Consider the following 288,358-nt stretch of genomic DNA (forward strand, 5'->3'; position numbering starts at 1 on the left):
TTTTTTTTTTTCCTCCCTACCCTCACTGGAGAGGGTTGCAGCCGCCTCATAAAGTCGGCGTCCTCTCTCCTCGTCCACGGATGAACTCAAGAGCGGCGTCTTTCTGCCTTTTCTGAAGTGCGGCGACGGTCACAGAGGCACCGTTTATTCACTCGGGGTCTTCCCTGGTTTCTTCGCTCCACATTTCTCGGTGGGAGGACCCAGTCAGCCAAACACTGAAATTGGGACTCTTTCAAATGGCGCTTCAAACGGCGTCTCCAGCGTTCGGTATGAGCCGTGATCAAAGACCGATCCCTTCTTTTTCAAATCCACGCGACCTCTCATTAGTGCCACACTGGGAAGAGACGTCCCTGACAGGAATCTATTATAGTATCATCGTTTTCCAGCTCTTTATTTCACAATAATGCTCAGCTTGTTTAGAATTAATATGTCAGATTTTCTTGAGGGGTTTATTACTTCCGTGCCGATCGTGGGAATCCGCAGACAAATGAAGAATATGACAAACAACATGGGAGCACAACTGGTAGTTTAGCCGGATCAGTGTTATCCACTGCTGACCAAAGTGAACCCCAGCTGCTTCTAATGGGACTAATTGATTAATTGGTCAGTGGATGAAACGCTCACCCACACAGAAACACTCAAAAAGACTAATTTACAAGGAATCACCGCTCTGGGAGTGTAGTTCATGTACAAACTGATCAGTGTTTGGTATTATTCACACTTCAGCATGTTGGATACATTAATTTTGTTTTAATTAAAACGCTGTCTTTTAGTTGTTTTAAAATGCTTCTTTGTTTAAGTAGTTTTTTTTTGCTATGAATTCTCCAAGATTTATATAGATGTTTTGTGTTTATTCCTTATTGCCACTTGCTTGTTTGTGTTTCTGTTTTACTGCTGTAACCACACAATTTCCCATGAGGGAAAAAAGTACCGACATTATTCTGCTGCCTGATGACCTAAAGGTAGTGTCGGAATATTTATTCAAAAATCTTTGTTTTCTTTTGTTTTCTTTTTTTTTTCCTTTTTTCATTTCAGTTTGTCACTGAAATAAGCAAGAAACAGCAAGAAGCAACTTTCAAGTTTAAACTGAAAGGTTACGTTTCCCAGGTCCACATCATCAAGAGGAAATAAAACACCAACCTATGCATGCGCAGGGAGAACATGCATCCCTCACACAGAAAGCAGGTGACTGATTGACAGGGCAAATATTTCCTGCCGCTACGGTGTTGGAAATAAAATTCCAAAACACTGGTCACAGGCTGCATTTATATTCCACAGGTGCTCCTTGTGTGCTCCAACCATCTGCATTTTATCTCTAACATGCAATGATGTTGAATACAAAGTAGCTGCAGCTCCTAAACTCTGCCTTGTGATTTCACCGCCGCCCATTCCCTCGCACTAACTTCCCTGCAACCATTTCCCAGCCAGCGGTGCATGTAAGTGTCTACAAATTATACATCTCGAGCAGTAAATGAACAGCGGGGCGTGGAAGGTGTGGGTCTTAGGAAGGTGCCGGGCTCCCATCAGCCTCCAGGATGGCTTTCATGGCCCCCGCTGCTGCCGAGCCTTCCGCCTCACGCAGCCTGAAATCCCCCAAGTGACGGCGAAGAGCACGGTATTCATGTACACCTCCACACAAACATTCCCCCTACTCCTCAAATCTACAATGCATGCAAATCTCCGCATTCATTAATCTCTCTATTTATTTATTCAGGTTTTTATCTATGATTCAACAATATTTGCACACCTGCCTGTTTTTGATCGCTGCGCTGCAGGAAGACTATGCAAATTTGTAAGCGTCTGAAAATTCAGTGCAAAGTGTGGTGAATTTTGCCTAGCCAGCAGTCACTATATGTATTTATAATGCAAAATATTTTCTATTTATGGCAATTTTATCTTTCCTTTGCAGCTGCCTCGGCTCTATTTCCCCTCAGGGATCAATGAAGTTCATTTTAATCTTCACAAAAACCTTCTTATAGACTCAAGATAGTTTTCTTCTGCGGAAAAGTGATGAAGAAATCTCAGTCATACTCATTTGTGAGTCCTGTACAGACTGCCGTGCAGGCAGAGACGGAGAAACCGGGGAAGGAGAAGGCTCGGATGCAGCGAATTCGACATAAATGAGACAAAAATAAAGGATTGCGCAGCATTTGTATGCCTGCGTGCTTCATTGTCATTTGCAGACCTCACGGCTGTTGTTAGGATTCAATATGCAGCACAATGCTTGTTGTGTGTAGCCTATGGATACAGTACAAGCTTTATCGTTAGGAATAATGAACAAACAGCATAATGTTGCATTCATTGATGAACTTCGAAGCACGGACGTCATTCATTGGAGGCATTTTTTTTAAACACTTCTTACACGAAAACCTGTAAACATCATCTTCTCCTCGCTGAGTATCTTTATTGTGAGACACTTGTAGAAACTTGGAATCAGGATAAAAAACGGGGTTAAGCCAAAAGGAAAAATAAGGTTGTTGTTTTTTTTCTTTCTCTTTTTAAATCAGTGTTGCTGCTTTTCAAGTTTTTGGCAGAATCTTTTGCACGTCACAAGATATAACCGACTGTGCCAGATCAGTGCTTTTCTGTGGCACTGGTCCTAACCGTTTTTCATCAAAGCTTAATTTTTGGAATTAATTTACCCCTCAAAAAAACAAAGTGTTTTGTGAAAATAATTCATAGTCTTGCTCTTCATGTGTCTGTTTTCGTCACAGTATCTCATTAAAAAACGGAAACTATACCCACAGAGGGAAAAGGCTTTCCCCAGATCCCCGGATTGGCCCTGCTGCTCACACACTCAGAAAACTGGAACACAAGCACATGATCAGGCAAATGGATGGAGATGAACAAAGCCCTTAACACTGTTATCTTAGTCTTTATTTTGTCACAATTGTATGTCAAATATATATACGTCTATATGACATATATTATATGACATATATAATTTCATTTCTTTACAATAGAGAAACAACATAGAGATGACACACTATTTTGGTTTCTAAGTAGAAGCTCCTTTTAAATAGTGGCATTTTTTTTTTTCAATACACTGTTTAAGTCAAGCTCCCACTCCAGTCACGGTTTTTGTTTTCCTTATTGAGTCACATTTATTCACAATGTGTGTTTGTCTCTTTTTCTTTGTTATCTGATGTCTTTTGTGTCAATATTTTTTTTTTCTCCTCGGCAGTTCAATCTGTTCGTCTGCCTTCAAAAAAAAAAAAAAAAAAAGAATCTATGGCCATCTGTTATTGGTCCATGTGGCCACGCAGATGGTCCCACCTGCTAACCATCCTGAGCCACCAGCAAAGGTATACAGTTATTAGGAAACAGTGTCTTTGAAGCTTTTACAGAATTAATCCAATCAGCTTTCACAGGGCTTGGCATAAGCGTCTCCGGTTCCTCTGCAGCTGGGTCCTTTGGTGTCCAAGAAGCGGTTTGCGCCTCCGCACACGAGGGATGTCTGACCTTGGCACTGTCCCTGGGCTTCTCTTTGGCCTGCTGCCTTCAGAACTCTGCTCGTGTGCACACCTCTGGCGGGATACTGGACACTTTTTGCATGTGACTCCAGCACAGCCCCGGCCCGGCGGGCGTTCGGGCCCTCGCTCTGGGACCCGGACACTTTCGCTGGGTTGGGAAGGCGTTTCTGTTTTAAATCCTGTGAAAGTTCGACTGCGATTCCGACGTGGTGAAGCATCTGCGCGGAGCCGGGGGGGTCGACGGCGCCGGTCGCCACCACGACAGTCTCAGGTGGGGAGAGAGGATCGCTAATGGCCAGCCCCGTCTTCCCGGCCGGCGCAGGGTGCCACTTTAGCGGCCCGGCTTGTTTCCGGTCGCTCGGGTCCGCGCGCCCCGGCTCCGGGTCGCATGCTTGGAGGGAGGGGATGATTGGCACGGAGCGGGTGCGCAGGGAGGTCGGGAGGAAGGTCGTTCCTTTATCCAGGCGGGTGCAGGGGACCTCGGTCCATCCTCTCCTGGCTGTGAAGTGAGAGAGCGAGGTCCTGCTGAGGAGGGCGCCGACCCTTCCGCCGGCAGAATCACACCTTTAGGCAGAAGGAAGAATAGAAACGGAGAGGTGAGAATGAGAGAGCAAGTCATACATACCATGACCTTCTTTATTCTGCACAATCATTACCTGAGAGAGATATAGGGTATAAAATACAGAAATAAAAAGGCTTCCTTCTGCTCTTGCTCTTATACTTCAGCTCCGGCTTGCACCATCGAATTTATCATTACTTGGTATTGTTCTTTTGATAATCTTTTCTGTAATTACCTATAATCCTCAACATGAGCTGAACGGGTGTTCAACAGAGAAATCCCTTCTCTGGTGGCTGTCTTATCAGAGATTGAAGGCTTTATGGAGCCTCAATCTTGACCCTTCGCGGCTGTATGGAGACGATACGCACCGACTCCTCATCCCGCTCGACACGTCGTCTAATTTTAGTTTTCTGAAACAAGACACAACGCACCGTCTCACCCCGAACACGCCGAGCCTGACAGGCGTGACATAACGTTTAGGGTGAAAATCAGTGCGTATGTCGGTGTGAGAGTCCATTTTGGAGGACGATGTACCGTAGAAATATGTTGCCGGAGAGTGAAAATGTCACAAAACAGTGCAGAGAGGCATGAAAGACATCAGGCTCGCACTGAGAATAATGCCGCCGAGCGGGAGACTGATCTCAAGTCAAGTGGGGGAGTTGATGCGTTTGGTAAGTGTGCATAAGAGTTAATATTGTTACTGAGGACTCAATTCACGTTCGGCGTCACCCCGGCGTAGCCTCAGGACGCCGCCAGTGTTATTGCCAGCCTTCAGAGACAGTTTGTAGCATAACCGGGTTTAAATAATTGAATTACTTTCCCACTCCTCCCTTGGTATTAGAAGGGTGAATGCAAGCTGGAGGTAGACCCAACAGATCAGAACAGATCTAAAAATAACCGCCAGAGCAAATTTGCCTTTGATTCTGTCCCTACCTGAAATGGGCAAATATATGTTTTGACAGTGGATAATGAAACTGACAGTACTCTGCAGGGATTAGTCGTCACAAAATGGAAAACATGGTAGAGCGTTCCCGTGTATGTTTGTTGTTCTCGCCTCTCTCTCTTTTTCCTTTTTTTTTTTTTTTTTTCCCGCCCTTTAACACTTCCCCGCGCACGACACTCAGAGCCTCCATCTTTACTTCTCCGCTCTCTCATCATCTCGGCACTGTCTTCCTCCTCTCTTCACTCTCCCCTCTCCGCTTCTCTCACTCTCCTTTCCACCTCCCATTTCTCATTTCCAGAGATGAGAGGGTGTATCCATGGCAACAGGGGAGACGAGGGGGCTGGAGGGAAGCGAAGGAGGGGGCCGCGAGCTCGGCAGCTCGGCGTTGTGTGGCTTGTAAGTCGAGAAATGGGTCATTTCAGCCTTGTGAAGGCCGGCGAAAAAACAAAAAGCAAAAAAAAATAAAAAAAATAAAGCTCACTAAAGTGAAGGATCTATAAGGGAGTCATCAATGGCTAATGAGATCTCTATTGTTTAACTGTAAAAATGCGGCGTTAAGACCAGAAGTCCTCTCATTTCGGCTCCTCTCCTGAACACTTGAAAAAGCAGCGTCAGATTTAATTGCCCGTAGCGTGCAGATTTTTTTGTCTTTGTGCTTTAACAAAGAAAATCCTCATTACTTTCTTTATTAGTTTGTTTGTTTTCTCGGACAAGCGTGTGCGTGTGTGTGTGCGTGTGTGTGTGCACGTGTGCGCGCACGCGGGACGGCGAGTGTGCGTTAAAAGGGAAACTGCTCCTGGAGGATCTCGCCGCACAACCATCTGAAAGAACTGCTGAGCTCCATGGAGCTTTGTTTAAAAATGTAAATTATGGAAATAGGTCACATAAAGAGTTTGGCAGCTTGCAGTGTATCTTACAAGTCACTGTAACGCTTAATCAGGTTGGCATGCTAATAGGAACATTGCGAGGCACTTTTAAGTTGTGGGGAATGCACGGGGGACACTGCCGCTTTAATGACAGACGTTTCCGTTAACAGTGCCATCGCTCAAGTTGCACACACTGACAGCAAATTAGGCTGTTTCTGAGTCATATGCTAAACAGGCCTGCCTTACTCAGGCTTAAGACACTGTTGTCTGCATCTGTAAATAAAAAAAAAAACCTAAAATAATTTAATGTTTTCAGTGCTTTATTAAAGGGGAGATGCCAGTGGAGCTGCCTGACATTATGCATGGATCTGGGAAAGCAGGCGGCCTCAATGGCCGACATACGATAAATACACTTTGGCTGTGCCAGCTTTTATGCGGGAATAAATTTTGTGATGATTTGAATATCTTCAGTGCAAAAAGAGAAGTTTGAAGTCATGTGAAATAAAGTGCAACTTTGTCTCATCCATAAATGATCCCCCCCCCCCCTCCTCGAGGACAGTGGACAAGCATTTCCTCTTTGATAACAAATGTGTCAGGGAGAATTTCACGACGGGCTACTTCTATTTGAAAGCGTGCCAGCGAGGATGATCAGACTGTACTTTAAAAATGTGTTTTTCGCCCCCCGATAGCCAACTGGCAGGGACCCCGGCTCTGCCAGAACTCCTCCTTGCTTCTAATGCCTCCTGAAACGGCGCCAGTGGCTGTGCTTCACTTATGGTGGCCGTCAAAATAGAGCAGCTCGCTGTCCTCACTCGACATCGGGGCGAGCATGAGGAGAATCCGAGAGGCGCCCATGTTTGAGAAATGAAAACTTTGCCACATGTAGCCTTGTTTTGGTAGGTTACAGGTAGGTAGATACCTGACATTAAGTTAAATGATCGAACTGGTGGGCAAACCAATAAATTTCTCCCATAATGCTTAAGCGTTAGCCAAGACCTAACCATTCCGGACAGCTTGAAATCCATGTGAAATTGTGCATCATCTGGTAATTAGCGCTGGAACAGTTGTCATTTTAACCCCGTTCAAACACGGAGATAAAACACATTTCCATTCGCAGCAGCAGCTCAGTGGCGAGCGCGGGGCCAGATTACACACGGGCTTCCCATCTTCCCCGGCACCGCCGTACTGTAGAGCGGTCGGGATCAAGTGTGTTCTCCAAATTAATTGTGACAGTCTCAGCAGAGGAAGGGCACTGCAGATCTCATTTATTTCCCTGGATCAGATTTCATAGGCTACTTCTTGGATTTGAACTGACAGTATTTCGGTCATAAACTAATTTCTCTCCAAAATTATCCCTCTGCCACTCCAACTTAACCTCGGCTAATCCGGAGGCCTGCGCCGCTGAACCGGGCACTTGACCTCAAACACGGAGGGCAGGCACAGAGAATTTCCCTCTTTGAGGAGCAAACAGCCACGAGGGACGCAGACGGATTCACCTTCTGATGGACTCCACGTCCGCCGAGTCGTCCTCCTGCAGGTGTTTGTAGGCGTGCGCCGCCACTCTGGAGCCGTCGATCAGGTTGGTCGATATTTTGTTTTTCCCTCTGGAAATGGGCGGCGTCCTGAAGTAATTAGTCTCTCTGCGTTGCTGAGCGGGACTGAGCGAGAGGGAGCTGCTCCTGCAACCCAAAGGCAAACAAATTAGAGCGCTGGAAACCCACCAGACGAACGCGTCGGTCCAAATCACGCCGCCCTCGCTAATTCATCTATTGCGCCGCGTTTATCTCGTCTTTCTGATGTGAGAGGGCATCGATTGACCTTTCTGTGCTGGAAGAAAAACACACACACACACACACACACGCTAAATTTTATACATTCAATTGACTCTTTGCACAAATGACCCGACCGCTGCAGTCTGAACATGGGACCTGGGTACCGCACAAGTGAGGAGAATAGTAATTTCGGTGAGCAATAAGACGCACTTCACATAAGCAAAATAAATAATTCATAATAAATAAATCAAAGAAAGAAGAAAATGAATTTGGTGGAAGAAAACCAAATTAGCATCAGCGCTCGTGGCTCTCGCAGGTCGTATTGTTTGCGCTTAAAGCAAAATGGTAATGTAGCTGACAGCTTATTACTGTGTTTCACTATATCAAAGCTTAAAAATGTTTAATTTTCTTGTTTGTTTAGCGTATTGCCAATTTCAGTTTGAGATAAATATGGATTCTCTGTGTTTTCCTAGCTTCCGTCTCGCCGTCGGAGCAGCCGGCTTTAATTTGTAAAGACAAACGTGCTGAGCTAAATATCCGCTCCTTTCAGGTCCGACGTCTGCTAAAACACCAGCAATCCCAACCGCCGGAAGCTGGAACTGCCTCACCTGACTGCCACACAGCAACGGCTCTTTAAATTATGCGCGTGCATCCGAGCAATTACAAGACACAAAGCCTGCTGTGAAAACCGTCTATTCCTGGAGCGAGGCGTTGCAGCGCCTCTGCTAGCCAGACCTGCTGCACTGACGCCGTCTTCCTCGCATGTATATGCTTCATGATTACCGTGTTTACAAGTATAGTCTGTGTCTCTGCGCGGCGAGGATGACCTTTTGCGGCTGTTTTTGCAGCATTAGCATATTCTTTTAGCCGCCGGAGGGGACTGGGGAAGCGCTTCCTGTAAGCCTCTTCATGCCTCTGTGTTAAGAGGTGCGATTTGTTATGATGTTTAGTTTTGTTACAGGTGCAAAAAATAAAGAAATCTAATGTTAATTTCTACATACATATAGATTATTAAATATACAGGCTGTGTTCATCAGAGTTGGATGGATAGAAAACGGAGTAATTCAGTATATTTGTACCGAACCAGTGAAACAATCCATTTTTCATGTGTTGAACGGGGACTGGGTGAGCGCCTGCCACTGTGTTCAACGCCAGCGTGTTTCCCAGTCCTGGTCCTGAGGACATGTTTGGATGCCTCTTACTTCCACACACCTCATTCGAAACAATGATTTTTTTTCTTCAAGCTCTGCAGGAGCCTGATAAAAAATCGTTTCATTCAAATCAGGTGTGTGTGAGAGCGAGGGAGTCCAGCTGAACCAGCAGCTCCCCCCCTAAAAAAAAAACCACGGCTGGACAACCCCACAAGAGGACAGTTCTGGGGATCATCTAAGCCTGCAGGGAAGTATATAGGAATTCTTGAAGTAGTTTAAATGACATTTCAGCCAGGACTAAAGTGTTTGTCGGATCGATCAAGCGGCGCTGTAACTCAAACTACAATTTAATATATCAATACAGCAAAAGCACTTATAGAATATGTGAAAAAAACGGTGTTTTTCTGTGTCAGAGTTAAAACGCAGGGCTCACTTGTATGCCGGAGCATGAAAATGACCAGCACCCCCTGCACCCCCACTGTTATTGAAGGTGGAGGCAGCGGCCCTCGGAAAGTGTGCCTCCTGCCTCGGCACACTGTTTTCAAATTGTTCCGCAGACAGTAGGTGGTCGACTTCAAAGCCGATCCCCGCAAGTCTGCAGCGGTAGAACAATGCCATCAAGTATGAAGCAGAGTTATGTGGCTCCATACTGCAAGCCGATGTGTCGTCGTGTCTGGCAAGAACAAAAAAACCTGCATGGCACATCTGGGACCAGAGAATCCAGGTGGAATTAGTCTCCACTTCATCTGAATACTGTTTTTTTTTTTTTTTTTTGGGTTCCTTGATTTATGCCTGCTGCTGCTACTTCTGTGACCAGTGGGTCACTTGATTGTGCTGAATCCAACCACAGGAAAAGCTCTGAGACGTGTTATTACTGTTGGGCAAACAACTTATTTGTATCGAAGCGTGAAACAAATCAGTGACAACAGTTCTCCCAGCTTGATTTTGGCTCTTGAATAATTTTGGGAACTGTGAATTGGACAAAGCACCAAATTGGCAAAATTTTCAAACTTTAAGGATTTTTTTTAAGCAGTCCTTAAAACCCTTTGTGGGGCATTTATTGAAATGCCACAGCTCTATTACCTCTGGATAGTTCGACACCTCAGACAAGTCAGCGTAATTCAACCTGATGAGCCAAATAAACATGACGAAACATGTTGAAAAGCATCATTCTGACCAGTCTCACACAGATTTCACCCTCCATGAGTCTCTAATGTTGACACACTTCTTACTGGATTTCTTCAAAATAGAATACATAGTGAAGACCACCACTGATTTATAATATATTTAATAATTTGTCATAAATGTGTCATAACTAATGCATTTGAGGGAATATATTTGAAAACTTGCTGTAGTTTTTGTGGTTCATTAGAATAAAAGAAATTGGAAGACAGAAGTCACGAAATACAGAATAAATACGGCACAAAATTTTAGTAGTTTCCATATATAGACAGGAACTGAATGACACTGAGGCTGTTGTTGTTGTTGTTTTTTTAAATTTTGTTATGTTTTCACGGATTAAACTAGAATTATTAGATATTATACCTGTAATTAAAGGCTCTTCATTCACTGAAGCTATACTGTAAAACAAATGTGGTATGATTTGATAGCTGTATGAATAATGCTGGAGTTTAATACTTTCATGATGTTCATGGCTGTGAAATCATGAGCATGATATTGGCTCCGGCGTTTGCCGAAATTAGTTTTCCCATCGACAGGTGTTGTGCAAACTTGATATGAATAAAGCTGAATTAAGGCAGTTTTGTTACCTGTTATGTTGCATGCTGATTTTTTTAATTAGGATTAACCGCAAGCCGGAAAATTGTAAAATGTTGTTTTGTTTTTTTTTTTTTGTCTGGTGCGATTATTGAATGTTAAAGGTTTAAAACGAGACTGCAGCTGCTTATCTCCACGATTCACCAAAACTATACAGCCTCCGGATGTGAGATGACTAAGCCTGGCTGGGAGAGTAATCCGGCACGCATTTTAACCAGTTCCTGGCTGTCTGTGCCTCTCCTGGACGTATCGGAGGGAAACCAAAAAAAAAAAAAAAAAAAAACACCGAGAGGCCGAGGGGAAAACGGCGTGTGACAACAGGACCTGAGCTGAGTTATAAACAGAACGGCACATGCGCAGAATGAACATCCCTCTGCACAGAAAACAGCAGGCTACACCCACATATCACCCACAACGCTCACTATGGACACCGAGCATGTTTCCCTCCCAGCAGGTGGAAAAATCACCCACTCCATACGGGCGTATTGATTAGCTTACTTACTACAATTTCCCTCATCCAATGGAGACAAAGGTGGTGATTGATTTAATCCACAGCGGCGCAAATGAAAACAATGATTGACTCCTTGCAGTGTGATGCTATTTCTATCGGAGATGCAGAAATAAGCCCAAGGACAGACGCAACAGAGGGAGCTGCTGCTGGCTACTTCATTCAGAGAATATCAAATGAGAATGATTGGGTGAAAGTGATTGATTTGTTCATTTGTCTGGCGCCGGTTTGTGCGGCAAGATCTTCGTCTGAGTGCTTAAAATGTAAATCCGTGAACACATTTATTGTTAGAAAAAGGCCTTTTCACGCGACACTTAATGTTGGTCTTCAGGTGAACTCGCTCCTTCGGCTGTGAGTGAAACGCATGTGGATCAAAGCCGCTGCATGGACTGAAATGGCATTTGGTAAAAGACACCTGGTTTCCCCAGAAGATGAATCCTGCTAATGCTAGTATGATCCTGTGGCTTTTCCTCTAGTGCCACTACGAAGATGACATTTGTGGCTCATAATGAAATGTCTGACAACATGAGAAGAAGTGGCATTTTGCACCGAGAAAGAAAGAATCACAATAACTTTGGAGGTACTCCGTTAAAGAGAACATTCTGTTTGATGATTAAGAACTAATTCTTGCAAAACCACTTTTCTCACCAGCTGAAGATGAACTCTGTGGTTACTGATATTTGTGATACTAAAAGCCAGAATTAGCTTAACATTAAAGTAATATGTTCACGGATTGCTTGATATCAGGTCTGGATATATGTATATTATGCAGATGACTACTGTATTTGAATTGATTGATTGTTAGTGGGACTACTCTGATCACAAACAGGATGGACAGAAGCCTTTTGAGTATTTAACAACATGGAATCAAAGCTCAAATGGCTTGAATTGAAAAATAACAGCACGCAGTTTGCACAAATACAAATTTACCACCCAAGTCAGTCCAAATGTTTTGGTTTCAGTTTGTTGAACTAGTGTCTTTTTAAAGCTACTGTTATGTTGTTTCCATTATTTATTTAAAAAAGAACTTAGATGTTTTTTTACAGCTGAATTTTTCTAAAAGGAAAAACTTACCCATTATTATTTCCTATTTTATAATTTGTCATATTTATACCGCTGGTTTTCAGAGAGAGATATTTTTTTAACATTTAGAACTCTGAGAAGCTCATCTGAATTTGTCTTTGGTTTTACAGAAAGATATTATCTTGTTTGAACGTAATTGTATATCCACATAGAGGAGGTATACACTGTAATAAAATCGTAAATCATAAGTCTCTTTTCATGCCCTCAGCTTTACAGATTTCCACATTTAATTCATGATGTAAAGCGTCAGTATTTACTTTACTTTAAAGTTTTAAAGTGAAAACTGGTGTCTGCTGTCGACTGGCTAAATAACACTGTCATGCTGAATATAGAGAAGACTTAAAAAAGAGCTGGATCGTCTTCGTAGATGCATATGGATGTAATATTAGCTTCCTGACCCACAGTAGACGGCATCAGCCTTCTTTATGGCTGCCCCCGTTTTGCCACAGCAACTCCTTTCACCCGCAGACTTGAAACATTGCAAACTGTAATGATTTATGCCGTTCTATATTTTGCGATTCAAAGACAGTTTCTTCAACAACAGTTCAAAAACCCTGAGGTGGATTTCTTATTGGTTTAGCTTTGTGATTGATAACAAGAATAGACTGCTATGATAATAGAGGGCAGAGCCTTTGCGGCATCCATCATTTCAACAAGCAGCTTTGATAAATCAATGGCAGCAACGCGATGCTAGCTGTTCAGCTTGCAGCCGACAGAAAAGTAAATTTGTCCTTAAAATAAATAATATAAATCCGTCCTAGCTCGATGGGGTTCAGCACACAGTGGTGAGGGACTGTGAGCACGATCAACATGGCGGATGGATTGTAGCGTTGCCATAGCACGATACAATAAATCCGTTAATTTATCCTACAGCTGGTTTTAGGAAACACACAGTAAACCATTGGCAGCAATATTGATGGGCCGTATTGATGCGCCTTTATGGGGCATTTCTCCTGATAGCTCATAATGCGGTCCAGGTTTCAGGTCAATAGCTGAAAGCGTCTCAACGTCATCCATCACCGTCTCGTTCTCCCCGGCCTCCCCCGACTCGGAGAGCAAGCTGAACAGATGATTGACTGTCAGCTGCCCTTCACCAGGCACCTGCACGGCAGTGTGGCGGGTAAAAACGCCAGGAGGACTCGGCACTGTCCCTGCAGCCATATGTGACAACTTTCAGGAGAAAACAAACACACACACACAAAAAAAAAAAAAACTTTCCTCTGTGACACAGCTTCGGTCCGTTAAAGCACAACAACTGCTCCACGGTGGCGTCCTCACTCAGGATGTCACAGGAATATAAAAACCTCCCTCTGTCTATATACTCTCACGCAACCTCTGCCCGTCTGCAACCAACTTCTGAATTATCTCGGCTTGCTTTAATTACTGTGCATCATATAAAGTGTGTTATCGCTTCATAAAGCTGGGGATGTGTGTGTAATGCACAGGGCATCGGAATGAGGCTTTAAATAACCGCGTGGAACCGTGCGCACAACCTGTTCTCCGTCTTCCGCTGCTCCAGCACTGTTATCTGTGGCCGCCTCAGCGAGACGGAATAAAAGGTTGACATCATTAACAATGAAGCATTTTTTTGTGTTTTTTTTTTTTAGGATTTGCCTTTCAACCATTGTAATGGGTGTTGGGGGAAATAAACTTTGGTTACCGGAGTTTCCCGCAAGCTGTGTGGCTGAATGTCATTAACTGTCTGCACCGATATCTTCAAAGCAAATGAAGGCTCTCAGAAAACATCCCGGATCGGGCCATTGTGGCGCGCACTATACCCACGTCCCTGTGTTCCTCCGCCGATTTGAAATGGCACTGTTTGATACTGACGGCTGTGATCACAAAGCAGAGCCGCGTCTGAGATCCCTCGTAGCAAAAAAAAAAAAAAAAAAACGTTGTTTATTCCCGCTGAATTCTCTGTCACTTGAAGGGCGGCATGAAAAGAACTTGGTTGAGTCAATGTTTAACTCGGCGCATTAAAAACCCGCCTCCCCCTCTGAGGACGTCTCCTCGTCTCCTCGTGCAACTAGTTGTTTTCGAGTCGGCTCGGGTAAACATTTAATCACTCGGCGGTTTTTCTCCGACGCCGGGTAAATAAAGACGTCGACATGCCCGACTCTTCTGACAGCCTGTGATTTTTTTATTTTATCAAAGTAGATAAACCAATAATCCCCCTTCTGAAAACGCCTGAGGGTCACTGAGGATGTTCACACAGACATTCGGTTTCCATGATATATATTAACATAGTTAGTCGAATTTATAATCACCATAAATCCCTCTGTTTATTATGAGGAAGTCCATGTCCAGAATTATATGACAATAATTAAATTTCACACTTGGCTTCCTCTTATATCTTGATGACGGAGTGAAGGATAGGAAACGGCGCAGCAAATAGGAGCACGTCATATATTCACCTGAAGCGTTTTCCTTTCGACAGCGCCTTGCTGAGAATGGGAGGGGCGACCGCCGATGTGCCTGGTGCCGCCCCGACGCCTTTAACAGAGGATCCGTGAGCGGCGCAACTCTGTAGGAAACAAGAGAAAAGTCGTACGTACAGTCAGCGGCAAAACATCAGAGTAATGGGCTCAGGGTTAATCTGCGCTATTAACCTTGTCCAACATGAAACGCGTGATCATTACAACAATGATTGCAATCAAAACTGTGTCGGAGTGTAAGCGGATATGGAAGTAAACACAAAGAACAAGCTCTGGGTATAAAGCATAATGCTGATAATTCCGTCTGTGGCTTAGCGGCAATCCTTAACCAGGTTGAGGATGTTCTCCTGCTGATGTATCCTCCCTTCGTCGGGCAGCGCGCCTTTAATTGCATTTTTACACTTTAAACTGCAGATTAGATGGGGACACTCTGTGAATAAACTCCACACGGGGAGGCGCGGAACTCCTGCTTCACTCAAGAATTAATCCTGCGCAAGATTACATTAATGGATTCCTAAAGAATTCCCACACTCGATTCTTTCTCTTCTATTCTTATCAAAATTAACACCATTATCTTACAACGGGCTCCAGTCAGAGCTGTGGCACGGTGACCACGACTGCCCCGAGTGCCCTCCCCCCCCGAAACACTAAATCCTCAGATAATTCTGTTATTCCAGCTGCAGTCCTTCCTGCATTGCCCTTTCTCTCTTTCTGATTGTACATCATTAAAGCAATTGCATGCGACTTAGAGCTGGTCCAGGGTTCCCATGCCCAATAAGCCTCTCTTTCTCCCTTACACACACACCTCGCTGAATCCCACAGGGGGCTGTTACCGCCGTTCACCGGTTGTGCAAGAAAATCGTATCATTTTGGTCACCCTCTCATATGCCCCGCGGGCGAAGAACGCCTGACTTTCCAAAACAATTGCCATGGCAAACTTTCCTGGAGGATGATATCTATGTCGGGGGATGAAATAAATCGCTTGTGGCAGGCGATGGCAGACCTGCATGGCGTAACCCGTTTCACTGTTTCCCCCCCTCCTGTCTCACTTTTTGCCTTGTTTTATGCCACTTGTGAAAGCCGTGGATAAACACGGCGCAGTGTGGATTTATATCAAGGGGAGGCGGCGGCGGCGGCGGCGGCGGTGGGGGGGAAAACAGCAGCCTGAGAGAGTAACAGAGAAATCTATCAACGTGCTGACTATAACCTACATAATAAAGAGTAAGGAAAACCTATGCATTCAGAGCAGCCATAATCCTTTCTGGATTACCACCAAATCACAGGTCCTGAACTGTGCATAATGGGATATTTGACCATTTTTCAACAAGGACAGTCCTTGGGCTGGCAGCACAAAACAAAGCTCCATATAGTTTTCTGTTAAAACTGAGCAAGGCAGCACAGGGCCGCTGCTAGGAGCAAAGACAGCTTTAACCTTAACTATACCAGAATGTCACAGCTGTAGAGTGTAACGTTGTTTTTGGTTGTCAGTGTCTTCATTGACTGTTTCAGTCTTATCTTTTAATTTCTACATCTCCATTTGGACTTTTTTGCTCCCTCATTCCATTCCCGTGACCTTCCCTCGTTAATGAAGTCTGTGTTTTACTATTCTGAGTCCGTGTCCGTCCCGGGCTCTTTGTCAGTCAGTCAGTGTTTCCCGTCTCCGTATGCGCTCACGTTTGTCACACTGAGCGCCCTAATAAAGTTGTTGCTAGCGCATTGTATTTATGGGAGAGTAAATGCTTCCATATTGGGTTGCATTCAGCATTTTAGGACATCAACAGTTGTCCAGTGTGTTTTGTATTCCTATTTATACATTAAAAGTGTCATTAAGCTTATGTTGTGTTACCCTGCTCCATATTCACTTCCCCCGGTCAGCCTGGCTTTTCTTTTTAGGTTGAGTTTTCCCATTTGGCCTTTGTTTTTTTGTTCTGGTGGATGTTTCTTCATCTATTAAAGATAGCTTTTTGTTCAACCCACACTGGCATTTGGCTTCCACTTCCTGGAACCCTGACAGAGTCTGTCCTTTTAATAATCATGAAGCTTTTATATCACCTCTTCAGTTGATACAACAATCTTTCTAAACCACTGACGAATATTCATTATTCATTTCCTGGCACACTGGATCAATCTCTGAGGCATATCAACTCGAGTTTGGCAGACACTTGACAAACTATCTCCTCATTTTAGCAGGATTAAGAGGAGAGCAGGCAGCCAATTCATTGATTAGCTGCTCATTCGAAACGCTCACTCGGGGTCCCGAATGTTTACATTTAAGACATCAAGGGGAATCTCTCAAATTGACTTGATGGAATCTACACAATTAAAAATGAATGATCTTGAGTTTGAAAAAAGTTTCACGATCAAGAATTGATGCTTTTCTCAGTGTGAAACTCTGTTGACAAGCAGCGACCGAGCCTTTGACAACACGCAACTTCAGAGTATTGTAAAATTTACTTTGGTGCAAGAGAGCCTGGCTTTGCAACCCACCAGAGCTTTCAGCAAAAATATTCTGAGGTCACATTTCACAGAACTTTGGAACACAAGGCTCTGTTCTGGGGCCCTTACCATTCTCTGTCTCCATAAAGTATTCATACAGTATGCTCACTCCTGGGGGGGACGCAGTCTCTTAGAATAAGGCGAGTCTGGTTAGTTAGCACCACTCCAGCTACCACTTGATGGAAAGAGAGTTTCTTTGGCCTGTGCATGTCGCCTTTGTGTCCCGATTCCTTCAAGTTGGCGCATGTCTGCTTCAGTGCAGTGTGCCTGATGGGTGCACACTCCGCCTCTTTTAATTTCAGACACAGTTTCACCGCCGCAGAAGTGTTGATCGCGCTCCAGACTGCAATGCCATCCCCATGTATTTATTTCTATTAAGTTTTCTTCCGAGTATTTCAAAGGGAGTCGTGCATTCACACGCATTTCTTGAAGTGTGAATTAGTGACAGAGTACAGGAAGCTGTGTAATGCACATGGCCGTTCCCGCAGATGGAGGGAACATGCGTATAGAAATGTTCCAGATGTGCAAATATGTACATGCATTTGCAATTACAGACGGAACAGACAGAAATATCTATAAACGCAGTCACATTTTCCAGACAGGTGCAGGGATAAGTCGGATGTGAGAGGCGAGGGCTGGAGAGTACATCCAGTCTAAAGGCAGTGCAGGTGCTCAGGTGTCTATTTTAAATATAGCACAGCGGGTTTAGTAGCCTCTGTCTCAGACTTGGAGCGCAGCCCTAGAAATCATTGTGTTATAATCATGTCAGCGTACAATGCGCGTCTCGGCGCAGCGCGGGGGGGGAAAACGCCTCGGTCTGCGGCACGGTTCAAGGGGCTGACATATTTTTGAGGGGGTTAAATACAGAGGGGCAATGCACCAGTTTATCATACAGCCTGCGTGGAAGACAATGACCAAAATGGACTTGAGCTTTATTCTCCTCTCTGCACCTGCCCCGACAGAGGCGGCCTTTTGTTTCTAGCTCACTGCACTCATCCACCCCACTGCCTCAAACACACACACGCACACACACGCCCTGACGCTGACTTATGCAGCTTGCAGCGAATGTTTTGAGCCTCTTTAAGAACAGCGTGCTCTGTTCTTCCGTGTAGAGCATTTTCATTTTGCCAGTTTAACTTTAAAGAGAACGGGAGAACTTGTGGGACCGCACCACCCACAGCACGTCCTCTCACTGGATGGTTGCAAGCCGAAGGAGTGGGAGGAGGAGAAGCAGTGGTCTGGGGGTCGCTATGTCAAATCTGTGGAAAAAATAGGTTTCACTTGTTAATCTTTCTTTGGTCTTTCCAGCTCATGCCCCCCTCCTGGGTACTTACAGCCACAGATCTTTCACATCCCACCTTAAGCTTCCCTCACACTGTTCTATTATAGCTTTCTGTTTCTGTGTTGTGTTATTACCGCTTTTTATTTTCATCCTTCCTGCCTGCTTTCCTCCAGCGTCCGGCGCTGAAAGCATTTTGTGGCTGGATGTCGGGCTTCACTCCATGCTGAGCCCTCATGCATTCCCGTCACCGCAATCTCACGGTCACGGTGTTAATACAATGGCTTGCTAAGGGCAACTCGAAGGAAAAAAAAGGCATTAAACCGGGGCTCTGGTGTGCTCAGACTGTTTTGGAGTCTCAACACCAGTGTGCTTTGGAATCATGTCTTCTCTCAAATGTGAGTACTTACCACTCCTCTTAACGTTTCCATCAAGTATACTGCGTCTGGGCCGTCAGGCGCTCAGAGCCATCATTTCCATCGACACCCTTAAAAAGCTTTTACAGCGTGCCAACTGCAGCTCCGTGTGGGTGGGGCTTGCTCGAGGGGTGTTTGCTCTAGTAGGTGACACTAGACGCTGTTGCATTATTAAGGAGCCTCAGAGGAGGCCAAACCCGGAGATAAGGCAACAAGGCCGACTCTGAATGAGATATTTCAAACAAAAACAAATGCGTCTCTGTGCGGAAGTGGAGGGTTAATCGCGTTCTGGGCACGCATGCCCAGAAGAGAGATTATAATGCCATCTTGTTTTTGCAACCGTCTTACATATGTACAGAATTAAAGGCAGATACTGCAGGAACGTGCGGAGGATTGTAGGGGATGTGAAAGTTTTATGGCGTAATTGATGAAAACATAGTGATACGTTTAATTTAATTTCTGCAAATAAAACACAGCCATGAAGTGAAAAAAAAAAAAAGAAAAAAAAACATCAGAAATGGGCATCTTAGTTGAGAAAATCACTGCAGAAAATAAGAAAGTTAAAATACTGTATGTGCCCATTTTTCTGAAGCCAAACACAGAGGTGCATTGACCAAAGTGCTAATGCATTACGGTGAGCAATTACACTCTTTTGATGAGACTCTCACAAGTGTGCATTAGAGTGCAATTACCTTTCTGAGGAGACGCTGTCCCTATCTGAGCCATCTCCATCATTCACCTGCTCTGCCATGGATGTGTGAGTCGATTCCTGCGTTTGCCTCTGCAGCGTTGGGGTTCTTATTAAGCTGCTATTTATTCTGTGCTTACAGCTTGCATTTGTTTCAACTTCACCAAGCCGATGTCTCTGCGATGCTTTTGTTTTATTGCTCCCTAAACTGCATTTTCCTCTTTTTGATCCTCGTTTCTTTTTCACTAAACTATCCTGCTACTGCCTTTCTTCATTAATCAATGATTGCCTTATATAACAGTACTTTCCCTCTTCTTTTTATTTACGCATCTTCAGCATTATATTTTGCACAAGCCTCTTGATCTTTGACAGAAAGTGTAGCTTCAGGAAACACTGTTTTGCTTGCTCATTATTCTCTCGGCGTTGTTGCTGCACTTGCACGGTGGATTCAGGATCTTCGTCACACCATAGGTGATAAATTTCCACCTGTATTTTGTCGCATGAGTCCGACAAGACAGGTTTTTGTTTTCTTTTCTTCGAGAAAAATGCACAAAACCTTTATTCAATCCATAATTTCTCCACCTGCCTCCAAACCCATGTCACAGAAGACTTCAGCCGGGGAAACGATTTCAAAGGCACACATCATGCGTCAGTCTGCCGAGCGCTCGAAACTCTGCCAAGTAGTTAAGTTACTGTACGATTATGATGATTCAGGCGCGAGTGGAGGTAAATCTATAAAAGGCGTGAACTGACCTTTTGGAGCTGAAGGCTGTATTGAAGCCTGGGAGTGGATTTGGACATGAGACCAGAGGCGTTGACGCTGCAGTCTCTCAGGCTGCGGCTATCTGAGAAGTGAGCCTGGAGCTTTTCCCGGTGTCTCCTGCGGAGGGAAGCACGAGCAGGAAATGAAGGCACGAGGACCGAAACACGAGAGGCAGAATGAAGAGACAATCAAGAGCTGTTTGAAGACAGTCGGTAACCCGGCACGGGGGGAAAAAAAAGAAAAGAAATGAAAACAGGACAGATGACCAGGGTGAGGCGTCTGACAAGATAACGGCTGGCAGCATTTGTTGTGAGCCTCTCTCTAATGATAACACCCACTGATAACTGTCATTAATACGGTTATTGATTTCCTGAACTCATTTGGTCGGACCTTTACAAACACTGTATAGCAAAGTGATCATATTTATTGACCCGCTGGCCTTTATTTCTGAAGCAGTCATGCCACAAGCCTTGAGCTCCAGCCTGTTATGCCCTGAAGCAGAGACCAGGCCAGCGCTATACACCTTCATGTTAACCTGTTGGAAGATATTTTAACAACCAAAATAGCAGTTTCTTCACCATCTGGTGATATAAAACATCTCTAAACAGCATTGATTTACGAATTGATTTTTGTTGAAGGTCTTTCAATGATGTCCCATCCTCTAAACATGGCCAGGAATAATTTCTTGAGAATAAATTGACCTATTTTACCTTCCTTTATTGGCCGATATGATCTTATTTCTGATGCACAAATGAACGCTTCTATTGATCACGCTAAAACGACGGCATAAAATTAAAATCTGATAAGTCAGAACTTTGATCTGGCAACGCCGGATCCAAACCCGTCATCACATACTGTCACTGTATGAGCGCCTTAAAGGTCAAAGCTTGTTTGACTGACGGCGGTGAGAAACAACAAACAAAGCCACAAAGGGACCACGAGGGGGGAGAAGTGAAAATTTAATCAAGGCAATGCACCGTGAAATGTATGTTACATGACTTTGTGATAATATTCTCTGGGAAAAAGAGCGACTCCCCGGAATTACCAAGAGGGAAAAGCAGAGTTGGCGTTAATTCATCGCTCGAACCATGACGGTCTGAGACAGGAGGCGTCTCCCTGACAGACGTTCCAGGCTCCCTGCTTCATTTGCACTGCAGGGGTCGGGGCCTACACGACCTTCCCACGTCGCTTGTTCAGCCTGTGGCCGAAAACCCTTCCACCGCGACGAGGCTACCGTCCAGGAAGGCTTTAGCAATGCTAGCTATGCTAAATAAAAAAAAGGATGATAGTGTTCTTTTATTCTGGATTAAACTTTGATTGGATTAAAAATTAATTGATGCTTTGGACTCTTGGATTAAATGTTAATTCACCATTAAATATTCATTTCTAAATACTAGGTTGCTAAATCCTCGCTGCAGCCAAGGCCTATTAAATGATTCCTAAGAAAAAGATCCCCCCCCCCCAAGATGTGGAAAAAAAATGTGGTAAGCAAATGACTGAACTGATCTGAAGAACAAGAAGTGAAACTGGGAAAAAGTGATGGCTCGGAGGGACACTGGACGCTGTGACATAAAAAAGTAATCGCAGGCATGATAGCAGCCTCTATAGATGCATTTATGCGTTTTTCTACAGCAGGAAGGTTCAAAGTGTGGGAGGATGGAAACCTCGCCCTCCGCACTGCTTCCACAACTCTCATGCATGCTTCTGCTTAATCTCACACATTTTTGTTCAGTGCATGATTTTCTTTATTATAACTGCTAAGTTTTCTTTTCCCTGCTACAGTTAAGATTTACGCACAAGGGTTTGTCTTGTCAATTTGTGCGTCTTTTGCTTATTATCATGATTTCTTCCCAACAATTCCACAGATCTCCATTCATCCTTGTGATTTTGTATTGCCAGATAAAAATCCCCGTAATACATTTTTGAGAGACATCAACCCCATTGTGATTTTTTTTCCTTGCATAGTTGCTAAAACTGTACAACCAGACAGGTTTGAAAAGGCTTTGAATTCTAATTCCTGCATCGTTAAACAAAAAAAAAAAAAAAGTTTGATTTTGAAGTAATAGAAAAACTTAATTATCTCTGTGAAATGACTGGATTTGTGGGTTTGGTACTTTGTTTTGGTGAAGGACCACTGCAGTGCCCTCTTTGTTTGGGTAGCCTACTCACTTTAATGGGCATCCTCTCTTTTTACTGTATCATCACTTTTTTTCCCTTTTAGTCTGCATTTCCTTTCTTTGCCTTTGAGTTGTTGACTTGACGGCTTCAGTTTGTGCCACCTCTTACCCTCTCGTGCACACACGCGCGCATGCAAACACACACACACACGTTGAGGATCTAATGTCTCCGAACTGAACCTTGCTCTTGGCATGTCCGCATGTTTTGCTTTTATGCGCGGCGTTTTGTGACACACCTGCTCTGCTAAAACCACTTTACAAATAAATCTTACATGAGTATCCGTCCCAAATGCACCCTACACAATTTAGATGTGATCCCTTGCTAAAACATCCTCTAGCTGACTCACACTTCGGATTTCATTGGGCTTCATGCCATGATAGTAAAGTGCTCTTTCTGCACAGCCGGGGGCTTCTTCTACTAATGTGGCTCTGGCTGGCATCACTCACTTGTTGCGGCGGTAGAGAGCCATACATGCCACTCCGAGGAGACAGATCCCGGAGGCGATGCTGAAGATGGACAGCACCTGCCTCTGGTAGGTGTCACCGCTCTCTGCAGAGGAAGAAGAGAATACAGTTCAGGCCAGAGAATTTCAGTTGTGGCACAGACAATGCGGGGCTGCGACCGTGCGGTGAATTAACACACCGAACACACGCGCGAATGGGACCGCGGCGACACGCGGCCGTACGACCAGACGCGCATCTGTAGCCGGCATTAGCATGAAGCGACCAATGCCGCTGTCAGTAAATGTCAGCGTCTGAGCATGGGATGGGGACGTGGCAGACACAGGCAGGGCTCGGTGACATGTGCTAACTGAAGTGTGATAATCATTTCGTTCAGACGAACCCAGCAGGCAACACCGATGGACTGCCTCCACAGCAGGGGCCACACTGAACGTGTGTGTGTGTGTGTGTGTGAGGTCTGCGTGTGTGTCAGCATTCAGAGACTGATGGTGACAGGGAATTAGCAGCAAATGAACGCTCCCGGAGCTTCTTGTCAGTCCCGTGCACATCAGCACCAGAGGCTTAAGGTCACAAGCAGCTGGAACAAGTAACAGTTGATCCGAGCAGATATCTGTCTGAGCGAGCAGCTGGATTGTGGCGCTGCGCTACTTACCACGCCGCATGGTGCGGGGCGGTGCATTCTGCATGCACCGCGCTATCAAGAAGCCTCCTGCTCACACTTGCTTTTGACCAAAATGATCACCAGATACGGCCTGCGTGCATCCTTCCAGGTAAACAGTCGAGGCGCATCGCAGCGAGAAGAGAAACTTTTCTGTCCCTCTGTGGCTCCTGACCTAACATAACCTCTTGTGGCTTCGCTCAATCACTCAAAAACAATGAATTCCCTCGCGTCTGATCTCACCACTTTGACAACTGTAAGGAAAAGTGCAGAAAACAACGCCGCATCCTGCTCATGACCTTTGAAGGCTTGTCTGCGGCTTTTGATGTTGTCAACAGAGAACTGTCCCGGGAGGTCTTCTTCTCTGCTTGTCTGTTCAGGTTTATCAGCTTCCTCCAACTCCCGTTTTAAGGGCCGAGGCTCCCAGAGTTTGTGTTGGAGAGCTTCCTTTGGTCAAAGATAACGCTGGAGTGCAACCAAGCACTTATCCCTTTCTTCCTTTGCTTTACATTAGTGCTGCATCAACACATTTAGGGGGCGGCGTGCTGGAACTGCAGAGTTCAAGCTGGGGGAAAACATCTTAAATGTAAGAAAGCCTCAGGCAACAAAAAAAAGAACACATCTGAACAGATCTATACGAGGCGGAACATAGATTTTAATACATATATGGCTCACACAAGCACAGGATTAACACAATTCATCAACTATCACTAATATTTAAACATCTGACAGGTTTAAATGTGGGTTAAGTGTTTTTAACTTTGATAATCTGATATTTCTTTAATTCAATTTGGTAAAGCATTGAGTGAAGTCTTCCTCTTAAGCAAGGGGGAACTTATGGAACCTATAGAAGAAAAGACACTCATCGTTTTTTGTCATTTCTGCTAGAAAAATAAAAACTAAGAAACTATTTCATACACTGATTAAATGACTTGGATATGACCGATATTCAAGGATAATTGACCGAAGACAAGGAAACTAGACCGACCTTTTATGATCAAATATGTTTCAGTACAACAAGAAAACATTGTGCTAAATTAATCACGTCGTGAAGGAAGTTTTGATTTGACGATGATGTTGAGTTCGACTGGCTTTTATTCAGAGCCTTTATACTTATTTCCCCAGTCTCATGTGTATTAATGGAGCGGCCAAGAGTTTGTTTTTGTCAAACTTATACAGAAATCCTCTTTAGAGTGTTTTGATTTTAAGTAAAGATAAAAAAAAGAAAAGAAAAGATGCATTTGTATCTTGCGGAGTCTCAAAACAAAACTAAGAGCAAAAAAAGCCTCAACTGCATGTTAAACATCAGCGCCAGTACCTTTCAGATGTTGGATATGGCTGCTGGGCTCTGCCAGGTGTGTAAAATATCCCATAAAAAGTATTGTAACTACTTTTTCCATTGTTGGAAATTTCAAAATGTTCTGGCCTTGCAGATCTTTCAGCAATTCAAATCATAAAGGCAAATATTCAGAGTTATCTTTTCACCTGCAGTTAAATGAACAATGGAAGTTGCCGCTGATTAACATTTCACATGCCCTGTGTGAGAGTGCCTACGTGTGCGTGTGTGTGTGTGTGTGTGTCTAAACTCCCTTGACTTCACCATCGCTGAATTGACCTCTAAATAGTTGCATATTTGAAATACAAAAGAATATCTTTCCCCGCTGCTACATCATCATTGGTCATGTGGAGCAGCACCTGAGACAAGCCTTTTTTTTTTTTTTTTTTTGAAAGATGAAGCTGGCTTTTCCAAAATCTGAAAACATGAAAACAGCTGCCTCCAAAAGCCGTGGCGAATGGCTGCGAGGAAAAGCCAACATGCAGGCCATACATAAAGCCAATACGGGCCTTTTATTCCTGAGAAAAACCAACAAAGTGAGCAGCATCACTGTGTCGCGTGATCACATGTGTACAACTGCGGCACAACTGTCTAATTGATGAGAATAAAATGCTGTAATGAACACAATGTAATAGTCCCGAAGACAAAATGAGGTTTTCAGCGTGAAATAAATCAGAGTAAACTACTGAGACGCAGAAAGCTTCAGCTGCCGGGCTCGAAAATCAAAAGACAAGATCATATTTAAAGAAGTGAATCCCACTTCAAACAAGGCTGTGCTGTGCTCTCACTACCTGTCTCAGACTGCCTCGCATCAGACTCGCTATCAAAAAATCTGTCGGACGAAGCAGAAAAGAGAAAATCAGAGAGAAGCGCAATAAGCAAACCAGCGCGCATATAGTGTTTAGCTCAGGTCAAAACGGAAAAGAAAACTGCTTCAGCTTTTGCCTGTCAGCTGTCCAGCTATCAATCGATCAATCCCGTTCTCATTTTCTCTAATGCATCCGCCCACCTGCGGTAGCTTTCTGAACTAATTTAGTCCCCAGATTAAAATCAGTGAACTGAGGAATGCTGTGCGCCGGCCAGGCTGCTCCTCCACACCGCCGCTCTCCTCCCCTTCTTTTTTTCCCCGGGAGCGGGCGTGTGACGTGACAGCGGCGTACAAAATCATGTAAATGGAAAACTTCATAGCATGCCATGTTGGTTTTCTGTTATGTATGCACAAAAGCGGGCAGGGAGCAGGAGGAAGATGAAGAAAATGGAAAACAGAGCGCAGTCAAGAGGGAGTGTGATGAATGTGGGCCTGTGTTTGTGTGCGCAGAGGAGGGAGATTATAATGTCTTCTCTCTGGACGAAGAACAGTCGATCATTATTAAAGAGAGAGTTTGGTTCTTGAAAGATCGGATATCTTCAGTTAAATCAACCAGAATCCTCAGACTTATAGAAAACAGGCTTAATTAATGATATATAGTAGAAAATATAAAGTAAATATAAGGATCGTGCATAGTTAAAGGCAGGATCGCTGCCGTCTGTCTTTGCCTCACACTCATTACATCACTCCTCTCCAACAGCGCTGTTCCTCATGCAGACAGAATACACCTAATTCACCGCCACAGTGTTTCCATGGCGACTGGCCCACATTAATTTTCCAAGGTGAGCGGCCTTGTTGTGCCGGATTGTGTGTTTTGTATGCGGTATTTCACAAGATGTAAGCCACATAAATGATTGAGCGCTCGGGCGCAGTCAATGGAAAGTTGTCTTACCCATGAACTCGATCCCAAGTTCGTCCGCTGCTCCATTCAAGCATTCAAGGATGGCAAGAGAAAGAGGATGGAATGGGCAAATAGAAAGGTGGCGGGAGAGAGAAAGAGAGAGAATATAAAACAGTTAAAACATGATGCGCCTCCATCTCAGTCAAAAATTCACCTTAGGGAGGGGCGCATGCTGTAAGTAGACCGTAAAGTTGGTTTGACGGCTCTCTCAGACATGGCTTCCCCCTGCGCACCAGGTAATGAGCCAGCCAGCCCCACATGCTCGGGATGCTTTTCACTGACACTCTGAATTTCGCACAGTTTGCAGTGGCTTTGAATGAAGAAAAGGAAACAACAAAAGATACGGGGGCTGGGAGGATTAGAGGAAGGATCACGGAAATAACAAACACAACATAAGAAACGGGAAAATGAAAGTTAAAAATGACACATCATGTAGCCTTATGTCGCTGCCGTTGCTTTGCGCGGGCCTTTTATATTGATTTGAGCCCGAGGCGTCGCAGTAATTGTTCTCCTCCGTCTCCAAGCAGAGCATATTCACAAGCTGGTCGCTTTGAGATGCAGCCCAGACATAGCCACATGTGAACGTGCATCCGCCGAGTATACCCTTGTCTATACCCCTTTGTCTTTCGCGCGTGCACGCGCGTATGCGAGCGAGCGCACGTGCGCACACACAGAGAGGCTTCCTTTATGCGGTTAAGTCTTTTTCCCACATTCCCAGAGCTGGGAGGACAGATAAAAGGGAGCACTCGTGTTCTTCCCATCCTGACAGTGCCCCCTTTTTATGTCACTGTAATGTAATCTTATTTAAATTAAAATGAAACCCTCACTAGTAATTGCTTTTCGGACAGAGGTGGTCTGAGTTTTAAATAGAATACGGCGTGCCAAGCACTGACACATTATGTGGTGGGCAACTATCAAAGTAGAAAAATGACATTTTGATTGGAGCAGAGGAAAAAAAAAAATGTGTCTGTGCTCTCAATTTAGTTTTTGGGAAATATGAGCGACAATAACAACACGGCAGAAATCCTGACGGCGTAAAGACAAATGAATGACTTGATGAATGGATTGCAATAACTCCAGAGTTATCTCACTCTATTAAGGAAGTGTGATTTGAGGAAACGGTTCACACACGGTTAGCAAACTTGCTTAAATGACATTTAAGGAAAGTTTCGCATTCAGACGGAGAGGAAATGTGAAATTCGAAAAGTGTTATTCACCCTGCAATTACAAGACAGGCTCCTAATGAGAAGCGAGTTCATGATTAAAGTGATGAGAAGAGAAAAACAGCCTCAACGTAGGTGTGAATTGTAAAAATCAAACAATAATTTCATTCCTTCAATGAGAAAAAAGGCAGGTTTCATTGTGTTTGAATGCAATCCAACAAGCGAAAGGATTACTCAACACGCTGGCCTTTATTATGTCTTCCTTCTCCATAATAGTCATACTTACTGCAACTTGCAAACTAATGATTCAAACAATTTAAAAGCAATCTGACTGGCGGACATAATACCTTTCTTTGCCGAGAGGCAGCTATACCTTCCAGATCAAGATGCATCCTCGACTTTTGAAACCGGGCTTTTGTTGTCACCGACTCACAAACACTTGGCAAAGTCACAGAAATGAATGCAGCATCTCACTGATGTTGCCTGATCTGTATTATCCATTCAAGCCTCTCCCTGTGATTACCCGTGGCAAGAGCCGACACTTTCCCGCTCTAAATCGGCCCGACTGTCACAGGCTGTGCCGACGATGTCATTACAACTCTGATACCCATCCCTTCTTCTGGCGTCGCCCTGTCTGCACACATTCACCAATCATAATATGTGCAGCCTCCCAATCCTTCGCACTGGCAACTCAAAGCACCTCGGGGAATCATTTACGGCGCCTTGCGGGAGCCCTGAGCAAGCTGGGAGAATACCTGTGCATCGTGTCAGATGCTTTTGGCCCGATTAAGAGGCAGGAATCTGGCAGGTGGAAGAGACAATGGCAGGAGTGAATCAAATCCTTAATCCCCTCCTTCACTTGGGTGAGCAGGAAACCGAGGAGCCAATATGTGAGTGTGTGTGTGTGCGTGAGTGTGAGTGTGTGTGTGTGTGTATAGTATTGAACTCAATATCCTGTGTAGGTACTTACCCCAGGCCTAATATCCACAGGAGATAAATAGTTCGAATTAGAGGATTTCCTTCTTTCTCTCTTTCAATCAGCTGCTGGGCAAAACCGAAAACTGGCTCACCTTCCTCTGCCTCCTCCTCAATAATTCACCAAGCATTCCCTCTGCAGCTGCAAGCCCCCTGAAGACCACGGGCTGCAGGCGTATCGTGCTATGAAACGTGGTTTTGACGAAACACGTAGTGATAAGAATAAAATAATAATAAAAGTAAGACGAAGGCAATAATGGCTATAATTATTCAGGATCCATTTATAAAATTATATCAATCCGTCTGTCATAATAGTCATGTGTAAGTCGTAAAAAAGACCTTATTTTAGGTTTTATTCACATTACTTGTTAATTTTGCTTCGTTGGAGAGCTGCAGAGCTGCTGTCTCTCTAAAGCAGTTGTCCACATGGTTATTATTTTACTAAACTACTATTAACTGGAAGAATCCCTCAAATTTCCTCACCCAACAATGTTTTCAAGTAAAAAAAAAGCAGACTTTTGTCGCGTTTAGACAGTTAGTTTCCACGATAACTCTGTTCCGAGTCGACTAAAACGCAACTTTATAAAATCCCTCGTCTCTGTGTAAACAGCTCAAAAGGACGTTTTTTCTACAGCACATGTGCACGATGGTCGTAGTATCAGTTCTGGACATGTGTGAGAAGTTCCAGCAGTTCAAAGGCCCTTGAATGTTTTCTACAAGCGTTCTCCTGTGGTTTTATTACATGATTGTGAAAATAACGACAGTGATTTAACATAAAAACTAGACTGTTGTGTCTGTGTGCGCAGCTATGGTTTTTTTTCTCTTCTGAATTGATGACGCTATCAGTCGATCAGAGTTGTGCAAACGGGGCCCTCAGTCCTCCTGACAGCAACAACAAAGATGTCTGGCCGCAAGGAACGGCAACTTTAACCTGCACAGATGCAACTTGCTCATCTTTATATAAGACGTCTGTCCTGCTCTGTGCATGCCGCCGCTTCTTGTAGAACATCTTCCTCCAGTTTATAATGAGTAAATCATTTTATCAGTCAATATGCTGACCCGCACAGAGCTGGCTGCTGCCTTACGATTGGATTACTGAGACAGTAACTGGGCTTTATGTGCATTAATGAGACATCCTCTGAGTTACTGCACCATGTAAGCAGGAAGTTTCTAATTTCACAAACAGGTAAAGTAGCTCCTCTTCTTCAAACTGTGGTCAACTTTCTAATTTCGCACCAGTGATGTCCTCCTAACTGCAGCCTTCCTGCATTAGAAAAGCCTTCAATTAAAGACCCCTCCACTCCCCCGCTGTGCATCAATATGTTGGAGCCGCTACCTTTTCCCCGTCTCGTTTCCAAAGCCGAGTTCACAGCGGTGTAACTGGAGGACGTGGCGGGGAGCCTCCCTTTTGTGTCTGGTGCCTGTGAGATGTGCAGGACCGTCTCTGCCTCGCCGGAGTCAGGATATGCGAATGACAGAGTGGCGCCGCATGCAACTCAGTCCAAACTGCGCTTTTAGTTAGTTTTTTTTTTTTTTTTTTTTGCCAGTCAATACTGACATGCGACGGTGGTGGTGCACAGAAATTGATTTTGGAATATAAAAGGTAAAAGCAAGAAAAACTGTCCGCCCACCATGAGAACGAGATACAATTCATTTCTCATGCTGCCATTTTAGTCAATGACTAAAAAAAAATAAAAAATAAAAACCTTAAACTTACTCATACACACCCACAACGAAGTGAATTTTGGGAGCGCTTGTCCCAGTTGAAGCAACTGCTGGTGTGTGGATGTGTGTTTGTTATTTCATGATTTGGCACTTGAAAGGAGGATAATCCACAAAACCCCCGATAATCTGGGGGAATTTTAGAGCAGTCAGTATCAACAGAGATCAAAATAGGCTTCATTGCCTCCTTAAAACCCTCCGAGGTTACCGGTTACAGCTGCTTCGTGTGCTGGAAAAGCAGAAAACCAGTCTACTGTTCAGTAGACGGCCCTTCTGAAGGTTTTTGGTGCATTAACATTTTGAATGTTGTCTAAATGTTTGAAAATGTTCCTTTATTTGTTGTAGATTGAAAACATTTTTACCAGCTTAAGAACCACGGGTCTAAAAGAAATCCTGAAAACGACCCCAACCGTCTGCAGCATGTGCTGTTTACCCAAACGGGACAGCTAAATAAATGACTCAGGAGAAAGCATTGTTTTTGTTTTTAAAGTTTTGCTATTCTTTCTACAGCCACACTTTATTTCTTTTTAAGTAGAGACAGGGCTTTAATTCATTCACTGACGGGTTTTTTTTTTTCCATTTCTTTTACTTCCTTTGGATAAATTAATCTAAAAAATACTTTGTAAACAAAAAAATAAGAAATATTTCTCCAGATAAAAAAGGGAAATTGGTTGTCAGACAAAATATACGCACGTATATATGACTTATTATCTCCTAAATGTGCAAGAAAACCACCTTTGTTTAATGACGTCCATGAAAATGTTATCTAATCCAGCTGCAGCACAACATCATTCCTATGCTAATGGTGGCGACTGTGCAGATTCAGCCTTGCAGCTTCAAGGATCTCTGTTATTATTGTGGAGATTCTTGCTGTGAAGTGTTGCACTTCCCACATACTGATCAAACTGATTTATGGGCCGACCTGAAAAAAGACGTTGGGTCTTTGAAACACAGTTTTTTGTCTCCCAAACGGCGGAGAGTAAAAACGTCAAGCTTTCTTTTATATCTCCCCACCTTGTGACGCTTATTGTCTTATATATTTTTGATGAATCCACAAACGCCGCAAATGTGTTGTAATTGATCTGACGGTCCCTTTTTATGCAAAACATTAAAAAAAAAAAAAAAAAAGAAGAAGATGAAGAAGAAGAAGAACATCTCAATTTCAAGATCAACAAAGAATATGATCTCCTGAGCTGGATGTGAGGAGGAATTGATGTGTGTCCATGGGAGATAAAATAAATCCTGCGGTGAAGATTGTGTGCCATGTGAGTGCATAAAACATGTCTGGCGACACTGACTTGTGACCCCATTAATGGACCCTCGGAGGGCCTGTTGGATTCAACAGGACGGCGATGGAAGTGAAGTTTCTCACCCTGACTCCTGGTGCAGAGGAGCCCAGTCGCTCCGTGAAACAGTGTGAATTTGTAAAGCCGCAGTCTCGCGGGAAAGACTCCAGGCCTCCAGTCTCTCCTCCGTGTACCTCTGACGGTTTTTTTTTGTTTTTTTTCCCTTTATTTTCTAACTACACCACACAGCTGTCATGGGGAATCAAAGACTCCCGGGGAATTGTTTTTCATGAACAATAGGAAACAGAAGACTTTCCTTTTTCTTTAAACTAGACGACTGTGAAGCAAGACTGAACAGTAGAATAAAAAAAAAAAATAAAGAAGGTTTAATTCTCATGGTTTATCTATACGATGGCATCCAGGTAGGCCAATAAGAAATCCACTGACCTGAAATTGAATTATTCTTTTTTTTAATTGCTTTGATAGTTACTTGTATTGCCATTTAAAGAAAAGCCTTCACATCATGACCGCATGAATCATTAACTCTGAATATCTGGAGTATATCAGGATTCTGGATCTGGATATTATGCTTTTAGAAAAGTTGGATTGGAGATTTTTGCTTGGTGTAACATTTCATTTTTGGCGTTTTAGGTAGAAAACAGGTGAATGAAAGTTTGAAACTGTTGCAGAAGTTTACAAATGATAGAATTTGGGCCCCTGAAAAAAAAAAAAAAAGGAAAAAAAAAAAAAGGATGGAAATCACAAGATATGAAGATGGAAAGAAATATCTCCTCACATAAACCAAAGCCTGGAGGACTTTTCAGTCCAACTTTGCGACCTTCAGTGGAATAAAGTGTATCTAGTTCAGAAGTGAGGAGACCTCGACTGCATGTTTTCGACTTTTTGCCAACTTTAACACAACTGAACTCAAGCCGTGGCTCTCTGCAGAGTTTCATGACGACATGGAACTCAGAATTGCTCGGGACTGGACCGGAGCGCTCACCTCTGGCAGACATGACGAATGGAACCATGAAGAAAGAGTCCAGCAGAAAAGCTCCTATCTTTTCATCCTTTTCCTTTGTAACCAGTTTCATCATTCTAAAGAGTTCCTCGCTGCTCCTTGAGCGACACGAGATGATTGAGCGACTGGATTTTTCATCCCGCTTTTCATTGTGTACGAAGAATGAGAGGATTCACATTTATTCTTTCTCAATCAAAAAATACCACTCTTTGAAAATTCTAAAAAAAAAAAAAAAAGAAAAAAAGTGTTCTCTGGAGTTACAGTTCAAACAGACTTATACAATCGTGGTCTTTAAAGGGTCAATTTAAGTCTCACTTATGTATTTATCTTGCTGACAAATACAGTAAAGTCAAAGAAATGCTCTGAGGCGCGCCGCGTGTCCTTGTTCTGAATTTGTTTTCATGCTGGAGATCGACACATCAAGATTGAGAGCAGAGAAAAAAAAAATGAAATGAAATAAGAAAGAAGAGAGAGCGTACTTGGGTCTGACAAGATAGCATCTGTCTTGGGTACAAACTGGTCACAGCGCAGTCCGTGGTAGCCCTCCTTACACCTGCGGGAGGGAGAAAAAGAGCGAGATTTCAGATTAGAAGTAAGACAAACCAAGCAGGGAGAAGCGCAGTCCGGCCATCAGTCGGAGAGACTTTCCAGATAAGGGGAAAGTGGTGAACAGGAAACCTGGACAGAAGAATGAATGGACGGTAAAAAGTGGAGTGCTCACCGAGGACCGGGGTGGAGGAGGGAGAGATACATGGGAAGTGTTAGGGGAGAGGTGGCTGGGCAGGCCTGAGCAGCGTCTGCAGCCTCGCTGATAGCAACATGACTGACAGGAATGCCAGGTCCCAGCGGAGGAAACTGGGATGCCGGGATGGAGGGTGTCTGGCGCGACGCAGAAGATCCGCCGCAGAAGCGAGGCTGACGTGGTTTGGAACGCTCATACAAACAAAGTCCTGGCACAGTCCGACTATTTGCCTCCGTCGTCAAATAAATATGCCTGCAACTGTCGAGGCCTGCAGATCCCCCAGCAACTGTCAGAGATACACCAGCTCGAATTATGGCATTTGATGTCTGGCTGTTGTGATATTTCTAGCAGTACCAGTCGCTCTCTGTGAGACAAACACAATGCGGAAGACAAGTTAATGAGGAATTCTTGCAAAATTCCCCTCCAGGTAAGCTCACCTGGCATGCAGCACTTGAAAAGCTATTAAATCCTCAAGGGTTTCTCTGATAATCACGTTATTTCAGTTTTACTTCTGTATAGTCTAAAGAAGACAGATATTTTCATTGTCTTGTCTTCGATTATATTCCATTGCATAAATGGATGGATTAAAATCAAATCTTTAGTTCTCAGTTTGAACCTGTGAATCTTCATCTTCTTGTGATAAATGCAGAGATTTTTTTTTCCCTCGCTCCATAATTTATTAAAAGATGGCTGTAGGTGCGTGTCAGTGTGTGCATACATGTGTGTGCAATGACTTGGATCGGCCTCGATTCCGTAAAGCAGCATTTAAGTCGGTATTTTGTTAACCAGCACTTGAGGCAACATCTGTTATTTTCAAATCAACATAATATGAGAATGCATATAATGTATATGAATACACTAGACTAATATATGAAGAGAATATCCTTGTACTAACCAGTATATGTTATTCTGATCAGGTCCTGTATATTTTATGTGCCATTTAACTTATAATATAACGAGAAACCCTGAAGGGACCTCTACACCAGCCTGCTTGGTGAAATCCTCAGTATTTTTAGTCCTGAGGAGACTGAAGCATTTTTTTTTTTTGTGGTGGGATGATCCACCCCTCTAACTCTTTTAAGGCTTTACTGAGACAATTGGGGGATTTACTTTGATGTGTCTGTCCCAACATTAATGCACATGACTGAGCGATGCGTTAGGGTTGTCCACGCTGTCGCCATCAGGCTGTGATGTATCGCTGGCAAACTGCGTTGGCTTAACTCTCGCACATTAGCCATCAATATCTGTCAAACGCGTTTCCACCGGTGTCACAGATCACGCATTCGGTGTAATGTATTGGATGAGTGACAAGCAGAAGTGGACTGTTCGATCTTGCTCGGCTCGGCTTGACCGGATAGCTTGAAGAAAAATGAAAAAAAAAAAAAAGCAAAACAACAACAAGGGAGGGGGTATGTAAAACAAGCCGAGCAGCAGTGGCGATCACAAGTTCTTGGTTCTCGGCTGGGATCTGAGTGAAAACTGTGATAAGCCCGTCATAAGTCTTTGTTTCTACATCTCAAGCTGCAGTTTCAGCTCCATTTGTCTCGAGCGTCCCGCCTCAATATGTGCAGTTTCTCATCTCTCATTTCAGACGCGGCTCGGAGCTGATGGTTATGTAAATGCAGCTGCACGGAGATGTTCATCGGTGCACGCTTTCTTAATTTGCACCTGTTTGCTGCTGCTGCAGGTTCATCTGCAATCATCCAGACTGAGTTATGTAGAAATTCTGGCCTCCAAAAAGTTGATGTTATGTCATTTATTCAATAAGTGATTGATACAAGTATCTGAATCCCTCAAAGTTTTACTTGTGGCTTAAAAAAAAAAATCTTCAAAGAATTGAAGACTTGATCAATGTGCTTGAAATCATGCTGCAATAAAAAACAAAACCATTTTTCTGGAGTCATTTTCGATTGTTGAGCTCCGTTCCTCCCCCCTCCCCCCCATCAACCAATCACTGCAAAACACAGCTGGGAACACTTCAGGAGAACGAGTGATTGGCGGATTGATTAACAGATTGAATACTGCAATTGTGGCGTTATCACGATAAAGAATGCCGCTGTTACCGAGGAAGTGAAACCTTATACGTCGAGAAGCTGAGAGTCATTTTTATTGACTTTCTGCGGATGTGAAGATAGCAAAGTCACTGACTGAGAGTGACTTCATGTGGACAGGGGGAATCCAACATGCAACCTTCTGACTGGGAGGAAAAACAGTCCACCACCCCCAGAACACACATATCAGCTGCATCCTTCACTTCCTTCGAATTTTAATCACAAAGGTCCCTTTGGACAAAACCTGCAGGCCAGTTTTTAAAATGATTAATCCATCATTATGTCCCTTGATGCGCCGAAAAGTGAAACTTTGCTTTTAAGAGCGAGGCAATAAGGGAACATCCCGCGTGTTCCCCGATCGACTTTCAATAGAAAAACAAATAAGATTGTTTCATATAATGAAACAAATAGTACGAGGTCAACCTCTGAGTTCTCTAATTTGTTTGACTAATATTTGGATGGAGTGTGTGGAAATACATGGAAAGTGTTCGGTTTTGGAGGCTGGCAAAGTCTCTACTTTTCAGGTTAGGCTTAAGACTTTTAATAAAAACCAGCGATAAAATAAAATAAATAAAATAATAAGGTAACAAACATTACCATTAATTAACATGAGTTTGTGGAGGACTGGTTGATATTACTATTATTAATTGTCTCTCGAATCTGAAGTTTATATTCATTCATTCTTCTCTACTGGCTCCAGGACGGCTCAGGTCGCAGGGGGGCTGCAGCTAATTACAGCAAACACATGGTGAAAGTCCATCACAAGGTTAACAAAGGGAGAGAGACTACCGCACACACAGCTCCAGGCAATTTAGAGTCGCCAATTAACCTAACAAGCCTGTCTTTGGATTGCGGGGAGGGAGCCGGAGCGCTCAGACAAGCCGCGCTTGTGGACAGGGGAAAAACATGCAAACTCTGCACAGGAAGGCACAGCAGGAGTCATCCCGCACCGTGCATGCGTTGTAATCATCATTAATTAGGCTGGACGGTGTAAAAATGATGGGTTTGTGAGAAGGAGAGAGGGGGAAACCAGTGAGATGTGAGAGGCCCCTCACGGTGAACGGCACCCCTGACAGGCTGCAGGGCGCGATCGTTCAAACAGCCATTTTGTGTTAGGCGGCAGTAAAAACCTCTCTCTAACTGCACCTTCAAATCGTGGGACTCATTACAGTTCCAGCGATGTGTGAAAAACACCCTCGAATTAAACCCGCTAAATCTTAAAACCTCCAACTCTTTGTGTCATTTCATTTTCCGAAGTAATAAGCAAAACACACAAAACCTCCACAGTTCCCCGCTCAGGCAACCAGAGGGGGATGAAGAAGTTGATTCTCTCGTGTCATTGTCTCTCCCACAGCCAGACTTCTGCCTCTTAATCAGCCTAGAAAATGACTAATGCAAAAAAAAACTGGTATCCTCTAAACTCTCTCCCAAATCTTCCTTTCATGCACAGACACACGGATGCACAAGATTATGCCGCTTTAAGTCTTGCAGACCGACACACACAGCTTCCTCCGGATTGTATTTGGGCCGAGAATCGGGGGTGAAATAAAAATTAATAGTTTTGGTCCAAATCTGTAGAGTTGGGGAGACGGGCTTTCAGAATACAGATAGCGTGACCAGACAAAGCCAGAGATTCATTGTGTGCGAGCTCACAAAACCTAATGATGATTGGTTTTGGAGCCGGAGCTGGGTTTAATTAATTATTGCATCACGCACTTTCAGCAGCGGTAACGATTTCTGCTCCGGAGACCATCGGCGAAATTCTTATGATCATTGTTCACGATGCATTTTATAGTAGACCGAAAACTTTAAAAAGAGAGAGAGAGAGGGAAGCAAATACAAAACACAAGTCTTGAATGATGATGTAAAAACAGCACATCCGTCTGAACAACCGTCGTTAATCAGCATGGAGATAGACCATTAAACGTGATTGAACATTTTGCTGTGAAATGTAATGTGCAAAAGAACACGCCATACGACGCGTTAAGCGGCCGTCCAAATGACTAATGCAAAGATATCAGATTAGTGCTGAATTAAAACGGCTTTGTGTGGGAGACAGGAAGTCAGAGCGCCAGTGGGAGAGGGCTTTGGAAATAAAGAGCGCCGCAATACAAAACTTAATCTCACAGTGCAGGAGTGCCCAATCCTATTCCTGGAGAGCTCCCATCCTGCATGTTTTAGCTCCCTCCCTGCGTCGACGCTCCTCAGTCTAACGATTCCATCATTACCAAGCGCCTAACAAAGCCCAGTAATGAGCCTGTCGATGCAATCAGGTGTGTTGAAGCGGAGAGAGAGAGAGCTAAAACATGCGGGACGGCGGCGCTCGAGGAATAGGATTGGGCACCCTTAAGTGCGTGCTTTCTTTTTGTTAAGTACCAGACTCGCCTCAAAAAAAGTCAATTTTAGCTTTAAGAAGACTTGCTATTAAATTCCGGGCATGGCTTTCCTCATAATTCAGCCATGAAACATTGATTAGGCGTAAAGAAACACAGATATCGTCCCTTCATTCGTCAGCGGGAGAATCTCACGCCGACAGCCAATAATTCACCTTGAAATCCTGGGTGGCGCCCAGGAGGGCCAGTCAGATTTCAAGGGTACACGGTCCCTCCCCTCCCGCTGCTCGGCGCCGCCTGAGATCGCACCTTCCATCCCTGGGTGTGAGCTGAGACGCCTTGTTAGTATTCTGAATCACAAACCCGACGGCAGAATGCCTGTCTGGCTATCTGTTTACGTCTGGGCCCGCTCTCTGTTTGTCTACGTCTCCATCTCTCCCCTCCTAGCATCTTTGTAGTACTGTGAAATAAGCTCAGCCACCCCTCAATGAGATGCAAACAATGCTTTGTAAATGTGTTTGTGCGAACATGGCGTTGAATGTCTAAATGGATGATAAACAATAAGAGATAATGACGTGCTTGGAGTGTGGGTTTGGGTCTCTATCTCCAAAGAGGGGAAACGGGAGAACAAGAGCTCGCGTTTCTGTGTGTGTGTGTGTATGTGTGTGTGCACTGGTGTGTTTAAATAAAGATGGGCGGGAGGGAGAGGGGTATCTCAGTGTGAACCCAGATGTGTGTGTGTGTGTGTGTGTGTGACTTGGGGTACATATGGCAGTTTTTCTCGAGTATATGTTTTTAAATCCTGTAGTAAGTACATGTACAAGCAGCAGTGTGTGTGTGTGTGTGTGTTTCCCCCTCCTGCTTCGGAGCTGTCTGCGTCTACCCAGCTGCTTTTAACACATGTTCCAGTCACAGAGAAAGCACACCTCTGAGTCTGGAGGATGACGGAGGGGTGGGGAGCTCTGCCTCATAACTAATCACCGTGCCGCCTGTTAATTAGCGTGAAGAAAAATGGAGGGCGGTTTGAGAGCGAGGGGAGGGAAGAAGAGGTTCAAGGAGGAGATAAGGCAAAGGAGCGCAATCATATCAGCTGAGCTTTCGTTTACCTTCTGACACCCGTGTCCCATATGTCCCATAAAATAACCCCATATGCCATAACTGCTGACGCAACATGGGAGGTGTTCAGCAATTAATGAGTAGATTAACTCAAGGCTTTCAACTTATTTTTGGCAGTACTGTTTCTGCAGCCTGTCGGAGATTTTTTTTTTTTTTTTTTTTTTTTCTCTCTCCCAAGATTCATTGTGAAACATGAAGCTTAAAGGAGGGGGTTAGTTTCTCGCATTTAAGAGCACACGTTGACAGCCACTTTAAAATCACACAGGCAATTCTCCCGCTCAGCATGTGGGCTTCAAGTGAAGCTAAATAAGTTTGAAGATTTGAGGCAAAGATTCAGTCATGACCTTAAAGTTTAGTGCTCATGCCCTAAAGCGAGTTTGAGTCGGACTCCGTCTTGTTGATGCATGTTCTCCCTGTGCGCGCGTGGATATTTCTCCACGTATACTTTGGCTTCACGGCACAGCTTGAGATGACGCATTCGAGGATAATCGGCGAACCTGAAATTGCCTGTCAGTTTGAAAGAGTACATGTGTGACTTTGCGCCTCTCTCTGTGCTCGCTCCGTGACAGATTGGCGACGCGTCCGGGGTGCGCCCGGCTTTGATCCGCCGTCAGATGCAATCGGCTCCCGCGCGATCACGGCGGATGAAGTGGCATCAAAGGCCGGATCAATGGATGAATGGATATCTACGTTTGAGGAAACATTTCTCAGATACTAATGCAATTTGTTACCGATACCCCGGCTGACCTCATCCAACAGAGTGACGAGGTACGAGTCCCAAAATGTTGAATTTTTCCTGTAAGAACGTCTCCTCCATTCCAGCTCAGAAGCTGATTCGGCTCATCTGTAACTTGAGAAGCCGCTCTCTAAAAAAACAAAAAAAAATCAAAATTACATCTGTAATCGGTGGCGAAGGGGCAAACTGCACATGCTGTTCGAGAACAGATAGTAAATGGGCCTCGTGGTGAAATTGTTTTCTCAGCTGAGTAATCTAGCTCATCAATTATCGTCAATCCAAGCAGAAACTAATAATAACCACGAAACAATGAGCCACGATTAAAATTAAATTGACTAATTTCTTTGTCTTTTTATTACGTATCTAAAATTATAGGCATGATGCTCGTGCATTGGTTCAATATTTTAACTTTACAAGGAAAAGACAAAGAAATGACCTGATGTTCATGAATATCTATGATTCACCATTTTATGCACAGCGACATAGCATCACAAGCTGCTAGGAGGCCAAAGCACCCTGATCCATCATCAGCTGAAAAGCATATTTCTACAGTTTTAAAATTAGAAATAGAATCTTGTAGCGCATGAATGGACAACTTTAATGTCAAGGCCTTGAAAATGTTGTTTACATCAACCAAGGGCCAAATTATGACCTAGCATGAAATATCTGATGAAATTTGTAAATCCATCATCTCAGTGTATTGAAAATCTGTTGCACAGCTTTAAAAAAAAAAAGAAAAAAAAAAAGGTGTGATAACACATGATGAGCAATGCTTTTCTGCCACATGCACACAGTTGTTAGGTAATGTATTAATTACCGGGAAAAAATGCAGTGTGAATGAAGTTAGAACGAACATTTAAAGGTGCACATGCACCCGATTTGGTTTGATATGCACCAACAGTGCAAATACCGTGCACTACCAGTTGTGAGAAAAAAAAAAACAGTTTCTATTTGAAAAGCAGGTCTTGGCCCACTTCTGACAAAATCTATCTTTCTTGTGCCTTGATTGAAGTTCACTTGACCTCTCGCTGCAGCACAAACCGACGGCCTTTGAACATGCTAACCACAAGATGTGACGGAGAGCACGAGCGCTCGCAGATCTCCTGCACTGCAAGCAAGAGGAGACCTGCTGCTAAAATACCACCCAAAATGCTAGTTTTAATGAAACCTGGTTATTTTTTATTAAACTTTCGTTATAAACAATGAAGTGCACCACAACTACGGCCATGAAGGAGACTTCTACTGCTATGAAGTCTCTGCAAATTTGCGACTGAACCCATGTGTGTTTACAGTGGGCGTGTGGCTTGTCACATCTCGAGTCGTGCACTTGCGCCCTCACATTAGTGCATGGGTGTGTTCACACTGTCAAGTGAGCAAAGATGCAATGCATGTGCAAAATGTGAGACACTTTTAGGCATTCAATGGTCTTCACATTGCTGCACAGCCACAGGACAAGGAGCTGCTGCTGCCGTGGATCCTATAAGTTAGATTAGCTTTAGGTGACGACGTCAAATGTCACAGTTATTATTTTAAATAAGCACTTCATGGCCGAGATAACTAGTTCCTACCTGATTGCTGCAGGACACAATTAAGTGATGCACCACGTGCTAATGCACCGGGATAAAATGAGGGAGAAACACTGCATGCAATTAAAATTTGCTATTTGGGAAGTTAACCTGAAGTTATGCACAAACATTTAAAATAATGTTGCACAAAAGCATTTCGCTGGTTTAATGAAATGATTCCCTGGAAGTGACTTCCTTGAGTCACACTATCTAAGCCAATCATTATTTGGCAGCAGGGGTTCTTCCCACATTCGGCGGACACATTTATTCCACTGCTCCGAGTCTTTTGACTCACCGCCACGTCTCATATGGCACACCAACTGGTGCTGTGGATGCTGTTAAGTATTACTGGATTGGGCGTTACCCCCTAATTTCCATAACTTGACCTACTAGTCGTTGCACAATATCATCAAGATTTGCATATGCATTGAAGCACAGATGCAATATGGCATTATGTTAATTGCTAAATATCAGAATGAATTATTTAAATTCCTTTCACTCTGCACGGTTGGTAAATGAGGTGGTATTTTAATTTTCTCGTTTTTTTTTTTTTTTTTTTTGAGATGCAGCACCTGCCGCAGTCCATGATGCACTTCTTCAGGATTAGAAATGCAGCATCGGAGGCGGCTGAAGGCTCGCAGCTGATTTAAGCCGCATTTGCTTTCCACCACATCCTAATTTTCACCACTGGGAAGGTCAGCATGACTGAGTAAAATCCATTTAATATGAGCGGCGAGAAAGAAAACAGACCTCCAGTGATCTAATTTCATTCACGAAAAGTACATCGACTCACATCCATCTTTCTCACACACACGAAGAGAAAGAAAGATATACCTGCATGCACGCAGACGCAGAAACCCCTGATTCACTTTCAATATCAAAGCCTAATCAATGTCTGACACCTCTCTCATTGTTATTGATGGTCTGGGAGGGAAGAATAGGTAAGAGTTGGCAGCAATCCGCCCAGATAGTAGGAAAGTAAAAAATAAAAAAAAAATCACAATACAAGGCCAAAACACTTCCAATAAAGACTGTCTTCTGCCTTTATCGGATCACCTATACATATTCCTATCTGTCTTTCTCAGCGGTGCAGCTGGGAAGGTGTTGTGGACGAGATTTATACCTTGAGTGAATTTGATAGATGTCTATTACTGCATGAGAGCGGTACACACACACACACACACACACACACACACAGGAGTGATATACAGCTGCCAGAGTGCGACTGTGTTTGAAACTTTAATGCCGTACGAGGTAAAGCTCGGTAAATAGCAGCCACGAAGGAACTTTTCTTCCTCATAAAACAGCTAAAAATACGCGGCTGCTAACATAATGTTGTCACATAGTTGAATAATCTGCATAATTCCTGTGAGGAAACTTTATTACCTTGATGACAAAACATACTAATGAAAATCTGAGTCATTTGGTGAGGACACAACACTATCATGCATATATATATACCGTATATAGCTTGGCGTATTACATAAACAAACACCACTACAGTTAAGAAGAGGCTTCATTAGAGCAGTTTTTAATGAGCCGGCTGACTGTTACAGTAAACACACAGTGAGAGGAGTTAAATAAGGTGATCGTCCCCTCATTTCTCTTTCACCCCTTCTTTGGATCTCATCCTGAATACATTTTTGCCTGCATGGTAAATAATGTTTACAGTATAATGCATTTTTCTTGAGCTGCACCCTGGTGTAATTGCTTCTGCGATGTCCCAATTTTGCTGAAGGGATCATTACATTTTCATCAGCGAAGACGGTAAACAAGGCTGCTGCTGCTGCTGCTGCTGCTGCAGCCATCTCGTTCATCAAGACAAAAAAAAAAAAAAAGAACAAAAAAAAAAAACAAAACAAAACACGCAACCTCAACATCAAATGTCATCTGATATAACCAGCTGAGGGAAATATTTCAGTGGGCACACGGCACAAAGAGAGACAAGGCACAGTGTGTTCTGGTGGGCTCTGTCCTATCTACGCCACTCCAAGAAGTCATTAAACTCCTGGAGGATGAAGACGTCCCGGCCTGTTTGCCTTGCACATCAGCAGGGCTGAGGCTGAGGCTGAGGCTGGGAGCTGGGGCTGGGGCTGGGGCTGGGAGCTGGCACTGTATCATGCAGGAGTGTGTGCACTACATCATCACGGGGCTCCCAGGCAGCCAGCCTCTAACAGGTGCTGTTTCAAAAGACTGGAGATAACAGAGAGAAAGAAGAGGGTGAGGGGAGACGGACGAGAGGAGGAGAGAGGCGGCGGATAGGTCCTGAAGGAGATGTATTCATCTTCAGAGATCCCCCTTCTGCCTTCTCCATCTCAACGTATGCAAGTGCATTAAAGAAAAAAGCACAATAGGAACTTATGTTTTGAAGAGAATAATACTTTAAGCCTCCGTACTGAAGAAGGATGAAGTGTACCTGTATGCCATATAGGTTAAATATTCATGAGATTTGCACTTCTAGCCCCGTATAATACCAGATGTCTACATCATGTACTGTTAACCCCTCACCCTCTACAGGCGCACTTCATTATTTTTGTCACTCTCCTGATTCATAATTCAGAAGTGTACAGGGAAAATGTTTTACTTGCATACGAGCCTAAAAGCACAACAGTTCAGGAGGAGGGCCTTATTTTATTTGAGGCGCTTGAAACGGTCTCTAATGTGTGTGTGTGTGCTCTTACTTTTAGTATATTTTGCCAACAATATGAGAAACTTTGCATATATTTTACACTCTAATAGCAGCCCCTGCAGCTGGGAATTTGGAAAAATGAGCAAGTGGGAAACAAGATACAAGTCGGACAGATGCTTGTAAAGTTAACGATTCTATAGACCTGAAGCTCCGCTTTTAGCAGGTAGCAAATAACCTTGTTTTTTTAAATTTTCCATTTTAACTAAAGTGAATCAGTTTTATACCTGTGTGTGCGAAAACATAAAAACATAAGTTTGAGGTTATTTGGAATAGATGCACAAATGGACAGAAGCTTGCTTTATTGTCAAGTTCATGTCAAAAAACAAACTCTTTTCTTATTTCCCACTTTCTACTTGCTCCTAAGCACACCTTGAGATGAGTTACGACTTCTTCTTCAAGGACACTCACAAAACAAAGTTACCCAACATGTGATTTAATCTTGGCGCTTTGCAGCAAGTCAGCTTATTAGACACGACGGTCACAACATGGTGATGATAAAACGTGGATATAAATTCAATATTTGTCTCGACTGAACTGGGTTTCATGCTTTTGTGTTTATTGTTGTCAATCTGTTGAATGAAAATACATTTAAAGCTGGATGTATTCAATCAGGGACGGCTCAAGAAATAGAAAGATCCTAAAGTATCCTTTGTGCTTTAATAATGTATTAAATATAAACAAGTATGGGATCATAATGAAGTTAGACAAATAAAAACTTTAAGACTGTCATTTTTTCATGTTTGTCTCTGGTTCTTTCTGTGACATCTTGACTTTAGGTCTGTGGTTTCAGGCTCCTTTGCTTCCCGTCCTCCTGTCTGATTGCCGTTTCCTGCCCTGATGTCTCTCACCTGGGCCTGAGTGTGTGATTGTCGTCGCCTGGGCGCTCGCTCGGGTATAAATTGGGTTGCTCTCGTCTGTCGGTCCATCTGCTGTTCTGTTCTCTGCGTTCCGGCGTCTCTGCCCTCCTGGGATTCAGCCGCTCTGTCTTCTGTGGACTTCGTTCCCGTCTGAACTGCTGAACTTTGGCTTTTATAGATTTTTGGGTTCCCTTCAGACAATGTGAGCTTCATAAGTTTTTTAAAATTCTGAGTCCTCATTTCCTTCGATCTCCTTGATTTCAATTTCAAAAATCACTTGTGAATAACTTGTATTTTCCTTTCCGTGTCTGTACTTGTTTCAGCGATATCAATGTTCCTGTGAACCACTTTGAAGACTGTTTGACTCATCAGCCTTGCTTTTCTTGAGCTTAAAAATAGTACAGCAATCTCATAAAGTCATTGGTATGTTTAAAGACGCCAACGGCTTTATGAGAGTTATCAAAACAATATTTCACTGAACCATCCGGGACAATTCACTGCCTTTTATTTCTCATTAGACTGCTTGCGAGCGGCGTGCCAGACTTGAGCGGCGCAGCCGATTGGCCGGCTGCAATATTTAGCAGGGGTGTCTGAACTGTACCTGCAGAGGACGTAATGCGATTATTAAACAGTAATAAAGAGAGACGACAGGAGGAAGGGAAGAGACCTTACTGCTAGTCAACGAGGTGTGCAGAAGCTAATCCCCTCCAATATCATTAACAGAGCCCCGAAGGAGCCCAGTCACTGAGAGAGTAATTAAGTTTTAACCGTTGTTTAAAATCTAAACAATGGAATAAAAAAAAAAAATGGAGCTAACGTGACTCAGTGAGTGAGTGTGAATTTCACTTTCCGTGACTCAACTGTGCCGAAGGTGCCAAGGAGCTGGAGCGGCGTCGCCACAGCAGGAGCCAGAGGGACCTGAATTATTCACCCCCCTCCTGGTAATGGCTGCAGTGAAGATGTATGTAAAATCATAGCCTTGTCTGGACACATTATGTGAAATGAGAGGGGGCTTTTGTCTTCCAGGCAGTGATCTTCCTGAAGATTGCTTGCATGCTACATGAAAAAGAAACATGACTTTGGTGCTTTTAAATCATGAATTCGAGATGCGAATCTTCTCATCGGCAACAGAGAACCTCCATACGCTTCGCCAGTCATTCAATATTCACTATTTTTGCATGTTTAAATAGCATCCCTTATATAGAAATACATTTTATTTGCCCATGAAATTTCTGAAAGCATCAGTTTTAATCTTTAGTTCACTCCATTTCCCTTGAACAGAAACAATAACAGTGCTGCGGACTGTGAAGAAATCGCCTTCATCTAAGCAGCAGATCCCGTGTGTAAATAAGTAAAGCGCTGAATGCGTCTTTTGGATATCACAGGGTGAGAGGGATGTTTTTCTGTACACCAGCAATTTAGTCTTAAAGGCAAAGGCATTGCCATTAAAACATGATTATCCTGTGATTATAGGATGAGCGCGAGCGGGGAGGAATCACTCCTTTTGTACAAAGCACTTGACTAACACTTGACACAAAAGTGAGGAGATTTCTTCAACACTGTCGTTATCTGCGTTGCCAGGAGGCAAAACATTAACCTCTGGTAAAGCACCTGATTTTTTTCTTTTTTTTTTTGTGTGTGTGTGTGTGTGTGTGTTAGTTTCCATTTTCTTTACATGAAATTCACAGACAGTATTAAACACCTCACTTTCTTTTCTCTCCTCACACAGATGTAATCTGCTGGTAAAAGATGCCATCTCTGGAAATAATGAAGTTCTCCCCCCATTTGAGAAATTGAATATTGAAGTCTATTTACATGGTAAATAATCCTCTGCTCAGCTCTTTAAGAATGGAATCAACAGAATTTCTCAAAAACATAAAAAAAAATAGCTGCAAATTGAGTTAAAATCAGCATTGCAAGCGATATTTTCACTGCTGGCAGAGCAATGAGGTAGACTTAAATGTCATCTTACATATACTAGTCCCTGTCTCACTGGAGCCTTTTATGAAGGGGTTTCCATTTCCAAGAAGTTCACAAGCTCCCTGCTTGGATTCCTGAAGCTCACAAATCTCTAACATTATCAAATAGGTGTTTGAAATCCATTTCGATTTAGCAAGTAGTTAGAGAGTGCGACGCAAAAAAGAAATGAGCCTTCAGCATGTCAGTGGGGTCTTCTTCCAGAAGCTTTTACCCTTTTTTTTTTTTTTTTTCTCATGAGCTCCATTCATCAGATGACAAAAAGATTGCAGGAAGGATGACAGGCCCTGCGTTCGTACAGTCAGCCTCCCTGCCACGGCTGAAACAGCATGCGTGCATCCGTTGCATTCGCTGTGAGAAAAATACATTCATGTTTATGCATCTGCAAGTTTCGTGCCGCATGCATGCAAAGCCAAGGTGAATTCTAATCCAAACCTTTGAGTCATGTTCCAATGGCGGATTGTTGCTAAAGTGCATGCTTTCTAGCATTTCTGTGTCTCCAGCCCACTTGACGTATTTGCTTTACATGCATGATTCTCTGAATAATTACGTGCATGTGCTCCTGCGTGGGAGGTATTTACATTTATTTGAATTTTGAATCGCTAAATCAAAGATAAAAGTTTACCATAAGGCATGGTTTAGTATATATATTCACTGTTTATATTATTAAGATTCACTGTAAAAGTCAGACGGGAGCATAATGGGACGCTATTATGCAGCATACAGACTAATTTCTACATCAGAAACTGGTGAGGAGCTCTGACACCGTGAACGCCCTCAAGTGCTGTGAGTGAATACTACTAGCATGCGTGCAGGATTAGACTGGGGTTTTGTCCATGAACATCAATGAAATTAGTTCTGCCCATTTTCCCCTTTCTCGTCTTGCCCTACATAGGGAAGATCGTCTTCTTCTTCTTTTTCTTTTTTTTGAGTTTCTGGGGGATCATTCTGCTCTGTGATGCATAACAGAGAGCAAAAACCACAACGCCAAGTAGCTTCAGGTGTTAACACCGTTCTGCATTCATATCAGGAGCTCATCAAAGAGATGGGTTTGAGTTTTAGTCTACCGATAGCAGAGCTGGCCTTTTTTTTTTTTTTTTTTTTTCATGAAGACCCACTTGTATTTCCCAGCAGGGACAATGAGGTATTTTTAAAGTATTTTTTAAAATGATTTTGTTGTGGAAGAAGAGAGGACACTGCTACCTTTTTGTGCCTGATATTTTGGATGCTGCTGACATCTGCCTGAACAACTCTAATCCTGTCAGCTCCATTGAGTTCAAATCATCACGGGTGCTCATGGACACGCGTATAAATACACACATAATTAGGAATATCTCGCCACACACAAAGAGAGAACCAGACAGTCAAGGAAAAAAAGCTTTCTCCGAGTGTCTTGAAGCCAAACCCTCTGGCTCTGCTATAGTATCAGCTGTAAAGGATGGATTAGGGTCCTCTATAACCACTCACACACCCAGGCGCAGTGTAATAAGGTGTGTGTGTGTGTGTGCGTGTGTGTGTGTAGAGCTTAAAGTGGCTGCACACTGCCGCTGTTGCTTCAACGCGTCGAATGTCGTATGTTTGCTTCCTCAAGTGCGAGAGGTTTAGGGGTGTGTGCTCTGATAGAGACGACTGGAACAGCTTACGCCGCTCTCCAACAGCCAAACAAGCGTCTGGGGGAAAGAAGAGATTGCTCCCATTGTGATCAATCTGACTGCTTCAGCCAACCAGGCCTGAATAGACGGTCACGTTCCCTCGGTCTGCGAGCCGAAGCGACACGCTGTCACAAACAATGAATGACTTCTTAACCCCGCCTGCAATCTGTCATCACACTCTAATGGCAGCTCGTGTCTTTATAATTACGGCTTCGGCCAGTCGAGGGCTGAATGAACGCATCCGAAATGCCTCCAAACGCAAACGCTCGAAAAGGCCAGAATTCTTGTTTGCACGATCGCAGCTGTGGCTACCTGAGTACCTTCGATCCCCACCGGCTTTCCAATGGAACCGTGTCAAACTCCACTGATTGATTGCTGCAATCGCGCTTGGAGAATTACAGTTATCACGAGCGGAGACCTTTTCACGGGCATCACGAAAGCTTGAGGAGCCACAAGCAACGAGAATATCACTCGGCAGAGCTCAAAATAGGTTGATTTGTCTTCATTCTTTTTGGGCGTATTGGCAACAAAAAAAAAAAAAAAAAAAAAAGCAAGTGGTTAATTTGGAATTTTCCGACTTGGGTAAAAGTAAAGTCATAAGTATTTTCTGGCATAATAAAGAGCAACACCTTCAAACACCCAAATAGAGGAACAGAGAACAAATCCTAATTGCTGACTTTCCAAACACCACCAACACTTCTGCACACTCATCAACTGTGTTCAAAAAAGCCGCAACTTATTTCATTTCATGCTGGCGTGAACCGGCAATTAAATCCCGTCAATACCTCAACAGGTAAACCTCTTTGCACAGAATGTACAGAAAGGAGGAAAGAGAGAAAGAAGAACTCCACACACAAATCAAAGAGAGAGCAATTGTGAGCACGGCTCAGGTGAAAATCCAAAGAGAAAGGACATCAAAGTAAAGCTTGTTCACGTATACCTGACTGCAGAAAACAGAGTTTTTACGGACTTCTTCTGTATTATTTCACATAAGCGTTCTCGAAGATCAAAGTAAACTCACTGAAACACAGAAATGAAGTAGCCGGTATGAGTGCCGGATACCCCGCTCTGCATGCACTCTCTGTGTTCATAAACTCTGCATATCAATCTGAATAACAGAGCAGTGATGAAGCTACAATCTGCATAAAACTGTGACAAACTGAATTTCTGCTGCTCAGATTCAAGAGATGTTTTTTTTTTTTTAAATAAATGTTTCAGCGGCTGCGCTAATCTACTTTTTCACCTCCGCTCCCCAAACCTTTTAACACGGCGTTACGCGTTCGTTTAGCGTCCTGATATCCTATCAGGAACCGAGCATCCCGGATAAATAGTTTACTTCGCTGGTGCTGTTAAAATTAACCACACAATAAGGAGGTCAGCGCTTTGGCGCGGCGCAGATCTGAGCCTGCAGATCCAGCTGGAACGCACAACAAATACAGTCCTCAGGCGGCGAGAAAACAAAATCCCCCTAAAAGATTTAAGAAATGGATTTCACTCACATTTAGAAATGAAAAATGAGGCAGTAGAGTAAAATTATAGCCGCGCAGCTAATTGAAAGAGAATTCAGCCCTGCAGATGTCAACCGTATGGATTTTCCGCGCGGACAGTGATCTATATTTACTACGCACTCTAAATACACCGATATTTTATGATTTACCTATTCGTGAGTTTTTGTGGGAGCAAAAGCAATTCTTTAACTGGCCGGACAGCTATGAATTGGTATTGATTATATTCTAATTCAATTCCTCTGGTTTTCGTTGGCTGCTATCGCCAGCAGAAGCTGAGATGTACCGCCTGTCCAGGCGAATGTGGCGCCAACACAGGAATAGATGACCTCTGTTGCTTTAATTACCCTTGAGCCCCTGCTGCATGGTCAGTGTGCGTCTTGCGAGACGATATATATAGTTTTTTTTTTTTCTTTTTTTTTTACACATGAATTAGTAATGAGTGGAGAGAACTGGTGATATTTAGCCAGAAGAATCTGCAAAAAGGCAGATCTTTCACTGCCGAGTTGCGCTATTTTCAGGGAAATTACAGCGTTTCAGAGGAGGGCAGAAACACGGCAGAGCAGATCCAAATGACTCTCTTCTCGTTTGTTTCACCGTCCAAAACGTGCAGGCAGAAAAAAAAAAGAAAACGCCAAAACTAGCGCATGTGTGTGTGTGTGTGTGTGTGAGGAGAAGCAGAGCTCCAGGTCCGCGTTTGTCAGTGGATACGCTTCCACGTTTAGCCCTCGGTTAAATTCACTATATCTATCTCTGTCACAGTTTAGAAACATCGCTAAAAGGATGAACATGAAAGTGATGGGCAAAAGAAATGAAAATGAAGGGTGGGTGATTCTGGGAATTATAAGAGGGGAAACCGTCAACGTGGAGTGCATCAACGTCAGTCAGGCTCCATCCCCGATGATGGTGGCTAATTAGATTTTCCCGTGCTCAACAAATCGTGCTGATAGGGCGAAACATTTTGCAACTCAATAGCCAGCTGACATGCACTGATAGCATTGTCAACAGAGTGAACTGCACGGCCTGCAAACATGTTTGGAGTGGAGGATTAGCGCCGATATTATAGATGCATGTTCTGGTTACATACCATGACAGGCTCTGTGGAGTTAAAAAAAAAAAAAATGAATAGAAAACATCTATGATTAGAACTGAATGGATGAATGGGCTCTGAACGTCACAGATAAGCATCTATATCTACTATCTCAACCCATGTAGCCTTCTGTGTTCATGTTATCTTTAAAAAAAATATAATTAAAGCAATACTTTGGACATAATTGAGGTAAACTGCTGAAATATGTCGAACCTTTTGTGTTTTATTCTGTGCCATTGATTAAAAAATAAATGTATTGAATAAAAACATGCTGATCAAAATAACATAAAATCCGTCCGTCCGTCTGTCCGCCTGCTGTTTGCACTAAATTATTCATCTCCTCGTGAAATGTACCCTTGTTTGACCTTGATGTTGCAGACAGCGACTTTTTTTCTTCTTCAGCAATTCAGTTAAAAGAGCTCCAAAGTTTTAATAATCTTCCAGCCAATCACAAGCAGCGCAAAAAGAACAGAATCAAAAAAAAAAAAAAAAAAAAAAAATCTTCAGTCGTGGTTCTTCTTGGCATGAACTGAACTTTCTCTTGGATTCCAAGACGTGGCAGTTCTTCGTTCGCAGCAGCTCCTTGGCTTGTTCCTTTTAGATACATTAATGAGAACAAATAAAAATAAAACGATTGAATGATGAAATTCGAGTCAGCCGAGAGAAGAGGACATTGTTGGAAGTAACCAAGAACACACGATTCAGCTGCGTGTTGGAGTGCAAAGTGGCACTCTGCCTGAAAGCCTCGTGTTGTTAATTCTCACCTGTGACTGTCAGCACCATGCATATATTTCTGCATCAGAGTGGTTCATCTTGCGTTTGAGGTGCTGCTTTAGCAACTAATTACTTTCTCGTGCACTGCTGATTAGCTTCGCCCGAAGCCCAAATATCCTCGTCTTTGTAAGTGCGTGCGCATGTGTGTGTGTGTGTGTGTGTGTGTGTGTGTGTGTGTGTGTGTGTGTGTGAGTGAGTGAGGGAGATATGTGTACATATGCAAGGACCGTAATCACTTCTGTTCTCATGGAAGAACAACATGCCTGCAAAAAAAATCAATCTGATTGCAGCCAGTAAATAACCGTTTCAAGAAAAATCACCGCGTATTTTCAACTAAAGAGCCTCGGCTTTGGAACGCGTGCGATTCCGGCAGGGGGGGGGGGCGCGGCCAATCGTGCGACTGCTGAGTGAACGAGAAGTGGCTTTGAGTCGCCCCGCCTCGCTCTGTCACTTTGAAGTGGCGACGATGAGATTACATCATGGAGCGATCAAGGATAACCTTCGCTGATTTATCTCCGCTGATCCACCTGTTCACGGCTGTGACCTTTTCACCCGCAGCAGAGTGTTTACTGTCGTCCGGTTCGCTCCCAAACGCTCAGGTTTAGCTATACTGACTCCTCCTTATGTTCTATCTGTATTTTTGCAAAATCACTTCTGGGTTTTCGGCGGTAAAACGCCAAAACTTGATCGAATTTAGACATGGAAGCTTGATTTTCAGCTCCGTGAGGGTTTAGGGACCAGCTGCTGTGGCTCAACAAGCACAACATGAACAAGCCAGTCTGCTTCAGACTTCCTGCTTTCATCGCTTCTCTTTGAAGCACCGAGGTGATGGATTCTGAAAGGCGTTCATAGATATCCTCAGTTTGTGGCATACCTGCCTCACTCTGGAGAAAATAATGAGTTCCTTTAAATTTATGCTTAACATAAAAACACATTGTTACACCAAATTAGGAAATATTGGACCTTTTACATCATTGCACTTGTCATTTTATCGGGGTTCGGGATATATAACACTGTAATACTTTCAGTCAGCTCTCAATTGTCCCTTGAAACTCAACTGGATAAAGCAGTAGAAGACGGAGCCGCATGGTGACGCAGTGGTTGGTGATCACTGTTAAGGTGCAGATATTAGTCGGCAAAGCCGCCAATGCCAGGGAAATATTTAACTTTTTCTTTAAATCCCCTCAGATAGCTGAAGTCTGTGCAAAAGAATGTGCCGTTGCTTCACGTTCTTAAATCAAATCTGATCAAATTCGGGGGAATTACGACGCTCTGTGCAGAAATAAATCATGTTAAATATGTTTTTGTACTGCTAAAGCGGGCCTGGAGCCTCAAGGGGAGTGAACAAAACATTAGGAAAGTATCTGAAACAAGGCCAGACTGAAAAATATTTAAAAAAATAAAACTTTTTCCCCCCAAAAAAAACCAAAAAAAAAAAAGCATGATTATCTCTAAGTGTATCCAACCATGTTATCCCTTGCATGACAACATCCCTTAAACAGGTAAGCAGAATAACAAAGAATGAGTTTTATCAAGGCAATTATCTGAACAGAGCGGCGCTGGCGAATGTATTCCACTCTTGACTTCTCTTTGATGAAAGCAGCAGGAGCCTTCTCACTCCCTCCTTCTTATCACACTGTCAAGCCAGCTTGCCTGCTCCCACACTGCGCTCGCCAGCAGAAAGGGCACCGCTCGTTAATGCCAGTGAGCTGGAAATGAGTCACGGCGCCTCGTCACGTGGCCGATCCGTACCCCGACGGCGCCCTCTGCTCGGGAGCCGGAGAGCGCGGCTCTGCCCGCTCGTCCGACGTTCGGCGCCGCCACCGTGACTGCTGTTCCCGTCAAACTGAGGGGGGAAACGAGCAGACGCGCACGTCCGGCGGGTTGTGGATACTTCGGCCTCTGGTGGCTGCGCGTTTCGGTGCCGTCCAGGACGCCGCACCGTGAATTTTGCGATGATAATCCGCGAAAGGTGAAGGGAACAAACGCCTTTCTCCAACACAGGGGAGTCGTTGCAATATAACTTTAGCCGTGCGTCGGTGTGCTGAGATTATATAAACATGCATTCTCTCACAGTTGATTTGTTTCAACCAGCTCGAGTTTCATGTGGGGGCTTGGGAAATAGCTGATATAATCAGGTTATATTCCGCAGTTTTCCTCTGCCCGGCGTGGAAAACCGAGGTAGATTTTGAAGAGTCTTTCCTTCTGTAAACAGGCGGTCCCTCTGGACGCCCTTATCTCTGGAAACCTTCCTTTCGTCGTGCATAAAACTGGATCGACACGAGTCCAGGAGTGTGTAGTAGTCATATGCCACGCTGTGATTTAAGTGCGGCTCACGGTGACTCATAGCTGGTGCGGGCCGACTTGTTTTTTTTTTTTTTTTTTTTCTTGTGGCGCCTCCGGATTTCCTCTTTCTGCCGCCCCGTCGCCCTGGATACGTTCCGCCGTGCCCCGTCCGTCCCGCTTCCCCCCATCGTTCTGTTGGTAGTCGACGCGTAAGCTGCAGCCCTCCACCGGCGTCGTTGTCGCGTTTTGTTATGTCTGTCTGTCTTTGTCTGGAACACGTAGGTGTTGTTCATGCAGCCCACACTATTTTCTCCTTTCTGTCCTCGTCCATATTTTCACATATTTGTCACTTTGGCATAAAAATGAGAATCACTTGTTGCACTGAGGGAATTTTGCGAAGATTTCAAGCTGATGTATGATTATTTTATGAAAAAGGGGCTGTTGGTACATAATATTGTGGGAAATGCAGCAAAAAGTGCATTATTTTGACATTTTCTTTCCTATTTGTGCGGGCTCTTAACATATTGCAGATAAAGTTTCATTATTCTACTTGACACAATATCGCTGCTTCAAACTGTCACTACAGAAAGGTCAAGCCCCGAGGAGGGGAAGGAAAAAAAAAAAAAAAAAAACGCTTGGAGGGTCTCAGATACTACAAGCTAATTAGCTGGATTACCGATGCTAATGAATAAAAGACTCCTCACACAAATGAGCGATAGTGTATCAGCATCAGCCGCCTGCGTTCGGCGCTTTCCAGGAAGTTAATTTCATCGAGTCTCTCCGTATGCCCACTTCCCTCACGTTCAACTGATTCTTCCCTCCTTCATCGGATTAATATTCACCATTGAGAAATTGAGCACAGTCGATGCAAGCACCACCCCAGCAGATATATATATGTACGTGGAGATAACACGGCCGCTGACGTCGCCGAGGTTCAGGCCTTTTTTTCTTTCTTCTTTTTGTTGTGCAGTGTTCCTGCTCAGGGGAATAGGTGGCCTAAATATAAAGCATCAACCCCCCCCTCCACCCCACCCACCCTCATAATCTGCTAAAAGTGTGATTATGCAATTGTCAGGAGAACGCCGCTTTAATGAGCGGATTGTGGGAGATTTGTAAGGTACATTAATATCAAATGTGTTTAAAACATATCAGCATGTGTACATTTTCTGCCCCTGAGTTCTCCCCGTGGGAACCGAAAACACATTATTACGACGTGGCGTTTTTTTAATAAGAAGACCTGGAGCTAGAGGATGTTAAAACAGGAGCCCGACACGTCGGTACGCTGAGCTGAATGAAAGTATGAACATGTTTAAGATCTCCAACAGCATGACTGAAACTCCAAATCTTGCCCGACAACAAGAGAAAAAACAACAAAAAAATAGGAGAATGTGGTTTTCACGGCTCCTTGGTGGGCCGTAAAGCCTTCTGAGAAACGTATGAACACTGGGTACATTTTAGCGATTCAGTGGGCTGGATTGTGATCTTCGGTCTTCTTTCTCTTCGATATCAACAAACCACATGCAGGAAATGAAACGCACAAAGAACCGATGTGAGCGATCCTGCTGGCGTCCGTCGATGTTCTCATCTGTCTTCAACAGGAAGCAGCGCCGTTTAGGTATAAGACAAATCGCTGCGTTTACCACTTGAGGGTCCGCGTCTGGTCACAAGCAAAGCTTTCAGAAGAGCGATATCAAAGCTGTCTGCATGTAAACATGCGCGAAAAAGAGGAATTTCATGATATCTTGAGCACGGAGAAACTTCACAAATGTATAATCTGCTTTTAGCTCAGCTTGAAAAGCAAAAGCTGCAAGAGTTTGGGGGTTTTTTTTCAATATTTTTTTTAAATATAAGCCAAAGAAAAAGGCTAATTTGGCATGCCCTGTCTTCCAAATTGATTTTACACAGTGGTGTTACTCAAAGCAGCAGCCCTTAATGAAGCTGTGTGTCCTCAGCCAGGTCGAATGAAATGATTGAAGGATGAAGACTTTGAAATCTGAAAGGGCTGTTTTGCTGGAAACAAATCCAGCGCTCGTGGTTAAGATGAGATGCTCTGCTTTATTTATTATTGCTACACTTTAAAATCTGTAGCACTTAAAAAATCCCGGCATTAGAGTGCGAGTGTGCACTAAAAGCCCGGGAAATAAGCTGTGATTGGAGCATCAAAACTTAGAGGCTGCTCCCATATTATATTCGATGCGACTTCTTTGAGTACTGCTGTTAGGAAGATTGAAGGCATCGCATTTGGGGTGGTTTCTGCTGGTCTGGATGTTTTCAACAAGTCATTTATTTTCCATCCGAACCTCTAAACAAACTTTCTTTTTTTCCTGTTTGTGAAACAAGGCCTCGTGATTGATTTCTGCATCTCTATATGTGTTATTTTCTCATCCCGTACTGTTTATATTTTAGGTTCAATAAATAAAAAAATGCTATCAAAGATGTGCTGCAGACGTGAAGCGGAAAGCAATATGCTGTGACGTAATGCAGTTTTAATCTACATTTAAACAGTAAGACATATAAAAGCAAACAGCGCAGCACAAACACAATAAGAAAGTGATAACACTGGAAACCTCGCAGCGACTGCAGCAGATGGGGATGAAAGCTTTGCTCACACCGTTTTTTTGAGGGACAAAAGAAATCTTACAGATCGGCCTCTTCCACCTACAGAACATTTCCCAACATTTCTGACCGAGCCGGCCGTCTCAAAGTGTGAATAGCTTTCTCTAATTATTGTGTTTCCAGCCAAGAGGTCAGGAAACTGCTAAAGGAGAGAAATAGCTCCGGCTGAAACACTGCCGGTGCCGCGTAACCGCAATGTCACTGCGAGAACAAACGGCCGGAACATTCCTTATGCGCTCTCCTCGCCGCTTGCTCGTTGCGATAGCGGGGGGGGGGGGGGCGGGGAAATGAAGGGAACAATTGATAAGGCTGAGAGTTAACATGTCTGCGCACGCTGACAATTTGCGGACAAACACACATGTCACACACATCATTAACACTGCTGGGCTGCTAACAGATAGCCTGGAACACTGTTTGCGCAGCTAATCCGTCAATCCCTGAGGCGCCTAACCCTGTACCCACTCTTTAAGGCGCGCTGTTTTGAAGCCTAATTGGTCAGTGAGCAAAAATAGACCGGCGTGGAGTAATGGAGGCAGGTGCCCTTCTGCGTTATGACTCTGCCAATGAATTATATATAGACCGGCGGATTAATGAAAGCAAGAGGACGCTCTAGGAAGGAGTTTGAGGCGACTACCTGATGGTTCAGTTCAAGTCTGTTTAAGAGAACGTATTTCATACAGTATGGAATTTTAGAATGATTACCTTGTTTTGACTTATTAATACTTAATAAGAAGCTTGCAGTGGCACAGACTCACAGGTCAAACAGCAGCCAAGAAGACTGCAGCCCAGTGGTGGAAATCTTCACATGATATCTCAGAAAGTCACTGGCTAAGCAGCTTTTGGGGCGTCTCATACATGGAACTGTCATCAGCGGGGATTAACAAACCGGGACAAACAACAACAACATCAGCCTGGACAAATCTGATTTCTGACTTGAACATGATCATGTGAGTTGTTGGTGATGGTGGCGGTGGACGGGTCAGTCCAGGATAGGGGGACAGGGCAGGAGAAAAATATATGGAAATCATAAAGATTCTATGTTCTGGTGGCTTTCAGTCATTGTGTTTTTGTTCTATTAGGAAAAAAAAAAAGAAGTTATTGATTAATTCACAAATGTATCCTGCCACCGACGCCCATCGAGATGCTGAACGGTAACTTAAACCTTTAAAGGGCAATCAGCGTACTTAAGACAGGAACTTTTTCAAAGTTACGGATATTTTGAAGGATATTTGAAAGGTACACTGTTACTCAAAGTGTCCAAACACAACACTGCTCAAAGCAGTAAATGAGAAGTATAAAGGACTGGTCTGTTAATATTTACTGAAATCCCCCCAAAAATAGCTACGCTAAAGAATGACTAATCAAGATCACATGTCCACGAATGTAAATGAGCGTTTCCTGAAACGTGTTTGTTGGGCTGCTAATGATCGAGCCAATAGATTCAGGCAGGGAATCCCTCCAGCATGGTTTCAAACCCAGGGAGAGGTGGCATAAAAACAGAGCAGACCTCATTTCCTGCAGCGAGGTGATTATTTATGGGTTAACTTAGCTTAATTTAATGCAAGCAAATAAAAAAAAAAAAAAAAAGTATACTTTCAGCTAATTCAGATGACCCAAAATATCCTTCACCCACGAGAGTATGAAAGTTCGAACAAACTGGGTTAATGCTATATGGGAAAAAAAAACAAAACAAAACATCGAGATGAAGTTAAATGAAATAAAAAATGGGAAAATAAAATATATCCAACAATAAAATCTTTCACCGTGTGTGTCGGAACTATACCCAGTTGGTATTAAAAATACAGCAACTTTACCTCGAGACGCCTTTTAAAAGTGGAATAAAACACCGGCTACTGATATTCAAGCACACGTTTTTAAATATACCACGGATCTCGAAGGACCCGCAGTATGAAATGTGACATGAATAAAAAGGATTGTTCATCAGACAACTGCCGACTTCTGGTGATTATATCGGGCGAGACTGATTGAAGCTGAGCCATCTGTGTTTACCCGAACCTCCAATGTAATTGTAGTCATTTGGTTGAAGCTGCACTTATCACTACTTTCACATGAACAATGGATGGAAATTATGTGAAGATGTGCTTAATAATGCGTAATAGTACCAAACCCACAAGGAATTATTAGCAGTTCGTCTCAGCCCTACAGAGACCGTTAGCATCTCTTAACTCATTGTTTGGGTTTTACGGCTCCTCGCTGCAAAACATTAGCGCTGTGTTTTTCTCTGGGCTCTCATCAAGACCCGCTGGAGCCGCAGCAGGCAGCTGCTTTAATGAGACGGCGCCGGTAAAATCCCGCAAACGCTTACCTGCCCGACGCCAAACGGCGGGGAAATCAGCAAGAAGCTATAGCGCGTAAAGGAGCCGAATGTTTTTCTTTGTAGTTGAAGAAGCAAGTGGGATCAAAAGAGAGCCACAAGGAAAAAAAAAAAAAAAAAAAAGGGTACTGAACTTAGATTAGCAGGGTCATAGCAAAACAGCGTTTTATTAACTGGTAATGTTTGTTAGATGTGCAAACAGCCTCTTAGTCAGATCGGCTCAAATGGATGTTTTTTTGGTTGGATAATGTTTACGGCCACAGAAAGGTTTGGGGAAGGAGGAAGGCCGCGTCGAGAGGCTGGTTCCCGCGGTTTGCTGCGTTTTATGTGTGCAGAAATGCACTCTGGGTTTGATGAGTCCTAGATGGTGATTTGGGGCTGGTTGGTGACTTATTGCCCATAGCGGTGGATGTGAACGTGTGGGACTGTCTGATGTTCTGCGTTTCTATCGTAATGTACTGGCGACCTGTTCAAGGTGAAACCTAGTTTATATAAAAACAAATGACTTTTTTTAAAGTTACAAATAAAGGAAAAGTAAAATATTTACAAACATAAGCAGTTTTCTTTGCCGAACATGAGCGATGCGCATTGTGCTTATTGAGAAGAACCAGATGCCTCAAATACACCATTTAGCTTTGATTTTTCTTCTGTTTGTCATGGCCTGCATCCTCCTTTAAAGAGCTCTGTGAGTCAGTGCTACAATTTCAAACCATCAGAGAGGTGATTTTCTTCTCTTTGACACACACACACACACACACACACTTATTATCTCAAAAGCAATGGGGGGAAAATTGTGAAGCGCAACTGTAGTCGTGGGATCTTGAAAAATCTGCGGCCACATAATTACAAGAGATCCGCAGCAAGCCTGCCATCCACATCAGGTACGTTTATTCACAGGTGATATCCAATGAAGTAATTATGTAAATGCACTGCTGCATATTTAACACCAAACTAATTTCCTATGCAGCCCGCCAAGTCAAGCGAGCGGCTTTCTGGCCTTGACGGACCAGTGAAGAAGAAGAAAATCTTGCCTATGAAGTCATCTGTGAGAGCAGGTGCTCAGAAAAATGGTTTAGAAAATAACATGGGAGCAGAAAATAGCTTCAATGGGGGAAGTTTTGAAACACAAAAACAAATAAATTGAGCAGAGTTGGACGTGGCGGGCGGGATGAAGAAAGCTGCGAAAATGAAAGCTTGGAACTACAATCAGGACTCCCTCCACATAGGATGGAGGATGTGAAGGGGAATTAATGAGATAAGAGGGAACCTTATTAAGTACAAAGCAAGTGGAGGGTGTCGGGAGAGTGTGTGTGGTATCTCAGCAAAAATATTTGTTCCATGTCGCCGGGTCAAAGCTGGCAAATGTTTAGCTTCATCCTGACAGGACGATAGCATTGATGTGATGTCCATATTTCAGAGCGCTGATTAATTCTGCTAATTCGGCCTCACTGTGAGAACACAAGCAACAAAAAAAAAACAAACAAAAAAAAACCCCGAGATAACTCCTCTTGTCCAGCAGGCGACACAAATACCCTCCTCCATCAACTGGATGAGCAGAGGGTGTCCCAGGTAGCTCTTATCAGCGCCCGAACACATCCTCTTGCCAGACTCCACTGTAGATGCGAGGCCCTCGGTCTGCTCACGACACATGGCGCGCTGCCCGAAGCGAGACGAGGCGCCCCGAGGACCAGATTACACCGACGGGCAGCGGCCGGGAAACAATCGCAAGTCCAGCTGGCTGATTAATACAGCAGCAATAGGATACAATATATCATATCTGATTACTCCTCTTCCTTATTTTCATCGAAAAACATACATGTGAGTTAAACCGGAGACTGAGCTCGGCGCCACAAACCGCCCAAATTCAGCTTAAGTTTACCAGACCGATACAAGACTACCTGCAGTCACCAGATCGTACAAGAGGAATATCTTTGAGTGACCAGGGACAGAGCGCTCCAGACGGCTAACCACTGACCCACCGCGCCACACACAGCACACAGCCGTCCTGAGCAAATGACTCATTACATCCTTTTCTCTAAGGACAACAGCAGTTTGTGAAAAATCACCCGCTACCTTCTGACATTTTTTGACCTCTTTTAAAGATCCGTGGGATCGATAAAAACACACAAAAAAACAACCAAAAAAAAAGGTTTTTTTTCTTTGATTTGCTGACAAAGCAAAGGTAAAAACGCCGGCGTTGTTGAAGCCCCGGTGCTATGTAATCAAAATGAATAAATCATATCAACACAAGGGGGATAATTAAGATAAATTGCATCAAGCTAATTACTTATTAATAGCACGATCAGGAAAAAAAAATTGTAATAATTACACGTGATTACACACATTGACTGACAGATCCTCACGTCAGCCAGACTGTGCTCCATGCATTTATGTAAAATGAAGAAAGCATTAAAATTAAAAAAAAGAATTGTGGAATGTCGAAGTGCAGCCGTGCATTCTATCTTCCTGCTCGGCTTAAATTGTCTGCCAGTAACTTTGTGCTTGTTTATTGCGATGTGCTGATGTGCCCCTGCTCATCCTGACTGATCTCTTCCTTTTTCACAGCCTCCCCTTCACCAGGCAGACAACCTGCTAATGAATAATTTACGCCGCGGCTAACGTCCTCAGATTAGACAGAGAAAATTGTTTCGGGAACGCATGAATGTTTAAAGGCGAGTCACTGAACCTCAGTGGCTTCTGGAGGGGCCTCGCCGGTGTCATTAATTTGTGCCCAAACTGCTATCAGAAGGTTGAAGCGACGGCACGAGGCCTCATGCAAATTCAGCAGAACGAAAAAAAGACCCTTTGATTGAGTGTGAGGAATCATTTGTTTCCGTGCTGATACCTTTCCGGACTGATCCGAGTGAGTGAGAAGCTCTAACGTTTCGAGCTGGAAACGCCAGGCTGCTGTCATCTTAGAGGGGCTGGGCGGGGAGGGGCGGGCGAATATTAAGCCTCCTCTTAGCATTGTTGGCAGTGTATCCGCATGGTTTGGCACCGCTCCCTGGAAAGCTCTGCACACAAGGATCCGCCTGTGCGCGTCCGTGAAACTCTTATCTCCGTCAACACCGAATGAAATAAGAGACGGAATGAGAAATCAAATGTTTTGTCCATCGGACGACGATCTAGTCTTGACTGCTTGTATTTTCCTCGCCGCGCGTTCTGCCCGTTCAGGTGGGCCGCCTTTAAAAATTTCATACAAATCCAGCGTTTGATTAGAAATGCGCGTTTCGGCTGACCGAACAAAGGCAGCGTGAAAGTCACCGTGGTTCGTTTGTCAGCAGAGAAGAGGCGTAAACATCGACGGTGGTTGTTAGAGCTCTCGCGGCGCCGCCAAACACAAACGCTGGCATCGCTTTACGCTACCCCTGCATTTTTCCACGAGCATCTGTAAACACTTTAAAAAAAATAAATAAATAAAATTTAAAAAAATCCCTGCGTAGCATTTCTCATTTCATCTCATTTCATACCTTGTCCTATTAACAGTCAGACTGCCGGGTGTGAAGTAACGTGTCTTGATCAGTAGAAAATCCCCCTGCATCCTCCTGGATTTTCGGTTTGTCTCCTGTAAATGAAGAAGTGCTTTCTACCCACTCACACACATGCGGAACGGCATGCACATCGCACAAGAACCAGAGCAGCACGCTGTTTGCATTGTTGCGTTTCGTTCCAGCTTGAAAGTTGCAGGCGTGATCTCTGACGCCACCTGTAAACAATGCGTTTGGAGCAATATTAAGGATGCTGCAAGTTGGCCTTACATAAGGAAATAAAAAAAAGGTCTTCCTGTGGCACAAACGAGGAGAGGAAAAGCACTCTCGGATGCCCTCAAAAAAAAAAAAAAAAAAAAAAACCCTCCTGCCAGGTTGCTTCTGTCAGATTTCCATCAGATATATATCTGCTGCTCTCCTCCTCCACCTACTCCTCTCCTTCATGTGGAAACACTCCCGCTGCAGAGATGTACAGCACAGCCAGTATAGACTCCACTCCTCATGGCTTTGATGTAAAGATGAACAGTGAGTCTTCATCTATCTCTCTCTCCATATGTATTTTTAAGACTTTCATTTTTTTTCTTCATTAGCGCATCAGTTAATTGAAAATGTTCTATCTGCGCCTCACAAGTGATTCCTCTATTCCCTGAAAAGCTGCCGTTCTTGATCTTTCCACAGCGATTTTTTTTTTCTTTTCTTTTCTTTTCTTTTTCTTCCGTTTCATTCCGGCAGGCGGTTATTTTGTCAGTAACTGTAACCCGAACCCTGCTTAAGAGCGTTCGTGGAAAAGCTCTTAGGGAATACTTGACACCGAAACACTCTTAACCCCGCGGATCAACTTTTATTGGTGGAGCAGAGATGGCTGCAGGGCAGCGCTGCCCACACGTGACTGCTTGTCTGATTCCACCATTCCTAACCTTTCCCAGTCATGGAGGGGAAAAAAATAATAATAATGTGATATACTATGACTACTGGTAGTTTTTTTTTTTCTTCCATCATTTTACATCATGTCAAGAAATGTGGACTGAGTTATTGACGTTACTGACATGTGTCAGTTTGGCTCTTCCGCTGCTAGAAAATCTTACTCGTGCAAGAATTGCTACGAAAGGAAGACGCGCTAAAAACACTCATATTCGGTAAAAATTTGACGGTAAAAATTTATCAGATGCTAAAGTTATGTAGGGATCCTGAAAAAAACGGTTTAAACACACTTGCAACCGCAGATAATATGTAAAGCAGTAGTTACTTGTATTGTTTCTTATATAACTCAAAAGTGTTTATTTCTTTGATGTAACAATGCCTCCAAAAAATACATTCTACCCTCGGGGAAAGCTCTTTTAAGTGGTGCCAATTTTGTAAGAATTAATAATATGTGGGTTGTACCCCTTAGAACATTTTGATTTATCACCAGAAAGTAAAGTGATCACCAGACACATGCTCTGCTTATCAGTAAATATATATATTTACACATTTACTCAAGAATGGAGCTCTGTATCCAAACAGTTGCTTGAATCTTGCAGTGTGATAATGAGGAGCTGCACTTTCCAGTCCACAAAATGAAAAGTAAGTCTGTCCGACCGCGGAAACAAACTAATTTCATCACCATGTATTCGATGTGGTTTGAGCGAAGAAATTCGTCAACAGAGAGAATCCCGATCAAACTTTTCTGGCTTTGATTTTGTGCTGCAGTCGACTGTAATAAGTCATCGTAATAGCAACTTTTTCTCCAAAGCACATCGTCCACATTGTGTGGATGTGCGTGTAGACACTGTTGAATGTGTGTGTCTAATGATTTCACAACTCAATGTATTGAAGCTGCTATAAATTTGATGCAATCCAGACTCCACGCAAACAGAGGAACACCAGGAAGGGAAAGGGAGAGCATTTTCTTAGTTGCAATCGTTCTTTGTTGTCATTTGGAAAGTGAGGTCAAGGATGAGTTTTAGGCCCATCAAGAGACTCAAAAAGTAATCACATCTGCTGTTTTGAGGATCATTCTGTACGTTTCTATGGCGGTAAACATTTATATTTGGCTTTTTTTTTTTTTTTTTTTTTGCAAAATAAGCACAAAAAATAAAAGCAACGGACAAACTGCAAATAGTGCAAACTGCAAGAAATCCAGTGAGTGGATCACGATGCAGCAGGACAGACAGAACTGCAGTTTGTAAAATTAAAAAAGAAGAAAGAGAGCCACATTTAGCTGATTAGTCTTTTGTAGAAACGACTTCATTCAATAAGTGTATTCATGTTTGAATGCTACATCTTGAATGAAAAACCCATTACGACCCCAAAACCCACTATTTAGAGTAACCCTAAAAAAGAGCTGTTCATAAAAAGACTTGAAGCCGAAGCTTGAAGTAACAATTACCCCGTCAGTGCAGCGGTCTATTAATCTGTCTCACTGGTGTGATCGTGACTCCAGTTGATTCTTATTTTCTGTCTGTAATATTAAGTTAGCACTGCCTTTATCTATAGCGCAGCAGAAAGCTTTAAAACAAACCTCTCAAATTAAATCACAAAATTAGCATAATCATTTGAAAAAACATCTTTTCATCCGTCAGTGATTGCTCAAACAACAAAGCTACATTAAACAAATGCTGGAAGTCTGTCAAAGGTCAGCTGAAGGGTCTTTGATTACATTTTCCTGCAAAGCAGGAGAGGATTTCGAAAAAAAATACGACTTAAATCAGCTAATTCCTCCACATTCAATCCATATTTTTGTTTGCTTTGATTGAATCGTCAACAGATGCGCCGATCAATAAGATGTAACCTCCGCCGAGTGTTTCACGACCAGCGCAGGTTCTGATGAGCGCTCGCTGTTTTGATTGATGTGCAGCTCTGCGGCTACATTGTGGGACGAAAACGACAACACGGCGGAGCGAATTCATCTCGCGCATAAACACTAGGTTGTAGAGAGCACCGATGACCATCTGCTTTCCACGAGACGGTCCAAAAACATGTTTTAGTAGTCGTAGAGAACTCCAACAAGCTGTTAGCTGAAGGGGGTAAATATAATTAGAAGCACTGTTTCCTTGCGTCGTCGTTTTGAAAATTTGACAACTGGGTTGTAGAGAAAGTGGGTCGAGGGAACGAGGAGGGCCGGACATTTATCATGTGGAAGACGCTTGAAGTGGAGGAAGAATCCGACTAAATAAAGGACAAACCAGTGCAAAAAAAGACAAACTTCGATGAATTACTACAACTATTATGAGATAATACCTCTTAATGAGCACTGATAAGAAAAGGCCAATAGGAGCAACAGGAATCGTCCCTGAAACTCAACAAATCTCTCAGATGGCACAAAGCAGAGGACACGTTTCCCCGGAACACAGCGCCGACCGCAGTCTGCGCGCCATGCTACATCCTGTCAGTCCCATCCCGGGGCCCAGACTGAAAGAGGCGGAGTCCCAGACGAGGGTAAGTGGGTTCCAGGAGGAAGGCTGCTGCCAGATTACATAAGAACAGAGGATGAACTCTGGCAGGAACGACACGCGGTGAGTCGCACCCTGGATGAATATTTCCTATTTCCCCCCCGCACGTGAAGGAGATGCTCTTTTTTTTTTTTTTTTACGTTTTTCCCTTTTGTAAGATCATCCTCCTGCAAAACCTCCGCGTCTCGGCGCTTATGATCACATCCTAACCTGTCAAAGGAAGCGAGCGGCGCGTCGCCGGTGCAGCTGCGCGCCAGCCAGTGATTCCGCTCAGTTGTACTTACAAAGGGATCCTGTCACAAATGTGACTTTGAAGTTATAGATTTTTGGGTCAATTTTCAATGCGGCTGGAAAACTCTGCTCTACTTTAATATTTCCTCAGAGCAGATTAAGATAAGCATCTTCATTCGTGTCCCAAATTCAAAGAAATGACAACCCCTACAGTGGCCCGGATTCTAACAAGAGAAGAAGAAGAAGAAGAAGACGAAGGAGGTGTGTGATATGTCTCGCTCAAGCAAACCACTGAATTTCCAACAGGCTTGACCTGTGTCAGACTTTGCTAAGTCGAACCTCACTTTCAGACTTTAAAGCACGCTGAAGGAAAAGCCCACTGAATAACCTCAAAAGGATGAGGATAATTCGGGTGACTAGAAGTGTTTTCACAATGCTGTGAGTACCCTGTGGTTCTTTTCAGTCAGGCTCCTCTTGTCCGGCGGTGCCAGGATACAGCCATTGACAAATCTAGATACATAAAAATTGGATTCTGCTTGCAGTTTTACTGCACTGTCAATATCAGTAAATGAATGACACCAAGCTGGCACTTTGTGATTAGAATTCAGTATTGTCTGTTTCAACCCAGCAACAATTTACATGCCGGTCTGATTTATGCTGAGACGCCGCGAAGCGAAGCAAACAAAGGTAGCGGAGGTAGACAGTCGGTTGTGGAAATCGTATATAACGAGTCCTAAATCTATTTTTCCCCCCCCCGAGTTAGTCAACCAAAATTACATAACTCAAGCATAACAAGCAGAAAAATACCATCGTGATTCCTGTTTGCATGCATTATGAGCTTAAAAGGTCAACAGAAGGTTCGCCGACTTTACTGTTTTGTTGCCTATTTCATGGGTGGAAATATCATTGGGCGGAGGCGGCGGACCGTGTCGTCCTCTTCACGTCACACGGATTTAATAGCCGGAATCAAGGAGCTCTCTGTGGCCAGTTCAAACTCCCCTGCATTGTATTGATCTGTCAGTGACATGGCTGTAACGCGGGACACTGCCGCTAATGGAGGGTGATAAAGTAACTATAAACCTGCTGCGACCTGCCAGCGCATCACTGGAAGGACTTATCGCGCCGCACGGGCGCCGCAGACGCATGATGACTAAACAAATAGCATTTATGCGTTTTGTTTAAACTCCCACCCTTAAACGCAAAGAGCCCTTTTATAAAATCTTTGCGAGGATGACAATAACAACACATTTTACCATTGAGAGCAACAACTGTAAAGTGAACAATTTGGGGTCTTTTATGATCTCTGTTGACAGGGAACTCGATGTAGTGGTTACTTTCCACTCCACGCCTGAAATATGCATGCACTGAGAGCTTGGTGTGGAGAAAATAGTTGGCCTTTTTGTTTGTTTACCATGACTCTGGGGAATTTCTGTAAAATGGCTGAAGAAAGCTAATTGCCTTTTTTGTTATTCCTAACCTTTCACATTTGAATGGATGTTACTTCTTGCAATTACATTGTGTGCCAAAGGATATGTGATTTTCCCATTAGATTTCTTAGTAATCTATTCCCTTTGGAGTAAACCTACAGCTACATGCGCTACATGTACCCTGCAGTGCAGCGCGGTAAAAAAAAACAAAACACAGCAATCAGAAAGGCTTCTGCGGCTCTACATAATGTTGTAGCTGTGAGGGCTGAGCTACCACCACCCATCAAATATGCCACTACCAAAGCAGTGGCGTAATTATTATTGATTGCCACAGAGGACGCTGCATTTAAAATTTATTCTCTTGCTGCAAGGATTGACTTGTTCAAGGATGCGTCACGTCCAGCGGAGCGAGCTCCTCTCCGGCCCGCAGGCTGTCCGGGAGAAACGGGACGACGCGTTCACTGCTGTTACGAGGAGCCCGCAAAAGAAAATACACACTCCTCTTCCAGCTTCGGGCCTGACGCTAGACGGATCCATTGTATGGGCTTAGCTCCAATAACATCTGATGCTGCAATGATGACTCTTGATTGATTGATGATTCTAATTCATGAACCAACACTTGGGATAATCAAGGATTACAGAATCCTGTAATTCAATATCAAACGCGCAATGCTGTAACTTGTCAGTAATTGCGTAGACTCGCCAATATTCCCCATGACAGATAAATTAGCTTTTATGTGAATTTTGTATTATGGGATGTAGGTTTTTCACTGAAGAATATTCAGAACACTTCATCTGCAATGTGTTCATTAGTTTTTCCTCAGGAGCTGCAAAAGTTGTGATTTTCTCGTGTGAAGAAGGAAAAAGAAGCTCTGGGTTTGACAGATATGTTGGAAATCAGAGTAGATACATAATTAAAGAATATTCTAAAGAGGAAATGACGAGGAGAACCACTGGAGACTTTATGCAACACGTAAAAAAAAATGAAATAAACAAGAAGTTATGAGTCCTTTGGGCAATTAGAAGCTTTACAAGCGCTGTTTTAGCCTTGTGAAGATAAGAATTTATAATATTTCAAGAGCTCTAATTTGAATGGGGCTACCTCCTATTGTACAGTCATTCATATAGTATGAACGCAGCGGAAATGAATGGCGTCCTTGAAGCGCGCTTCTCAACAGGAAAGGCCGTGTGCAACAAGCGTTTCATCAGGTTGAGCGACAGACGAGCGAGCGTCGATGCCGGATGGCGTTACACTGGATGCCCGGGAACTTTGATACAAGTCTTGCGCATCTGCCTCAGCTCATCACGAAAAGACAACATCTGACTGAAACATATGCTCGCTGCGCAGAATACACATGTTCCAGATAAATACTCCATGACTGTGTACAATAAGCCTGTCAGTGGAGCGTCGCAGTGAAAAAGACGGATCTGGTTCGTGAACATTCTTAAATCAATTTATATGCAAAATACTGAGCAAAGCTGTTCCATTCATTTGAGTTCCATTTAACCCCAAAATTGATGGGCCAGATTTTGCAGTAAACATAATTTTCTTTATTGCCGGGCAGCCGCTTGATAAATGGAGAAAACCTTTTTTTTTTTTTTTTTCCCACACATTCATCTTGACGTCTTCATCCTTCTTCTGTGTCTCGGTGCTTTCGTTTCAATACATGGCAGCACTGTGGTTCACACTCGTGGAAAAAGAACAAACAAGCAACGTATCAGTGGAGGCTCTACCGATGGAGACATTAAAGAAAGATCCAGTCACTCATCCTTGGGTACCAGCTGTTAACAATTAATTTTCTTTTGAGGCCACATATAAAATCAAGACACCTGAAGACTGAGTCAAAAGTTAAATAACACAAAGAAACACACAGGAAGTTGTAGTCCCTGAAAAAGAAGACCGCCACACGCACAGGGAGAACATGCAAATTCCACAGAAAAAGGTCTGAAATCAAATGACAGCCCGAAGCACTCCATCCCAGAAGTAACTTATGAATCCCTCAATCGACTGAAGGATTTTGCGTCTTTTCTGCAGCGCTATTGATAGTTCTTAGTATTTGTGGGCTTTCGGCACTGTTAAAAAGATGACTGATAAAGATTTCTATTAAGATAAAGAAGTGAATTTCATTCTCCGTCTAAGCTGTTCTCACAGCATCGCGGCATTCAATACTGTGTCTATTTTTCTTTTTTTCTTTTTTTTTTTTTTGCAGCTTTTAACTCCCAAGTTGTTCAGGTTCAATATACATCAAGCCTCACACTATCGCCACTCTTCAAAATAGCCAGTAGCGTCTTCGCATCCCTCTTACTTTGTGTCCATTTCGTTCTCACTTCCTCTACTTGACACTCTTCCTGTGAAGTGACTACACTAACTCCATATCCACGGCGGCACCTCCTTTGACCTTCCCTGTTCATTTTCTTCTCCATTTCCCCGTCAATCCACCCGCCTCTCCCGTGTCTGAAGCCTTGCAAATTGAGTGTGTCTCAAGTTGGAGTTGGTGGAAGATACCGGCTCAGAATCTGGGCTTGTCTGATGACCTGTCTCACTCTCGGCGGCTCCTCACCTTCTTATCAACGTTTATTTCAACTCCTACCTCGACTCCCCTCAAATCCTGCACTTCTAACCTCGGCAAATAATTCCCTGCATATCTCTCCTCCTCCCGCCTCCCGACTCTCATAATCCGGAGGGTTGTGTCACCTCCCTTCACACCAAGTTTGACAATATTCGAGACTCTTTCTTTTAACTACCCACTGGCCTCCTATCCTCAATTCCCTCTCTGCTTCCTCTGCTGACCTCGCTGACTTCCGTGTAAATTATCTATCTCCTCTCGCCACAGATGAGGTCCCGAAACTGATCTACAGTCTTGCCACTTTTCCTGATTGCTATCATCAGCACCTCTCTGACGGCGCGCCGATTACAATCTGCCTTCAAGTCAGGTGAAGTGCCACTGCGGGAGCACTTCAAAGTAATGGAACTTTACAGAGCTTTAAAAAAGTTAATCAAAATAAATAAAGTGACATTTACAATACTATAGCCTAATATGGAGCACACATCATCACTGAAGACAACCTGAATGAGGTAAAACTGGGATTATTTATCGCAACATTTTGACTTTTAAATGAATTCTTATTTAGGAAAATACACACAGAGTCAAGTTTGCTTTTAAAATAGTTATTTTGACTGAGAAGGAGTCTGATTTAGCAAGACTTTAGCAGCCTAACATTCATAACTATATTATATACCTGAAGCTTGATTTTTTTTTTTTTTAATTTTTAGACAAATTTTTAAATTTAGTCAAACATTATAATAAAAATAAAAACAATATGAAATGCATGCTTGAAACGGGCAGTGCTGTTATTCTTCTTGCTCTCACTTGCTGCACCTTGTCAGGACGAGTTTAGATTTCTGGGAAATTCTAACCGCTCTCTACATAGCGGGGTGGTTCGTGAAATAATCTTAACATGAGAAGTCATGTCTCGTGTGGTGAACTCTGGATCGCCGGTGGGGTAAACATCCAACTGTATGTTCAAGTTCATGGAGAGCCCAGCATTGTCCCAGGTGATACGCTGCATGGAATATTCCTCGGCTTCACATCAGACAGTCGACTCAGATACCAACAGACAGCTGTAAAGAGTATGGAAAGGATCCTCAGCCTTTGAGGTTGCGTTGCCGTTACGTTGCGTTGCGTTAGGCGGCGTGCGAGTTGTTCTGTGTAACCCCTGAGCGATTCCATGTCATGGACGCCCGCTGTCAAATAATCAGTCTGAATCAAATGCAAATGCAGTTATGATTTTAGCATTTCAAAAGGTTATCGCTGCCTTTTGTGCCGCTGTTTAGTCTATGATAGCAAAAGATAAAAACGATTATGAAGAAATGTAACTATTTATCCAGTTTCCCAGAGGGCGGCTGTGCTCAGAAATTGACGTAGTTTTCAGGAGCAGCCTTCAAGAAAATCTGAAAATATCCCACTGACGGTGGATCGAGGCAGAATGTTCCCATCAGGCTTTCTCAAACATAAACAACTGATTCCGGCCGTACGCTGCCTCGGAGAGGGGAGGAAACACGGCTTACATAAGTCAGGGTAAGCAAATCATCCAGCCGTTCAAGCAGAAGTCTACAGGGAATGTCAGTAGCCTACAGTCCCCAAACCATAACTAACCTGCCCTCGCAGCCAACACCAGGAGCAACTGGTGCCAGTTTGTCGTACATTAACGCTCCCGTTCACCCACACTGCATTCAAGTGCCTGACAGAAATAAATAAACAAATTAAAATACATGAGCATGTTCATTAGGGAAGAATACGGCAATGTGACAGGAGCGACCGCAGCCATTTATAGGTACGGAGCCCGCTGCCTATAGCCTGCACGCGCTCAGGCATGCATGCAAATCATGCTCATTACCAAAGTCCCTTGAAGCTACGATGGACATAGGACGTTTTTCATAAACATTGTTTTTGTCATATACGCTTTAACATCCGCCTGACGCAAAGTGAATCTGAGCGTCCATCAATTCCTGCAGCCGGCATTTGTTTAGAGGAGTGAGGTGCTTTTTGAACTGCGTCTTTATTATCTTACCTCGGGATATTCGAGACATTAAACTTCATCGCTTTGGTTCTTTTGCACATTTTCTGGACGCTAAACTACATGTGATTAATTCAGTGTCTGCAAACAGCTATTTATACCGGGGAATCTGTTCCGTTCGCATGAGCTTAAAGGAAAGACGGAGTGCGCGCACGTAACCATGAGAACTGTCCGTGCCCTGCAGTGTGCAGCTCTGGGACCATCTGCACAGGCAAACTGAAGATCCACCGCCAGCCAGCGGATGAAAGAGACTGGCTGACAAGGTGGGAGTTTGGGTGGGCTGCACGCTGTGGCGAACAAATGGAGTCTGGGCCGAAATTCTGAGACGGCGTCTGGTTCCCTGAGACCGGTGGGAAGCTCGTCCGCATGCAGGGGTTTCCTATTGTTCCCAAGATGTTCGTTCTCTCAGTCGAGTGCAAGCATGAGTAATCCTGCAAGGCCATAACTGATATGTGCAGAAAGTTGTTGAGGAGAGAGGGACTGGATTAATTTTGCAGATATTGTTTGCATATTTGGAACGGCCGATTAGTGCGTCTGCGATTCACAGTCGCCGCGGTTAATTCTCAGCTTTTAAAGCGAAAGATTACTAAAGATGTAAATAGACTTTGTTGGATGTTACTTGAGTGCAGCTGGCAAACAGTCATCCCTTAAGGGTAACGTTGTTATGAGAGCTGAATTTGTCACCTTCAATGTTATGTTGTAAAGCACCATTAAAGTGAGAGGAAAAGCTGTGATCACATATTGTGCCCAGTTAATGAAGCCAAACTCCGGGGAAATATCCCGCATAACAAAACAGACGTAACCTTTAAGGGTAGTAGATACGATCGGGGTTTTAATCTGCGGACCGTATAGAAGAGTCAGGATTGGCCAAAAAGCCGGCGGACGGGAGGGCAAGGCGCCAGCAAGCTGAAGGTTGTTGAGTCCGGCGGCATCAAAGGCGGCACTTGAGTCACAGAAAACAAGGACTAATGGAGAGCTCTGGTCAACATCGGGGGTCATTTGTTACTTTCATTATAGCTGTCCGAGAGGCTCTGTACACTACAGTCCGAGGCAGATTCACGGAGGCGATAGTCACAGAGAGAGCAAGCGGACTCAAGATTGGAAATTGGACTGTCATTTTTCAGACTGCAGCCTTTCTGATGAGCTTTTTTTTTTTCTTTTTCTTCTCCTTATTTTTAACTATGACTCAAAAACAAGTATTTTGGCCAAAAATACAGATAGAAAATTCATCTAAACGTTTATAGTGAAAACTGAGCACATCGATTTCTATCATGTCCATTTATGCCTTGACCGTATCCAAACCATGTAGAAAAAAAGTTATTCCTGGAGTATTTTGCATGTATTTGATTAAAATACACCTCTGCAGAGTATCTCTTCAGCACAGGCAGTAGTGTGTGACAGAATACATTAATATATAACATTAAATATCACTGTGGCACTGTAATGAAATGTGTAAATATTGTCACCTGCATAAAGGCAATGAGATTAAAAAGATTTCATTTTCATTCTCTCAGAATATGAGATGAATGATTGGATGAAGGTTACAGGAGCACATGACACACTTAAATCAGGCACTCCCATTCCAACGGGAAAAAAAAGAAGTCGCAGCTTTGCAAATGATTTCGTTGTCTCCATCAGACGAAGCCGGCGTGTTTCTGATCCGCGTCGTCGGCCGGTGACAGAAGACAGGAAACAATCCTGCATGACGTGTGTGACAGTCTCACAGCTGACATCCTGTCGCTGCTACTTTTAAACCACGAGGGGTATTTATGACTGACACCAGCTTCATAAACCTGATGTACACACACACACACACACACACACACACACACGCACACAAAAAAGGCAATAATTGGGAGAATTATTATTTTCTGGCAGTTATTTCAGGGCACAGGCTTTGCAGGCATAATAATCAGTATTCACAATAATCGCTGGAAATCTGCAGGGGGAGGCGCAGGGCAGCAGCTGTTTGCAGCTCTTCCCTCTCTCTCTTCCACTGTCCCCTCATTTCCCTTTTGTCTGTGGTGAAAATGGAACAAGAACTGAAAATTCTATTTACAACCACTAAGAGCAAGCGGGCTAAGAAGCTGAACTTCGGTGACATGTGCTGTCCATCATTCTGCGGCGCTCCATTTCAGCACCGTCACGCCGCCGCACTGTCACACAACAAACAGCCGTCTTGACGTTTTATTTCCTTTTTGTTAATCAGATTTTGAAAAGTCACCCAAAAGAGGCCAGCATGTGACAAAGAAGAGGTGCCCGATCTAATCAAACGCTTCCAAGTCCCAATCTGGTAAAGTCTTTAATCCTGCTCCGACAGGGATCGGGTGCATGTGAGGCCGTGCAAACCAGTCAATGATCAGATCAGCTCCGTTTGACCAAATTCGCTCCCTCCAATGCTGCGTTCAGGGTCGCCGCGTTAAAATACTGCAACCTGTCTCTCAGCGTTCGGATTTACTGGAGTGAAAACAGATGCAACACCTGGCGGTATTAAACATTTGGTAAAGGCATAAACAGACCAGTGGTTGACTTCTTTGTTCAGTCTTTCAAAGAATCAGTAAAAAAAAAAAAAAAAAAAAGTAGTTGTGTGATTTAAGTTTCTTTTGGGAGCACTTTTCCTGTTAAAAAAAAAAATAATAATAATAAAGTTACTCACTACATAACTGCTTTAACAGTGGTGAAAATTACCAAAGCAAGAAGATGAGAAAACCCACAGAGAGAATCAGTGTGAGGAGGAATGTTTTCTGGAGACTTTCGATTGTATTCCTCATAGCAACGTTGGGCAGATTAAAGACGATTTGAACTGATTGTTAGATTACAAGAAACTACCATTGAAGTGAGATAAAAAGTAATAATACATATATGGAGTGGTAGACCTCATTTAGATAAGTTTATGCAGAAAAAAGCTATGATTTTAAATTGTTTTGTATTATTATGATCAGAAGAGCGCAGGTTGATGGAATATCACAGACTGGATGTCTTCAAACGCTGTCATGATACTGTGGCAAAAACTAATTATTTTTTGGTGGCAGCAAGTACATCTGCTGTCATTAAGGCAACAGATGCTGTGAAATTTAATACAACAAACACAATTCCAAAAAATATTATCTAATTACTTTGGCTTGAAAAGTGCATATTATAAAAATATCTGTCAAACAATCGCATGAAAGGAAGCCGAACGGATTCCACACCCTCTGAATAAAACGTAATGTTTCGACAAGACATGAAGCAAAACTTCTGGTTGCCAACGATCTAACTATGATCAAACGTTTGGGACGTACAGTCGCTCCGGATTATGTGGCAGAATGAAAGCTTTACGGATTTATCCATCCATCTTAATCACTCTAAGTGACCTGTGGACCGTTCTGAGCCGCCCTGATAATATTTGAACTTGCCGGGCGGCGGGAGCGGGCGAAAGATCGCCGTGTTTCTCACCTGCGAGACGCCAAATTCCGTCGCGTCGGCTTTCCTTTTATCGCCGCATAATGATCCACGTTATTATGCACGCAGATGTACATGCGATAGCCGAGGAGGGTGCGATATCAGAGGTCTTGATGCATTCCATCAGTGACACATGAGGAGCGACTGCGTGACGCCGATCCTCCTAATCACATAAGGGAGGATCAGATCTGTAGATTTTACAAAGCGATGCGTTTTGAAAATGGATTGCACTCATGTGGCCCCGGTTTTAGAAAAGCATCTGTTTTTCTCAATCTACCATGAAATTATGCCGTCTCTCGCCGTGCCTGTGCGCTGGATCTTCCAGCATGGAACAATTATTCATCTTATCACTCATTTTGCCACACAGTTGCTAATTGTTTTGTTTTACAAGCAATTTTTTTTCTTTCTTCCTTTTTTTTTTTTTGTTATTAAAGTTGTTAACGGCTGCAAAATGGATTAGTTCGCCATCTATCTTCCGACTGTCTATGGATTACTGCGTCAACTCATGTAATTGGATCATTGATCTGCTCATTCATCCCTTTTACATGACGGAAAATTGTCCTGTTGCAGAATGTGTGTTTTGCATGGTTAAATTTACCCCCGTAAAAAAAAATCATATAGTCAAGCGAGACACGCCGATAACGCGCATTTGTCGAGTCAGGGCGAAACGCACGCTGCGACTCCTGCCCGCTCTCATTTGGTTCCCACCGGTTTGGACGACCGCTAATTGTGCTCAAAAAAACACTGAAACTTGCCCAAACTTCACTATTTATAGACAAAACAGCAGCAGCAGAATTTCACTCGGCTCCAAGTATTCAGCCGGAGTTTTTTTAGGGGGTGGGAGCAACTCTCATTTGCACACATTTGCATGTCATTAGCACTTCAAACCTACAAACTTGAAAGGCTTTCCTTGTCAAGACAGTCTAATCTCTCTCTCCCTCTCTCTCTCTCTTTCTCTCTCTCTCTCTCTCTCTCTCTAAACCGCTCAGGACATCAATTAGAAAGTTTAACCTTCTGCTGAGACTTGTGACACTTTCTGGGGTATTGACGACTGTGACGTACTCGTCTTTGCGGTTGGTGGATTTTTTTTTTTTTTTTCTTCTTGCGCCACGCAACACTTGGAGGAAAGCGGTCGTCTGAATAACAATTCGGGCTTTTGTTTACAGCAAGCAAAGGTGACTAAAAACTCAATTTGGAGCTGGATTTTATTAGTTTATCATGACATTATTGGAGTTTTAAATTCAATTTGGGTTTCAAAATATGCAAGATGAGCACTGTGGCAGGCCGGTATGGATTATCGAAGGGCAAGAAAGAGTAGTTTAACACGTACTTTTGGATAAAAAGAGTTTTTCAGTATGTTTTTCACTCGTATATATGATGTAACGTTTAGTTGTTGACACAACCTGTAATTAGACCTGGCAGGACCTTTCACAGGCCGGGTTTCACTGAGATTTAACTGAGATTTATTAGAAGCGGCAGCGACAGGCGGCGGCAGACTGACACGCTCACAAAAATATCAACAAAAAGCCCCAGCTCCATCGACATCCAGAAACCCAAAGGCCTTTCAAAACATGTAATCACCGCCGTGCTTTCCCACAAAACGCTCGTTCCCACCGAGTTGCTCAGGAGACGCCGGGTTTGACAACATTACCCCATTTCTCTGCACAAGTCGAGAAAGTTTGGAGAAGAAGTTTATGCTGAGAGCGACTGGGGAATATATCAATCACCGACTTCCACTGGTGTCATGTTGAGAGATGATGATAAAAATCAAGTTCACTTGAATGTGTGCGTGTACATTTCGTGTTTTTCTCTTTCTAATAAGGCTAGAACAGAGTTGCTACTGGATTAAGGAGAATTACAAAGAATAAATTGAGCTAAGTATTTTTTATTCATTCTTAACATGATCCAGCTTTTACTGCCTTCATTATTCAAGTGCAACTCCAAAACATGACTCAAATGGAAATGCACAAATTCTCCCGGACATTTATGAAGTTGAAAATGTTCCACAAGTCCTGATTCGTGTCGAGGTGACATGACAATAGCGGGACTGACGAGGAGTCTAATGTCTGTCCTGGAGGAAAATCTGTGGGGACGGATACCGCTGCCTTTCCAAACCACTCACGGCTCGGCGCACACACTAAATTAAGCTTGTTTAAGGCAATCACCAATATATACCAGAAACATACTGACAGGAAAGCGGTGCGGGGCAGATCTCGGGGATGTCTGCGCGGTCCCTCGGTTCATTATGTGGGGAGGTCAGAGGGAGCGCGGCCCATTAGCTACAACGCCCGTTCATCAGGGATCAGTCCGAACATGTAACACACACAGCTAATTCACCGTGTCTCGGTATTGATGAAGTCGTGCTCCGTATTTTCTGCTTTCAGCAAGTATAATTAAAATTAAAATAGCACTTTAAGTCAAAGATCCATCCTGGGAGTTTTCTCTATTCCCGGTTAATAATATAATGTCAGACAACATGTCAGTCCTCACAGCCAGTGCATTAACCGCTCCCGCTTCCAGAAGGCTGCAGGCTTTTCAAACCACTCTCCAGTTTGTTTTCCAACATGTCGAAGCTCTTTTTTTTTTTTTTTTTAAAGTTATAATTTCTATCACAATGTAAATTCACTGCAGCTGCTTGGTTATCGCTGTACAATTACACATCCCTGGTGCTCATTAGCTGCCAAAGAAAGTAAGTGACAGTGTTGTAAAATTACAGCAATTTGGACATTGTCAGCATACTGTTTCCTAGTCTCCTGAACACTGCAGTTAAAAAAAAATAAATAAATAATGCTACATTATGCAACACGAGAATTTAACAAGTCTTCTACAGTCAGTTCTCTCGATGCTTCAAGACTCAGGCGGCATTGTGAGAGTCTGTTTTATCGGGGTTTGAATGGACCGGACTCCATTTAAATGCACAAATCATGTGGTATGGCTTTCATAACCTCCACCCGACAGACTCTGCTGGTGACGGCTCCTCAAATCCAGCTATTGACAGCTGAAAGGAAGAGTGTGTTCATTCTTCTCGGGATGAAATCAAGGACGAGCTATTTCAAACGTGCCCGAGACTCGAGTTCTGCCATTATTACCACCGCGAAGGCTGTAATGCATGAGTTACGGAAGGAAGGCATTACATGGAGAAATATAGCAAAAAAAACAAAACAAAAGAAAGCTCTTTGTACAGCTGTGTGGTGGAAATCTACTCTACTACAGTCCTGTTTTAGGCCATTCATTCATAATAAGATCAAGTTTTAGTGAGTAAAACTAACCCTATACATGCAAACATACATTATTAGGAGGAAAAAAATGTAAGTACTTTCCTTTTTTTGTGTATCATATTGCTTATGATCAAACATTTTGACAGTATTGTGACATTTTTCCATATTTTCAAATGAATATGAGGTGCTATGTCGAACCAAAGCGTCAGAGACCATCCGTGTTGGAGCGATTATGAGAAATTTCAAGTAGAATTTGAATGAAATAAATATAATGAAATGTAATGGCTGACGTGTGGAGCCCGTTCGCACAGATTCTGCTTGAACGATTGTCCCGTGGTTCACTGTTCCTGTGGTTTCCCAGCAGTTCTGTGTGCGTCCACACTGAAAATACACATAAATGTTCTAATGAGAACTTTTACATCATGCAGACCCTTGTGAACCCCTGCAAATTGAGAAGGAGCTTTACTACATTTCATGTATTATTTAACAATGTAATGAATGTATTAAGCAAGGAAAAGTGGCTTGAGGGACATATCTTCATAATATTCATAATATTAGGTAATTGCATGAAAGACGATGAACTATTAGTGTTTCAGAAAACTGTAATTATTTTCAATTACCTGAAATAGTACTTGTTTTGCCTCTGAGGTAAACATAAGACAGACCATGTGGCATCACTGTTGTCTCTTGTTTTGAGAATTGAAAATGGGTTTAGCGCTTGCAGCTGGAGGGGAATTTCCTTCCTTTTCTATCTTAAGCCTGTGAGTCAACATCCGCTTGTATTGACAAATGAATATTTATCCTCATTTTGCTGGTTGTTTGTCGGCGAACACGGATTATACTAGTCTCTTTGCTTGATAATTGATCTCAGCCAGAGACAGGTTGAGGTGAAACAATGGGATTTTTCTCTCGCTTTCATTTGCAACTTTACTTAATTGAATTCAAATTCAATTCAGGAGTGGCCCCATCAATAAACATGGACAGTTCTCCCCGTGCAACACCAGAGCAAATCCTCCTGCGAAAACATGGAACGAATATATCAAGACAGATAAAAAAAATAAAAAATAAAAAATCACATCAGATCATTTGATGATGAAATATCACCTCGGTTCTCTCGTCTATTTTTTGCCTCACACTTTCTCGCGCGTTCAAATGGTCTGAAGTGGTTATTTATTTGCTTATTTTCTTCGTGCTCAGCCTTCTGCCTCGTGTTTCCAAACCATCTGACATGTTTATCCTACTTGACACCCTTCTGAGGACAAAATGTACAAGCTGCAGCTCAGTTAAAGCCCATAAAGATTCTACAGAGAGGAGACTGTGCTGTTCTTCCCAGAGTGGAGGAGTAAGAAGAAGAAGAAGAAGAAGAAGAAAAAGGAAGAAGAACAGAGAAACACAAGGGACACTGGAGGAAAAATAGAGGTGGAGTTTGGCAGCATTATAGAAGAACAGAAGCTCATTATACATTTATTTATTTATTTATGCACAAAGAAAGAACTAAATGACATAACAGACAGTATACTGTACTTCGTGTCCAGCCTCCATGAGGAGACATTAGCACTTAAGCAGTGGGGAACTGTCTCTTTTCTCTCTCTCTCTCTCTCCTGGAGCTTCTACCTGTAACATTGAAATCAATGGAGCTCCCTCTGGTGGAGCGCAGATGACAATCCTAACCACAGTTGAAGGGTGAATTTCAAGGTCTTTGAAATGAAAACCATCTGTTATCCCCGAGAAGGGACGGAGCTCCGCACTCACAACGCCGCCGCCTTCAGACCTCATTACACATGTGAGTATGGCGCCTCACACACACACACACACACACATACATGAGGAGCACGTGTCCCTCCTCGTCGCCTCTCCTGTAGGATCATTTCATCCTAATGAGAGAACCCGCACCCGCAGCAGGCGGTCCTTGAGAGAACATCACGAGTGCCCATCTGCATGTTGGGGCTGCAGAAGATTCAGAGTCTGCTGTCGGGAGTGTTTGCCGCGCTCCAACGACGAGGATGTTGCCACACTGACGCTGTGTCCACTGTTGAAAATCATTTAGTCTAAACATCAGTAATGAGAAGCAGCTGTTACATTTCACCAGCTGAGCCCGCGATGAAATAACAAGTAAAGTGCTGCGGGCGACTAACTGGGACGGCGCCGCCGCCGCCTTCCAATCCAACGCGGCCTCTTCACAGCGCCAACAATCAAATGCTCCGCAATTACTTTATCAAAAGTCTCGTGGCGCATTTGATGTAGGAAAGAGAGATGCTGCAAGGATGTGTCTGCTGGCTGGTATCTTGTGATCTTCTCAGGCTTTGCAAATGACGTGTTCGGAGCTTCCACTCAAAAAGGAAACGTATAGGATCTTAAAGTTTTACACACTTTTTCTTAATTTGATGCACAATTGTAATCATAAGTTATTGGCAGTTAAACGTTTTAAGAGACATTCACCAAGGTTTCTGATTTATCTTCCCGTGGAAATTAACATCTCTGCGTTTAACCCGTCTCACTCGTGGTTAATTGGCGCTGTACTCACGTGGGAGCCGCTGCCCTGGGATTCGGACCCGCAAACCTCCAGACACAAGCTCGGCTCTATAAGTTCCATTACCCCACTGCCATAATTACTAATTAACAATGCTTTGTCAATCTCCCACCTCGCCTGTTCTGTTCACACACGTTATCAAATCAAGTGCCAGCTGTCTTATGGATTCTGATTGTGCAGCTCGCTCCCTCCCCGGAGTTTACAATAGCGGGACGCCGCGCTGTTTGGTAACACAATAACACACAAACCCAAATATTCCACCTGAGCCGGTGCCAGCGGCAGCTCACGTACGCGTTCGCTGCACATACATACCAAAAATGGAGGAGGTACGCCAAGGACTACCAAACAGGCACCCCTCTTCACATGCAGCTGCCAGACAAAGAGACCTGGCGCGCTGGCTCGTTCCCTCAGCTGAATGTTTTGAAAGATTTGACATTTCTTTGTAAGTAAAAAAATTCCATTTGCATTATCAGAGAGAGTTAGCATGTATAGTAACACTATAATATAGATAACAGGAGTAACACTAAAAAATCTGAGTACTAACCAGAGCTTGAAATATCTGAAAAAAAGCTCTGAAGAGAAACGCTATGGTAAACAAATAATGCAGCATTCGGGGAAAAACAACCGCAGAAAACAGGTGCAGCATTTGCAGTCGTCACAAAACTGAGTATGAGAGAGTGCAAATCATAGACTAACACCTTGCGAAAGCTTTGAGCGTCTGCGGGGACGGTGAATTTCCCTGACAACACGTCTGTCCCATGCTCATTAAGTCCTACAGCTTGAAAAACAAACCTTTGTTTGTCGAATATGGACATGTGAGTCTTTCATCTGCGGCGTCTGTGATAGGCCTGCACGGTTTAAAAAAAAAGAAAAAAAAAAAAAAGAAAGACATGCTGGAAGAGCCATGATAGAAGGATGGCTGGGACATTAGTCATGTTTATGCATTAGTGTTCATGTATTAGTAAGTGGAGACGCTGCGTGAAGACGGACTCCGGACGGCACAAAGGAGCCGAGTCGCTGCAGAAGGGGGATGAAACATGGGCCGCGCCACACAGTGTAGCCTTGTTTAGGGATGTTTGTCATTCATTCTGAGTTTCCGTCTCTAAAAAGTCTTGCGCATCATTACCGACGCTCCTCCAGGTGATCTAAGTCCTTCGTTTTGACAGAATGAGGTGAGAACACCTAGCAAGGCAAAATTTTTAATAAGTTCAACTCGTACAATGACAGATGTCAAAAACAGGAGGCGTAAAGGGACGTTTTCACTGAAAATCTGTGAAAAAGAAACCTTGGAAATCGTAAACTGCGAGAAACTCAGATGAAGTAGAGTTTATGCTTCAGTAAGGTACTTGTTTATGCAATTCAAATAGTAGTTTTAATACAGTTTATTGCTCACTCTGTGTTTGTCCACTGCTCAGGTCGCTCCTTCCTTCAACAGTGGTCGGTTGGAATCTGTTCCGGCACGCTGCGACCCTACGACGGATGGACTGTGGCGGAAATCCTTCGCTCATTTATCACGAGTTTCCACGATTTGAGGCAGATGAATGAAAAACAGTCGAGGTTTTATTGACGACCGGGCCTGGCGAATCAGAAACGCGGCGGCGATTCCGTCCGATGGCTCCGTCAGGGAACATTATCGACAGGTAGGTCTGCTTCCCAGCGTTTACGGCGGGGTTGCTTCCACGCCGCCGCTGGGTGGGGAAGCGGGGGACATGGCCCATTGGCTTTAAGCCTGGAGAACGTCCTCCCATTGCAGGATGGATCAGCTGAGGAGCGACAGCATCGTGGATTAGTGCAGCCTGTCAAGGTCTGACGGTGCAGTGACAATTTAATCGCTATTCTGGCTCCCCATAGAAAAGGAAAGATGAGAAACGGAAGAGAGGGAAGAAAAAAAAAACAGGATGGGAAAGTAAAGAGGCTGTGGTCTTCATTTATATGATTCATTTTGTCATATCAGATTCTGTTAATACTGCTGCAAATATCTCCTGGGTACTGAGGAAAAAAAAAAAAAAGAAAAAAAAAAAACATAAACAGGCTCATGGAGAGTGACAAACACAGATGCACTCTCAGCGTATCCCTCAGCTTAATCCCAGAGCAAACTACCAACAGAAATAGCTATTTTTCCTCACAGGGACCTGAGAACTGAAGGCTTTTTTTTCCTCCCTTTCATGAGATTTTATGTTCTTTCTCATGAGGATGAATGGGCAAGTCCCCAAAAGCATTTGGGCGAACGCACCAGAACTCGGCATTTTTCATTCAAAATATGACTTTTGTCTTAGTATCCAGCTGTACGCAAGATTTTTTTTGGGGGAGTTGAAGGGCGTCAGACAAAAAGATGAAAAAAGGAAAAAAAAACACAGCAGTAAATATGATCTAGTGTCTCATGTCAGCAGAGCTTCGGATGAGGAAATCAAATGTGCAAAAATGATCCATGAATTATTCAGAGCAGTAATAATTCATACCATTAGGTGGTAATTATTTTAATGTGGAATCAATCACAATCAATGCAGGAACAGCAGAGCAATTCAGTGCAGCAGCCATAGTAGTCTTAATATAAGTGAGTCAACAACTATTTTTCTTTTTTTTTTTTTTTTTCCCCAGCTAGAGGCTTCGCACTAATGAGAGACGAAGTTACCATGGTAATAGTAGACACGAGCTACCTTTCCTTGCCAGGCGTGCACACACACACACACATACACGCGGTACTGACTTCATCCAAAGCCGAGGAGAATAAAAGGGAAACCATGAAGAAAAAGCTGATATTCAAAGGCGTGGTGAAGCATACAGACAGGAACCAATCGGAATTATTTCTCTATGATCATTAATATTCTGAGAGATTGCAAATCTCCGTCTCTTCAGAGCGGACCAGACACATTTTTATTTGCTTTGGCTTTAATTATGAAGCGAAATTTGCTTTGATTGGGGAAAACAGAGCCGTTATTGCAGGATCAATATGAACGTTTTTGTGGGATCTGTGAGTCTTGGTCTGTTTTTCAGGTGTAATCTGTTGCACGCCACTAACAGTACTTTCATCACATCAAACAACGTGCTCCTCCTATCAGTGCAGATTGAAATAGCAAACTGTCTGTTAAATTCCCCCATTAAAATGCAAAATGCATTCTGCCTAATTCCCCACTCTCATCTTAGGTCAGACGTTGTAATATTTCTTTTTTTATGTTATCTTTATGGATTTGCATTTCAATCAAAATGCAAAAAAAAAAATGTTCAAACACGAAACTGTAACAATACACACAACGCAATGTCTGTTTTTATGGGTTCCCTCCTCGTGTTTTTTGGCGAGGCGGTGACAGAAAGCCGTTTTCACCATAAAGTCAACTTGCAGCAGTTTTGCATCATCTTCGCAACACGGGCTGGTTTCTGTGTAGTGTGTTGTTGATACAAGATAGGAAACATTCTGTTGAAAGGAGGCAAGCATCCATTTCAGTGAACAGCAGCCCCCTCTTCTTTCTTTTCTTTTCTTTTTTCTCACTGCTCATTTCCTCAAATAAACCCTTCGTTTAAGGCAGGGAAAACTACGTAGCAGAGTATATTGATTTCAGAGGGACGTTTTAGTGGGGGGTAAATTAGCATTATGAAAATGAACATACGTGTTGGCGGGTTTCATGCTCTCAGTAGGTTCTCCCGTTGCCGTGCGCCACCAAAACACAACACAGTGCTGCAGGCAGTGGCCAGAGCGCCGCGGCACACCTTCGCTCCAACCAATATATTCCACAATGCCCTCCAAACAAACACACACCACACAGGGAGAGGGAGAAAATACTTTCAAACCATTTCACTCATACCTAAATACACTTGTGACTGTGAGAGTGTGTGTGTGGATGTGTGTGTGTGTGTGTGTGGTGGGGGTCACACTATCAGCACCGGCAGGTCCGCGCCGCTCAAGGTTTTCATTTGACTTTTCTTTCCCCCGCCACTCTCCTCGTCGGGTCACGCCGACGTGCATCATCCTCTTCAACGTTCATTTAATTTAAGGTATATTCGCGTGCGGCCGGCGTCGTTCTTCAGCCGGGGCTTTGTCCGAGCGCAGCGCTGCTGGATATCGGGAGTAGCGAAAACAGGTGACATGATTTGGTGTGACGGCCCGCTCCGCTACACCTCTCCATAATGCATTCCCCCACCTTTGGTGGTTTTCTTTTTTTTTTTTTTAAATACTCTCAGCGAATATATGCTTTTTGCCTTGGTCCGCTTAGCGAGGCTGACGTCTCAGGGCCAAAGAAAAGTGTGGCATCACTCTGCCATCAGAGGCACGCATCAAAATCATGTTTCTCCTCCTCCTGAAGGTGGGATTGATGGCATTTCACATCCACACTGGAAAAAAGTGATATCTGTGGTTTGCAAGGTGTGAGTTTTCAAGTCAAATCTTTCAAATGACTCCAAGTTATTGGAGAATGAAAACTATGCATTGATGTGTACTTCAGCTGGAAGTTCATTGTTTGAATTTAAAAAATACAGTGATTTAAGCTTTTAATGTATTAGTCAAAAACTATATTAGACTGCAAAATCCCACCAGTGTCTTGTTCTTTTGTGTTTCTGTTTCAGGACGCCGCTACGGTTGCTGTCAGAAACGATCAAGCATTGTGTTACAGCGATGTTTTTTGTTAATTGGACTTTAACTGACGATGATCTTGCTGCTAGGTGACAGCGTTTAACCGTCACATGCAGCGACGCGCCTGTTAACAATTACACCATGTGGAGCCGCTGCGGCTGTCTCCCCTCCTCACCTTAGCGTTGGTTACTATTTCACCGAACTCCTGTTTGCTGCAGAATGAACTGGCGCTGTCCGGTGCTGACCATGATGTGAAAGATGTGTGAATGATTGGGCATGCGAAGACGTTTTCAGAACATCTGCAGCGCAAAAGTGAAACTTTTCTTAAAACGAAAACGCTAAAATGAAGCGTCTTCTTAAAACGTCGCTGCGTAAATGGAGCCTTATTAACACTGACATTAGTGTCAGCCCACAGTACGACCAATAACATCTTCAAATAAAGGTCAGCTCACCCTTTTCTGCAGCTTTCACCACCACTAACTCCTTCACGACTCAGACTCCAGAGCACCTTCCACCAACCAACTGGAAATGAAGCCAAATCTAATGAGAGAATCAGTCATTAACCCGGATGACCCGCACTGCGCCGAGAACTCCGCTAATGCGTCCCTCGAAACCACAAAATTACACCTACACACATTCGACTTATTAAGACAGGCTCGGCTGAGGACACAAAGGTGATGCAGAAGTCAATGATGAGCTCCTTTAACCGCAAAGGTACTATTTTAGTAAATAATCACAGGAATAAAACGCTTATTTTTCAGAAAACAGTCCAACTTATGGAGTACAGTATTTAAAGGGCTTACAAAAATATATTGCAGACCACAACTTGGCCGTTAGTAGATGTGATGCAGATTTCACAGTGAATTCTGTGCATCGTCACACTGTCTATAGATCTGTGTGTCTGCTGCAATAAGTGTTATTTCTGGCTCTCTTTGGAAAATAAAACAAACAAAAATGAAAACATTTCATCTGATGTAAGTTCTGTAAGTCACTTTTCACTGATCAGAGGAAGAAAACCTCTCAGACGCTTGAAAGTGGACCTCCTACTGAAGTAATTGAACTTGAGATTCCTCGACGGTGTCGGTTAATTTCTTGTTATCTACCGAGTCGTAATCCCCGTGTGTGACTGAGCCGTCGCTGCGTTGAGCTCCAGACCTTTGAATTCTTGTATATTTATTGTACTAAAGCCACAGCACTGATGTGGAAGTAGGTCTTAAACTCACATTTGCATGTTTATTTTGGGATCCTTATTAGCATTGGCAAACATGAGCATCCGGCAGAAGGGGGCTGCTGGTGGTGGTGGTGTTGTGGGGTGGAGGGAAGCGTGAAGGAAAACCGTTTCATAACACAAAGTAAAGTTCTGAACTATGTTCTAAGCTGATGATTCAAGATTATTTTGACGTCCACACTTGTCTCGTGTTGGAGAAAAAGTCCAGCCGTCTATTAATCTGCGAAGGCCTGAAGGACAGGATGACGTCAAAGACGGCAGCGATCATGAAAACCTTTCTTCTCTGAGCTGCAGAGGAAGGACCAGCAGGGTCAGGAGTTCTGAGATCAAGACACTGACGTGCGCCCTCACTATGGGGGCTGATTGATCCTGGGCTCCAGCTTCTGTTTTTTTTTCCCCTTTCTATTTATTGATTTATTTATTGGATGGCAGAAGTGGAAATGGACATTCTGTCCACATATAAAACCACTGAAATTGAAAAAAAAAAAGAAAAGATAATAAAAGAAAAAGCACAGGACAAATTGCTATAAAATGATGGCTAAAATCTGTCTCACCGGGAGCTTAACACATTTTTCTGGAGTAACGCCACCTCAATATCGATTTTTATCATCTTTTATAAATAAAATGTAGAGAAATTTACAATGTTTATGAGCATTTCTTTGCGAATAAGGACAAAATGGATTGGTCACAGCAAACAGCCGGTGTTCCTTTCACAGCAATTTCTGTTGTCTGATGAGGCGTTGTGTATAGATACCGTACGTGTGTGTAAGCAATTTCCTGAGAGGGTGTTCATCAGCGTCTTGTTAGATGGGTCAGATTATCATGATCACAATACAACAGAGCGAACGCAGAGAGCAGACAGCCACACACACACTCGCATTCACTCCGATGAGCAATTCATGGCCACCAATTAACTTTGAATGGAGATTACCGAGTGAAAAACCCACGCATGTAGGAGAACATGCAAGCCTCACACAAAAAGCCCCCCGAGCACCACCACCACCACCACCACCGCCACCGACGTTCCCCTGACGAGCCGGGGAGGAACTATTTCAAATCCTGAACCCTTAGCTTTGATTAGAAAGATTGTGCCGAATGTATATCTTGATATTTCATTAACCTGCAACACAAAGTGAGCCAGGAGCAGCAACGATATTAAACAGTATCCGCATGATTTTTTTTGAGCTGAACAATTATATTTTCCCGCCTTAGCGTCAGGACTTCCTGCTGGAAAAAAAAAAAAAAAAAGGAATCAACCTCTCAATAAATGTACTCACAAACCTGTAATCATTCTTTCACACAGCAGGCACTCAGCTCTGGAGAGACGAGCAGACGGTGTCTCCAGGTTAGGCCCTCCAGTCGCTTCCCGAGTCTTATATTCACTCATTCAGCCGCCGCTAATTATAGCCCAGAGTGGAGCCGCTGCGACGCCTGGCGAACTTTTTTTTCCCCCCCCGTTTTCTTTTTTCATACTGTCACACAGGTGACACATTTGAAATGGTTGCGCCCGCTGTTATAATGCGGCACACTGTATTTCTACTATCATTTTATTATTTCCGCTCTCAGTGAAGTGGTGTGTCATCATGTCATCAAATAAACAACTGCGGACAATTCCAGCTACAATCTCTACTACTTCATGTCAGGCTTTTGCTGGATTTCTGCTGCATTTTCCATCAAACCAAGTATTTTTCTATTTTTTTTGCTATAACTTTATATATAGTTAACCATGTCTGTACAAAGTTCAGCTTTACTATGCTCAACATTTGCTCCTCTGAAGGAATGGATTCATGTTGATGGGTCAAATATACTGCATTTGTTTTTAATCCACCAGCAGAGAGAAGTCCTGTCATGTATATTTAAAGCGATGCATTTTTAAAGAGGTATCTATATCAGAGAGATTTTAGATTTGAAGTGGATATTGATACTGGGTCACGGGGGCAAGGTGGACATGCTGCAATATATGTTGAAAGAGCAATTAAAATCCAAAGATGCATGGAAATAAATATGCAGTGCACATCATCTCCTGCAGGTCAGGTAACGTTATTTTCTGTCTTTTTGATGGCTGCTGCAGAAAAAGAACAAACACAGCGGGCTATCAATCAGCACCCAGTTCAAACAAGCTAATAAGTGTTGTTTAAGTCAAGCTCGGTTTATTGTATATTTATTTAATTCCTCTCTCTCCAGCCTGCAAAACACTCCTGTCCTTAATGCATTTTGAATAAATGAAAAAACACAATTAAAAGGAAACCTATAAAGGCAGTGAATATGATCATTGCTCTGATGGTACAGGGCTGAAAATATCCCAACATTTGATTCTCCCCATGCAGCGAGAAAACTGAAATTATTTTGTCATTCCAAATTGCTTACAGGTGTAAACGTGAGAGTGTGTGTGAGACTCTCCGTCTCGTTGTGTTTACACCCTGTGATGGACTGGCGACCTTTTCCGGAGTGCACCCTGTTTTCACCCATAATCAGCTGTGATCGAATGTGTCATTTCTTGTCATATACCTCGGCCGCTGGAATAGGATTACACATGGAAAGGAACAATATTTGTTTAGGATCCTCCTCACATCACCAAGAACAGCCTCTGAATAAATTATGTCTCCATCTTAATCTTAAATCCAAAAACAAAGGGTGAATACACGTTTTCCCACTTCCCTTTGTTGTTCAAAAGAAAATACATTAAATATTCCTAATTTGCGCTGCCTTTGCCACATTACATGATGCATCAGTGGAAAAGGTGTTTTTACTAGTGTTGCCCCGGTTCAATTGGGAGGTGATGCTGTGATTGACTTGCTGAATAAAACTAAGGTGATAATGGAAAAAAAAAAAGAAAAAGTGTCTGAATCACTAAAGCAGGACGAGCTTTTGTGATTACTTGGTCAGTGGTTTGGGTGATTATAGATCTCTGATGCCATTCAGGTACATTTGCACAACAATTTTCTGGTTTCGAGTGTTCCATCACTCCGTGAAGAGTCTGTCAGACCGGAGGAGAAAAGCAGGCTTGAATGAAAATGACCCAAGGTTAGTGATTGGAGGAGAAGGGCAAAGAGAGGAAATGTCAGGGCGAGAAAATAAACAATGCCTCGCTCGCTCACTCACTCACCCGCACGCCCACACACGCACTCACCTGCAGTGTCTGTGAACCCGGCCACGGTTTCAATGATGGAGCATTCTCCCTCGTTCAGACAAAAGGCGAGGTCCTTGTCTTCCACGCATGGTTTGAAGACCTCTGAACGTAGACTGGGAAGCGTCGGAGCCAAGGCTAGAAAAGGAAACAAAAGGAAACCATTTCACTTAGTTTTGAACACATTAAGTATTTTTTCCACTCTTTCTATCACATCTAATTGGAACTGGAACCTTTCACAGTTTCAGATTTTTCGTCAGTCCTTGAACTGCACATCAAATACCGTCTTTTCATTTATAATGACTCCTTTTTTCTTTGGTACCGAAATGACCACTTCCCTCGGATTCATTCCTCATAGAATTGTAACTCTCAGTGGGCTGAAGGTTGAGGAGACCGGGGAAAAAGATTCCTTAATTAAAAACTTTGCAAAACGAGCATTTATGGCTTGAAGGCTTCTGACTTTGTCATGATGAAAGAAAGGAAGAAAAGTCATGCTGCAACATGTAACCGATTGCAGCAACATGCCCCAGTACTGCTGTAATCAGTAAATGTACAGATTTTTGTGTGGATGTTCCCTTTTTTTTTTTTTCTCCAGTATTTAGCATCGTAGCTGCAATGTGTTTCAAACTAATTCAGTCGAAAATAATTCATCTGGAAAAAAAAGCCAGGTCCGTCACATTGATAAGACATTAAATTGCATGTTCAAGGTAAGAAAGCGAGACACGATTGTGTTCTGCTCACAACGTGACAGAACGGAGAGCAGTGTGCTCGCCGATGTGGCTTTAATTCCCTTCTTCTGGTCTGACCCTGAGCTGCTTTCACATAAAAACCACGGGTGCCATGTTTCCAGCACTGCAATGCAGGCTTCTCCACCCTGTGAAATACGCACAGCTGTCACACATGTTATCACAGCAACATATAAGCAGTGTGCGCTGGCACGAGCGGCCACCCGCTAATGTGTGCACATGCCCTACTGAAATCACCCATGCACAAGCGCACACACATGGATGCCTGTGCATACATGCACACGCAGAAATGATCGCCCGGAAGCTTTCTTTCTCGCTGCATCGTGGAGTTGAGCATTGAAAATTGGATTGACCGGTGTTGTGCCCAATATCTCGCAATACAACTGGATTACTCATGTGATTCTGCTTTCATTCATTCATACTGTGCACGCGCACGCAACTTCTAAATGCACAAACACACTGCCTTCTTTTCTGTTAAATTACCACTTTTTTGTGCTTTTTCTTCGCCTGAACTGCTACATGTGGCACACTTTGGCTCACCAGTGACCTTTTTCCAGGCGAGGCTCCAGCGACCAATTGTTCTCAGAGAGAGGAAAAAAAAAAAAAAAACAAAACAGAGAAAAAACCCAGGATGATCGGTTTGTTGTGCCCCAGTGTCCAGTTCAATCTATGTTTTGTTTATGGCTATTGATCGATAAATCTGGGGCTCTTGATGTAAGACCCAAGAGATGATGAGAGATCAGACAGAACACCGACGGAGATATGTGTTGCTCCCGGGGCCAGGGGTGGCTCCGCTCCGCCAGACGGAAAACTTTGGAAGGTATCATTTAAAGCAGTTACTGTAGTGGCTGAGATGATAGTGCTTCAAGTACAAAAACAGTGGTGGAATTTAAAAGCGGTTTGGATTCTAGTAGTTGCACATCTCCCCCCCGTTTGAACGTTTGTACCATTTTCTTTATCAACTCCTCATTGGTATAAAAGTAGGCCTTCAACCCAAGATAACTCTTCCATTGGCTGTTCTTTGAAGACACTAGATTATATGTTATATGTATTATTAATTGCACAAATTCCCACAGAGCAAATGTTCAAAAGGTTATCTATTCAAAGATGCAACTGTATTAATAGAAATTAGAACACAATGTCCCCCATGTGGTATGCACAACTCCCGCAATAATTGTCACGGCTTTAAAAGTCCTTCGTATCTTTTATTCAGGAAGCGGCAACGACTACATGTGGACGAAAGGAGAAAAAATAAAAGTCACAACTGGAAGCTACAGACAGCGCAGCACGGCGTTGGGTCAACGGTTCAGGAGCCTGAGTGCTTCTGACAAAACACGGAATTGATTTTGTGCTTGTAAGTCTAAACCTTGAAATATTTACATGAGAAAAGCCAAGGTCATGCAGATATCCGACACTTGCCTCACAAGTAATATCATCTAGGCTAAAACCTTGCAAAAAAACTTTGTTTGTTAGAACTTGTCATTTTCACTTTATGTGAGCCACAGACACGGCCCGCCCAAAAAAAGCCCGATCTGCCGTTGCTTCCTGTATGGAAAGTGGTTTAAGTACAGCATGATCTCATTTGTCACATGTTGTTGACAGAGCTAAGGAGTAGGATGTGAACATCACAAGGTCACTGTGGCACCAATGACACAGCACTTCGGGGATCGATGATGATGTACGACGTCTCCATGTTCTTTTTTTTTTTTCTTTTTTTTTCGTTCTCTCAGCAGGGAGAACGCTCCATGAAACCGCCAAGGCACATTACAGCAGCACCTTCTTGTGTACTGGCTCTGTCTCTGCAGGCAGAGAGTGTGTCTGTGCCACACCCGGGGGGATAGATGCTCACACAGGCATAGTAAATGTGCGCAGGATTTCTGGAATGGCTTCTGTAATTCGAGTCAGAGCCGATATCCAATATCTCATCTGACCTGTAAAACACATAAAGGTAAATGCAGTCATTTCGATAAGCTCCCCTGGGTTAAAGAAACTGACTAGGCCTCTCTGTGTGGAGTCTGCATGTTCTCCCACAGTCCAAAAACAACGATCACCTAGAATAAACTCTCTCCACCTTTGCATTTGGGCCCTTTGTCCAAGTCTCTGACATTAATATTTCTTTGAAGGAATAAAACAAAAAAAGAAAACATAATGTTGCCCGCCCGCTAAGCAAACCCTGCATTCTAAAAGCACACATTAAACTTCCTGCCTTTCCCAGGCAGGCCCAGCATCTTCGAACAAACAGCCATTACTGATTACCTTGCAAAAAATCTGCAAACAAATTCCCCCTTAAGCCTGAAAGCGTTCGGCCTGCTCTTTCAGCCCTGTTGGGCCACATCAGGGAACAAGTCATCTTCAGATATGTTTGCCCTTGAGCAATATGGACTGCCAATTTCCTATGGGTTTCCGTTTCATCACTGTGACAGGCAAGAAGCGGTGTAAAAAATAAAATCCGCAGCACAGCAAGCACAACGCGAGCACTTTTGAATGAGCACCTGTCAAACTGGAGTCATGCTCAGAAGCTGCAATCTTGAAATATTCTCCTGTCAGAAACAAGTGAATAAAGTAATTAGGCTGCTTCTTGATTGTTTTAGAAGTGGGAAACATTAACAGGCTTCATGTTTGATGCCATATTCTCTGTGTTGTTGTATCAAGGCGCTGACCCTGAATAGCAGTGTATAACCAAGCAGTCAAATCAATTAAAGCATTTTATTTCATCCTTTTTAAAAAAAAAAAAAATATTTAATCAGTGGTGAAAGCACATCACACTACTTTTCAAATCCATCTTCATCTTCATTACAGAGGTAACAGCTGATAAATGATGTGTCCCATGCTTTTAGTTTTATGAAGACGTCGTGCCATTACTAATTATGACAAACATACAACTCGCTTTAAGCTCCATTCATCAACACTTTTAATGAAGCCTATTTACAAAATCGAAAGCCTTGCAGTGCAAGCCTGAAGGAAAGTCTCTGAAACCCCAGTCTGGTAGGTAGTTGTAAAAAAAAAAAAAAAAAAACCCATGGTGGAAAATCTGCTAATAAATGGCAGCTGCAGAGGGAGCGTGATTCATCCTTGACTCTTTGAAATCATTTTCACGTCTCTCGTTCTCCCCGCTGCACAAAAGCAATCCAGATTGCCGATTCCCTTGGTAACTTTCAAGGAATCCACTGGCTGGGGATAACAGATTCAGATGATGCTTGGGAGATCAGAGTTATCTAACAGGAATACAAGGGTGAGCACTTTTTTCTCAGCCACCAGTCTTGAATCGCCCTCAATCAATACTTTCCACAATTCCAATGACTTAAACTTGAAAAGACTATTTCATCCTTTTTTTACTGGTAGAACATCGAGAATAAAGTAACATAAAGGGCACAATAACCTGAGGGTTACAATAAATCCACAACAAATAGAAAATCCCAGGTGTTGCCACTTGTGAATCCAAATAAAAATGTACTTTTGCATGCAGCCAAATCCATGCCGACGCTACCAGAACTGATAATTAAGAGTGTGGAAGACACATGGGAATCCATGTGCCACGCTTTCATGTTATAAAAAAAGAGAAGATGTTACAATTGAACAGGCTCTTCCCTATAATTGCATTCACCTGCGATCGTTCAAACTGCGCTGAAACTGGGACAGTGTCACTTATTGCTGCTGCATGCACCCACGACTTCTGATCCTTTCCTGAGTTAAGATCATTTGATTGTAACAAAAGCAAAAATCACCAAGCGTTCCATAAAATAAGTGTCGCTTGTAAGCAACAAGCAGGGAAACCTTGACATTTGGGCTATCCGTGAAAAATGGGTTGTGGCGGCGTTTCCTCCGGCAGGTGGACTTGCTCTGCATAACTTCTCTATGCCCCGAGATTATCTTAAATGGGATAAATGGCGAAAGCTCCATCTGTAATACTCTACCATTGTTATTGTCAGTGGCGTGTGTCACCGGAATTTTACAGTCCTGCCTCGCACTTTTCAATACCAACGCTTGATTGATTTCAGCTGTTAATCAGGGCACGGCTGAAAGCGGCGGTAATATTGCAATTTTGGCCGCTTGGATTCAAATCCAATTTCAAAATCTCACATTATGTTTGCATCAAGTGAACAGGAATTGTCCCAAGAAAGCTTTTTATACGGTTGTACAACGGCAGACGACCAAAGTCTGTTCGTGAATACATTGGAATGCTGGAGAATGCATAAGCACACGCACACAGTCTTACTGTATACAGAGCGTCCTCGCTATAGACAACACATGAGACAATTCCATTTACAACTGTAGCATTTTCCATCTATGGCTTCCTTCTAATGTGCTCATTAGTGTTCTTGTGCTGAGCTTCATCCCTCAGGAGACTGTGGTCGGGAGAGAACCGGCTGTGTTTACTGCAGCTCACATCAAAGAAGGCCTTACAACGTAAAGGGAAAGTCCTGTGAGAGGCTGCTGATTGCTTACCCATCATGCACCGCTGCCTTTTGGACAGAACCATATTCTGAGAGATATGCAGCGCAGTGGCTGTGGACAACACCCTGCACATGACAATGCAGCCCGTCTCAATGATCTGGAGACGACTTGAATTCATCACATGAAGCAGGAATCGAGAAATTAATGAGAAAAAAAAAGAAGAACATAATGAAACTAAGTAACAGCTGTTTTTTTTTTATTATTAGGTCATATTGTTTCAGATCATATATTCATTTCAATTTGAAAAAATTCAACTTAAAGGTGCTGTAGGCAGGATTTTGCTAGTCAATGCTGATTTTTCTGTGTTTTCTTTGGATTAAATGTTAGAGTATCAATTGATAATCCTTTAGGAGTGTAGCATAATTGCACTACCGCGAGGGTGCAGCGTTTCCATCTGTCTCTGTTCTGAGCTGAAAAGGAATCTGGACAGCTCCAGGGATCTTTGACCAATCAGAAGAGCCCATGAGGCTGTAACCGTGATTGGTCGAGGGGCATTCGTCACACGTTCTTGTGGGAGGAGCTTAACTTGCGTAAGGGCGTGATGTCAGAGAAAACAGGACAGGACTGGATGTGCTGGGTTTCAAATCGCCATCTTAGATGGGTCAAATGGTCATCTTGTTTAGGTAACCCTAAGCAAGATGGCGGAGATGCCGAATCCTGCCTACAGCACCTTTAAGATTCAGGTAAGCATTTAGGAACAACATATGGAGCCATGCTAATGTTCACAATATAAATATTTCATAAGGTTTTATAAGTATTTTAACTATGAATCAAAGTTGTCCAACAAATACTTCAGGGGCTACATACAGGCTAATTTCATCTCGAATGGGCCAGATCGGCAAAATAGTGCCATAATAAGTTTTGAATTTAAATATGAAAATTTTTATGTGCTGTGGTGAACAGTATATGTCGGTGAAAATATCTGTATGTTCTCAAAAGCAAACAAAGCTCCCAAAAATGATGAGAATTTCAACATGGAGTCAATTTTAATGATACCTTCTAGTGCAAAATACAGTGGAATGCTCAAAAAAACTTCTACAACTGTTGCATGATGCATATTCTTAAAAATTCCCTCTGAAGGCATGGTTTAGAGGCTAATGCTAGCTTGCGCGCGGTGGGGTGTGTTGCATTATATATCTCAGCTCGCGTTTCTGAATTGCGTTGTGTCCACTATTCTTACAAAATATGTTAAAAATGTATGTTTTATTTGGATTTTTTACTATTTAATTAGTGGTTTAGTGGACTGAATTGGAATCTCTTCCAAAGGGCCCAGTTTTGGCCCTTGGGCCTTATGTTTGACACCCTTGCCATAGTTGATCCACTAGTTCATAATATTAAGTAGTATTTAACCAGGTGAATGACTGCCACAACTTTTGGTCATTTGATTTTTTTTTGTTTTTGGAACTTATGTCGTCTTTTTGAAATCCAACCCGTAACACCGGCTTTCACTCAGGTTGGTACCCTCCCACTGAACGTTTTCTTGTACTGTACAAGCTCTCAGATCTGTACCAATTTCAGATGAAAGCATAAACGAGACCAATGTAAATGTGGGCAACGCAAATTCTCATGTAAATAAAATATTATCAAAGAACAATTTAGATTCAGGTGCCGTGATAGCTTCTGTGAAAGTAACCTCTTCCCGCTAATATGCATGTGCAAACATGGGATGTACCGTTTGTTACATAAACTGTACAAAAGCAAACTGTGGCGTGAACAGCATCCGTGAGTTTTCAATGAATAAAGAGAGCGACTGAGCCAGGGAGAGAGAAAAGAAGGACACTGAAGTATAAAAGGTGTGGGCAGCGTATACAAGACAGGAAGGAAAAGCACTAACTGCCAATACTTGCACTAGCCTTGAAAAACCAATGCTCACACAAAGGCCTGGTCAATATGTAAAAACCTGTGATTCAAGTGGAAAGACGGAGCACAACCTTGTGCGCTCTCTCACTTTCTCTCTCTCTCTCTCACACACACACACACACACACACACACACACACACACACACACACACACACATACACACATACACACATAATGAGTTTCTTTCTGCAGAGATCCATGATGACACATTCATTACATTTCGGCGTGTTGGAGCCGGAAGACATTAAAAACATGCAGACTGTGACCCTCCAGAACCAGGAGCGCCCACCTCCGCCGCGCCCCCTCAGCTGTATCCCGACCTGAAACACCAGCTTAGTATATAGATCATAACTCAACCCAACTGGAGCTTTAACCTGACTAACCTGAACCCAACAAGAAGACAAACAGAGGCCGCACACCCACAAATATATCTTCTGAATTTATTGCATTTACTGTTTTTTTTTTTTTTTCACCCTCACCTTTTCCCTTATCGTTTCTTGGCACCTTCACCTCATCCTACCGATAGTCTCTGGCAAAATCCTGGGATTTATGCTTTGTAGTGGATAACTTGGTTTTTTGGTCCCACTAGGTAACCAAGTCCCCGTTGCAACTGCGTAAGCAGGTCTCGGTCCCCACAACAGCAACAAATACCGACACAAACAGACAAGTCGCAGAGAGAGAGAGAGAGAGAGAGAAACGCGTTTTTACTGACTGAACAGCACCGTGTGTCTTGCATGATCATCAAGACGACAAGCCTTGAGAGACCCCGTGTCCCTGACATGACACAAACAAATAGAAGCTGACCCGGGGGACGCTTGGCTGAAGGTGGCAGCCGTCGCCTGTAAGCGGCGTTAAGGAACACACGGCCTTGGTTACCATGACAGCCTAATGATGGGCACTTGGGGGGGGCATTTGTCACAGGTCCTCGGACTGTCGTTCAGTCCAGTCCTGCAGGAGGTGGTCCTCACCCCCTCGGCTCTGCCACAGCCGATAGGCTACGTACGGTTAAATAAATAAAAGATTCTGCTTTGATTCCAGACCCTCTCTTGGGTTTACAGTGGAATGTTTTATTTGAGTTTGATCATTACGTGATGGCTTCATTACTGGACAAACTGGAAGGGTTGAAGGCGCGCACAGCGCTCACAGTGACAGTGCCCAATGCAGCAGGTTAATAAAGCCGACGCCAGAAGGCGTCGCACCGGCATTAAACCCCGAGGGGACAATTCACCCCCTAATGAAATGCTTTAATTATCGACATTATCTCCTGACCCTGTGTCGGATGAACCTTGATTAAAGTTGGGGTGACCGCCGTACACACAACAAGTTGGCTCCTGCAGCTCCAGCGGCTCCCAAACCGGCTCTGAAGAGATCATAAAGTGACCATGAAATTTCACTCCGCAACCCACGCAGAAATGAGCGCAAGCGCTTTGTAGCCAAGAGACTGCACCGTAAGTCCAAATTGCCTGTCCTGGGCTCCATCAGAAAGCCCGCTTTGCTTGTTTTCTGAGGCGAACAATGGCTCTGTTGGAGCTGCGCTGTCTGTGCACTGCTGGAAAAGGTTATGCAAACATTAGAGGAGGGAGGATGTACTTGAAGGAGGTGGGTAGTTTCGCTGGATATTTTTTTTTTCCTCGAGAAAAGCACATAAATTGAGTCTGCCAGGATTCTGCAGAAGAGAGACAAGATCAGAAAGATTTTCAAACATTCAAGCAACACAGGCACACAATGTATTTGTGAAACTGATTTACTGCATTTCCTGTTTTGTTGTGTGCAGACCTTGGACCTACAGCTACTTCTCAAAGTATTTCAAAAGTATGCGGAAAAATAGAGGCACTACAATACAAGGGGAAAATCTGAAATTTCCTCTGAAATCAACAGGTTGTCATAGAAAGAGCTCAGTCTCATGTCTTGTCCTTGGCTTTAATGGTTTTCTAAGATAATTTGCCACCTCGGTAGCACACTTCCCTGACTCAGAGAGCGATGACTCCAGCCTCTCTGGCCTGGAGATCCTCCTGTAGCGGTTTGTGAAATGCGATCTGCCAAATGTTACCGACTCCCCGTTAAGACTGGGACTACTAATGATGTTTATAAGGAAGCCCAAACACAGAACAATATTATTAGAAGCAATTTCTCCTGTGCCAATTTGCCTTCGCAACCAATACGCACTAATATGGAAGTAGACAGATAATTTATCCTGATTCATTGATTGTAATTTGTGGTGTAATTATCATAATGTACCACCAGGAGGGACAAAATGATGTTACTGCTTATGATATTGCAAGATAATACAAACATACAATCTGCCCTCACGTATCTGGTGCTTATTTGCGCGACGTCTGGTGATGAGTTGTCGTTGTTTTCAGTCGTATTTGAGACAGACGTGTTCGCTTTTGGGTGGCTTTCACTGTCACTGCACGTCCCTCACATCACATTAGTTGAGCTTCCCTAACGTCGACGCCGGCGCGGCCATGAACGTTCATCCAGTCACTCCGGGGGAAACTCATAAAAGCCGTTAAAGACGGGATGAGTGCCTCCCTTATATTTAATGATAGGCAACGAACTCGAATGCCATTACGTCCATTACTTACAGCGCAAATATTGGAGAATAACCTGACTGAGGAAATAAATCTGAGTGTATCGAATGTATATTTAATGAGCCACAGCAATGACAATAAATCCAGATTTGGATTCCGGGATGAGACACACAAGAGAAAGGGCAAAATTCAAGTTTTGCTGAAACATACATACCTGTGGTCCTGTTCGAAGAAGGAATAACCGGCTAATAATTTACCTTTGAGGGGGCAGCAAATGAAAAATAGAACATATTCACAGTATTGTGCTGAAATCCCTGAATGCAGTGTGGATGACAAACAAATAAAACATTGAGAAAGAAATTAAAGTCTGACACTAAGTGCAGTATATGATGCTCACAAGGGGCCGGACGGCGGTGTAGTCATTAGCACAATGAGCAAAACCCGGGCCCCGTTCTGTTTTGCATCTTCTCTGTGTGCACGGCCTCTCTGGCCTTTTTCCACAACTCAAAAACATCATTAATTGGTGACTCTTAAATATCAGCAGATGTTAATGTTTGCGAGCGTAGCTCTTGTATCACGTCCAGGATGCAGCCCTACTTTCTGCTCGTGCTCAGCCGAGAAAGCCTCTTGCTTCCCGCTGAACCAGGATTTAGCAGATATGGACGACGTACTGATTGATTGATTGCCAGATAATGACTAACCGTTGCAAAAACTTCAAGTAAACATCACTCGAGTGTGTCAACGTCAGAACGAAATCTCTCACTCTCACATGCACAGTATGTCTGTCGACATGCTTTTTTTTTTTATCTCCATGAAAACTCTTTTGTTCTTCATTGCAATTTATTAACAAAGCTAACAAAACATCTATCAAATGCAGCACATTTGTCTTGAATGTTAATGTGTAGCTCACTGTTTCCACGCTGCTGATGCCACACTTGGTCCTGTCTTGGCAGTGCCTGTCTCCATCTGCCTTTTCTTTTAAAGACTATATTTAAAAAAGATAGCATAAAATTTTAATCCCGGGGGTTCGGGAGGATTATGCCTTGCCAGCAGAAACTGGCAGAGGCAGACGGAGAGGTGGAAGTCGGACGTGCACCTAATTGTGTCTTCATTCGCTTTCCGCTACGTCTTTGGTGACATGGCCGCGGAAACAAATATATGCAGATGTATTTCATGTTGATGAGTTGGGATGCCTTGTTATCACTGTTATAATCACCACTGAGTTGTATTAAAATACCTCTCTGTAGGAAAAAAAAAAAAAAAAACTTGACTGTGTTCCCTATTTATGCCCAACAAACATATTTGAATTGGAAATGACTCAAAATACTGTTTCATGCAGCACACATCTCTAGATGTGGGTTTTCACATGAGAACAGATCAAATATCAATGACAGGGAAACAAAAAAAAAACAAAAAAACAAACAAACATGGAACATAAATCCTGATTTGCTAACTGATAAAGATTTTACAGTAATTCGAATCACAAGATATTGATGCTGCTTCTCTCACGTCTCGTTCTTTCTTGCTCCCTTTCTGGATAATCCAACAAGATGCCAGCAATTATTCACACCTGTGAGGACGACAGGGAGGGAGGGGCCGAGCGCAAAGCAGGAGAATCTGCGAGGAAAAACAACCTCTGGAAATCTTTGTATTTTAGAGGCACATCTGTCTTTTTGTTTTTTTTCTTTTAATGGCTCCTTGCTCTCGTCGCCACATTACAGTCTTTCCCTGCCACTCAACCCCCTCAAGGGAAGCCTCCGGTGCTGAAGAAACGCAACATAAACATGCATCCTCATCTCAGCAGGACTGGGGGAGTACGAGGGGTGTCGAATGATTCACCTACGTAGACCAGAGAGTGGCTTCCTGTCAGCGCGGTTGATTAAAATTCCTGGGACTAAAGAACGCTGGGTGTGATGTACGACTAGCAGGTGGTGCGGGTTTAATATGCATGAGCGGACAGCTCCTGCATCTGCAGATTGGCAGTCACTGAGCTTGCCTGTCCACTCCGTTGGCAGCTCTCCTGGCATATGGAGCTACTGAGGGCATACATGAGCATAGCGGTGGAGGCTGGTCTCAGCACCCGGTGATATGACTTTCTCTTTCTGTCCCTCTGGAGACCAGCGGGACGGCCACCGGTCCCCCCCTTTTTCTTCTGGTGTGTTCAAAGTAGCCGAGATGAAGGTAGAGGAGGGCATATTTCCTCAGTGTTTTGCATCGATTTTATACAAACGGCAGGAAAGATCAAAAGGGAGGAGGATTAGGGAAGCCAGTGTAAAAATTGACTGAGATGCGGATTGGGACTTAGGCTTACTTGAAGGGAGATGTGATTAGCCCCCATGCTATCTCCACTGGTGATTCCACTGATATGAATAAAAAGAAGAAGAAAAAAAAAAAAAGCAGGCACAGTCCTACTCTGGGTGTTCAAGGAGAGGAATATAAGCCCAGATACAGATGCCTTGCTCTGTATTTGACACATAAACTGTGACTTGGAAAGGTTTAGCTGTGTAAGTATTTCGGGCAGCTGTATAAAATCAGATTCGCAGGGTTCTATGTTTGTGTAGGCACACTGCAAACTGGTATTTTTCAGCAAGTTTATTTTGCTCTTTCCAGGGGCATGTTTGTTATTTTGGTGATTTGATGTGCACTCCAGTGGGAGGAGAGGTGCAGCGGGGGGGGGGGGGCCGCGTCGCTGGCAATCCGGCGCCGCGCTGTAATTTCGATGTCAAGTTTGCTCACATTTGTGCCATCTGCCGCCCGCCTGCAGGTCAACTGGACACGAGGAGCGGCACACCCGCGTCCTGCCGCATTTTCATCTCATCAGCTGAGTGATCGGCGCTCATACGGACACCGCCCCCCCCCCCGCCGGGATCGCACTCTCACACGTTTCACGAAGAACTCTACAACTAACAGACTCACAATGGCGCACAAAAAAAAGCTGCATCTTACCGTGAATAATGACAGGGATTAGAATTTAGTTTTAGCTGTCAGTCAAAACCATTCAGCCATCTCAACTTGAATATTTGATTATTCGCTAAAACTCCGTAATCAATGTATTACTAGGATGGAAAAACATTGCACGCTTGTCATTTCACTTAATATGAAATAAGATGATCTGCTCTCTTTTTTTTTTAAAGTAAATAAATTCTTGTATTTTTCTTCGACACAAGATTTCATTTCTACGGTCTTCACAATGATCAAAGTTGAATACGCTGCTGTGGAAAGTGTGTTATTGCAATGACATGGATGCGTGTTGCCTGATAGTATAAATGCTGATACTGATGGGAAGTTAAATTATCTGTTATTTTCTTGCTCTCTGGTTAAATCTGCTGCTCATTCTACAAAATTCAGCAGTGAGAATTGATCGTATAATTACAACTCGTCACAGCATTTATTAAAAAAGAAAAAAGAAAAGTTATGATATATGATGAAAAAGTCTTCTTTCTATTCATTTTTGAACAATGTATAAAGTCGAGTGCCCATTTTTTTTTTTAACTCAATTTACATTTAATGTAAAATACATTAAAAGAAAGATAAATGACAGCTTTGAGTGCAACCTCGAAGTTAAAGGTTTAATTAGGGTCAGAAAGTAGAATGTGGTGTAAATATATAAGAAAGCTTTAATTACAATGAAGTGCCCCAACTCTGCTCAGTAGCAGCGAGCAAACCGTGCAAAAAGCTTTTCTTTGAGCTGACAAAACACTTTTTTCATTCATCTCTAAAAGAAAAAAATGTTTTTCATCTGCAAATCCTAATTCGGGTGATGTACATTGTCAAAGCAGGATTAACCCTGCCCCATCCGCTGAGGTCGCTGTGGTAAGTAAAGCTCGCAAAATAACCCCGAAAACCTTTTTTTTTTTTTCTCTCTTTATTACTGAGAATGTCTCTCAAGACAAATGACAGGAGTTACAGAAAATCCCCCAAATCTTTTTTTCCTTCTTCCTTAAATTCTCAAGCCTTTGAGTGATGGATTCGGACGCTTCTGTAGGTCTGGTGGAGACAGACTGTAACATGATTATATGCAATAACTAAGATGTCACAGCGCTCAAGCCTTTTCTTTTTTTAAGATAAATTAGTTTTTTTATGTGTAAACAATGCCATCCTGTTAAATAGAAGAAATACATCAGAAAGAGCTTTTTTTTTTTTTTTTAAATCACTTTAGAGGCCAAGGACAAATAACATACTTTAAAGTTGTGATAACAGTTTAAATGGCAATTCATTCAAAGAAAAATGAAAAACATTTTTTTCCAGAAATACAGTTTGAAGCAGGTTGAAAAAAAAAAAAAAAAAAAGCCTCAGACAAATGATTAGTGCACTAATCCCAGCCTCGCACATGGAATTAAATTTATCAAGTGAATCTGTTCAGGTTGATAATTGAGTCTCCTTTAAAGTATACCTGCAATGACTCATTCAGAGACAAATCAGAAAGAAAAAAAAAAAAAAAACACAATGAATGTGGTCTACTAATTGGATTACATTAATGATAACTAGCTTGAAAAACTCACCGGGGAACAACAGTTAATCCCAATTATAAATCCCTCAAACTGTGTGTCTCATGGACAAAGCAAAGCCCTGATGAGTTCTGCCTGCTTTTAAAGGAGGGAGTTTTCCCCTGTCACCCCGCTCTCTTGTCTATTCCTATCTTTGAAGCGGGAGTCTTTCTCGCAGACACTGTGTATTCGTGCCTTGTGGGTATTATTGGAGACTGAGTGAATACTTTCCATTGCCTTCCTGCTAACGTAACCTTAATTTAACCTCTCGTCAGTCCAGAAGTCTCAACTACATATTTGGATGGATTACTCCAAAGATTACATGCATATTCTGTGTACTCTCAGCAAAAAAGTGAAAAAGAAAAGATGGAATCTTGATGACACCTGCAGAAGCAGAGTAGCCATGTTATCAGTTTATTTCTCGATAAGAAGGAGGCGGCACTGCTTAAACACTGATAACAAAACCATATAATCAGCCAGAAAAACAGCTCTGTTTGTGGCTAAGTCAAGTTTCAGGTTTCATTAGCTCATATGTACCTACAGGCATTAGCCTGGAGCGAAGCTGCCAAACACACACCGTGTGGTGTGTCCAGTGGCGGAGAGATGCCAGACTGGCGCTGGGTCTGCGCTGGGACCGGCGGCGGCGGCGGCCCTGGCGTTAGAAACCCTGTTTAGCCCCCCTCCCCTGGCCTTTAGGGAGCGTCTGCCGTCTAATTCAAGCCAAATCATGGCCTGTTTAACACCTCGCCACCTGCTATGTTTATTTGTGTGTGCGTGAGTCTGTGTTTGAGGACAAGGCGGTAACAGTGCGTCCGTGTGTGTTTTCGGTGAAGGGAAAGAAATAATGAATTGCCTTCGCAGGTAGCCTGACCACTATGGGTGACCTTACTCTGTGAGGCAGCACACACCTGCAAGGAGACATACGAACACACACCCACACACACTCAAAGATAACGCAGGCTATTAATTGGTCGCCTTCAAAGTGGCCAAACACATTTGATTTTTGTGCAAGTCATGCAGCTTGACTGAACGCAGTGATTAATGGTGATGATTCCACCTGTCGCACAGGAGCTGTTAAACCCCTGTAAAACATATTGCCCCCCCAACCCCACCCCAACAATAAAAAAATAAAAAATAAAACCACTCTCCTCCACTCTCCTGTATGGCCTCCATCAAAGGACGTGTGGAAACATTAAACCTGACGGACAAAAATGTTGCGTGTGAATGATGGCTGTGTTTTGGGGAAGTGGTTCTCTTCGGTGCATAGCATTCCCTAACAGACATATTAATCAAAGACGTTTCGCTGGGAGCCATTCGGGGATAAATACAAACAGCCGCACCGCTCCTCCACCACAACAATGTTCCCTCCGCTTGATGTGTCACACTCAACGAAGGCCACAAGGCAAATATATATTTAACAACCTGGATGTTTGTCGTCAAATTACCAGGAATGACTTCCTCTTGAGGAAAGGCGGCGGGTTCTGGCTACTCGGTTACTCTTCGGCTTGTTTTTGCTTTCGCGTCGCCGTTAAATTTGGCACGTTAGGAGCGGGACGCTCAGCGCAGGTTAGCTCAAAGCCGAGGGCAGAAAACTCCCAAGCTGAGGCGCAAGATAAAATGCTGTGAACAGCAAACGGCTTCAGCAGGGAGAGCGGCCTGGGATGAATCAGTGCCGCAAAACGACTGTCAATTGTGTTGGCAATGGCTCGTGACATTCACAGTCACCTTAAACTGTGGCATTGAAAAAGAAAACACACGTTGAATAGATAATTCTCTGATATATTGCTATAATTTACTGTTTTTTTTATATATTGCACAAATGCACATAATTTGAATTCAGACAAGAAACAAAGGAGAACATACCAGGAACTAAAGTGGCCTGACACAGCATGATTTCAGTGCATAACTATGCAATCATAATTGTGCTGTAACAACGGTTTTACAGTTCTAATATGAGATTCAGTCGATTGGACTAAAAGTGGCTTCGTGGATGAATGTGCAGATTTTCCTATTATTGAAATGAAGACAGTACAAGATAGAGAAATGGAAAAAAATACAGCATAGATGGAGAAACTGGGAAAAATCCAGCTGAAACTCAAGTGCCTGTTGATCACAGCAAGTCACTGCACCAGGAATCGGACCACTGGGGGGGTCAAACATAAGGCTCGTGGACCAAAACCGGCTCACAACAGGCTCCAATCCGACGCACCAAACCTTTACAGGAAATGGTGAAAATTTGAAAGAAAACACAACGAAACACAAACATCATGAAGATTAATGAAATGACTCGACTGTTTAGCCTTCACAGGTAAGTCATTCAAATACTTGGAAATGAAGAAGCGTCTCTCCGCACGACACTGAACCAGAGAGTTGCTCTCACTTGCAGTGAGAGCTGTCGGCATTGGTGTGTGAGTGTGTGTGAATCCGCGAACGTGACAAACAGTGTAAGGTCCGCTGAGACTGCTGAATCAGTGAAAAAGTGAAAAAACATTTTTTTTTAATTAACCATAAATGGTTCTGGAACCCTGTTGGTGAATTTTGCATATGTTGGAGTGAGAGAATTCTGTGAATATATGATCTCAATATTATTCTCAGTATGTATATTATGATATGCATGATTCTTTATTGCGTACCCGTCTCACGTGTAAATATGTCTTCTCACTTATTTTTCTCTTTACCTCTTTGCTCTTTGTGTGCTATCCCCCCCCCCTCTTTTTATTGCCGCAGCATCTGGAAATTCCCCGCTGTGGGACCATTAAAGGATTATCTAACCTAATCTAATTTATCGAACACACTCTATGAACATTTGGAAAGTGACACAGCACCCCTGCGATACAGTTTATGTTTATGGTGCTTATGATCACATATGGCGCCCCCATTTTTTTGGTCTTTTCCTCAGATAAAGACATAAATTAAGTCCACTATCCACAAAGGAAATAAGACTTTAACAGCTATTGCTATGAGTAGCATGAAGAAGTGTTATTGAATCGGTGTTTTTGAAATGATACCTGATGATCGTGCCGTCAGGGCGGCTGAATCTCTCAGTGTCACTTGCGACAAACGGGAGGGCGACGCAGCTTAAGAGATGACAGAATGTGCAGCATACCTTAATCCAGTTGCAAAACAACAGCGGCTGACACTGCCGCCCTCGCCGCCATATAAAGTAACAGCTCACTGAGCACCGCTTCATGCCTCCGGACCGAATACGGCCACGCGCGCCGCTGAAAGACCCATTCGAAAAGAACAAAAAATAAAAAAAATAAAAAAAACTCCCATTAATAAGCTGTCAAATCTGATGCTGATTTTAGTTAATAGTTAATGTGGCCTTTCTGACTCGACAGTATGACTGCTCTGCTGCGACACCCCGACCAGCCTTGCAGTCTTCGTTCTTGTCAGACGGGCGGGTGTTCTCGCAAAGCAAAACTGGGGGAACTTCTGCCAGAACCTCTGCTTGTCATGTTTACTATTTCCATTCCAGTCGAAGGAAAGGTCAAGTGCGATTGTGCCATGTTCACATAATGGGTATGGTTATGCTCGGGCTGGAACCGGCAATCTGCAATGGCTTTCAAATATGCCACTGATGTTTTATTTACTAGATGACTACCGGCGACGGAGGATGGAATATAAAATAACAGCCATCAAAAAAAAACCCCAACCTGACTGTAGCTGGCATCACCCACACAATTGGAGTTATATCACACTGCAGGAGGAAAAAAAAAAAGCGGGGCAATCCTCTAATTTGTGAAAATATAGAGATTTATTTCAAAGCGAAGTAAATATGAACCACCGGTGACATTTTTAAACATTACGGCTTCTTCACGAGTGAACAAACAAGCGCTGGTTGTCGTCCGTCTTCACATTCTCACACTTCACGCATCAAGTCCTGATTGGGTGGTTGTGAGCGGCATCAGAGAAGTTCACATTTGGAGCAAAGAGACTATTTAGAGGGCAGGCAAGGAATTAGTGTCTGATTTTGAGAACAAAATTGTCTGCTCATGGACGCAGGGGCTGCTTCAGTGCGATTTTCAAGAATTCATCTAAGAGTCAAGACTGCGATCTTTTTTTTATTACACTAATTCAAATAAATATATTATTTTAATCACTTTATTAAAAGTAAATCAGTAGAATTGTATTATATTATAGCTGTGCTATAATCAAAATTGCAAAAAAAAAATCATGTATCTTATATTAAACTTAACAATTCAGTCATTTTACTAGAAAACTGAAGCTTTAAAATCAGTGTCAAACTGCCAGCCGGTGCTGCCAGCTGTGACACTCATCCACACCGCTGGTGGAGGATTTCGAAGAAAGCCACTGACACGTATCAACACAAAGCATGGGAAAAGAGTTGATAGTACGCACAAATAACAAAGCGGTCCGTCTGACCGGGACTGATAACGCCGGCGCGTCATGAGACAGAGGGCAGAGGAGAAGGTTCTGCTTGGGAGGCTCGGGGAACTTCCCAGTGTGTGTACAACGCTCAAATCTGTCAGTCACCGGCAGCCTATGCCCTGCAAGTCATGTAGCAGGGGTGCAGCATGAAATTAGAGGCCGAGGGAATGTTTGCCAAACTGGAAAAAAGTGGGTCGAACATCTCTCAGGTTGGATAAGTGAACCAGAAAAGAAGGGCTGTGCATAAATAAGCTTCTTTTTTTTTTTTTTTTTTGAGAGAGGGAGAAAAACAATGGAGCTATTGTATGTATCAACACTGTTGGGGATTCCTCTTAAGGCACAACACGGAGCATACAAGGTGATGTTCTTTGTCAACAGCAATCAGACTGTGAAGTAGTTCCAACCCGAACAGCCCCAAACGCAGGCAATTAACAGAGCATGCAGGACGCCTCCGCTGGTGGACTATTCAGGGTTTTTATGCTCAGTCTGCACGGCAATGGCTGGCTCAAAAGTCTGGTCTGTTTTGCAGTTAAAGTACTTGAATTTCTTCGTATTTTTTTTGGGGTGAAAAAGCATGCAAAAAACATTGTCCGATGCACAGACTTTTACTGTCGCTCAGATATAATACAAGCCGTGTGTTCGATGGAGCCTAATTGCACTACACAACATTAAAAAAAAAGATCCAAACATGAAGCCATCACTTTGTTGTTGGCATGAAAAGTACTTGCAATAAGTAGCTGCAATTTATACCAGAGTAGATTCTCTCATACAAATTGGCCCATGTTAGTGTGCACTAAAAAAGAAAAAAAAAAAACAACATGACAAGCCCTGCAGCAGGTTCTGTCACTGACGTGTCGTATTAGACTTAGAAAACAGGCCAATCAGTGACATCAAAAACGCCGCCCTGCACTGACGTCCCTGCATTATTCCCACTGTGGAATCGAGCAATTATGCAGACAGATCTAACCTGGAGTAGACATGTGGTGTGGTATCCGCGAGGCTGATTCACAGAGAATTCTAAAGTGAAAGCAGGACATAACAGCAGGACATGTCTGCAGCTTCAGCAGGAAGGGTTCTGCTGGCAAAACTCTATTATCTGCTTGTGCTGCTCATAAATATATTTCAGAGCAAGAAAAACAGAAATCGTACGCAAATACTTCCTGCACCCCCCTGAATATTGCTGCGACAAAGAAGAAAACGGCACCTTTAGTTTTGTTAGATCTTTACCCAGTTCTTTTTTTTTGTAATCGATCTTTTATGCATCAAGTCAGTTGCTGCAGAAACTAAATTCCACATTAACAAGCTTAGAGCCCGTTCAGTCTGCCTGAAAGCGCCTTTCTGAGGCAACATTCGCAGCACGCTTTCAGATGATATGCATTACTTTGACCACCAGCTGGTTTGGAAATAAACAAGGCTAATGTATGTCCGCTGTTCGGCTGGGGAAAAAAAAAAAATCACGCTGCCCACAGAAATGTGCAGCGACGCGGCGGTGAATCAACACAACGCCATTTACATCTTGCTTATGGCTGTTGTTGTAATTCAACACATATCAGTCAGGGCTGGACGTGATTTCTAAATCACGGAGACTACACCCTACAGTAAAGCCGCGTGCAGCTTTAAGTGAACCACAACCCTTTGCATACACACACACACACACACACACACACACACACACACGCAGGGCAGCCGGGCTCTGCAGCCATCAATTCACAGCACCGAGGCAGACTGCAGCCCGCGCCTCTCTCTCTTCCCCTGTACCAGAATTAATTTCTCCCTAGAGCTGATAGGCTACGCTCTACTGCAGCCAATCCATATAATTAGACCGTCAGCAATGTAAACCCCTGGCTCAGACTTCAAGTCCATTTCAATATTAGGTGCAGACATGACAATGGCTTTATCAAATGTGAGTTTTTTTCCTGCGTTAATTTGATAAATGCTTCTTTCTTATCCTGCTATGTGGCTTATCGCAACACCCAACTGGCTAATGTTGCAGTTCTGTTGCACCAGCTCCTCTTTTGGGGGGCGACAGGGAATTATCCGCCTCTCCTGCGCCGAGGCATGCTGGATGTGTCCCGACTTCCTTTGGGTTTTATGATGCATTTAGTTTTCTCATGACTAATGAATCACTTGCAAGTGTTTTAATGGGCGTTTAATTCTGGCTGTTGCAGGGACGAAAAGTGTCCACCCTCACCACCGCCCCCCCCCCCCCGCGCGTTTCTCGGCGCAATTACGTAAGTATTTTTCCTCCGCGAGCCAATTATGTTGGGTTTTGACGGCTGATATCACTCCATATGGCGACAACTCTGTTAATCGCCACCTCCAAAGAGAACTGCTGCACGACAGCCTGTGTGTCAAAACCACCATCAAAACGGTGAGGCGTGGAAAACGGGGGGTGGGGGGTGAGTGAAATACACGCTTGTGTGTGTGTGTGTGTGTGTGTGTGTGTGTGTGTGTGTGTGTGTGTTTAGGTGGGGGAGACAAGGGGCGGGCAGCGAGGAGAAAGGGAAAAATTAGCCAGAGAAAACAAAGTCAATGAGGCATGAAGGAGGCTTCCCTCTCCAGCGTTTTGTCGAGGTAGTCATGCCTCTTCGCTCACTGTTACCGCCACTCCGGGGGAAAAGGGAGAAAGCCGCAGCCTCCAGGGCGAGAGGAAAGGGAGCCGGCGGAGAAAAAAAAAATAGGAGGGGGTAACAGCCTTCCATGTTTCTGTTCTCTTCTCGGTCTGGTTCTGGCTGTTGACTGAAGCAACACTTGACAGCGCGGGCCTCTCATCCTCCGCCCGCACGTCGGAGCGCGCGCTAACTCACCAGAAAGCATTTGCATTTCCCGCAGTCAAATTGGATCTCCCCGGATTGAAAGAGACCTTTGGGATACGGTGTCAAAAGGGCACGCTGTATACAACGTTACAATCTCAAGGTTTGAGCGCTATTACAAGCACAATGACTCGCTTTGTGCATTGACTGATTACCACTGGGGGAGAGGGAAATAGGTTGAACCAGCCCGAATCCCATTCTTACACATATTTACTTGTAGCAGAGGATGATAATAGCGATGTGATCCCGAGCGGACAAAAGACAGTCGGGCATATCTGTTTCCCGGGAAAGACATCCGACACCTCCGCTTTGAAAGCCGAGCGGCGCACAATCAAAGATTACCAGCAGAAATACGAGGGAATGGAAACAGAATTCCAAGTGCATTGTTGTCAAACATGCATCTGGAGGTGTTGCCCTCTTTTTTTTTTCTTCTTTTTTAATTAATTGTGGTTCATTGTAGGAAGTAAATACGCTGCTCTTGCATTATTTTCTAAACTAAGCTTCTAACGCCAGTGACATTATTATCCACATCATACAGGTGAGGCCTTATTATCACTACAGAGAAATGCACAAACATATAAGCATAACAAGCTCAACGGGGAGTTAACTGGTTGGATGTTGCCTCCTCTACGAACTGCGACGCAGGCTGAGCGCCTGATTTTGGAGCCGCTTCCCCACGTATGCCAAAAACACGATGGTAATTTATCCTTCTTCTAATTATCATTACTGTTTTGATAAGCCTAACCTTTAGAGGCAGGTGGGAAAAGACGAGCTTAATTATATATCGCTTGGCACAGCAGGGCAATATTGCTATGCCACTTTTTAAAAGTAAATTAAGGGAGAAATTATTTTAAAACGGTGTGCTATTTTTAGCCTTGGCTGATTGGATTTGTTTGTGATGCACTGAAAAATATGGATGATATGTGATGAATAACCGAGGTTAGATCTGAAAAGGATCTCCGAAGGTGGCCAAATCCATAAAGCGTGCAGTTTCGGTATGTACAACACAGGGTCAACATCAAAAACAGTTAAACTGGTAAAAATAAGAAAATTCCATGTCAACAGCATTGAGTTAGAAACTACTGGAGTGCTTGATGGAGGGAGAATAAGATGCACTGTAAAATGTGGCTCTTAGTTTGCATGTGGTTGGTTTCATTACAAAAAAAAACACCTAACAGCACCCACTAGTGGCCCCACATGACAACTACGCCGCACGTTTTCAGTGTTCCTGCCATTTCTGTCGATACGGACAATGTTATCAACATGCTGAGGTAAAAACAGAAACTTTTCTGAAGTGTGTTTTCACTTCACATTGTCATATAAGTGGCGTCCTTTCTGTATAATTTCATTTACTAATTGCCAGACTTAAAACTTCTAGGATTTTTGAGAATCTGCCACAAGTCAACCAGTAACATCTTACATGTGTTAAAAGTTAACCGTGAAAAACGTGTGGACTTAAAACGTCTCAAGTTTTGTGTTGGAATATTGATCTGTTGGACTTCATTTGATTGGTTGCTGGTGATTTATTAGGGTGATGGCCAGATCAGTTATCACTCCGTTCAAGTTTGCTGCTTAAAAAGGTTAAATTCCTTGGAAACAAGTAAATAAAACATATTTTGTTCGAAGTACTGAGGACATAATTTGTTTTACTCTGTTAAATTTGAAGTGATAATACTGCCAACAGCAAGACATAAAGTCACATTTATTGAGCACCTTTTTGTTTTTGTTTTTTTTACTATTTTGCATTTATAAGCAGACTTTTATTATATAACTGCCATTTTTATTCATCGGCATGTACGATCCCACTTTAAAGGTGCACTGGAAGCACAGTGAATACATCCTGCAGTGGCTCCGCGCTGCCAACAGCTTCCAGCGATTTCCTTCTTTAGGTTGTTTGAATAATTATTTTCTCTGAGCCTCATCCCACCGACTTCATGAGGGAAGTTAAAGAGGAAAAAGAAAAAAAAAAAAAAAGCACCCATCAGCATCACGGTGATGAGAAGATTTGGATTGCTAGGTAAGTAGAAAGCCTGTGACACTGTTTAGTCAGCGAGCAGCGAGGGTTAAAGCCTGACTGAGTCACTATGGCTCATGTCACAAGGCCTTAGACTTTGCCACCTCACACCACGCACTGGCCTAAGGTCAGTGTCACTGCGGTGCCAAGTGTTGACCTTTGATCAGCTAGAGGAGTGCTAAAAACTGCCCAGAGGTCTCCCGGGGTGTATCTTAAAGCGAGGGAAGGAGAAAGGACGACGACAACAGCCTCCAACCATCCCAGCAAGACGTCCCCTCGCCTGTAAAAACATTAACAAGCTTTGTCAACATACAGTAGCGCTCTGAAGTGAAGCCGAACATGAGCCTAATGCCAAATCTTCAGAGGTAGTGCTGGTATCCCACTGGGGGAACCGCTGTAATCTCAACCCAAAATATTCCTCTATATGCCTTTGAGCCGCGGCGAATTCTGCAAAGACAAAATAAGCCATCATGGTACGAATGGTGACGACAGCAAAGGCTTCTCTTTCTTTATTTATAAACCAACATGTTTTTGTCCAAGTGTTGAATCAATGGGTTGAATGAACTGTTATGTCTTAATAAGTGGAGTTACTTTATGAGTTATCAGTCTCATAACCAGGTTCAACCGATGCTACAACAACCAGTTCAGACTAAAGATACAGTGTAATTTCAGTTTGACCATTCAGCCAATCATCCCGGTGGTTGTTCTGGGACCAGCCTCGCTGAACAAAACATCCTCATCAACTGGAAACGTCTCACAAATCACACGTTCAGGAAAAGGTCAGATTATCACACACTCTGGCCATTTGCAGAAATGTAATAATGAGCCTGTCATCGACAATGGGTATCAGCTTCCCTGGAAGCAGGTGGACCTACTTTAGAGTGATTTGGGATGCCATCGCAAGTAATTAACTGATATCCTATTAACAGCAACATGCTGGGAAGCTATAGAACACTGCAGCACAGGGAAAGCTTCATTCATCTGTTTTATTTCACACTGTCATTCACCCTGACTCGTCTCTTCGCTAAAAAGCTTCTGATAACGTGTTCTTTTGTTGAAGGACAACAGATATTATGATCTCCAAAGGAAAAAAAGGGTCAGCGGCAATTATCGGGAGTAAAGCATGAGTTAAACTACATTTAAAAGAGTATGGTTTGTATGAAGAATTACAGTTCAGCATGCCAAGTTGCTAAAACAATAACCAAATCCCCTTCATCTCTCACGCTAATTACTGCTTGCAGCTTCAAAGTGTTGTGTTGTGCTTCTTTTTTTTTCCTTTGCTGTTTACCGCTGCTGACTAGACACCAATCAAGCTCAGCCCTCCTGTGCTGCTATCAGAAGCCTGTCTTGACCAATCAAAATGTCTGGTTGTTTACACTAAAATGGTGTAGGAAGCAAAAGTCAGCAATTTCCTGCTGTGAGAGTTATTTTTAGACTCAATTGCGAGAGAGAGAGGAAAAAAAAAGAGCAAAGAATGCATGTGATATTACATTTCCGACTCGCATGAAGAGTGAGGAGGAGATAGATGAAAAAGGGAGGGGAAGAAGAGACATTGATGTGGCAGAGACAGAGGCTGAGAAAATGGGAGAGAAAAGAGGGGATGAGAGAGAAAGAAAGCGAGAGGGAGAGACAGTCACACTTGGTTTGCCTCATCTCTGGGCGTATCATCTGGCTTTCAGGGGGAAAATTACTGTACCAGTCCCCCAAGGGCCAGAGTGACTTCCCTAACCACTTTAATAAACTGGAAGAGTGTGATTGCCCAGACAGTGCTGCTGTCAGCGTGTTAATTAGACACAGTGCTTTATCAGAGCTGGCCACTCATGAACCCACCAAGCATATTACCATAAATGGTTTACTATCAGCCTGCATGGGAAAGCAAACTTAAAGCATATAATCTAAATCCATTGTCATTTGGCTAAATTACACGTTACTTGCTGCGTGTGAAGTCGTACAATCCCGGAAGTTGTCGGCTTATTGCGCAATAAACAAACATGCAAAATTAAAACCTGGATTGGTTTGGAAGAACGCGTTTCTGATGAAATGCGGCGTTTTGAAAGATTTCATATTTTGTTAGCCTCATTTCCAAACCAGCACCTCCACCTCATTATGCAGTGGATGCCAATTACAACTCCATGCGCCAGTGCCTCGTTCACCAGCAATGTGTTTTCATGTCGGCTTGTCAGCACATTTGGAGTCCTAAAATTATCGCCTTTTGTAATATAAGAGCGTGATTCAGAGTTGTGTAAAATGCAAATGCAAGGGCATGATGGTTATTTTCCACCAATCGGCTGCTAATTAGAGGCTTGACTTATGCACATACATGGAAAGCAACAAATGAAACATGAAAGTCCTTTGAAGCCGTTAATTAAATTACATTAAAAAGCACATTACGTGTATTTAATGGGTTCAACGCAATATTTACAAAAGAAAACAATAACTACAACTTGAGTGGAATATGTGAATAACTCAAATACAGTACCCCTGAAAAAATACTCTCCTAAAGGTCTAATCTGTAAGATGCTACTTAAAGCCTTTAATGCAGGATTTCATTTTTGCTAGAGGGAAGAAAAAAAAAAAAAAAAAAAAGATAATGCTTGGGATAATATCAAATAAGATAACGCTAATTATCCAATATAGTGAACTGGCCCTATATGTTTCTGTCTGATAAACACTGCGCCCACCAAGATCAAGCAGAAACAAACCCACCCCCAAAAGAAAGACCCAAAGCTGCATGGTCATTTCCCCAAGTCCCACACTACTCAAATCACACCACACACTATGTAAACACCGCTTGAAGCTACTTCATATCGCAGCTGATATATTCATCATCTTATGCAATGGGTGCAGAGACGAGCCAGCAACAGTGTTTATATACCCTGAAGACAGTAGATATAATAATCACCCCCAGCCAAAGTTTTTTTGGAAAACTGAAACTAGGCTGTTAAATAATTCATGAGCATGGAGTGTGTGTATGTGTGTGTGTATGTGTCACTAGCTCAGCATTTAGCTTGAAGGAAACCGTGGGAAAACTCTGCGAGGGATACTATTGTTCCCCCTTTCATCTCGTGTGTGTTAAACTCTGTTCATGGTGTGTTTAAAATTCACGTCTTCATAACGAGCGGACAGGCGTAAGTCTCCAGTGTGTTTTATTTGAAATCTGCATGTCACTGACATAACAAATATCCCCAGAAATACACTCTTGTTTATGTAATTCTTTCAAATGTATCTGAGAGAAGAGTCTGGAAAATCGCAGAGCGTTGGGAACATGTGCTAATTTTAAACATTTTACACTGACTTAAGGCTCTTTTTCAGATTATTTTATCAGATTGCCCAAAGTTGACGTTGCGGAGCTGATCAGGTGTGAACCACATTGTATCGACCACGGCCACAACTCTCACGTTGAAAGCGCTTCCATCCTTCACACCATCTTTCTACAACTCAAAGAACATCTATTGATCCATCTATTTACCCGAAAGCACTTCAAGTACCTGCACGCAACTTGACATGCTTTTTTTTTTCTTTTTTTTTTTCCGTTTCTTAAACCGGGCAAAGAATTTCAATAAAAGTGCAACAGTGTCACATCGTCTACAGGATTTATTGTATCCATTCTAGAACTCCAAAACATTCTTGAACTTTGACACGCTCTAAAAGTTTGAAAAATCTGCGAAAACCAGGAGGAGCACCCATTTCAACGATAACGTCTGTGGATACGACGGGTGGATTCGGCCACTTTGCTGGAACCTGATTTGCTCAAACGTTCTTTGCTTTTCAACATGATAACTGCAGGAATTACCACCTCAACAATACAGTCTGATACTAAACATGTCACAAACATAAATGATGAGAGACGCCGCTGCTTTCCCAATGAAATATACAGTAACTGCAGTTGCGCGCGCATAAAATACCACGCATAAGGTCCCATTAGTAACCGCTTGGAAAAATGATATGGAGTAGATGGGAGCGTTCCCCTCAGGGAGGGAGTGTGGGACCTGCAGGAACGGATGAGACAAAACACACTGAGATTTGACGTAGCGGCCAGGGAAATGAAAGGGGAGATGAGTGGGGAGAGCAGGTAACGGGGAGGGGGTCTTCTGGGTACGTCTTAATCTATTTTCAGGAGCTTTTCCCATGACTGCTCGCCCTTGAGCCCATTATTCCCGAATGCTGGGGGGGGGGGATGAAAGATAAGGGGTTGTAAGCAAGACACCTGATTGTGAAGGAAGGCAAATGAGAATCCAGTCCCTCCTCTGCTTGAATAAACGCGCTGTATGCAAAGCAGGAATATCCGGGAAAAATAACGGAAATGAATGTACTGCAGCTCTTATAAGGGTAATGACTTGGAAATGAGTTTTATTTCAAATAGAGAGATGAACGAATGTGTCTTGGATATGCAAAGACTGCCGTCTAATTTCCCCATATTTCATTCCTGACATTAGGTTAACACTACAGCGACATTGCTTCCTTCCTCCAAGCTGTTGGTTTTTTAAAAAAAGTAAAAATGAAAATAACATCCCTATGTAAGACTAAAATAAACTGAAACTACCAAACCTTATGATCAAAATACTATTGACTATTAAGTTGGAATACAATAATATAAAAATTGGAATAAAGTGAGAAGTTTAAGAGCTCTTGGTATTTTATGATGATTAGCAGATTCCAGCGAGTAAACACACGATGGTGCGAGTATTTGCAAAAGATACTGTGAGGCTTAGGGACGGTAAACTTGTCAAGAAGGGAGATTGCATTCTGAGAGCCGCGCTTAAGGTTGTGCAGCCACTTAATACACACAAGTGTTTGTTTTGGTAACAGATTCAATAAAACTGAGATGAGTTTGGATATCATCCTCACAATGAAAACTGTCACTTCTGTTTGTTCAGACCGGCGGCGTAGAGCAAACAGGTTACCTGGAAGGCCGGCAAACCTTAATTACCTCGTTCCGTCATGCTTGGTTTCTTTTTTGCTTTAATACTGTATGTGTGTTTAGAAGCTGTTCACAAACATCACAACAAGCAATCCACACAAAAGCTGGAGTGAGCGCAGGGTCAAGTTGGGCAGTCAGGAGTGGACTAGTGGGTCCCGGAGGTACCTGCACTCAATTAACCCCTCCTGAGATCTGGCTCGGTCTCACTAGGTGCTGGCAAATGAGCTATGGAGATACAAAGTGATTTGATTAAGTGTGAAGCAGCAGGAAAGATTGGGAAAGAAAGTTATTCCATAGCTGCAGACTACCGCCAGCACTGCCGGCTCTTCTCTTTCAGCTGTGTGTGTTTTATAGCGCGCTGCAGCACAAAGGGCAGACAGAAGAAGAAGCACATTTCTCACGTCCTTGCTTCTGCGGAGACCGAACAGCTATCAAAGGAGCCACATTAATGGAAGAGATTTTTCTAAACTTTATAAAGTGCGGCTGAGCCATTGTCCAGACGAAGGTGAGGTCACTACAGCGCTCGCCGTGCTGAGTTCAATTTGTTGTCTGATTGAACGCTTGAAATGTGAAATAATATTCAAAGGGGGAAAGAATGTGAAGTTCAGAGTGGAAAAAAAAATAAAAAGCGTTGTGATTATATGGTGAGTAATATGCCTTGAATGAACCCAATGACAGGGCTGGGAGGAGAGATGAGAGACAGATAATCTGCTGTGACACAGTACACACAGGGGTTAAATTAATTTTGCCGCCACCCCCGCAACCGGCATTAAAGACGAGAATGACTTCATTTGTTTTTCCAAAGTGAAAACTGCGTATGGCAGACGCTGAATCTGTCTACAAGACGGGGTATTCGCTTTGATGAATCTCACACGGCGCTGCGGCCTCAAAGGACAGAGGACATTATCGTCAGAGTGCAGGTGTAATATGTATATCGGCAGGTTCCACCTTGTGATTAATTTCGCTAATTAATTAGGAGCGATGCAACCAATACTCTCAAATACATCATCCAAAGAGCAAGTAACAAATTCAGTAGGCTCACGATCCGGCTGCCTCAGGCAAGCAGTCCCATCCCAGACTCTGACATTTCTTCACAGGTCACACGGCTCCTCCTTAATCTAAGCAACAATGTCCTTCACAACATAATCAAACAATCAAGTGGTAATTAAAGTGCATGACAATAGCAAGGCGTCGCTTTGTCTTTACAGCCCTTAAACAAACATCGCGCTCAATGCCCCATGAAGCAATAACCCACACTTCAATACCTAATCAGTCATAAACGTTAATTGTGGCATCTTTCATTTGACATAAACTGTAATTGAGCATAGAAATGAGTTTGGGTCGAGGCGCGGGGGAGAGGTCGTGAATCTTCCGCTTGTCGTGACTCCGAACACGCGAGATCAAGAGAAAAACACGGAACCCCTTCTGGTTTCATATCTGCATCAGTGTTTTTCTCTGATTCCCCGCGGCGGCTCATCACGTCGGCCGGGTCAGCCGAGCCGCCGCCTCTGTCCCTTCAAATCTCCGAGCCTCTCCTCGGCACTCCCACACTCGACCGCCGCTCGCAGGGCGGGCGGACGAGACACGATCCCGCCCGGGTAGGTGATGACATTGACGGGAGCGGCCAGTCACCGGGATTTCTTTAAACAGAGATGAAGCGCCGGCTATCTGTGGCTGGAGGTGGGGGGGGGGGGGGGGCTGAGGGCGAGAGGTTGATGATCCTCTGGACTCGTCAGAACAAACATGTCCACTTACGGGCGGCGCGATGCGACGTGATGCCTCCCCCGGCCATGTGGACGGAACATGCAGAGTCATGACCTGAATTCATATCCCCCGGCGACAGGGGGCCCTGGCGTGTTTATCATGAATATCCATTGTTTGCACGGTGATAGTCATTGAAACTGTACTTGTTTACGCTCCCCGCTGCCAGCGTTTAGCCCAATGTAAATTGACTTGTAATTGGAATGCATTTTTAATTTCACATTTGCACTTGCACACATAAAATTAAATGCGCCACTGATAACTCACTCCAGAGGAGAGGGAGCTAAATAAATTATACATTTCTCATCCAATTCCAATTAATTTTTCTATATGGGTCAAAGTAACAGATTTCAAATTTAATCAAAACTAATAAGGTTGAGAGAGAACAGAAGCTAGGTGGATAGCTGCAGGCACAATACGAATATCCTTGAGATAAAACAAAAGTAAGCTTCAGAATTTAGGTTAGAATATGTGAGAAAACCTTTTTCTCGCTGATTAGAAAGACTTTTCATGAGGCTTGAAATTGGCTATACGGTCCTATTGTTAATGCTCTATCTGGTATTTAGTGGAAAGCTGTTCAGCTTCAGTCTGAAGTAAAGAAAAGGTACACATCCACTGTTACAACTCCTGTTTGATTCTGCTACATCCTTTTTTTAAGTTGTTCTCAGTTTTGTCTGGTTCTGAAATGTTACCTGAATTCGTCATCTGAATTAACTTGTTTGTCTGTTAAAGGTACTAATAATCCACTTTCATCTTTCTCCATTTCAATAGTCTCTATTAAAATGTCTTTTTTCCCCACTTTTTTCATTTCATGTCCGCACTTCTGTGTCTTATTATGACCTTGTCAATCAGTCCAGCCTTTGAATTGCGCCAGCCTACAATACGGATTACGCTGGCTCCATCGGCTGATTGATAATGTTGATTCAGAGAGAGGCCATTTAAACCGGGACAATTGTACTCCCCGGTGTGTAGCTCAAATAACGGCTGTCACAGAACCTGAAATACCCCCCAAAAAAATCAAAAGAAAATGACGGAAGAAAATGAAAATATGACTTCTGCTGGAGATGCCTGCGTCTGACTCCGAGATCAGTTGGAAAACCATGGCGGCCGCTGTTTGCGTGAGCTCCGAAATTGGAGGGTAATCATAATCCCGCGAGCTAATAGAAGGGGGACAAATTTGAAGAGCACAGACTGGCTACGAAACGCATTTGGACGGACGAGAGAGGAGTGTGTTCTTTCACGGCGGAGCTATTTTTACACCGTGACGTCTGACGGCGAGCGGGGGGTAGCTTTTCTTTTTTCTGATGGCGCTCGGATTTTTGACTGGAGTCAGCACCTCTGTTTCAGATCACATGGATTAGAGGCCAAGAATGAACAATGTGCGCAGAGCTCCTGGCACCGAGGAGCGGCAGCACTGCCAGCACACTTCATCCATCCGCGCTGGCAGCCCGTCTATCATTCACACTCCGCAGTAGGCCCACACCTCCCCAGCACATCACCGGAACAGAGATTACTTTTGGAAACCTGATACTACGACCACTGCAACACAGCCGAGCCGCGGACACGCGCTTGAAAACACCGCGCCTGCCGATTTCAGCAAAAAAACGGACACGTCCTGACTCTTCCGGTCATTTCCATTTATTCGTTTTACAAATCTATTGGCACCATCATGGAGAAATTTGACAGCACAACAGCCAGCCAGCCAGCGCTCTCACCAATAGCCACTTCAGACTTTGCTGTTGGAGGGTGAAGTGTCACTTGACTGCTTTGAGCATCTACTGCCAGGTTTTTCTTTTTTTGTTTTTTTTTTTGTTGCTCTCCCTCCATCTCGTTTGCTTTCGCTGCACTTTTTAATGGAAACAGCTCAAAGGTTGGCACACATGCGAGTCAAAATTAGTGCACTATCCCTGCAACCTTATTTGACCGTTACTATCTGCTTCTCCGTAACTATCGGTAATACATAATTTGGTGCTTACATTTCCTTTGTGTTCCCCTGTGTTCTCATTATCTGCCTTTCATAGGATGCAATTTTGCCGCTCAGCAGCAAACAAATTCACTGAGCCTGGAACAAAAGCAAGGAACTTTTTTTTTTTTTTTTTTTTTGTAATTATGATGTTCCAATATGCATAATTTATAAAACATTTTTAAAATGAAGAGAAAACTTTCACTTTGGGGTCTGTCTGCTGGACAGTGGTATGAAAACATTCCAGATCCGACTCAGCAAACACTGCTCAAAGTGGTGCAGTTTTAAAAAAAAATCAGATTTGTTTGACTACACAGCGGCCGAATGCATCTTTAAGAAACAGACACACACTCCGGGTTTCTGTTATAGTATCGCCCCGCTTCTACTTGACACTCTCTTCTCCGTCCAGAAACTCCACTCGAGAAGTCTCCACATCCTTTTCTCTTCATCACGACCGCCTGCCCACTGATCGCGACACCTCGTTTCTCGCGTCGGCTCGCGTGCCCTCTTCAGAGCGCCGACTCCTACATACCGGGTGAGATGAAAAGATCACCGAGGGAGCGGAGCAACTTCTCAGCTGCGCCACATCATGAAATAAATATATATGTATGTAAATAGGACAATAAACCTCCAGGAATCTCACCAGTGGATTTATTCCACGCTGCTCTGGTTGGTCTTTCACCTTTCATGAAACTAATCCTTGATGATGGATGATTACTAGTTACTCTATATGACCTGACAGTTATGTTATGGGGTTTCATATTACAAGTCCAATACCATAATGTGCACCTATTTACACCGTGACAGCCTGGATTAGGTGTGTTTACTGCTGAGAGAGTGCATATATGTGAATATGGCTGAGAGGTTTAGGAGCACCTGTAACAAATAGGCAGGAAAGCCATCATGAAGGCAGAAGAAGCGGGCTTGTAGATACGAGAAGACAGGGGCTCTATAAACTACATTTGTAGGGTGACATTAAAATATGGAAAGAAAATGTGCTTTTTTTTTTTCATCCTCTCTTCACGTGCGACAGTGCTATTTTTGCATTTTAAAGGGCATGAGTGATTATCGCACGTTCGGTGTTGCCCGTGCTGAATTGTTCTATGATTTGCAGAAATCTTTAAAGCACAAAGCACTGTGGGTATCTCATGAGCCAAACTGCATTGATAATGTGTTGGACGGAAGCCTCAAAGGCTCAGTTTTTTTTTTGCAAAATAAAAACTTGTTTTTGCAAATCCGGTAATGATTTTTTTTGTTTTGTTTTGTTTTGTTCAGCAGCCCCTTTCTCGTGACGCCACTCCGCCTCCATCCAAGCACGAGTATTTCCTATCGAGGTCTGGCGAATATTGCGGGGCAGAAATGGCCCCGTCAATAGCGCGAACATTTCTTTTATTGGCGAGAGCGTGCAGGGATGTGTCTGAGCGCTCTTTGAAGCCCTCGCTGACAGCTGTGATTAATTGACAGGTTGACTGACAACTCAAATGCCAAAGACTGTCATTACAGTCAGCGCTCACCTACAAGCCGGAAAGCATCTCTCCTTGCCTCCCAGTCGACAGAAATACACTCCACAAAGTGCTTTTTTCCCCCCCGACACTCATTGCTCCTCTCACACAGGCTCACATTCAATCAGACTGTTTGAAATTTAGACTTTTGTCACAGACGCAACATAAAGGTATGACACAGAATTCATCAGCGTTTCAGTTAAAAACCGCCGTCCTCTGAATCACGCTCAGAGAGAAACCTGTTGTTATTGAATCAAAGGGGAAGAGACGCTGTTTCTTGCCATGAGTCAGAAAAAGATACAAAATTCTCATGGCTGTTCAGCAAGTATGTGACAGGAGCCAATGATTTGCTTAGTTCAAAGCCAAAATGCAAGGGGAAAAAAAAAAGACAGGCATGTCTGAAAGCTTTTAAAAATACAAATCAAGACATTATTTCTTATGTAGTTGAACTATTAAAAAATATTAGCAATAATTTGGATCTTGTGTGTGTGCCAGGCTAGCTGTTTGCCCCAGCTTCTCGTATTTACTCCAGCTCAGTGAACCACCTGCTCTTCTAATCTGGCGCAAACAAACTCCAACGCTGCAACTGTTATTTTTGCCAAAACTCAACACAGGAGAGAAGATAAACGTCTTCAACGCAGCATGACGTGTATCAATACATGTACATTTAACTCGCTTGTTTCTTAAACTGGGGTGAGCATTCCTGCAGTAGGACGCCTGGTTTAATCCGACGATCCATCCGTTCGTTGTTGATTCGAAGTCGGCCACACATGTGATCGTGTTTACGAGTTATCGGTCTTTCTGTGCTCGTCCCGCGCCGTGGGTTGTACCCTGCCTTTCAACCCGGCGGCGGCGGCGGGAGCGGCAGCTACAGCAACCAAGTTGGATGAGGCGGGTGCACAAGATAGATGTTATCGCTGGGGATTGTTTCTGCTGCTTTCTGTCTGAAATTATTGATTTATTTGAAACTAAATTGTTGGTTACTGCTTTCATCAGTTCAGAGAACATAACAATTTGATTTATGATACCATTTTCTGACTTCTCACATCTATCAACTGGATGGTAGAATGGTTAAAGCTCGATACAGTTGTTTGGGTTCACGTTAGGCTAAACCAGTGTTTTTCTTTATGAGTTTTTAACAGCGAAGCATCCAGCGGTAGCGCGCGGCTTCTGAGACAACGGCTCCGATGTGAGCACATCGTCTCCGGTTTCCTCAATCTCACTTCACAAAGACAAAAAGCGAATAAATAAAATAAACAACCAGATAAAATCATGTCATTTGTGATTGAAAATAGCACCGAGCCGCAGCGGCACGTCGATGCCTGTCAGGGATATCATGAAAAATCCTCTCTCCGAGAATCAGAAGCACCTACACATAATTTTAGATTTTCCTGAAATAGACATAACAGGCACTTTAAGATCACTTCCTCCCAGGAGCATCAGTGGAGAGGCGACGCTCAGACAGTAGTAGTTTTTACCCTGCAAGGGCAAATTTCAGATGTTGCTTTCAAAGGACGCGATTGTCCAATTGATGTTTGTTTTGTTTCAAGAACAAGAGCACAAAAAAGTCTAAATAGATTTTCCAAGGACTGCATGTCAGGAGGATGTAATGAAAACAGACATGTTGCCCATTACTATATATCCAGATATCACTTCAGAGCATCCCAACATGCATTGGAACACAGGGGCGCTGACAGGAAATATAAAAGGTTTTGATGAGAGAAAGACAAAGAGCTCTCTGTGCCGCCGTCTCGACCTGGAGCGGCGGTCGTCTTCACAAAACTCTGATTGCGGCTGCATTTTTGAAGCCCCTCATCAAGCTGTGTGTGACCTCGGTCTTGACCAGAGCAGAAAGCTGGCGTGAAAGAGCGAGTGGGAGCGAAAGACGACAAAGGCAACGAAGACACAAACACACAGGAGAGCAGAGGAGAGAAGAGCAGGGGCTTAATCTTTTTTTTTTTTTTTTTTTTTCTTAATAAGAGGATTCAGGTTTAATTTTTGAACATTTTACATTGCTGGACCCCCCGCTGGCAGCAGTTTTCCTGCGTAATGTTCTGCAGTTTCTTTTCCCTTTTTTATTTGCTACCTTTGCACATGAAAAGACCAGGCTTCAGAAAAAAAAAAAATTCCCCACAAAAGGCACCAAAGGGATAGTTTTTGGTGGTTAAGAGCTTTTGACAGATATCAACTTGTGCTCAGACAGAGCGCTGCTGTCCCATTAGTTGACGGCAGGTTGGCACAACATCCAACTACGGAGATGGCGTACAAATCCATCCGTGTTCTCCAGACAGTGATAATCCCCACTGATCTCCTCTTTGCCTCCCCCCCCACCCCACCCCACCCCACCCCACCCCCCACTATCCTGCCCGACCGTCAGACAATGGAGAGAGAGTGGAAGTAAGAGGAAGAAAGACACTGGCGGAGGGGTGGGGGGGTTTATACAGAGTAAGGAAGGGAGTCGTGCAGGAGACGGGGAGATGTGTTTGAATAGATAACATAAGATAGAGAGAGAGAGAGAGAAATACGGACTGAGCAAGCCGTGCATCTGCCTCCCCACTGATGTCACAAAGGCTCACTGTGCTGCCATGATGCACATGATATGCTGGGGAGGATTAAGCAGTAATCACAGGGGTTTGGCTGTCCTCGCGAGGGAGGATCTAAATCCCTCCTCTGCCACCGGCAGCTGAGCCCTCTGCTGGCTCCTCTCAGGGCTGTACCTGGGCAAATGGTCAACAGTGCAGGGGGATTGAGAGTGCACTTCCAGGGATGATTTTAAAGGCACTTTAATTGCAAGCAACGTAAGTGGGTTGTCCTTGGAAAAGAAAACACCTACAGTTTATGCACTGACGCCAAAGCGGACTTGGAAGACTCCACTGAAGGTGATTTTTCTCTAAAAGCAGGGCAACATAAAGGCTTCAAAGCAAGCTTTTTTGAAATATATTCAACCCTGTTCAACTGAAACTGTCTTGCACAAGGGAAAGGACGTTGGACACATGTTTTTTTTTCCCCCACAACTGAACACTACATTTTACTATTTTTGCTCGTGAGATCCTTCAGTTTGGTAGAATATAATACTGGAAAACAAATCTTGGATTTTTCCTGCAAAAGACTTGCACCACCACCAAAGACGGTCCAATATGAGACGAGAACCATTACCCCACTTCCATTGTTTCACGTTGGGTGGTGTTTCCATACCGGGTGGGACGTATACTCCAAAATGAATACACACTTCACGCTTTTGCTGAAAATGCGAAGGCTCTTCTCAGCGAGCAGGTTGCAGCTGTACCCATTATTACGGCCGCTGCAGCCGCCAGCCGCATTTGTTTGTTTATGTCCTTTAACAGCATGATATCTCACAAATCCAGGTTTGAAATTAGCACCATCAATCCCGCCAACTGCGGGCGAAGTGACCCCTCAGCCTCACGTCCTGCATGTGTATCTGGCACCGGGGCGCCGAGATTTATCCGCCCTGGTTCATGAGTAAACTCCAGACATCTCCAGTATGGGTAGTTTTTATTAGTGTGAACTGCGCCATCTTCTTTCTTTCTTTCTTTTTTTTTTTTCTCCTTTTGTTTTGTTTTGTCTCTTTCTTCAAACCAACTGTTCGTCTCTGTTTATTTTATTCACTGTGGGAATTATTAAAGTGCTCTCATCCCTCCCAGTTGTGTCGTATGACACAGTGTCAGACGGTGTGAACCAGACAGCGCAATCTGTTCGTTTCTGTATGACACCGGGGTGAAGCACACAGGAGCGGGGCCAAGGCTGCACGAGATTGAAAAAAACCAACAGGATTCTGATTTAAGCTATTCTAAAACACAAGTGTGTGATGTGTGCACAAAACAACCAAAACAAATATGCACCGGAAATACAAAGAGATAATGAATTTTCTCCAGCTTCTGCCGACTTTTGAAAACATTCCTGACATTTGGCTGTAGTTTTATTACGAATAAAAGCGCCGCTCGCTCTCATGCCGAGCCACTGAATTGGTTGTCCAGGACAGAACAGCTGGCAGACCCCACCCCATCAACACTGGCTTAAACTCTGATCCCTGCGAGCTGACATGGCCTCTTCATCTCCCACCAGCAATCCCTCAACTTTTAATTCTGTGTTGTCTGTCTTTCCTTTTCCTACGAGCCGCTTTTCCACCCGTCCTTTCATTCATTTCTGTTTTTAGTTATTTCCATTCAATACGGTGATTCAATATGGTACACTGTCTTGATCTATGCTATATTTTGCACATCAAACTACAACACAAGTCCACTTCAACCTGCAGTTCTGCTCATATTTAAAGATCGCAAGTCGACATGCTGAAGGCGTTCATCTCTTTTTTTTCCCTCATAGAAGCATTTCTGTAATGATTTGGGTCGATTCGCACACAGACTCGCACCTTTTCTCCACAGTAGGAAAGTCCTTGAAGTCACAACTAGCAACCCAAAGTGAAAAATCCCACAGCCTATGCATCCTTTGCCACATTCTTCTTAAAATGATTCTGGCTCAAAATTTATTTATAGCATTCGGTACTTTTCCTTGAAAGAGCTCACATCAAAAATGGACGCTAGAGTGAGAGTCATTCCCGCATAATGAAATCGGGTAGATGACTCCGGTTTTTAGTTGGTGCACCGTTCCATCATATTCAGTGTTACGGACACCTGTGAATGGATTGTGACAGCTTGGGGGATTGATGCTTTTTCATTGCAGCACCGTGCTATTTTCAAAATTACAGGACAATAATAGGGCAAAATAAATAAAAAACTAAAGAAAAGGTCTGAATGGCTGTGACAGGTACTGCATCCTTTGTGGAGGAAATGCTCAATTTTACCATTCTGCATTCTCCGTTCTCCCCCGACATGCTCTCTGGGACTGGGCCATCGCGGAAGAAAGGCGAAAGGAAAAGAAAAAAAAAAAAAAAATCACAACACTTTGGGGTTCAGCTGCCCAGAAGTAAACAGAAGACACGATAAGAGAGTTTCCACAAAGATAGACATCTGGTGTAGGTCTCAAAATCAAAACATATTCCTTTTTACCGTTGAGTACATCTTCTTTTTTGGCCTCGAGAGAGCGTGGAGCCTCTTTTTATCACTTCAATAAAGGAGCCGGACAGGCGAGCGCACAGGGGTTAAAGTGAGAGCGGCTGGACACAGACTCAACTTTTATCTTCAATCTGGCATGATGGGAATCGCACTGAAACAGAAAGGTGAACTCTGGCTGTTTCGTGAGAGCATGGAGGAAATAATGAGCCCCGACGAGTGGAGAATATAGTGAGGCTTAATGCGCGCGGCAAAAGACATGACTATACAGAAATACATCAGACTCTGCAGCAGCTCTGAAGGCCCTCCGGAGACTGCGGGCTGACAGAGAGAATGAGACTGGCAAGGGAAAAGCAATGTGGTCCTGCCTTTTTTTGACAACAACAGATGTTGTAATCCCAGCCGTGTAACAGCGCAGGCACATATCCGCAGTCAGGATTTTGAACCGCTGGCCAGGGGTTTAGAGCCACGCTACTTTCACAAGCCACTGCTCTCATTGTTACCGTGCCGACGCAGATGCTCCGCGCAGCGCCTCGGTAATCGCTGGATTACAACAACTGGAACCGGGTGCCATCTTGGTTTCCATCGTGCCTCCCGTCTCGTCGCTCGCTCAACTTCCACAGATTTTCTTTTTGGTGAAAATTTCAACTTTTAAAAGTCACGTCGGCAGGATGTCTGTAAGACGTCTGCTCCTGAAATCTGATCATGTCCATAACCACGATCCATGTATGCATTAAACCTGCACATCTATTCTGAAATACTCGCGTCGATGACATGCTGTGCCCTATTTTCCCCTATCCTATTTTCCTACCGCAGTGACTAATTTTCCCAGCTGGAATCTCTCAGATTCATCCTAAATTTAATCTCGCTTAAGTTCCCGGATTTCTTCCTGACTATGAGGTGAAATACAACAGGGAGCGAGATGAAAGGGAAAACGCGCTACAGCAGACAGGATGACAGAGGCAGAGAAGCACCGACCATTATTTTTGGCCGCCTCTCCAAGCATCCCCGTCAGTCACTCTCATTACCATCCAATTGTGAGAGGAGGGCTACTCCATCCGGCTCAGAGGAACACAACCTGGCAGCTGCAGCGCTGCAGGACGAGCCAGGACTCCCCCGCTGGGACAGGTCATTGCTTCCGGACCGCTCGGCCTCTTTCACCTGCACGACTGGATCACCTAAAAGCTACTTTGACAGTCTTTCATTAGGCTGAATTCCAGTTTGACTCCATGCTGTAATCAGTGTGACTGAAGCAACACTTCTTTTTTTTTTTTTTCTTTTGGTCACGATTTTTTTGACTCATATTAAGTATGTGTGGGCTTTCCAAGCATTCATATTCACCAGCTTTTCATTACACAGCACATTTTCTCTCAAAAGTAAAAGCAGTGATCTTGAAAATGTAGGTTAATCCAAGAACCAGTGACCAAATTACCAGAAAAACTGCATTTTGGTAAAACAAATATCTCTTAAATTGAGCTATATTTGATGAAATATCACTGCCAATGGCTGTTGGCTTGCATTTCCTGTTGTGGATTAGATTTGAAGACACACTATTTGCATTCAGTGTATTTACAGATCAAACAGGAAGGGTTAGAAGCCGGCGGAAAAGCCGTACGCAGCCACAACAGCTTCTTCACTCACTGCCGCGCGACGACAAGTTTGTGCAACCAGAAGTTATCCGAGGTGGTCGCGGCGGTCACTTTGGTACGAGCAGCAGTCACAAACTGATCTCACCAGTGCTGAATGGGGTTGAGGTCAGGACTGCTGGCAGGCCCTATCATCCTTTCCGCTCCCTAATTCTTGTGGCAGTGGTCTGATAAAGCCCGCTCTGCGGGGGCCGGCGTTTTCACCTCGGAGAATGGAGTTCGGTCCCGGGCTGCGGCGATATGGGATTGCGACTCGTTGCCAAAGCCAAACGGATGATTGTGAGCGACCGGGATGCCAGAAGCTCATAATACGAGTCAATACCAACTGCAAAATATACAGATATGGAAGATTTTTTTTCATATTCAGCTCTGTTGCTAATCCCAGAGATGCTTCTCACAAATGCAGGACGACTTTAAGGTTAAATAAGCAGGGTCCACTTTCTTTTTTTCCTTTTTTTTTTTTTTTTTTTTGTGAGAATGAATATAAATCACTTAAGAATATCTACATGAAGCCAAGAAAAGTGGTAATGCTCTGTCTTAACAGCATTAAAGAGCTCCTGAACAAGCTTCAGCAGAGCAGCACAGTGGCAGGTCGGAGAGGAGTGGGTGTGAGCCCGGCCTCTCTCTGTGAATCCTATGTTTAACTATCTGCGTAAAAGCCAGATAGTGCTTTTAAACTCCCACTGAGCGATAAAGAAGACTTCCCCTCAAAAGTTTTATTTATTATTGAATAAGATGGTTCACTTAATTTTTTTTTTTTTTTTGCTCAGGAAGAAGTTCAAAAGTTTTTAAATGTATTATAAGAAATGGTTCATGAAAAATGTGTGTGGGTGTGTGGGTGGGGCGAATTGAAGCGGCTCATGGTTAAACACAGTGTCTGACATTTTCCATTACTGCTTTGGAAAAAAAAAAAAAAAAAAAACCCTAATCAGGCTGTGTGTGATCACTTAAAAAGACTATCAGGATTACCAGCGTGGTTCCAACCAGCAGCAAAGTAAATAATAAAAGCTTGAGACAGAAGTGAGTGAATTTTCCTGCGACCGCAGCACTGTGTGAATCAAGAGCCTCCGCTGCCTCTGTTATTTGGAGCATCATTACAAATCGTCTCTGATCCCCGTGTTCTAAGCCTGAGAGATACTGTACTTGCTTTGGCTTCTCATCGCCCCGGCGTTGCTGATACCCGACTCGACGTCGGCTGTCTGTGCCAGTTAGAGCGTCGCTGGTAATAGCGGCGCGAGAACCAAAGGCGAGAATGAATAGGAGGAGAGCGGGAGAGCGTCGATGAATGAGCATTTGGCATGGAAGCGTGAACAGCCACAAATACCCATGCAAGCTCAATTGGCGATGATTACACCTGTTTCTCAAGTGAATTGTTCAAGGCACTACAAAGATGAAAAGGGAAAAAAGAAAAAAAAAAAAAAGCTACCTTAAACATCGACTCTCTGTTCCCTTACCTGGGCTTACATGTAATAACCTCCAACCCCCCCCAATGTAAAAACATGAATGTGACTATGCATTCACTGGCAGGTTTATTCTCCACCATCGAGGAGGAGAGTGGTTCCAGCCATCTCTGCACAAAAAAAATAAATAAATAAAAAAAAAAAAGCCTGTTCAATTTTAATGTTGAACTCGGCACGTAGCAGGCGAGGTGATGAGAGCCGAGCCTGAGAAATACGGCTTTCCACTCCCGTCACTTCATCACCCGGCGCCACACGGACAATCGAGGGAAGAGGATTGATCCCCTCGTCTCCGATGTGACGTTTCAGGGGGACTAATTTCCTCCGTCTTTTGAAGTTTCAGCGAGACACATTATGGAATAAAAAAAAAAAAAAAATCACATCAACCACTTTATATCAAAGGTCTCTAATTGATGTTTTCTAAAGAAGCACATTTCTATCCCTATATAAAAGGCAAAGGCAGGAAATGCAAGAAACGGGCTGATTTGAGGACTCCTGAAATATTAATAGTTTATAACTATATATATTTTAACTCAAATTACATCTTTCTTCAGTGGCTGGGAGTCGAAGATGGCAGCTTCAAACAGAAGACACTTGTTTTCTCTTCTTTCCGAGCCAAAGCAGCCCCGCTCTCTGAGCTATTCATTTATTCCCAGTAAGAGCATTGTGTGCGTCAGTACAACTTTGCTTTTTTTTCTATGCACATATATGTTATCGAGTCTTTTACGTCTCTGCTTGTGACGCGGTTGGCCCACTGAAGAGGAATGAATACAGCGTCTGCATCACAGGTTCATGCTCCCATGCTGAAAGTCACGTATCCGGATTCCTGTGTTTGGAAACAAAGGAGGAAATCCATGCGGAGGTCAGGAATTAAGCAATGCTCTCAACAGAACACTTACTGCTGGTTTCCAAGGAATCACGCTGCATTAATTTAGCATTGCCCTGCAAAGCCTAAAAATACAAAGTGAAACCCGGTGCTCCGGGTTTTTCAGCACATTTTAAAGCTTCCCGGCACAACTAAGAGACTATTTGCAATTCACACCGAACACCTTCCTCTAAAAACAATCAGAGAGATATTTTCTTCTCTCCGGCATTCTCTTGTTTCACTCAATCTACAAGTGACATTATGTTAAATGCATAAGGATGAAATTGCAAATGCTGGAATTGAATAAATCCAATCTTATCTCCATTTTTGAAATTGTTTCTCAGGAATCAGAGCCATGATTGAAAGCCACAGACTCAAGACAGGGCACTTTTAGCATTCGCCATCAGAATATAAAGATGGAGGGAGGCCTTTATTTCCCCCTAACTAAAGGAGACTACATACTTCCAGCGAGTGCTGGCTGTATGATGTGCCAAAGCATCCCATCACTCATCCTGAAACTCAGAATGACCTTGATGCAGTGGAAAAAAAGGGGGGGAAAAAATCAATTTGTATGTGCTACCTGGTAACGTTCAAAGCTTCTAATCTTCATTCTAAAAACTGTGAAACTGTCAAGCCAATCCTTCTGTGATCAGATGAATATCATTTCTTGAATCCTCCTAAGCGCACACTCTATCTGATCAGCGATCCCTCTCCTGCCTGACATCTGAAGGGATTGAGATTTCATCCGCAAAAAAGTCAAATTAGAACAAAAAAGCCAGCGTCTGACAGCCAGCTGTAAAACAGTCATGATGGCGCGTTTCATGTCGTAACAGCCGCGCTCGCGCCGCCAAAGCATAACTAATCCTAAATTAGTTATGCCAGGTTACTGACCAGGTCACAGTGGATTGTGATGAATAAGGTAATAACCTGTCTTTAAATCAATAACAGCTATAATTAAAGTGGACCACTTTAATCAGATGAAGGAGAGGCTGTGAATGCAGCCAGGCGTGCACGCTCATTATTCAGCTACTTAAACTGTACAGCAACACTTATTTTACATCAAATCACTTGCCAAGATTGCCTTTTGTTTAAGCCTTCAAAAGAAAACGCTTTCCGTCCTCACAGAACGCCGTGTACGTCTAGCCGTCCATTTTCTATACCATTTTATCCGGCTTAGACTTGCGGGGCGCTGGAGCCGATCAGACGATGAGCGAGGGCAGTGTACAACCCAGACAACCTCACATGCATAATTTACTGTCACTAATTAGCATTGATTGCATATTTTCTGGCTGTCAGAGGAAACCGGAGCACGCAGAGTGAAGGAACACATGGTTAGAACATGCAAACTCCACATATTGAGGCCTCCAAGACGTTGACACAAGTGTGAAGCTTCCCCACACAATAAACATAAATTATGAATACGCCTGCAGTTATATCGCCTCGCAAGCTGGATTTACTCTTCTACTCTACATGCGGTGTGTGTTAACGGCGCGGCAGACCCGATGAGACAGGTAAAGAGGTCTTGTAATGGAGACGCCGCGCGTGCTCTGCACTTAAACAAGCAACAATCTCAGCAGCTCCGCATTATCCCGCGTGATGCATAGCGCTATTCCATTTCCATTGACTTGCTTGACAGCCTTCAAAAACCTCATAAAGGAGCCGGAACCACACTGCACACTGACAAGACTGTCACAGATAGACCGGGATATAGATGTTTAAAAGTCCCAGCTACAGGCATTCACAGTCTCCACTTATACATGCGGATAAGTCGGGGGAGGCGATCATTCAAATTTAAATTCAGCTGTTTTCCGCAGCTAATTCTGGCGGCTCGCGTCACACTTTAAGTAATGTTTCTGTGGGAGTTTCTCTGCATTCGTCTGAGCCGAGGGTGGGATCTGTGATTTTGATTTCTTCATTTTATTTTATGTTTTTCCACAGTGTAGGCGAAAGAAAGCTATTTGAGAGTGCAATGGTGGCCGAGGGCTATGCACTGAGCAGACAAAGAAGTGAATTAGAGCCCGATTGTTCTTTCAGTTCAGAATGTTTCTGTTTCTGTAACATTTGAGGTCACTGCTCAGAGATTACATTCACTGATTCTTGCAAATTCTTCGACGTGCGGATCAATACCAGCCACAATCTTATAACTTGCAGCTCACACAAACGAGCATTTTTGTGGCTGCTCAACTTCTCTGAAACTCTCATGGTTGGTGAACCGTATTGGATTTGCAAGCATCCCTTCAAGGACAGTTAAATATTTTTCGGAATCGCTACTTTTTGTGTTCTTTCCACAGGTGGATCGATAACATTTGTGGCGGCGTGCTGCCTTGTTTTAACGTGCAAGTAGTCAACAAGGGGACCCACTCCATGCATAACTCCCTATAAAACCACATTATGCTGTTTGTACACACTAAAAATGCATCCTGTGCAGTTACATGTTAATTAGTGGGGTTTGTTTATGCTCCTCGGCAGGTTTTACCTTTAGAAGGAGCCGGGCAAGTTGTTTCCCTCTTTGCAGGCGCTTTCCAGTCTCCCGAGCTAATTGGCTGCAGACATTACTTCCATACACTTTGGCAGCCTGAGAGTAGTATCATCTCATCTAACGCTGGAAAGAAACAAACAAGCGCGCTTGCCAAAATGTCCACTTATACCTGAGAGATGGCTTTTTTCCTGCGCCCTGAGTCATTGCACAGCATGTTTTGAAGAAAAGAACGATACCCACCTGAGTAATACCGGACCTGTAAAGACCTCTGAAATGGTTAAGGCTGTAAAAGGAAGTTGCACAGGAGAGACTCATGTCCCAGAAAGATTTTATGAATGAGGCTGATGGGCCAGGAAGGGAACGGGCCGGAGAGGCAGTGCGAGACGCCACAATGGTGAGGAGTGAGAGAAAAGTTGGGACAGCAGTGGAGCAGCACACTGCGGTGTTGTGTTAATGGTGTGTTTACAGCTCTTGCTCCAGGCGCTGTCTCGGCTGCTCTACAAAGCAGGTAATGAGTCTACTCTTCCTAATTTACTCACCTCCAGCCATGTTAACAATTTATGAGATGGCCTCGATGTTTGCCTGGAGAGCGCGGACAGAATTCACCTCGTGTTTGCAGGACAGGGCTTCATGGTGTTCCTCACCGTCTCGGGGTGAGTGGGTTTGGATTTTTCAAGATACTATGAGTGTGTGTTCACTCAAACTGGGTAAGTGCACCAGTATGTTTTATCCCCGTGTTGTTTAAACTTTAAAAACGCCTCCTGGGTAGGAAAGTAAGAAGTACAAGAACAAAAAAAAAAAGATAGAAAAATCTAAGGGTCTTCCAGCAAAAATAAAGACGTGCCTTTGGAAACTCATACTGAGAGACCAAAATCATGCAATGCAACAAATACAGCATGGTGACCTTCTTAACTTGTTTAAACGAACCATGTTTTGTAATTTTAAAGCTATATTTAACAGAGAAGCTGCACAAAAACTAATCTTATTTTTAGTTCTGTGGTTAAATCTTATGCAAAGCTGAACTATGCACGGGAATCAATGCAAATGGACACAGTGCCAATTGGAGCCACAGAGAAAACACAGTATGTATAAGAATCTATACTTTGATCTTTAATCAACACTCAACATCTTGCACCTGTATTTGCTTTGCATGTGTAATTTTTTTTTTTTATCCAAACCAAAGCTGAAACATGTCGTGTGTGATTTTTCAGAAATCTCTCTTATCCATTCTGTAATAAGCTTTTATTGGATAAATGTGGCACTCACTAAATGATTTAAAGTTTCTCGCAGTGGTACTGAGAAGAGTGTGTGACTAAGGTAAAAGTTAAACCTAAAGCTCTGAGTAATTGGCCGCTCCAATTTAGCAAACTCACACGGTCTGACTGGCGCGACCCCCCGATCACTCATTTAAAGGTGCTTGACACTCAATTACTTTTAGCTATCGAGGATCTAAATGTCCAACGGAGCAGAGACGGCCCTTCTGATTAATTATAATCAATATAACAGATTACTGAATTCAGATCTTATGATCAACATTGAACTTTTAATTTATTGAGACAAGGTTTTGGTCAAGCAAGAGTGTGTAAAAGATAAAAGAACATAAGAGACACTGTATGTTGACAGTGTTCTGGTACACACATTTTCCTTCCAAAAGCCAATTGTTGTCAACATTGTAGGGGGAAAATGTGCTCCCTCATTTGAAATGGATAACACATTCCCAAATCCACGCCGCTGGCTTTTTTATTCAGCCAACGGTGCATGCACAGTAGCCATTACCTGCTAAGCCAGCACTGCTCAGCCGAGCATGTCGGGTCTGGCTGCAGCGTAATTAAGACCTGCTGGATGAGCCGTTCACCTGCCTCCTCAACACTACGACTGTATAAGTTCATTACCACGCCACGGGGGACGCGCGCGCATGTCATTCTCCTCCATCTCCCCCGCGAGCGCGCATGTAATGCATGTTACACACAAACACGGCCGCGCACGTACAACTTCAGACCTGCGGCAACACCCACGCAAAATAATATTCAATAATATACCCAGACATAACACGAATGTGCAAATACTACCACAAAACCGTCAGCCTACACACACACACACACACACACACACACACGTTCCCACACAGCGTTACAGCCGCGGGCTTCATACTCTCAGGGACTCCAGCTGTGCTCAGAAGATTCCTCCCTCCCTCTCAATCACGCCACACTGATTTTAAGGACCTGCTGCTTGGCAGCTTTTCATTTCATGCAATTACGTCTGAAAGCGCCGCTTATTTCTGCTAAGCTCCAGTCGCAACTGGGTAAACATTTTGTTCCTGCTGCATGATGATCATTATACGTTGCACAAAGTCAGCGGGTGGCGTTTACTGTACATTAAGTGTCATGTATATAGAAAAAAAACGTTCATCAGGAAAAAAAAAAAAAAAAAAAAATCGTTCTTTGAAATCCTGAGAACAGCTGGAACGGACCAGAATCTCGTGAAACCCACATCGTTTTTCCAGCAATTCAGCCGTTCCATGTAAACGGGCGTCTTTCCTCAGCTCCGTCTCCCCACATGTCGGTCTGAAGTGTTTACAGAGAAAGGATTGATAACCAAATCCCGACGTGCAAGCTTTCTGAAGCAGTTGCCTCCATGAGATTAAAAGTTCACTGAGACGATTGAGAATACTGTTTGGCCCCGCAGCTCCCGTCTTCACCCGGAGCCGGGATCTGTTCTCCGCTGACGTCAAGCCGGATGACGACAGCCTCGGACTGGGATTTGTTCGTCAGGTCGACCCAGTAAGCACTGTAATCGTATCCTGACGGCAAAGCAAAGTCTTCCTGTTTTCACACGAATTGTTTATTGATGATTGAATATGAAGGGAAAAAAAGGAAATATATTACAGGAATACGAGCCTGTTTGCTGGAGTTACAAACTGATTCTGCTGTTTGTCTTCACACCTCTGCATGTTCTCTGAAAACGTTCCCCACAGCAAACCGCGATCCCCCGCAGCACCACTGGGCCCCTCAGATCCTCCCACTGTGGACTCGATAGGGCTTTCACCGGAGCAGCACAGAGGATGCAGCGGTGGCCAAGAAAAGCTCGGCTCCTCTGGTGTATTTAAATGATCATTTTTATATGCGCCTCGATTTCCTGGCGGTTCGGGATGCTTGACCTGAGCGTTTCAGCCTGTAAAGTCTTCGTGCGTCGAAAAGAAAACAACCGAGACCCAACAGAAAAAAAAATAGACACGGTTCACGTTTGAGGGAAGAGGAACGGCAGCGGCTGTCGGCAATGAAGTTCAAATTCTGATTACTTGTCTCTTCCTGTTTACGCTGAACCATTACAGACAATATGTTTAATGCTCCTGACGGAGACGGCGGCCGGCTGCCTCCCAGTGATTCCCGCAGAACCCCGCTTGACATTTCGGGAGAGCTTTTTTACTATTTCTGGACTCCGCTTCCAAACTCAACCTTGGGCAAGGCTGATTCCTTCCCTGCCTTTTAAGTTAACTTATGAAAGATCACAGGATTGAGACTTGGAGGGAGTCAAAATCTACATTTTCTTCCCACTCACTACCCTTAACTTTTCTTTGTAGAGACAAATCCAAAAAACTCTCATCGTGATCCACATCACATTGATCTTGGTTTAAGATGTTCTTTTCTATTTTTTCCTTCCCACGAAAGAGAAAATACTGTAGACTCTTGAAATCCAATCAAATAAAACACGCAAAGTGTAGCTTGAATGGATTCCAGTAATTAATGTTATTAGAGAGAAAGCATTTGTGCTTTCTTGATGCGATATTGCAATAATAACTTGGACTTTATGCTTCAATCAGAGGGGAAGAAAAAAACACTAAACAGTTTGAAATTACAGAGAGAATTGCAAGCACATGAAAACCTTTTATGACACAGAACAGCTGGCTTCAAGTTTATGAGGGTTGCCGGGGCCAGGACGTTTGCAGAGCGCTGCAAAATTTACCCTCACTAGAATTGTTTTTGTTTTTTTAAGCAAAGCTGCTCTATTTTCTTTTCAAGAATACTTTTAATTTTTTTTATAACTATATACTAATTAAATATCTTTTCACACAAGCAAAGGTCGAGGAATATTACAAGAAAAATTATATGCAATTTCAATACAATTACATATTCTTCAATCAATCCCAACTGGAAAAAAAAAAATGCAAATAAAGTGTGCAAACAGTGTCCCTTTTCAGATGGATGTTGTCACTTTTCAGGTTACGTGATTTCTGCAGCTTCCTGCATCTTTTCACCGATTGCCTCGCTTCAGATTTGACGCAAAGGCTACATAAATAGCATTAATGCACCAACGCTGTCGTGCTTTAGCCGCGAGCCCTGCCGTCATCGCTCAGTGACACAGCGCCAGCCCCAGAGGATGCGTCAGGAACAGCGGTTAAATTGCATTTAATTAACTTGGTTGTGATTTTTACAGTTTGTGAAGCCGGAGTGAAGGCCTGTAAACTGGCCGGCTCCGGCCCACAGGCTGTCCGCTCCGCAGCAACGCCTCTTTATCTATGTTGAGGTCACACGCAGTTGGAGCTTATCTCGGCTAACATGATCCAAACGGCGGCGGCGGCGGCGGCGTATAGCCCGGACAGGTCGTCAGTCCATCGCAGCGCTAACGCACAGAGACGCGATCGCCCACACACTCAACCTATGGGTGATTCAGAGTCATCAATCAACCTAACAAGCGGGTGTTTGGACTGCAGGAGGAAGTGAGAAAACCTGAGGAAGAGGAACTCCACACAGTCAGGAATCGAACCAGAAAACGTGGATTATATGTAATCTACTGTTACAAGATTCATTATTAAATTATCATTATAACATACTATTTGAACCAAATATTAATTTTAAATATTCTCTAGATTCGGTTGGCAAAAGGATCTTAAGTAAGATGAAACTACAACCTTTTAACTGCAACCTAACTCAATGTATGGTCGCCTCATTTGGCTGCGAGGGAAGCTTTTCTTTTTCTTTTTTTTTTTTTAAATGTTGATTGCTGAGAAAGGTCAATCAGTTCAAGTTCAAGCCTCACTTAAATATAGACTTCATCTGCTTAAGTGGATCAACAGTAATTTGGGATAAAGACACAGAGAACAGAGCCGGGGTTCTTGTGTATTACTGCGATCATCGTGATGAAGCCTCTCGATGAAGCCACTCAGGCTGCATTAGTCACTCTGCAGACTACCTGCATAATAACCATCTGCATTTCACAGGCACAAGGTATAAATTCATTTTAATCACATACCTTTACAGAGGAGACCAGAGGACTATTTTGTTGCTTGGAGCTTTTGGGGTGTAGTGAAACGGGTCCAGCCTTTTCTACAGAGAGCTACGACTTCCTCAAGATGTTTCTACATGAAAGCAAATCACAGGTTAATGATCCTTTTCTCCGGCAATCATCATTTCCACTTCCACAGATGTCGCAAAACAAGAAGGATTTTCTGATTTATTCCCCGCCGTGGCGATTCACGCTGCACGGTCCTTGGCCACTCTGGTACATTAACAGAATAAGCTCTTTGACTACAAACTAGTCAATGACCCTTGAGAGAGGCCCCGGACAAGCGGCCCCCTCAGTCCCGCGGTGACAAACGACGCAGCCACCAACCAAGGCCGGCCAGACTAAACATTCATTCAGGCTTGTCCGCAGGCAAATGGAGGACATGACACTTTCTGATTACTTTATATCGACTCCTCTCCCGCAGCCCTGCAAACACGGGAGTCCAGTGAAGCCGCAGGACCGACTGTTTGTTACATTTAGAGCAGAAAATATTGGTAATCTTATCTGAGAGAAACTCACCAGTGAGAAAGTATTGCAGCATGATTACAGCGTGACGGAATCTACAATATTAGGGACACTTTTTTGAGATGCCAGTGTATCTGTGTATATTAAAAACATTCAAAGTGTAGTGCTTGTAAAAACAGTCCAGGAAATGTGCAAAGCAGACTATTTCACCCTGTAAAGCATAACTATGAAATTATTATTAAAAAAAATAAAAAATGACTCTTGAAGCCATAGATTTTCATGAAAAAATGTCTCAAACTTCTGTATTAAACATGATATAGTTGGTATTTCAGCTTAATAACCGCAAAATGAATGGCCTGCAAACTTCTCTGTGACAAACATTATCTGAATTTCAAAACAAAGTGTATATTTCTGTAGAGGATATAGTGTGGAAATAAAAAGTTCTGCAGTTTGAAAGAGTAAATGGTGAGATGAAGACAGCCTCCGCTAAATCTGAATATCTGAAGTATCTACATCGACTTGGAGAGTACATGACAGGTTTGCATATTTATTGGACACGCTCCGCCTGCTCCTCGGTTTCGCTGGCGTGATGTACACATTTCCTCCTCTGGAGGAGTCTCATACCCAAAGTCCTGGAAAATTATTTTAAGTGCCGCCGCTTTCTTCTTCACCGCATCGCGCGTGAAATATTTTTGTTCTGAGATTTCACAGCCGGTCACATCTCCCAGGCTGCCGATGGGCCGTAATGAACGGAAGAATCTATATTCGCTCCGAAACGGGTTTGTGATCGCGAGCTCAGAATATATGAGGGTCCGGGGGGGGGGGGCTTCTGGATGGTTCCTACCCACAACACCTCTGATTACTGCATAACCAACCTAATGACCCGCCGGCACTCGGATCAGACGAGGTTTTTAAGTCTGTGTGTGTGTGTGTGTGTGTGTGTGTGTGCACCTGCTCCCGCTGCTCATGCACATCCTCTCCATCCTCTACCTTGACACTGAACTATAGACTATGTTGGCCATGTGCATGTTTGTGTGCATGCGCTCGTCGAAGAAAAGGGTCCGGAGGTTCTTCCAGTCACGGCTGAAGCTGCGAGGGGACACGCTCAGAGAGCATTTTCTCTGCTCTGCATAGTGATTACCCTCCACCTCGGAGTCTGCTGGAGCTCATGTGCATGCTGACTGGAGATTTTCTATTAAAAGTGGTGATCAGCATATGCCTGCACAAACTCTAAGCCGTGCAGTGTGTAAGTATTTTTTTTATATATATCTTGCCCACTAAAAAGCGGCGATGCTATTTTGTTTATCCCCCCCCCCCCCCCCCGCCCCCCTCCCCCCCGCATACATTTCAGTGCAGCTCTGCCAAGTCGTAAACTGTGAAGGACACATTATGGGCTGCAGGACGTGCTTCTCGTCGACAGCTCCGCGAGCCCGGCGAACGGCTCGCAAAGTCCCACCAAGATTTCAAACGGAATGCACAAGACTACAGTTCCACTTTAATTGCTGCATACTTAAGCACAAATGAATAATCAAGAGGGCATGAAAAATGCATCTATGGGCTACATGCTCTGTATCCACAGAAAAGAAGCCTCAGCGAGGAAAAAAAAAAAAACAAGAATAAGTCTGAGCGGGCAAACACACACACATACACACACACACACATACACACACACACCCAGAGACAGACCGCCTGTCAATTGTTAGATAATCTAAATGTCAAAGAGGCAAAGACCAGAAGAAAGAGAAACTTCAAAATGCAACAAGATTATGAAGATATTCCAGCGCGGTGAACAGTAAAGGGACAACACAGAGAGCAGCAGGAACATCTTCTAACATCTGGATTACATAACGCTGCAAGTTAATCCCACCTCAGGCAGCCCTTTGCATACACTGTACAAATGGTAGCAGTAATCCTTGAGTGACTGCAGTGTTGCTGCCTTTCAAACTTTACTCACAGGGGTTTTGCGTGTGTGTTTTTTTTTAGGGTATTCTAATTAATCATGAGCTGGGATTCCCTTTAATTCATCTTACAAACTCTTCTCCTGGCATGTTTGAGAGGAGAAGACGTCGGGATTTTCTTTCACGAGAGTCTGACAGGAATTTGTTCAGATATTGCATAGTTTAAAGCTCATTTACATTGAGTTCCTGCAAATAAATAATGCGCTTTGAACACAAAGCCATCCGTGCAATTGTTCAGTGTGGAGATGAATAAGACTGCAGCATAAAGACCTTTGAGCCTCAAAGGATCCCAGACGAAAGGACGACTGCGGCAAACCTCCGCTGTGTGAGAGATTCATGATTTATCAGATGCATAAAATATGTCACAGAGCCTCTCCGAGCCAATGAAACAAGTGTGTGGGCATTTAAATGGGAGAATAAAGAGATAACCGTCTCTCAGCAGAGCTGTCCACATCGGTCCCGGTTTGAAATGAAATGAAAATGTCTGAAAATGCTGCTGTTTGTCCAAATATATCGCAGCATTTCTCTTGTGTGTTTGTTCACAGACAATCGACAAACCACACAAAGTCACTACGATTTCGCCCATATTCCTTATTCTCCTGTGAAAATGACTGTTTTCAAACCAACAGATTGTTTCCCAGGAACAAATAAAAAGCATTCACACAGAAACAATTACCCTAATTTAATTTTTTATGATAATACCAATAAAAATTGGACACTTTTCTTCGTCTTCGGTCTTCATAAAGGTGCTTTTTGTGGTTCTAGGTTCTGTAGATTTAACTAAACAGAAAGAGAAATTTAATGACATGCCATTTGGCTTCAGGATATTTCAACGAACATTTTTCTCTCAGTTAATTGATCGCTGGATAAAATAACCAGACGATCAATTCATAATTAAAACAAGTGCTGGTTGCCGACACGCCACTCAGCGGGTTCCATCTTTCCATAACCCTTTCTGAAGTTATTATAATTTCAGAGCAAGTGTGGGAAGGTTTTCAAACAAAGGTCACAAATCCCCTATTCTTTCCTTATCATTCATTATTACTGTATAGTCTGATTTTCTCACGCTCGCACGACTATCCACTCTAGCCTCAGAGGTAAAGCTGCCTATATATTTGGCCATATATTGCTTTACACGTGCTCAAACTGTCTCGCAGAGATTTCCCATGCATTATGCAGCAGCCATGTTTGGCGGGGTCTCACAGCTCGCTGCTTTGTTCCACTGTTGTTCTGCACGCGGCTTACATTACAAGACATTCATATCATGGCGTTATGTGGGTTTTCTCTCCAGGACAACCGTCTCTCCAGCGTTTCTCGTAACTCATGCACATTTTATTGGGTTTCGTAATGTTACCAGTAATTCCGAGTTGTGACTAAATTAGGGAAATAAAATGCAAATGCAAACTGAATTCATTATAAAGGGAGTTCCCACAAGTGGGTCTTTACATTGTTAGAGAGTGCAGCTTTAGATTGTAAGTCGGTGCAGTGGTGTTATTCAGAGGAGTGGATAAAAACAGATTGCAGAAGATACCAGACACAGCACAAGATACAAATATGTTTTCAGGACTTTAAGAAGTTATACTGGCTGAAATTTATGAATTGAAAATATTATTTAACCCTGGAATTTCAAATATGAGGCCCATGGGTCAAAACCGGCTCACCAAACCTCCCAGAAAATGGTAAAAATTCCAAGGAAAAGATTGTTATTTTGAGATATCAGTGATTATGCCACTGCACCTCATTGATAGCAAATAAGCTTGAAAGCCATGCTGTGAGGGCGAGTTTGTAAAAACATGCATAATTCAATAATATTTTTGACATTTCACTGCATTTTGGACCATAAAGTCTCATTAAAATGGGTTTTATGATGAGATTGCAGCAATTTTCTGTTGTCGTTGTTTGGTTTCATCAAGTACACTCTGATCCACAACAAAGAAAAGCTTTCAAGTTTAAATTTAATGGTCATTATTGCACTCTTTTAACAGTCTTTGCATGCATGTCTTCCGGTAATGAGAGACAGGCAGAACCACCCTGGATGCACAAACAGGGAGAACATGCAAACTCAAAACTGAAAGACCTCGAACCCAGAAATGAACCAGGGCGACGCGATCCTGCTCTGCTGCCCCTTTCCTTCAGGAGATCAATAAAACCTAATTATCTTATTTTAGAGTAAAACCGTCCGACGAGTCGAACACCTTGATCCCCAAAACAGTGTGAAGTGAGGACAGAGGAGAATGATTCACGAAAAATGAGACCGAGGCATGCTTCCTGGGAGAATTACTAAGAGCAGAGTGAAGAGCGATTTAAACCTTTTGTTTATCCTGGATACAAACTGCCATCCGCAGTCATGCAATCACTCCACAACGAGACGTGCGAGGAGAATGGGAGGCATGCTTCGGCTCTCGCCGTCGATTTTAACTGTGACAAAAGTGCCTGCGCTGAAACAGACCTGATGAATAATTAATTCGGGCTCATGCAGATGAGGGGCTGACTGCTTGATGACTGCGAGCAAAGTGAACAGATTATTCTCTGAGTCACCTGCCATGAATTGAACAGTCTGAGCTCCCTCTCTTCTTCAAGGTCACTGTGAGCTCAGCGCCGCCGACATCTAAAATTCCTCAGATGTTTTCAAAGTATTGACCCTGACCTGCATCTGCATTCAGTGCGCTTCCCTAAACAGACTTGCTGAGGGATTTTTTTTTCTTTTTTCTTTTCTTTTTTTTTTTTTTTTTTTTGTATAATATCTGATGAAAAAGAATAAACAGAACTTATAAAAACCAATATCCTCTAACCTTGCAAATTCAGTGAGGACTGGCCCCACATCAGTGCCAAAATGAAGAGAGAGCCAAGATCAGCCTCAGTCCTTCATTTTTAAAGTATACCTGCTGCCTCGCTGCAAAATACTGTCACTGGCTGTAAACTCACAATAACTACCTCTCATAAAACAGCCTTTATTAGGAAATGTGTCATTGTGCAGAGTTTCTTTAAAGCATTCTCAACATCTTTCGGCTGTGCCTGCAGGTATACACGTTTACAGATACACTCACTTATTGCAATTCTGTTGTCAACTTAGCCACATAAGGTTGATTTAACTTTTGTCGTACTTCCAAGCCGGTACCTAGATTTCTCTCTAAATTAAAAAAAAAAAAAAAAAAAAGTGCGATAACATGACTGAAACGGTTTTTGGTGTAGAAGGATTTCACTTCAATATGTCAACTTCTGCACCTTCAGCATGCAGAACTGTGAGAATGCTGGGATGCTTTCACTATAACTCCACATCAGGGGTGTCAAACATAAGGTCTGTGGGCCAAAACTGCGTGAACACCATAAGTTGCAAAAATTCGTGAGAGTATTGGACACAACACAACACCAAATCCCCTCAAATCACTGTGAGCGATCAAGCATTTGCCTCAAAGACGTGCTTTCAGGGCAAGTTTGCAACAAAAGAAAACAAAACACGACACTTTTCTTTCTGACATTTAACTGTATTTTGCACCAGAAGGTTTCATTAACATTGGTTTCATGTTGAGATTGTCGTCGTCTTCATTCATAATTGCTTGATTTTTATGTATGTGGCCCTAAATTTCATTGATTAATGAAAATTAAAATATGTGAGGATTTGAAATGACAAATGCCTGAAAACTCAATTTAGGTTTTTTTTGTCACGTTTGTCATCCTAACTTTTACCCCTTTTCATTCATTTAAGTAGAAAATGCATTGTTTGGCAGGAAAGCGGTTTTCAGTTTCGAAAAAAAAAAAAAAAAAAGCACTGCCAGGTTTGTGGAGAACTGCATTTAAAGCTAAAACATCTCGGCGGAGTGAGGACCGGCGGTGTGCATTAGCTTCATTCACGTTATGTAAGTTATCACTGCCCACCAGCGGAACACTGTATTTCAACCGCATGCAAATCCTTCTTTATTTAGCACTTTGCCCCGTCTCATAATCTCGTATCATTGTCTGTAAGTACTGTAGCAGCGCTGTGCGCGCAGGGCAGCCATTTTGAGCCAAGGTCAGGCATCTGTTGCACAGAGATTAAGGAAGATCAGAAGATCATGAAATGCTTTCAATCTAGGTTTCAGGAGGGAATGAAATGACCTCCCTCCGTGGAACTTTTAGCTCAGTCACACATGAAGTCTTTATACTCGTGGCCCCATTCATCGCTTCCCGTGCGCTCCCCTCTCACTCGCGCTCTGCCTCGCCTCCCTGGAGCTCATTTGTTTTAGGCTAGAGTGCTCGACACGCTCTCTAAAGAGCCTCTGCAAACAGGGAAATGTGAGTAAGGCGGGTCTCGCTGTGGAGTCTCCACACGTAATGCGTTTTCTTTTCTTTTTTCCTTTTTTTTCACCCCTATGAGAAGCTACACGTGAGCCAAAGGTTTTGCTTCATGAAAAACAGGCCGCATTTATCCCATTTTTAATGAAGGATTTCATATTTGGATAAAAGCAGTGACTGTATTGTGTTTTTTTTCAATAAAAAAAAGCTAACGCTGCAATTAGAACAAACAGCACTTTTAGGAAACTGGCATTTGTTCCACTCTGTCTTCATCTGATGTGGAAATAAAATTTAGTTGGCTTCATCTGAAACGGCGTAGAGGCCAACACTTGGCACCAATTCTGTCATCACTGTTAATCAAGCATTTTGGCGACTGGTTTTAGATGAACACATCAACACTAAAAGTCCATCCGTGAGCGTTGCTACAAAAGAATTATAATCCCGGCGAAAACAACCTGTCGTTAAATTGCAATGGGCATAAAAACGTGCTAATTGCGGCCGTGCCTTCCTCTCTCCTCAAGGAGGTCAGCGGCAGAGCAGCTCAAGCTGGCAGGGATCAGTGTCTTGCTCAAGGATGCTTAAGCAGGGCGAATGCTTACCAACACAGAAGCTTAAACCCGGATCCTCCAGTTGAGGGACGGTGTCCTTTTCACCGTGGCATCCTGCCACCTCCCGACGCCGCGCATCAGGCCGCAGTCACGCAAATAATTCTGCCGGTACATTTCAGCAGGATGGTTCGCCTATTTGTGGCGGGATTGCTTTGTGCAAAGAGGAAAGGCCTTAAAATTAAATATCCGCTAAGCTCGGGGTGTAATGAAGGAGTTTCTACATTTTAAATGAGATCTCAATCTTGGAAGGCCATTTTTTTAAAAACTCCTTCCTCCTTGAGTTACATCTTATTGCCCTTCCTGTAAGCAGCTTTGCATAAGATATACACTTTTTAAAGTAGCACCGGGCGAAGTGAATTGCAAGATAAAGAATATGCACAACTTACAGATTTTAATCGACCTTTCTGTAAGGACGTTCACCTCCGTGGAAGGTTTTTAATAGAGCTGGGGAGTGGCTGTAGAAATATGAGGCAATCTGTGAGCCGGTCGCTGGTTTTTAATGAGAACTTCAGAAAACATTGTGCAAGTTACAGAAAGTCTCACTGGTTGCTTCTTACTAGTTCTTACTGAAGTGGTTATTATTATCATCACATCTTTAATGTTTATTCTGAGAACGGTTTAAGATTTGAAAGGAAACATGTCTTTGCTTCTCCGGTCTGATTCTGAATCATTACTTGCTGGATCTTAGCTGCAGGTGAACGGCAGCCACGGTCAAATACCTGCATCTTCCTGTAGTGTAGGTGTTTAGCAGGACAGCTGTTGGCTTGTTTGTTTTTCAGTGTCGAGTAAGTAAATGTGGATTTTTTTTTCTCTCTGCCTCTTTCCGCTTCTCAGTTTTGCATGAAAAATGATGCAAACAACAAACGGTGCGGAGTGCTTCGTTTCTGACTTCTCATGCTGTTTGACATTCAGTTTGACTCTCTGTTTCACCTCTCATGTCCGACTAAAAGCAGATCCTGAATGGAAGTGAACTGTAAACAAACCACCGATACTTTCCGCTTCAAGTGGGGCCGTTTTGCTCGTGTTGTTTATTCTCCGGAGGAGGTTCCACTCGAAATGTTTGTCTGAACCTCTTACTGCTGAGTGAACACAGGCCCGCTTTCCAGCAAATCACACGTCGTGATCCCATAATCCATCGCACGATTTACCTGATTAAAACATTTCATGAACAAGTTATCAGTGTGGAAGATGCGGTTCTAGCAGTCTGGAACTTCTGAGCTGAACTTTGTACTTTTTGTTTAGAGAAGCTTTTTTCTTTTTTTTTCCTCAAGGTAAAAAATAACTCTGGTGGCTTGGCTTGGCTTCTAAAGTTGATAAAAATTTGATGCAGGATGCGCTTAAGGTCACCGAAGTCATCACCCAACAGATGGTTGCCCGTGAAGGGGATTTTAAAAGCGGAGAGAAGAAAGGACCAAACGGAGCGGCTCTTTCCAGTGAGCTGGTTGAGCCAGAAACGGCCTCCTCATCATGTAGAAATGAAATTCTGAGTAAATTGCCATTTATTCTTTACCGAAAAGAAAAACCCAGAGAGTAACCTCAAGGACTTCTAAAGTATATTAGTGTAAATGCAAGATATCACACAAGACATGGATGTCTCTGGTTTGAGAGGACGCCACGCCGCAGCGCTGGCGTTGTGAATTATTCTTTATTTATGGCATGTCTGCCGAGCCTCAAGCTGAGCCTTGACATATATCACGGGAAGCGAGCGTTCAATCCGAAGCAACATAAGTGAAAACATTAAAGACGAAAGCGATGAGACCGAGAATGTCTCGGTTTAAAGTTTACACTTCAAACTATCCGAATAAACTAGTATGAGAAAAGTACATAAAACGCTTTTATTATTTAAGGGAAATGTTTGTTATATGATGCAGCATAGTTCCTCCTCTCCATACACAGAAACAACATTGTAAAACTGCTCAAAATGACTTTAAAGCTTTTTCGATGGTTTATTATAGCCTTTACAGTTTATTGAAAATTGAAACAAGAATAGCAGGAGACCACAAACACAGTCCTGTGAGGAGATCAAACGAGCTAAACCGAGTGAAAACACCTGCGTGGGCGCAGCGGCACCCCTGTGGCCGAGGCCTTTAAATAAATTACATAGGTAAAATGCAGGTGTGGGCGTGAGGATGGCATTTAGTGAGATGTGCCAGAGCTCAGCTGATATGGATGGCGTCAATGACCGAGTTCTCGTCTGAACCGACGCGACGGGCGCCATTTGCGCTTCCTCATCTGCTCACCCCTCCTTCGCGCTCCACTCCGTGACCTATGAATCGATCAAAAGGCCACCATTACCAGGGATGCTCCAATCAGTTTAATGTGGCTCCGAGGAGATGAGGAGGAAAGAAATGAAAGAAAGAGGCCTTTCAGAGGATCTTACAGGCAAGACACACAGCTGAATTGTGTCTTTTTCTCTCGCTCTCTTTTTTTTTTTTTTTCCTTTTTCATCACAGACTAACACCACTTCAGTTGAAATCTGCTTATTGATCCGTTGGTGCAGCTCATCTGATTGGACTGTCAAAGGAGTGTGAATGCCGGATGAAAGACTGACTGTACAGCGCCGACTGGGAGGACAAGCCAACAGCACCGGCCGTGGGTGTTTTCTCATTCTCAGTATTACATGTATATGTTTGAATTACAATTTTTACGACCTTCTCCACTCTTTCTAAATCAACCACATTAAATTGGTTGTGTAATAATAAAGTTGAAAAGACTGTACTGGAGTCATTCTGCGAATCAAATGTGCAACAAAGTTCATTTATGCAGCTTTTTCTGTCAGTCATGAAAGGTTTTTTTTTTTTTTTTTTTCCTCTGTGCTATTTCACTTTAGTTGCAGTCGCTGATGCCTGCAATCGATCTGCGATCAGTATTAGAGCAGAACGCGTGATCAATCACTGTCGGGCTCAAACGTTGAGGTTTAGACATCCGTTCCATTTTCTGCGTTTGCATTTCGTCCAAATAATAATCGTGACGCATCCTCTGAATATTCAGGATGAAAAATGTTGAAACGATCCAAAGCAAAGCAGAGACATTGGACATAAACTGGGATTTAGTTTTGCAGATGGACACCGAGGAGCGAGCGGCTGGACGGTCTTAACTCGCTCTATTACCACCAATTCATATCAATGACCTCCGCTCAATTCCTGTGACTGAAAATTGACCATCCAGATGATGGTCAGTGACATGTGCTGTAAGTTTAATCACACCAGCATGCCTGTTTGAAAACAGTATTGATGGATAGCTAGAAGATGTAATCCCTTACTACACAACGCTGAACACACACTACATACACACACACACACACACACACACTCATGGTGGTGTGACTTATATTATGCACTCCTTCTTTTGGCATTTTACTGCGCATGCATGGATCTATAGCACAGTTCAGAGGTAAAATAGGATTAATGCGTCACACTCTGGTTGCATATCTGCCACGTTTGTGGAAGAAAATGAAGAAGAGAATGGAGGCGAAGCTGCGTAGCTGTAACGCGACAGAGAAAAAAGACATCAGTCAGTGTAACGACTGCCTTGTGTCACATTAGTTGTTGCAAAAACAGGCGTCGAGACAATAACACAGGTGACAGAAGATGCGGCTGTAAATATGAGTAACACAATGCAGGATAATCCGGCTTCGCTTCAGAAGCTATTTGTTAGATAGTGGTTTTCACCCTCGCCTCGCATCGGGAAGAAAATTCATTTTAATTCTTAATTTTCTTCATTTTCGCGCGCAAAAATTGTTTCAGCGGAAAACGTAGCGTTTCATCAAGTCGTACGATCAAGTGGAAAAATACTAGATATTGACGGGCTTCTGGAAAGTAAAGGCCAGGGCCAATTAAGACCTCGCCGGCAGAAATGGCGCACCCGAATCTGATCACTTTCAGTCTCCCTCTCTCTCTCCGAGCACACCGTTATGGATCGCCTCCTAAAGGTCAAACCATTACCAGAATAAGCACAAGCATCCAGCACCAAATCATAGGGTTACACACTACTCTGCTCTCAGATTCCTTCCCCTTTCAGACCTTTCATGTATTAATTGATTGCTGGTTGCGAAGTCCAGAAAATAATAAGAAAAACAGAACATGAACTCACACCAAACTGCGAGCGTTTCTCCACAGAATAACCACATGTGGCTCCGTCGCTAATATGGTTAATAGATGGAGGTGACAGGAGGCCGGGCCGACGGCTGGACCGGCCGGGGCAGAGGGAGAGCTGCCCGCTTCTTTACTCCACATTAGTCAGGGTGGTGACAACAGCCATAGATCTGGGAACCCCGGAGCTGCACCTCCGCAGATGTCTCCGAAGCAGTTCTTCATCTTAGTCCTGCGGGGCGCTGCTGGTTTTCATTCTTGCCTTTTAGCCAGCCGGGATCAGATTATATCCGGGATGCCAGGTGAATGCAATTAACCGACTCTCAGAATAGAGAATCTTTTTGGTTTCTTTTGGTATTGGATGCATCAGTCATGCAGATATTCCCTCAGTTGTTCCACGCTGCTGAAGTAGCAGTTGCTTGTGAGTTTTCCACTGCTTTTCTTATGGGATTGCATGTTCTTCCCATGCACATCCAGAGCCCTGCAACACTCGGTTGGATGAAGCAAAGCAGCTGGAGGGATGGCTGAATGGAGAACCACACCTGATCCAAATTTTATGCGACTTCAACCTTCAACCTGACATAGTTAAATTAAATTATTAATTAGGAATTCAGGACGGCCAATGAGAAAAATTGCAGAATAGAAAACTGTAATTCTATTGATTCAGAACTCGCCTCAGAATTTGGAATAACCAGTGTGGCAAAAACAGACTTTCTCCACTTGATGGAAAGTCTGCTGAACACAATAAATAAATCATACAAAGCAGGATTCATCCAAGAAGACTCCTGCACAAAGGTTGAATCTCTATCTTCTCAGCTCAGACCATGGGGCAAAAATATACTTGACCAAAACCTGTTCAGCTGGAATTCAGCACATTGATTCGTGCTCTCAAACACAGGAATTGGCTGGAGCGTAAGATCTGAAGCTAATCCCTAAACATACCAGTGCACCGTGTGGTACACAGTATCTCGTGTTCAATCCACCCAAGCCAAACACAACACATATTGGCTGCAGTGTAGTTATATATTTCTGGCAGGCGGTATAAAAAGAGCTTTATTGCAGCGAGTCTTGGGCGGCAGGTGGAGTATAAAGCTCGGTGTGGAGCCGTCACATCCACACCGTCATCCCAGACAGCCAGGCATTAAAACAAAACCGCTCTCTCCCAGCTATGATGCTATAATCCTTCATATTTCCACCCAAAGCTTTGAAGTCAGTAAAACAATCCAGCTCCTTAAGTCACCAAATATTTTCTATTAAAAAAAAAAAAAAAAAAGCGCGCGCACATTTTTCAATTGATGTGATTTTTTTTTTTTTTTTTTTTCCTTCCAGTTTCTCTTTAAAGATTAGGTTTGCTGGCATTATTTTCTCATGAGCACACAATATGTTTGTGAGAAATGTCAGGCAGAATGACTGTGCAGAGCATGCATCTGCGAAATAATGCAACTTATTGCATCACGCTGCCTGGCAACGTAATAGCTGTGATTTAATACTCATTTAACATGACTTGTACTTTCCCCTCCTATTTTCATTTAGGAGAATGGATGTGAAAGTGCTTCGGAGTATGTCATTTAAAACATGGTCTTCATTTAGTGCTCTGCCTATATTCTAATACAGAGAAATGGAGACAAATGAACAGTGACAGAAGGACAATTACCACCGCTGTGCCGAACGGACAGATTAAAATGATAACTGGTTATAATCAAGACATCTGGACGACTATGACTGCGAGACAGAAAGCCATCGATCATTTCCTACAACTCTGTTAATAAGATCAAAGATATTGACAACGTGCTGAAGGAGATCTTCACCACCCAGAATCCGACGGCGGCAATTTGTCTTTGAATGCGGCGCAACAACAATAGCAGGAAATCCGGAATGGCAGCGATCGGAGATAAGGTGCTCGTTCCCCCAGAGGTGTGGGAGGATAAATGACCATGTGTGCTCTGAAATTAAGACGCGCCAGACAACTCTGGAATGGCAATGAGGCGAAATTGATATGATTTGTAGAGCGACTCCCGATCTGCGGGCCGAGCAAAGAGCACATCGCACAGACTCAGCAATCAAAGAGGAGCAGAGGAAAATAATTTTAAAGATATCACCATAATGGCCCCCCGTCCCCTTCGTAAACCTCATGATGATGTTGTGAGGATGTTTGCAGTGGAGGTGAAATCAAATCTAATCAGAGGTGCTCCGTATTTGTGGATGAAGTCGAGGAAAATTAAGGCTTTTAGACAAGGCTACGACGGATGTGAAATGGAAGGACCGAGAGGATACAACTCCCATAAAATGTCAGCTCACATTACAGCCTTTAAAATAAGTAAAGCGAGATTTTACTCAGCGTGTTTACAGTCTCTCTCTGCTGTAACCCATCTGCGTGCAATTTTGACAGATATTTTTTTAAACAGGAGCTTGAAGTTATGCATCTTTCAGAACATAGCCTCATTTATTTTACAAAAATATCAACAAAAAACTGTAAAAAAAAAAAATTAGCCTGCATAGAAAAACAATTGACCTGTGACTGCATTGTGTCAGTCCTTTGTCATCCACACACACAAGCACTTTGTCCCACAGTGACGTATGATTAATTCATCATAGGCACATTTCACATCTTTTTATATTTTGAAAATAATGCATATTTTATGAAGGCTTTCCAGAGGATTCGAGCATGTTAATGAAGAATTAATCAGTGTCCCTGATTTTCAGAAAATCCAAAGGAACTTGATGATCTTCATCCTCCTCACAGAGCTGTTAAAAAAGGGCGATGTTGTTTTTTTCTTTCTTTCTTTTTTTTGCTGTGGAAGGAAAAGTGCCATGCAGGTGCAGAGCCACACTGAAAAGAAACAGTCGTTTGCGGGATGAGCAGCAGATCTCAGTAAGTGGGTTGTTCCCAATGTGAAGCAGCTTACTCCGCAGTCAACTCCGCTACTCCTAGATTTTTTTAGACCTATTGAGATGAGATGAGATGAGATGAGATTATGGAACATGTGGTAATCCCAAAGTGAGTCTGGGACTCCAGGATTGTGACGGTAACTGGATTAGGTGGCTTTACGAAAAAGTCCTGACAGACTATTCTCATTTCATTGTTGCATATCTTGCATGATTTGAATGCAGTTTAGCTCGCCGTACAAATCAGCTGTGAATGTATTTATAGAGCACCACGACACCGCAGTCAGTAATGCACAGAACAGGCTGAGTTTTTTCTCAGTTCCAGAGAAAAAAAAAAAAAAAAAACATGCTGCTGGTGCATTATTGGCCAATTGCACCTGATCCAAAGACCTTTGTGTTTTTTACACTGTAACACCTCACTGCGTCAAATCTGTGTTTCCCATTTACCCAATCATCTCTGCTGTAGTTCAAGTTTAAACAGATGTAATGGGGTCATCGCAAACAGTTTTGGCGAGCCTCATGGACACAAACCAATTCACATCAGTGCACAGTCATTCTATTCCACACACAATGGTGGGAGAGGGGTTAAACACGACTGTCACAAGGAGGCTGCAGCATCTCAGATAATGGCTCGGCTGTAGACTAGCATACAGTATAATGGTATATGATGTCAGGCCGGGCTGTGTTGCGTCTATTTCAAACCACTCTCTATAAGATGGCCTCGGCTGAAACGAGTCCAGAAAGATGAGTGTGGTTGCTGAGTGGCACGGCAAATATCTCTCTGGAAAATTAATCCCATCTGAATGACGCAGCTCAAACACAATGGGATCCCTGTGATTGAGGAACCCTCAGGAATGGACAGGCAGATGGAGTCCCAAGGAAAAAAATAATAATAAAAGGCAGCCAAATTTGACAAATAATAAAGCCTATTTTTAATGGCAGCCATGGCAACACAGCATGGTTTTTTTTATCATACAAGCGTTGAGGTGTTAATTTCATCGGTTTGCAGAGACAAGAGAAACATCAGGACGCCGCTCACCATTAGTGACAACACGGATCAATAATGGGCATGGATTTACGGGAAGCAAATACGGCGGCGGCGAGCAACACGTGAAGCATGCATGGGCTGAATTGCTTCACATTCATATTCGGGAGAGAATCCTCTTTCAGTTCCTAACTGCTCTGTAATGATGAAGTCTGAATGGGCTCATAACCTCTGTAAGCACCTGCTGCAATAGCTGGACCATTACCATTACCACACCACAACACTAATGGTCGCCACTCTGCATCATTATAAAGCCACCCCTCAAACCCACCTCCAAATGCACCGACGAATGCCTCTAATGTGGTCGCAGCTTCCTCTCACACGGCCTGCGATCCGCAGTCATTGTGGTGGGCCGATGAAGGGTGCAGCGGACGGGGATAATTACGGTCCCGGCCATCATGTCGGCTGCAGTTCAATATCTAGTGTACACGTAGCAGAGCAGCCAGGAGGACTGAGAGAGTTTCTGCTTTTTCTTTTTTTTTTTTTTTTTTGCTGCACCTTTGCTATTTGTCTTCCCATCTTGTTAGAGGCTCATTGCCGTGTTCCCCAGATGGTTGGCCCAGGCGCGCTGGGTGGCATCCCCCTCACTGAAGAGCAATTTAACAGTTAACTCACTCCACACAGACCCAATTACAGGTGAATCCAATCCTAGATTAGACAATATGCAACTAGTCTTTGTTTACACGGCGCAGGCAAAAAGTGATGGCTGATCTGGAAAGATTCAATTTAAAGGCCCCAGACAGGCCTGCCCTGACTTACCGCTCCCATCCACATCACTCCGTTTTGCATTTACTTTGAGAAATTGGAATATTATTGACTTTCTGGGAGACGGCAGACACTGATAAATATGTGCACTGCTGCTTTTTTTTTTTTTTTTTATTCCACCGCCACCAGGCTTGGCAATAAGGACTTGTAACTGATGCATTAAAGCGGCCTGATTTGACTTGTGAAATTGAGCTAGTCGTCTGAACGGATCTGTTTTAGCAGCTCTGCATTTTATGCACCAAATGCCACGTTCTGACAGCAGAGGATGCCTCTGGGCATTAACTGTTTTCCTCACATCTGGACGCATCAATTCTGGGAAAAAATAAAAAAATAAAAAAATAATAACGCTTGAAGTCAATGTGTTTACTTACGATGTGCATCATTGTTTTTCATGCTAGGCTAGGTTGTTCTAAGCTTCCTGACACTTTTCCTCTGTGTGCTCAGGCTGTTTCAGAATGATCTGTTATTCTTTATAATTCTAATTATTCATTTGTCATCATCTTCACCTGGTGGATAGATATGGGACTGATCAGATGGCTCCTGGTGGATGACAACCAAAGTGTTTATCGTTGGGAAACTGCTACATTATTGGAATCGGGTTGGTTATTATCGCCATTCAAAGTAACAAAAGGGTTTCTCTGTATATTTTCACACAAATCATTAGGTCCTAATTTTTGTCTGCTTTCTATCAAATCCCAGAAAACAAAAGCACAAGAGAAAGAAAAACCAATTTCAAAATACTTTCATGACTCAATAAAAACTGTCTTCAAACAGCTGAGCCAACAGTTATCTTTGTAATAACTAAAGCCGAAATAAGGTGAAAGGATGCGGATAGTGGATGAATTATAAAAGAATCCTTCCTTTCTTTCCTGTCCTTCCTTCATTTCTCTTTACATCCAACTCCTGTTTTTGAAGCTTTCCCATCTTTGTTATCAGTGTTTGAGATAAAATGCCAGAAAATTCTCTTCCAAAGCTTTTAAATATGTACTACCACCAGCTTCTCTTCATTTGCCCCTTTTATATCCTACTTCAAATCCCAATTTCAAATGTTATTGCCAATCAATTGTATTCAATAAATATATTAAAAAGAAAAAAAAAAAAATCTGTCATGTTTGCAACTACCACCAAATTGCACGGAGCATTGTTTTCCGTCCGTCTGCATGCCGTCCCCAGCGGCTCTCTCGTCATGCTTATACACTAAAAAGTCTTGTCAAATTGTCAGCTGAAGGGAAGGCAGCAGCATCAATATCTTAGAAGGTTTTCTAGTGCATTTCAATCTAGACGACAAGCACATACAGCAGTGCACAGAGAAAAGCTATAAAGCTATGCATGCAGAAGCCAGTTCACTGGATGGAGTGTGCCAAACGATCACAGAAATAGTCTGTGCCATCAAGAAGTGACGCACACAAGACATTTCTTTTTCTTTTTTTTTTTAACTTCACATTTGCAAAATACGAATAGTACAGAAAGAGTACAGTTCAAATGTGGACAATGTTCACTGAATATCCAGCAAAGATATGCATGCACGCTCTCAGCACTCCCACATACAGAGCATCTGCCCTGAGTTTATCACAGTCTTTTAGTATTTGCAGAAGCCTGTATGTTTTGGGAGGCGTCCATTTTGGCAGCCGTGGCCTCCTGCAATCCTGGACGGGGAGCCGGCCTGCTGCACTTCTTCACATGCAATAAATTTGTATCATTTTAAGAGACACTCTTGGCAGGTTGTTGTGCATGAAAACAGCTTCTCCTTCACCTCCATCATACCTCCCGCTACACTGCCCCTTGTGAGTATACACACACACACACACACACACACTCAGTAGTGCTGCAGCAGCGGTGTCATCTGGTCATTTCTGCATCACTTCACTCAAGGATCTTTACTCGAGGCCAGTGAGGGCCACAGGGGATAGCATGGGTCCTGTCACGCACATCTGAAAATCTTTGATCCCATCCATATGTGTTTAAAATTTCATACGCAACCATTAGCTTGTGGTAAGTTGGCTTTTAAAGGGAGCCACAGAGGACGAACCATTAAAGTCAGCGTGGGAGGTCAGGGAATTCTGCGTCGTGCGCTTTGAGCTTGCCCTACTTAATTTCCAGCAACAATCTCATTAGATTAGATTCTGACACTTTTGAAAAGCTCGCCTGTCAAAGAATTTCAACACGACGCAGCACATTCCGCACTCTGCTTCATCATGACGGACATCAGTGCATTGTAATAAACATCACTGTGTCTAGAAATTTAATTCATTTAAAGTATGACTGATTCTCTCACTAACAGCAAACAGGAGCACGTGTGTGTTTGTGTGTGCTGCACACAGCGAGCTCGACACACACTCTCCAGTGTGTCTGTGTGCTGTAGATGCAGTGGTATACTGGAGCCTTCAGGGTTTTGGAGCCAAAGGTTGTGTGGAGGTGGTTTTGCACCAACGCATAGCCTTTGCATATTGTTTGCATGTGGAGAACAAATTAGGCTTCAAGTGTTCATATCCGTACATAACTTCGAGAAGCTAAAGGTTAGTACTCGCACTCGCACGTGTCCTTTGACCATAAACTGTCTGTACAAATGTACTTCTTTGTTTATTGAAAGGCTTCAATTGCTTATCTAAACAAAGGGAGAAAAAATATTCACTCCTACTGATTGTAGTTTTGTCCTTGTTGTATAGTATTAGAAAAGAAATACACATTTTGTACACTGAAGTCTTGCAATCTTTTCATTCATTAACTCTCAAAGTCCAAACCGTTTCTTTCCTTTTCTGCATTTTCCCATGTTGTTTTGTCACTCAGCTGCTTTTTCCCGCTGAGCTCGATCATGTTACTCCTTCTGAACTGAAACGTGCCACAGCTAATTTGCCACAGTTAATCTGGCTATTCTTTCAGCTGCTAATGGAATTCACAGAGTAGCGAGTGGACACTGTAGGCTTACATGTTGTGTGACTATAATCTTTTCATTGTCATGTTGTACAGCAGCTAAAATCCCCTCAGTCGTGTTCATTTATATTTCAGGCATACCTGATGTTTTTTTATCCAAAGTGACGGGAGCGTAACGCGGAGGCAAGCTTAAATCCTGACATCAAAATTTCAAGAAACTAATTAGTATAAAATATTGCCTGGGTTAAGTGCACAGTCGCACCATGCTGAATGAGAATGGAAAAAGGGGAAAAGGGGCTGAAAAATAAATAAAGGAAGGAGAAATGAAGGGGATTTTTGGTGTGGGCACAGGCGAGCGTGATTCAGTGGGGAGAAGGTGACAGAGAACCACCATTTATCATGGTTGTCAATTAAAGGCAGCAAGGCTTTTTTAAATTGAATTCACTTCCAGTTTAATAAATTTAATACAGAAACTAAAACTGAAACACGGAGGGGTGGAAAAAAAAAAGGATTCAAATTCAGTTTGTTGGATTTAGTACTCCTGTAGAGTTTGCAGTATTAAGAGGAACACAGAACATATCTGTTGCACTTTATTTCACACAAAGACGTAGAATCACATCTGGCACATTCCCAGCATTACAGTCCTGCTGAAGGACGCTTTGAAGGTCACATTCAATAATTAATCAGGAGGCATTGTGACAATTATACACCCCAACTGTTCGTGCGTGCGTGCGTGTGTGTGTTCGTGTGTGTGCGTCTCCCCTGACTCCCCTCACTCCACTGCTATGATGATTGGGTCTCTCCACTGGACTGACTCCACTCCTGTTCTGCCATTCCACTCAGCACAGTGAGAAATCACCTAGTCAGTCTAGGACTATTACAGAGTAATTGGCCTTTTAAAGAGGGGCTCCACCATGTGAAACAGTGTAACTGAGAATGATACTCTTGTTGCTCCGTTCCCCATTTTGTCCTTTATTCCTCCACCCTTACGGTTCTCCCCCACCTCTGAGCCTCACCTCCCGCTCTCCCCCCTTCTCTCCTGACCAGCTGCTCTGACTGTGTCTGGGCCTCTCAACATCATGTTCCTGTTTCACCCTGTCTTCCGCCGACTCTCGCTGACCTCTAAAAAGCTCAGCGTTGTAGCTGCCTGTTTTGCCACTTTCAGCACCGGACAGCTCCTTGACTGGACGGACCAACTTTCTCCTGGAGCAGACAGCACAACGAGGCCACGGCGCAGCGATTCTGCTCCTAATGCCGTGTCATTACTGCCAGCCCGAGCAGGAGAACTAAAGATGACAGCGTCCACACAAAAAGACCAAACAGGCCAAAACAACAGCAGAGAAATAGACAGCGGGAATAACAAAGGGCTAATACTGCAGTGGGAGAGACGGTGGCAAATAGCAGGACAGAACTTGTGCTGGGGTCTGCAACATTTCTGATCAAACAAGCCTTTTTTTGCTCCTCCCACAAAATACTTCTTTTTCCAGTGCAGCACAACATATCTTGACCTCCAGAACTAATGCAGCTGATAAACTACTAGATGTATTATATAACTACATACACATGCATAATGTAACAGCAATAGGAGAGGCTTTTCGGACATTTCAATGTATTTTGTGGCAGAAAGTTTCACTAAAACTGTCTTTATCTTGAGACTGGAGTAATTTTCTCAAGGTAATTGTTTGGTTTTGTGAAAATAAAGACATTATCCTCACCTATATGCTACACCACCACAAAGAAAAACATTAGAGCTTGAATTATTTTAAAGTCCGTAATTATCATTTCATTATTCTGGCACTAATTTACTGGTGAAGCATGCTCAAGCTGAAATTAGGCTGTATGCGGCCCGTGAACTAAAAGGTGTTTGACAGCCCTGCTCTAACAGCAGAAAGAAAACCCGACACGCACTGACATCCATTCATCCATCTTCTACTTATTATCCAATTCAGGTTAAGGGGTTGCTGATCCCAGCTGACTATGGGGCAGATTGGGAGGCAATCACGGGGCCAAACACAGAGAGACAGACAGGTGACGAAGCAATGGATGAAATATTGAAAAGCTTGCCGAAACGACCGGTTCCGAGTGAAGTCTACCTTCACCCGCAATCAGCTGAGGGAATGAGGACACTGAGGGAAAGGTTAATGTCCTAAATACCCAAGTAATCTATTCAAAAAGTAATCATATTGTGTTGTAAGAAGTGGTAAGAAGAGCTTCCGCATCTGACAGATCAACATTGCCCTCCACGGAGCCACTCTGAACTGCAGCACATCCATCACAATACTAAATAAATTATGTATACATATGTGTCTGTCCTGGTTTGACTGCACTGACAAAGAGCAAAGTCTTGCTGAAAACATTCTCCTTACTTAATGCACGATGGAAGCAATGACTTTACAACCAAAAAATTTTTGAACTACCAACAGGAGCTGTCTTGGTGTTTGTCACGTGAATGACATGGTGAGTATTCATTAACAGAAAAATACCAGCAGAGTGTGATGTTCTTAAAGTTTGCTCATTTACAGACGCGGAAAAGATCAGCAGGAAAGGTGTGAGGGAAGTGACGTGGGGTAAAGAAGACGGGGAAAAGTAGGAAAACAAGGAGGGAGGTGACATGTGACAAGCACACACACACACACACACACACACACACACACACACACACACACACACACACACCACATACACACACATCAGCACATTAACACGGTGTTTAGCTTGGGAAAAGTCAGGAAACCTCATGGGAGATGAACTGCATGAGTGTGTGTGTGTGTGTGTGTGTGTGTGTGTGTGTGTGTGTGTGTGTGTGTGTGTGTGTGTGTGTCTGTGTCTGTGTGTGTTCTCTGAAGTCTCTGGCAGTGAAAAATGGTCGATTGGCGGTCCACTCGCCCGCACATGTGCCAAACTGCCCTGAGGCAAGACAATGCAGAACCTCCTGATGGAGGAAGAGCAACTTGCATGGCAGCATCCGTCAGTGTGTGTGTGTGTGTTTGTGTGTGACAGAGAGAGACCGACGGTGTGTTCAAATGGATGAATGTGACTGACAGCGTCACGCAGATGGAAACAGCTCAAACGGTGACCGGAGGCTATGAAGACGAACCCAATTGACCATTTCTCATTTACTCCTTCAACAAACAGCAGCAGGTCCAGGAAACGGATGAGCAAAGTCAATGAAATATCCAACACGATATTTCCTATGAAAAGCAAGAAGGAAGAAAAGAAGGGAAAAAGCACCTGCCAACACAGGATTTAATTATTGAGAGTGTGCATCAGCGGGGCGTGCGCCTGTGAGATTTCCCTTCAGAGACTTATCGGGCCATCGAGCAGCGGTACCAAGGAGGAGACCCGGGGTCTGACCCCACGTCCACAGCCGGGGATACATTTCCCACAGGCGCCACAGCCATCCCCCTTCACCAGGTTCTCTCTGGAGAACAGCGTGTCACGGATGCTCTGCTTGCCGTGTTGTCGTAACGACCCTGACCTGACCCAGCTCTTAAATGGGATCCAGTGGAGTGAAGTGATTACAATGATTGTACTATAAACAGCCCAACCTGGCCGGCGAGTATCTGCCTAATTAACGTGGTGCAATAGCTCAGCATGGATTATTCAGGTACTACATTAAGTCAGCACGTGCAGAGATCTGGAATGATGTGATGGTTCATTGTTAAAAGTCCAATATCGCCATTTTGATTGAGTCAGAAGAACTATTTTTTTTTCTTTTTCTTTTTTCTTTTTTTTAAATCCAACCAGCTGGGATAGTGTTCTGACCCCTGTGACTTTAACTTGAATAAAGCGGTATGGAAGATGAATGGATCACAGAGGCTTGGGAACTGTGGAAGTAAGCAGAATGTAGTAAATACTGCCTGAAGTAAATAAATCAAGCTGAAATTTTTGTTTTCATAGCAGAGCAGAAACTTTTCTTTCCCCGACAGTTGCTTGATACAGATTATTCAAAAAATTTAAGCAACAATAATTGCAATATTCTCCCATCAATGAAGAAATAATAATCCGCCCTTAAATGGGTCAGACATTTTCTTAGGCTTATCTGGTTTTAAAGATTATTGATGGATTGCAGTTTCTACATGAACTGAACCAAAGGTTATTCTTTCCAACATTTTGTCAGATGTGGATCAACAAAATGAAAGACTGGAATTATCTCCATCGGTGATGCTGATATTTTGAGTTAAAAAAAAAAAAAAAGTCAACGATGCTGATCTTTCAAAAAAATATGCGACTGCGTGGAAATATTTCTGGAAGTAAGGACTTGTCATTGGTGTGCAGCGAGTGCCCAGGAGGTGCCTTCTGACACAGCCGCTGAGCTTAACTTCATGAAGCTCCCTTATGTGGCCTGATCACACACACATGTGGAGAGGGTTTGTCTGTTTTAATCTTCTTAGCGTGGATTTACTTACCAGCAGGCGTGCTGGAAACCTATGCATCCTGTGATATATGATATGTCGAATCTTTAGCCAGGGCTGATGCCAGCGGATCAGATGAAAAATGTAATCACAATGGATTTTTGTGACGTTTGAAGACGTCGGCCGTCTGGCCGGTGAGGCGTCGCCGGGCGCGGCGCTTCACGGGGGGATCTTGATGGCGGCGGCAGCAGCGTGAGTGGCGGAACGTCACCCTAACACTCATCCAAGGTGACATAAAGATAGAAAATGTTCCCAAAGATAGACGGGGAGGGTTGGTTGCAAGGTCAAGAGCTTTCAGTACAAGTGTACTGAGTCACTGAGCGACAGATGAGCCACCCCCACCTCACCCCCCCCCCACAACTCATACGCATAAAAAAACACACACTCAACGATTCATTTAGATTTGTCTCTTGCTGATCTACCACTTCCTGTCACAATGAGTAGACAGGAAAGCTGTGGACAGGGATTCTAGCCCTCAGCAAAAAACACAGTCATGCTGCTCACCAGACAGGAAGACATAGGAAGAGAATGGGAAAGAGCAAGCAAAATTCAGCCCCTCTGCTCTAAGCCAGTTTTCATCTGAAATATTAAAGCCTCTGCATTAATCTGTCTCCCCTCTCCCTGGGGTGCCGGTGAAGGCTCGGTCTGTCCTAGAGTTCCCTGGAAAAGGACAGAGGCCGACTACCACACCTACCGCCTCTCTTCAGGCCAGCGCCACCTCTCCACCTCCCCACCTCCCCACCTCGCCTCTCATAATGGCCATTTAAGTGTTTGTGTGGGAGTGGGCTGTGTGCTGAGGTGTTCTGAAATGGCTGCTGTAGAAGTACGAGCGCTGTCTGCAGGCGCTGTGTCCAAATCTCGCTAAAAATCTAATTGATTTTTTTTCTTCTTCTTCTTCGTCCTGCACTTTAATTAAACTCTTACAACATGATTAGTTCATTAAATGGTTACTCTACCAAGAATAAGCAGGCAGCAGCGTTGATGGGTAATTAATTCTTAGTACTTAGTACAAGTATGCATGCTCAAGTGTTAAAAAAAATAAAGATGTGATTAATGAAAGAAATTATTTACAGGTGGAAGTTAGATGTTACCGTAAATGCACCGGTTTAGGATTTTTTGGGAGTTGTTCAGTATTTTTCATTGAAGTTTTTGCAACAACAACAATAACAACAACAACAACAAAAAAGCACCAAAATTAATTTTGACCACCGAAGCCTTGGAGCTTTTCACACCTCGGCTAAATGCTCCACTGGCACTTCATGAAGGTGGTGGCACCCATCGAGCCTTTATCTAGGCCAGCAGATCTGCAGCTGGACCCATCTGGCTCTGCCATCTTCTCTCTGTGTCTCTGCGCGTACACACACACACACACACATGAACACACACACACACACGAAAGCACACAAGCACGTGTGGACACGCATGAAATCCATCATGTACCCGAGCACGCACCACGCACGCACGCATACACACACACACACACACACACACACACACACACCAGCTGTTGTGGATTACCAGAGAACAAGTGCTGTATTTTCTGACTTATGCCCAGCGTTTGATGGCCTTACCCTGGATGTGACCTAACACAAAAGCACAGGCTTGCTTATTGTCATGTACAATAATGCTGCACGCTTTGCTTTAGATACATTTCCTCTCGAGTCCTAATGGAAAGAAAATGCTCTTACAGTGGGAAATGACAGGTAGCCAAGCAGTTCACAACACAAAGCAGTCAATGTGGTTCGCACAAAACCACACATCTAGGCTGGAAGCTGGCGATAAAATGCATATTGTGTGTGTTCAGGAGTTCCACTGTTTGTGCAGCAAAAGCAGACAGCTTAAAAGTCTCCAAAATCCTCCGCCAAGAGCGAAGCCATGAATTATGCCTTGTGCTTTATTTCCTTATCTGATCAGGCGTTGACATGGCCACTCAGAGAAATGTGGCTTCTTTTAATCAGGATGGTTCCCACTTCTGAGAAACAGGAAATCTGTCTGCCCTCACCTTCATCTATCTTAACTTTCCTCCATACATTGATCTCACACGCTGACCCTCCAATCTCCCCACTACCCCATCTCAGCTTAATCTTCATTATTCTCTCTAATGCCACAGACTCTCTTTCTGGCTGGAGTGTCAGCCTCATCCTCACTCACCCTCCCAGCTCCTGCTAGTCCCAAACCACCCTTATTTGACACACACACGCACTGCACAAATTGAAAGGGAACGCAGTCCTTTTGTAAAACAGACGGTTTAGGAGTAACAACATGCAAAATAGTCACTTGGGTACCCAGCTGAGGCTTTAAAGCTTAAGTTATTATGAAGGGGAGAGGGTGAAACCATTGGACTGATTCAACCCCAACAACTGCGATCCCAGAACTGCAATAAAATATTCCATCATCTCCCTGAAGCATCCCTGACTCCAGCTGGGATCAAAGAGTATACTTGATGACTGAGAGAGGAGTGCATATTAGTGCCTGCACAGGCAGTGTCTCACTTGTGCCGGGCCCTTCATTCCATTCCATTAATAGCCGTCATGGAAAAATATGTGATAGGGTTTGGTGTCTCCACTTCCTCAGTAAGCACACACACACACACACACACACACACACACACACACACACAGAACAAGAGAAGACACACTTGAGGCGAAAGAAGCCAGTGAATGTCACTCACACGGTCTGATGGTTTTTCACCGAATTATGAAGATGAGAACTTCGGTTGTTGTTTTTCTATTAATGTTTTGGACAGAAACAGAGTTCCACAAGGGTCCCCCCCCCCCCCTCCAGTGTGTCCACTCAGGTACGGCAGTCAGCAAACACAACCTTTTACCATCATGCATGGTCAACATGCGCCACTTTGCAGCTCACAGTCACTTCCCAAAAAGATCAAAACGGATGCCACATCTCGCCCTGGCTGCATCCGCCTCAGACCGTCTGTGACAGGTGTTTTATAGGCAGGAGCGTTGTTGTTGTGGATGTCCTATCAATGATTCAATGCGCCACATCAGACGGAAGAATGAGACAGAGGGAAAGATGTCTGTGCCGGGATGTTTGGAGGGGGAACTTGCAATATATAATTCAGAGAGTCGTCTGACGGCTCGGGTGTGAACGTGACGGACGTGGCGAAGATTCAGGGTTCTTAAAACCTTTGGATCTTTTAGGTCAGTCTGAGTACAAACCGCTGTACTGAGCGTCCTCTCATGATCCTGTGATCCTGCACTCTCTTGCTATTTGAAGAACAGCGGCCTGCACATGCAAAAACACTTAGATGAGAGGGAAAGGTAAGCTCCCACACACGTTCGCGCCAAGCTAAGTGCGAGCTGGCTCTCCCAATTAACTAAGTAGCGCAGCAGGTTATGTACAGCAACTCTCCGCTCGCAGCTGCTCAATCAACTGGCAACGAGTAATCAAACATACATGAGTGCGGCGGGTATTAAAACACTCAATCCCAGACTAAAATAACAGCTAATACTGGAAAGTATTAAGCCTGATAAATGTGTTTACTCCCCAGTGATTTTATTGACGGTGTACTGTGCAACAACAACAGTACCTCCATTGACTGCTTTTTGTTTCAATAATATATTTTGCGGCTGTGTTTACCCAAGTAGAAAACACACTTGATGCCGCTGAAATGAAACAGTCATTTCTGCCCACTATCATTTTTAGACCTTTAAAAAAAAAAAAACCTCTACAAAGCTACACAGTCCAGACTGTGTGCATGTTTGTGTTAATCGGTGAGCTGGAGCAACAAATCCATAGAACTAAGTAAGATGGCAGATTAGACGAATATGAAACACACTGCGCAGCGATCGCCATGCAAGGGCTTTTGTCTTGTTATCTTTGGGAGAGCGTTGACATTATCCCCATGGATAAGGTTTTACTATGCATGGATTACCACATGAGACAAGCTGTGTACGCCCCCAGGAAAATAACATGAGAGGACCTTTGTTGATCCCTGTCTCCATCTCCCTCTCCACTCCGTTTCCTTCTTTCACTACTCATCAGCTCCATGATCAGCACACCTGGGGCTTCTGACACCGTGTTTGAAAATAATGGCATCTGCTGCAGCTTAACAAGGGGCGTCGGGTCACCTTTGATTGTATATTGAAGTGTCGGATTCAAAAATAACCTGACAAAACCTTAATTTTTCGCGGCTGGGTCGAATGGGTTAAATACGGTAAATTAATATGCTATCAATCACAGCACATGCTATTTATATAGAGCAGAGGCTTCCGAAGCTGGAAGCACATATCGTGCCCCCTAAGCTGGATAAAGCGGCAGATAGAAACTGGATAGAGAGATAAAACGAGGAACAACATGAGATCAGTAGAAAAAGACACAAAGTGAAACTACCTCACAAAATATTCATTTCTAATAAACTGTTTTTGCTCTCTTCAAGAAGTTGTTTTCTAAAGCACGTCTCCATTTTTCATGGTATGACACAGTGGGAGATCAGACCATCTGTGAACAAACACTGAGATTCTGCGATGCAGGCCGCTCCTCCTCAGCCACACGAGGCTGTACGTATGGGGGGGAAAAAAATCACTTTAAATAGTGGCACACAATGTACTGTGCGGTTCCACAATAGCTTATCACTCCGCTTCAATTAGTGTAACATGCAGCCTCGCTTTAGCTTTAATCAGCGGTCCACCAGCGCGAGATGAAATATTCTGTGACCTCTTAAAAGACGGTGCAGTCGGAGAGGTGAGCGAGAACAGCAGGCTTCGTTCATGAGACGTGCATACTCTCAACAAATGAAATGGTTCAGGGGGATTTAAAATGGAGAAAACTTGAACTGTGATTAGCCACAATTACCAAAAAAAAAAAGAAAGAAAAAGGAGTGTGTGAAGGAGATCATCTGAAACTCGCCGTTTAAGTTTCTGTAGCAGCGACTCAACAGCAGCAGCTGCCTGACCAGAAAAATCCCATTTTCGAGGGATGTGTTTTTAATTTCCAAGACATCATCTGAGACACTACCACGGCCACGTTTAAAAAGAATCAACTGTTTAAAAAAAAAAAATCAGCAGCAAGAGGATTTATTTTCAATTTAAACCTTAAAGAGTTCTGAGGTAGAAAAATCTATTTTCGCCTCCTGAAGGAGCGACTGTTTTTCCTTTTGGATGAAGTGAGATGGGGAATTACTGGCTCTTGTCTCATTTATTGTTAAAAGAATAAGCTAATTCTACTTCTGTTGCATTCCCCATTATGTAATGCCTAACAAAATAACAGATGAATTGGATAATCTATTTGTAATCCTATTTGACATTTACTGCAAGGTGCAAAGCGATGTGAATGCAAATTATTATGTAAGGCACTGAGCTGTCATGGAAAGTAGCGCGAGAAGCTTAAAGATTCTTCAACATTTCACTGGCATTAGAAAAAAAAATACTATCTGATAACAATAATGAAAGAGTTCTGATTTCTTGCCATAATTTCCTTGGGAATTCTTTGGAGGAAGTGGGAACAGCAGCTAATGCAGAGCGATGAGTGATAGTCTTATCTCTTCCGGTGCCCTCCGAAGATAAGGGCTCTCATTGGCTGGTGCTCGTATTCTCTGCGATGTGGTGAATGAAAGAACCCCGCACGGAGAGCGAAGGAGAGGCAAAGGAGGCTGCCTTAAAATAGAGGACGGGAGGATGAGATTAAAAAAAGGATAAACTAAGTATAGAGGCATGAATGATGGTGGGAGGGAGACGAGAAGAGCGAGAGGTGACCTCCATCTCCACCTCCTCCTCCACACGCCACAACAACCCTCTCCATCTCGAACCGGGGCGCCGCGGCACATTTCCCGTCACTGGGGGTGGCAGCGGGCCACACATTGCAGTGAATCAATCCGACTGCAGCAGCCTCCGCGATGCGCGCTCTTTCCTGCGGGCTCGTCATGTTCCCCAGATGCTACGCGCCGAAGCGGGATCGTGAGAAATGCCGCGCCGCACGCTGTGCGCACCTCCGCTCTCAAGTCGTGACTTTAAATGCCGCCCGGCGCTACGATGACTGGTGCTCAGGCGTCGTGAAGTTCGAGAGGACTGGTGACACAGTGGCCAAATCAGACTCCACAACGGGAAGCTGATTTTCATACCGGCACGAAACGGGTGAGCTGAACACACTCATATACACGCATGTGGTAGACAGAGAGAGTATCGAACCTATTTTAACAGGAAATGTAACTCAACATTAATAAAACTCATTCTTTCTATGTCCTAAAATCTTAAATACTCAGTTTTTATTACCCCTTATACAGCTTTGAAGGATTTGTGGGCCATAAAAATGTTTTTTCATAATAGTTAATGAAGGCTTGATGCAACCTCTGCAGCTGTAATCCATCGAGAGCCGGGAAAATTTATCAAAGAAGAATCCAAACTAGCCTGGATGAGGAACAGCTCTGTAGCTGTTGGCACTCAAAGTCCCTTGGCTAAAATCGGCTCCCAATTAGACTCATCGCAAGGCACCACAACCTGCGTGAGAGACTCACCGGCACCGAAACTCGCAGCTCCCATTTCAACGCTTTTCCGCCTTATTCGTTTGCAAATTGATAACGGAAGCGGAGACCCCACAGGGTCTGTAATTCAATACTGGGATCTAACAGTCTCAGATCAGATATGATGGACTATAATCCGCTCTACAGTGCGGCGAGCACATGCGTGACTGTACCGCCGAGCCCCTTGAGCTATCGGCAAAATCTGCGCACATAAATGAATGAGTGAGAGAATGAACCAATAAATGGAAGATGCCGTTCTTTTTAGGATTAGAGGCAGGCCCATACTGGAGTAATTGAATCTCCTTTGTGGCGGGCTGGTGTGTGAGCAGGCTTGACAGCATGTGATTAAAAAGAGTGTTAGTGAGTCCTTCCTCAACCAGGCTTTTAAAGTGTTCTCTCCTCCCATTTTTCCACTTTGATGGGAAGTAATGTTCGCAGACAATAATGATCCATCTGTTTTCTTTCAATTAGGATTATTTCTTTCCCAAGGCTAGGAATACCTTAATTTCTCTGTAACAATTCACTCTATAGGGGAGGCGCTGCCACATTCACGACGAGACGTGAACCAGTTTTCCTGGGACTCGTGCTCAGGGACGTCTTGTGATGTTAAAAAGTTGCGTATGACTCATGGTGCCTTTGCTTCTGAGAGCCATCCTGCGGGCAACGTATAGTAAAATCCTATACCATGTTTCTGCCATTAGACCACCAAGCACAGGACAGCTTGAGCACTTTATAAAAAGGAAGCCTCATCAATTATTCACACTTCCGGCAACACACATTCCACATGTTTCTCTTCCCATAGATTAATATTTCAGCTGGTGCCCACCACACCCGCCCTACCTCTTCTTCTCTCTGCCACCTCCCGGTGGACATTTTGTCTACATAAATCACACTGTGACATTAAGAAGCCCTAAGATGGCCCCAGCCAGTGCTTACAGTAAGCTTCTCCTCCACCAATCTCATCCTCTGACATCTGCCTGCAGGTCAACGATCACTTAAAAGCATCGGATAAACTTTAGAAACATGCAATGCAGCAGTGAGACAATGGTAGTCTTTGTGATGACACAAAAATACTTGAAAATGAATGACAGATTCAGCAGCTGCATTTGCTAAAATTACATATTAGTTGTTTTTATGTTGTCTATAAGCTAATTGTTGCATTATATATGCTATTTTTTTATAGTTACACATAAGGTTTCCTATTTTTGTTCTCAGGGAAAACAGTGTTAAGTGCTTGATGACATATTTCACGCCTGCATGTAAAATAATTGCATGTGCGGCATTACAGGGTGTCTTCTCTGCACCACGAGGCGCTCCAGCTTCGGATACTGACTCACACTATAGCGGGGATGCGAAACGCACAATCAGCACGACGGGCTACTGGAAATGGTAATGCGAAAAACTCCCTCTAATTGTAAGTGTTTTTTTTTCCAGTCTGATATGTAAATATATGGGAATCAATTAGTCTGACCTCATGTCACGCCGCTCCTGAAGTCTGAGAAAGTTCCTCCGGGTCCACGCCCGTTACGACTTCACAGAAGTTCTGCGTGCTTCACAAAAGGTTAGGGTTAGAGCCGCGGCTGAGCTCTGGGGCCTTCCAACTCCTCTGATGAGGACCGGGCATGTAAACAGCCCGAAGTGCTGCCAAAGAGGCTCAACTCGAGCATCAAATGTCTCTTTTTGATGGAAAACAACATGCAACAAACAGTCCAAGTTTGGAGTCACGGATGTTGGACCTGCAGGCGCTGTACGGGACCGCGAAGCAAACGCAGCACATGTTTGTTTCCCCGTTACCTTATTGTTCAATCCATTAACACGCCGTTCGTGTTGACCTGTTAATTCCAGTTTGTTTCTGTCTGGTATGCGCTGAACACCGGCGTGCACTGTGGTAATGTACAATAAGTGCTGGACAATTGGCTTTGACAGCACCAATAATTGTGTTTTAGGCAGAAAATATTAATTATTCACAGTGTTTATTATTTTGCTTATTATCTCAATTACTTGAGTTGCAATTATTTAAAAAAAAACAACAACCGATGTCACTTTTCAAAGTCAAAGAAAGCTTTGTTTTTCCGTCCCTTTAACAATAAAATCTAAAAATGTGCCAGTTTAGCGGCAATATATATCAGGAAAAACAATTTACTTGGAACAATTTACCTATAAGCCACGTTTTAGCTTCATACATGACAATAACATGCGAGTCTATGGTTGTATTTGAGCTTGTGTAATATATTCTATAATGAGTTTCACTGATTTACATGATCTGCTGAATCAGTTCAGAATGGGATACATCGTGTCGACATTGTGGCGGTTGGACAGAAGTGAAATATTTTACAAAATTCAAACACAGATAATACCTGGAGGGCAATCTGCATAAGAATGAGAGTGATAATAATAGAACTGGTAGAATGGTGGTGGGAGATATGTAAAATGTCTGGCTGAGACTCATTCATTCAGCTGTGATGTCGATATGCCTTTACCTTGCAGCTGGATTCTTACTCCTGGAGCATGCTCTTATGGTTTCTGACAGTCTCCCCATTAAAAATCTTTTTCTCTCTCCCTCTCTCTCTCTCTCTCTCTCTTTGGTATCAGACACAGTGTTCCTGTCCTCCTGCTCCCTTTTATTCGCTCGCTCTCTGTGCCAGTTGTCCGTACTCAAAGCTCCCTCGCTCTCTCTTCCCTATTGATTCTTTGAGGTTCAGTGGGTAGAGCCGAGCACCGGCGGCGGAAAGGGCACGGGATCAATTCCCGCAAAATTTCAAACATTCACCGGGTTGTCACTCCAGGATAATTTGGCTGCGGGCTTTACCCCGCCGATACACTGATGTATTCAGCTTTGTAATTGGTGCCCGTCAGTGTCAAGCGTCTCTGCTAGCTAGAAGTCCGGGGCCAGCTCTGCAGAATGCTGCACAGTTGCGTTCATGAAAATGTAAAAAAAATATGTATCCAGTCTCATCTTTGCCAACATTATGAAGACAATTCATGCTTTCAACATTTGGTGGAAATACTAAAACTGTTTTTTTTGTTTTTTTTAAGTAGCACACATCTCAGTAGGCTTGCGTGTCTGTTTGTTTCTAATGCAACCTGTGGCGAAGCTAATATAAATAATTTCTGGTTCTATCACCATGTGAGCACTTCATGGATACTGAAATAACTTCCCATTCATTTTAAATAATTTAACTTTTCTAAGAACACTTAAATGATACTCTGATGTACAGTGGCATGGCAAGCCATCTGTGCTCATTGCTGGTTGAGTAAACCAGGTATTCCTGAAGAGGCATCCGCTCGAAGGGAAAAAAGAAAAAAAAAATAAAACAAAAAACAAAATGCTGCCTCTGATCTAAACGTTACCAAAAGCTTTGAAGTCACACGCCGCAGTCAAGAAAGCAGTCTGCACTGAAAAGTGACCCAATAACTCTGGATCTACATGAAAAAAAAAAAAAAAAAAAAAAAAACAGGAGGTGAGGTAAAAGAGCTTGCATTCCAACGAGGGACCGGGTGCAGCTGCACAGTGTGCAGACGCAGCCCGGCTTGAGCCGGCCTCGCCGAACAAGCAGAGCATGTCTCCGGAGAGACAGAGGGGTCTCAGAGGCAGCCCAGCAAATCTGAGCCTGACCTCCCTGGAGAAAAAGGAGGAGAGAGAGAGAGAGAGAGGCAAACTGGATTTATATCTTTGTTTTTAATCCCCCTTACACGGTCCACTGGTTCCACCGGAGTACTTTGCGGAGGCTCTGTGTAAAGTCGAGGCGGGGGGGGGGGCAAAAAACAAAAAAACAAAACGAACAAAAAAATAACAGAAGTGCTTGCATGTCAGGAAAAGCAAACACTTTTTTTTATTTTTTTTATGTGATATTACAGGAAACACTCATCTGTGGTTGCATGTTTTCCTGTCTATCTGTCAACCGAAAGGAAAATAAGTTGTTCTGTTTCACGATGCTGTGCTGTTCAGTTTCTGGTCTGCGATTCACTCCGATTGCTTCTTTGGATTCTTTAAATTGCTTCTTTTGTATTTTAGGGGCGATCTGTTTAACCCCTGTCAATCTTGGCAGACAAAGAGCATTTTGTTTTCTGTTTTGTTTTTTTTTTTTTCCACTGGTATTAAAAGCAACTCAGGAATGTTAGCCTATCATTCATGATCAATGTCTCCTTTTTCATTAGGGCTAAATTCATTTTTATTTAAAGGAACAATAAACTCAAGAGCTCTGTTAACTGAAGACCACAAAAAAAAAAAAAATTGTCAGAACAAATGGCAGTAAGATGTAGGTCTAACTAAGTAACTGCTAACAATTAATTTTCTGCAGTGGCAGGGGAGCAAACTGATAAATTAGACCCACAGGGAACAAAAGAGGACCTTTTTTCATCTTTTTTTAGTGTTAAATGCCTTCGGTGCACAGCTGTTTTGATGTAATAGCTGCTGTTTCAGTTGGTTGATTTATGTGAGCCTGCATGGCGGCGTCAGTCTCGACCATTCTGGTTCCCAAATGTAAAGGCGCCGACGCAAAATTCGCCACTTCGAATATATTTTTAGAAAAAAATCACTGGTTGTTCCCCATTAACTGAGGCGACAACCAGTGATCCCATTGGAGAGCAGCACCAGACCCAGTGCCTGGCCATTCAAAGGACTGGAATCAGGCTAGCGAGATGTGCGTGGAATTACAACCACACTTCACTAAGGAAGATTTCTTACAACCGAGAGGAGACTGGAACGGGCCCGGAGCCAACACAACGTCCCATGGTTTCCCAACAGGCATTCATTGTGCACCGCTCCGATCGCCTGTTACATCCTCACTTCTGAGCCGATGGGGCTCGTAGTATAGAGAGAGCAGAGTTGGACGCATAACAGCCTCAAAAAGAGAGAATCAAATGGTAGGTTCATGAGCGTGAGCGCATGCACGGTACATGCTTGCCTTTGTGTTCACTAGTGTGCCAGTTAGTTTTTTTTTTTTTTTTGGTGAAACTGCCCATATGCTCATGAATGTGAGCTGAGAAGCCGAAGTGAAAGGAAGACACAAAGCACAAAAGGAACAAAAATAGACGGTGGAATACAATGACACGGAGAGCAGACACAATAAGAACGGTTGGGGGGGGAGAGTGGGGAAAAATAGACCCCCCCAAAAAAAAAAAAAAGGTAAAACATGTCATTATCCCCAATGGACAAAGCTCATCTTTCTTCTAGGACACAGATTCGTTTACATCTTCACCAAACAGGAGGAGCCAAAGCAGTGAGTAGAGAGGAAGGGGGGCAGAAAACAGGAAGGAAAGAAAAAAAAAAATCACATTACTCGTCAAGATTACCTGAAAGCTGAGATTGTGCGTTGTAAACGCATTAGCACACAACTTAACATAAAATATGAGATCAGTGGGCTGTGAGTAAAGACAAATGTACCTGGAGCCATGTTTTACAGAGCATTTCATCATCGGCCCAGACATTTTCTGTGTATCATTACACTTTAAATAGGATGCATTGCACAACTCTACACACTATTACAATGAGCTTGATGGAGGCAGGCTTCAGAGGAGGCTGCATCCAAAGCTCCCCTCATAAAAAAACAGCTCCGATTTGCACGGAGGGATACTGTCGCTGCAATGCACATATTACAGGGCGTGCATGCAGCACACGAAGGTTATGTGAATAAATATGAAAAGCCACGGGAAAGATGGGAAAACAAGTAATATCAAAGGGAAAAGAATGCGTGCTTTTAACTCGCTGCTGCAGCGCCAATATGAAGCGCCACAGCAATAAAGCAATGAAAAGCTGTTTTAACACAGTACAGCCTTGACTAGACTGAGTAATGACAGAGTCCACAGTCAGCACAGAGCATTAAATTTCAGCCAAATGCGCTCATGTTTATAGTTGTTTGAAGTGACTTAATCCAGTCTGGGCACATACCAAATATGAGAATTCAATGGCTCATTTCAACAGATAAAAAAAAAAAATATTACAGAAATTTAAATAGTAAATGTATAATTCAAGAAAAATTAATTTGTTTTTTTAAAACAATGCCGCAGCTGTGGCTCAGTTGATAGAGCAGGCTGTTTTTTAACTCAAAGGTTGATGGTTTGATCCCCTGTTTATATGTCAGAGTGTTTTTGGGCAAGACACCGAGCACCAAATTGTTCCCCTTGCAAATTGTAGCCCTTGCTATGAATAGGTGAACATGTCTAACAGTGTGAGGCACTTTGAAACCGCTAAAGCTGTAAAAACATTTTATAAGTACAGTCCATTTACAATGGCACACATAGTACTCCACTTTCTCTGTTCAATAAAATGTTTCCCCAAACAACAGTAGCCCTTAAAAATGAAGCCTGCGGTGTATTTGTGTGTTGAAATGTTTTTTTTTTTTTTTTTTTTCCGGACAAACAGTTCACACAGTTACTGATAGACAAGAAGCAATGTATTCAATCTGTTTTACACAAAGAACAATTAGCCTGCAGTCAAATGCGTGTAAGATAATCATTCATGCAGAGGCTAAGGGCCATGTTAATAGACTGGATCTGAAAACCCTTGGCAAAAAAAAAAAAAAGTAATAAGTAAACATCACATTAGTGAAATGTCAACAGGAAAAAAAATCACATCCTGCAATGAAATTGTATCATTACACCTTGAATACTGAAATAAAAGTGATGAAATGTCATGCCACTCTGGCTCATCCAGTCTGTGTATGTATGGAAAGTGAGCGCCGGAGTGTCGATGCTGCCAAGATCGCTTTCTCTGCTAACATTTCCATCCTCCAATAATATCTCTTCATGGATTTGCACATGTTATGACAGTGATCAACAGCTCTCGTGTGCTGATAACAATAGCCGTAAGACTGCCATAACTCTCTGCTGAGGTATCTGGCTGTTAAAATGACAGTGCACATTGCTTTGAAGATATTAATGATGTTTTTCTGTTTTTTTTCCTGAACAACCGGCAGACAGGTGCAGAACCACAGGATCTATTTCTTCAAATATCAAATGTTTGCCTGAGGGTTTTATTTTTTTAAAATCTCCATAACTGATGTAATCCATAATCCATTCCTACCTTTGCCCACCAGAAAATGTTCTTGCTGCTGCTGCTGCAATGATTTTGGTGAACGCTGGACGGGTAGTGAGTGGGGTAGGTTTTCTGTGCTCCAGCATTTGGTTTGCATGCTAATTTTATTGAGCATCATGGTTTCAGTACAAGTTGGGAGGAAATTGTTTTTATTGATTTCAAACTCTGCCACTCGGTGACGCATTGGTTATCTTAATGTGTTGAGTTTGCATGGTCCCCCTGTGCATTTGTGAGGGAGGACCGTGGCACTTTGACACCTCGGTACAGTTCAGAGACCTGTCTGCTGGGTTAATTAGTGATTCTGACTGGCCTGTAGGTGTGAATGTGAGTGTGTGTGATCGTTTGTCTCTCTGTGTTAGCGCGGTGATGGACTGGCTGTCTGTCGAGTGTCTTCCCCCGCCTTTCGCTCATTGTCAGGCGGGATTGACTCCAGCCGCCGCCGGCAGCAGAAAGTTGGATGGGGCGGGTTAAAAAGATGGATTGATTGCTGATTTCAATCTGATTGAATATGGCAGAGTTGTGTTTCTAGGGCTTGTAAAGTGCCACCTGCTGCCAGACAGATATTTACCAAAAGTACAAGAATCAACAAGTGGGATAAAATGTCAGAAAACATGATGTCAGCGTGTAGGATGGAACCTAATCCAAATAAAAAAACAAAAATGAATTAATATTACATAGGCTTTAACGAAGAGATGGTGGCTTTACAAAGTGGGCCTCAGCTTTTGAAGACTGTGCCCTTTTATAGTATACAGTACAAACAGATGCTCACACGAGGGGGCTGCCCGCTTTGGCAGCTTTCAGCTGTTTGGCAGCTCTTTGTCGAGTGATGTAATTGACTCTCGAGCAGCGGGTTGTTTTGCAGAAGGAGCCTGATGACTTTTGATAGGCGTTTCTATACATCCGGCACCGCTGGACTCTGAGGTCCCTGAACATTATAAGCCCACCAAAGCCAGTTTTCTCCTTTAGAGTACAATTTCCTAAGCAGCTCCACTTGCAGCCATTATACACACGGTTTGATCCCCACTGTTCAAACGCCTCTCCTGGAAATACTGCCCTCACCTTTAGAGAAGGAATGTCATTTGATCGCTATTTGTCAGTGGAGTCGATGCCATCGATGCAGCCCAGCGGATAAACAAGAGGATGTGACCAACCAGCACGGTTGTTGAAACATATGATCCACAAGCAGAAAATAATGGTTTCACTTTTCATATTAACATTTTTTTCCAGTTGTCCTCTCAAGCACTTTGCCAAAAGATGAATAGGAAACTATTTCATAATTCATTCCCATAATAAGCCCTTTTACAGGAAGCAAAGGAGAAAATGCAACTAAATATAGATTATCGTGAGCAAAAACTGAGTATTAAATCAAAGGCACCAATTAAATCCTCACAAAGTTCCAGCAGCGTTTATGAAAAAAGAATTAAAAAAAAGTGTTTCTTAAGTTGGAGAAACACCAAATTCTACAAAGCCTTACTCGCGCTCATGATCGCATCCTGCCCCGCCCACATCCAAAGCATGTCCCTTGTGGAATTAATAATCACGAAGCCCTCCTTCTTTACACAATGCAAAATATGCAAAATTCATCGCTCCCCTGCTTTATGCTCTCCATCTCCCTCAAGCCTTTTCTTCACTTAGCCCTCTCCATCTGCCATCTATCTCTCCTCATAGCTCCCACTCCCGTCCTCCTGCTTTGTTATGCTCGCCGCATTCACTCCCTTCCTCCGCCATTCTCTTCAACTTTATGTCGTTTTCAAAGTATTCCTCTTCTCCCCCCCCCCATTTTCGTCCTTGCTTATTTCCACTTGTACCGTGAAACCCTTTTCTCCTCCCCGCACGCGTCTTATTTCCCCCTAAGCCTCGTTTTTTCCCCCCCTCGGCCTCCCTCTCCACATCCCCCTGCAGTGTGAAAGCAGTCCCTGAGACATTCTGCTCCCAGTATCCTTTCATCTAAATGGGATGTGTGGCCTTGCTATATCTGATTCCTCCAGACAGGAGGTGAGAGCTAGCCTTTCTCCCACTTCGGCACCTCACCAACTCTTGCTATTTGTTTTCATAACACGGACACGCCGTCCTCAGTCGCAAAGCTCGAACGTCCCAACTCTCAGAGACAAAACAATATCAAATCTGATAGATGGAACCTTGCATTTAATGGTACTTAAACCACTGAGTGAAAAAAGAAAAAAAACTCCCTCGGAGGTAAGATTCATATCGGATTAATGCACGAGTGATAGATAAAGACGAGAGGGGTGAAAATACTGAGAATATCCCCTGATATCTGCCTGTGCTAATGAATACGATTAATGTTAAGCTGCTGGAGTATCCACTTTCCATGTGGACATAAAAGGAAAAAATATATTCTGAGACAGTGAGGCACAACAAAGTATTTCATATGAAAGGATTTTTCTACGTATGGATATAGGGGACAACTGAAAAATAACAATGAAACACGGTTCCTGCCGTAAAGGCCCACAAAAGAGCCTTTGTGGAAGAAGCATCGCGAGTTTCACAGGTATCTTTGACCCTCTGCATCTCGGTAATATGAAAAATTAGACTCACGTGTTCGGAAGCGATGGTGCGGCCGAGTCGAGGGGCCTCTGCCTGGGCGTCCATAATTCAAGCGCAACGTTGGCTTGACCGGCGCCGCCGGCTGGGAGGTGGTCAGCTGGGCCTTGGCGGTGGTCTTCACGGTGGCCGTGCTCGTGGCGGAGGCCGTGGTGGTCACCAGAGTCTGTCCCGGTTTGGGGTTGGCAACTCCATTACGTCCATTGCTGCTGCTTCCTTTACTTCGAGGGGGGAACTCCTTGGCGCCGGGCGGCCGGGTGGTGCGGGCCGCGGAGGTGGTCGCCACAGTTCCGCTGACGCGCGTCCCGACGCGGTTGTGAAGGTGTGGGGCGTGGTTGCCGTCTCCGGTGGCAGTGCTGCCGTTGGCAGAATGGTTTGCTGGTGGCTCTGAGCGAGTTCTTGGTGCGGGAGCTGTGCCGTCCGCGGCCAGCGGCGTGGTGGTCGACATGAAAGCTGTGGTGGAGGCGGCTAAAGTCGTGGTGGTGGTGGAAACGTCAGGCCCCTTGGGCATGGCACTGGGTTTGGAGAGGAATATTGGGTCTTGTCCAATGCTACCTTTCGGATCCACCAGATCAGTGGGGACGTAATCTTGGACGGATCCCACCACGATCCACTTCAGCAGCATGAGGCTGAGTCCCAGTCCCACAAAGCCCATGACGAGGGGCACGGCGCACAGCCAGGTCTGCTGGCGAGGCCACACGGCACAGGGGCCACAGCGGAGAGGGCCCGGGGCTCGAGGAGACGCCTGCTCAGCCCCTGGCTCCTCCAGCGTCATGGCCGCCAGGGTGCTGGCTCCTGAGCGCTCGCTCATCTTTGCTGGAGATTTAGTTTTTTTTCTCTTCTTCTTTTCTCGGCGGTTTTCAGGAGGTCAAACAGGTGGCCGAGAGATACAAGGACATGTACAAGGAAGGAGATGTGGTGCAGAGGAAATGCTATGCATCTTAAGTAAATACCAAGACAAAGCCTAGCCTATATCTCGAACATGCACAAACATTACACGTGAACTGAAACGCACAGGCAGGGTATATACTCACTGTCACGTACGACTAATTAAAAAGCTGGCACAGCACTCGTATGCATACACAAGCAGTATAACCTACACTCCCTCTGGCGGACAACAAACCAAACACACACACAGGCGCGCGCACAAACACACGCTGACGCACACACACACACACACACACACCACACACAGACGGACAGACAGACAGACAGGCGCACACACATGCACCAGGAATAAAGCCGCACGCTTCCCCCCCCCCCACCACCACCTCCCCGGCGAGCGCACAGGTTATGGACAGGTGAGAGAGCGAGGCGAGGGTGGAGGAGGGAGAGGGAGTGGGTGGAGGAGGTGGAGAAAGGGGGGGGGGGGGTCTCACTGGAGTTCAGCGCTAACGAAGCGATGATAAATCCCAAGGTGCCTCACTCCCTTGTTAAGAAGTCGTCGCAGGAAAAAAAAAAAAAAAAAAAAAAAAGCAGAAGAAGAAGAAGAAGAAGGGAGAAGGATATCGATCCGGTGCGCGCTGGGCTTCAGACTGGCGCTGTAAATCCATGTGCGTGTGTGCGTGCGTGCGCAGACCGACAAGCCAGGCAACGGCGGCACCCTTCTCCGCGCGCAATCGGTTGATTATCGGCCGCATATGGGTCTTTCAAAAATAAAAAAAATTAAAAAATGAAAATAAAAAAATACAAACCAGTGGCCGGTTCTCGTGCCGCACAGTCCCGTCAGGCTGCGTCGGAGTTCATCCCTCCTCTCCTGCACGCGCAGCGTCTCTGTAGGCTGCCTCAACTTTACTGCTGCTGCCGCCGACGGCCAGCCGGTAATCCAAGCCACCGAAAAACTGGGGAGAGAAGGGATCTGGCGCGATCTGCCGCAGATGAGATTGGGGTGGTGTTATTGTTGGTGTACTCGAGCAGAGCTAAATCCAACTGATCCGGGTCCAATCCCCGCGCCGACCACCCCGCTCTGGCTTCCCGGAATGACAGCCGCGCGTCTCCGGAGCGGTGCGCCCGCAGTCCGTCAGGGTGGCGGTAGATCCCCGGGCTGGACGCAGGAAAACATTTAATTTTCTTTTTTCTTTTTCTTTTTTCACCTCCACTGCATTCCCAAAGTGGCGCAAGCAGCAGGGAAAAAAAGAAAAAAAAGAAAATGAGACGGAGAGAGGCGAGGATGATGAGGGGGAGAGAGAGAGAGAGAGAGAGAGAGAGGGAGGAAGGGAGGGGGCTGCTGCTCTGAAAAAATGATGCGGCGGCTGTTCTTGGAGGCTGCAGACTAGAGAGAGAGAGAGGAGAGAGAGAGAGAGAGAGGAGGGAGGGAGGGAGGTTTGCTCAATCCGCGGTGAGTGATGTGGGTTTCACGGCTCCTATCCCATCCGGCGCTCTCCCCCGGTCCACCGCCGTCCTCAATACTCCAAAGTGAGGAATAGTGGCTGCCCCATCCCTTCTGTCTCTCCACCGCCCCCCCCCCCCTAAGGGTCCTCTGTCTTCAGGTGTGTGTTCACACACTCATCGGCATTGGAGAAGAGAGAGGAGGGGGGAGAATCTGGGAGGTAGAAGAAGGGGAAAACAGGAGAGAGAGAGGCAGAGAGAGGCATGGATGCGTGTTGGCTCGGCTCTGCAGCAGATGCAGATAGGAGGCAGAGGGAGGAGGAGGAGGAGGAGGAGGAGGAGGAGGCAGCAACAGCAGCACACACACACTCACACACACTCTCTCACAGAGAGAGAGAGAGAGAGGAGAGGAGCTACCACAGACACACCCCAGGGAGCAAAGGGAGATCGGGGGGAGGGAAAGGGATGAGGCGCCACCCCGATGTCTTCCACCAGCGGCACACAAGAGCAAACAAACCCAACACCGGGCTCATAATTTATGAGCGAGTTAAAGCACCCCCCCCCTCCCCCCTCCCCCAACTTGATACTTCCGTGGGCAGCAGATGAATCCCTTATTTTACAGTTCACAAGGGACAGCAGTGCTTTAGGCGATCAGCCTGCCCGATCTCATGTGATCTGTGACTGTTTGATATCAAGACATATGAGCGGAAAGCTGATCTGGAGTTACAGAAACCACACAGCCTTTAAATCAGACACGAAAGGTTCCTCAAGGAGGTGGAATCATTCAAACCAAATCAAATAGGGATAGCGTAGGTGTTAAAAGTTGTATTTGTTGTTACTGTGTCCTTTTTCTGTAAGTGGCCATATATTGGTTTGAAATTTGAAGCGTACAAAACAAAACAAAAAATCACACTTGGAGCTCATAAGGTTTTATGTATTCATATCTTTCTGTTTTTGAACAAGTAAAAATGAATAAATTACAGTTTTTGACTTTAATTTCATGCTTGCAGCCAGTGTATTTGAGTGCTTAGAGATTTTTGAAGGAACTGGAGATGTCTCCCAGTCTGTAATTTTGTGCAAAATGTCATTTTGTGGAGTTTTTAAAAAGAGTGCTTTTTTAAATATTTTTTTTTATTAAGGCACACATTTTTAGAACAGTTTGTAATGCAGACAAGTTAAAATAAACTGCTGTGCAGAATCATTAGTGAACAAATTTATTGTGAATAAAGACAAATAATGATGAAATGAGCTATTATATAAAACAATGAGGGCGACAGGTACATCCAGATCAGGCCTATATTAAAGGATTTTCATCCATCATCTATTCTGCTTTGCCCTGGAGCCGAGGACAGGGTTCATCCTGAACAGCCCATCACAGGGAAAACACACACAGACACACTCCTAGGAGCAACTTAGGATTATCAATTAACCTTACATGCATGTTTTTGCACTGTAGGAGGAAACCGACACACAGTGAGAACATGCAAACTTCAAACGTAATGTGAAGTAACTCAGTGGAGACAATTCAGCTAAAGGTGGAGCACGTTCAGTGTGTGTGCGTGTGTGTGTGTGTGTGTGTGTGCGCGTGTTTGGAGAGAAGCTCAGTTTCAACAAACTGTTTATTTGGAGATTTTGATCCTGAAAAGTATCTCAGATTTTCTGCGAGAGACACAAAAGTCGACACAGTGATTTCCTTCGGTTGCTCAAGCATTGTCACAGCCAGGTAAGTGTGTGAGACGCATTATTTAAGGCTGGCCGTTCGTGGTTCTTTAGAGAATGATCGATTTTTATTTTTCTATTTTTTTCCCCAACAACGGAAAAGGAGCACATAGTTGACAAAAACAGTGTACTACCATCATAGTCCTCGACTGTCGGTGCCTTCAAGATGGAGGAACGTGGTGGGGATGAAAAGGAAAGATTGATTTAATGAGTCGTGGCTTTATTGTCATGGCAACACATACATAATTGCACATGAGGCGCGATGTAATCAAGACGTGAGGCCTGCTTCAAATCAAAGAACAATTAAATAATAACACGAATGAATCTAAAATGTAGTTGGACTGTATGAATATGAAAAACATGATCAAACATCTTAGTTATGCTATCGTTGCACTGTAAGTCTACTAAACTGGTTGGCCTGTATGTGAGTTGAAAAGGGTTAAAAAAAAAATAAAATAAAAGGTTTTGATACATTTCAAACTCCCCACTTTCCCCAAATGACACCAAAATGATACCGTACTGAATGCTCTTTTTTCAGAATAACGACTCTCATTACCCTGAGGTCGGGTTCGCAAATGATTTTTATAACCAACACTAGAAGAGTGGCACTTGCAGCGATGTGACATCTCCGTGCTTATTCATGTTTTCTGCACAGACGAGATTTTTTATGAGCCGCTTTGCTAATGTGTACATGAGTCTGACTGCATTGTTTACTGCTTTCGGAGTGGAGGTAGTGTCCCACTCTGAAGATGCCTTTGAACTTGACAAGCTGTCGACAGTCGTTCCCTCCCAGGAATTTACTGTGCTCTTTTACCCCTCTCAAACATTTGAAGATTCTTAAGAAGAAGAAGAAGAAAAATGTGAGGATTTCCAGCAGAGGAATATATTCAATGTGCTGAAATGTTGGCTTAAATTGTCTCAAACTTGAATTTTCAGAAGATGTGCTTCTGAGTAAAATAGCTTTCCAAATAAAACAACAAGCAAGGTAATGCAAGCATTAGCATTTCAATATGCAAACATAACTAGTTTGTTGCTTAGTTTGGTTTTTTTAACTGTATATTTCACATAATGTGGATTTTAAAATGAGCAAATGCACTAATTATGCCTCATGCCGCCACATGTGAGCTCAATCACCAAGCTGAACATCGACTGAATCATCACTTGTGATATGTTGTGTTGGGCTATCCAATCTATTGGGTCTAAATTTTTATTCATCCATTTATTTGGTGTGATTCAAGGCCATGAAAGTCTATGGACCATGACCTATGTGCCTACAGTCCCCTTCATTCATGTGTGAGGAATTGGGAACCACCTCTCTGCTTGAAGGGAGCCATTAAGGTCACTGCCCTTGATGAATGTCCACTGATGCCAGTTAAGTAAATTTTTGCTGCAATTCCACTGATCCCGGTCCTGGAGGGTGGTCAGGAGCAAATATCATTTCATCTGGTCTCTTCCCTCGGGTATTTCCTGCTCCAATATTATTTATAGCTTTATGAACTGTTGGTCGAATGCAGAGTTCATTGTGTCCATTGTCATTAACCTGTCTAAAATTGGTATGGCCTCCTTATTTCCAGCACAAAGCTATTATCTGGACTGGCGTGTCACTAGAAAATGTGAATGATGTGTTTTAGGTCTTCAGAAGGAAATGGATGACCTCTCACTCCCGCCAACCCCCACGAACACCAAGACCGCCCAGTCTCTTAAAGGAAAAAAAAAAGGCTGCTTTCTTGGATGCTGTTTTTTTTTTTCCTCCTTATCCCGCCTCACTTGCAGTGCATAAACAATGGAAAATTCCATCACCGTATTGATTATCACCCTCTGCATACTATTAAAAAGCTCCCACCTACAGTGGGAGAAGTCACTGATTCAGGCATCTCCAGAGAGCCGATATTTCCGAAGCACAGCTTCCAGGATTACGCCATGACTCCACAGGATGTGTAACCTTGTCCACATCCAGGAATAGACACATCATTTTTTCTTGTCAATGGGAATACGGTCTTTTGCACCGCCACAGAAATGTGCCGGGGTTTGCATTTGTTTTTCTTGGAAATCAACAGGGCATGTTTCCAGATCGAACACAACCTTGTGCTGTATTTGTCCAATTCTCTACAGACTATCGGGCAACCGGTGCTCTTCCCCATTAAGATGAGAGAAATAATTATATAATTCTCTGTGTTTTTCCTGTGATGCACCCTTGTGGCTCTGTGTGTGTGTGTGCGTGTGTGTGTGTGTGTGGCCGGAAAAGGTGAATGCAGTCTCGAATTGGCCCTAATTCAACCCTGTAAAACAGGATTAGCACTTAATGGGGTTCACCAGTCCCTACCAGTGAATCAGTGGAAAGCTTAGCGCTGCTCCTGCACCTTGGTGAGGTCCCTATGTGATTCTGCTGAACTCTGGATGCAAGCTGCCACACAGCTCAGGGTTTTCCTCAGGCAATAAGAATAATTAGTTGGCCCCACATTGCTGTGAATTTCCATTTCTGGTTTTCCTCCATCTGGGAGAAAAAAAAAAAAAAAAATACAGAGCGGTGGCTGCGAATAGATTTTCCCATGATTGTACGGTCCGCTCCCGTACAGGGTTCTCCCGGACCTCAGTTCTGCGATGCAGCCTCAGTTCATCTCTAAATTTCGGGGATTTCTTTTCCCTTACAAGTGCCGCTACAGTTTTCCCCTTGGCCTTCAGCACTCAGTTAAATGAGAATATGAGAAAGTTAATCAGGAGAAACCACATTGCACTCCCTGACTGCATCCAATTCATCCACTTGGAAATCCCTGCTCTTGTGGGATCAATGCTCTTGCAAATATAATGCAGGTCGTGTTCGAGGGAAAGTCTCTATTTGAATGTTAGATAGGTTGCCTGTCAGAGCAGAACTTAGAGGTGTGGGTACCTGCTGCAGGAGAGAGCAAAGGGCCTTGTTAGGCAATATGTCCACTTCTGAAAAAGAGACAGAAACTTCCCGCTGAATGCCAAGTCCAGACTTCCTTGACAGTGCAAGCCAAGAATCTGACCAATTTATTATAACGTCCTCTGCTTTTGTGACAGTATATCAGCAGCGTGTGGGTAAGATCAGGTCTGAATCCTCATTTGGTGGAGGTTTGAGTTTCCAATGAGGTGTTTTATATCCTTAAGAACACCAGAAGCTGGTGAGAGGCTGGGGACTCCAATATAGGTTGGATTAATGTCATGTCAGAGCTAAAGCAGCGCATGCCAAGCTGCAGTTTATTATCCCACACCCCAAGAGGTTTCTTTTCAATCCCTTTCCAAAAAAAAAAAAAAAAAAAAAAAAAAAAAAGATTTCAGTCTGTGAAACAGTCTGGGTCCCCAAATCATCACTAGAGTGTATTCAAAGGTCAAGATGCAATGTGTTTTACTGTGTGAACAGCAGAGCAATCCAACTCTCCCATCATTGCTCTCAGTGAGGGTTTGTTAGAGACAAAACCAAATATGCCTTCAGCACTGGCCACAGCTAAACCTTGGCCAGGTGAAGACTACGCCTGTCTGCTTATTTATCCAGGAGTCAGAGGCGAACAGCAGCAGATGCAAGAAAAGAGAAAAGGGAGCTGTCCATGGTGCTGATTGTAGAAGTCAAGAAAGTATGAAAAAAAAAAACCCTTCCTACAGTGTTTTACATAAATACCAAACAACACAACAAAAGTTCTAATCAATAGCTCCATAAAAATTACACCCACAAGTATTATTTTTCTTAATTAGTGTAATTACATAAAACTTTAATGATGTATGATTGTTCTGATGTACTGATTAAAATCAGCATCAGCACCATCATACCGACATGATATCAATGGTGTGGCTTAAGGCAACAAAGCTTTTTATGGATGGCTCTTAAAAAGTGAGTCTGGATTCAACTAATCATTGTGGTGCAGCAGGCGTACATTATTGCATATATAGCAGTAATTAAATCATCAGTCTGCAACTAGAAACATCAAAGAAATTAACCGTTTCCATTGCATATTGTCGAGGCGGCCAAGTCATACGCTTACAAATGGGATCAGCTGTTCTCTGCCGCCGTTGCCAAGAGCAGTGGATCTCCTCTATCGCTGCCAGTAGGCACATCACAACATTTAGCGACTGGCCTTCGTCCTTCCTTCACGTTGGGAGGGTGGAGGCGGGGGTACCCCAGCTGGGGACAGTGTTGCACAAGCTCATCATTTCAGTTTGGCTGTGTCAACTGTAATGAGTTTTGTCTGTACTCAAATGCAACTCACACCCAGCAGCCATCCAGGATGAAAGTTTATTCAAGCTGAACATGTCTCCACAAGCACTGAACAGTTCAACAACATTCTCTCTTATTTTTTTGTTTTTTTTCTCTATGCATATATTTCAACACCCATGCATACATCTTCTAAACCAGTTTGATGAGGGTTTATAAAACGGGGGTCATCTAAGTTCGGGCTGCAGTTTGTTTTGACATTGTGCACAGCCCGAACCAGTGGCAAGCCCATTACAGGAAGCACAGAGAAGGTAGACATTCACACACTTACACCGATAGCCAGTGCAGCTGCCAATTAAGCCTAAGGGCATGTTTTTGTACTGTGGGAGGAAGACAAAGTAAGCATTAAGCAGCCAGGGATCCACAGAGAGAACATACGAAAATTACAAGGAAAAGCTCGACCTCAACCTTTTGGGAGGAAAGTAGTGATGCTAACTGCACCATCATGTATAGATCTTACAAAAACATACAGTACATTCACATTTGCAACTAATTCAGTGACTCCAATATGCCAAGCAATTTAACACACAGTCTCACAGAGACAACATGCAAAGTCCAGACAGAAACCAGAATGAAACAAGGAATAAGCTCACTCTGACACATTTAATAAATGTAACTCAACAATCCAGATGTGACGGATTACTAATATTTATCTGTTGTATGAACAAATGAATACCATATCTTTACATGTCCCTTGAAAAGTTCCCATTTTTCTTCGTTTTACACGACCTCAGATTGAACAGCAAGCAGTCAATGACAATCACTGAGGAAGTCAATCACAGTGGCGTTTATACCTCAGTCAGTTTCAGACTGGATAACATTTCTGCTTCTCACACATCTAACGCTCATCCCAGCGTCCTTCACACAGTCTCCGTTTGCCTTAATGCCTTAAACCATCGATGCATTGAGCCTCTATACTTGATTAGCTACACGAGTTCCCCGCCCACAAACACTAAGCTGACCTCCAAAGACTCATTGCGAGATGCTCCATCTACAAACATTTTGTGTCTTACTCCGAGGGTGGTCTGGTCTCCGGGGATCGTAATCATTGGATGGTAAATCTCTGTTAAATTGCGCACCAACTGCATCTCCTAGAGGTAGTATTAGCCTTTGTTTTTCACTGCATTTATCTTACCCCGTGGTTAATGGAAAGAGCAATTTCCAACACAATATTTTATTTTGTTACCAAGGGGCCTTGGATAAAATGTTCCCAAATCTCTGGAGTCACTATTATGAAGAAATGCCCATGTAGGAGTGACTTTGGCAGAGGTTTATTCAACATACTTTTTGCAAAGAAAATCTAAAAATATATCTAAATATGTTGTGTGTGTATTAGTTGACCATGAAAGAAACTGTATAAGCAGAATCCGAAATTCACAACAAGATTCATTCGAACTGCACGACAGCGCCATACAAATATGCCCACTTTTTTTTCTCCCTTGTCCTGTGAGAATAATTTGGGAGAGACTAACCTTTATGTTTTATTCAAAGCCCTGCTTAATAATACATGATACATTGTGTGATTAAATAGTCAGAATCTTTATATGTGTGTGCGTGTGAGTGCATTTTTAATTTGTGTGAAGGAATAGCCCTCAGACCAGCATCAGATACTTGGAGCAACACGAGAAAAACACATCGAGTTCATTGGAAAACAGTCTTGATTTGCACATAATGAGCCAAGCGCACAGGTAAAATCATTACGTATGTTTACATTTGGTCAAATTGGGAACACACTGTATATTAATGTGGAAAAACATGTGTCTCGAAAGGAAAAAAAATGTGGCGCACGTTCGTTTGCGGTGAGCAGTCGATGCCAGCCGCTGCCTCTTATGCTCTGAAACACGAATGATTTCAAGCAGAGAAACTACTGTGTTCATGTAACTGAGAAAATGAGTCCGTAAGCTACACAGCATGAGGATTTAGTTTGTTGTTAAAGACCTGCTTATTAAAACACACCGGCCATCCTCCAACATGCACCCTTAATTGTCCCACAACAAACCATTACTGGAGAAACACTGGCATCTTTACACACCACAGTGCCTTCATAAGCGGTAATTACTAATGCCACTGTGCTTACATGTTCTTTGAAACAATTCTAACACCGCAATGCACAAACCATCACAATTTTATGTGCTCCAACATTTTGCATATTAGCAGTGAAAGACTGGAAGGCCATTAAATCCAATATTTGAGAAAAGCCAGATGCTGTTGTTAAATCAGTACAATCACTTCTTACTCTTTAATGTCTTTTGAAAGTAATTCACATTTTCAAAGCTGACAACTTTTTTTCCCCCTAATTCTACATATCTGAACTTATATTGTGGCAAGGTATTGAGTGTTTACACTACAAGCGCCTCTCAGGCAAATGTGCAAATGGTTTATTTTTTCATATAAAATATGATTGCATGACTGTGTAACACCTTAGATTGTCAAATACACCTTCAGCAAGGTGACGCACGCACAAAGAATATGTCTCTGCGGCCGTTTTGCATAAACGCCAGTCGAGGGAAGCCGTGCAGCGCCGCTATAGTGGGTTTACTGGTTTGTTGATTCAAAGTGACATTTCACACATACAAACTCCAACCTGGTTAACAGTGTGTCTCAAGACATGCCTCCCCTCAGTGTGTGTCACCTGTCCTCCTCCATCAGAGTCTGTCTCGTCTCCGCCGCTGCCGCTGCAACGCGCACCGTGCTAATCAGCGGGGGAAATATGGAGCGCGTTGCTATGTAGGAGCCAGGAACTACTTCAGGATTGCAAAAAAAAAACTTTATAAATCTTTACGAATGTGTCACAAAATCGTTAATGAACTCTCGATGGAATGATGCTGGGAATTAGGTGAACTCATTATGCACCGTGCATTGAGTAGCATTTCTTTTTTTTTTTCTGTGTGCATAAGTTGATAAGATCATAAATCTGGGACTTCTGTGAGCTACACACTTTGGGAAAGTCCCATTTCCCAGAGGAGAGTGCTCTCATGAAGCAAGTCAGCCTCACATAGCGTTTGAAGGCTGATGGCAAACAGCGTCGTCATAACCAATATAATCCAACACACAGGTGAAATCCATCTTCTAAAATATGAATACTGCTGATAAACATCACTGCCCATGGGGAAAAATAGCTTTTTGAAGTTAGATAACTAACTCTGCAGGGTAATGAAATAATTCCAAAAATCTTGAAAGACTCCTGTTGCCGTCGCTTCTATTATTTTTGAGGTCTCCTTTCAGACTTTGGTGCTACTCAGGCTTCTTTTGTTCCCTCATCATGATGTTGAGGTTAGTTATCAACATGTAAACTCCAGATACTTCTCCGTGCTATTTGTGGATTTTGAATGTAAGCAATGCCATTTTTTCATGAATCTGAAACACATTTAAGAATGTAAAGACATAATCCTTCATGGTATGCTTCCTTATTCAACTTCCTATATCTGAAAGTCTTCTTCATCTTCTTTTCCTTTGTGGAAAGAGTGACTGAGCTGTCTTGATGTTGTTAAATATGACTGGAAGAACACTTTGGCTGCTTCGTTATCACGGGAACATTTGCACTCAAGTTTTGTCTATTCAATGTATTGATCCTTTAATTAATAAAATGGTAGATTCAAAATGTTTCAAAGACAAAAGTGTTCACAGAGAGAAGTTTTCAGGCTGCCTTACAGAGATGACTTTGACACAAAATCTTTGATTGTATTGTTCATCTACTGACCCACTGTGTCCAAGAAAGGGTTTAAACCTTAAAAAGAGAGAAAACACTCAAGGAAAGACACCAGAAGCGAACCGGGGTTAAAAAGCGTGATGCTTCCATCTACACTGTGATGGTTGGAAGGTAACTAGGTAAAATCTACAAAGCAAACCACTGCATTAATATAAGTGAAATAAAGACATTTGGATCAATAATGCTGGATTATTCCCTCACAGTGGTTTGTTTTACGGATATTCCTGAAGCAGCACACTTGACACCGACGTGCAAACAGCCGTAGAGAGAGTGTGAGCTTTGACTGACCTCCGGTGAACAGCTTAAATAAAGGTGTCAGACGGTTCCCTTCATTTTTGTGAAAGAACAGCATGAGCCACATTCACAGGCTATAGCTTTTTCTTGACTCTGCACTACAGTTTAGAGGCTCAACCTGTCGAAATAACATCCATGATGTTCATTTCTGATTCCACCAAGTCCCAGAGAAGCTCAGTACAGTGAAATGAGTGGGAGGCGATTCGTGCTTTGCGACATGGTGTTATCCAGCAGGAAGTAGCCATCAGAAGATGTTATACTGCGATCATAAAGGGACGGACATGCTCAGTTGATACTAAAGGGCCCGGAATGTGCCAACATAATCTCCAGCACGCCGTTACGCCACCGGCAGCAGCCTGAACCGTTGATACAAGACAGGACGGCTCCATGATTTCATGTCGTTTACACCAAATTCTGACTCGAACATTTTAATGTGAGAGCAGAAGTGGAGACTCACAACACCAAGCCATGTTTTTCCAATTCTCTACTGTCCAAATGTGATGAACCTGTGTGATCTGTAGCCTCACTTCCCTGTTTTGAGCATCCATTTTGGTCTTCTGCTGCTGTGCACCGTTACTTTCAAGGGCTGACATGTTGCTTTTTGATTTCATCTTTTTTGGACCGTTCTCTTTAAACACTCGACGTGTGAAAATCCCAGGAGATCAGTAGTTTCTGTAATACTCAGATGAGCCCATCTGGCACCCACAACCTGATGATGGTAAAAATCACTTGAATCACCTTTCTTCCCCATTTCAGCCATTTGATGAGCTTATTTGCTTTTTGGTAAAACAGGTGGTTGAACAGGTGTGTCTTGATAAAGTGGCTGATGCACGCATGCCAGTATGCATGTAAATACACTACCGGAACTGCAGTAAGACTGTAAGGCGTACAAATCCAGTCAGGCGCCGGATTGTTGGAATCATTGGGCAAGTCCAGTTCAACGCAAATTCCCACAGAACTGTAATGGAAACAGGATCGAAACAAGCAAGGCGATGACCGCACAAGGAAGGGAAACTAGCACCATCGCAGTTTCAGCTGTCAGAAGGTCACATACGAGACCCGTGACACAGGGACCGCCTACTTCCTGCTTGTCTGATCGGTGCGGTGACAGCCAACAAGCTCATTTGCTCAAAGCTCCACATCTGCAAAGCCTGGACTCACTGGGAATTGTCAGAATGAACAGACTTTGAAAAACAAGCTTGTCATAATAAAGATTTGCACAATAACTTAATTCAAAGACCAAAAAAAAAAAAAAAATTGGATCAGTCAGTGATTGTAATGCATGAACAGAGTCAACAAAGAGAAGCCATTATATATTCTTTATCGTTATGGTGCTAGAAAACCCGAGCTCCATGTCATTAATAGCATGAGTTATTTTCTTCTTCTTTTTTTTCCCTTCGACACGAGGGTTTTTTTTTTTTTTTCTTCATTTCTTCCTCATAATGATCAAACAACCTCCAGCAGCGACTTCACAAACGAAACAGGAATTGAAAGTTGTCATGTCAAACAGACCTGACGTCGGCGAGGTGTGACAGCGACTCCACACATTTCAGCTCGGCCTTGTTGTTTACTGTCAAGGCGGGGTAAGAGGCGCTCTTCCTCGCCGTAATCGCGGCACGTGTCACCTCTGGTGGTAATGACATGCAGCAGCCCAATGGGTGGCTTTTAGCCGTTTGATGCGACACGAGGAACTGCTGAGTCGTTTCATCCGAAATCACCGTGACATATTACAGATGACAATGTTCATTTTTGAGAGAAGTCGAGATATCGCACTTTGGAGGGGGACACACACACACACACACACACACACACACACTCACAGGCCGCACACGACGCCGTGCAGAGGTCTTCTGAGGTAAACCCTCGGCGATCGCTCGGCCCGATACCGGGGCTAAACAGACAGACTGCCTGGGTTTGTATTCACAACAGTTTGTGGTAAAATAACATTCCTTTTTCCAGTTCAGGGAACAGAGAAGCCTTTTGATAGATGCTGCATATGTGTAGGCAGAAAGAAGAGGCACGCACGTGCACACACACACACTCATTTGCATGCACATACACACACACACACACAATGCGGAGCGGCTGACAGAGACAGGGGCTTTTAGTGACTGAGGCACTCCGCTTTTCCAGGAATGTACGGATGAAAACAGCACTTCAGTGTTAACCTTGAAGCATTGAGCGGCGCTGCCTTCAGAGTACGTGAGAACCCAGAAGGACCACAAAACAAATTATTGGACCTGTAGGCTGCAAGTAAAATTACCTCCCTTTCTGCCTCTTTATTTCCATGAGTAACCCCTCTTAGATTATGTTGACAGAATTTTAAAAAGGCCGGTGTGAGAGGATGGGGGGGAAAAAAAAGGTATATTCATCACTCCATCTGCGTGTCAGAATTTATTTTCCTCTTTCTGTGGGCCACTGCTTTTATGAATGATATCCAAGTGAACAGACTCACACTTATCTTTCTGCGGGGATTTCATCTTATCACTGGACGTATACAGAAGATGGGGTGTCTTGTCAGCTGAGGCATAATCTTTTCTTTGCCAGAGCATGTTTTCCTCTATCAAGTTTATCAGTGTAAAAACACCCTGCTGTTATTTTCTTTTTCCATTTTCATGATGCGGCTGCTGTCACATGTCCATTTAGTGCGTGTTGAATGACACTAAATGTATGTACTGTCACATTATTTAGAAACAGCCATCAAAAGCAATTCCAATCACAAGCTTCAAAAAGAGAGAGGAATGCGGTTGATCTTAAAACAACGTGTAAAAAGGAAATCTTGAGAAGACAGCTTGTCCGCGGCACAGACACGAATTCACATAACGAGATCCATATTAAGCAGCCGCTAATATTTTTGTCACAGGCTTAGTCATGAGTATTCAAGGCTGAATTTAACACAAACACCTGAAGTCAAACATTCTCCTCCCCCTGTGTGTGACACATGCAAATATCTTCCCGGTGAAAAAGAAATTGTTGATCGGAAATTATTCCACACGCTTCTCTGTATCTGACACATTTTCTGATTTGCCCTCCTTTCATTCCAAGCTTGCATTTATAATGGTACAGTTTAGAATTGGTTTCATTTTCCTTTCAACCTGTGGCGTCAGATACGGGCAGAAAGCCTCAAAATCCCAGCTTATCGCATTCTCTCAAAAACTCAACTCATCAAAAACCCGGAGTTATCTGGTAAGTCGCACACATCTCCTTGGCATGACTTGTCATTCCTGGGCAGGTAGTTGACCCTGGGTTGCCCCGTGCTGCTCCGCTCCTCAAGCCTCCCCGAGGTATCTCTTGTCTCTGATTCACTTCCTTATCTCCTCGCCGCATACAGTGAGGCAGACCGCACAGACACAGGTCGCGGGACCAATCGCATCCACACATCTGAGTGAATTATTCAAATTGCCACGAGCAAGAGGAGCATGCAACCCCTTCCTGTTACGTGAGAGGAATAGACGGTCGGGCGAAGCACTCGAAGCACATCAGACAGTCGTTATGATTAGGGGAAAGAAAAAAACATAATCCCTTCTCATATATCTGATTTTATTGTAATGGCGATAATCGTGACTTGGTTATGACCCGGTGTCTGCCTGACAGTATGTGCAGCTTAAGTTAATGAAATCACAACGAGCAGCGGCTCATGTGTCCCTCAATGGAATCCATAGATCATATTTATCCCCATTATTGTAATAAAGTGCATGTATGTGTGGAGGGAGAGAAAGGCGGGCTGCAGCGGCGTTGTCTCCAACATCACAAATACCAGAGCTAAAGGTAACAGGGTGGAAATCAATTACATGGTTGGCTCACCTAATTGATACCCACCTCAGCATGAACACAGATAGCACCCTGAGCAATATTAGCGGCTTTCCGATGGAAACGGAGGAGTTTTCTTTTTTTTTTTTTTTTTTTAACGGCACCTAAACAATTTCGAGTCAATGCAGTAAAAAGAGGCTGCTTAAGCAAATAATGAGCAGTTTGGAGAGAAAAGCGCTCCTTCACAATTTCAGCACATTTACAACATAAGTGAAATTTTCAGCCGAAGTGAACCGGTGGGGCCCGTCGAGGAAGGCAGCCACTTTATCTCCGCGCGAGTTATTTTTCACAATATTTTATAGCCTTTCCTGAGCCATTCATCCTCAGCTGATGAACTGACCTGAAATAGTAAATCGCTGTCAGCCTGCCAAGTCTGGCTGAGAACAATGCAAGCCCTGCATAGTCACAGAAACCATAAATTTGCCCTAAATGAGGTGAATGTTTCCTCAGATTGGACCAGGCTTCTTCTTCTGTTTTTTTTTCTTCTTTTTTTTTTTTTATAGACTTCTGATGGACAATCCGTGCGTCGGGCCACCCAAAAACAAATTATTCCAAAGACATAATCACCACTTACAAGTCATTACGAAGCCCCATCCCGAACAGTTCCCTATCTGCTTGTGTATCTCTCTGATCTAAGCCCGCGCTGTGCAATTACAGCCATTTGAAATGCTGCAAATGTTCGAGTGCCATCCAATTTAGAGTGTGACTCTTGGGTAACCTCCAACATTTTGATTAGTTAATTTCCATCACTCACTGCAGGTCAATATGAGCCACTGCTAGTTTACTTTAAAGGTTAAAATTTCAGTGCGCAGGTAGTCTGTCGGGGGGGGGAGGAGATATCATTACTGAACTGTGGCAGTCGTGCACACCTTAGGCCAACTCAGACTGCTATCTTGTAAACGCATAAGTCGCCAGATGAAAGCGAGAGAGTGGCTTTTGAAATCGGGCATCACAAATAAGTGAGATGATCAAAAGACGTGCTCGGCTTGTTTTAAATACATATACCCCCTGCCTCGAGTAACTGTAGGTGTGGAGAGCATAATCATTGCATTAGGGGGGGGAAAAAAAAGGATAATTTTTTATCATTTTTTCCCCCGTGCAGGATAGTTAAGAGTGCAATCATCAAGGTAATATTTTAATTCATTCAGAATGAATTTATATAAGAGTTCAGACTTGACAAGAAAAGAAAAAAAAAAAAAAAAACAGCTTTTCTCCCAGTAAAGAACATTTCTGTTTCTGTAGAAAAGCAGAGCGTTCTCTCGAAGGCCTCTCCTTATGGTCTCAGTCTCATTAGTTTTTAAAGAACTTTTTTCAACAACATAATAGGAATGGCATGTACAGCCGACGGCCTTAAGCAGTGGGACTGAAAGTTAATGTGACTGCACTTTTTATAGTAAGAGCGGAGAACTCTTCAGACTCTGCATCATATGGACCAAAATCTTGACACTCAGTGGTTTCGTTCTCATACTTGGCAAACGTTTTTTGCCATGCTTTTACAATAATTAGCTCTTTAGCAGTATTCATAGCTACAACCAAAACAAAACAAGGCATCTAAATATTATCTCGTATTTAAGGCTTTTGGATCAGCTGAGGCGTATTTAATATAAGTTATGAAGCAAGCTAATTAACTCTGATATCAAAGTGACAATTACTATAGAATTAAAAGTGGCTGTAGCGTACCATCTGTTGTACGATCAGTATCCTTTGCTTTTACTTTAGAAAGAGATGCCTTTAAATTTAGAAACTATAAACGTTCTGCTCTTTTGTGCCGTATAGCTTTCAGTGTCGGCCAAAACGAATAAAACATTCAGTGAAGTTCAAAAGCAGTAACACTTACCCAAACAGGTCAAAGGGGAGCGTAACTCGTAATTCCACTTCATCACAGCTTGCTGGATTTTCTCTTAATGTGGACACTGTGGTTTTATGGAGCATGCTAAGCTCGCACTCCCCACCCAGGAAGCAGGCAATCAGCCTCTGGACCTGCAGAAAGCCCCCTGCCCTGCAAATTAAAGGCCTTTTTTTTTTTTTTTTTTCCCCAAACACAGGTGCCTTCAGAGAGCAGTGCCGCTTGCATTTTTAAAAGTCTGACGGCAGTTTTAAGAGTCATTATGGAAACTTCTTCATCCTGGCTCCTGTCCCCTGCAGACAGTCAGAGTCTTTCCAGATTGATGGTTGCCCATATTGACAAGAACTGTAGACCACAGCCGAGAAGCTATATCAAAAGGATGACAAGACGTGGAGGGTGGAAGGAGGGAGACAATAACATCATCTGAAAGACAGCTCTCCTTCAGACACTATTTCAAGTAACAAGGAAAATGCTTGCTGCAAAGATTGGTTTTGGCCGACCTTGACTGGAAGAATCTTAAATTATCCATGAGTGTAATCGCAGCCGTGTACCTACAATGGAGGATTTTGAGGTTGTGAGAATCTTGTCCTTTAAGTGGGGGTTGCGTCATGCTCTCTCCCCTTACATAAACCATTTGCTCACTCTTCTGCATAAATGCTGATTGTATTTTCTTGTCTACAGCGGTGCAGATTGCAGCAGATTAACATGATTCAGATTAATGTGAAATCAATCTCAATGTAATCCAATAATTACATCATCGTAATAATCTGATCTGATGCGTTTACATGCACTTCAAAAACCAGATGATTAAAAGAACTCGAGCTAACACAGTCGTTAACTCTATTATTGGATTATGGGTGTAGCGATAGAAGACTCAAACTCCCTTTAACTTTCAAATCATTTGATTTATTCTTAGTGAACCTGGAAGCAAATACAGTCTTTGACGGCTGAGAGTTTGTCATTTAAACAGAATTTCATCTCCTTTCCATTTCAGGATTGGGTCTTAGCGGGGTTGCTGCTGCAGCACTTTGTAAATAAATCAGATAAACTGGTTTAAAACAGGCATCAAGCAGAAATCTAGGGGTGTTAATTCAATTTCCCTTAGTTGGGCAGCTGCTGTTATTGGCACTCTTTATGATCACTTGAATAATCTGATAGTGGATAATGATTAGACCGGGCAAGTAAATGAGCTCCTTTGAGAGAATTCAAGAAGTTATCAGAGACGGCTCGTCCGCTCTCGTGCATGGCTTCAACATGGCCCCGTTTCATGATCGGCTCGTTATCACGCTTTTCTGTATGAATTAAATTCAGATGTTTTGAAGGAGGGGGAAACATGGAACACATGCAGGACTGCGGCCCTCCAGGACCGGGAACGAGCCGTCTCATGGTTAACTCAAGCGTTGCGTTGTAAGCACACAATGGATAATTCATTCAACATCGGAGACTCAACTTGGAAACAGTTTTCCAGCCAATACACTGCCAGAGTACAACTAACGACTGGAAACAGACGGAGTGGTCTCTAAATGTTTAATACTCTAATGATCCTTGATTTAGACCAAAGAGGAGGTGACCCACCTAAAAGAAACCGCAGATCAGAAGCGCAGTAGTTTGTGGAAATATCAAAGAAAGTCTCTCGCACGCTGTGGCGGCGCTCTATAAAGGTCCCGACATGTGAGCCAATGCCACGCTCAGTGTGAGTCCAACAAAACAAACCTTTAATTTGCGGGCGCAATGCGCAGGACAAAAGTGTAATTGCCAACTTTAACGTGCAGATACCCTGCGATGCGGCGACGGCTATTTTATTCACACTGTTTGGTTATTCTCGTTAAATGGTCTTTTCAGCGTGCCACAGTCGGTCTCCACTTTGACTGAAAGTTGCACTGTGCGAAGAACATTAACCCGAGATGACTATGTTCCCTTTTAAGAAGAGAAGTCTTAAAGAACACCCGTAGTAATAAACCTTGACGAGATGAGCCAGGTACTTCTGAAAGAAAGAAAAACAAACTTGTATCCGCTCATTTTCCTCGCATTTCTTACCTCACAGTCACAATTTCTAGCTTCCTGTGGATAGTGTCGTATTTTTGGAGCATCGCACAGACGTGTCAGTTTTTACAGCTTCACTATATAAAGATAATGTGGAAACAGGTTTGGGAAACAATGAGACACCTGTTATCACATGATATTGATTATTTATAAAATATTTGAAAGCAATTATGCTGTGGGTTTGTTTTAGTGCGATTACAAAGTCATTTTCAACTACTAACAAAGACCATAAATTAAAAACACATTTTCATTATGTCCTCGCCGTCATAGAAGGTAATTACAGAGCTCTGAAAGATCTGTGTTGTTATTTTGAAGACTACTACTACTAGAATCACCCTCACAATGCAACATAATGCTTTCTACTGTCCTGTGATCCATGCGAACAGTGCACGAGTTAGCCGGGTACTTTATTACCAGTTAAGTGAAACACTCTGGAAGCGAGTGAAATATTTTACAGAACACTTGGAGAGGTCGTGATTCATTTTAAAAGCCGAATTCAAATGGAGGCCAGCTGCCGGTTGTGTGCACAGCGGCTCCGTCTGGCTCTGATGGCCATCACGGTGTACGGTCACTCGTCCGGACGCCGAATATTGCGGCGCGGCGGCTCAACCTATGGCGCTCTGGACGAGTCCAGCTGCTACTGTCTCGACCCGCGGTGCTTTGATGACAGCTCCGCCGCCGACACACCGCGGGACTTCCAGAAATACGGCGGTCTCGATATAGCTCTCGGCCAACAGGAACATTACTGCACACAGACAAACACCGCATGTACACTGTAACAGCCATTAAAAACGAATGTGTCACCGCCATAAACATAACAGCCGAGGCACAGCCATGGCTGCCGCCCGTGACAGCTGTGACATCCAAAGGCTGCAGACACATTCAGGGATATCCAGGCTGAGAAGCGGTCAACAGGAAAAGCAGGAGAAGCAGCTCCTCTAGTTTTCTGTCTAAATGCAAAAGGTGAGTATTCTCCAGCTCTGCAGTCAGCTGAAATCCATTATTTTATGTATATCTGAGTCGAGATGGAGCCGAGGCTTTTTCTCCCAGAGTCGAGGGAAATGCAAAAAGTTGTAGCGGAGTAATGCAAAGCTTAGCGTGAGTCGCCGCAGAGGAAATCCATGTTGTGACCTTTTAATGGCGCCATTGTTAAATATGAAGCGTTTGAAGAGATGGAGGAAAATATGTTTTTAAGGTAAATTCTTTGCTGGTAAAGCCTTTAAGTACGATATTCTTAGCCGTGGGACACCCACACACAAAGCTGGCCACATTCAAACCAAGTCTCACATGTACCATTGTCATCCCGCACGCTCTGCAGCAGTCATACTTTAAGATTTAATGGAGAGCGCTGGAATCCCAGAAAAATCCTGCACCTCCTGGACTGCAGGCTCGTCGTGGTGGCCTAGCAGCGGCGGGCTTCACCAGGGATTTGTGGTTTGGGATTACAGCAGAACACAGACATTCTCCTCAAGCAGCCAAGAAGGCCTGCCAGTCACTGATTGAATAGAAAAGACACCAGCTACAGTATGAAATATGAAAATCTTTCTCATGACTATTCTAGGAACCATACGTTGGCATCGCTAAGGTAGCACAATGGCCTAGGCTCATACTTGACAAACACATATCTTTTACAATTAAAGGCATTTCACCGTCATTAGTTTCTTGCAGAACTTGAAAAAGCTGTGAAGTTGGGATTACAGGGAGCCGGAGCCAATATCAGCTGACAGTGAGTGAAATGTTTACACTCTGGACAGCTTGCAGCTCTACGACGGTGCCAAAACATACAGAGAGACAAACAATCACACACACACGGTGGCGGTTTAGTCACTGATTAGCCCAACATGCAAGCTTTGGATTACTTGAGAATGTCAGATTACCTGAAAAAAACCAAAGTATGCCCAGGTATACCATGCAAACTCCAAAATTAAATCCCCAGAGGCCTGAATTGAGCAACTATCCTATCATGCAGTTATAAAATCATAGTTATATAATAATCCGAGTCATCTGTAAAAAGACATTTCTATTTGGGATCGCTGTCACCGATATACATTAGAGGGCGAAGAAACAGTGAAATGTTAGCAGGCTTTGATCTGCAGCAGTCAGCTCAGCAGAGGTTCACAGCGGAGCTTCCATGCATTAAGCCAAGAGTTGGAAAAGTCTCCGAGTTACATTTTACATCTACTTCTGTGGCAAAGAAACTAGTAACCGTCATATTGCAAGGCGGAAACGGGGGGGGGGGGGGGGGGGGGGGGGGGGGGGGGAGTCTGGATGGAGGAAAGCCCTTCAGATCCTCCACCTGGCACAGGATGAGGAACTAGTCTGTAATGAATGTTTCCTCAGCCTTCACAACAAGCTTGAGTTGCAGAATGCTCATTAATCCTTCTGCATTTTTTGACAAATGCAATTATTCCCTCCACGAATCGTGCACCCCCGGTAGGTGGACAGCAGTGTTAAAATCTAAATGCACTAATGAGAATCTTTATCAGGTAAGATGCTTCTCATGTTGATCACATTTCAGCTTAGTGTGATTGAATTTTTATTTTAGCAGGAAGCACAAACGGCAAAACTTGTCATTGACGGGTAAAATGGAGACAAATTAGGACTTTAGTGTAAAATTGTGGGTGTAAGAGTGAGGACACTGGCAGTGTATACATTAAAACACAGCTCATATTCAACCTTGAATGCCATGAATTCAGCATATTCCCTTCTGCAGAAGTGAACAAAAATGTCATTGATGTCCAGACTGAGAAATAAAAAATCATTTTTAGTTTTCAGAAAGCTCTAACCTGTGCAGGGCGTTCAGGTTAAAGCGTAAACAGAAGCAACGTGTCATATTAGGAATATTCATAGAGAACCACTTAGAGTTAGAAAACAGCAACAAGGATTCGGCATCAACCGTATCAGAAGACACAAACACAGTAGAGGACAAACGCAGCTGCATTAAAGACAGCCAGAGTCTGCCACTCGCTGTGCCTGTGTGTGCCCACACACACACACACACACACACAACAGCACATCTACTAATCACATCCAGACATCCAACAATACCAGCACAGTCTGCAGGAGAGGAAAGTCAGGCACAAGCTGCAGGTTGCAAGCTGTGCTGAATCTCAGGTCTGGAGCACGGATCTGAAAACCGTCGAGTCTGAATCACTGACAAGGACAAGAGCGTGTTCCTGAGGTAGGAAGCCCTACAGGAATGGACCCGGCCCCCCATCCCTTTCCTTTCTGATATATAGATTTCCTCGCAGTCTTGCAACCTGAGAGCGAACAGTGCAGTTGGGCGTACAGCGGAGGGAGTCAATAAGTCATACAGTATATTGAGAAGGAGGGAGCAGTAATATCTTGTGGGTGGGAAGCAGGATTTTCACAGCGAGTCAAAGAACAAGCAAGGAGACATTGACAAAAGAAATATGTCTAATTTTCTGGTTTTGCATACATACCGCGGCTGCTGAGATTTGATTACGCTGGATATTGTGTGTGTGTGTGGAGTTGAGGTGGGTGTGTGTATGCATAACAGGAGTCGACTCTGAGTGGAGGGATCAATTGCTTTGGACTGATAAATTACACGGCTTACAGTAGCTTTTCTGTTGCATATTGCCGACTTCCAAAACAGACTGTCATCGGCGCAAGTGCTGTGTGTTGTTGCTATTAAATGTCGGTTTTTCACAGCGGTGCGAAAAAAGCAATTTGGTGAGATTTGCAATGGTGGCGATAAGGAAAATGGAGTTTTTTTGATTGCCACAATCACATTAGTGTTGCAGGCATAATTTCCCAAAAGTGAAATTTAAGACATTGAGGTTCAAAGTTCAAGGGTGACTTTCTTCCACACAAGATTCAGTTTATTGTAAATAGATGTAGATATGATATTGATACAGTGGTTCAAAAAGCACACAATGCAGGCGGTTTTTAGGCAGCCAAGTATTTCTATTTTGACGAATTCAATGATGTTGCTGCAGGGAACAAAAACAGCTGATAGTGCTGGGTACTTCACTTGATTTCAGACGACAGCTACAAGAGACCTTAAACCTAAATACACAGCTGAGTAACATAAAGGTAAAAACTAAATAATTGCACACAGTTGACAGCTTAATCATCTTACTTTCCCCTTTTCTTTTACTCAGATGCACACTCACTGTCAGCAATGCAATGAACATGCCGGGCTTTCTCCTGTCCATTTGGCATAGGTGCTGTGATAAAAACGCTTGGGTGTTGAATCTAAGTGTGATAACGGTGGGAAGAACCTTGGATGGCATAACGTGCGTAATATGGCCCAACTCTGCTCGTTCCCACTCCTGCTCACGCACTTTCATACAGGCTGAACGCAATTCTCAAGGATGCATGAAGTCAAAGTAGTGGAATATAAAAAATAAAAAAAATAAAAAAGATTTAAAACTTTGAAAATTCAGTTAATCACTGATGGCTTTTTTTTTTCTGTGGGTCTAAATCTGCAGCCATAGCTGAGAATGAGACTGGCTGAAATGGTGAGCGGTGGAGATAAAGCCAGATATAAATTATGAGAAATAGGCACTTTTTTTCCCCAATCATACATGCATGATTACAGAAAGCTCCAGGCTGCCCAGTGGTGCAGTGGCTCTCATAGTGAGAACATTCCCAGCTTTAGTTCAGGTTGGGTTTTGGGAGTATTTTTTTATGTCAATTTTCATGTTATCCCTGCGTGAAGGTCGGTTTTCTCCAGGTACCGTTGCGATTAATTGGTGCTCAGATTTAACTATCGATGGAATACGATTGTGTTGGGTTGTTTGTCCTGTCTTCAGTCATTCGCTGCTCCAGACTCTAGAGGTCTGATGGAGAAGAAACCCAAACCGCTTGTGTCCCAGAATATCTCCTCTGCCTCATATGATTAAATCCATGATTATCGTAAATGAGCTTATTGGTGTGCACGGTCATGGTGTTTTATGGGAAACGAACACCCAGAGATCCACCGTTCATCCATCTTCTATCCTAATAGGAGTCGAACATTCACACCGAGAGGAAATTCAGGGTCACGCAAATCCTCTCAAAGGCATGTTTATGGACTGTGTTAAGAAACCGGAGCATGCAGATGAAACACACACACGCACACACACACGGGGTCAGCATGCAACCTTCATGCAGATCCTGAAAGTGCTAAACATCACCCGGGTGACCCCCCCCCCATAGATCAGTCCCCATGACTCTACAGTCCAGCGCTGGACATTGATCTAAACACTCAATCCGACACGAATACATGGATTGTCAATATTGACGAAAGAACTTCCTCAATGTTTATCATTACCTCAACAATCTGTCCTCGATTTGAAAGCCTGTATATGAGTCAGAACCATAAACACTGCAAAACATTCGAGGAAGGGAAGAAGAAGCATGAAATGATGTTTTCTATCAAGAGTTCTGCTGAAGATGGGGGTCAAGGAGAGGAATATCGCGGGTGTGACAAGGTTGACTGAATGGAAATGACAGAGGCTGTCGCAGTGAGGGATTAATGGCATGAGAAAGTCTCACACACACACACGCACACACACACACGCGGGTGACTGCTGCAGATAGTTTGTTAACATCAACACCTTTGGAGCAGACTAATTGAAGGGTGTGAGATAAACAATGAGCCAGAGCAGTGCTGTGAAGCACACTTCAGTCCGCTAATGATACAGCTGCCTCTAGAAATAGGTTGTCAGAATCGCTGACATGTAATAACTCCCAAAGGAGCAGTTTGCTTTCAAAACTGATCACCGAATTTAACCGAAAGCAGCACAGTCACGATAAAAATACAGCGATGAGAAACAGTTATGAATGAATGTCAACACTCCTCTATTTGATCGGGTTTTACGGCATTATCCACGCCACAGGCTGACCGACTCCTTGTGTTTCTTTATGGAGATATGATCAATTCATCTGATCTGTTGTGTCGCATTAGCGAATGCGGCAAAGCAATCATTTGCCATCACGCGTATTCGGCTGAGCTGAGTCGCAGACTGCCGTCACACCCTCACTGTTTCGAACCGAAAACAATAATTATCCGAGAATGAATCGGAGTTTTCGCCGTGCATGTTTCAGCACAGCGGAGTGAAATTAGAAGTTTGTATATAAAGAAATGAACGGCACATCTCCTCTCCCCCTCCCTCAGACAGCTCCATATGGCCATGAACACCGCTGGTAACCATAGCAATGTTAAAGTGCAGAGAAAAGACGATGAGACTTTAAAAGCCGGGGAAAGTATTTAAAGAAGGTTGAATTTAACCATCAGACAGCAGAAAACTGACTGAGAGAAAGACTTCAAATGATTCTTCTGCTCGCATGCGTACAGGTAAACGTTAATACTGAATGATGCCTTCACCGCAGGCCAGCTGGATTTTGACAACTTGGGCTGAGAACTCGGTTTGATGCTCCAGCTGGAATCATACGCAGTTTTTTTTCCAGTCAGCGAAATTAAAAATTAATCAATAATATTTTCTAATCATTTAAGAAAATGTATAGCACCAGCAAAGAGCTGGGTCTATGTAGATACTGCGTGTGAATTTGACTGCTGCTCAGGTCTGAGAAGCACTCTGAGGACATCACCCTGAGCTCCGAGGCTTTAACTCTCTCATGTCCTGCCGTTTGGTAGCGAGGACTTTTATTCAGTATTCCTCAAAGGGAAACGTAAGACTTCTCTCAACCTGACGGAGCCATCATTAGTGCTCAGCTGGGGTGCTGCATGCTCAATAATGAACTACATTTTCCATTTCCAGAATTCAAATCGACGGCATTAAACTGAAAGACGTTTTCATAAACAAACTAAACTTGATCCAAATGGATGATGAATATTAATAGTGTGTTCAGGGGTTCCTGGGAAGAAAGAAAGTTCCAAGATACAAATATATGAACCCACCTGAGTACTAATGCACGATACTATAATGTGGTACCTGCCATAAAAGTACAGTGAACTGAACATGACAAAAAAAAAAAAAAAAAAAGACATAGTGTGACAGCGGTGAGATTTACGTTACAGTGCAGGTGATAAAGCATGGAGTCGTATTTCATGTTGAAAGCTTTGGTTCAGATGCACGGAGTCAACGAAGGGCCATAGCACTCGCATTTGGAATCATTTCAGACAAAAGAAAGCAGATGTGTGCAAAGAGATCAAATTCTAGAAATCCCACATGCATGTCTTCTTTATCAAAATGTAGCAAAATGTAAACAACAGAAACATGCAAAGGAATTAAAAGGAAGAGTAGCTTATCACAGCCATGTAAAATCCAAGTTTTTATTCAGTTGTAAATAAATGTGGAGAACATTCGGTTAAATATATGTTATGGCCTTTGTATATCAGCCTCTTTTCTTCCATGGGTGGACCAGATCGGTAAAGTAACGACCTCTAAATTTAAACTTTCGGGGTCGTCTTTCTTGTGGCATAGAGCATTTATGATGAAATATTGATTATCAATAACCGGTGGCCAGTGTAGCCACAGGATAATGAAATTAACAGAGAAAAAAAAACAAAAGAAACACAACAAATAAGGACAAAAAAATCAGTGGTGAATTCTGTTAAAATGACAGCGTGAAACCCTCAAAATAAATGTGAGCATTTTTGAATGTATCGTTACTCTGTAAACAAAAATAGACGCACGTTCACTCTAGACTGTTTTCTCTCAAGCCAAATGGTGTGCGAACGCAACACAGTTTACCTCTCCCAGAGGTCTGTGCCTTCAGAGGAGCAGAGGCTCATCTCCTCTCGCTGCACATCCTGTTTTTAATTAATAACTTTATCAGACTGGAAAGAGGAAAGAGCCTTCAGCATATGTGATGGACCCAATTCACTGCAACATCCCAGTGAAAGTGTCGTCTTGATAAGAGTCACACAAAAAAAAAAGAAAAAAAAGAAAAAGGTGACCGTGAGTAAGTGTTAATTATTTGAGAGTATCGTGACTTCTGATTGTTCATTACGACGCTCTGAATGAGACCCCAGTTATCTTTGTGAACGTGTAACTCCTGAAATATGAAATGAGCAGCCGCGGCGTGAAGGTTCGTCGCCGCGCTTTATCTTACTGCTGTTTGAAGTCAGTTCGCAGCTTCACACCAATATTTAATGCTCTCAGGTGCGGAAGAGGATTGTGTAAACATTCATCCATATTCATTCTTTATTTTCCAAATAAACCAAATGTTTTGTGAGGCAAGTGGAAGGCCTTTTCAGATGATTACATGCTTTTATTTCCTCCTTGCAGCAACAAATTGGAATGAAAATGATCTCTCATGGTGATAGATGAGAAAATCACTGCTCGATGCCTGCTGGGCGATTCCCCACTTTTATCTCTCATTTCAAACGTCTTACCTAGTAACCGAGCCGGGCGCTAAAGACGGCGCTCAATTTCACTTTAAATCCCACAACAGTCCCGTGTTTTTCGCGCGGGGAGGAAACTCCGGGACGATGTCCCGCGGCTGCTGGAGATGAAGGCTTAACGGCGTGCAGCGGGAGCGTTCACACCTGAATGCAACTTTAGCTACGGTTAAGACCGAGAGGGGGCCCGCTCTCATCTTTGTTTCTCTGAGGGCTGCGGTGTTGATTTTTTTCTTCTTTTTTTTTTTTTTTTACATCCCCACACACTCCTGGGTTCACCTACTTTATGTACTTAGCGATAGGATTCAGGTCCTAAAGCCTGGTGCAATTTGGTTTTACACATATCTAAATATTCTTTAAAGCGTTGCTTTTTATCTTTCTGGTTTCTATACTCTGTGTTCGGCCTTCCTCTGCTTATTTAAAAGCTCTCGTTTGTCATGTTAAACACATCAGTAGACTCGGCGGTTTTATTCGCACCTCTAAAGTCTCTCAGGTTTTAACGCCTGAAGGAAGGTGCGCGTCCTCTCTGTTGTGCTTATCTTCCTTTCATATATTTTTTTTAGGCTCTCCACTTCATTTGTGTTGTGGGCTGCAGTGACTTTCCGTTCATTAAGTCCTGCTTTGAAAGGGAGAACCGACGCCTGAAATGGATGTGGGGCATCCGAGACACCCTGCTAAAGATGTTAATGTGTCGCACTGTTTATTTCATCAGAAAAAAAGAAGAGATGCAGCTTTGTGCCTTTGTGTGAAATTACTTTTTTTCCTTGTTTTTTTTTTAGATCGAAGCAAGCCATTCTGGATTTAATTGCTCTTGACAAGCTTTTAATTTAAAATTAAGATCATCCCCTGTGTACTTTTTAGATGTATAAAGACGATCCAAAGCTTCTAATCACTCGCACTGATTCAACATGGGATGTCTGAGACCTCATAAACACACACAGCCGCGGCGAAGAGGCTTTAAGGAACACCAGCGCCTGAAACCGACGCGGGTTTACAGTCAAATCAGATCACTAACCTAATTAAGTCAGTCCGAAGCTTATAATACTTCTCCAAGCTTATGTAGTCTTCAATAAACATCTATATGGTAAACATGTTTTAGTTTTCTCCAACACAAGGGAAACATCAGTCATCCATCCATCTGTGGGGGAAAACTTTGCACTGATTTGAACTTAACACCAAATAAAACATTATTTCAAGACACTTTTACAAAGAAAAACCCATCAAGGAGTTCAGGAGCCTGACTGAAGAGAGCATGGGCTGTGGCATCAATCTATACATCTAAAAATAATCCAGTCATCCTACAAACTGCCTCATACAGACTTAGGGTCACGGAACAGGATTCTTGGCAGTTTACCTCGAACCCATGTTTTGAAGAAACCACAGCACCCGGGGAAAACCCAACATAGAATAATTTAAAAGGAAAATTCAAATGATGTTTACCATGAAAGTTTTATGGATGGTAACGCATGCTAATCAGCTGTATCCATTACCTTTTGATTAATATACGATTAATAATTGACATAAAGTACTGTTTTTGCACATCTGAACCTATCAGGAGAGATTTTTTTTTCCCCAAAAGGAAAGCAGTTCTCTACTCAGTTCATGCGTCCCAATAATTAAAGTGGTGCAGTATAACAAACAGAGCATCATTACTTGATGATTTACCTCTAATTACTTGATATTTTCTCTTCGTCTCAAGTGGAGCAGCGCAGCATTATCCTCCCAAGCTGACAATTGTGACTTCTAAAGTTTTTTTTTGTTCCCCCCCCCCCCCCCCCCCCCTCCTCCTCCCTTTTCTTTTCTCCTGACAATGCACCAGTGGTTCAGGAATGTCAAGAGCTTCAGACAGCAGAGTTCTCTAAAACATTTAAATCATATTCAGAGTACATTTACACTGCATTAATATTCACATCCATATGTCATGTTATTCAAATTCTCTCCTCCAACCCCTGCTAACCCTCAGCATCACAGCCACAACAGGATGTGAGAATTAAAAAACGGGGCTAAAAATATTAACACGAGGCTCGGAAATGTTGAACAAGATAAGCGTCGGTTCTGTTAAAACGGCGAGACTAATTTTAACAGGAGTGCGATCTTGGCGGGCAGCGCGAGCGGGAAGAAGCGGCGGAGCGGAGAAACGGCGCCACAGTTTGCTGTGTAAACAGGCGGATCCATGCGAGCGAGCGCACCGTCATGTGTATCATTCAAATTTCCCGAGCATTTAATCAATTACAGTGATTAAAGGGGTGGAAAGTGATCTCTCTGTCTGCCTGCCGATCCTCCTCCACGCGTCTTCCCCAGCTCGTAAGTATCTGGTTATTTATCTTTCTGTTTTCACACCACGGGTGTGTTGACTAATGACGCTTCTGTGGCAAAGGGAGCGGAAATAGCGCGGACTGAGTCACGGCTCCCTAATTGCTCGTGGCAATCCCCTCCCGTCCTTTGGCCCTCCCCACCAAGCCAACCATACTTCTAACTCAGCCTTTCACACACAGTGAAGTGTGATGTGTCCACGTGCCAAAAAAGATGCGCCGATCTTTTTTCTCGCCATTTTTGTTTTGTTTTTTTTTTTTGTTTTTTTCACCCAGGGCCCCCTGGGGACCTGTTGGGCTCCAGTGGAGCTGGAACAGTCAGTTCTCCTCTCAAGGATCTGATCCGAGGCTTTCGAAAATGCACAGCCTCACATGAACCTGCGCGAAGGAGACGCGCTGCGCCGCGGAGCCCATTTTCAACGACGCTAATTGCGTCGGTCATTTCTGCACATGCTGGGCCACGATAACACAATTTCACAATTAAAAAGTTCAGGGTATCTTAGCAATTTGTTTTTTTTTAAATCCATGTTTAATGAACTTTAAGACCTTTTTAATTCCACTTAGAGCAAATAATCATATTAGGGCAGCGAGGGGAAATTGAGACGAGGCACACTGCAGTACACACTTTTACTGATAGTTGGCACATTATAATGGAGGGGTAATTAATTATAGCTTCATTTTATATGGCATTTGTCTGTTTGATACCATACTTTAGTTAAACATACAAAGAAACAGCTATTAATTATCACTACATAACTTTGAATGCTGAAGAAATATACCTCTGAATCATTTTACATATGCAACAATGATTTTTTGCTTTTTCTACATGAGAAAATTAAGGGGAAAGAGGAATAAGTGGAGTGTTGAGTTATACATGTGTTTAAAAACTGAATGTAATGTGAAACTGATCAGTCTCAGAGGTAAAACAACATTTCAGGTTCGGCTGATAACTTTTGTTGCATAATTCAGTTAAATGAGCAAAGTTATGGTTTTAATTGCAAACTAGTTTCAATGGAATGATATTGGGCGCTTATATGTTGTTGTGTAGGAAATGCGGATTGCTGTGGAAACTGTTTGATTCTCCTGTGGGGTTTATATCGAGTTTCTCTGGCTTTTGCACATGGATGAGTGAGGAAGAAAAAAAAGTGAGTTCAGGGTTTGACTTCCACACCGACTCTACTGTCTGTACTGTCAGGTCAGGTCAATACGAAAATAACCCACTTGTTTTGGTTGCAGCGTTTCATTCAATTACTGATCATACACTACATCTGGATGGATTTTGTTGACGCTAAATACAAAAAAAGGTTGTAAGCATTTTAATATGAAAGTAAATCTGTCGTCTGCATACGGTTTTACTGGCTAATGGGGAAAAAGGGGAGATATTTCTTGAATTGTTTTTTTTTTCCACACCCACAGCGCAATGGGGTGGCTGTGACTTGGTTGGTGAAGCGTGTCATCGACTCAATCTGAAGGTTGCGAGTTGTATTCCCTAAGTGTCTCCTTGAGCAAGACACTTAAGTCCAAATTGCTCCAATTGCCATTAACAATGTAACAAAGTGCTTTGGTGGCCGCTCGAGCAGCGGAAAAGTGCCGTATAAGTGAAATCCATTTACTAATGTAGGATAGTAGTTCAAATTCACAAATGGTGAATTATTAAAAACCCCGGAAGCAGCAAGGTTTGCCATCCGCATTGAACAGACAGCACACACTGCTGCCTCTTAAATAAAAACAATCTGAATTTCTCCAACACAGCGTCGGCTCCTCCCGAGTTCCCGACCTTTCGACTCTTCCCCGGGCTTTCTGCTACAAGCCTTTGGAGCGAGGGAGGACCGAGGGGGTGCCGAGCAGCACTTCAAACCCCGAGCATAAAAAGCATCCAGGCTGAAGATGGCTGTGGGTGAGGTGGGCAGCTGCAGGGGACTTCCAAAGCTCCTGGGAGGGGAACATGAGCTTGGAACGTGGCAAAGCTGACGATAGCGTCAGAACAAGAGGCATCGGCCCAAGGCAGGAGAGATTTGGCTTCAGGCCCAACTCCATTATTTCCATAATGCCTTAACATGATGTAGGAGGAAGGAAAATGTATATATATATAAAATATAAAAAAAAGAAAACCAAGTTCCAGTTCACCAGCAGCTAAATATCTAATTTATTGATGTATTACTATTTTTATGAAGGTGGAAAACCCTCTTTCATGGTTGTAGCGGCTGCAGAGACTTATTTAAGTCTCCATTTTAAGAGGTTTTCATTGCACGTGTTTCTGGTGATGACTCTGAAATGGTGATGACTTTTGATCTGGGTATCAATCAGATTCGCTGGTGTTACCTGGGAAACACGAAGACTTGAAAACAGAGAGTTTTTTAACCTTGAATACTGAAAGCCTGAAAGTATGAAGGAGCTTTTCTCAAGCAGGATGAAAAAATAATGACTTCAGTCAATTCTGAGGCGAGTGTGTGCAGCCAGTGTGTTACATATATGACGAGCCTCCGGTCATCGCAGCGTCCAGAGAACAAGCGTTCTACGTGTGGGTCTTGGAAGGATGGTCCAGAATAACAGCAGATTCGTAAGCTCCTTTTATTTTTCTCAAAACTGATTTTCAAGGGCATTGTTTCTTGCTTAATCTGGCAAATTCTACACGACAATCAACAAAATCAATGATTGAATAACCGCAGCCATAAGTCTACGGCCAAACTGGAGATTCCTTCAGGTATTAAACTGCTGAACGAGGCGGTTTGAGCCAAATGTGCACGACTGCAGCTGCCGGGCGGCATTTATGCTTTTTATTTATTCATCCCATGTTGTGAGCTCCACCAGGTGGACCAGCAATTACAATAAGTACCCAGTATGGATTCCTTCCACCGCAGACGGCGGTTCTGTCTGTGAGTGAAGGCAGCGTCTGTGTTTCAAGGGAAGCATTAGGTTTTCAGGGGATTTCCAGGTCCAGGTGAGAGAGTAGATTCAGCATCACACACTAAAGAATGAGAACCACTTTTAAACATTTTACTCTCCAGGTCTAAAAGCCCATGAAGACATCCTTTGAAAACTTTGTTGTCTCCAGGACTAACATTTGGTTGCAGTAAGTGCTGGCAGGTTCGGGATATAAGGCCAGCTGTGCTAACTGTATTCTACACCAACTGTTGTGGCGCGACAGAGAAAGCTGCGCTGAGTTTGGAGAGGAGGTGTGGATTTGTCTGAAGCTGCTCGTACGTCTATCCCATCGCTTCTAATGCTCTTACTTGACAGTGTACCGCTTCCCAAAAAAGGCTAAATTCCTTTTTACAGAAAATGCAAAACAGTGACATGACAAAACAATCTCAATCCATTACATCACTTTATAACATTAGCTCAATCATGACCAACAATATTACACCTTTTCTTATTGGTATTATACAGTAATTACTGTAATATGCAGTAATTACTGTGTTATTACTACTTCAACACAATAATTTCCCTGATAGATGTATAAAATATTTAATCGCTGTTCACAATTCATCTGTGTTTTCCAACAATCTCGCAGAAGTTTGTTACTTTTCTTTATAAAATAGCCACAACCCTCTAAGTGGAAGCACTCTCTGCTCAGACAAAAAGCTTTGCACTTGACCTTTTGCAGCTCAGGATTTGGTTCTACTTTGTCTTTTTCCTGTTCTGTGCCTGTGATGTCTTTATTCCGCGAATTTCTCCATGACGATGAATAAAGTCTCTCTCTGCACAATGAATACATTAGAATTTGTTTGAATTCAGCAGTTTCATGATTTCTTTTTCACCCAAGGTTGGATACAGCAGACCTAAAAAATGAATGAATGGAATACTGAAGAAATTTGTTAAAACACATTTTTAGGATTGAACTGACTGAAATGTCATCGTGACAAATGAAGTTTCCAGTCATTTGAAATTGAAAGCGTCCAACTAGCAGGGACAGAGTTCTGGTTCCCAGCAGCTGAATGTCTAATGGTGTTAAAAAACATTTGGAGGTGACACAAAATTGCAGCTTGACATGAGACAGAACATGCGTGGGGTCAGCGGTGGGCAAGGCTGCAGCATGAATCATCACACGCTTTTTTTTTTTTTTTTAATTTCATCTTAATTAAATTTATCAGGACCAGAGGAAACACTCTAAAACACCCCTTTAAACTATGGCCCGCTACCTGAATTTTGAGCCGTCAACATTTAGAAGGGAGTTTAGCAGTCTCACCCATTATCTGAGTGCAAAAAGTTCACCCGAGGTCTGCCAGTGATAGTAATACTTTGTTAAAGAAAAGGGATTTTAATATAAAGCATGTAATTTCTAAGCCATTCTCCCCTCCTTATCAGACGTCTCCACCTTTCCTTTGCTCTTGAAGGAACTAAAAAGCTTTTGCTGGGCGACCGATGCACTGTTAACTTTGATCCACTTACTTATGCAGGAATGTCACATCGCGGCGCTTCATTTTGTTAATAAATTTATCCCAGGTCACTGAAAGTAGTCCCGTTTTGTTTTTTTTCATTCCATCCGTGTGTGTGTGTGTGTGTGTGTGTGTTGAAGCTTGGGATTATTTCAAGGACACACCGGGGCTGGAAGTGAACATCCTCTCCCAGCTGATCCATGGTCACTGGTATTGTTTGGCTCTTCTGGTTCGGACATCGATTCCATCGCGCTGTGACTTATTGGAAGTCGCGTCATTGTGGGGAATATCCATAGAATTTCAATGTGAAGACATTTTCTAAGGTCAGACTAATCCTATTTACATGAAAGCAATCCCCTGGAAAAGGGCGTACATTTTTCTTTTTTTTTTGTTTTAGTGAAGGAACGCATGCAGGCAGCAACATCAAACTGATCACAAGAAAAAGCTGCATTTCTCAGACACTGCGATGGTCTAATAAATAGTCCATCCATCCATCCATCCATAACAGAACAGATTAGAAGTACTGTATTAACCCCATGTGCAATACATGCACTTTCCCGATTCTAATGAGGACAGGCACTGGGTCATTTCAGAAATGATGGAAGCCGCTTTCAGATATATTAAAGAAGCAAAAACAAACCACAACATAAGGTTACAGTCTTTGTCTGAAAAAGTTGTGTAAACAGCACCTAAGGTCAGTTTTAAGTATGAGCTAAGGTTATGCAAGTGCTCATTATGGCTGGGTTCGCAATAAGCCTGCATGAATTGAATGCAAGTCTCTGCATAAATACACCATGGGCGTGCGCTGCCAGCATAAGAGGTTTAAAGGGCGTTTTATTCAGTTTATTATGAATCAGTTTCTTATGATTTCATCACACAAACTTGGCAACATTAAGTCCACAACTACATTTCATACCAGCCTCAAAAGTTGAAGCTGAACCCAAAAGAATGATTGCGATCTGGTTTGGCAGTCCATCAAGGAAAGCTGCTCTCCAAGTCAAGGATGAAACTGTATAACCCTGTAGACCGAGGTGGGAACTGCACAGAAACCAACTTCAGAAGTTCAGGTATCCGAAGGTTTAATTCTCAAAGGAGAGCTGAGGCGATAATACCTGCTGACTGCTGGTAAAGGCAACTACAGCATACTAAAAAGCTCTCAGTCGTCATCTCCAGTTTGACACTGTCAGCAGGAGATCACTGTCTGTCGCCGAGACTGTTTATATACGTTAGGCTGCAAAACTATCAGTAATACTAAAGTTGATTTGTCTTCTGCAGTACAAGAGTGAAAAAAAATGCATTATATAAGGAAGAAAAGCTCCCGCTGTTGGGGATTTGCCCTACATCCACCTGTACATACCGAGCACAGCATGCAGGACAATAATCCTTTAGACCTTCCAGCAAAGCTATGATTTGTTTTAAAGGGGAAAAAAAAACCATGTGTGTACGTGTGTGTGTGTGAAGCTGTAGTTTGAAGATGTGTGCATGTCTGCATCTTGGAGTTAGCGATTGAAGAAGTTTTCTGATGACACTCAGCAAACCCTTGTGATGCTATAATATTCATTTCCATTTTGTTCCAGGAGCTTGCTTTCATATTAAATGCAAAATCAATCGGCGTGAGGTCAAAGGATTGATTTGACACTCAGTTTTTTTGGCTCTTAAAACTCTGTGGCTGCTGCGTCTGGATGAGACCAAGGTCTCTGTCCTGCTGCTCCGCTCTCCCAAACACCGCAGCCAGCAGTTGACCTATGACCTCAAGCTGCTTTAAGCCCAATACAATGTTAAAATCACCGAAAGCACATCAGTGTCTAATTGAATAAAAGTGACGCTTTCAGCCTTCAGGCTTCTTTCTCGAGAAAAACGGCCAGGTTCTGTTGAGCTTTTAGACTTTGCGCAGATCTATCTGATTTGATGACTCATTTATCAGATAAACTTCGTAAACATGCGCCGATGAAGAAAGGGAACAGCAGCATACATGTCGTGCTTCGCGAGCAGCTTGGAGAGAGGGGCTTCACTGCTCAGAAGAAAAAGCCCCAGGCTTTGCGCGAAACATATCAAAGTGTGCAGCGTGCTTAATAAAACAGGAAGCGATGGAGCATGAAAAGGAAAAAATTGTAGCGGTTCAACAAGTCGCACAAAGTACCTGGAGCAACGTTGGTCGCGAACCACGGGAACGTGGAGCGTCTAATGCTGCTCCGCTCAGTAATCATGAAAACGTGACACTTTCGCTGGACGAGGAAGCCTCGGCTGCAGCACCAGGCGCGATCGTTACCAACTACAATGCATCCAATTAACTTTTTGCGCCATGGTTTTCACTATCAAGCGTAAAACCAGCCTGTTTTTATAATATCAGGATTTAAAGTTTTACTTTAGTGAAGTCTATAGATGGTTCTAGATCGCCTTAGCACAGGGTTCTGCATCCTGCTGCATGAAGCTTTCACAAAGGCCAACCTCAACCTCTTCAGGACCCCCTGCTGTGAGCTGATTTTCTGTTATATTCACCCAAATGCCAAAGTTATTGTTTACAGTGCTTACCACCTCCGTCAGCTACATCTTGGTGGACGGCCCTGAAGGGGACAGTAAGTGAAACTGCTAAAATCAGGAACAAAAACGGGTCAATGTGATGAACTGAGCTGGAACGGAACCTTCATAAATGCAACATTGGGTCCAGTTTTGTTCATATGATACTTTATAAGCCGCGGTCGCCTCCATTTAAAGGTTAAACGTGTTCTGCAGCTCCAGTTAAACAAAAATGCCTCTTTTGCTCACAAAGGGTACAGACCCCTGTCCGAGACCATTTCCTCGCTTACGCCGATGTAAGTTTATTTCAAAACATTTCTAAGTCACTTTTACTTGTCATTCCCTTTGTGTGTCTCTCCTGTATTAGGTGTTCGCTCCTCGATGTCCTTTCTCTCTGTACCTCTATTATTTCGCTGTTGGTTGGTTGTTTGTTTGCTGTTCTTCTCTCTTTTTGATCTCCCCTAACCCCAACCGGTGGAGGCAGATGGCTGCCACCTCTGAGTCTGGTTTTTGCTGGAGGTTACTTCCCGTCAAAAAGGGAGGTTTTTTTTTTTTGTTTCCTTTTCTCCACCGTTGGCTATGTTTGCTCATGTGGGACTGTTGGCTGTTTTCTACTTTTCATTAGAATATTAAGTGCCGTGACATGACTGTGTTGTAATTGGCGCTGTGTAAATGAAAGTGAATTGAATTGAATTAATAGGTTTCTCAGCGCGCGGGGCCTCAGACTGTGTGCGGCACTTCGTTCGGAGACGTGTCGCCTTGCCGGTTGACCATGCAGGTAATTATGCAAACTCGTGATCCTCTTTGTGACATTTACAAAATGCCTGATTGATAATTCGGCGAATAAACCCCAAAAATCATGCACTAAATATTGATCAAAGGGAAACCAAATTTTGCATGTCATTTATAGCACTTTTCTGTCAGAGTGCTTGCAATTTTAAACAGCAGGCTTCGGGCTATGGAGTCCACATTTGCAACTTTGAAAAACACTTTTTAATTGTCAACAGCGCTTCCTTTTCGCGTAACGTGGAGAGGTGAACCTCTATAGTAAATATAGGACCAGCTGGATTACGATAAACGCGAGGCTTTCATCGAACGGCTGCGGTGACAGAGGTGAGTATCATTAAAATCAGCCGATGCAGAGACGTGTAGGTGGAACACAAAATCAAGGCCATTCACAGGCCAGCCAGGTCGTGATGAAACATGGTGCGAAGCACCTAATGAGAGGCGTGTGTGTGTGTGTGTGTGTTCACATTCACCGTGTTTTTACTTGGTGCTCTAATGCTTATTTTCTGTTGTATCATTGTCCTCCTCTCTTGTTAGAGGCCAGGAGCCAAGTCGACACCCGTTTCATGGTAATAGGGTCACTGAGCACTCGTCCTGGAGCTAAAGAGGAATACGCTGTTCTTGGTCAAAGGCAAGAGTCAGACCCAACAATACAGCGAAGAGGCAACAAGTACAAAAGGGACAATAACTAATTGGTGTTTTTTTTTTTCTTTGCAGATAAATAGAACGTAAGAAAACTACTGCCTCAAAACACAGCATAGGTCGTGTGTATAATAACTTCTCCGAGCTTATATATTGCTCTCAATAAACACATTTGCGAGTTAAATCTGATCTCCGACCACCCTTCGCTTCATCTCATCAGCTTTCCCCACAACACGCCGCTCTCCCGCTGACCCAGTAGTCACATCTGAATATAGGTATAGCAATCTATTGCGTCTCGCGGAATAATAGCCGACAGCTCGATACGACTTAATCTAGACATGACTCAGTGCAAAGAGATGAAGTTGCACATAATATGATTCAAACAGTCTCAATTCATTTCAGCGCTGGAACAATGTGAGGGGGGGAAAAAAATACGTGGATCTCAACTGTGGCTACTCTTGCAGTTAGTAGAGACACACATTTCAGTGGAGGCTGAATGGCAGCAGTGTTTAAATTGTTAAATTGCAGGAGAAATGGAGTTATAATTATAGCGGAAGCTAGAGAATGAATGCCCCCCCTCACATATTATAGAAATGTAGTGGCAATAACATGTCGGGGGCAGAAGGACAGTCTGATTGCCAAAGGCTCCCCTGTTAAAATGTTATCAGGGTTTAATAAGCTTAGCCGTTGGGCACAGGAGATTAGCAAAAGAATAGCAACGGTAATCACAGATCTGACACCGCGTCAGGGTAGAAACACCGCGCAGAAACTCTGAATGCATGCCACCACGCAAAAGAAAAAAGTACATGTATGCAGATGAGAAAAGGTACAGAAAACATGCAGAGTCTCCATTTCTGGGCGTGAAAGTGGTTTGCACGCAGGTAGGTGGGAGATGTCGTTCAGATTTGACACAAATGCAGTGTGATTCTTTCAAATGGTTGTCTGGTTTTCATCGCGGAGATGACTGCAGGCCAAGTAAACGAACAAGCAAGGCAAAAGTGTGCTAGTCACGCTTTTTAACGCCCATTATACTGTTGAGTTGCTCTTGTTTTTGCGATCATTTTTTGGGCGAGAGTCTTATTATTTGAAGAAGCAAGTGGCATTTAATGTCGGAGCTCCAGTCCATGATCGGTATACAATGCCCCATTAGCCACCTGTCACATCATGGCTGCGCACAGCTCTCATTATACTGTGGGCAACAGTCTTCACTCTACATTAAAATTCAAACAAGATTACCTGCATTTCAAGTCTGTAATTATTGTGAGCATCAGCATTGTTCTAAAGATGGTTTCAGGATCATTTTGCCCGTCATTGGATTGTTGCAGGTAACACTGGGAGAGGACAGACTCTGGCAGACGCTGCATGTAAAAAACCTCGATTATTTATTCAACATTTGGTTTGGTCGGTGAGCAACACACAGAACTACCTTTAGTAATAATAAAACCTGCTTTATAAATACAAGGCTGCTGCAAGAGGCTCCGGTGCAGGCAGAAGAAACAACAGAGGAGGGAGAAGCAGAGCAAACATGGAAACAAAAACACAGCAGATGTGGAGCCTTCCAGGCTGATCAATGGCTGTGGCTGTTTGCTATGCCCACCAGCCAATAACGCTGCTGTAACGACCATTTATTATACTCACTGCAAAGCACGATTAATGAAGTCTGAAAAATGGCCACCATTCATTAGCACTCGCTGACCCCTGCAGATTGTAATGATTGGTCATGCTCCCCTAATTGTCACCCTTGATCAAAATGAGCTTTTCAACAAATCGAGTGACATGATCTGCAAATCCGCTTTTCACTCTCAGTAAACCTTGTGTGACACTTGGTGCGTGCGGTGATGCACAGTGACGCTCGTCGTAAGGGCTCCGCATATGAATAGCAAGTACATTAGCTCGTTTTCATTATGCCACGAGTGTATCCGGTTTCTCTGGTCTGTATATTAATAATATAAGAAATTATCACTATTTAAACACGTAAAGATGGAACAGTCTCCTCATCTTTGCCCTCTGAGATAATTGAAATTACACTTGTGCTCTAAAATGTTGCACATAATATATGTTAGTCCTGCATTTGTTAATGCCATTATGCAAATGAATAATAATCAGCTCGACCAGAAATGGCTTTGCTTCATTACAAGTAATAAGGACGTGCTCTTAGTTCTGCTTTTACTTGGACATGAAAAACACTTCTGAAATCACATTATCAAACGTTCCCAAAAAACGATGGCTTACCGAGGGACCGCCAACAAATGTTCAAATACAAAATTAGTCTCTTTTTTTTTTGGGGGGGGGGGGGGGGGGGGCCTTTGTCTCCTCAGCCACCTTGTACGTCTGTTTAATCCAGGCTGTGAGGGCGAATGAGGCTGGAGGCAGCTGGAGCCAGCGCCGGGTGAAAGGCATCCCGGACAGGTCGCCAGGGCGAACGCAGCCAGGCAAATGACTCACACACACACACAATCACACCTTACACACAGTGTTTGCACTAGTTTCAATTAAACGTGCAATTTAAATGGTTTTTCACTGCATACAACCATCCATTAATTCATTCGGCATTTCTACCAACACGCTCCATGGCTTTCAAAAGTATTTGCTAATAACTTGAAAGGAGAAACACTTCCTGTGCAGGTAAATCAGAAGGTATAGCTACTTTCCATGTTGCCAAACAATCTGTTTTAATAGTACAGACGATCAATCGTTGGATTGATCGTCTTTAACAGCAAGGACCTGCTATCGGATTTCATGCTCCTGCTTTCCAGCGATGAGTTAGTAACTCTGGGTACGTCGTCGAGAAACTGCGTCTTTGGAGAAACAGCCAGCTGGAAATATAGCTAATCCACATACACAGACACACTTTCAGGACAGCAGAGCGTTTTTATATCGCCAATTAATGATATTTTAGTTTGGTAAGAAAACCCAGACATGCAAAGAGAAAATAAAGAAACTCCATAACATTTAAACACATGATCTTGTCACTATGAAGAGAGAGTGCTCCTAAAATTGCCATTTTTTTAAACGTAAATGTTTTCCCTAATTACTTAACAAAAAGCCTAACAGACTTTCTTCAATTTCCCTTAATTTTTTTCATAAAATGAACTTAAACATGAAAATGCTGGCTCGATAGCATCGAAAATTAAATCTCAGTGTAAACCTCCCCAAATTAGCCGCATTATCTTCTTGATAAAAGCCGTGCTTGATCAGCTCGGCGCTTTAATGCGAGGCAAGCAGCAAGCGGGACACTTTCCCTTTATATTAGCAGTAAGTCAGGACGAGTTGTTCTCAGAAAATGAGCAGTGAGGCTGATATAACCCAGATGAAACAAAAATACAGCGCGTCTCCCCGGACTGCATGCATTGCTCTCCGAGGGTCACTTGTGAACACTTAGACAAACATGAATTGGATTTGTGAATTTCATTCCCCACAAGAGGCAAATACAGCTTAAACATGCATAAATCGCTGCATAAATCTGTTTCTCTGACCAAGATACTTATCATTTCACGTGGCAGCGGCACCTGCAGGATGCCGTTTTCTTTCTTCTGTTCGCTCCTGTCTCTTTGTTATTAGCTGTTGGAGTTGGAGGCTTCTCGCTCGGGATTGTAATGAGGCTTCTGTTCAAGTCAGACAGACCCAAGGTTGCTGTGTTGGATCTGGATTATTGGGTGTAATATGAGATTACTGATTTCCTCTCCATGATGGGATGGCTCCCTCCCCCACCTGCCAGACTGCTGCCTTTTAGGCATCCAGCTTGCCTCCTTTTGGCTTCGTTTAAGTTATTCTTGGCTTAAAATGTCACTATTCTTAGATTCTTGAGTTTGGTAAATTTTGAATTAACTAAAACAAACTCAGCTCAGGGTGGGGGATGTGAATTTTTCCTGGTATTAATTGTTCCTTTAATTTTGTCAAAGTTAGAAACATCCCAATCTCGAGAGTAAAACCAACAATTGCTTAATTGAAACATGCAGCGAAATAGAGACGTGACTTGAAAATTATGGGAAAAGCTTGAGCTCAAAACCAAACAAGTGTCATTTGCAAACAGTTTCAGGTTGTATGTGACAACTTCTGCATCCAAAATTAGTTTCTGCTTTTTATAGCCCACTTTTCCCATAATGCAAACACGTAAGGATGTCAAACAAAGGGACTGCTTGGCAGGAGAACAGGAGTGTGAACAGCTTGAAAGTTAGTGGGGGGGCTCTGTGAAGGTGTCTCGTCCTCCCACTCCCACTTTAAAACCCCCTAATGTGTTTTCATCTGATATTTGTCAGCGGTCATTCTGGCCACATTACAGCCCGTTTTAATGATCGTCTCTTCCCGGTGAGGGGGAAGTCAGATCAACCATGCACATTAAAGTGGTTAACCTGTTGTATTAATTGGTGATTCTTCCAGTTGGCCCACTGCCAAAATTAAAAGGCCGCTCCTGCGATCAGGCGTGAGAAGTTATATTATCAACGACTGAGTGGAACGCTTCCAAAAAAGAAGTTAATTCATCAACATTCAATGTAATTATGACATCCAAAGATTACAGCTCAGTGATTTTTTTTAAAAAGCAATAAATACACAAAAGGCGGCTCCTTCCCACTTAATCATGTACCTGCGATAATCTTTTTCCGATTGACTATCTCCTACACAAGTTATTTTGCTTTTGTGCCACAGTCTTGTGACCCCCATTTCCATTTTTCCCTTTTCTATTAATCATCCATTCATCATGCCATCTATTTATACAGTTTTCACGGTTGAACCCTCCTTCCTGTCCCCACTCGGTTAAAGACATGGCTGACGGATTGCCTCAGCCCGGACTTCTCCTTCTTCTTCTTGCTCATACAGCACATGGCGGCGGTGGATAATGCCTCTAATATCATCAACATCGAAGTGAAACGCGGTGTGAAATGAGCTTGGTATTTATTAGCACGACTGTGAATGACATGATTGCACCCTGGAGACTCAGTGTGATGAAGGACTAATCCACAAATTTGCATCCCAGTGCAGATGATTCAAGCCTGTTTGAGGCGTTTTTGCACATGAACACTCGGTGACGCGGCGCACGTTACGACGGTGTGGGTGAGCGGACGGACGGCCTGGACGCACGGACCTGCAGGGGAAAGCTGGAGGACAGAGACGGCGTCCACGTCCTTTCGTCAAGCCACTCCTTTCCGCGCGCTCGTGCCAGCCTTTGTAAATGAAAGGCTCAGAAAGAAACCAGGGATCCCACTCGATTTTGTTGTTAAATTATGTAAAATCCCAACTTCAGCGCCATTTTTGAAGAGACTTGAAAGGATGGGGAATTGCATCTGAACATTGTTAATGTGACTCGTTCATAATTCAAACTACAAAAGCATTTATCTTAGTTGATGCTCAATGACATTTTCTGAAACTGATACGTGCATATATATATCAGACGGACCATAAAAGGGTCCCAGTGAGCAAGACCTCAATATTTCACTCCGAATGTGTCTAACAGTGATCTCATTTCCATGCATATGCACACATTTCCTTTCATATAAATGCATAAGAGAGATGTGAGTGCTGCAGACGGCATTCACACCTGATCTTTATATGCAGCTTTAAGGTATATAGCATATATGTATTGACAGCCTTCGATGTTTTTATCAACTCTGTGTAGATAATTTCAAAACGTGTGTTTACAAAACTAAATAATCATTTTTTTAAAGCTAACATCAAAACATGAAAATACCCACTTGAGCTCTCTCACTGGGTTTTGACAAAAAAAAAAAAAAACCTTATTAAATAGCAGTAGTTACAAAAAATTAGCATAGCACTAACTACTTTTCAGAATTTTTTTTAAACTTCATTTTTTTTCATTCAGCTTGCACAAGATTTCATATTTAAAACTGGCTTTCGAACATGAGGAGAATGGCATCCATTCAAACCCCGGATCTTCTCACTGAGAAGCCACAGTGCTGCCTGCTGGGCCAGCACTCATTTATTATCCGTGTTTCTCCATTGTGCAGGTGGAAGCTCACAACCCTGCACTAGGAAAAACACACCAATTATAATACACACACAATACAATAGAGAGACAAATATTTGCGTATGTTTCTTTGTTTGAGCCTTGTGTTGAATGTAATTCTGTCGTTACAGTCAGAAGCTTCACCGTCCTCAAGACGTCCTGTTAACGCCAGAGTCCGGACGAGTTCAAGATGACAGGGTCAATTAAAAAAAATCAAATAACCGTTCATTACAACCGGGGTATGCAGATGAGCACGGCAGGGGTGGGCCATGGGCTACAACGGCAGAGGTATCATCTGGGTGGTCCTCCAGGCTCCGGTTCAGTGGGATCAGAAAACTGGACGATGGGGAACTGGAACAACACTACGTGGTCTGATGAGTCTGGATTTCTGCTGCAACACTCAGATGGAAGCTCAGAGTTTGGCGTAAACAACAAAAAAGTACGGATCGATCCCGGCTTTTATCAGCAGCTCAGGCTGCAGGTGATAGTGTGTTTAAGGGGTCACGTTTCCTCGGCACAGTTTAGTCCTCCTAACACCAAGTGAGCACTGTTTAAGCAGCACAGCCCGCCGTCTGTTGTTCCTGACCATGTCTCACCCGTAAAGAGCATGTGTATCTGTCTCCTCCAAACTACTTTTACCTGTCACAGAGCTCCATTTATTCCAAGCCGGTCTCTTGAAACATAACAGAGAGCTCACTGTACTCAAACGACCGATCCAGGCACCAGATCTCGATCCAATAGCGCGCCTTTGGGAAGAGCTGGAATGAGGAATTCACATCTTGGACGAGCGGCAAACGAATCTGCTGCAACTGTGTGATGTTATCATGTCAACATGGACTGAAATCTCAGAGGAATGTTTCCAGCACTTCATTTAATCCAGGAGGAAAAGAATGAGCGAGGATCTGAAGGCGAAAAGAGGTCCGGCCCAACACTCCGAAGATGGCTGGCGAGTGTTGTTTTTCGACTGTGTCCCAGCCTCGGCTGCCTGTTTTTCAGACGGAGGCTGGCTAATTATACCCGTGTTCCAGCTCCGTGCACTGGCACGAGAGTGCAGCCGGTTTAATTCTTGGAAGGAGAGTAAATAGGATTTTGTGGACAGAGCAGAAAAAAAAAAAACACGGCGAACCAATCAGATCAAGTGGTGAAAACAGGTAGTCGTTGCCATGGCAGCAACACAGCGGCACACAAAAGACCCATTATACTTTTGCTTCTATTTTTCTCTCAGCAGATCTATACTGCTTCCAAATAGGTTATTAATGCAGCTATTTTACCATGGCAGGTTGAATTGTAATACCAGTCTGATAATTACATGAAACTATGTATAAATGGCTCAGTGCTCCTTTTTATTGGGAGAACCATTAGAGTTCAGATGCACTGTTAACAACTCTTAGCACAGCCACTTGTTGGGAAATCATTTCAAGGCCTCCAGCTCATTTGGGCTTATCAAATAGTAACTTCTCGTAATTCACTACACTCTTTCCTTTTCTGGCCGTTTTTGCCACCTCTTTTTAAAGTCTGATTTCTTCCACTGCGATTACTCACACTGAGAACTGAAGAAGAGAGAGAGAGAGAGAGAGAGAGAGAAAGAGGTTGCATGCTATAGGTTCACGTGACAGTCTGCCAGCATCTGAAATTTCAGTGTTGATGTTTGGCTGTTGGAGCAAGCTGAACCACTAAAACCGCTTGTGGGGATTTATTTTTGAGAGGGGATTTATTGAGGTGACATTTCCTGCATTGACACTAATATATTGGGGACTTGGGAGCCGCGCTCATTGTGGGATGCACAGGATGTGTGAATCCAAAGGTGCGGACATGTGAGTCTCCTCAGGTGCAGGGAAGGTAAATATTTACCCGAATGCCCGTTTTTGACCATTTCTAATTTTAGGCGGACCCAGCTGCATCTCTCCAGTGTCCTTCCTGCCGTCCATCACTGCTACCTCAGTCATTCCTTTGTGAGTCAGACTCTGATGTTTACCTTCCATCATGATGACTGTCTCAATATTTTGACATCCGTCACTGTAGTTTTGTCAAAGAAAACGTGGAAGTAAGTTTTCACTAAGTACCTTTGCATGCAATGCCCCTCACAGCAGATCGTTCGAGTTGCTTGACCTACATACAAGAAACTGTTTTAAAGCTGCCGGCAGCTGCAAAGTATGTTTCTGAACACCATTCCTCAAAGATTTGTGCTTGTAAGCATAAATGGAGCGCATAGTCTTCATCCTTGAACCTCTGTTGATTGAGATTGAATGAATGAAGGCCTGGGCTGGATGGATGTTGAAGTTACTTGATGTGATCAACACCTAAACTCGCGCAGATAACGTTAAAGTCTGTTCACAGTTCGGCACAAATCTCCTCCTGTGATGTATTCTCATCCCCTCATTAGAGAGATGCTTCCTGGGAGACGATGAGGAGGTGTGTGGGAGGGAGAGAAACAAAGTACTAAGGAAGGCAAACAGAACGCAAAAGGAAATTGTGCAAGTCCGCGGAGGGAAGACGGCGAAGATACAGCAGCCGCCCGGGGCAAACTTTCACTACAGGTATAATAAAGCCGGCTCAAATAAGCTCTCATGACCTGGACTTAGGATTTCTAACCTGTACAGCTACATCCAAAATCCCTAAAGCTTCCGGGGATCGGTCTTCAGAAGTCTATCAGGAGCATTTCTTCCCGAATGAAAGTGTTTCGGAGCGCCGGCAACCTAAGAGGTTATTTCCGAACATTCTGAGATTTGTCAAATTTAGCGACAACTATCAGTTAAGCCGCAGATTGCATTAGTCATCCACTCACCCTCTTCACCTGCGGTGGATTGAAAAGTCATGAAAATCAGCCCGCGCTAATGCCGACGTCTGATTTGTTGATTCTGAGTTACTTTACAAGTGCTGCTGCTCATGTTGATATGAAGGTGATTAAATAATGATAAAAATACAGCCGTGAACGCTGTTTTCCATTTTCTTCAGTGGATCTAAATCCCACAATATTTGGGGCTTTAAGTTGAACGATAAAGCAAATGAAGCATTTCTGCGGCTGCTCTGCAGACGACAGCATTAGGAGGGCATCATCGGCCTTTAATGCCATTATCTTCTCGCAAAAGGTAATGACACCCAGATGATTATTTCGCCGCCGCATTGCACACGCACGCATGAAGCGCCTGTTTAAAAGGTCTTCTTGAAATCATTCAAATCATTTTGCAACTGTAGAGAGATTCTGTGCGAAAGCTGCTTCCTATGTCAAGACCTGCATATTGTGCTTCCACAGCCACCGAGTCTTTACACGGGCTTGGTTAACAGATGGGCTTATTCTTTTCAATGACAAATATCTTTGAGGTCACTCATTGGTATTCCTTGTGTTGCTTTGAGCCATGTTACCAGGCTTTATTATTTTTCCTCCACACCCTGTATCATCTGATTCACCTTTCAGTAGGCCCCGCAGCGCTGTCTGTTCTTTCATTTAAACTGCACATTTTGCAGCGGTTTGAGCCGTCCGTGAAGTTTGTCGGACACAAAAAAAAAAAACTACTGTGGGCCGTGTAACTTTTAATCGGCCCGCGCTCTTGGTTTTATATCCATCGCTCCCAGCCAGGCCCTAGTTTCACTTAACACTGTGAAGGAGACGCCGTTTGGCGGAGACTGACCTGATTGTGGTAAACTTATAAAAAAATATATTGATCTCAGTGAACTTGGGTCCACATGGGAATCTGCTTCACGAGAAAACTCCCGGTCTCCGCAGTGCCTAACACTGCTAAGTACACTCCAGGAGCTATTTTTATGCAGATTGCCTCCTTTATTGTTGCACTTGCCATTTGAAGTGCTTTATATGTAGATAAAATCCCGATGAGACTGAGAATTGACATTTAAGCACAACTAGTAGTGGTGGTCACAGCAGGGCTCAGCTGCACCAGGAAAAAGATCATCTGCACAAAAATAACTCTTTTGCAGACTTGTAACAACCAAAAAAACACCAGCAAAAGGATGTCTTGAGCAATTTAGATTAGAATCCAGATGTCTGCTTTGGATAAATTGGCGGAAGGCCGTCATTTACATTCTACTGGCTTTCATATTGTATCTGAGGTGTGGTTGAAACAGCGCCGAGTACCTGCATGAGAGCGTGCGGCGGGATGGCTGGGGTCACTTTCCCGTCACTTCAGGCCCAACGACAGCTAATTTCAGTGCAATTTCAGGGTAACTTTAGCCGCCGTTATCACAGAGGGCAGACGCGGTTCAGGCCACTTTGCCGCTCGCTGACATAGTTTCACTTGGGACGAGTAAATTTGACACCCTTTCCACATCCGGGTAGAAAATGTGACCTCTGGAAATTTGATCCTGATTGCGTTTAATATTATGGCATCGAAAACACAATGTAAGTCCAAGTTCAGACGGGGTTTGAGTAGAATAATAGCTTCTGAGTCGCTGTGTTGTTGTAATCTAACGTGAAAAGCATGAAAGCACCCAAACCTGCTGCCTGAAACCACATTCCCCTCCAATAGTAAACATTTGACGAAAGGTGGAGTGGAAACAGTGTTTGTGTTCTGAGATTTTTCATCAACTGTTGTAGTTTTTTTTTTTTTTTTTTTCCCCTTCACAAGAGCTCTGATACAGACAATTGTTTATTCATAGGTGCCATCATTCCCGTTGCCCAGGGGCACCGTTCCTGTTAGCTGGAGCTAGACAACCCATTCAGATGAAGGATGAAAAATGTTTCATAGACCAGAAGTATTTTTAGAAAACTGTGCTACTTTTTATTATTTATTTCGCAATTTGAAAGACCGAATCATCGTCTGATTATCCAAGGAGTCTGCTGCAGATCATTTGATTTAAGCACATTTATTGTTGGCTCCAAAATCTGCACAACAGCTGATGTTATTCAATGTGTTTTTAACTTCATTTCATGGCCTAATTTAATTATTTATGCGACTTCAACTGTTACAGGCAATTCAATGTTGTGTTATTTTGTCTATTCATTTGACTTTTTTTTTGTATTTGTAACAAATATATCCAACCCACATTTTGGAAAATTGTATCACTGGAGAAAGAAGAGATGTGATTTTTAGTATTGGGAAGAGAATTTATAAAGTGAAATGCAAATGCAGCTTAGAAAACGTTTGTGTGTTCGGCTTTTCGATAAATAAAGCAGCCGATTTAAAGTCTGGGACTCGATATTTAGTGATCTGAGCAGAGGTTTTCTGTGTTGTTTCAGTGAACGCTATCAAACGTTACTTTACATAAAAGCATTTTCTAAATGAGAAGGTTGTTTTCACAATATTTCTTCTACCCGTCAATTAATAGAAAAACAAGTGTAAATTTATTCACTTAAAACATGATGGCAATGCCGAATGACTGAATATTAAATCATTTAATCAAAGTATACTGACTTAATCCTGTTAAGGAAAACTATGTTTTCACAACCAGACACAAATTCAGATTTAGGTATAACCCAACATGTGATGGTAAGCCAACTTTAATCTCTGCTCCACACTCGTGACTATTTTGTGCAATTTATAAAATAAAAGACACTGAATTTTGGGAAACCTGCACAGCAATGTGTGTTTTTACAATGGAGTGCGCCCCTAATCTGAAAACAAAAACAAAATTTGCTCCCGTGATGCATGATATGAAAGTTGATATGAAAGTATTGGATGAATACCAATATGTTTCCACCATGAAAAGAACATTTCAGTCAACTACTGCCAGACAGCGATGAAAAAAATAACAAAAAAACAGAGCAGAAGATGCTGAAGAGCTGCTGTTTGGATATAGGATATTTGCAGCCTGGTTGGCAATTAGAAATGAGGGGAAACTGCAGAAGCACAAAGTGGCTGTACAGCCACGGAGGAAAAGGAAGGTGTTTAGTGTGCAGGGAAGCAAGGAAGCCGCAACCTGCCAAAACAACTGGGAATAATCCCGATCGTCGAGTGGTTTAATGGGAACACCTGCGATCCATATGCAAGAAGAGCAGAAAAACCCAAGGATAGTTTCTGTTCTTTTAAATACTGAGCAGTTTTTTAATGTGTTTGTTTACTGTTTGTGGGAGACAGGATTCTTTGCGGATGTTCTGCTCAGAGAAAAGTCAGCTTCTGCATAGAAATGTTATCTAAGGCACAATGCAAATGTGTGTGTTCAATGTGGAAAGTGCTGTTCAGGAGTTATAAAATCCTGTCCCACATTTTTCCATCAGAACATGCTGAGGTTATGTTGTGGAGATTTCTCAGCAGGATACATCTGAACTGCTTTAAAGATGCTGCTCTCCGTTGTACACAGGACTTCCTGTTTTTAAAAAACAGATTGCACTGAAAGAAAGGCATCTGCAATCTGATGTTTCCAATTCTGAATGGGTTCACCGTCGTGTACGGTCCTGTGTTTGTAAGTTTATGCGGTATGACCCCAATCTCAACATTCACATCTCGTTTAATTGAACTTTTACGTCTTCGTCCAGGTGGGAAGACGTGATGGACGTGTTTAGTGAAAGACCTGTCAGGTCATTTATTTGCTCCAATCTGAGTGACAGATCTGGTTCAAGGAAAGCAATTATACTTTTTACAGTATGTTAAGCATTTCTGCAGGAGCCTTTTGGATGGTATATTTGAGTGCTTCGTTTTTTTTTTTTGTTTTTTTTTTTTTTAAATGAATTGAGGAAATGAAATCCAAAACTAACATTACACTGGCAGTTCCAATGAAGCCATTATTGCCTGGATCGTTCTGCAAAACAAACGACTCCTCGTCTGTTTGCTGCGTTACTGTACATGTCTCATCAAGAATATCAAGTTTAATGGATATAAGCCGCGTTGCGGGGTACGCTAAGTGTGTGTTGAGTTCCAGTCTCTTGAGTGGAACAGCATCTTCTGCATTGTTCTTAGGAAAATGGGAGCATTAAATCACAATTGAACATTAAAACACTTGCAATCTCAACGTAGCCATTATTGTGTGGATTATTATGGAAAACGAATTACTTTCAGGGCGTATTTCATGAAGTTTGCTGTTTTAGTGCATATGTCTCATCAGGAAAACTCAGCGGACTGGAGAAGAAGAAGAAGTCACATTCATTTCTCATTTTTTCCAGGAAACTCTGAAACGTTGTGCCCAGATAACTTTATTTAGATAAAAACAGCAGAAAGAAAGTTTTGCACATCATATTTGATGTGTTGAATGAACTAAATGATGCTTTAGCTCATTCTCGCCGGTGGTGTTGCCTCACAGACAGAGCGACCCTGGGCTGAACGCGGCTTTCCGTGTAAAGTTTCTGTGCTCTACCAGTGTTTCTTTGGGCGCTCCTCAGGAAATTCTCGCTTGATGTTAATTCGTAGTCCTAACTTGCTTATAGGCATTAAATGTGAACGCGTCTGACAGTCTTGCTCTTGCTCTGTGACGGACCAGCCGGTATCCTGCCGTCACCCCTATTCAGCCCGGATCAGCCACAACCCGTGACTGATTTCCACCTCACAGTGAGGATGTCCCCATATTTTAGTCAGGGTTGTGTTGAGGAGGTGCATTCTGCCCTCGCCCATAGAGAGCTCGGATCAGCTCCGGCAGCCTGCAGCCCCGAGTCGGAGCGGTATGGACGACGGACGGATGCATTGTGCAAACGAGAGATATGGCGCCGTGTTAAATTCGAACCAACTGAAATACTTCAGGTTTATATGAACAAAAATAGTCGGTCCAGAACTTACCCCCAAGGTAAGCCAGGCCAGTGTTTTCAGCCATGTAGGTACAAAAATATTTACAGTGTCAAAAGCTGGTGAATCAGAAATCAGTATTCAGAACAGGCGGGGGGGTTTTTTTATCCTTCCTGCCGATCGTCACACTCGACCAAGCGAAGGGTTAACGCCTCTCAGAGACACCATTACTGAGGCGGGACAGGAGTGCACGGCTCACGCACGGCAAGGTGCCGCAGGGCCCCCCGTCTCCGTCGCTGATCGCTCCTCTTCCTCACAAGGACGAGTCCTAATGGCTGCACACCTGACGGCTTGTTCCTGAGCCGGCCTTCCCCGTCTCCGCAGTCACGCCGCCGTCCTGACGTCATTAATACGCATTAGACTTTCACACGCAACGGTTCACAAGAGAAATTCAGCATTCATCCGGCAGTGCCGGGGCTGTTATTGGATGATGCCGTGTGCCTATAGTCGTATCCCATCCATTAAATCCCCAGCAGCGCCATTCAGCAGCTATAACAATTACGATGAGAATTACAGTCGCTGCAGTGTGAAACATGGGCGTTCAAAAGCTCGGGCCAATTAAAGGTGACTCGAGGTTAAGAAGAAGGGTTAGGGAATTATGCTAATATGGCGACTTGGATTAAATGTCATGCAATAACAGTAACGTGCAGCAAATGACTCGTTAGGTTTTGACAAGAGGAGCTGACAACCCGTATAGGAGGACACACACTCTGGCCTTTCAATCTGATATGAAGGGATGTTGGGCAACAGGACTCCAACACACGATGATTTTCTTTTGACCACACCTGCTCCTGGACTCACTGGTGCCCCCGTCATGGACGCCAATATTAATCTCAAGTTGATTTCGTGAAAATTATATTTCAGGAGCTGCTGCTCTTTTATTGCCGACATCAAATATGAAACATGCTGGGTTCAATATTTACTCTTTGGGGAAAAAAAGGAAAAGCAGTATACCGGGGACAAGATCATGGATTGCCACCGCTTGCTGATGAACATTGATGGTCCCACAGAGGTTCCAAGACGTTTGCGCAGCAATATTTTCAACTGAAGAGGCAAAACTGTCTGATGCATGTAACACGACAGATTTTCTTCTGTTTTGAAGGTTGTGCATTTAATTTTTCACATTTACGTAGAAGAGTAACAAGTATCTTGCAAAAATGTCAACTCATTGTCAAAAAATGTGTAGTGTTCAAAGAGAGAGATAATGGGGAAGTTATTCACAGAACCTATTCACACCGATAAAGACAAGCGTTTGTGGAGAAATAACTTAATTCGTGGACTACCGATACTTAATAAAGTCGATTGCATATATGAACAAAGCTTTGTTCACTCAGTGGCAGGATTGTTATATCCATATAACAATGGAATAAAAAGTGTGATTTAATGGTGTTGCCAACATCATAAAAGTGTTTCATAATAAAAGATGTGCTTTTATTTGAAAAGAAAATTGAATCACAGTTACCAGACGAAAGAAAGAGAAAAACTTCCCTGATGCAGCGTGGGAACAGTATCCTGTCTAAGCCACGTAACGGACAACTATATAAATAGCTATTGATTAGATTTAACTTCATAGGAATCAACGATTCCAAGCACACTTTTTGATAATATATACAGCCGCGGCTAAAACTGACGCATTTTCCAAAAAGTATGCGAAAACTGGCATGTCCAAAGTTAAACCCCAAGGCCAATCATTGGTTAGACTTCTGTTTCTGGTATTTTCACCCCATGACGGCTGCAGTGTGTGTAGCATACTCATAAATTATTTATCAAGTGTACCAATCGGAGCCTCTGCAGCCGGGGATTCCTTGACTGTCAGGCAGTGGAGGGCTTAATTTTCTTCTTCCATTCAGTCGTCATAGCGAACTCAGAGTGAAAAAAAAAAAAAAAGGAAGAGGAAAGTTGATAATGAAGGTGGAAATCTGAATGTCTTTTCACAGAAAATGAAGCTTTGTCAGCAGATTGTCGCTTTGTTAAGAAGCAGTGACAGAAAAATATAAGCTATTACTTGTCCTTCATGCGATCAGGGGTCAGCGGTAAAAACCCACCGACCACCAGACTGCACAAGCGCTCAAATAAAAGTCCATTTATCATTTATTATTGATCTGCAGAATATATTTGCCTTGAGAAGACAGTTTGATAATCTCTGCCTCATGAAAAATATACAGTGTCTAGATAAAAAGGAATAATTCTTTATTGTTTAAACCAGTGTTATCAGGGTTCTTGTCTCGTTGACACTTTGACAATATCCAATCTGGCCCTGATTAGGGGAACTTTGGACCCCCGTGGTGGCGCGCCATGTGCTGCACATCTGCATCCCTTCGCATGCATTGTCAGCTCTCCGTCGCTGTCAGATGACACTAATAAAAGATACATCTGTGAAGCGCTTCCAGCTTGGCACGCATTTAATGCGGGCCCCTGCGCGTCTGGCGAGAGCGGCGCCCGCCACTCCGTGTCACTGGTCACTTCAGCAGATGCTCAGAAACAGTTTAATAATACAATAACGCCGAGCCGCAGCCAGAATTCCTCCGCATCAAAGCACAACCCAGTTTAGATACTCTCTCCTGTCATGTAGGTCAGCTTCAGATTCATGCAGATCTGATTCTCTCTCATGTCTTGTCCGTCTGAAATTAGTGTTAATAGAAGAGGGGAGTGATTGGAAGAAGGAGGGGGGGGGGGGGGGTTGATTAATGGGAGCTCATAAAATACAGTAGGTAACTTTCCTTGAACTCTTGATGAAAAGAGTCTGTTTTGCAAAGCAGATAGCAGTAACCCAAAGTCTACGAGGAGTTTCTTTTGACAGCTAACCAGTCTATTTTGCATTATTCATTCCTTGCGAGGGAGGGCTGTGTGCGTGCCCAATAACCCATTTTAACTCCCAGCGTCTGAATCCTAGATATCTTCTCGGTTCTTGCGCTACGTATTTATATCAGAGCCCTTTGCCTTCCCCCGTGGACGCTGCAGTGTAAGTAACAAGCCATGCTTACTGTCGGGCCTCCACACCAACACAGCCTGCGAGTGTGTGTTTGTTTAGCGAGCAGCGGTTCATATCTGTAGACAAGCGCAGCAGTTGTATTGAAATTAAAGATCAAAAGACACAATGTGCACTGAAAACTCGATGCTTCCCTCCATTGTTTTCATTAAATTAGTTGTTATTGCGAAAGAAAGAAGAAGAAAAAAAACCCCAGCATATATTTAGGATGTGAATCATAGTGAGTTGGAGCACGGTGGAGTATTTTCAGCAGCCGTCTTTATCATTGGCAGAGGAGGACTAATTTGTTTTCGTTAGTTTGGGAGCAACTCTTTGTGATTTATCTCTTTAAAATGTGTTTTGTCAAAATCCAAGCTGTTTTCTTTTTTTAGCGATGTCTCATGCATATTCCCACACTCTAAATGTGTCACAGGAGAGGTTTGAAACCACGTACAGTGTGTGCGTTTTGACGATGAATTGCTCCAATGAGAAACATTCAGTTATTGCATTATAGCACATTTTAGCATTAAAGAAGCAATTCTTGGCAGTTTGCATGATAATTAAAAGCACCACGCCCATTAGAAAGCCGAAAAATAGAGGAAGCAGACTCTATCTGCTGCACCATGAAAGAGATAATGGTTTCTGCCCGAAAGTGCAATGAAGTTGTAACATTGACAGAGGAGCTTTGCCTCGTCTTCTTCTGTCTCCCCGTTTCCGACTCATTGCGTGATCAGTCCGTGCCGCGCGTACTAACCCTCCGTGTCACTGTAAACCCGCCTTTTCACACATTTTCACAAGCCGTTACTTACTGTCCCGCTTCCCACCACACCTGAGCTTCAGCGGCTGCCCGTCACAGGAGGAACTGTTGCAGCTGAGAAAGTGCTTTTAAATGAAATGACTGATTAACTCCAGTAAAAGAAAACGTGAGCATCATGTGACTTCAACTGGTCAATGTAAATAGTGATTGCAACTTGATAAAGACGTCCTAATTAGGTAAGAAAATGAGTTTACAAGTAATCACTTCTCCATTCCAATTTTTTTTTTCTGTGTCTACTACATCTGTTAAATGTATTTAAAAAAAAGTTTTAATTTTATAGCCATGACAAAGTCCAGTGTTGCAGTCAAACTTGTTCTGCTTTGGTTACTTGAAAAAATACAGCCTTAGGTTGTCTCTGCACTCTATTTACCCACCGTCTGTATCATCAGTGATAAATATATATATCTAACAACTCCTTGTTACTCCGCTGTCTGTGATATACATTAGTATTCCTGCACACTGATGGCCTATTGTGCTCAATTGCTGAGCAAATTGCTCAATCAGTTGGCTGCAGATTGAATTTGCTCGTGACAGTGTGTGGTGTAAATATCCCGCTGTTACCTTTGCAGCAAAGTGAGGGGAAACAATAATGCGCATATACTAAGATAAAACTATGGAGAGAAGACTTTCTGCATCAGTTTTAACAAGTGAAGGTTGGGAGAGTCCAGAGAGTGAGTGAAATGGTACAAACCGGTGCAGATGTCTGCAGGTTGTGCTCCCTGTTCCAGTCGGTGTTCATGCTGGAAGTTTTGTACGTTTGCTGGCCGTCTTTATTTTTAGGTGCAGTTGTATTGCAGGTGCACAGATAATGATTTCAGCACGGGCAGCCGCAAGTCCATCTCCTGTAAATCTGTCAGCAACTGCGGTCCCGATAGCGAAGCGCACGCATCACGCTCCTCTTCCTCCATCCGGGAGACGAACACACTGAAGACGCACACCAACCAGAGGCGTCTCATCTGCTGACGGCGCTCAGAAGACATGAAGGCAGCGTCTCTGGCATAAAGCTCTCCGCGCAGTCACAGACGTGACATTTCCCAGCGGAGCGCCTTACTCCTCCACGCCACCAAAAGCCCCCATCGACACCCAATAAGACCCCCTATGGCTCTTTGTTGTCTAACACCCGGCGAGCACAGATGCCTCTGCGACGACAAAGATGGCCTCTTTTCTCCGGGTTTGATAGTTATTTCATTTAAAGTGTCAATCCAAGTCAGCCGGTGTGAGGAGGGGGGCTGGAGGTTGGGGGGGGGGGGGGGGGGGGTGCTTGTCGCTGCGCTCTTTGAAGCATCGGAGGGTATAATTTGTATGACGGAGGTTGTCAGAGACCACAAGTAGACGCGAATACTGGATGACAAAGTGACCCCACGAGCTGAGATCTGATGGCGTCTTCCAAAGTGGATATAATTACGGATTATCTCTCAGACTTTCACTTTTGCCTGTAATTGCGAGCCAGTCGGCGTCAGGCATGATCCAAAACAGAGGCGTTTCCTTTCATTCTCTACACAGGTAAATTAAATTGGCAGGGAATTGAATCCTGCTAATTACAAGCGCATCTTTTTGTTTTCCTCAGAAGGCTTTAAACTTGGTGTAATTTCTCAATTACAATAGTTGATACTTGGATCAGCGAGCCGTTATCTCTCCCATCCAGTCGGGGATTGAGGATCGGAAAGCGGCGGCCGCCATTTATCCTCCGTCTCTGCGACTTCGGTGCGTTTCGCTCGCTGCACCCAGATGAGAAACTGTGATCCTGAGCCGAAATCACAACAACGGTTAAACAGTGGAGCGCCGCAGTGATAAAGGCATTTATCAATTTACAGACTGCAGGACTTATCTCTCAATGCAGCGAGCATTTCGAGCACCTCGCGCTTTCAGCTTTGTAGCGTTAAACGTCCGGAGCGAGAAGTTCATCTCTTACAGGATGTCCTTCCCGCTGTGCGCAGATACCACATATTGTGATATTATTATTTTTTTTTTTAATCTTTATTCTTTGCGTAATTTATTGCCGGTGATCTGAATTACCTGCCTGTTACCGAGGAGCGCACGCTGGACCGCACATTGCGCTCCCACTGAGAAATGTTATTAAATGTTTTTTTTTTTTTTTTGTGTTGAAAAAGATTGATGATGCCGGATATAATATCTCTTCTTTCGTTTCTCCTGGCAGTGTACTTCTCTGCACCCTCGACGCTCAAGCCCACTTCCCACAAGTTTCCCTGAAGTGCAATCTGAAGTAAAATTCTCAATTTTCATATGTTTGGTTGAGCCCACCGGTCATAAATCCCTGATTATTGCAAACAGGTCACATTTTAAAAGAGGACAGTCTGTCCACTCCGTGGGTCACACACCAAAACACACATTTATTTTTCAAGCTGGAGGAAAATTTCATGATAAAAGAAACGTCTATTAAATATTGACGTTTGTTTAAATCATATGAGCATAAAGAACCTGATTTAACTGCAGCGATATACAGTTTTAACACCAGCATTAAGCAGAAAATTACAACTTAAAACCAGGAAGGGATGCGTGGTGTGTGAGTGTGAAGCGGCTCTTCAGTCTCTCTGTAGTGGCTCCTTCACAAAATCGTGTGTAAATAAGCCTTGTTTTTAAATTATTTTAATTTTGCTGCACAGCGAGCAATCTTTCAAAGGGACTCTTATCTCACATCTTGAGGTGACAAATGAGACACTTAAATGAGATACTTTAATAGTCAGTCAAGAAAAAAAAAAATACACACCTTGGAAGAAAAATAGGTTTTATTCACCAGTGGAACTGAACAGAAGAGCTGGCTGACAATGTTCCACCAAAATATTACAAAATATTAAAATTAAGATTTATAAACACTCACGAGTCTGAAGAAAAGGACTTTGGTGTTACATATTATTCAGTTTCTTGTGGGAAAACTAGAAGTAGGAGTTTGTTCTGCAGATTTTTATGTTTTTTCATGGCGTGTAAAGAAACTAAAACCATCTTCAGAAACTGACTTCCACTCGTTTTTCTTCCACTTTAAAGAATTATCTGTTTTGTTGCTCCAGATTCATTTGAATCGGTGGGAAAATTGTCAAAAAAAAGGCTCTTTCAGTCAAAAGTCTAGAGTTTAGAGTTAATCGGGTCAATTTCACTCTCGAGTTGGCAGCCACAGATTTCTAAAAAGACATTTATTTGACTTTTTTTTTTTTTTTTTTGTCCAGTCTGCTGCTGAAGTAACTTTAATAGCTACCATGGGGAGATAAATTTTATCTTTCTCTGCAGTAAAAATAATTTGAGTGAAGTGGAGATACGTGGACCAGACAGGAGGGGGCATGCACGACCCTTCTCCCGGAAAACCGCACCCTGGCTATTACTGCCGGCAGATTTTGCAAGTTCATTGGTCTTATTGTTGAAAGCAAAAAAAAAAACGTCTCCTTGAACATAAGCAACAACTTCATGTGAAATAATAGCACCTTATGTGGTACACTTTAAATTCCTTCATTCTCTTGATTTTTAGATTTAGCAAACCAGCATCTTTTCCCCCAGTTTGTTCCGTCAGTGTTGTGTCAACATTTGGATTTGACTGCTATCTCGCTGCTCACCTTGTTACTCCCCACTAACAGTTACCTAACTCGGCACAGCAGGGGAGCCAAGAGTGACAGTGATAATCTTTTCCCCAAGAGGAATGAAGGCTCCCGAGCCGAGAGGGGGATCGCAGGGATGGAGGTTCGGCTTTTCAGATGCCGCACGAGCGGCTGCGGCGGCGGAGAGCTGACAGCGTCGCATTCGGCTGAGCAGCGCGGCAGCATGGAGTGTCGCAAAGGTGTGAGCCGAGCGCTTCAAAAGGCTGAGAACACCCGACATGGATGCTTGAAACAGTTACTTCGACTTTGTACAACCTTTAAGGGAACTTCCCCTGTGAACTCACTGAATATTACTAATGCAGCTGCTGAATAAATCCGTTTCTTCCCAAGAAATTAGATTTTATTTGGTTGTTTCCAGTTTCTTCATCTGCACACATCTGTCTCGGGTCCCTGTGTGTATTTTGCTTTGCTTGTTAACACGTCTTCCTCTTGCTCGTGGGACGGGTTTCCATCTGTCGGAGACCTTCGCTTTGTCTCAATTTTTGAGAAATAAAAGCAACATGTTGTGAAATCGTCACAAAAAATGTGAGCGCGCACGTCAGATTACGCCGGCACATTTCGGAGTCGGTATTTTTGTACGTGTGTCGCCGTGACGACGCGACAAGACGCCTCAGAACAAACTGGCAAACCGAGAACACGCCTGACTAATCTTTGTGAGTACATGCATGTGCGGGCTTGCAGCTTCATGTATCAGTTACCCAGAACTGCAGTGCACTATGGGAGATTCCTCATCACTCGGAAGGAACTCAACTCGTCCGAAGGAAGAAAGGGAGGAAGCATTCCAGCAGTAGTAGCTTCAAATCAGAGAATCCAGTCAAACCTTAAAAGTACAAAGCCGCGCGCCAATTAATGTTCAGAATTCAGTGCGCCGACGTGAAAACTAAACGGCTGCAGCTAATGCTGAGACCGTTTGGCTTCCTGGAAGCAGTTTTGCTTCTGATTGGATTGATGGAAACTGAGAAGAGCAGAGGTGTCCCTCCCTTTCTCCTTGGTCTGCTGACCGCCTCTCTGATCAGTGTTTCTCTGTAAACTCACCCACTCACAGAAGGAGCAGCACTGGAAACAAAAGCTTTGGACAGTAAATGGTTGACATTTAAGAAGGTGGTGTTTTTTTTTTAATAATCATGATTTTCTTCAGCGTGAGCAAATCAAACGGAGCTGATAAAGCCTCACAGGTATTCCCCGACGGAGATCCCAAACCCCCGGAATAAGAACCGCTGCGGGAGGAGGTTTAATAAAACTGCAGTCCGGAACAAATGTGGACTTGTCGGCTTCCACTGATGTGCCGTACCACTGGTTTTCATTTTCATCCAAGGAAAACCAAACTGCCAATACTAATGAGGAACCAATATCTTTATCAAAGGCTCGAAGTGTTCAGAGAACCCAATAATGCCGGGTGTTTCATCCCATTTCTGAAGAAATGAAACAAAGACATTCTTTTTTCTTTTCCTACATATTTCACAGATATTCCTTTCTTTTACATGAAACATAAGAAAAATACATGACTTTTTTTTTTTCCACCCAATTTGTCATGTGTGTCTAACTTCATGATCTTCATGCTCCTTAATGAGATCTATACAGTAGAACGCTATAATGAGTGGTAAAAGAACAGACAGTTCAATCCAGCCGGTTTGAGGTGATGGAATATATATATTTGTATTTCAAACAGCACCCTTAAAAGGAACTTTAATTGAGCGTTAATTCTAAAACCACCTCCAACCAGCATTTGGATTTAAAGGCACCGCTGCTTCTGTATTGATCCACATGACACGCCATGAGCGGCGTTCAAAGTTTGAAGCCTCTGAGAGAGTGTATCTTTGGCACAAATGATCCAAACCGAGGTGACGGCTGAAAGCCTCGTCATTACGGCGCGCCAGACACAGTTCGGCGGATGGAACTTCTGATCTACGCGGCCAAGCATCCAATCAAGCGCCGACACATCCGTGGCCTCCCACGGTCTCTCCTACACACACCGAGGCCGACGCCGTGTGACTCTGTCCTTTTATCAGACGCATTGTGACACGGCGGAGGAGATGCCGCCGCAGACGTCACAGACGCCACTTGACACGCTTGAAGAAAAAGGACTTTCAGGGTGTACTGCAAGGAAAGCTTAGATCACCCAGCGGAAGTCTGCACAATAACCTTTTTCTTTTTAGACGAGGCTTGCTCATTTTTTGACAGGAAATATATTACTTTTATTCTAATGCTAGCCTATTATCACCGTTTTCCATTGACATGATAAGGCTACACATGTTTTGTTTCACAGGGCAGCTTCAGCCAGTTCCAGGTTATGTATTCCAGCCCAGAATACACTGCTGCCTTTCGCTCCTAAACACTATCAGTCAGAGGAGTGATGCTCCGTAATGCTTCAAATAGGTATGAGAGGCCCCAGCAGAGGGAGATTTTAACTTCTGATTGTTCTGAGGGCTCATCTTTTCCAACAAGATATGATTAGAATGCATGTATCAGATCCCAGGATAAACATTATTTGAATCTTAAGCAGTGTGCTCATTGTGGAGAACAGTGTTTGATGTGCGGCAGGCATAGCTGCAGGATTGTAGCAGTTGTCAAAAACTCTGAACATCCTGACAAACAGGCTGGAGTTACAGAGGCTGGAGATCAATGGAGTGTCTTTTCTCCAGGCTTTGAAAATGCAAAACTTTTAACTTGAAATGCAGAGATTTTCCTTTTAATTTGCTACGTTTTGGATTTCCATTAGATAATGTGTGTGTGTGTGTGTGTGTGTGTGTGCGGGAGGAGGGGGGGGGGGTGTATCTGAATTTCCTTTCACGTCATGCAGGAGAGGCTTTCGCTGCGTGTTGATCTCGCCGAAGCAGCACACCTGAAAGTAGCACATCTGAAGGCAGATTTCACTTTGTCTCAAAGTTAATCTTTATGATCAAAGAGGCGCACTTCCCCGGTTAAGCAAAAAACACTGATGTGCCAAAATGGGCTCGTCTCCACCGTGAGATCATTTTAATAGCACCCTGAACACATGCTGAGTGGGTTGTGAAGTCTGCCAGCGCTCAGTACGACAGGACTCACCCCTCGGTGACGGTTCACTGACACGATGGCCTCATGTTGGTGTCCGTTCACACAGGAAGTGAAAACGAACAATACATCGGCATTAAAATGATAGTTTTAAAGTTGAAGGTCTCCTGAAATGTCAATCCAACTTCATAATCTGTCTAATTCCCAGAAAAATATGGACTGTAAGTCACTGAAAAGGTCGCCATGTTACAGTAAACAGGACTTAGAATTGTCCGCAGGTGTGAATGTGTCGCTCTGTGATGGACTTTTTAGCCTGTCCAGGGTCTAATCTACATGTAAAGCAGTATAGATGATGCCTGGTAGTATCGGAGTAATGCTCTGCTCTGGTAAACAAACTGATTTTCAGGTACATTTGCAAGTAAATGTGACATTCCTGAAGCAATCCTCAAAACATTCGGCCCCTTCACTAAACTGTGGAAAAACAACAAATCTACCATCTGGCAATGAAGGAATTTTCACTGGAAGCAAAATGTCAGAATAATGAAGATAAAATATGAGAACAAATTGAAACGAGAGCCACGAAAACAAGAGACCAAGGTTATTCAAAACCACCGAACGGAAAACACTCAGCTGAATATAGTTTGTCCTAACTTTCGGAGAGGTTGCTACTGTCTTTCATTTTCTGGGTTTTTTTTTTTTTTTGTTTTTGCATAATTAAATCACAAGTCTAATCTCAAGGGGCTACATGGTGTGAAGATGGCGAGTCTGTATGAGTTTCTCTCCACTTTCTGACAAGCAAATCACTGGAGACCCCAAACCGCCTTTCTGTGTCGACTCTTTGATGGCCTGGCTTTGTGCTGCGCTGCCTCACACTTATGTTCCAGATACACTCGCTTCCCTCTAACCCTGGATCTGCAGGAGGAAAAAAAAAAAAAAAAAAAAAAATGCAGTAAGCGATCAAAAATTCGCCTTGATTAGTTAAAAGACCGAGTAAAATCTTCAATGAGGGTGTCCTCTCTGCTTCCGAGCTTTCCTCCCATTTTTTTTTTTTTTTTTTTAAAGTGGAGCTAGCATAACCGCTGCACGGCTGCCGCAGAGAGGAATCCCGCTCTTAAAGATGCGATAGATGATGACATACTCAACCACATTTTATCTGCTCTCTCTCACTTAAAGCGTCCCGGTATGAATATAGCGCCGAGGAGATTCTGCAAGGAAGGCAGGAGGAATCTGCTTCTTGTGCGCCGCGCGAGCCTCCCCGGGGAAGGGATATTGCCAGAGACGATGATTGGTGAAGCATGTGCGGATACAGCACAGCCACGCGCACAAAGATTCAAATTAGAGTACATGCTGCAAAAAAAAAAAAAAAAAAAATCGGACAGCACGTGCAGCAACGTACGGCTGACGGTGGGGGAACCGAGTCGGGCCGGAGCTCTGAGTGAAGGGGAAAAGGGCCGATCGCCTCGCCTGAACTCGATCCGCCTGTTAGAACCCGACGCACAGCTCCTCCTCCACTTTGATGTGAGGGCGCATGGCACGTTCAGCACTGTGAATCTCTGACGTTCTCGTTTTCAGCAGAACACTGGCGACTCTACCCAGGCTGACGTGATGCATACGGATCTTTTCACATTCGTTACCGGCCTTTGCTGCCCGTCTTCTCTGTTATGAATAGCCTGAAGTTTTTAGCTGTGATGAATGGCACTATTAATTAAAAAAGCACGTTTTTGCTCACTGTCATTTCCAATTTATCTCCAGAAATTATGCACGTGTCTTCTTGTACTTCTGTCTTCATCTGTAATAGTCTTGGAGATGAAGAAAATGTTTTTCTTTCCTTTTTTTTCCTGGGACATTCGAGGAAAACATGCTACTGACAGACTCAAAATTAACCAAATATTCCATCCAAAGAGAACAGGTGTGTGAAAACCATTGAGCTTTGTTTGGCAATGCTCTTTGTTTAATTTAATTAGCATAATTTAAATATAATGCCAGTGCTTTGAAGCAGCTTAATATCCTTTGAGTATGAGAGCCAATTTTTTTTTTTTTTTTTAATCAGTGTGAACGTGGTCGGAGCAAAGTGCGCGTACAGGGAGGACACAAACAGTCCACGCGCTACGTTTAGCAACGCGTTGTCTGGTGTGGCGCCATCTAAACAAGTAGCAAGTGTCATCTGCTGAACTGGCAGTATCTGGTGTCATTTATCCGCCGTTTGATTTATGTACCCACTACACTGCTGTGCCGCGGTTCTTATCTTTTATCAAAAAGCACATCACAGACTTCCTCCTGGCTGAACATCTCCAGCGGTTCAAACCATCACAAGCGACTCATCTGCGTGCTTTCCACCGAGATCATACATTGTGTGTAGCTTCTCCTCGTGCACGACTTACAGGGAGCCTCACCTGACTTTGCCTCGCAAATGTCACGGCGCTGTTTTCCATTAGTCAGCCTGAAGGCGTTGAAATGCTGTCCCCGCTTCTTCCTCTGATGCCAAAACAATAGAGATTGTTCTAATAGAATTAATCAGTTGTGCGTTCCTCTGGGATCACGTAACGTGTGCGAGGTGACATTTGCGATGCCACAGACATTAATTTGAATTTTGAGCTAAATGACATTGAAAGATGGATCTGAATCTTTAAAATGTGCTATTACGAAAGCATTAAAGAATGCAACACATTTTCATCTTTGGAAACGACTTTCAGATTATAATCAATGTTGCAAAGGCCGTTTCACCGTTGAAATACCGCGCCGTGTTCTCCTTGTTCCTCCTGGCACTGCAGCCTTCTTCCACATTCCAAAGATGTGCTTGTTAGGTTAATTAGTGGCTCCGGTCTGGACTTAGGTGTGAATCTATATGTGGGTGCTAGTCTTTGTGCTATCCCTGGGCAGGTCAGCAGTCTATTACAGAGGTGTTAGCCCATCGGCTGGCTTCAGCCTTCACAGGTCTTATGAAGCAGACGCCGTGTTACTGTAGCACCTCTGCCTCTGACAGCAACGCTCCAGCAACTGGTTATTATGATAAAACACAGTGCAGTTACAGCCGGTGTCTGCATGCACCGCCGTTCTCTCCACCGCGCTGTGAACTTTAGCATGGACATTTTTAGCATATGTCTTAAGGCTTTGAGTTTAGCAGCCTCTGAGGTTCAGCACTTGACCCTGTGCAAGATGGACCTCAAATCTGATGCTGACAATATGCCTCACCTCCATTGAGGAGACATCCGGAGACATATGGTGCCTCAGTACACAAGGACAAAGTCAGAATGTTGCAGGATCTGGTGTAAACACAGCCTCTGCTGCCACAGAAACTTTTCTTTTTTGTTAAATGTGCTTCATTGTGGAATTTTTGAGACATTAAACCTACATTGACCGTATTTTCAGTGATTACTCTACACTTCTGCCATACATGAGGACACTTGCAGAGCTGCCGTCTGTCTGGTTAGCCAGGGTTGTTGTCTTATCTGTTGCTATTTTACCAAACTCCTATTTACTGGTGGTAAAATGACTCTGAAGTTCAAGCCGTCAGGGTTGTGCAGGCACCGACGCCAGAGGGGAATTTTAAGTCTGGTAAATATAACGGATATCCTCCTACAAATTGAAAGGGGACAAAAAAACTCCACCATAAATCGTTGAGATCTGCACTTCAGTCCATTATTGGGGCTCTTAAGCGATCAGTTTAATACTTTTCTATGAAGTTGTTCCAGTCAAGACTGTATGAAATAAGAGGTAATTAGCTTCATGACAGCTCCCCTTTGTAGTTTATCCCAACTAATTTGTTGTGACTATTTCTCCAGCTTTATTAGTTCAAACATCAAGAATGGCAACATCTACATCATTGCACATTTACTTATAAATGACTGATGTATCTTTGGCTGAACTTAATCAGTAAAATCAGTTTTGAGATGGACTCCGTCAGTGCGAAGATGTCTCACAGGGGAAAGTGTCTGAAAATTTCTTTCTGCAAAGGCGTGTCACTTCTCATTTGCAACAACTAGAAAGAAATAATTCCCCCATGGCTGCAGTCTGCATGAAATAAGTTTAAGATATGGACGATTGGGATCATTCTGGAAGCACAGACACTGGCCGGGACACCAGAATCCTCTTGTTGCCAACAGCCGATCGGGACCAGATTCTCCATGTTGCGTGTTTCAAACATTATTACTCCTGCCAGAATGAAATTAATGATTACCACCTCCGAGTTTCGGTTTTTACATCCTCTTATTTCGTCTTGTAAAAAGAAAAAAAAAAAAAAAATCCCTTGGTGGAGAAGCGGAGAGGTGAACAAGCAGGGAATCCCTCCTGCGTTTTCTGCTGTGTCAACAACTGTCTCTGCCTACAAACAAGCCCGTGAGATATTATCGCTGTCTCCCCGCCAAAATTCACAGCACTTTAATCTACCCCTCAGAAGATGCTTCAAGTCTCCGTATAGGCCACACCTCGGCAGTCACAGCTTCCCACACGTCGGCGGGAAAAAGCTCTCCAGCAACACTTGTCAGTCATCTTGACGAGCCGTCCATCACGAGACGGCGAGCCGCCCGAGGAAGAGCTAACTGTTGTCGATGAATCTGAAACGGTCATATCTATCCGGGAGTGTGCATCAGGAGGAGGATTTATGGTCCACCTCACATGGAAAAGCACATCCGTGGATCTCAGCGCTCCTTAATCAGAAGCTACTGTCCATATTTAACCGGTTTATTTTCCACTCCTGCCTTCATTTGTGTCATTGGCCGCTCTAATTTCTAGCCCAGATGCTTAAGATACGATTTAACAGCGACTCTGCTGTGCTGTGAAAATAATTATTAGATGGAAAACAACAGATTTGAACTAATTTTTAATCATGCTCCATATTTTTAGGTTGTATTTTTTTTCTCTTAGCCAGAAGCTGTGATGACACACCAAGATGTGATCTATCAAAACTGGCTCATGTAGAAGCACATACGTCACCAAATACCAGGATTTGCTTGTAATTGAAAGAAACAGATAAATACATTGAATTTTTCAGAATGTTTTCCTTTTTTTAATTGCCTGTTAACCCCTACTAGCAAAAGGTTATGTATATCCAACAAATTAGAGCTTTTAATTGCTAAATAATTACGAATGTGAGCAGAGACATGTTTACACCAAATATAAACCAATATAGAGCATAAAGAGAAAGCATCCTTTGTTTATGAGTATATTCTGTATAAGGAATCAGAGATATTGTAAGAAATCCAGGATTTAGGCAGAGGGGAGCATTTGAATGTATTTGAATGTTGATTGATGAATCGGTTCGAATCCCTGAAGCAGATTTACAGTTTAACCAGAGATGACAAAAGATGTTGAATAACTCGAGCGAAAACAGCTTCATTCCTCGTCTGATTGATGAGCATTGCATAATATCGATGCAACTAGACACCGAACGGTACGGCTGCGCGAAAACTCTTCGCTGTCTGGTCAAAATCAGCCCACCTGCATGATAATCAGACCACTTCCAATCAGCACAGTCAGTGATAGCGCTGAGATTATGATGGATTTTCACTTTGAAAACATTTTTCCATAAAAGTGTGCAATTTAAAACAAAACAGTTGATATAGGTCTGTGATATAAAATCTTTTCAGACATGCCTAAGTGTCCTTGTGCATGTAGCCACGTGTGTGATTTAATTTATACTTTTACAGCTGTTCATTTGTGGAGGGGAAAAAAAAAAACATTAAAGAAAATAGAAGACTTTAGACTTTAGAAACACACAATGCTGCAGCGGAATGGCAAACCGCACAGCGAATGCTAAACATGTGGGTATTGTCAAGAAAAGAGTTTTGAGTTCTAGGTCTCTACATTTGTGTGTACTCTTAAAGAAATCCCAAAATAAACACAAAAATGTTTAAAAAAAAAAAAAATAATAAGGGTTTTACATTTCATTTGTGAATTCAGTTTCAATTCCTTCAGTCTATCATTCTTTTATCATATTTATTATTCAGCTCAAAAGAAGAAAAACATGCCAATTGCATAATAGAAGTATAATTTATACAGTATCATCTACGCTCCTTTAAGCATCGTATTAACAGTGTTGGCTGTTTTACAAAGAATAATCATCTGCAAAGGTCCATCCTCCTAATTTTGAATTAAACTCAAATATTCTCTTAAACAAAAGGAAGAATTGAACAGAACAAAATGTTTTCATGCATTCTCTTCCTTCCATTATTCATCCAAAGTTTTTTTTTTTTTTTTTTTTTTTATTCGCAATTTTTTATTATGCAATACATGGAAGTCGAGTAGAAAACGATGACACAACAGTTTAATATTAGATCGCATTTTGTAAAACCGAGGACAGCTCGCGTCGCATGTATGACAGCTGTAATGTATAATGTACGCCGAGCCGAACCACGTGTTCCGATGCGGGGAGGCACGGGCATGTAAATGAAAAATTCATCGCTCCAAACACACTTCACAAGCCGTCATATTTTCAAGATAGTGAGGGCAGATTTACAGCTGTACCACTGGATAATATGCAAATAGTATTCATGGCAGGTTGTATAATTTCCCCCTTAGCTTTGGCTATGGCAATAGAGCTTATCATGGGCCATCAAAGGATCTGCTCGGCTGACGTCGGGGAAGCTAAAGAGGGATGTGCTCCAGCTCAAACACTGGAGCGCAGACGGCGTAAAGGCCGCCACAGATGCATTAAGGGCTAACAAGTGGCTGCCGTACAAACACAGAACCAACCTGAATGTGTCTAATAGACGGCCTGAGCAAAGTGAATGTTTTCAGATTGACTGAATCAATTTAAAAATCATTCATCTTTCAAAAGGAATAAAAAAAAAAAAAAAAAATGTGCACGTCTCCAAAGTCATTCGCCCACTGTCAAATCTGAGGATAAGTCCTATACTGCGTCACCTGAGGGGGCGATGCATAATTTAAAATAACCATGCATACCAACCATCCCTCCTCCTCTGAAGCACTTACAGCATGGCAGCTCCCTCATGTGATGCTCCGTGTAGTAAACAGCTGCGTGAGGCTCACTCGGTCACTTTCCAAGGTTTATGGTTTGATCTCAGCGTGGGATGGTGTTGCAGAGTATTGCGATATGATCAATATCGGCATCTCCTTTTCTTTCATCCATCAAATGCATCTGCAGCTTCTATCAGCAACGTTCAGAACGAGCAGCAGTTCCTTGATTTCATGGTCTTTGGTCAATTTTCCTCAGTTTCCTGTATTTCATATTTCTGCTCTGTAGCCGCCAGGTAAAGTGGTAAGTAATAATTCAGGCTGCCAATCAATTAAAATTCCCTACTAAATTAATTTGGATTAATTACACTTTTCTGTCATGAATTTGCACGACATTGTGCACTCTGCATGGCTGCCGTCATGTGACGTGTGTCTGCACGTGGACAGACCAAAAGAAAAATGCTTTGAAACGACTGAAGTGGTTAAAATGTGCTTTAGAAGTGGAGTTTATTTACCTCACACACTGAAACGCAGGGAAAATTTAGAGTCACCATTTACGCTAAAAAAATACCCAAAGAAAGAGCCATTAATGCAAAGGAAGAACATGCAAACTCCACACAGAAAGATCTCAAAATGAAGCAGGGACATTCTCTCTCGACGGCCAGAGTGCTAATTACCGCGTCACCGCTCAGCCCTCGCTATAAGTGTGTTTTGATTTCTTTATTTGGCGCTGAGTGACTCTCCAGCCGTCCCAGCGCGAGGGGCCCCGGTTTGATCCACCAAATCCTTTAAACTCCCGGACATCTGTGGTTAGATTCATGGGAGAGCGAGGCGAGGGCCTGCAGCTGCGGGAGATGCGACGCGCACTGTTGACTTGATTAATTCTGTACTCCATCACGAGTGCCATTCGCTTCATAGTAAAATGATTAACTTCCAAGTGACGCCTTGAAGTCGGAGCTGCGGCCAAAAGTGCTCAGATCCACATCCAAGGAACACAACTCGAAAAGGATGTTCACATCAGAAAACCGCAACCAGAATCATCCCCTTGAATGTGAAACGACTTTTATGTGCAAACAAAATGGAAGCTGAGGAAAAAGATTTCTGACAACATGACACTGGGTAGGGAGTGTTAATTCTTGTATTTTCACACAGTGATTGTGTGAAACGGTCAGGAAGCGCTGGACTCAGTCAAGGTCATTTCTTTTCGCCGAGTTATAGTAGAAGTCTGACTCCGTTATTGGTTTATTATTTTTTCCAATGAAAATAACACGTTTATGTGACTCGCTTTGTGATTTATAAAAGCATAAATGAGTGGCGAGACACTGGGCAGTGGGGCAAGCAAGTGAAAGAGGGTTTGTTTTTTTTCATGTGTGTAAATACAGCAGAAAAGCTGAAGCAGCAGCGCAGTCGTCACAGTTGAATTCACATGTATTCAGCAAACCAGCAGGAGTTTCACTTTCTGCTGAAGAGAATACAGAAAAGGGACATTCGTTCATGACCACAGACCAAGACTGACGTCTGTAATGCAAGGTCGATTCCACTGTAAGATTATATTCAGCTGATTTCTTACTTTACTCTTAAAAAAAAGTCAATTGTTGACCGTGACAGCCAAACACCGTGAAGTGTGCTGTGCTATTTCTTTTAGCTTCATTCAAAGACAAGGAGAAGAATTCCGTGGATATCTAATTTAGCAACTGAAGGCATTTTTTTTAAACTTATATCAGGATCATAACATAGAAACTTCTCTTCATTCATTCATTCATCCCTGGACATTCATCACATCCTCGCAGATCCCCGCCTTTGTATTATAACCTATGTTGTGCACGGCAGAGTTCAGAAATGTCAAGAAAAAAAAGGAAACTGGAGCTTTATATTTGTAATGTTGACGGCGTGTCTCCGAACACAAACACAGTAAGTAAATAACTGCAGCTTCCATTAAGAAAAAGCACTTCGCGGAGAGGCAGGATACAAGCAGGAACTCGCCTCATATATATTTTTTATTTCCTTTTAATGTGTGGCATCAAAAGCTCTGCCGTGAGAAATAACGGGCTGTGCACATTATACAGCGAGGTGAGACTGGAGCAGAGTCAACACCGCGTTCCTCAGACTCCCGCCGGCACGCCTCAGTCAAACAGGCAAGGCGGACTCTTCGCCCTGCGGCCGCGGATCCCCGGTCCGGTCTGCGGCGCGGCGCTGATACAAATTTGCCTCTGATTGGTGACATTTCCTGGCAGACGGGATGACATTTTATTTGGTGATGAAAGTGATGTGGTGACGAAAATGCGCCCTGCACAGTGCAATCCATCAGGAAGGCCGGCGAGCGAAATGCATGAGCTACTTCTGAAATGTTGCAAGTCATAGCTTCCAGTAACGTGAGCCGCCGCCGCCGCTAGCTTGCGGTCAGCTTAATTGGTGTATGTATAATGCGCTGCAGTTTGATATCAGCTCTAAAACGCCCCCTTCATCTCTGTGGATAGTACATATTTAACATATAAAACCGGTGAAACTGAGGAAATCTATTAAAGAGGGCTCCTTCAGCCTCCCCCATGCGCTGCTCTTTATATTTGCTGAAGCTGCACTGCTGAAAACCCGGCATAAGCATCACGGGGAGCCTGATCAGCTCAGCTGGCAGGAGCACAGCATCATTATAAACCATCCAGGTTCAGAGTTCAGTGCCTATAATGTGTTACTAAATTAAATAGCCCATTAAAGCCTATTAAATAGTGTAGAACCAAAAAAAAAAAAAAAAAAAAAATAGAGCAATATGCAGTTGTCCCCTGATTAATGCTCATTGCAGTGGGGTCACTGAGCAACGCCTCGTGTAAGCACTCTTTGAACAAACAAGATATAAAACCACAAATCACATGAAAAGGTTTTTCATGCTGTGGTTTGTGGGTCTGCGCTGAAACTCACTGCAGGAAAACCGACTGTATCTGAATAAAAGGTGTGATTTCAGCTGAATCTGTCCCGAAAACAGCAACGAGGAGATGCATCTGACTACAACCTGCTTAAGATTAAGACCATCAAAACCTTTCTCTGTTATTCGGACGGCCAAGTTAATTCTACCTCAGACGATCGGTTCCAGGGAAGGTCTGTTTCTGCAGAATCGACATTCCCACCAGAGCAGCTTTACCTCTAATTAGAAAAGCTGCGATTACTTCGCACCATAACAATAACAGGACCTTGAATGAAAATGTCTTTTTTGTGTGTGTGTAAGCATAATCCAGCTGGTTTATTTTTGTTTTCCACAGATCCAACAGGGAAGCCAAGGTGTTCTTCAGATAAAACAGCTCCTCCCCAGTCAGCGGCAGCGCAGGTACAGCAGGGCTGTACCAGACTGAGCGCGCCGTGGAAATTGGATGTTGAGGCGGGCGGCAAAGCCAAGGTAAACTCTATCGAGTGAATCAATGTGTTTGTTCATTTGTGGTCACAGCTTAAAGCGAAGCGAGGGTTTGTATAAGAGGTAGAGGTTAGAGGAGTGAACGGATGCTCTTGCTGGCAGAAATTTTACAGTATTACTCATCCGTAAGTAGACTTGGTCATTTCTCCGGTATGAGGACATTATTTGCAGCCTTGACTTTGCTACTGCCAGTCGGATTTGGGACGAATTGCAATGAAGGTTAATTAAAACGGTACGAATTCAAAACGAAAGTGTAGCAGTGCGGCGATAGCTGCAGACATGATGTTTACAAGTGGAACGGCAAAACTTTTGTTGCATTTTAGGAGTGCTTACCAGCTTTCTCACTGAAAGTATCACCGACGAAGGCTCTCTTGTTTGTCTTCTTACTGTCTGTGGACAATCTGCCATTGACAAAATACAATTTGGTAAATCCCGGATGATTGAGTTAACGTCTTCATTTAGAGCGAATAAGATTTTATTTTGAGAAGCAGTCTCAGGGAACTTGAGTCAATTTGGCTCCCTTCACCCCAGCAAGCTGCTCTACCTTCAACCCTGTGTATAAATTACAGAACATGTAAGATGAAGTAACACTCCAGTGGAGGGTGAAGGAGTTCGGGGGGGGGTGGAAGGCGGAGCGGGATCCCATTTTTCTGATGGTGCTTTTTTTTTCTTCATGTATATATATTCATAACGTATGTTCACTTCATGATGTAAAGACTATTATGGACATTGTTCACTACTCCCGCCATCATGAAGAGGAAGAGAAAGTCTGCTTTCTGTTGCGATGTATCGTGATGTGACTCTTCACAATATTTAAAGACATTAAAAAGCATTAGTTGTTGTTACACTGATGGAAAAGCCTTTACAAGAACAATTGTTGCCTTATAGTTATTGTGAAGCGACCTGCAATTTTCTGCAGCTAGAGCAGGGGTGTCAAACTCATTTCACTTCAGCGGCCACAGACGGCACAACTCGATCTCAAGTGGGCCGGCCCAGTGAAAAATTACATTATAATATATAATCTATGTATAATCTCAAAAGCTCTCTTTGTTTTAGTGCAACAAAGTAATAATATATTATCAAGAGGTTCATATTTAAAGAGCCATTCTTTTAAAAAAACATTGGAAAACCTGAAATCTAAATAAAAGAACCACAATTTCCATTATATTCTGCCTCGGTTCACCATCTGCAAAACAACTCACAGATCTCAGTGGATTTTTATTACACTATAAGACATAAAATATTTGACCACAGGTAGCTGGAACTCAAACATCGAGCAGGTTCTCTCATATTAGGGTCAGAATAACTCGACAACATGCAGAAATGGCTTTCGATGACACATTTTCACTTGTGTATTAACCCTGAACATCTGAATTGATGGGAAGAGGACTGGTGATACTCAAGTGCGCCCCTTGTGGTCAAATCAGCTTACTGCCATTAACGTAAAAAATTCTCACAGATTTCATCTGGAGGGCGTGATTGGACTCTCTCTTCTGTGACTTTTCTGCCTTTCGATGCCATTGAATAGTTCAATTTTTTTATCGATCATCAGCTTGATACCAATCCAGATATTTTACATTTTCTCGGAGGAATAAGTCGTAGAGTGGTTCTTAGTTTAAAAAATAGTCCAAATGTTATTTAATGATGATATACTGGGGTGACAGTCTCTCTACCAGAATGCAGAGGGAATAAATGGCGATTCAGTGGAGATCTGTTTCTCACCAGAGTAGTGGTTTGCCCTTGTGTGTCACATTATAGCGTGTTATCACATCAAGGATAATTGGAAGTGTGGGAGAGAATACCAAGAGCGGATACTGAGGACACAATGATGGCAAAAGAAAACAGTGAGAGCCGAGAACAATATTCGAGCTGCCTGCGAAGATTTGATACAATATACTACATGATCACAATGTTAAGTCTGAGACTGAAAACAGATCAGTGTGTGTGGACGTTATAAATCCTTCAGAGTGTGTTAGTATGTTCATTGTGATTGATGGACTGTGCTACAATCAGTCACTAAGGTGCATTCGAAAGTCTTTTTCCTTCAGTGTTTCGCAGATTATGTAATAACCGGGCGTTGTGCAGCGCTTTCCTCCTGAAAGTAAACCGGCGCAGGTGAAGGATCTGTAGCTCGGAGTCACTGCTCTTCGTACGTTTCTATCTGATGCAGTGCATTAGCGTCGTCACCAGGAAACCCGCAGCAGATGGAAAGCTGGTGATGAATTAGACAATTATGAATGTCAGAATGACAGGATGATGTGTGTCTGGTCTCTGGTTATCGTCGAGATGAACTTATAAAGTGCTGACAGCAAGTTTTAATATTTAAAAGTTGCCCTGCACGTTGTTCCCACTCCAGGCTGTGTGCTCGGCGAATCCCCATGAATACAATTAGAGTAATTTTTACATGTATTCTGCACCGGTTCTGTGCTTCAGGTAGCCCTATAGCATGGTTACACTCAGATTATTGTTTAAATGAGGTGAGCAGGCTTAAATATTGCACCATGTCTGTACAATAGTGTGCAATCCCCAGAAAATACCGTCTTATGTAACCACTTCCGAAGTTTCCAAATCGGGAGCAACTGCTAGCAGCTTCTTATAATTGCTCTACAAGAATGGAGCAACTTTATAACAAGCCCAAATATGTCTGTCTGACTCACCGTAAACCAACTGGAGGCCAAAACAGCCCAGACATCGGAACACAAGGTAACGCAATGTCAGAGGTCCCCATCCGAAGTCATGCATTGTGGAGCGACAGTGCAGGATAATGGTGGAGAGCCGGACCGACGGCAGCATGGTTCTGGAAGCGGATCATCTCAAATGAACAAAAAACACGATGACGAGTCCTGTTTCAGGATGGCGGACAAGATTACTCATGCTCCAGACACAATCTATGCATACACTCTCAAAGTTTAAAGAGACACACACACACACATATATATAGAGATTATAGTGTAGGGAACCAATTAAATGTTCCACACCAGTCGCTGTGAGACCTCCACTGTCTTGTTGCGTTCGGTGCGACTGCGCAGAGAGAAAACGCATCTTTAAAACGAAGCGTGGAGGATAGTAGCATGATGGCTACATTTTCCCAGAGCATCTGAGGCGGTGAGACAATGGCGGTGCAACGCTCAGCACTATTTTTTAAGATTATCTCCACTGTGGTGTTATGAAATACAAAGCCCTCTCCCCTTCAAGTCTGGGCACTCCATGCTTACTGGTGTAGCAACACTGCCCCCTGCTGGTTCCACCACGCACAGCAGTGGATTTCACAAAAAAAGCATCTCCACAGCAGTGTGTGTCTGGTGTTCACAGAGGAAAAGGACCCCTTTGTCACGAGAGAGCTTTAAATGTCCAGATGAGCAGAGCCATGCGATAAATCTACCGAGCTGTAATGATGGCTGTCCTAAATGCCAGCTGTGTGTGTGTGTGTGAGTGTGTGTGCCCATGTGTGGCTATTAGTTATCATGCAGTAACTCATTTTCCAACACTTTAAAAAAAAAAAAAGCAGCTTCACCACATGCAGTTAAATTGCATGCAATCAATTTTACATGTTTCTGACAGGTGGCTTAATGGCATTTGAATTGAAATAATTATTACACACAGTTCTGCAGTCAACACATTTAAATGATCAAGCGCTGCAAAAAAAAAAAAAAAACAACTGCATCTGCATCTCAGCTTCAGGAAGAAGCTGACATCGCTGTGCTTTGCTTCCATAGGCAGGTAGTTTTCATATGGAATCTGGTTTGGAGACACATCACAGACATTTCTCATCAAAGGACATGAAATCAGGTTTTGTTTGCATCTCAGAGAGACCGAGGCGATGCAGGTACGGATGTATGTAGCCCCAGTTAGTGCAGTGTATCTACCATTTCATCAAAAATGTATATCTCCACATGAGGAGATGGATAATAACTGACAGAAGCCCTTACTAAGCCCTGCGGGGATGTAGGTTAGGACGACCCTCAGAATAGACCGGCGTTCCCCAGAAAAGGCTGGCTTCGGTTCTACATTTCCTCTTAGGAGCTGACAAGACGCCTGCTTGTACTATCACAAATGTCATCTTCTCTTTTTAGTCTCAGATAAATGAGACAAGCGCCTCTTCCCTCCATACCCACCATTTAACACCACAGCATGAAAACATGGCAGCACAAACATCCTTTTCTGGGTCACGGAGGAAGAGAAAGAGAAAGAGAGAGAGAGAGAGAGAGAGAGATGGGTTTTAGAGCTCCGGGAAGCATGTTACAACTTGTTCTGTCCACACAGATGCGCTCGCTGACGCTCGGCCTCCTCCCGCCTGTTGTTCGCATTACTCAAGCTTGATCAAAACAACCTTTCCACGATGCTAATCACAGCCAGAGCCGGCCGCGGTGCTCGGCGTGGCGTAGTGCAGGAGTTGTGAGGCGCCCGAGATGTTGGAGCTGCTTAATGACATGCATTTTTCTCCACACGAATCCCTGATATGCAAAATTAATGCACAAGGCGGTCCTGAGAAATCTCATCACATCATCAGGCGTCTATCCAGAGAAACCTGCGGTCAAACAGTATGGGGCTTCTGTTTTCAATTATCCGAGAGTTACCTTGCTCCGGCAAACGACTGCAAACAGTGACGAGCGAGAGAAAATAAGGTGTAATAATAACGCCCCAAAAAATAGTGTTCACCGTCTGACGTCTGTATTCATCAATATGCAAAACACGTGTGCTGAAAAGTCCATTCAGCCGATCTTTTTTCCCAGGGGTCAGCACGGTAAGTTGTTGTTACTTGAACCGTAGAGTCGGTCGGTTTTTATGCAGATGATTCAGACTCTGGTTCCCTTCACTTAAGGTCAACACCAGAGCACCATCAGGGGAGCTCCAATGGAAAATACATCCTGGAAAATAAATAAAAAAGAAAAGAAAAGGCTGTTTAATGTAGTGTGATGTGGCCAGACAGGAAGCGAGGTGGGGCTTTCTGGTCCTCTGGCTTCACTGCAGACTCTGCCGAATAACAAACGGAGTGGCTCACAGGAGCGGACAAAAAAATGTTTTTAATATATGAAAAGGTGGTCCTGACTCCAAAACCTTCTGCACAAGGCCGGGCTACTGAAAATCTACCTGCTTTTCTTTTTTTCCTTTCCCCCACAATGGATGATTCATCTTTTCAGAAGAAAAAAAAAAGTTTTAATCAAGACTTTATTGGATTTATTCCACACTGGAAAACACAAAAAAATATGGAGTTGTGTCATTTTTCTCCCCTGTGGAGTTGTACCAATGATTCAGCAGCTCAGCAGCGCTTGTGTGTAATTGGGCCCTCCACTAGATGGTACTGTAGTCTATTTATTACTCTGAGGGATGAATGAAGCTGGAGCCTCCAAATGAGAGCATCTACTGTACTTCATCAGAAACTGCTCAAGACATATGATACAGGAAATAAAGAGGAGAGAGAGAGAGAGAGAGAGAGAGAGAGAGAGAGAGAGAGGAACAGAATGTGTTGGGCCAAAACCATTTAGAAACCACCATGTTTGTTCAGACTATAAATGAAACTGTCTCTATACAGGTTTCACTAACTTCACTTTGTTGTTGAACTGCCAGCATCTCACAAAAATATTATCCAACTCTAAGGAGTAATCAGAAATTACAATGTTGATTTTTAGAATAGTTTGGTGGTCAGAATGCAGAAAATTAAAGCAAAATGAATCATTTCAAGTATTTTCTTAAAGGGATACGGCAGTGCTGTTGGTCAAAATGCAGCTAAAAACTTTTTTTAAAAAACTGGCAGTTTGTACATTAACAGATATTAACCGCTCCATCAGGAGAATAAAGTGTTAAAACAAAATAAAGTTTAGAATTGGCAAAGATCTTAAGCAGATTTAAAATGGGCAAAAATTCATGCTTAAGTGTTGAACTGTCGGTGGTGGTGCAACTCTTAAAGTCTTGTTACAATGATCCGTCTCATATCAGTGTTTCAGTTGAACTTATCTTGAATATTCTGTGAAAAGTGATCAGTGGAGAACCTGGTCTTTTTTTTTTTTTTTCAAACAGCTCAGGGAAGAGAAACTACACTCCTGAGAGCTGAACTGTGGGCTTCGTACGTTTTATCACAAGGATTTATTAGAGTTATGACTGTTTAAAAATTGACTTGTGGGCCATAAAATGCAGGAACAGAGGCAACATGTGAATCAGGGCTCTCCGTTTATGAGTCAAACTTTAACATTTTCATCTGAAATTCAAAAGACGAACAAAATCAGTGACTGGTCCTTTAACAAGGCCTTAATCCTTTTAACGCTGAGAGAGTTATTGCGTCCTGTCAGAAGTGTATAGACTGGCCCCGGGGCCCGGTAATTGGTTGGTGTTGATCCGGTGATATACATGAAACAATGATATCGATTAGGCCCTAATAAATCTCGCCCTGGAAAAAAGGCGGCGGCCGCTTCAGTGTTCTTGGGGGACGCATCAAACGAACGATCCCCACGAAGGGGGGGAGATGGATAACGCAGGACGCTGCCAGAGTAATGAAGAGTTCTCCGGTGGACGAGAAAAACAGCTCGGGGGCCGCGGCACCGTCCTGTTGCTGATTCTGTATAGATTTCCCATTTGTTTAAGTACGACATATCATATGCAGGAAATCCAGCATCGGCGGATGTCATGTGAAACTTTGCAGTAGACGGCTTGTTCATCTCCAGTGGTGATTTAATGAATAGGGATCGATCTCTTTGTAACATCACAATGCCTCCTTCACTGTTTGGCAGCTCAAATGTGTAATAAATATACTTGAATGGAGCAGCAGCAGCACGAGGGGGACGGTAATGAATAGATTTGCATCGTATAATTATATTTTGCTTTGCCTCCACTCGAATAAATCCTCTGTCTTTTAAAATGTGAGCAAAGATTTCACAGACATCTGATATCCACTTTAAAGAGCACAATACTCCCGAGCAGCAAATACTTAATGATTAGCACCGTCTACGAGGAGAAGCACTCAAGCAGCTCCAGCGCTGCACAGAGATATTGACTTACTGGTCTAATAGTCTGGTGCATTTACAAGCGTCCATCCAGTAATGTGCAAACACTTTGCAGGGGATGAGAAATTACCATGTGGCCATCAATAAGACTGAACATAATATATGAATGGAGAGTCTCTATTGAAATAATGTGATGTTTGAAATGTTATGGTATGAAGAGTGTGCATTGGGCCTTATCATCCCTGCATCACTTTTGAGCCTTTCAATACACAAATCAATGCTTTTAATAAGAGCCTTTTATTTAAGTTAGGAACAATAACGTGGCTTACTTATGATCTGAAGACGGTCAATTCAGTTTATTCAAAAAGACTCATTTAAACTTTCATTATACAGGATATTCACATACATAATAGACATGAATGGACAATATGGATCATATGTGTCACGATCAATGGGGTGGTTACTGTTGCTTTCCCACACATTATCCGAACAATCCCACTGCCGACAGGTCGCCTCTGAGTAAAGGCCTCTAGGCCTCAACAGGGAGTCAGTCCAGCAGAGAAACTTCAAATCAAACATGTCACGCGATCCACTGTGGAGCGGCTGAAGCACTCATCAAGGACGGGAACAATAGCGTACAAGATGTAGGCAAATTATAGCAGAATAACGACAGCATAGGCTGAGGAAAACCACAGTTTTGCCACAATCAAGACTTCTGAAGAGAAAATCAGCAATTCCGATTAATTAATAATCAACTTTTGTCCACATCTTTCACATTGAAAAATAAAAAGCTTTGCAAATGGCAAATTTCTCCTGACTGGGATTACTGAAAATCACCATTTTTCCTCTCTTACTATGTACTTATTTTCAATAAGATTAGATAAAATCAATCACATGATTGGTGAAAACATCTGATCAATCACTCCAGTGTGTCTTTATCCTCTACAGTGATTCATGTACAGATTCTATTTTTTCTTTTATGTTCAAAAACGGAAGTCCGTCTGTTTCTCCCTCCTGACTGACCGTTCTGTGTTGCTTCTGGGTTCAGCTGCTTCGCTCCTTTGAGATTCTCCATGTGCACAAACCAGCCAGTGCGTTCTGGTTGATGTAAACCGGCCTGAGGCACTTTAAAGAGAATAAAGAGGATGATAAATAAATGAGAAACGGTTTGGTTGCTTAAAAGACTTTGTTCCAAAAATAATCTGACAACCACCAACAGCCACGACTTGTTGAATCAAGTATTCATCCGGGCTGGGTGCTTCTTGTCTTTTGATCAATCTGGTTTGGAGACTATTCAGTTTTCCTTGTCAAGTGGGCCTCAAGTATTTATTCCATCCCTAAGGTGAATGTTTTATTTCCTTTGGTGTTAGCAGAGGTGGTGGTTCAGAGGTGAGGCTGTCTGGACGACTCCACGAAGCCCTGCAGAGGTTTGAAACCGTCTGTGTGGCTCTAACAGACGCGCCAGGTGCAGGAAATTGTGTTGGCGTGAAACAGACTCACACAGAAGTGTTAAAAGGTAGATTATACTGCAAAGCTGGGGATTCAATGTACTCCTACCATTCATCCATCCTTGTTACCTGCTTCAACAAATGAGTGTTACAGATGATTGCAGCAGACTGCAGGTGATTGGCTGGGTGGCCATTCTCTGCATTTCTCTGTTTGCTCTTTGATAAACAAGCAAAGACACACACACTCACTCTGTAATTGCACTTTTCTGATTTCCTCTAACTGAATATGGGCAAAAACACCGACTTGTTGTAAACCTAAACTTTCCTTAAGCAACACAAAATCATTCAAAAGTGCAACATTTTTCAGGAGTTCATTGTGATTTTGGAATCACTTCAACTTTAGTCAAGAGGTTTGAGAATGAAATAAAGGTAAATTAGAAAATACAATCAAATTAACTAGCTAAAGGGAGACCAAAGCTGCAATGTCTCTGGAAGGCTTGAAACAACAGCCTCACTTTTTCACCTTTTCTGTAAATCTGATTTCATTTTCCCAATGCAGGGGGGGAAAAAACCTGATGGAAAAAGTTCTGTCAGCATTCATCACAATTTCTGTGATAACTGCAGTTTCAGATAAAGAAGAAAGAAGCTTCTTGTTTTGTTCTTTTTCTTCCAAATCCCTAACTCTATTTGGTTTGGTGGAAATCGTCTGACACTGCTGAACATTCATCACAAAAAGAAACGCAGCAGCCTGAGACTACTTTCTTAAATTAAAGTGCGTCTGCTATTAATAGTTTATATGCGTCCTGAAAAAAAGATATTTCAATTCCAGGACGTCTGGTTGCTCCGCAGGCCTGCAGGTTATCGGGCTGCATAAATACACAATCAGCTCTTCTCCCTGTCGATTTTCTGCCGCGTTAATAACTCGAGATGTCCGTGCACGTGTGACGCTCGCCGCCGGCCATCCATTTGTTCTGACCGTCTTTCGGCGCGCGGTTGCGATCCGGCACGCGCGTGTTGTGGATGGGGGGTGGGGGGGGATTGTGCGCAGAGCCGCATGACGTCACGGCGCGGCACGCCGCGTCCTGCGCGCGCCCCGGTTTGTTCTTCTTCTTCGCACCGAGAGCAGGACAGTCCGGATCAAACGGCCACGCGGACGCTGCGCTGCTCACCTTCCGCGGAATCTATTTGTTTTTCTCCCACTTTCCTGAGAGGATGTATCCTTCAGAGCCGCGTGCGCTTCATTCCTTCTCCCTGACGCACAGCTGAAGTTCACTGCGCCCTTCAGAAGTTCAACTCTTTGGCTCCTGGTTCGATTCCCACTGACTGTTACCCAGTCCGAGTTGGGTTTTTTTTTTTTCCTTTAATATAATTCTTCCCAGACCGTGTCGGATCAAACACACGCGTTGAGTGTTTGAGGCTCAGACGGGAGTTGGCGCGAGCGGAGTGAAAATGATCCATCGGCGCGCGCTTCTCCGTCAGGTCTCGCTCGCGTTTTCTGAAAGTCACGCACGCCGTGGTTTTTAGCTGCGGGGACTCGAGTGGAGAGCTGGGATTGTCGCTGTTGGATTCTACACCATGCATCAGCGTTTGAGCCCTCAGCATGTGCGACGCGAGGGGAAGTGGATTTGTCTGACAAGTTCTCCTGACATTTGCTTTTAATCCCGACACTCCTTGTGAAAACTCTCCACTCCAGCGCACGATGATTTTAACACCTTTTGTCATTGTATTGACCTTTCTAGGTAAGTTACTCTTTAATTTGTTTGATTTATACATCGATCAGGCTGTAATCTATCACTGATATGCTGAAATCGCACATGCTCAAAACCGACGCGCATCACTCGCCAAACGCCAAAATGTATGTCTATTTTTTTGCTCCATTTGTTTTGTTTGACCATATCAAGGCTCATAAACTGCCTCATGCAAATTTGTTTTTGTATTATACGTCAAGATCGCAAAATAAACCTCCAGGAAGCTGGAGAAAGTTGTGCGTAAAAGCATGTCCACTGGAGACTTTACGCACAGCCAGAAAATCCTTGTCGCTCACTTCTCAGATTCCGTGTTCACCTTGAAGGGTGACAGCGGCGGCTCAGCCTCCCGGCCCGCCCGGCTGGACTGCGTGAAGGCCAGCGAGCAGTGTTTGAAGGAGTACTCCTGCAGCACCAAGTACCGGACGATGAGGCAGTGCGTGGCGGGGAGGGAGAGCAACTTCACCGCGGTCACCGGCCTGGAGGCGCAGGGCGAGTGCCGCAACGCCATAGATGCCATGAAGCAGAGCCCGCTTTACAACTGCAGGTGTAGAAGAGGCATGAAGAAGGAGAAGAACTGCCTCCGGATCTTCTGGAGCATATTTGACAGTTTGCAAGGTATCCTGGAGTTTAGAGGAAACAACCGCTCAAACTTATGTGAGCAAAAGCAGAGAAAAACAGAGAAACGTGTCTAAAAGTCCCTCTCTTTCTTCCTCATAATGAATATAAAGGCATTTCACAACTTCCTAATGCATTATTTTATGATTTTTGTATAATTTGTGAGTCAAAGAAATGCAGTGGGATAACACAACCTACATTTGCATTTGAAATGTAATGCAATGTCAGTCTAACGTGGGATGAAATGGAATCTAAATCTGCCCATAAGCGAGGCAGCTGTCATTGGATATGCCTGAACGTGTAATTATCCCACTCTTACTATCACTTTGAATTATATTGTACATGACGTTTTGCGAGGTTGATGGATATTTTCAAAGTGGACTGCATTTCAGTCTACCAAAAAAAAAAAAAAATTGTGTTAATTATTCATGTAAGAATGTGAAACCAACAGAGCACTGTAGTCACAAAACAGGGTCTCTTTCATTTCAATATAAGTAAGCAAGGGTGATTAAGCAACTTTTTAATACTGATATGACTGACAATGTGTTTTTTTTTTTTTGCATCATAGGTAATGATTTATTGGAATACTCTCCTTATGAACCAGCCAACAGCCGGTTGTCAGACATCTTCCACCTGGCTCCCATCATAGCTGGTAAGACATGTTTTGTGTTTGTTTGTTTGCTTTCAAATTCCAAAGGTTTCACTTTGGAGTTTTTGAGAAATAATGGCCACAGGTACAGTGACTTAACATTTCACGGTGGTACTTTAAACACACCTTAAGTCGCCACATCTCTGCAACAGATCTGTCACTGTTTGACAACCGCTCTTTTCTATTGCTGTCTGGTTTCAGGCTGCAGCTTTCAACGCCCATTATCCATCACAAAAGCTTTTATCTGCCACGGTGACCCACCGTACACAAAGCAGAGTAATTTCGTATATTTCACTTTCAACCCTCGAAGCAACGATGAGAGGTCTGCATGTTTTTCCACTGTCACAGCGCCGACGCTGCAAGTGGCATTAATGTGTTGCTGGGTTTTTTTTTTTATTGGATCGCCGTGTTAGAGGAGAACCTGTTTTGTTTGAGTTCTAAGAACCTTTAGATTGGAAAAGAGGAAGCGCAAATGGGTTCGCTGGTGTGAATCTGAATGCCTTCCGTGTCCTCAAATGTCAGAGGAGCGCAGACACACCTAGACGGGCCCATATTTAGATCGGCCGGGATCACACAGACACGTTCACAGAGGGGCAATTAACCATCTGTCTGCATTCAGTGGCACTGATAATACAAGTGTGTAGGTGACACACACACACACAACTCCCTGGCACTCCTCAGCGCTGGGTTTTCTGGCTGGAGGAGGATGTCTGGTGCCCCGGCCAGCTACCATTTCAAGCAAGAGAGAGAGAGAGAGAGAGAGAGAGAGAGAGAAAAAATGGTCATTTGATTCTCCTTCTCCTCCCCTGCTCCCCCCGCCCCGTTCTCTCCCCGGCTCTCACTGTGATTGAATCCACTTAGCGTATCACCGTGGCTCTGCTCCACATGCGATGACATAATGGCTAACTGTATTTCAAACGCGGAGTAAAAACAACATTATTAAAATTCACATTTCTCCCCTGCACTGGAGTAATGCAGATAGATTAGAGAGTTTGGGTCTGGCCGTGAGAGACTATGGAGAGTTTCAGGAAATTAAACTGTGGACGTGATTAAGCATTCACAAGGCTTCCAAATAAAAGAGCCACCAGTAAAAACTAAATAATGATTATTAAAAGGCCGAAAAGAAAAAGAAGCTTGAGATTTTTGGGCCATTTTCCAACTACAAAGTCATATGCTTAATGTAGCTTCAATGAGAGCTCGTACCCCCAAAAACTCAGAATCTCTTTGAGCAAATTAGGAATCCTTAAACCAGGATTACCTGAATAAACCGATTCATCATTAATGTGCTCTTTTATCAAAGTCACTGAGTACACTCAGGTCAGACAGGATGACTTATAAGGGGCTTTTATGCGATAAGGAATCGCCTCTATTACCTAAATTACAAAGGAGAATAAATTGAGATGCAAAGGTGGAACCGAGGCCGAGTAGTCGTCTTAACGCAGAGCGGTGTGTAAACAGCCACGGGGGCCTGCAGGAAAGGACAGAATCACTTAATGGGTTAGATATCAGGAATCCATTTGCCATAAGTGACCTCATTCCTGTCTGCAACTAAGCCCGGCCTGGGGCGGTCCGCGGTGTGAAATATGGCACATATCAGCCGAGACAGAATGACCCGCACTGTATTATGTGATTATGACGCTCGAGATTCAGCATGTAGGAAAAGTCCTGTTTGTTACTTGGAGCCTGCTGAGATCCCAGCTGTGGGAACTGAAAGATTGAAGTGCAGGATCACTCAGAAACATGTAACGAGGCCTTAAAAGCAGAATATTGGAAACTGGAATGATGAATTTTGTGTTTTCTATGAGGTCTATAATGTCAAAAACGTCTCTATTCAGATTGTATTCTTTATCTTTCGTCAAAACCAAATACCCTCACCCGATGGTAAATCACATCTGCCAAAAATATCATGAAAAGGAAAAAAAACATAAGTCGCATTTCTTTTTTTCCCATCCAGACAAAACTGCATCGTCGATAAGACTCAGCCAGCAGCTGCTGTTTCAGAACCGTCTCTGAAGCTCTGGCCATCGTGTTTTTTTTGTTTTGTTTTTTTTTTGGCCACATTTAACCTCCTTTGTTTTTATCATCATGGCAGCCGTTTGTCTGCTTTTATTCCAGTCCTTCACGAGTTTCATTGTTAGTTCATGTTCTGCCTCGTAGCTTTCCTTTTTTGGCAGCATCGTGCTTGCACTGCCAGGTAAACGCTGTGGTAATGGAGGTTGTTCGTTGGTATTGCATTCCGCTGTCATACAGTGCCATCTAGTGGTCGCACACGGTATGTCTCAGTGATTTGCATGACTAGCCAAACACCTAAACAAAAATGTGACTTATAGTCTGGAAAATACAGTAACTTTTGCCCTGTTTTGGTGCTATTTAGAGCTCGTTTACACCTCTAACGAGTATTTCATCAAATGTGTTGAGCAAATATGATTTTCCAATATATTCATTGCATTTTATTCAGATTTTCCTTTTACAGCTTTATCATTCCTCCTCTCTGGGTTACCTCGCCCTCGTTCCTCGCTCCGTCCTTGCAGGAGCGTTTGTTATGGTTTTCCTCAGACTAGATGGCACCATTGTTATCAGCTCATTGTGTAATTATCTGGTCTGAACCCCAGCTGAGGGAGAAGACTCAGGGAATCGCTTTGTGAGGCACTTCTTATTCTTCCCTCTGAAGAGAGTCTTAAATAAAACCTCTTTCAGACGCTTGATTTCTCACAAATTCCTTATTTCAAGAACATAAGAATTTCCACGACAAGTGAGAGTGCAAAACTTTGAGAGTCTGATGTTGCAGCGGTGCCCAGAGCCACTGAAGACAACTTTCTTGCTCTGTCGCCGTGTACACAGGCGAATACGACACTTTCTGGAAATGCTCGGGTTCGTCTACTCGTTGATGGTGGAAGCGCTGCTACGAAAACGATGCATCTTCACTTGAAATGTATAAACAGGGCCTCAGTCTCGCATAAGTCAGCTCTACACTGATCTGTGATTATTAATGTGACAGTGGTTTAGTCGTAAATCAAAGAATTTATTTATAGTTGATTTTATGCGTAATTAAAGAAGTAAATCCCAGCTTACCAGAGTCGTCATCATCCATTCTCTGTTCACCTCATGTTGTGACAACTACCTGGTGATTTGTGCATCATTACTAGAAACTACATGCAAGAAAAACAGGACTCTTCCTGCTTCCTGTCTGCTTTAAATTAAATCTTTCAGACTTTCTTCTCATCTCAGCATCTTCAGAAATCCTCGGCGACGGCGTGTTAATAACGTTGAGGCTGCGAAGTGTGACATCCAGGCCTCTGTAACTACTTGAGCACAGTCTCCAGAACAGCTGAAATGAAATGCTATGCCATTTATAAATCGATGAACGTGATCAATCAGCGAAAGTGCCTTTCAAGGATGTAACCTGATGCAGACTGAGGGAAGGAATGGATTACAGCACCGTCCTTAACACGCTGCATTCGTGCCTATAAAAATGTATCAGAGTGCTTTAGGGCATTAAAAATCTGAAGTTTGCATCACAGAGAAGCACAAGTTCATCCTTTCATTCCAGATGTACCCGAAACTTCTTGATTAAGCAATTTGCAGTGCTTAGCAACAGTTGAAGAAGGTGCTTGGAGGGGAAATCATCAAATTCTTACCTCTTCATGAAGATTTTCTGCAGCTCCTCCAAAAGTCTGACACCTGTGCTGCACAGATTGTTCTCCAGGAGGATTTTTTTAATATTTTTTTTTTAATGCAGGAAAGAACATGCTGTAAGACCAGGGTGCAATTTTCTGGAGGAACAACCCCACTCTGGTCTACTTCGCCCTCCACTTATTTCTCATCATGAGGGGGTTGACAAGCGAGTTCAAATCTCCACAAGCGTAAATAAAGGGATAATATGGGAAATCAGCATGTTTGATCCAAATAAGACTAATCTCTCCTGCACAGTGAGTGACTGAAGCTGCTTCACTGGCAGATCGGACCAAACGCAGGGGAAAAAAAACCTGAGCTGTCACCTTTCACAGACATTTTTAAAGTCAAACTCGCATCATGTGGTGCATGTTTCAATTCGAAATTAGCCTGCAAGAGGAATGTATTTCGAAAATGATCAAATTAATTGTTCCTGCAAGAATCGGAGACATGAAGAGGTTTCTATAATTAAAGAATTAATGGAACTTATCTACAAAATAAAAAATATGTCGGTCTATTAAGAGATGAACATCAACACTGAAAGGATAGGATGGATGAATATATTTTTTCAGAAAAACAAAAATAAGCTTCATATTAGGTATTTATTTCAAAAATTAACTCGACTTTACTTCTGTAGCTCTTTAAAACATCTGCTGCTGGCGCAAAGTGTTGTACAAAGTCATAAATGCATCATAAGTGCAAGATAAAATGCTAAGAATGCAGATCATTTTCAGAGCCCCAGTAAATGCAGCCATGACTTTAAGTGTTGATTTAATTTCTAATCACGTCTTTACTTCTTTTCTTTATGCAGACAAATTGTCAACTGCAGAAATGCTTCTATTTCAAAGCAGCATGTTTGAAAAAAACATCTCAACGTCTCTGTTTGGAGTTTGAATATTCTCCGGGTGTTTGTGTGTGTGTGTGTGTGGGGGGGGTTCTCTGGGTTTTTTTGTCCGTGTGCGTGTGTGTGTGTGTGATTGTTTCTCTGCCTTCGCCTGATGATTTGTCCACAGTCTGCTGGGATTGGCTAAATTAGAAAGAAGTGTAGAAGACAGATGTTTGGACAGTCTTGCTGCAGATCTGGGTAATCTGGTGACTCAGTGCATCACTGAAGTTGTGATTATATGCTGGACTTTTTTCAAATTAGGCAACATTAACTAAAATATGCATGAATTAAACACACAACCGCCTGAACTTTCAGATTCTTACCATTTCTTAATTGGTGTTTTTATTTTCTGTTATTTTTTGGATGCGCTCCTCCCAGTGTGTGTCAGTTGAAGCAATTTATAACAATGTCCGTTTTTTTCCACCGTTGTGTAGCACCAGTTAGCGAACAAGGCCTGAAATTTGGCATGATGAGTCTCTGTTGCCTGGATCTCAATATTGATTCAGTGGCTGTGTTGCCTGAAGCAACAGATTAATCGTCGGCAGTATTTATCTCGCTTGGCCCAGTGTGCCTGCGCGTTGCGTGTACGCACATGAACTCCTCCATCTGAGCATTCGCCGTGGCTAATAGTGGGAGAGCGACTTTAAATCTGCTGATCCCTTTTATTCAAAACACTGCTTTTAGCCACATCAGCGAATCATATGCTGCTCCTTTGTTTTTATTCTGTGGAATAACTCGATTCCTTCCAACTGAATGAGGCCAAGGAGAACATGTTTGAATTCACTTCACATGGCGTGATATTTTCTTTTTTCGGTGATAAAACTTCTACTGCTGGAAAAGCTGTTTGTTACTGTGAAACACTACCATACAAGCATTTGTGGGATGAGCAGCAGAGTTGAGTTTGTGGATGGAACCCAAAGAAAAGGTTACAGCGCAGAGTTAAACAGTGACAATTTTAGTTTTCTTGTGGGAAGTGTCTGTAAAACTGCAGAAATAAAGCACTATGTTAATGGAAAGGAGGTGCATGCAAGAAAAGGGTGAAAAGTATTATATTTCTTCAACAAGGTAGGTTTATTAATTCATGCAAGGCAAAACTATTTATATTAACAATCAGGGATTTCATTGCACAAATACGTTGTGTGCAAACTACATCTATATTAACACACAGTAGTTCAGATGCTGACTGACCCACTTCCTGTCTTATCCGTCACTGTGACACATGTGCACGCTGCTGGAAAACGAAGGTGAAATAGCTCAGAAAGCACAAATTCCTCACCAAGATGAGTGACCCTGATGCCGAAGTCACGACAAGTAACTGATGCAAGCGATGGCTGATCGTGGCGTTGAGATTTTTTTTAAAAAAAAGGTGCTTTTGGGATCATGTTTTCATACAGTCATGTCATTATTTTATTTGCGCCAAACCACACCCTTCAGTCAAACAAGCACTTTAGTGTATTGCTGCATCACTTAGAAGAACCCTCATCTGCATGCAAATCACTCTGTACACATTCCTGTGCAGTGACAATGACGCGCACTTCCCGAAAAATAATTAAAGGGCTCCTCCGCAGCATATAGGTAGATTAGTTGGGTCAGTGAGTTGATCAACAAATCCCCGATCATTTTGGTGATCTTAATTTCAACGGGGTTGACATTAAACCCTCCGAAAACCACGAAGCAAGAGCTCATGTGACTCACAGTCTTCGCACTTGTTCCTCGCCCTCGTCTTCTGCAGCGACAGAAGCGCCGTAAGTCAAGTCAGACTCCGACAACTTCATCTCCCCGACTCGTGAGTCAAATCTGAAGTGGGAGTCGCGTCCTGGCAACGTGGCGTCCTATCGGAGGAACAACCTCCACGAACAAACCATCTCCTGGGTAGTTTAACTTGCAGAGAAGCCTACGTTTCGTCTCCGTGTGGGTGAATAGCGCTTGATAAATGGACCACTTGGGAACTTTCTTCAGGCCACCACCAGTAAATACTGCAGTCGGTTATTACAGCCTTGTCTGAAGGGACTTTTTTTTTCCCCCCTCGGCAGACCGTACGTGCGGTGCGCCGCTTTCTAAATCAATGCAGGATAAATGACTGACTCGGTCGAATGGAGGAGGAGGAGGAGGGTTTGGATGGGATGTAAGTGAGATTTTGCTAATTACATGGGAGCACTTAATAAATGGGTCTCGGGTCTGGTCATAAATATGAGGACGCTGGAGTGGATTTAGCGAAGCTGGCAGGATGCCTGGCAGGAGACAGGCTGCCATTAAGAAGACAACTATTGTTTCTTTCTGTGGGAAGTGACAAAGAGGACACACAGGAGACGGCGAGGTTTAGAAAGATTAAGTCCTCTATTGATGGATATTGAAGCACGTTGATATCACCCATTATCTTCTGGGACAGGTGGATTTCTCAACTTGGCTGTTTGGACTCGGTCATTTGCAGTAAAAGGCAGATACAGACATTAGACTACATTACGGATATCAAACATTGCGTGAGACACATTTTTGGCTCCAGAATGACTAAAATCCACCGTGAGAAATGTCATAATTTAGCTTCAAGGCTTTTAGTATTACTGATTGTAAAATGATGCATCATCTGCATAAGTGAGCGCCGGAACCTGAAGACAGTATTCCTGTAAAAGAGCTGAAACAGATTTTATTACAATCAAGAACATTTCCGCCTTAAATCACACACCTCGTACCGTATCACATTCTGCTATTTATTGTATTTTATCCAGTGTTTTTATGGTTTTTAATATAAGGTGACCTTGAGAGCTTGGAAACATGCCTATAAAGAAAAGACACAATCATGCTTACTGTCATGTTCATTGATTTAGAAGTAAAAATATCCATGAAAATCATAATTCAATGATTTAAAGTCCCATTCAGAAGTCTGTTAAATGACTCAATTAGCTAAACTATGCCGAGCTCGTACAGTGAGATTCACACTAATCCAGAACGGCGGAGGCCTTGTTTCTTGGGGATGTGTCGGCTCACAGCTGGCTCTTCAGGGTCACACTAATGCTGCGTATTACCATAATCTGTGCTTCTCGGACGAGGGTGGGGGGGATTTTCATGTCATACTCAGATAAAAAGGGCAAGTCGGCGACCACATGTTCCCGTTAATGTTCTCAAACTACATTCGGAGGGGAGGAAAAAAATGTAGCTTGAGGGATTATTTAGCAGTTGTCCGGAGCTGCTACACTAAAGTTAAATCTTATAAAGAAAGGGGAGTTTTTACAACAGCGGTTTAAGAACTGACTTTGTGTCTTAATGGTCGATTGACATTCAAGTCGAGCATTTTTAGTCGAACATAAAGAAAACATCTATAGGGCAAAACCTGCACATGCACACCAAAATGTTCCGCAGGACGGCGAATCGCCTCCTCTGTGAGATTTGGATTTAACTCTGCTTTGCTGACAGCTTCCCAGAAGTCTTTTGTGTCGGATTCTCAGAGGTCAGGGGGTCAGATTCCTGTCTTTTCTGCCCTGGTGGCCTTCCTCAGGGGGAGCAACGTAAGACCACTGTGTGAGATTTGTTTCACCTCACAAGTTGGCCTTTTAACAAGATATGATGCCACATGTGATGTTAGCTACAAAACAACTTGGAGGTGGAGGTGGCTTTTTCCCCGAGTAAAGCGACAACATCACAGCAGAGGGAAAAATACGTTTCTCTGCAACGATTCCAGCTGTTTGGATTGCTACTCCAGGATTTAAGTGACAGAATTACAACATCATGGCAGTCTATGAAGTGATGATCCTGAAACAAGAAACTGTGTGAACCTAAAATTAGCATTTTCCAGGCAAGACGGCTCCAGATAGGAAATGTTATTTTCTGCTGGGGGGGTGTTTATTCGTACGGAGTCACACTGTGACCTTCTTAGTCACACTTTGCTTGGCCTGTCAGCCATATGCACACACACACACACACACACACACACACACACACAACCACATATCAACCCTTTTTATGAAGATGTGTTCATAATACAACTTAGGCCGACACTTTTCAGTAACTGAGGTAAAACTGTCGCACCTATGGCCCGAAGTGACAAACGGTCAGCGAAGGATCACAACCCACATCTCCAGGCACTTGTCTGATGTAAGTAATGGGTTTTGTAATGTGTGATTAACCCACGGTTCAGGAACGTATTCAGATTTAATCACGGCACGTTCCGCGGCGCATGAAGAGAGCGCGGCGCGCCGAGCTTCAATTCCACCTCAAAAGGCAAAAATTACTGAGTCCGCTCTTCCGTGTCGAGGCCGAGGATACAGTTTGTGTTGCTGCGCGGGGGCTCAGCGGAGCAGGAAGGGCTTCAGCTACAAGAAACGAGAAGAGAGACGCATTATGCGGCCCGTAGAGCGCTCCGGCTGTGACTGAAGGGACGAGAAAGGAAGCAGCATGGCTGACTTGGTTCCAACACGCTGCTGAAAGTTGACTTTTGAGGCGAACAGTTGTCGGCAGCAGCGACGCCGGAGCGCTCTGAATCACTGAGCCGTTACAACTTAAACCTATCTGGAGTCTTGTGATGATGCTCAACATCTGTTGATTAAACACAGCGTCTCTCATTTCACTCTTTAATTAGCCCCGAGACAAGTATGAGAAATTTTCAAATTTCAAACGTGACATTTGTGACTTACGCAAAGAAATAGCGAACCTCTGCATTTGCAAAGCGAGATTGTGTGTGTGTGTGTGTGTGTTTAGCTTTCATCCAGCCTGGATGGGAAAAGGTCACCTTGAGGTGACGGTGCGGCGAGGTCTCATTATGGATACTGTACAAGGGGGGGCTGGAAGGTAAAGGTCAGCCTGGAGGAATCCGATACCGACGCAAAATACAAGATTAATCCCAAGAAGTCAAACATGAAAAAGCAATTCTGGCAAAAGCAGCAACCGGAGCTACAAATTGAAACATAATTCACGTCGAATTCCCAGTGAAAGTCGCTTCTAGATGAACGGTCGTGTTCACGGATACAGGCGTGATGGATCTGTACAGGACTCCCGGCTCCGCCGCTGCCGTTTCGCTGCTCCAAACAATTATTTGGTAAATGAGGCAATCCTGCTTTAAATGTGTTTAAGCACACAAAAGATACCTAGGGACCAATTTTTGAACAGCGAGTACAGCTTTGTTGTGGTGATGACTTTCGGATGAATTCTCAGTTTGTATCATTTAGATGATGGCGGCTCGATCAATAATGACACAAAGGCTTTTACGTGGCTAAATTACATTAGATCGCGGTTTCCTCTGCAGCTGAGAGACACTTAGGGAGGCTTTAGGATTGAGATCTCGCGTGAAATTGTATTCGGAAACGCTTTACGTTGTGAAAATGAGAATTATGAGTAAAACGTTCCCTGAACAGCAGATGAAAGTTGGTTTTTTTTTTTTCCCAACCGGCTTCTCTCATGATAATATCAGTTTTCCTGTCTTACATATCATAATTATAGAAAGAAAAACCTGTGCTTCTCCTCTCTCCCAGTCGAACCTGCCTCTGGAAAGGAGAACAGCTGCCTGAGCGCTGCCAAAGCCTGCAACCTGAATGACACCTGTAAGAAATACCGCTCGGCTTACATCAGCCCCTGCACTAGCAGGGTGTCCGTTTCTGAAGTCTGCAACAAGCGCAAGTGTCACAAGGCTCTCAGACACTTCTTTGACAAGGTAATTAGACAAGAAATATTTCAGTGTTGCAATCAAAACCATCACGCATGCCATATGTCAAATGCCTCAAAAGCATTTTCAGCACAATAGTGACTCCATAAATGGCCATTTTAAGAGCCATTTTCCACTGTGGGCAGCGTCCATTGTGCATCGAAGCACCTTGCATCCTCTCTTTTCTCATGCACGTGTTGGTAAAGTTAAGAATTTAACAAAACGTTTGCTGGCTTCATGAGTTTTGCTCTCTGTCCAAAACTCCAAGGTTCCGGCGAAGTACAGCTACGGGATGCTGTTCTGCTCCTGCCGGTCGGGGGATCAGCCCGCCTGCGCCGAACGCCGGCGGCAAACCATCGTGCCGGTCTGCTCCTACGAGGACAAGGACAAGGCCAACTGCCTGTCGCTTCAGAACACATGCAAGACCAACTACATCTGCAGGTAGGACGCTTTAGCTCTCTGAAGAGCGGCCCTGTAAAGATGCGGCGAAGCGGCGTCCAGAGCGTGAATCCCGCCGTGGATTGTTCTGGTTCACAGGTCGAGGCTGGCAGACTTCATCAGCAACTGTCAACCGGAAGCTCACTCCATCTCCGGCTGTCTGAGGGAGAACTACGCAGACTGTCTACTCTCCTACTCCGGACTCATCGGTGAGTTCACTGTATCTTATACTAGAAAGTATAAAAATATTGGAGTGCGTTCGTCCTCATGGTCTGAATTAACGCTGTTTTCGGACTGGTTTAACTTTTTGCCCACGAAGCCCGATGTGTCCCGGTTGGGCCGTCACCGCCAAGGTTTTTTGCAGCATCAGTGGCCCCGAAAGCCGTTTTCCTCGCTTCCCCCCGGAGCCCGGCTTTCCCTCCTTTGTTGACTTCAGCACTTGTGGATGTTGCCGAGCGGGCGAGACCGCCGAGCGTGCCCCATGATCAGGGGGCCGCTGTACTGGTCAATGAGGCTTATAATCACGATGCAGCGGGTTGCCAGTGTCGAGTGTCAGTGTCAAAGCCGAGGAAAGATTCTTTTTTTTTGTCTTTTATGTCCAAAAAAACAGGCATCATCAGCCTTTCTTGCCTCTGTAGAATATTGATAATCAGGAATTAAAGCACAGATTTCCATAAAATGAGGTGAAAGCTGCCTAAAACACAGAATTATACCTGTTAGGATGATTTCACCCGGGATAAAAGGATGGCAATTACCCTGACTGGCGGTCCTCTCTCTCGGTGCTGCAGGTACGGTGATGACACCAAATTACGAGCGGTCTTTCGGCATCAGCCTGTCGCCGTGGTGCGACTGCAGCAGCAGCGGCAACAGCAGGACGGACTGCGAAAAATTTGCCGAGTTCTTCACCAGCAATCGATGCCTGCGTGAGTTCTGATCCCCAGCTTCCCTTCTGTCCATCCTCTAGACCTCTTCATGCAGCTTGAGGGAGAACATGCAAACTCCACACAGGAAAACTGAACGCTCAAAAAAGGCGCCTTTTTGTCATCAGTTAGAAAAAATACATTTCCCTTTCCAGCCTTGCTTTATTTTTCTCTAAATAAGGTCAGATTAAGGAGTCGCCTTGACTTCAAATTGGCTTTTTAAATTAAATTGTGCACCGGGACATAATGGCTGCAAACAGCTTCTGACCGTCTGTTGTGAGTCAAACGTGTCCGTCTTCGCTGCAATTGGACTGCCCTGTAAGAAGCAACACCTTTTGTTTTTAATATAAGAGGAAGTAGCGTGCAGAGCCAGCAGCAAATGTTAATTTCGTTGGAGGATAAATGAACGATGAGGCTCTCGATCGCTTTGACAAGCAGCTTCGATCATATTTTTAAGCAGCATGTACAAAAAGCGCATTTGAGTATAATGCATTTTTTTTGCAGAACATCGTGAGGAATTATTTCTGAAGTTAAACTTTTTCCACATTTTTTTTGCAAACCACTGATATTTCATGCAGATGCTGCTTTTTAAAGAGGCCTCGGAGAAAAAGGCCAGTCATTTATTTTCCTCCCCAATTATTTGAAGTATCAATTATGGGCAGCTTTTAGTGGGACACTGGCAGAGCGTTTCAGGTCAGGCCACCTGCACTTATTTCCAAGGCAAAGACAGAAGGCAGCCGGCCTACTTATTAGCTGTGCAGACCACACTTTTGAAAACACGCGACTCGGAGGTCAACCTGGCGAATAAATGCTCATTACATGAATTAACATTCAGCAGTTGAATCACTGCTGCTTATTTTGTCAATGCACAAAAAAAAATAAATAAATAAAGAAGTGTATCTATGGGATTATTATTCTCTTCTTTTGTAGGCAACGCCATCCAGGCGTTTGGAAACGGCACCGACGTCGGGGTCTGGCAGCCGCAGCCCCCCATCCGGCCCACGGTGGAGTCCGGCGCCACTCGGAAGGGCAAAGAGCGAAGCGGCGGCGCCCTGGACACGCTGACGGACATGAGCAAGCTGGGCCCCGACGGGAACTCGCTGTACCAGATCTGTGGGACCCTGCAGGTGAGAATCAGCTCTCCCACCTACGACAACGTCCGCGTAACTGCCGCAAAAAACAAAAAAGAAAGATGCGGGGATGGAAATTGCTGCATAATTTGGCAATATTCAAAAAACTTTGGGTAGGCGGGTGAAGCGACGTCAGTAACTGGAATGAATGATGAAGAGGGTGAAGCAGGATGAGCAGAGTGGTTTGGGTGTTTTTGGGGTTTTGGTTCAGAATAACCGCTCCGCCACTGTGCCTTCGTCTCAGCTCAAATGCCACCAAAGACTAAACCTCAGTTCTGGTGTTTATGTAGTTTAACTACGTATTTCATCCATAACCTTACAGCCAGTATAAAGCGTTCTGTGTTATAAATCTGTAAATAATGGAGCCTCCCAATCAAATTCTATCAGACTCAGAGGGACGACTGTCAGACAGTTTATTCCTCCACTGATCTCATTAACCCACGAGGTTCATTGGCTGTTCAGAGGATTTCTTTGCAAGAGAAAAGGGCGCCGGAGTTATCCTCCGTTTTCACAATAACTACTTAATAAATGCAGAACCTCATTTGCAACCTGTGGCCGTGCCTCTTGTCCACAATAAAAGAAGAAAAAAAAGAAAAAGATTTCCACCAAGCTCCTTTTCAGGGAAAAATAAAGGACAAACTCCAAAGTCCTTCCATGATAACAAATCGGCTGATAAATGTTCGGGCTCTTTGTCTTTTTTTTTCTTTTTTTTTTTTTTTGAAGGCTTCGGAAATCTTTCAAAACTTGCGGAAATAAACGGCTGCATCTAAATTGAGACATAAACATCAGGTGGGGATCTATTCGGAGCTTCCGTCTGAGAGTCAGACGTCTGGGCCCTGTCACCTTGATGAATCGGGGACGGCTTCGTGGCGGCATGCGCAGAATCCCCCCTTCTGGGCAGAAAGATGAGACGTCGCAGCGGAGTCAGACTTTCCTAAGCTGTCATGTCAGAGCTAATTGGTTGCCACTGTAACATCAGAAATGGCCCACAGGGGTAGTGTGTGTGTCACTGTGTGTGTGTGTGTGTGTGTGTGTGTGTGTGTGTGGGCCGGTAACAAAGCTCCATGGAGAAGAGGGAACCAGATTTTTTTTCTTTCTTCTTTCTCCGACAAACTACATGTGAGATGGAGCTTGAGCATGTTTTAGATGTAGCAACTATTTAATTTAAAGTTCGCACAATGTTATTTGGCACAACAAGAGTATAAATGTTTATTTAGCTTATTGTAGTAAAGTGAGTCGCATCACAGTCCTGGACTGCGAGCGAGCTGGCTGCCTTTCCTGTGATCAGACGATTAAAAACAGAAAAGGACAGAGACGGATCTATCCTTGAAACAATCAGGGACGCAAAGCCTTCCGTCAAATCAACCCGCAAACAAGAAGTCTCCCAAGCTTTGTTTACAGACGACTGAAAAACTACAAAACTCCCAAACAGCTGCCAAATTGATCTCATGATGACATTGTTTTCGCAATATTTCACACAGCTCAAGCTCATTAAAGCCAGTCGATGTTAAGTCACGTGCACCTGTGCACAAATCTAAAATAACTCATTTGCAAAAAAAAAAATCTGACTTTAATTTAAAAAAAAAAGAAAAAGGAAGTGCCTGGAGAAACGCTGGAAGCAGGCGGGGGTAATGACATGCAAATGGATATTTCAAATACCAAATGCAGTTGCAGGGAATCAATTCAATGTGCTGATTTTGACATTTAACATCATAAATTGCATGTTTTGCTTAATTGTGCTTATAGCCACTCCTGCTACTTTGGATTTTTTTGTGTTTTTTTTTTTGGCTTCACCAAACACTTCAGATATCTGCTCGACTCTCCTGATAAATACTATGGGCCATTTTTTTTTATTTATTTTTTTTTTTTTTAAATGAGATGATATCTCAGACCTTAAGAGGGACAATCTATCATATTGGCTTTTAATAGCGATAATATGATTTATCGCCAGTAAAACATCCTCCAGGAGAAAAGACCTCCGATAAAGCAATTAATCATTCTTCTCCAGATTCCTGCTTCATAGAATTCTCTCTACTTAAGAACCAACACATGGAGTGTTTATTCTGTTCCCAAAGCACTATAGAGTCACTTTATCATTTCCTGTTCTCCCTCTCTGTATCTGTGATTTTACCTTTGTGTGTGTGTGTGTGTGTGTGTGTGTAAATGCATGTGGGTGTTTTTTTCGCCTGGTTCGCAGCAGTCAGAGAAAACTTTTAAAGCATTTAACAGTTTTAACCTTGAGATAGCGCAAACAAGAGATGGGGTAGAGACAAACGTTTCCTCAATGAGAACGGTTACACAGTGTGGAAGTCGTTTTCTTGTATTTAATTGTTTTTTTTAATCCACCTCATGTCGATCTGTCTCCTTTTTTCCCCCCCTTCAGGCTCAAAAGCTGGTGTCGAATCAAACGGCGGACGCCTCTCTCTGTGCGGTGAGCTTTGTTTTCCTCTGAACACCTTATATAACGCCTCCCATCAAAGAGTGAACGTGGCGTCTGGAGGTTTTTCGTCCCCAGAGCCGACTGCCCGTCATTTCTCTCATCGTCTCTCCTCCAGAACCATCCGCTGGACGAGTCCAGCGACTCCAACGCCGTCGCCAGAAGCTCGCCGGCCGAACTGGCCTCGCCACGTCTCTCCACCCTGCTCCTCGCCGTAGCTTTCGCCTCCACGTCGGCAGCGCTGCAGCTCTTGTAGGATCCCAAGGCGGCGGATCAGCGCTCTTATCTCCAGTGAACCTCGACTTTTTCTTTTTTTTTTTTTTTTTCTTATTTAGACATTTGCCAAAGTGCAGCACCCACATTTCTCTCTAAATGGAAAAGAGCGGCAGTAATGTAACAGCGGATCGTATCGGAGGATTACGTGTCGACTGCCGCCGTGGTGGAAACAGACTTGCCGAATTCGGGGCTGAGATATCAGCTCATTTGCCTTCCACGCCTGGAGGGGGCAATTTGGTGAAAAATCAAGATTCACACTTAGAAGTACGAGTTTTTTCTGGGTTGTGTGGAGATGAACTCTGATTTGATGTGAATACATTTGGGTTTTTTCTTGTTTTTTTTTTTTGAGGGGGGGGGGGTGAAAAAAAAAAAGAAGCTGCCCATGTGGGTGAATGGACTGAATCGTGTTTGGAGCATCAAAGTTCATTCCCTCTGTAACTACCTTGATTTCCATAAAGTTGCCGTAGTTCCAACAAAAGGGAAAAACTGGAGTCGTAGAAACATTGTGAGGAGCTCGATTCATAAAAACTCATCCAGCATCCGTTCGCCGTCAGGACACGCCCGACATGAGGAAAGTAACAGCCTTCTTTTTCCCATGTTCGGCACTAATTATCCTAGAAGAGTTTTGTAGAGTTGGTCGTCATGGTGGTTAGTGGCTTCATCACATGGACTCCGAAACGGAACATTTTGTAGATATTTAAACACGAGTGCACACTCTATTAAAGTACGCTGCTGTTATCGTGTAACATATCGTCTGTGACAATTATGAGAGTCCGTGTGAAGATCTGGAGAGCGGGGATTCCTCGGCTTCGTCCAGCTTTAGCTGTGAGTTCTGAGATGTGACCAGATACGGTTCTTTACTCATGTGGTTACACAATACCGTGTGCTTCTATTTTGATGACCAAGTGCATAATGTTATCTGGAACTTTCTTTTCTTTCGATTATCAAAATATCTGTAACAACAACAACAATATTAAAAAAAAAAAAAAAACCCAAAATGCTAAAGTGTCTTTAATGGCTGAAAGCTTCTATTGATCAGGCTGACAGACTATTATATCTCGGTAAAATGGAAAAAGACGGCAGTTTGATGCCTGGAGAACGTGAACATGCAGAGCAAACGCCAAGAGATAAAAAGTCAAGCGACAGTAATTGCCAACAATTATGGCCGATGGAAATTAAGAAAAAGATGAAAACACTTGCATTGTTGTTATGTAATTCATGACTGGATAATTATCAAAAACAGCACAGGGATGAAGGCTTGTTTTAGAAGATCTTTAACATTTCTAGAAGTGTGTTATAGTAACGACGGCGTACGATCCCTGCTGACATCTTGATGCACTCACTCAAAAAAACACACATATATCCAGCCAGCAGGAACCTGAAGGCATCGCAAACGGTTTGACACTTTAACGTATGAGTAACTATGAAAAAAGCATCTGCTCAGTGTTTTCCAAAGAGCTGAAATAAAAACGGCGAACGGTGGGACATGCTGGTTTCTACAATCTGCGACTGATAATGCGTCCCGGCTCATATCATCCCCCCCCCCTTCCTACTTTATCTTCTCTTAAAGCAACTGGAAGATAGCACCTGGCACGCAGACCGCCATTGTCAGTCAGGTCACATCAGTCCACACACACACACACACACACACACAAGGATGGACAAGGACACAACCTACAGAGGACAGACTGCCGTGGACAGGAAGGTGGCGCATGTCGCCAGCAACATGGCTCCCCTGCTTCGGCGCGGTGATTGAATACTTGACCTAGAGAGGGAGCGAAAAGATTTATTGGACATGTCACAGAACCGAGCGGGCCAAACCGTCCGGCTCATGTTATGCATGAGATGGAAAAGACAACTGTCCGTTCTGACGCAGGAGACGTGTGCGCAGACCGAAGCTTTGAGATTTTTTTGACTTTGTCCTTTTATCCCGTTCAGCTACCAAGTGAGGGCGAGATTGTGGTCGTTTCAAGGCTCGGACGCCCTAAAGATTATGAATCGACGACTCTATGCTGATTTTTTTTCGAAACTTTCTACTATTTTTGCCCCAGCAAGGAACCGAGACCCACTGAAAACTAGCGTCCAATCCATTTTCGAGTCACGACCAACCAGTTAACTGCACTGCACCGTCCTGAGTAGAAGAAAAATTTTTAAAAACTGCCCGTTCAGGGGAAATTCTTCATCCTCAGTTACAATAAGTTTGGCATTAGCAGCTGTTTTTTGTTTTCCCCACCAGTTCAAACCACAAATTCATGTTGCAAAGTTTAGAAAAGCTTTTCAAAAGTATACATTTAAAAAGCGATAGACCTCGTTTAAAAAAATAAATGTATTGTTTTGTTGCTCGTTGTTTCTAAGAATATAAACCTCATCTAAGTCCTTTCAAAAGGCTAAGAAGTAAAACAACTGAATGATCGAATGTCAGATCGACGCATTAACTATACAAGTCTAGTAGCATTCAGTTAAAAACAAGTCTCTGGACAACTTTATTAAAGTAAGAGCAGCTTGTAAATGTTCTCAAACCTTGATATATGTTTTGTTTTGTTTTTTTTCTTCTCGATCACTGATGGCCGGCGTGAGCCTGGGTTGTTTATTCCGAGTGAAATCCATGTAATCACACCCAGCTGTTCATTAACTTACTCATGCATCATAAGTGCAGCTATTTTAGCACAACATAGTTCCCAGTAAAAGCTGCTTTCGCACTTGTTTTGAAGAAAATTGCAGATAAACAAACTCCAGCAAATCTGCAACCCACATTTTTTGATAGAAACGAAGGAAGCTGCAGAATGGTGAGAGACCAGCGCGGTGTTGAAGACGTAGTCAGTATAATCCGCCTTAGTCCACAATCTTTCATTTGCTATCGATAAATGACAGTTGAAGAGGTTTGGACGTTGAAATTCAAGTTTTTGCCGCGAACCAGTTAAAAAAAAAAAAAAAAAAATGTTGTAAAAGAGCAAATATTGTCAGAGGATGAAGTAATAATTCCACAGCTACTGGAAATGATTGTAGTGCGATTACAGTCGGAGTGGTGATTAAAATTACAGGTTTACTACCGAAGCTTCAGAACGGTAACACACAGTTAACCGAGCCCCCGGGACGTACAGCCGTCGTTAAACCTATGATAAATATTATTGCTCTGCTGGTTTACTGTCCTCCTGCGGGGCCTGGAGACGGTGTTTTGAGACCCCCGTCTCCCTCCCCCTCCCCCCCCCAGCGCCCCGCTATAAAACCACTGCAGCCCTGCTCAATCCAAATGTTCACTTTGGACACAGATTAAAGCAGATCCTGATAAAACTGTTCAATCACGGCAGCTCTGCCTGCTGGGGATCACATCTAATTACTGAAACTTTGACCTCTGCTGCAGCATTGTTTCAGCGCCTTAAAGCCGCTCTTTGGATTTCACCTTTTCCATTAGCCATGAGAGCGGCGGCAATTTCACTTTATTACCTTGTTTTTGTTGCGGTTGCGCCCAAATGTCAGTGCAGGTCTGACTTTTCACAGTAAACACTCCACGGCATCGGTTATTCTGAGGCGCTGCCCCTCACCTGTTTTAAAGAGCAGCAGAGATAAGAGACAATAATACAGCTTTTTGATTGCATGCTTAAGCCAAAGCCAATAAGTCCCGCTTGTGTGTGTGTGTGTGTGGATTTTTTTTTTTTTTTAATGGTGGCATAAGACACAAACACTTTTAATTCTTAAATGGATAAAAAAAAAAAACAGATTTGAGATAATAGCGCTCAGCCAGTGAAGCCCACAGCCCGGGGAGACATGAAGCACTCAGTCTGGACAAAGAATTGATCACTTAAGTCAAAAAATAATTGCCCATTCCCATTTGTGGAGACAAAGAAGAAGAGAAAAATAAACAGTGGGGGGGAGGCTTATTGTTTGGTGGAAATCTGACCTGAGATCATCAACAGATCGACGACAACCGAGTCGTTCATCGTGAAATGCACAATGTCCTGCAAGTTTTAGACGTCTGACAGTCCAGCAGCTGGCTGTGTTCACGACACATGAAATAAACAGGATGTAAACAACGTCCTGCAACTGGAAGAGGAGCATTTGTCAAACTATCACCTCTAAGAGAAAATCTCTTCACGTAGAGATTGCATGTTCTTCCTTTCTGTCGTTTCCCTCCACCGTTCAAAAACATCCATTTTCGGTGAACTGCTGACTCCCAGGTGTGTATTTCAGTGTATTCTAGGCTGTTTGCATCAGTATATCCTGCCTTCGCCCAGTCAGGATGGGCTCCAGCCTCCCGTGAGCCCGAACTGGATCAAACGATACAGAAGACAGATGAAAAACACGTTATTTAGACTTCAAGCGTAAACAGCACCAACTGAACGTCTTCCTTGTATTTATTTTGTCTTCTCCATTAGCATTGTGATTACTCCTATTTAAAAAAACAATTTAGACGCACACTCTTCCAGGATGTTTACAGAAACGGGAGCTCAACGGTAATTTCCTATTATGCTCTTTATATGCCAAATTACAAGCGGAGTGAGGATTCAGATGAACATGTTTTAACCAAATAATGGATTTACACTGTGGAACCCATCGAAGTGGAACTTTGGTAAAGCGGCATGTCAAGATAAAAACAATCATCTGGGAGTGAAGAGAAGTTGAAGAGATGAGTCCGGGATGCTAGTGGAACTGGAGATGGCCACATGTGGGAGTTCAGCACCACGGACAGCGAAGCCTCCGCTCGGCAGGTCTGAGGGCGAAGCTGGAGGCTTCGATACCAGCTGTTCTCAATCAAATTAATGAGTCTCCCACACGAGAATTCAACTCAGATTTCTCTGCCGATGACCTTCATCCAGAGCGTGGAAGCTCTCCTAATGGGAAGCGCCGACTGCTTCCAATCTGTGCCGGGACACATGTTCATCTGAACCTTCATCTGGAAGTGTTGAATCCGCTCTACCTGCTCCAAATGTTCCGTCCTCGTTACGGTTCCAAAGAGGTCAAACATTTCAAGGTCTCACAAGTGACTGTGACACACAACCCTGCCTTAAAAGCAGCCGTGTCCTTCATGACCGTGGCTGTACGGCCAGCTGGTGGTTAACCGTCACTGAAACATGAAACCTTAAAAGACTGAGAGGACGGAAGTCTCAGTTTTCAGACTCTTCTTGATCAGGAAGACAGTTTGAAAAGCTCAGAAACACAGAAAACAGCACATTTTGCTCAGTTATGACCCATCTAAACTTTGGCTCTTTTGCATCCAGTAAAGAAAACAGTGACTCTTTTGTGTGTGAAAGGAACAGAAAGAAAACCAAAATGTGTATTTTCTATCAGAACACCTTGAAGCAAATGGGCAAAGCAGCAGGAAACCACAAAAATAAATAAATAAAAGTGAAGCTCCAGTGGCCTCAAGCTTGGCAAAATTGGACAAAGAAGGATTTAAACTGGTGCCTGATCTGACGAGCTCCTGTTACAATATTCAGACGGGCGTTTGGAATCTGGCATCAACAGCATGAAAGCATAGATCCGTCCACAACAGCCTGATGAGATCCAGCCTGCTGCTGCTGCTCAGTCCAGTCAATGCTCATCCAGAATCCAGAGCAGCAGAGAAAACATGCAAACTCCTCACAGACGGGTGGGAATTCACTGCCACGCTGCTGCAGCAGCTGTGTGAAACTGACACGGCGACACGGAGTAAAATTACCGAGGAATGTCTGGAGCACCTTGTTGAGTCAATGGACCTCGAAGGATAAAAGATAAATGGACTTTACTTATATGGAGCCGTTTCACCGCTTCAGCGGTCTCGGCTTTACATGAGCAGTCACATTCACCCGTTCACTCACACACCAGTGGAGGCACGCGTGTGTGTGTGTGTGTGTGTGTGCTGGGAGAAACTTGGGGTTCAGTGTTTTGGTCAAGGACACTTTGACGTCCACGGAGCCACAGTTTGTAGATGGAGGAAGGAAAGGTCGAACAGGCTGAGTGTGGTTTACTGTTACTGAACTGAAATTCACACCAAATATTCACTCTTTCTAAACAAACGCCACAGAAGAGGACTTCGTCTTCTAAGGTATGTGAGCAAACCACCAGAAAAAGAGTTTCAGTCTATTTGTATTTCTGTGTATCTTAATAAGCCCCTGATATCGTGATCAGAAATAACTTGAAGCTCAGAAATAAAGCATGATGGAAATGATCCTCTCAACAGAGCAGAGACATTTGAAGACTGAAAACATTTGAGCATTTTATGAAGAAAAGAAGCTGATTTTGAATTTTCTGGTGAGAGAAAAAAGTTAGAACAGCAGGAAATGTGTGCATAGAGTCGAAGTCTTGGAAACAGCAGAGCGGTGAGGAGGAATATTTACATTTCACTCGTCGTCCAAACCTTTCTGGGCCCAAACAGCAGCAGCGAGGAGCAGAGAGGAACTTCCTGTTCATCGCTGCAGCAGAGTTACCTTTCTGAAGAGACGCAGCAGATCTCTGCTGAGGATCCCACGATGTGGAGCTTTATAGGAAAGTTGGATTCCCACTCAAAATTATTCCTCCACAGGTGTCCCACAGCAGAAACAGAAAAATGTCAGATTTCTCCTCACAGTCTTCTTCTCTTGGTTCAGCTGATGGACGGTCGTCAACAAACAGACACATTACTGCAAACTCCTAGAAAGCAGGCGCCGCGCTTAAAAATATCTTTATCCCTCCAAAAAGTTAAAAAGCAGCTCCGTCATTGTCTTCATTTCTTTGTCTTTGAGGGACTCATTCTTATCTGAGCTGCTCTGAGAGTTTTTTTCTAAGACTCCGTCCTTTTACCGGTAATTTCAATCTTTTCTTTCATTTATTTATTTATTTTTTCATTCTAGTGATAAATGTTAAGCAGCCTTCCCACAAAGACAAAGCGTTCAGCCCTTCCTCCTCTGGTCCAGCCGTTCACATCAGATCCTCCTCATCATCAAACTCCACAGGAAGTCCATGAACCTGTTTTCCTCCTCAGTGAAGGCCGAAGCATGTCAGGCGAAACATTTATGAATCTACAAAAATCTTTTTGATCTAATATGTATTTTTTTTTCCACTAAAGAGCCTTTTTAAAGTTTGTCTGAAGAAAATGAGTCATGACGTGTTTCCTGTTCGTGCCCCAGATGGCGTTTGCCAACAGTCTTCAAGGCGCTGTCGCGATTCAAACGACGCTTTCTTCTTCGGTTCCTCTTTCTCTCAGTTTGGAGACGACCCGAGGAGGCGCCGTCCCTCCTGCCGTTAACCTCTGCAGATGTCTAATCATGACCCTTTCACTGGAATCAGGGTGATTCAAACGAACACACACACACACACACACACTGGGAGGTGTAGGTTAACAAGACACAGGTGGTTACAATTAAGGCCAAGCAAGCTGTAATCAGCAGACAGGAAGATCAACACAGAACATGACTCCGATGCTTTTGTGACAGAACATCCACGATCCGCTGTGAGGAAAACTTGCTTCTCTTTATTCCTCTTTCATTCCGACTTTAGGAATTCAGATTTTCACTCTGAAATGAAAACACAGTCTGCAAAGTAAACAGTAAAGCAGATGCAATGTCATAAATGGACCTTGAGTATCATCAAATAAAAGGTTCGGTGGAATGAAACCCACAGCGTGATATTAGTGAGAGCCGGAGACGAGCGGCGGGCCGGACCCGGCTGGACTCGGTGACTCAACGCTCACCTCCTTTCACTTCATGTCCATTTAGAAAAAAAATAACAGGCAGAAACACGTGGAAGCAGCCAAGTCAAAAGCCGAACGGAGACTTCAGAGGACGAATGCGGAGCGGCGGCTCATCCCGGAAACCCGAGCCTCCACCGGCTCTTCATCAGCGGCAGGCAGAACAACGCAAGAAGTGCTGAGATGAACGCTTTGCTTTGAAACTTCTCTCCCGGGATCAATTAGACGCCGACGCCGTGTTCGCCGCCGCGCAATCCGAAATGGAACAACAGTGATTGATAAGCACCGAAAACAGCAAGTCTGGGACTTCTCAACAGCCCCAGCCGCTCTTTTTATGAATCGGTAATCAGCATTCATGGATTCTCTCTGACACTTGTTCCTCTTCAAGTCCTCTTCGTTCCAACTGCGAACTCGTTCTTTCTTTCTTTTTTTCTTACCGCAGGTGGAGAACATGCAAACTCACAAGTTGTCACTCCCTTGACGGCAACAAATTGCGACGATTTTCTTATTTTTAAAGTCGTTTCGCCAGGTTCGACTTTCCAGAAGCAGCCGGGCGGCTCTGTGGGAGTCGCGCAGCACTTCAGGTCTGCAAACTGGCAGCCAAGTGGCTGGAGATTGCAGAAACACAATGGAGCCTGCGGTCCAGCTGTCATCTTTTTCTT

The 288,358-nt window shown here is 43.4% G+C and overlaps 2 protein-coding genes across 2 annotated transcripts; one reads left to right on the top strand and one right to left on the bottom strand.

Moving 5' to 3' along the window:
• Positions 1-3,358: 3,358 nt before the first annotated feature.
• Positions 3,359-181,198, bottom strand: LOC115393799 (pro-neuregulin-3, membrane-bound isoform). The gene is given in 10 exon segments (XM_075410431.1): positions 3,359-4,037; positions 7,338-7,520; positions 14,546-14,655; positions 20,199-20,325; positions 22,833-22,935; positions 26,602-26,628; positions 33,257-33,330; positions 90,368-90,383; positions 90,386-90,502; positions 180,014-181,198. Coding segments are annotated over 10 exon segments (2,253 nt in total). The 5' UTR covers positions 180,831-181,198.
• Positions 181,199-263,119: 81,921 nt separating this feature from the next.
• gfra1b (gdnf family receptor alpha 1b) lies at positions 263,120-280,034 on the top strand. Its single transcript, XM_030098908.1, has 10 exons — positions 263,120-263,390; positions 263,703-264,014; positions 264,583-264,666; positions 274,684-274,862; positions 275,122-275,294; positions 275,391-275,500; positions 276,080-276,214; positions 277,142-277,338; positions 279,725-279,772; positions 279,897-280,034. The coding sequence occupies exons 1-10, from the start codon at positions 263,351-263,353 to the stop codon at positions 280,032-280,034; spliced, it is 1,416 nt and encodes a 471-aa protein (XP_029954768.1). The 5' UTR covers positions 263,120-263,350.
• Positions 280,035-288,358: the final 8,324 nt, after the last annotated feature.

The sequence above is a fragment of the Salarias fasciatus genome, chromosome 8, assembly GCF_902148845.1.
Source record: "Salarias fasciatus chromosome 8, fSalaFa1.1, whole genome shotgun sequence".
In the NCBI taxonomy this organism is placed as follows: domain Eukaryota; kingdom Metazoa; phylum Chordata; class Actinopteri; order Blenniiformes; family Blenniidae; genus Salarias; species Salarias fasciatus.

Coding starts and splice junctions, on each gene's coding strand:
- gfra1b (XM_030098908.1), top strand. CDS start 263,351: ATGATTTTAACACCTTTTGTCATTGTATTGACCTTTCTAG. Junction 264,667..274,683: donor CCTGGCTCCCATCATAGCTG/GTAAGACATGTT, acceptor CCTCTCTCCCAG/TCGAACCTGCCTCTGGAAAG. Junction 276,215..277,141: donor CACCAGCAATCGATGCCTGC/GTGAGTTCTGAT, acceptor CTTCTTTTGTAG/GCAACGCCATCCAGGCGTTT.